This window comes from Cryptomeria japonica, chromosome 4 (genome assembly GCF_030272615.1).
Source record: "Cryptomeria japonica chromosome 4, Sugi_1.0, whole genome shotgun sequence".
Lineage (NCBI taxonomy): Eukaryota > Viridiplantae > Streptophyta > Pinopsida > Cupressales > Cupressaceae > Cryptomeria > Cryptomeria japonica.
The window spans coordinates 767911826-768158329 of record NC_081408.1 but is presented as its reverse complement, the minus strand read 5'-3'; the positions used below and the strand labels follow the sequence as shown (position 1 = coordinate 768158329).

Genomic DNA, 246504 nt, shown 5'->3' with positions numbered 1-246504 from the left:
CTATTTTCAAAGCAATAGGTTTGACTGAACTTAGTTTGGCCTAACCTAGTTCAATAGAACCTGTCTATGTGTCATGTGATGTGGCAACCAAATCACCAACTGTTTCCTTTGCATTCCAAAACTTTACACTTCTGTTGTATTTTTCTTTAGGCAGAATATTTTTTACAAAAATCAAAAAAAACTTTTTTGTAGAGCTCTAAGTTAGGAATCTGGACATTATTTTTTTTCTATTTTGATTAATTTTAATATATTTTATTTTTTAAACATTGCAAGTAGGTTTTTTAAGTTTGAAAAGAGGTTGATTTGAAATTTTAAAAAATATATTAAATGATATTAAAAGAATTATAAAATATATTTTTCACTAGATGAGAGAATTTCTCCAAAAGGGTATAATTTATTTTTTGATAATGATAAATTTAATAGACAAAAAGTGACGTCGAATGAAAACTACCAAATTCAGCCATGTTGAACATTAAAAATTTATTACGAGAAAAATATATATCAAAATTTAATTTTTCTTTTTTTTAGCACTACATATATGTGTCATCTATTTGAAAAATTAAAATTAGGAAAAAATAAGTTTGTTTTCATTTTTTTTTGTGACATCGACTAGAACTCTTGATTTTCAACATTTTTCAGTAATAAAAATCAGTCTTTGAATTTATAAAAGAAATATCAATTTTTTAAAAAAAATTAAAAAATAATAGAAATAAATTTCAATAATATTTCTACATTTCATCATTTACATCATTTTGAAATTCAATTTACAAATGTCACTTTTATGTAATCGAAGTTAAATAGTTTTAGTTGTGTTGGTCACTTCCTTTATAAAAATGTGACAGATTTGTGCTTTTGCCCATATTATTTTTTTCAAGGAGGCTAAAAGCAATAAGGAGGCTCTTAAAAAAGAATATTGGTCGATAGGTAATGGTTGTTTTAGAGCCATCGATTGGACTTCTAAGGCCAATAATGAAAAAAAAATGGCCCTATTGTGCCCTGGATGGGTGACGATAAGAAATATCCCTCTTGTTCTATGGAATTGGATCCCAAAAACCATGGAATCAATTGGTAATATTATAAGGATGGGTGAAACTCCATCCTTACTCCTACATATGGATGCTAGATTGTTGATTTCTATCAAACCTTGGATTGATATGTCGCAAGAACAGAGAATTGAATTAGAGGATGAAACTTTTGTGTGCCCAATTGAATTTTTGGGTGGCATTAATGCATTTTTTAATGTAGAAAGGAGGGGCATATAAGGAAACTTTGCCCACTTTTGAGAAGAAACAAACATAATGGTAAAACAAACAGGAAGAATAATTCCTTGGCTAACCCTAGCCCTAGTGAGAAGGGTATGGACAATTAGGAATCTTTAGGCCCTCTCAAAACCCATGATTTTGTCCCACCTCCCAATTTTTTCTCCAAGAGAGTTTGCCTGACAAATCCATCCCTAAGCAGGCGAAAGCCCTCATCAAGACTCCATCACTGGCAATTTGGATTCCCTTCATGTTGTTATCAAAGCACCTTCTTGGTCAATATCCCATCTCCCTCTAGTGTTATTAACACTAAGACTCGTGAAAAGGAGCAACGAGATAGTCGTCCCAAGCATAGAACATTGAATTCTCAATAGATTATCATTGATAAATTCAAAAAAAAAATTGATACCAACAAAAGAAATGAATCTTAGATAAACCTTCGGGATAATAGGTGGAGTAAAGGTCCAAACAATTTTGAGTTGGTAGTGATACCTGCTAAAGCTAAGGGCATCACCCTAGATAGCATAATCCCTAGCCTTAATAATAGTCAAGATATAGCTAGTAGAGGGGGGAAGACTAGTCCAATAATTGAGGAATTGGGTCAAGAAACCAATGAGCTTAAAATTGAATCTGTTGAGCCCCAATCGGTATCTATTATGACTCATGAATCTATTGAGACTAAATAAGATTCTAGTAAGCCTGATATGAATATTCTTCCCTCCTCTAGTACCCACAACCATGAGGTTAAGAAGGATGTTGAGCTTGGTCTTGTAGGAGAGGTGAATGATATAGGTTGTGGAGGATAGGAGATGGAGGGTATTGAGAATTGTAGCTCTAAGGAAGGTAGAGAGAACAATTGGGCCATCGCCACTTTTTCAAGAAACCCTAATAAGAAACTTTTAGATGAAGTCGTGAAGGAATTTGGAATTAAGAAAACTAAGGATAAATCTATGAGCAAAAAGAAGAATAGGAATAAGAAAGAGAATACACAGTCTTTGGGGGTAGAGCAGATGTTTGAATTTAAGAGGAAGAGGGGCAAACCCAAAGGATCTATAGCTAACATGGCTAAGAAAAATGGGTCCAATAGCCAATTGCCTAAATGTTATAAAACAATCAGGGTGCTAATGTTTATAGTGTCAATTAGAGTCTTCCCTAAACTAACTATGCAAATCCAATTTCGGCCTTAGACATTTTGTGGATCAATTTATATTTTCATCGTCTTATGGGCTCGTCGACATTTGTGGTTATAAAAATGTTTAAGCGTAATCATCCACTCATTGGATTATAAGACGTGGCTATTAAGACGTGACCTATGTTTAACTTAAACACGTGTTGATTAAAGTATAACTAATCTCCAATGAAGAGACATGACTGCCGACCCTTGGACGAATCGTGTTGATTGGCATCATTCATGAACAGGTATATATAGTTTGATCCTCTCTCTCTTTGAGGGCATCGATTAAGAAATTCAAGAAGATCATGTTCTCCCTACTTGCAGTTCCAAAGTATTCTTCAGTGGTTCATTGATATTCTACAACAGATAGAAGACTATCTACAGCAGGTTGAGCATCAACTAAGGAATTATGATTCTCTATAAGAGATCATATATTCTCTATATTGAATTGTTGTCGTTCATATATAGCTTCAAGAGTGAAGCAAATTATTTGTAAAGTCTCTTGACATAATTGAGATAATAAACACATATTTCATTGTTGGGTTTTCCACCTTCAAGAGGAAGGATTTCCTAGGATACTATCTGTGCATTTGTGTGAATTATTGTGTTATCTAATCTAATCATAAAACTTAACACAGGGTACCAATGGACATTGCTCCCTAAGTTTGATATGGAATTTGTGTTTCTTGGAATGTTAGAGGACTGGAGTCCCCAGACAAGAAATATGTTGTTAAAAGGTTTCTTAGATTGTACAAGAATGTGGATGTGTTACTACTACAAAAATTAAGGTTATCCATTTTTTCCTAGATATCAATTTCAAGTGTATTTGGAGGGATGTGGAATATTATACTACCAATCATACTAAGGGCAGGGGTGGTCCTGCTATCTTAATTAGCGATACGTGGAGTAAATATGTTGTGAGGTGGGGTGTTCACCTTGCAATAGGTTGGTTTGGGTGATCTTAAGATTCAAAGACAAGGAGATTGGGATAGGCTCTGTAATGCTTCTAATGATCATAAAGAAAGAATTGAACTTTGGAGGTGGATTTCTCAACTGGAGGAGGTTCCCTGGGTGTTAGGGGTGACTTCAATATGATTGAATGCCCTTTTGATAAGGTAGGAGGTAATAAATTTGAATGGAAGGGAGAGAAAAGATTTTTCTTGAGCGGGATGATGAATAAATTGAGATTACACAATCTGTTGGTTGGTAAGAGAGGTGAAGTCGAAGATATCTGGTTTTCTTGGTGTAATTATTAGCAAGGAGCTAAGAGGATCTACAACAGGCTAGAAAAGTTTTATGTTAATAGGGACGTGCTACAATTTAAGAAAAAAATAATGGGAACAGTGTGAAAGTTATCCCCTACACACTCTTTGATCATCACCCAATCCAAATAGTAGTTTTTATGGGCAACCCATGCTTAGAGTCAGTAAGCAAAAGGGTGAATTTTATTTTGAATTCTAGTTTATTATTGGATGAGGATGTTAATCAATAGTGTTTATCATTAAAAAATGTAATGAGCGGAACAGGACATTGCCCAAAGCAAGAGATAAATGGAATCAGAATGTGCAAAGTTGGAGATGTATATATTAGATAGTGGGAAGAAAGTAAGCCAAAGACCTTAGGAGGGTAGAGGTTGAAATGCATGACAAGCTAATTGTTGCTGAGGGACACATTCAGAATAACCCTAACAATGAGGATGCCAAAGAAGCCTTATGGCATGTCATAGATGCCTTAAGGAAAATTCAAAATATCAAAATCCAAGGCCTTAAGACTAGAGCCAGAATGAAGTGGTTAGAGCATAGGGACAAGGGGTCAAAACATCTATTTTCATATGTTAAAATACAAGGAAGCAAGGGATAATATTGACTATATTTGGGAGGGGGGTAGAAATATAACTGAACAAACTGATATTCTCAAAGCATTCAATCATTTCTATTCTACACTATTCAAGTCTAAGGATGATGAGCTTGGAAAAGGATGTGTCAAGGAGAAGATCAAGAATATCATTCCCAATAAGCTTAACAGAGGTGATTCTGACAAGTTGAGTAAGGAGATTTTGGTGGATGAGATCAAGAGTGTCATCTCTACCCTTAGCAATGCCAAAGCACCGGGTCTAGATAGTCTGTCGGTGGAATTCTACAAAAAGAATGAGTGTATTAGGGAGGACTTGTCAAAGCTATATAGGGAAGCCATTGGTGCTAGTTCTTTGGGTGAGGAGATTAATAGTGGGATTATCAAACTCCTTGTTAAAGATGGGGACAGATAGTTGATAAAAATTTGGAGACCAATCACACTATTAAATGTCTCCTACAAGATTTTAGCTAAAGTTTTAGCCAAAAGACTGGAGGATTTCCTTCCTAAAGTTGTGAATCTGACCCAAAATGGCTTTGTGAAAGGAAGGTACATTCTGGAAAACTTGTTAACATGCTGGGAAGCTATGAATTGGACTAAAGAATCTAACCAAACCATAGCCATATTATTAATAGACTTTAAAAAAGCCTATGATAGAATTGAATGGAGTTTTGTATTCATGCTGATGGAAGGGCTTGGGTTCCCAAGGGCATTTTGTAGAATGGTGTGGACTCTAATGGTTGATGCTAAGGCATTTGTCAAGGTTAATGGACACAGGTCAGAAGGGTTTGAGCTCACAAGGTCCATTCAGCAAGGCTGCCCTTTGGCACCTACTCTCTTTGTCATTGTTGTGAATGCACTTTACTACATGTTAAGGGATAATTTCCTATCTAATAGGGTCAAAGGATTAACTTTACCCAATCAAGATGAACTATCCAATGTACAATTTGCAGATGATACTGCCATCCTAGTGGATTTAGATGAGTTTAATATCTCTACCCTTATGGTAAAGTTGGATGTGTTTTGTGAGGCTTCAAGAAGTAAAATTTCTTTATCTAAATCCATAATACTCGGATGGGATACCCACCCCCCACACTGGTTTAGTAAATATTCATTAATGTGGGGCGACTCGAAACATCAGGTCAGATACTTGGGCATACCCTTTGCCATATGCCCTAACCTCAAGGAAATATGGTGTTCAGAAAAAGAAAGAATTGATAAGAAAATAAGGAAATGGAATAAGCAGTACCTCACATTGGCATGAACCTTGTAGGTCTATCAAAAGGCTTTGTTTTCATATAACATTTACGATGTAGGAGAACCTAGAGTTTTGTTACCATGTCTAGTAGGTGTTTGAGTCTTAGGAGTTAGGGGTCATGTCATTTTGATTCAATAAGGTCTATTGAGACCATTTGTAATGTCATTTCATGTTTTCAGGTCTATATGTCAAATTTGGAGTCATAATTTGCAAGTTTGTAAAGTTGTCATCGAGATAGTTAACCCGATAAAGTGTCATCGAGATAGTTTACTCTATCGGGATTGGAAAATACTGTTTAGCCGACTGTTGATGGCTATGCCGATAGACATCCAAATGCCTTGTTCAGTATAGCTATGCCGAAATAGGGACATCAGAGTAAGTTACTCTGTCGGAATTGCATAAAATGGTTACTTCACCTGTCGGAATTGCATAAAATGGTTACTTCACCTGCATTAGTTACTTTGATGGGTGATCAAGACCTCGGTTCAGGATTGCTATTCCGATGTCGATGTCCAGCGTTGGTTTCTCAGTTTAGAATTGTTATTTCGATGTCAATGTCTGAATTTGATTTTTCAAAGTTTGGGAGTCGAACAATCATGCAACCCAAAGGTCTCTTGTGACCGCGAGAAAGTGCAAAATTTGGTATAAATTGTATAAGCAACGATTGGAAATGAGAGATGATGCAATATGAATTTTGAAAATTTGAATTTGTGAAATCTGATTTTAGATCATTGGCAACTAATTGGAAGCTCATTTTTCTGCAATTACTCTGTTTTCTGCACTTGTCCGGTGTTGTACAAATTCAAATAGATTAGACATACATATGTATGGATAGAGCATTAAATTACCTTCCATTTACCAGTGATTTGAGTTTCCTATTCGTTGCGAGGAAGAAGTAATAGTAGTAACTAGGGTTAAACATCAATTAAACCAATTCTCTCACCCTATCTTGCATCAATTTACTACACTTTTGCTTGGTTATTTTGCAACTATCAATGGAATCATGTTCAAAAGTAGGTTAGGGACTTTCTTTGGTCAGATGGAAAAGGTAATAAGAAGAAACATGTTAGATGGAATTGGTGTTCTATGAGAAAGAATATAGGGGGTCTTGGATTAAAGGACCTTAGGCTGCAAGGTATGTCTCTAACTGCTAAATGGATCTTTAAGGCTCTATTATAAGGAATAGAGCCATGGAAGGTCCTTGTTAGACACAATATCTCTAAGTCTGTTATGAAACATAGCCCAACTTGGAAATCCCTCCCACTAAATGACTTGATTGTTGGATAGTTCACTGTCGAGCCAGTTGGATCTATGGTATTCGAAGCAATATGGAAAGCCTAGGAAGGTGTTAGGCACCTTATCTCTCACAATAACATCATCAGTGATGACATGAAGGTTTGTGGTGAAAGGTCTATTTGGTGGAATTTGTATCTTAATGGCAAACCCCTTGCACTCATTCAAAGTTGCTTGGCCAAGAGCTAGGCAGCTAAAGAGATAAAACGATTTAGTGATATCTTGAAGGATGAACATTTAATTTCTTGGAATGAATTATGCTCTAAGTTTAATGCTCCTCAATCTCAATGGAGAACATATACCATGATGAGAGAGGCATGTATTGTCCTCCCCCTTCCCAAGGAGTATGAGAATAATAATGAAAGATGTACCCAATTTAAATGGCCCAATGGATCTTTTCTTCCTGGTGTTAAAGCTTAAGGACATTTATACACAGCTTGCTAATAGTGAAGACATACTTGAGCGCCTTAATAGGTGACTCTTCCACATGAAGTAAACTCCTTGGTAATTTGTGGGGCAATCTTATGGAGCCTAAAAAGAAGCGTTTTATGTGGTGCCTCCTATTGCACACCTGTCCTTAAGCCTAATGGTGAACCTATTTTTTGTGCCTGCTGTAGAGTGCCTGTATTTGTTACTCATATTTTATTTGACTGTTTCTTTGCTACAGAATTTTGGACTTTATTTGGTATATCTATCAATTGTAATGTTATGGGTTGGGAGAGTGTGGTAGGCTATGTGTCAATACTCTCAAAAAATTCTAGTATCTTTTGAACTGTTCTCTCTGCTGAAATTCTATGGTTAATTTGGAAACTTAGAAATGACTATGTTTTCAATGGCAAAGGAAGAATGCTTATTGAATCTCTCATAATCTATAATGTCAAAGAAATAGATTGAGAAACTGCTGAAGGATGGTACCACCAGAGTGTTTACATGGGAAATTTCACATGGTCTTACATGCGCAAAGTGCACAGAGGAAAGGACTCCCTTTGAAATTGGTCTCTCCGATTTCATCGTTGAGCTGGAAGAAAATAGAAAAAGAATGAAAAGATTCATGCCAGCAGTTCCACTTGCAGTTGCAGCTCCTGATGTTCCAATTGCAGTGGCAACAGAGTTCCCGGAGGCTGTTCCAGTCCCCAACAATGGGGGGAAGATACAGAAATGGATGGAGCGACCAACAGGGTGGACAACTTGGCTGATGATGCAGATGAATACAATCAGGATTGAGGCTTTTTGAGACTATACATTGTGATATATCTTTGTTAATAATAGCTATGTAATTTTGACTACAATCTGGACATGCATACTTTGTCAGATAGGTGTTGTCATGTTCGTTTTTGTTTTTTTTGGTTATTAAGCTATTTTTTTTGTGGTATACTATTCGATAAAGTTGACATGATGTAATCCTGCTTTATATTTAATATAAAAAAAAATGGTATAATTTTCTTTACACAAGTTGAGAGTAATTTCGTTATTTTGAATAAAGAGCAAATGGAGAAGATGGATGCTTCTAGAGACCAAATTGCCTTTGAACAGTGCTAATTTGAGGTGTAACTGTTGCTCCCATATTTCATATATGTAAAATAGTGATAGGAGGCCTAGAGATCTTGATAACATTTCTTCTAAGACCTTAACTCGCTTATCCTTCCCCACCTGTTGAACCCATATGGGCATCAAGTAAATTTGGATCCAATGTTAATTAAATCTCTTTTATAACCCTGACATTTAGCTCTGACGAAATATTATCGTTGAACGGATACATCATGACTTCTAATACTTAGGATTTTATTTATGTTGTCCGACGAAGACTTCGAAGAATGAATGCTGTAACCAATCCTCTACAATTTATTAAATGTTAAATGCTCGTGGGCAGAAGCCCTTGAGTAAGGAAGTCAAAATCAGATTTCTTAAATTTATTAAATGTGCACGACCAAATCCATACTAATTTTATCAAATCTTTTACCTATTTTCGAAAATAAACTTTATAATATATGCATTTTTTAAATCTATCAATATAAAAAGGAAAGAAAAATCATATGTTTCTTATGCAAAACACTATCTCAAACCGAAAAGTTGATTTGAAATGGTGAAAATCATCCATCCACTAATGCCTCTAACCTCCAATGTGATCTTGTTACAGTTGATCTATTTCATGTCTTAGATGAGTCTTTGGAGGCCCTCTTAGATGTTGCAAAGCTAGCCTTCAAATTATTGTAGTTTGAATGACAATTTCCCAATAACATGTAGTAAGAAAATAGATTACTTGATTGGCACATATAAGAGAAGATATATCAAATATTTCATATCTTACAATACTCATAAAACTGGTTCAAGTTGCATATTCTACAACAATGTATGAAAGCCCTCAACACCGAGAGTACAACTGTAGAATAATGTAACCTTATTTTCATTTATAAATCACATTAATCTTATTACTCCAAAATATGTAAATTCAACTTTAATAAAAAAAAATCTATAACCCAAAAATATGACCTTAGAACTGTAAAATATTTCAATACTAAATTATAAGAAGCATCATGAATTTGAAAAGAAATTAATATCATCATCAAAAGATTTGGAATGTAAGACCTACCTCATTTAGAGGACACTTGCACTAGTGTCCTACCCTATTTGGTAGTTCAAAGGTTTAAGTTGAGAGGACACTAGCACTCCTTCCTAATTTGATAGCTCAAAAAGCCAAGCATTATAGGATGCACATTTGCTAATCAAATCTTGAGACAAAAAACTTTTCTTATGATCAATAACAAGTGCTAAAATGAGTGCTTAACAACTTATGAAATTGCAAGGGGTGACAATTTATTGCACTACGTATATAGATATGTATTCTCCACTTACTTTTATATTTAATCTCATACCATGTTCTCATAATCATTTTTCATTTTTGACTTCTCAATTTGTATAACAATTCCCTTCATATTGCATAATTTGAGGGAGGGACCATACTATTACTAATTCTATTTTCATTCATGCACTTTTTTATGGTATTGTTCCAATTATTTAACTTCTAGAAGCTTCGCAACATTTGTCTTAGAGTTATTATTCATTGTTTTTACTTTGGCATGCATGCTTGCCTAGTTTTGCATAAACTAAAATTAGAGCAACATTTATAAAAATTCTTTGCAGTTTTTCCATTTCATTTTACACTACTTGCACACATGCTTGTATTTTCAATAAGGATCTAGTGCAGGAGCACCTAGTTGAGTAAAACTCTCCTTTTTGAATATTTCATGCTTTCATGTTTGTAATATCTTGTGTTAGATTTATAATGTTGTTTTAGGTTGTTATGTGTCTTGTCTAGTGGTTTTGATCTCATTTTGGGCTCAAGAGGTCAAGTTTTGCCTTTCAGGCTTTGAGTTGACAATTTTGGCAAAAATGTGCAAAATTGCTTGAAAGGTCTCCAAATGATTTCCAAAGCATTGAAACATGCTTACTAAGTGGTTTTAAGCATGTCTTAGGTGTTTAGATAAGTTGATGAGGTTAGGTTGTCAAAAATGTCTTTTGGAGCAAGAAATGTTGTCATTTGGGCTTGCAAAAGTTGTCAAAGTTGTCATTTTTGGATTTTTCTAATACAATGCAATTGTGGAAGCCTCGTGTCTGTACAGGGCTTGATAAATAATTGGAAATACTATAAAAATGCCTCCCTTTTCCTTGAGAAAGGTTGGTGATTGTATTAACAAGAAAATCCTAATAGAAATCATGAAATTTTGGTTTTTCTCACTATTTTTTCCTTCCTTGGAATAACAATCCGTACTGTAGAACTCTTGTCCGTACTGTACCTTCTGGGAAGTGTTCCTATTGATTATTCAATGCTCCCCAAGTGATCATTGTACTGGTTTTTCTTTTGCAAGTTGGTGAAATAAAAATTCTTTCATTCTGTGTGCTCACTACCCTGTCAAGGGTTTGGGGTTGGAAATTGCCACAACTTGACTAATCCAGGCCTGGGCTCCCACCAAAATGGATTGGGTCAAGTTGTTTTAAGCATGTACATTGTGTATATATTTCTTTTTGAGTCAGAACTATGTTTGGAGGACAAATTTGAGTGAAGATTAGACAAGTTTTGGAACTTGACTAATATCCTTCTTGAAAACTCAAATTCTTGTAATCAAAATGCATTGAAGTGTTACAAGTTATCTTGATTCAACTTCAAATAGTTGACAAGTTTGTAATTTGCAAGTTTTATCAATCTTTGTATTTAGCAACAAGTTCACTGTTTTGTGATTTGTTTTTGTCAAAATGCTCAAGGAATGCTTCAAGAGCATTATCCAAGCCTTGTAACTATGAAGGAAATGTAATAGGAAATTTCATTGATGTGTTACAGACCTTGTTATGGTAGATTTCCACTTAAAACTCCTTGTTATGTAGGCCCAAAGGTGCAGTAGCAGTTGACTGGTAAAGGGCAGTGTTTTAATAGTGACAGTGGCATTTTCACTCCTTTCTCAGTTTGTTGCCAAGTGTTTGGCATAATGTTTGTGTGGCAGAGGTAGGGGACACATGATGAAGTCATGACAAAGGTTCTGTGAAGAACTAGGCACTTGTATTGGTGAACAAGGATGCAAACACAGTGGTTATGCTCCAAAACCCTACATTCATGCCTAAAAATGAGGTTAGACAGTAAGACCACTTCTCTAAGCCTAAAACCACAAAAATCTCTTTGCTATGACTTATTCCTCACTGTCCAAATCATCTCCCATGGTCAAGAGGCCCATCGTTGGGCAGGGTGAGCAAAACTAGGCCAATTAGGCCTCCACGGGCTAGTAGCCCTTTTGACTGTTTTTGTCAAAAGCATGAACCCGATTGCATGGAGGAGTTTGGGACTTATGAAACTTTGTGAGATCATTCCAAAACAGTGAAACAAGTGGCATATAGGACCTTGGACAGTGTGTAGTCTCTTTTGGAGGTTTTGACCCTTGGTTGGTGAGTTGAGTAAGCCAAAAGCTATGGGCCTTAAACTAAGTTTTGATTGTCAAACCTTGAGTAAACCTTATTGCTCTACATGACCATGTTGGAGTTTCCTAATGCACTTTGAAACAGTAAGTTGAATGTCAAAAGAATCGGAATTGAGAAATGTGTAGATGGGTGAAGTGAGGAATTGGAGTAAGTTTGAGCAAGGGTGTGAGCTTTCACCAAAAAGGGAAGTTGATGGTGAAGACTTGTAGAGAGATCTGTTAATTGTAACTACTCTTGATATTGCAAATATAAGGAGCAAATATAAACAAAACTTTTTGTTTCCTATTGTACCTTTTGACCAAAATAAGCCTTTTCGAGCACTTACCTAGCAATCTCCCTATAAGGATCTTTTAGAATTAATTAATATGCACATGTTTATATTCTTAAGCAGTCCTAATTTTTAAAATGCCTTGAGTTAGTGTTAAATGCCATTTAGAGCAATTAATAAAAATAGGATAACACATTCACATATTAGCACTTGCAAGTTTAGGAAACTACTCTATATGCATCATTATTCAACATTGTTGTTCGTTTTCTATCTCCATCATTATCGAATCAATCTTGGTACTTATATTTCAATAAAGAAATCAATTACTCTTCCTCAATATTATAGCAACTTTAAATGGTGCTTCTTAGTAACACCCAATTTTCCCTTATATAGATATACATTATGAAGATATATATAAATACCAAAGATCTGATTTTGCATCAGAATACAATTGCACAAGATTGTATTTCTCAATAAAAATCTAAGAACAACCCAATATAGATTTCATTGTTTGACTTCCAACTTGTCTAATTTTATGTGATTCTAAAATAAGAAGTTATAATCAAAACAATCTATTGACCATTAAAATTGAGTAATTATTAATCCTTCCAAATTTCATTTTAGCACATATGATTTCAATCTTAATGCTTCATATTTAACTCTTTTTTTAATATATTTAATTGATATTTATTTGCTTATTAATTGATGATGTTTATTTTAACCCACACAAAGAATATATTACAAGATCAAACATTTGTATCAAAGAATAAATTAGGTTATAGATTGAAAAATTCAACCACAAACACCCATTTTAAAAACATTTAATTTTATGTTGTAAACAACACCAAGTGATATTTAAGACTACATAACTAGTCTATCAGCTGTCTACTATAGCTTCTGGGAAAAGATAACATTTAAGAAAAAAGAAATTTACGGAACATTACCTTAATTTCCAAAATAATCTTCAAGCATATCTTATGTCATCTTCATTAAAGAATTTTATCTACTTATGTTGAAAATTAGAGATCACAATAAAATAATAGAAACGACCATGAGCTAAAGTGAGAGCCTTCACAATATTGTTTAAATACACATTTAATATGAAGGACACCATACACAAAACAAAAGATAATAAAAATTGTTGATTATTAGATCTTGGCAAACTGTTTGTTTTTTATCTTTTATGTTTACCTGTATTGTCGACTATCCATGGATCGCGTACACTATTCGAAAACCTTCATTCATTCACCAATTACTTCAGAAAAAAAAAAGATGGCATCCGGTATTGACATAAAAGATGCTGCCATAGCTATTCACCTGGATTGCCCCTTAAGCCCGGCCATGTGGAGAAAGACTGAACCGTACATAACTATGAATTGCCACCGGGATAACTTATGTTGACTCATCTTACTGCCTAATTTTGATAAGGAATACCAAATTTTTGGGCACTTCTGTCATAATATCCGTTCTTCTGAATGTGACAGGAATTGAGACTTGACTGACTTTACTATATTGGACTATTGGTGCCAAAATAGTCTTCAGATCCTCTCAAACCATAAAGTTCAGATTTATTTATTTTATTGAAAGAAGAAACATGAAATACATATTGTAATACAAACAAACAAATATTTGAATATTTGAGTCAAGAAGTTGATATGATTGTTTACCCAAAATTTGATGTATGTTCCTTCATTTTGTTGAACCTTTTCAAATTATACAATAGTTAAACAATGCATTTACAAAATTCTGAAATAATTTATTAAATTATCTTAATAATGGATCAGAATTAATCATATAATATGACCTTAAACATCAATTCAAAAACTTATACTAATCCTATGGACGATAACAAAACTTACTCTCTATAAATAAATAAATAAATTCAAAGAATTTTACAGCTCTAATTTAGTATTGCTAATGATTGTGATGTAGTGTTTAAAGAGGTTATATCCATAGAAAGTTGTGCAAACTATTACTTATACACATATTTAAAACTCATGCCCATTCGACTGCAACAAACGGCCTTAATCACTTATACACATATTTGAAGCTCATGCCCATTCCTTCCGAATCTGGTTTGGGCCCGGGTGATGATCTTGGTTAACTTTAAGCCAAGACACAGAACATATGTCCCAAAATATTCAATTTATTAATTTCCAACGAATTCTCAAAATCGGAATTCTCTATATCTCATGCCCATTCCTTCCGAAACTGGTTTGGGCCCGGGTGATGATCTTGGTTAACTTTAAACCAAGACACAGAACATATGTCCCAAAATATTCAATTTATTAATTTCCAACGAATTCTCAAAATCGGAATTCTCTATATCTCATGCCCATTCCTTCCGAAACTGGTTTGGGCCCGGGTGATGATCTTGGTTAACTTTAAACCAAGACACAGAACATATGTCCCAAAATATTAAATTTATTAATTTCCAACGAATTCTCAAAATCGGAATTCTCTATATCTCATGCCCATTCCTTCCGAAACTGGTTTGGGCCCGGGTGATGATCTTGGTTAACTTTAAACCAAGACACAGAACATATGTCCCAAAATATCCAATTTATTAATTTCCAACGAATTCTCAAAATCGGAATTCTCTATATCATAAGGCAACTCCCATTATCTTGGGCATTTCCATCTTAAAATTTATTGAAGACGGATATAAATGGCCGTGTGATAAAAAAAATTTATCCCACTATCTTGGGCATTTCCATCTTAAAATTTAATGAAGATGGATATAATGGACCGTGTGATACAAAAGAAATTTTCTTCATACATTTCACACGACGCTCAAAAATCAAACACATGCTTGTGAATGAATTAGACTCATGAACACAAGGAAGCTAGCGGACTGTGAAGTGACCAGCTTATCCGAATAACATATGGTGTGTGTATCATTCAAGCAAAGCTATAGTCGCATTAAGGAAACTCGGGAATGCATGCCCTGCTCATTTTTGGGTATCTCCGTACTGAGGATGTTCTGGTTATGTGGGAACATTTTGAAAACGTCCCCTAAACTCCTGTGTAGCAAGCAAAATTTGATATGATAACATTTTATTTTAAGTTTCTATATATATGTAATTTATATGTATGGCTCGACCGAATTCCCAATTCAGCTCTCATGTTTTATATGATAAGGTATCATAGTATGATTTGTTTTTTCATATTTGTATTTTTTTAGTTTCTTATTGTCATCCTCTGCTGTCCAAAACAAATTTCATTCCCTGCTGTCCTAAAAATAAGTCCCCTATTTCCTGCAGTCCCCATCCTAAAATTGGGTGGAACAAATTAAATAGTTAGTTTCAACTACTTTCTGCTAATTTCAGAGGAAAGATAACACTGTACATTCAATCCCCAAAACATTGCACTAAATCATATTTCTTCAAAGTTACATTACATGCTTGCTATCAACAAATATCAATGAGTTCCAAAAAAATTATTTTACAATCCAAAAATCAAAGCCAATGCTTTGTCTTTCAACATTTACTCCACATGTTACTGAGAGTTTGGCTCCACCAACTGCCATGCATACAACATGAAAATATTCAACACCTGTCAAAGGTCCTCATTAAAGAAAAAATGCACAAAGGAAAACTTACATGGCTCATCTGTAGAAGCTTCTCTGCCTGATCGGGGAAAATAATTGTGAAAAATAATACAACTGCAAAACATAAGTATCAAGGAATGCAAGTTAATCCTGTTCTCTAAGTAGGCTAAGCATCATCTAAGTGATATTTCACAAATGGCTTTAAATAACCCCCAAAAAAAATTAACAGCAGTGTGCATCATCGTAGTAATTTGAGAAAAACAGATAAATTTAGAATACGAAACTACTCATGACAGCCTCAGTCAAAATCAAATATTAAATCATAATTAATCCAAACAATCTTTTTAATCATCAATTAAAACTACAAATTGTGAAATGATTTCTAACAGCAAATACAAAAAAAGAAATTCACCGTCACCCGTTCATTCACAACCACGAGGACGTTTAGGTGGGTCACTTCTTATGTTATCTTTTCTGTGTAAGGCACTAATTGATATAGCTTTTGGAACTTTTCAGGCACAGGCTGCACACACGAACACCTTGCATTTTGTTTTTTTGTTTTCTGAATCTCAGAAATGGGATTAGGAAGTGGTGGTCCCAAACTAAATTTAATTTAGCAAACAATTTCTAGAATAAAATTTGGATCTTGAATTCAAACTTGAAAGATGATATTTTTATTAAAGAGTGGGGAGTACAAGCAGCCAGTTAAGACCATATGGGTGACTAGGTTTCAATAAAGAAGCTTGAGTGTCACGGAAAGGTCTAGTTTTGTAAAAGAACAAATTCAACTGGTGTAACTTCTTCATACTGTCTTTTATATCAAGTTTGTTTTGATGTTGCTCATGTTTTCGTGCAAACTTTGAATTTGTAGTCAATTTTGATGATTTGGCCATTTGGAGGAAAATTGTTTTCAAAAACTTGAAGAGCATAGTACTGCTAAAATGAGTGAGCTTAACGAATGGCAAGTGTGGAGCAAATTATCAGAAAAAATGGTAATGAATTATCTTAAGCAAAACAAATGATGAATATCAATGCGAGTTAAGCAGAGAACAGAAGTGGTAAGTAAATTGTGCAAAGAAATTGAAAGGTTTCAACTTTCAACAAGAGAGAACTTTGAAAACAAGAAGAGTGGTAAAGTTAAACATTAACTTTAAAATTGAACAAAAGTTGAAATTAAAATTGCTTATATTGCTGATACCATAGCTAGTCTAAATTGTTTAGTGGAAGTAAGGTAATATAGACGTTGAGCACACTCAATATTGTCAACTAAATAGTAAAGGCAATTTCTCTTTAGACTATTACAATGATAAGAATTCAATCCTCTCAAAAAGTCTACACTGTCAATAGATCCGATCACTATAACTTTGCATGGATTTTTGTCTTCCTGCGAAACAGTTTCCTCATTAATCATTTCTCTACAACTTTGCTTTGCTGTAAGCTTATCTTATTTATTTGCTTCTTTTTTTTTTGTTTTTTGCTGCATGCTGCCCTAAGTTTTCTAGGAGACGTCAATTTTTGGTCGGGAGACTTCGGAGATGGCTGGAGACGGAAGCCAAAAGCACCTTATGCGTCAAGAAGTTTCCGGTGACGTCTCCGATACCGGAACGCGTCTCCAGGGTAGGAGACGGGTCTCCTAATAACTATGGATGCACATTACCATGAACTTGAAGAAACAGAAAAATTAAAAAAATTAATGAAAATTAAATAGTCTCAAACAATCATAAGTTTAAAAGAAAAAAAAACTTAAAATAACAATACAACAACAAAAATTGAATAAGCAATTTAAGTTTTATAATTTGAATTATGTACTCATTTAAAATACAGATTCTAATGAGTAGGAAAAATCATAGCTACAAAAATCTTTTGAGAAATAAAACAACAAACCAAAAATATTAATTTTTTGAAATAATAAAAAATCTAAAATTGAATTTAAAAATAATAATAATATAAATATTTGTATATAATTATTATAATTATATTATATTATATTATGCTAGCGGAAGTCTATTGGTGGCCGTTACAGCTAATTTTGTACACCCACAAATTCTAAATGGTAAATTGGATTTTGACAAAAAAAAAATTGTTGTTTTTGCATGCGGCTTAACTGCTTATAGCTATTGTTTTGGCTTCTAGGTAGTAACAATGCTCGTTGTGTGATCCGTTATGCATGCAAGGGTCAAAAAGTACACATTTCAAAGTGTAGCCCGAAACCTGCTTAAAGATGCTCCAATAACTGCGACTTAAAATTGGCAATACATGTGCTATGGATACCAATAAAGGTGCACAAATGGACCAATTATGATCCAGCAATGTTAAAAAATGAACAGCTATTAGTATATGTGAAATTTACTAGTGAGCTTTTTGTTTTTTTGTAAATTAGTAATTGGAAGGTTGGATGTGCAAGGAGTGAACCCTTATTGAAACATGAATGGTATCTGATACTCTTTCCCTATGTAAATTTTTAAAAATTGAAAAAGAATTAAATGAGAAAACACAAATTAGGGCATAGCTGACAGGTTGACGCCCTGCCGCACTCGCCTTCCTGCACAGGGGCTTGGCAATTGCTACTCGCTATTTGAGGAATTTCATCCCCTGAGTTGAAGGTAGACGAGAACTCTAATTCCTCAATCGGCGAGCACTCCAATTCCATTGCTGAAACACAAAGTTCCCTGCTAGTTTTGTTCTAGTGGGACAAAACATAGAATAACGTCAAAACGAAAAGCGGGCAAATAATAATGAGACCAACAAAAGTGGTTTCATTTTACGTACAAAACTAGACGATGAAGGCCAAATAAAATAATAGCATCTTTTCTAAAGGATGAACGAGATCTGAATCGTCTCCAAAGGATTCGACACTATTGCAGAAATCTGCCCAATTATTTATACCACAATTAGTTTCTTCCGACATTTCAAAGGCCTTCAATGCCAGTCCATTACCAAAAAAATTTGAAAGGCCTAAAAAATATTGAGAATCCTTGGTGAACAGAGATTTGACAAACAAAGATAAGGAGATATCCTTCAATGATTACATTAAAAAATTACACGAGGAATGCAAATCAAAATGTCATAGAAGATAACAAAATTGGAGACAATTTAGAGAGGTCACGATTAAAGACAACCAGATTACAAGGTTAAGGAATCACAAATATGTAAGAAAAGCCATCTCAACCTTGGATCTTACTATGAAGAGCATTAAAATGCAATCATTAAGCTATAGAGATCAATTTTGCTCTTGAACATATATTGAAAAGGCCTTAACCAGAGCAAGTTGGTTACAACATGGAGCTCTCTAAGTCGTCCAATTTTTTTTTAAAAGACATGTTTCTTGGATTGGCCAAGAAATTAAAACCAACACATTAGAAAAAAGAGTTAAAATGTTACCCAAAGCAAGTTGGTTACAACATGGAGCTCTCTAAGTCGTCCAATTTTTTTACAAGACATGTTTCTTGGATTGGCCAAGAAATTAAAACCAACACATTAGAAAAAAGAGTTAAATTTTTTTATCAACATATGACACATTGTATGACACCTCATAACACATCTTTGAATGGAGATAATGGCGCTAAAATAGAGCACCTAAGTGTTGTCGGGTAATTAAGCAATAAGACATTTAATGTAATTAGAGTTAATGACGGCAGTTAACCCGTTGGTTGTCGACAGTTGACACCGGGTAACTGACTGGTCACCTTTATATATTAGCGAGTCCTTGGTCATGGAGACGGAATTAGTATGGTCATTGTCATTGTACTGACATTATTATGAATCAATGAAGATCTGAGTTCCTTTATATTCTGTCATGTTGTATTATGTCATGTCTATTATTTCTGCAATGCATTGAATTACACTTTATTGGCAGAACATTTGGCGTCATTGCCTAGACAGACTCGGGAAAAGGAGCGGATGGCGTATGGACACGATGGGCCTACCCACGAGCGAGATTAACCCTGAGGCGGACGACGCACGAACAGAGCTCTACGACGGAGAAGATACTACAACGAGGGAATTTTCAATCCTGCTTCAGGTGGCCATCGAAACCTACGTCCGAAGAGAGGCCACGGAGGCGGAAGTTCCAACAAGTGCCGTGTGGACCGCACTGGAAGTTAGCCCTGCGGTGAATCAGTTGATGAACCACCTCCCCCGATCACTCGCACAGGCTTCACTCGCACAGCGGGCTCGCTTGGAGAAAATTGCTTGCGAAGAACGACGCCAACAGATCCTCCTACAGTATGAAGAAAACAACCGTCGTTGGGAAGTGCAACAAGATGGCATGCGACGGGACACTTGAACCTTGAGCCGTACGGGGCGGAATAAAGAACACGCATTGTAATAATTATGTCATATTGTTGACATAGACTTGTATCCCATAGGATGAATGAATAAAAGTTTTCTACTTTTTATATGTCATTGTTATATATAAAGCCGTAAGGGAATTAATGCCCAATACATTGAATAAAGACAAAAATAAGCAAGAGTATATAGATGAATGTGCAGTAGCCCAACGTGCCTTGATCCTTGAACAGCAAGCAGAAAGGCGACGGAGGTATAAGCAAAGGGAGGAGGAACACTCCGAAGGGGACGGTGAGGCCGACGGCCACCCACGGTGTCGGGAGGAGTTACTTGCGGAAACCCGCCGTGAGATAGAGTGTACTAAAACTCAGTTGAGGGAGTTGAGGGACTTGTCACGCACACTAGAGGCTAGGAAAACTCCACGAAGTGGGGAGGAGGCAAGGGAGGGAGAAGACACCGGGGCTGCCAGGAGTGTCGGAGGGACACCGGGGCATGGCGGTCAAGCACCTCTTACAGGATCTAACCCATCCGGAGTAGGACAGCAGCCACCAGTAGTAAAAAGACAAGGCATGGCGCAAAAACAAAAACTTCCAAAGTTCCATGGGGATGGGAAAGAAGACCCTGTCCTCCACTGTCGCACTTGTGAAACAATTTGGGGAGCGAATGGTGTTACCGATCAGGATGAGTGGGTAACACAGTTTCCCGCAACCCTAAGGGGCGTGGCCATCGACTGGTTCTCCAATACGGAGAAGGCTAAAATTAGCACATGGCCTGACTTGATGAAGGAATTTCAAGTGGAGTTTCGTCTCCTAAGAGACGATAATGAGATCGTAGCCGAAATTTACAGCACGAAACAAAGGAAGAACAAGACGGTTCGAACCTACAGCCGGCGGCTCAAAGAGCTGCTAGGAAAAATGGAGAACCAGCCCGCAGACGGACTGAAACAACGGTGGTTCGTGGAAGGTCTGAAGACGTCTCTTGGACGGAAAATGAAGATCGTACCTCCCTCTTCATATATCGACGCCTATAATAGGGCAATGGATTTAGAAAGCGAGCAGAAGACGTCCAAGAAAAAGAAAAAGAAATCCTCGTCAGACGACGATTCCTCTTCTGACAAAAGCAGTAGCAGTGATGACGAGTCTAATCGGAAGGTACGGGCTCTCCAGAAAGATATGGAGCGAATGATGAGAGAGATGAAGGCGACCAAAGGAAGCACAAGCAAAGCCGACGAAGGGGATTTATGGTGCACGGACTGCCGCAGCGACGGACACACCAAGGGGTCTTGTCCGAAGAAAGCATTTTGTGATATTTGTCAGATTGCCGGAAAACCTTACCAAGGAGTGTCTATACAATATGAGGACCCGTAACCAACAGGTTCTCTTTACGGAACCGTCTGCGCCAGCCGGCACGTCCCAGCCTGCGATTGACAACGCGTCGTCTGGCGGCTATCGGAACAAGAAGCGAAGAGGAAGAGGCAATAATAATAATACTAATAATAGAAGCCGAATCCAATACGACGCTAAAGGGCGGCCGATGATACAATGTCAGGCTTGCAACCAATGGGGGCATTTTGCTAGGGACTGTACGGCGGAGGAAGTGCCACAAAAACTTTGCAAGTGGTGCGGTCCGGGGGACCATGACGATGGCAACTGTCCGAAATCTGGAGTGAATTTGTTGAATGTAGAAACGGAGGATGTGCTCGCCATAACAAGATCCAAGATGAAAGCGGCCACTTACCCAGATCCTTGTACGGAAAAACGAAAGGCACTGGAGGCACAAGCGGAACTAGAGAAGGAGATGTCGACGAACAAGGACGCACACGGGCTTGCAGGTACTTCTCGCTCTGAAGCAGAAACAAATATTATAAACCAACTGCTACAGGTCGAGATACCCATCAAAATAAAGGATCTCCTGGAAAGTATGCCACACTTGCGAACAGCACTTCTGCAATCCGTACTGATAACCCCAGTCGGCCGACCAACACATGGAAGGGACAACCTTGGCGAGACAACGACAGACCCATTAGCCCTGACGATCAACAATGGTAGACACCCAGCAGTGATGGAAATGGGTATACTGGGCACCATCTTGATCGACACCATTGTCGACGGCGGGTCGGGAGTAAATGTCTTGCCAAAGGAAACATGGAAAAAATTGGGCAAACCTACTCTCTGGCCGTCCACCTTTAATTTATTGGGAGCAAAACAACACGGCACCAAGCCGCTTGACACACTCATGGCGTAGCCAGTGATGATCGGAACACAGTCGTTCGTCTTGAACTTTGTGGTCATCCCATTGAAGAAGAAGGGATATGATGCCATCCTTGGCAGAGGCTGGCTGGTGGCGGCAAAAGCAAACCACAATTGGAAAAAGAACACCTTGTCCATGGAAAAGGCCGGCAGAAGATATATCATTGACCTCAAAACCCAACTGGTCAGTGAAGAGTTGGCATCAGAGTCAAAGTCCGACGGGGACGACGGTACGGACGAAGGGGAGGATGGCAGGGAACCAGATGACGAAGGCATCTTAGGAATTCAAGCCTATTCTGAGGATGAGACGGATTCTTTGAGAGGGCTCTTCCATTGGCAAATGGAAGACTATGAATTATTGTACGGGTGCAATGTGCTGGAGATCGAAGAAGAACCTGACGAGAACGAGTTCCCGCCAGAGTACGGACAATACAAGGAAGGGGATGCCCCGGTGGATGACGCACCAGCGCACCAGTTCGACAAGAGTAAGCCCATAAGGTATGAGGAATCCGCACTTAAAATTACAAACCTTGGAGAAACTTCAGAACAGAAAAATATTCTGGTCGGCGACGATTGGAATCCGGTCTTGAAGACGGCGGCGTTCAAAATTTTCACAGAGTACAAGGATGTGTTCACCTGGACGTATAAAGACCTCAAAGGGGTACCACAAGAACTTTGTGTACACCGGATCCCTCTGGTTCCCGGAGCCGTGCCTGTACGGAAGCGGCCATACAGGATGAACAAAAATTATGCCGCTAGGGTAAATGACGAAATTGACTGCATGCTCGAAGCAGGAATCATCTTCAAGGTCCAAACCAGCGAATGGGTATCACCCATTGTGATATCCTTGAAAAAGGAGGCCGATCAGATAAGAATCTGTGTAGACTTCAGGTGTTTGAATGCTGTCACAATTAAAATCCATTTCCCATACCATTCACAAACACCATCCTCGAGGAAGTAGCGGGCTATGAAATTTATTCATTTATGGATGGATTCTCCGGATATAATCAAATTTCCATTGCAGAGGAGGACAAATTGAAGACCACCTTTGTCGTAGAAGATGGTGTCTATGCATACAACCAGATGCCATTCGGGTTGTGCAACGCGCCAGCTACCTTCCAATGGATAATCCTCCATATTTTCGACAAAATGTCCGTAGGAAACTTCAAAGCATTCTTGGACGACTGGTCCATTTACAGCACGGAAGAGGCACATCTCGCCGCACTTGGCGAATGCATGGAAAGATGCCGACGAGCCCGCCTCGCCCTAAATCCCAAGAAATGCAGATTTATGGTGCCTCAAGGCAAGTTACTAGGGCACATCGTCTGCAAAGCCGGACTAAAGACCGACCCTGACAAGGTACGGGTCATTGTGGAGATGGAGGCGCCCGACGATGTCACTGGCGTCAAGTCATTTCTTGGACACATTGGGTATTGTAGGTGGTTTATTAAGAACTTTGCCCAAGTATCATACCCACTTGATATGCTGACATGAAGGGGGGAGCTGTACATCTGGGGGACGGCCCAAGAAGAGGCTTTCCAGGAGTTAAAGTCACGGTTGGTAGGTGCGCCAATCCTGACATATCCAGACTGGGACAAAGAGTTCCATGTACATGTCGACGCATCCAACTTTGCCATAGGGGCCACACTGGCGTAGGTTGGCAGCCACGGGCTAGACCACCCAGTGTATTTTGCAAGCCGACTCTTGTCAAAAGCAGAGAAGAATTACAACACGACGGAGAGAGAAGCCCTCGGGATGGTATACTCCGTCCAGAAATTCCGACATTACCTATTGGCGACACCATTCACATTTTATGTGGATCACCAGGCGTTGATGTACCTGGTGAACAAGCCAATCATCCAGGGGCAGATTAGCCAATGGCTGTTGCTATTACAAGAATTTACATTCAACATCATTGTCAGACCTGGCAAGAGCCATGTCATCGCCGACCAGCTATCACGGATCAAGTCTGGAGAGCCGGTCGAAGGTGTTAACGAGGATTTTGCGGACGCCCATCTCTTCTGCATTGTCATCCTTCCTGCCTGGTACACGAGTGTGGGCGAATACCTATCAACTTCAAAATTTCCTAAGGAAATGTCGTCAGGCGAAAGACGAAAACTTGTACTAAGAAGCAGAACGTTCCAACTTATAAATGGCCTTCTCTACAAGATGGGACCTGACCAGATCCTACGACGATGTGTCTTGGAAGAGGAAATCCCAGAAGTCCTGAGAGAAGCACATGAAGGGGTCGCAGGAGGACACATGGGACCGGACACAACGGCAAGGAAAGTCTTACTAGCAGGCTTATGGTGGCCGACAGTGCATAATGATGCCAGAGAATGGGTGACAAGTTGTGATACATGTCAACGCGCTGGACGACCGTTAAAGAGGGATTTTATGCCACTCAACCCGTCGAATGCTCAAGAGTTGTTCGAAAGATGGGGGTTAGACTTCATTGGTCCGTTGAAACCAAGTCGGGCCCGACGATGTAGATACATTGTCGTGGCGACCGAATACTTGACCAAATGGGTCGAAGCGAGGGCCTTGGCAGACAACTCCGTCGTTAGTACGGCGAGATTCATTTATGAACAGATTATCACCCGGTACGGAATACCTATACAGTTGACAAGTGATAGAGGAGGGCACTTCGTAAACCACATTATCCGGCTGTTGACAACCGAATTCAAAATTTTCCATTCTCTATCAAGTCCATACTATCCTCGGGCAAACGGCCAGGCTGAGGCGACCAACAAAATCATGGTGTCAGTAATTTATAAGTCCTGCGGGGTTGAGAAGGAAGACTGGGAGGAGCGTCTACCATTGGTACTTTGGGCGTACCGAACAACTTACAAGGTAACCACTGGGCAGACACCATTCCAATTAATGTACGGCCAGGAGGTTGTGGTGCCAGTGGAATTCATGGTGCCAAGTCTCAGAATTGCCATTGACAACAGGTTAGGCGACATGGAAAGCCTCCGAGAGAGACTATATGCCCTGAATAAGATGGATGAAAGACGGACGATGGCACAGTGGGAGATGGAGACAGCTCAGCAACAACGGAAAGTCTGGCACGACAAACATTTAAGAAGGATGCAGTTCACCCCGAGGCAATTGGTATTGAAGTTTAATGGTCGAAATGAAATTAAGCCAGGCAAGTTCAGGGTAAAATGGCTAGGTCCCTTTAAGATTCGCGAAGTTGGCGCGAACGGAGCCATCAAGCTGTGGACGATGGACGGGATGGAGGTGCCTGATGCTGTAAATGGCTCCAAGTTGAAAATCTATCACCAACGGAGGCAAGAGACGAGGTCTGCCCAGGCGGACAGGTAAGTGCGGTCGTATGGAAATGACCATATGGTAGGTCTGTACGACCCCATACGGTGCCGTAGGAAAAAAAAACGAGAAATTTAAAAAAAAAATTATTAAAAAAAAATATAAAAATGCTGTCGTACGAAAATAACAGTACAGTGGGTTCGTATGGTCGTACGGTATGGAAATTTAAAAAATAAAATTTAAAAAATTTAAAAAATCCGTACGATCGTACGGAATTGAGTTTGTTTGTTTTTTTTTAAATTAAAAAATCCATACGGTCGTACGGAAAGCGACGTACAGAAAAAAGTTAAAGTTATTTTTTTGTCATTAAGTGTTTTATATGGCATGAATACTCAAGAAATTGCCAAGTTAGAAAATTGTCGAGTGATAGCCGTACAATCAAATCAGCCGTACCACATTAGCAAGGCAAGTCCGTACAAAACGAAAGACAGTTAAGGCTCGAAACAGTTACAAATCGAACCCCAAACAAGGAATTTTTATTTTATTTTGATTAATGCCGACTGAACCTAGGGGATTGAAAAAGCTAGACTGGAGGAAGAAATTGCAAGAAAGAGAAGAGCAAACAAAGAAGGAAGCCAGAAAGAAACCTGCTATAGCAATGGGCGACCAAGACAAGGGCAAAGCAATTGCACAGGATGCAGGGAAGGGAAGAGTTACGCAGGTCACCGCAAATGCAATTCTATTTGAGGGTTTCGCTAGAACGGTGTGCAGGAAATGGTGGGAAAATGCCACGAGCCCGTCAGATATTGAGGTAAAAATTGAATTAGCAAAAGCTAGGGTCCATGATGCTATTCAGATGCCCATTTTTAATATTAAGGAATTCAAACCCTGCCTACGACAAATGATTAAAACATATGATCCTGAACTTTGCACATCGTCATTCAATTTCCAGCACACTGACATCATTGTTTCATTTAACTTTGATGATTTTGAGAGAGTATTTGGCAGGACTCAGAAAGGGCACGATGTATGATTGGGCCAGTCTACTATCAGACAAAGCCCACGACTGCATGATGCTAAAACATAAAGTATTTTATATGTCACATCACGCTATCGGATTATTTTTAGATTCCGTGCGGGTACAGGTGCCACCACACCATAGAGTATGGCAGTCGCGAGATAGCATCGACTCCCTTAAGCCAGCTATATTTTATTGGTCAGAGCTGGATATTTTGACTACCGCCGAGGGACAGACTAGCAGGAAGAGGAGGAGACAGGTCCACGTAGTGGTGTCGGCCAGTGACACGAATTCAGGACGACATGGCACTAGTGAGGAGGAAAGTGAGGGGTCGGATGATTCAAAGGAAGATAGCACCTTCAGGCTTTCACAGACCGAGCAGCCAGTATCGCCGCAGGAGACCCCCACCACTCAGACAGTATCGTTGGCAAGTGTACCGAGGGGGCATCGTGGAATGCCTGGAGGGGGAGCTGGCAGGACCGGCCAGGTGGTATTTACTCCAGCATTCCTGACCATCGGAGGAGAGGGAGGACCATTGGCATCATCTAGAGTCACAGTGGGTACCATCTCTACCCTCCCCATACCTGGGTTTGGTCAAATGCATCCTCGGCCTCCACCAGTCCAGCCATCACCAATCACAGCCAAGATGACGACACCAGCGAGTGCACCAGTACACATGCCCGTCATCCTGACGGAACCTAGGACAGAGGAGGCCCAGAGGACGGTCAAGGAGAGGCCAACGGGGGACGATGTCGATTCATGGCTAGACAGATATGCGGCTCTACCTTCATCCCCACGCAGGCAGGCACCACCCACACCTTCCTACCCTTGTATTCCTTCACCTCCAGGGGTTATCGACTTGGACAGTGGCACTAGAAAGCAGGGCGATAGAAAGACACCGCTGGTGGAGGAGGGGGCGGTATCACCGCAGCAGCAGCATCAGGTTGGACGGATTGGAGAGGGGAGACCTACTGCCATGGTGCAGTTCTTAGCCAAGATGGAGGAGGAGGTTCAGTTACTGGTTGCCTCGACAGTAGAGGAGTCTGTCGGACAGCTCACTTTGCGGAGACTCCTTGCGTTTGCTACTTCTGGAGTAGCAGTGGCATTTCAGCAGTGTTTTGAGCAGCATGGATGGTCGACGCTTGATCTTCCAGAGATGCGAGCAGAGTGGCAGAGCCAGGAGGTGGCCGGAGGGAGTCAGACACAGTCTGTGGTCAAATGGATTGAGCAGGCTGTACGAGATAGGTATCTCGAGCTTCGAGAGACTCAGCTCAAGGCGGATAGGGCTCAGGAGGAGTTGGCCACTCGCATCCCTGCATTGGAGACAGAGTTAGAGCAACAGCGCACCCATGCTAGGAGTACAGATGAGATCCTTGCCATCGTGAGAGGAGAATTGAGTGTCGTGAAGGCAGAGTTGGCAGTGCAGTCAAACGAGAGAGCCTCAGCAGAATCGAGAGTTGCTACCCTAGCAGCCGAGTTGGAGGCGAAGCATCAGGAATTGATGGAGGCAGTGTTTCGAGTGAGGAGTTCCCGGGAGCAGCAGTTGCAGGCTGAGCAGGACCTCCAATATCGGACCGACCAGGTGGTACAGCTTCGGGAGCAGTTGGCAGTAGCAGCCCCAGCCCCTCCACCATCAGGGACGCCTCCCTTACCCCCTCAGTAGTCTGTGTGTAGTTGTTATTTTGTGGGGTTCGTAGTTGTTCTCTATTGTAGGCATATCATTCCCATTTTGTTGTCTGTCATCCGGAGATGACATTTCTTTTTGGGGGGGATGATGTTGTCGGGTAATTAAGCAATAAGACATTTAATGTAATTAGAGTTAATGACGGCAGTTAACCCGTCGGTTGTCAACAGTTGACACCGGGTAACTGACCGGTCACCTTTATATATTAGCGAGTCCTTGGTCATGGAGACGGAATTAGTATGGTCATTGTCATTGTACTGACATTATTATGAATCAATGAAGATCTGAGTTCCTTTATATTCTGTCATGTTGTATTCTGTCATGTCTATTATTTCTGCAATGCATTGAATTACACTTTATTGGCAAAACACTAAGTTGGTAAGTGGATTATAGTAAGTTTATGGCAAGTGTAAAGAAATTGCTACTTTTAGCATATAGACTCATCTTGGGATTTGAATGTTGGATTTTGACTAGAGATTTGGGCACCATATTTTGGACAGTTTTAACTCATGATTTCCTAATCACCATTTTGATAGATTTATGTATTGCTTCTCCTATTTACTACTGGGTGTTTAAGATTAGAGTTTCATAGTTCAATTTTTCTGTTAGTGTTATGCTACTAGAATGTCTCCAAATTTATAAGTCGGTCTATACTCGTGTGAAGGATTGAGCTTGAATTTGTATTGTAGCCCTTTGTGTTACTGATAATACAATTAGTTTGAAATTTAAAAGCTAGGCTTTTTCTCAAAACGGATTTCCTAGGTTATATGCTTTGTTATAGTTGTATGTTCATTCTTTCTATGTTCAAAACTGTGTATCTTTCTATGTTCAAAAGTGTGTATCTTTCTATCTACACCTCTCCTCTTATATTAAGTATGTAAGTTCTCTCCAACCTCTTTTCATTTGATATTCTTTCTATGTTTATAACTAAGTATCTTTTCTATCTACACCTCTTCTCTTATATTAAGTATGTAAGTTCTCATGTGAACACCGAAACGGAAACCCTTGAACGCAATTGGCAGAGAAGAAAAACTTACAGGAATAATTTGGAACAATTTCGAGAAAATTTTCACTAATCTGAAATTAGAATTACAAAATTTTCAAACCATATTATACAGGTAATTGGTAAAATAATGAATGAATTAAATAAATGATCAAAATCATTTATAGATTACAAGATCGATGTTTCCATTATGAAATAGACGATAACAAAAACAAAATTAGAAACATCTAATATTTACACTAAGATACAATATTGACCACTAAATAAATAACTAAAGATATTATTCGAATATACAACACTCATTGAATATTCAAGGTTATGTGAATTCAAATGGGATAAAGGATGTTGACTGTAGAAGGTCTACTGGTGGCTATGTGTTTATCTTATTTGGTGGTGCAATTACTTGGATGAACAAGAAATTGGTTGTGGTTGCTTTATCTCTTGCAAAGATAGAGTGCATAGCAGTTACTCACACCTAAAAAGACTATATGACTTCTAATATTGAGTTCAAATGTTGGGTCGCATCAAGGAATAATTAGGTTTTATTCTAACAATCAAAGTGCGATTAGCTCGAGGAAGAACCTAACTTTTGCATGTAGACGAAACAAACTAATGTACAAATATCATTTTGTTTGTGATATGGAGGATGAGAAGGGTGATGTTGGAGAAGGTTGATACTCTAGAGAATGTTGTAAATGCTTCATCAAAGCCAATCAAGACAAAGAAGTTTAGGTGGTGCAATAAGTCTATGGACCTCTTGACCCCTAGCAGAAAGTTGGCAATGTAGGTATTCTATTTGCTCTTGCAAAGTGTTAGACAAATGGAAGAATGTTAGGAAGGGTGTTTCAACCTTGCATCCTAATGTTAAGAACACAAAAATGCAATTTTGGGGCTATAGAGGTTTTGATTTTGGCTTTGAATTTTTTTTGAAATGGGACTTAACTAGAGCAAGTTTGTTATGATAAGATGGAGTTCTCTAAGACCTTCAGTTTGAAAAAAGGGGGGGCTCAATTGACTACTTAAATCAAAAGTTATGGCCCCTAAAATTTTGTTCTCCCACATCAAAAATATAAGAGCATCTATAATGCATACGAGTTGTAAGAGAGTTAAATTTGCTGACCAACTTATGATGCATAAGAGAGTTGTAATATAGGGTTACACTTCTTGACTAACTTATGATGAATATAATGACAAATCATAAGGCATCTTTGAATGGAAATAATGGAGCTAAAATGGAGCTGTCCAAGTTGGTGAATGGATTATGACGAGCTTATGATAGGTGTAAGGAATATGTTATTTTTACCTTATGGACTAATATTGAGATTTGGGCATTGGATATTTACTAGGGGTTTGGACATCACATTTTGAATGGTTTTAGCTCATAGTTTCCTAATTACCATTTGATGGTTTTGTGTATTGTTTCTCCTACTTATTGGGTACTTGAAATGAAGGTTCCACAATTCAATTTTGCAATTATTGCTATGCTATCAAAATATCTCTAGATTTGCCTATTTATATAATCTCGTGTGAAGGTTCGACTCTGTATTTATATTGTAACTCCTCTTTGCATTGTCAATAACACAGTTTGGTTTGAGATTTGAAGTTTGGCTCTTTTTTTCAAATGCGTTTACCCAGGTTATATGTTCCGTTATAGTTATGCGTTCATTCTTTCAATGTTTAAAACTATATATCTTTTCTATTTACACCTCTCCTCTTATATTAAGTATGAAAGTTTTATCCAGTTTCCTTTCAAAAAAAAAAATGCTTTATGAAGTTAAAAGCTTGAAAGAAGAAAAAAGGTATCAAGATGCTATGTGCAAAAGTCAAGGTGAAATTCATAAAGAAGATGAAGAGATCCCATGGATTGGAATAAAATTGTTAAGTAGCAACAAAGGGCAGGACCTCAGAAAAAATTCGCAAAGGCATTACAGTTTCTATTGAAGCAGAACAAGATAGAAGCATCTAGGCCTTGGGGACAAATGGAAATGCTTTGTAAAAAGGAAACACCTGAACCAAAGATGACCCATATTGAGCCCAACTTGTTATTAAATTCAACAAAATATCTACTGTCATCCTAATTACAATGGATACCAACATCACATTTATTTTAATTTCTTGTAGGCTTGTTCTTATGTATTGAACAGATTCGATGTTGCATTATGCACCTCAAATAAAAAAATATAGATTTATAGACATTTTGCTTGGCCAATACTTACTAACAAGAACAGTGCCTAGAATAGCTGATACCTTCCCCTGAATTGTAACTAGACCTGCTTTGCCTGCATCTTGTAGTTCCTTTAGTCCTTCCTTCTCAAATGTACCTGCAGCAAAGAAAAGGTTGGCACCAACTTAAACTCTGCTTAAATGTCCGTCCAGTGTTTGAAAAACTTAAGTCATATGCAAAGAGTTCACCCATTTTAGATAATACAAAACTTCTTTTCCTACCCGGTTTCACTGATTGGAGACCTGATGTAATATAGGCAAGGTTTTGATATCCTGCTGCTTCTAACTCCTTTGTTGCAACACCTGATCTGGAAAGTATTTTGAAAATGAATGAGCAATGGAAGTAAAGTTCCAAAAAAAACTCACAAATGGCAAAGGAATTTTGTAAGTAGCATTAGATGTATAGCTATTAGTCACAAGACTATGTTACCAATCCCCTTCATTGTGTGCTGAGATGAGTTAAATCAGACCCTGAAGTTCAATTCACTATTTGATTCAGACTTTAAATAGGAATTTATGAATAGAAGCAAGTTAACAAGGATTGTTTGTATGCTTCTACTACATATATAAAAGCATTTACAATGGTTAATAACTGAAGAGGGGGCATTTGCAAATTGATGTGTGCAAGGAAAAAAGGTTCAAATTCTCTCCACATTAGAAAAGTGTTAAAATCTATAAAACAGATAATAACCCAAGATCTATGGCAGGAAATAGAAACTATAAAACTGCAAATACAAATGATCTAAAATCAAAATAGCATTACAGAGTTATTTTCCAACAAGAGAAATACAAATGCTCCAAGAGAAAAAGAACATTAGGAGAGCTCAAAAGCATGAGGCTACAAGAATAAATGAATGTGTAAATATAAGCTAGGAGAGTGAGTATATATAGACTAAGTGAAAGGGAGGAGGTGGCAAGTATGATCAATAGAGAAAGTACACCAAAAGCATTCGAAATTAGGAAAGTGTAACTCCATAGAAGATGTCAACTACTCACTCCACTCCCACTAATACCCACTTTATTAACCTAAGCAAACTTAAATAGAATTGTAGGAAAACTCCATACAAAGAAAATAAAAACTTGCACTAACACCCCCCTTCCCCCCATGGGAAGCTTAGGTGGATGATAAGATGGATCTCAACAGATGAAGCTTGATGAGGTACCCATGTACATAGAGATTCCCTGAAAAAGAAAAAGCTCCCCTCAAGAAAAGAGAGAATAGCCTTCCCCAAATAGAGAGAGAAAAGTAACTTAGTCTCAAACCTTTGATCAGCGCTCAGTTATTGCTAACAGTTTGATTCTATTGCCAGGACCTTGGTAAATCAGTAAAAGGAGACCAAATCAATAGATTTAGTATTTGCAGTGGTAAAAGAGTTAAAAAAAGGATTATAGATAAACAAGAATACAACATCATGGTTTTCAGTAATGTCCCAGACTGAATTTTTTCACTTTTTGCAATTTCACAATGACCCGAGCATGAAAATGTAATGTCCCCTTATTGAATTATAGAGATTTTTAACATTTACTTGACAAATTTATATGTTCAACTTGCAATAAGAACCTTAAACTTAGTACAAGAGATCCACTTGTAAATAATGACTTGATGGTAATATGCTGGTGTGCAATAATAACTTAAGTGGGTTCAGTCTGATATGAAAGAAGATCAGAATCCTCCTCTTGAGAAAATACACTTATACAAGAAGTTTGATCACTGATGACTGAGTATATGTTAGGATCAGAATATGTATATGTAAACTGAATTTTCTATGATTATCTCCTTTATACGCTGATTGCTTTCTCAGAAATTCACCTTAGAGTCTCGCACTAATTTTTAGAGAATAATAAAGAATGATACACTCTTCCTGGTCTTTATCTTTAAATGCCTGTGATATGATTCTTGAAGGCGTTATAATCATAAAAGATATGTTTTATGCTTCCTCCTTACTTGGTATGCTTACACAGAACCTTCCGTTCTGGACTGATAACAAACAATAAATGAATCTACAATCGATCTGATCTTCCACCTTGTTGAAAGCTACACGATATAAGTCAGATGATCTATTGTGTATTTGGCGCCTTCACCAGTAATTATCCTCTGTTCAATGATCTCCCTAGGATGATGGAGTGACTCTTATATCCCTCCCCTATGCTGAGTAGTCACGTCCTTCCCCAAGGTTAAGCCTGCTAAGAGGAGACACCTCTTTTAATGCAGTCGCAGCCCTACATTTACCAAGAGGCACTTGTTTCCCCTTAGCCGTTTGTCTATTAATCACTAATTAATAATTTTGTGAACCAATCCGTTTGCATTAATGAAAGAGAAAATCAATCCTTCAAGCTGATATTGATGATCAACCCCGATTGCGAGAGTTAGACAATTGATGGGTTTCTGCCTCATGAAATTGTGAAGTCTTACCTTGTAAGACAATTTCATTGCTGATAGTAGAAGATCAGATCCAGGGGGCATGACAGAAAACCTTAGCACTTCATAGTAATTTCAGTTGGGAGGTTTGAGAGTAAAAATGATATAAGGAGATTGGAAAGCTATATGTATGCTTTACAATAAGTGAAGATCAATTAAGTTAGGCATGACAGAAAACCTTAGCACCTTTTGATCACCAAAATCCCAAGATATTCAAGGTGAAAACAAATGGTGAAAGGATTAGAATAACATTATATTAATATGTTTGTTGGTGGCAAGCTGCACAACTCAATATCGCAAACTATTACAACAATCTGAAAATAAAGGTGTGTACTCTAGAAACAAGCTTTCCAAATTAATTAAAAGCTATAACTGAAAATGATTGAGACTAGTTCCGATGGCAAGCCTTGCAAGAGAAATACAAATTCTAAATCTAATGGAGACCAAAAAATTAACATCAAAATTATTAATGATGGAAATAAGATTGATTTGCTAATGTTGTGGTGTGCTATCCTTCCAAATTTACAGTATTGAAATCAACTACAAATCTTATATTATTTCTAGTGGTAAGCCACACAAATCTATACAATGAAAATGTCGTTCTAATGAATTGAAAAACTAGTTATCAAATCCTAAAAATGGTTACCAAATAGTAGTATATTATGTTAAATAGCAACACAATAAATGTACAACATTTTCTAACTTGTATGGCTGATTTAGAGCAATAATCAACTGCTAAAAATGAATGATACCTTCTGAAATCTGAATGGAAGTTTAAAGACCAGAAATTAATATTTTAAAACATTTGAAGTTGTTGAAGATTAATATCCAATGGTGGCTTGCACCAAAGACGTACGGCTGCCAAATATAATTATTATTCACTCCATTTGACCATGTATGGCACAAGACAGTAGGGTATGACAGAAATTAAAATGAAGTCTTAAAACCATAAAAGTTGTTATCCCCTTTTAGTAGTTAGTAGTTGCAACCTATTTAGTAAACAGCATGCAGCTTATTGGTAGGTATAACAGCCAATGGAAAATAAGATACAATCTTTAGAATATTATGGTCAGCCTTCTTTGTCTCATATGGTACCCTAAAATAATACAAAACCTTCAATTTTTATGGCAGCAATTTGTATAGTAGCTATAAACAAATGATTTCTGTACTATGTATCTCTCGTCAAAAAAATCTATAAACTAGTACAATTGCTACCATAGTTACAGCTAGGAATAATATGTGGTGCAACCAAGCTGTTTACTACGTCTGATAAATTAAATACATTAATTAATAATCAAGATGACAATGCATACCAAATACAAGAGAAAATGTCTTTATTCACACACAAAATTATAACAAAAGAAGACTAGAGATGGTCAGCCAGGGATCGGAGTTGATCCAACTAGATCATACTACTTTCCTTGATGATACACAGTATATTTAAAGGACCCGACAGTTGCCAAGAGGAACACAACTATCAACCAACCAACACTTATAACTACCCAAAGCCAACAATTAATACATAGTCAGATAACCAATATTATTAAACAGAAAGTGTACATTGTACGCTGACTACATCATCCCCCCCAAAAGAAAAAGTCATCTTGTAGATGACAAATAAACATCAAGTAATAATCAGGAAAAATAATGACAATATTGTAGATGAAGACTTGTATGTTAACTTGGAAGTGTACCTTGCAAACTTAAAATTGTAGTGTACTTAGCAATTTAAATTAAGGAAATGGGGGTCTAAGGGCAGCACCCCTGGTCTGCTCCCTATCGCAATACAGGGCAGGGTTGAGGAGCAGCACTCCCGCCACCAAGCCCAAATTAAGACCTTCAAAACCATGTAGAACTCCATGTCGCACATCATTTTCATGATTTTTAAAGAGGAAAAAAGCAATGATTTGTGAACATTGCAGTACCACACGTGCAGCATTGTGCTCACTGTACAAGGAATTGATACTATCGTACGGTGAAGGGATGCCGATGTTATTGTAATGTGTGCCAAATGACGAAACATTGAGGGTGAGCGCTCTATATGCTATTCTAGGACCCGTGTTGTGCAAGGGACAATCATACAATGTGAGGGCGCTAAGAATGTCGTATGGCATGATAGTGCTGAGAGGATGGTTGCCACCGTACGATGAAGCAATTCGTCAACCATATGAGGTAAGGACGGGTTCAATGTACAAGGATGTGCAAATTTCGTACGATGTGGAAATGGGGCCATACAATGTGAGGCTCCACGAACGTGTGGCATACAATGTAGGGAATCAGTACATTGTGTGGTGTGGGATGTTGTACGTTAAATTGTGTGGGTTGTCGTGTGAGATGAGGTCGTAAGAAAGGGTGAATGAGGCCTATTGTACAATAGAAACCAAAAATCGCTGAATGAGTGGAGATGGTCATTAAACTATGACTTGAATGAAGGCAAAGATTGTATTCTTTTTCCAGTTGTTATCAGCTTTGGCTGCTACCAACCATCATCTCACGAGTAATATATCATACACTTTCTTTTGCAATGGGATGACCACAAAATTCATGAGGAATTGTTGGGTCTCAATAATCACCTTTTGTGTCATCAGTGTCCCCAAAGGCTTGATTCCACGCTGGTCAATGCCTACTAGTTGAAATGTCGGTGACCAAAGGATTGGCTCCCAAGGGACTTCCATGTATCTTCGTGTACGTTGACTTTTGATCCTCCATCAATGATGATGTTGTTCAAATTCTTCCCCATGATCTCTATTTGAATGGTATTCAACTTCTTCCCAATGTTCACTATCAACACCATTGGATCAATGGCTTGTTCAACCTCAAGTGGCAGCTCTTGTAATGTTCCGGACCTGTATGGTGCCTAAAAATTGGTAGACCGTACGGTGGAAGGGATACCCGTACTGTGGTTGGGTGACCGTACGATGACTAGGATTCACTTGTATGGTGTTGAATGGCTGTACGGTGACTGGGGTCACACGTGCCTTGGGGTTCGTACGGTGAGTAGGGTCACCCTTACGGTGGCTTGGTAGCCATACGGTGGCTTGGTAGCCATACAGTGGCTTGGTAGTCACCCGTACGGTGGCTGGGTAGCCGTACGGTGACTAAGGTCACCCGTACGGTGGCTTCTCTCCTTTTCGCGTGCCTTACACCTGCACACCCTTCTGCTGCGTATTTGCCTTCGTCAATAATATAATTGCCAAAAACTAATATAGTTCAAGGTCACAGAGATGGTGTGTTGCGTCGAGAAGAAATGATGAACAAAAAGCAACCCGAGCAAGATAGCAATAAGGATAATACTTTAGATTTCAGATTTCAGTAATGCCGAACTAAGAACAAAGCAGAATAGGGTGAGGGATGAGTCCCACCGAAACTACGGATACCAAGTAGGGAGGGTCTTTCACCTCTGAAATGGCGGACAACAGAACTCCAACTGGAATTCGTACAAACAAGAGAAAATATCAAAATCGCATACCTACAACAATGACTAACTCGTCCATATATATGGGGCTCCAGGAAGTTTCCTGAAGGGTTACAAACGGGCCGACACCAAAAAGTTTATAACTAACTAATTAATTAAAGGGGCCCGAAATATATTATGAAGTACGGGGCCATACAATAACTTATTTAAATGGACTATTTAATTATATCGGGGACATTACAGCTCTACTATGATGTCTTTACTTGGGTCTTCCTATAGAAAACTTTGGTTGTCATCGACTGTGCTAGTAATTGCCACTCTCAATTGCCACATGATTTGAAGAAGGTTTGTCACCTTGATCAATATGGTTGTTTGTAGCAATCGTCATATTATGTTCTTCTCTAACTCTGACCGCAATGGCGTACTTGCAGTTTCATTAGAAGTTCTTTGTTTCTTCACCATCCCTTGTTCTATTTTTGCTATGGCTTCTCGAAGTTGTTCCTTCTCCGTACGAGGGATTGGGTATACTACTTTCTTCATATGTGCTCTAGTGATTGCCAAAACTGTCATCTTATTCCTCCACCTCCAGCATATTAATAGCCTTTTGCTTCAAGCAATCAGTGTCTTCATGGTCACCTAGTCCACACCATTTGCACAATAATTTCACTTTGGTTTGCTTCTTCTAGCAGTCTCTCACAAATTGTCACCATTCACTACATTGTCAACACTGTATGATAGGATGTCCATTGGTGTCGTACTATATTTAATTCCGCCCTCATTTATTTCAATAACCACCTAGTGATGCATTGTGTTTTTCGATGGAGTGGGCTCTCCCTATGTGAAGAGTATTTGTGTACTTCTAGTCTTCAAATTATATGGGGCACTCCTTTATTGAATAAACCACCAAATCTCACAAAACATCTTTCTAGGACAATTACCTTTTGTGTGCTCCACAATTTGCACTCAATACACCATAGTTTGTTAGTTTCTCTGTTGATTTCTTTCTCCACCTTCAATTCTTTCATCATTCAAAGCATGTGCCTTTAGAGTGCTCATATTGTTCCCAATTCATTGTTACTATTGTCATCAAAACTTCCATCTTCTATTTTTATTTTACTATGCAAGGAAATTTTATCTTCACTTTCTATGTCCATCACTTGATTGTAGGCTTCAGCATATGACAACGGTGGTACTACCTTCATTTTTTTTCTTAATGACAAAAGTAAACCTTCAATGAACTATCGCTTTTTGAGACCATCAGCCAGTTACATTTCCAATTTTACCAGCAATTCTTTAAGTCTTCGATTATAAGCTCATACATTTTCATGCTTACCTTTTTGTATCGTAAATTTCTGCTACTATTTCATTATCATCACAAAGCAATTTTAACTCTTCTTCAAAGGCGTTCTTTAATGTCTCCCATGTATTTATGGAGGCTTGATCAATTTTTGTATATCAATGAATCACTACACCTCACAAGGTGGCAGGAAAATATCGTAGCCAAATTTCTTTATCTTGCCCATTTGTTGTCCATATTGTCTCACAACTTTTACAGTGTCTAATAAGATCCTCCAATCCATTGCCTGTAAACTTTGGCAACTTTTGCTTTTTTCCACTAGGGCTTGCTATGGTTTTATTTTGATGCAAACCTAGCACCTAGATCTACTTTCTCAAGAGTTTTGATTCGAACATTCAGGTGATTCTCTCACACTCTCAGCCACATAGGAATCCTAAACTCTTCCCTCAGCTGCAGCCTTTTGCACACTTGTTTCACCTTCAAAATTTCTTTTATACACCTTTGGCTCGACTTATTCTCCATCAATTGACAACCTTTCAGTGCCCCGAAGGCTATTCTCACACAATTTTGTGAAGGAATGTGACTTCCTCTCCCAATTTCCCTCATTTGGAGAACGTTGTCTTGACTTTTCAACTTGACTACATTCTAGGGAAAGGCTCCAGATTTGGACTGTCTTGTATTTTCCTCGAGTGTTTCTTGAAATCTGCAAGTACCCGACTCAGTTGATTGTTGGTGGCTACTTGCTTGAGCAGTGTTCAGTTTCCCATCATGTTGATGTGTATCCGGTGGAGATTGTTACTCCTATGACACAGAGGCTATCTTTGGATACATGGCTTCAGAGAGACTATGGTGACAATGGGCATGATGGTTTAGTTGGATATCACATCCATGAGGGTTTAGCAAAGGTTGTGGAGAGATGTTGCGTAGCAGATGTTTCCAGGTACTCCTATCTTCACAGTACAGATGGATGTGTGTATAGATTGCACTGGGATCCAGGTGATGACAGAGTTAGTGTTGCAGTTTGGATAGGTCTCATGGGTTGGCTTCACCACATCTCGCATGGTGAAGTGGTGATCAGTGTTGAGCAGCGAAAATCTGAGGGAGGTTTACATGGCAGATTTCTACCCTGGATTTGGAATCCAGGTATACTATGTGGGACACTAGCGAGTATGTCGAGGGATCCTTTGTGTGCATCCGAGTTCCGGTTAATGTTCCCTGTTTTGGGAAGCAAACATTGTCAGTTTTCAGAGTTGCTTCCACTTGATGTTCATGTTCTTGTGACACTTGCTGTTGAGGTTGATTTAGTTTGGCAGGTCTTGTTAGTTGTGCCCTTGGTGTGGGCATTACAGGAGTTGGTTGGTAATACCAGGGACATTACGCAGGTCTTCATTTGGGATCCAGGTGGAGGAGTTTCTTTGCGGTCGATATTGCTTGGGGACAAGCAATTTCAGGAGGGGCGGACTATAATGTCCCCATTTTAGCAGACTTGGATTTTGTGAGATTAGCCTATTATCCTGACCCTCGTAGGCTAATGTGTTGGATAGAGGGTCTCTTGAGGATTGGTATCATCTCCAGTGTTCAGAGTGCTTCAGTTTGGTCTTCGTTTGGCATCATTCGAACATCATTTGCTCTACTTCCTATTTTTAGTAAGTCTTGGGATGTTAGAGATGGACCCCTGCTATTTTTAGTAAAGGGGGTATGGTCATTTGCAGCTTCATCATGTCAGCTCCCAGTTCAGACGGCGTTCAAAAATGTTGAATATTAATGGAGATATTAATGTTTATTTAGTTTAAATAAACATTAATGTTTTGAGCTTATATTATTAAGTTATAATATAATCTTATATTATAACTTAAGGAAGGGTCCAAGTATCATTAAAGGGGACCATTTAATTAATTAATTGTGGCTTTTTTACCAAGGTGAAATATTAAATGACAAAGTGAAAATATTATATCATTAAATGTCATTTAATATCATTAATTGATTTAATGCCTTATTGGAGAAAATTGAACCCTCATGGGAAATATATATAAGGCTTTTGAAAAGAAGAGAAGGGGGAATTGATCATTGTTATTTTTGATGAGAAGACTTGTCTCTTGGCTTTGGAGAAGAAGCTGGGGTTTCTGCAGCTTGTCCGGAGTATCGCCATTGGAGAACATGAAGACTTCATTGCATCAGCAATCTGAGAGTGAGATATTCATCTGAAGTTGCTCCTAGGGTTGGCTTCATCCAGAAGTTGACATTGTCCTGATTGGAGATTTATTTTCAGATTTATTGGCGTAGCTGAGGGCATATGTATATGGCAGACTGGGAACATCATACAAAGGGTTTATTTGCTGCTATAGTGTCGTAAACAGTGCACGTGAACAGTGCGCATGAACAGTGCACTACAGTACCCGTGAATAGTAAACGCTACAGTACTAATGCATTTTAGAAGACTTAATCTACAGAAATTTAAAGGGGTTTGAAGAGTGATTTTCAGATTGCTGGAGGCTACATTTACTGCTGTTAGTACCACTCATTGGCACGTGGGAATTACATGTATGTATGACAAGTGTTTGTGTTAATGACAATCTGCTGTAAGTGCATTTTGGTTTCTAAGAATGCATTCCAAATCTTCGTAGAAATGTCTAACAGCTGTCTAATCTGCTGTAAGTGCATTATGTCTGACATTCAACATTGATCAGCCACTTAGCTTTCATGCCAACTATTTGCTTAAATGCCTAATGGTTGTAGGTGTACTTTGGGATGCATGACAAGTGTTTGTCTTAATGTCTACTAGCTGTACTAGTTAATTTCAGTCATTTCATGTGCGTGTAAGCTCTAAAACAGCTAGCATATCATTTCTATAACAACTTTGCATTGTTAGAAGTTTTCCATAACTTCATTTGCAGCCTACAAACCCAAAGAAGACAAATAAGAATTCACTACAGCGGCTTCAAACATTGTATGCCAAGTGTTTGACAATATTCCTTGGGGGTTCAATAAGCAAAACAGGGTCAGATTAGCCAAGGGATATTACAACTACATTCTGGGGAAAGGCTCCAGATTTGGACTGTCTTGTATTTTCCTCGAGTGTTTCTTGTAATCTTCTCCTTCATTCTATTTGCTTGATGATCCTTAAAGATCATCTAATCTCATAATCTTGACCACCTTGTGGCCTCTTCTCACCTTTATTGGGATCTAAGGGCATGAATCACTCAAATCCAAGCCCATTTTTTTAAGGAAACATGCCAAATGTTTACTGCTATGTCTAATAAATTAAAGACATGAATAATAATCAAGATCAAAATGCATACCAGATACAGGAGTAAAATGTCTTTATTCGCAAATGAAATTATTACAAAAGAAGACTGGAGATAGTTAGCCAAGGATCGGAGTTGATCTAATAGCTATATCATACTACTTTGCTTGACGATACACAATATATTTAAAGGACCTGACGGTTGCCAAGAGGAACACAACCGTCAACCAACCGGCATTTATAACTACCCAGCCGATAATTAATACGAACAATTAATAAATAGTTGGATAACCAATATTACTAAACATGACAATAGACATTGGATGCTGACTATAGAAGCCAAAAATATATAATAATTTTTTGAAACCACCACAAAACTGAAATCAAATACAAAAATTTCCAACTCATGGGAATCTACAAATACCAACTACAACTGGAAAAGAATTGCAAAATTTCCACTCACTAGTAATCCCTAGATGGAATTACTCATATGAGTAGGAGAGTTTTCAGCTGTGAAACCATTTACCAAAAAGGGATTTCCATCCTTGGGAAAAAAGACAAACAAAGGTTTGATCTCAAAAAAATGAGGGTTTTATTTCAAAAAATAGTAACCTTCAATGCTTACCTCCCCAAAAAAGCTCTCAAGGGAATATAATATTATTTTCCTTTTTCTTCCAAGCTTAATTTTAGAAGTGTCTAAAAAAACCTTTTAAATTTGTATTAACAACACTTTATTACATTTTAATAATAAAACACGAGTTAGCTTTTATGAATATAACATAAAGTTACTTCTTGGACAACTTCAGTTAAATTATTAAATTATTTCCCTTGCATCACCCCAATAGCCTACAAGAAATAGAATAATAGGCTAAGGGTCTTTCAATTAACTTTGCCTTAAAAAGGGGAAATGATATGAATCCACAAATAGAGCCAAAGTAAGAGTTGCATAAACCTCAACAAGGGATGTTTGGGTAAGGCTTAAGTATCTATGGAGTTACAATAGTGATGGCTCTCGAGAGAGAGACAAAAGAGTGAAGAAAATCTAATGGAGAAATTGTTTGAGTCTAGCATGCAAAGAGAATTGAATTCAAAAGAAGATTTTGCATTTGGAGAAGAGAAATTGCTATTTAGAATCTTTAAGACTGAAGATATTGCAACTGTTAAAATCTGAGAAAACAGATTTAAACCAAAATCAAATTGAAAGAGTTAGAACAAAATATTGGAAATAAAATGGACAGAATAACAATACTAGAGAAACTTGATGTGAATACTCAACGGCAGAATAGCATCAAGAGAAATCTCCCAATATCCAATATGAAAAAACAAGCAAGGTAGCATGTTTATATAGACTCAAGTGAGGGGTGGAGGTGGCAATACTGGCCAATGAGAGACCACCATGATGGTCTAAACATACTAAATGCACCTCCTCATAGCATGCCGACACCTCAATACCCACTTGTCTTAAGTAAACATGCTTTATTAACCTAAGAAAGCTTAATTAAAGTGAGAAAAAACTAGGAAAAAGGAAAATAATAAACCCAACTAGGAAAATAAAAACCTACACTAACACCCCCCCTTAAGCATAGCTTAGGTGGGTGAAAATATGGGTCCAGGCAAATAAAGCCTGATGAGGTACCCATGTACATAGTCCTCCCCCCAACAAAGGAGAGTACACCATCCCTAGAATAGCGAGAGAGAGAGAAAGAAAAAAGGAACTAAGAAGCCCCCCAAACAAAAGAGAACACATGTCGCACCCCAAGCAAAGCTCTAAAATGAATGAACTTGCTCTCAGTGAAGGGTTTGGTGAAGATGTCTGCAGTTTGATCTGATGTCTGACAGTATTGAAGATCAAGAACCTGCACATGAATCAGCTCCCGAATGTAGTGCATGTGAATCTCAATGTGCTTGGTCCGCTGCTGATGTACCGAATTGCGAGAAATCTGAATAACACTTTGGTTGTCACAAAAGATGATTGTAGGCTTTCGAAAGGAAATGCCAAACTCAATGAGAACGTTCTGAAGCCAAATGGCCTCAATAGCGGCATAAACTGCTCCTCGATACTCAGCCTCAGTAGATGAAAGAGCAATAGCAGATTGTTTCTTGCTCCACCAAGAAACTGGACCAGAACCAAGAGAGAAGCAATACCCTGAAGTGGACTTGTGATCATGAGAATCACTTGCCCAATCTAAATTTGTATATCCCACCAAGTCAATATCCACGCCCACTGTATAATGAACCCCATAACTGTGAGTACCATGTACATAGTGAAGAATCCGCTTAGCTGCTTTCCAATGCAGCTCATGTGGCTCCTGCATGAACCTGGAGACCATTCCCACTGCATATCAAATATCAGGCCTCGTGTGAGTCAAATATATGAGGCTTCCAATTAATTGACAATACAAGGTAGCATCCGCCAAGGGTGAAGAACAAGAAGCCTCAAGTTTGACTCCTGACAAAAATGGAGTCGTGCAGGCTTATAGTCAGCCATGCGAAATCTTGAGAGCATATCAAGAGCGTACTTAGGCTGTCAAATGAGGATACCAGAAGGCGATTGAGTGATCTCAATCCCTAAGAAGTAGTGGAGTAGGCCTAAGTCAGACATCAAGAAACGATCATGAAGGGCAGTTTTGACTGCCTTGATACGAGATGAGTGACTCCCAATGATCAACAAGTCATCAACATAGAGAACAAGGAAGGTCAGAATATCATCCTGCTGCAAAATGTAGACGTTTGGATCAGAATGGCACCGAGTGAACCCAACTGACAGAAGGAAGGAGTCCATCTTGGCATACCAGGCACGAGGGGCCTGTTTAAGGCCATAGAGAGACTTCTGAAGGCAACAAACAAGTGAAGGATCCTGGATGAACCCCTGTGGTTGCTCTATATATATCTCCTCCTGAAGGTCACCGTGAAGAAAAGCACTCTTCACATCCATCTGATGAACTTCCCAGCGATGGGCTGCAGCAATAGCAAGGACAAGTCGGATGGAATTCATCTTGGCAACTGGCGCAAAAGTCTCAAAGTAGTCAATCCCAACAACCTGGGAGAATCCTTTGCAACCAGGTGAGCCTTATGCTTATAAACCGACCCATTTGCAGCAAATTTAGTTCGGTAGATCCACTTGCACTAAACAAGTTTCCTTCCCTTAGGAAGAGGGACTAAATCCCAAGTAAGGTTCCTCTCCAAGGAATCGAACTCCTCTTGCATAGCAGCATCCCACTCGAGGACACCTGAAGCTTCTCGAAAGGACTGTGGATCTACAGCTGTTGCAAAGAAGAGATGTGGAGCATGCTCAAATTGAGACCTTGTTCTTCTCTCATCTGAAGGATCACCAACCCAATCACCTGCTGACTCCAATGTCTGACGAGCCCAAAGAGGCCTAGTAGCTGGAGAATGAGGAGAATCTGGAGGAGAATCATCACCGTATGAATGATGACCAAGAGAGGAGGAAGATGAATCCTCATCATCATCATCTGAAGTGGAGGAAGAAGACTACTCAAAAGGATTAGGAGGATTAAAATCCTTGGAAGAACTATCATCATGAAGTCGCAATGTCTCCATAGAAATGAAAGATGGAGAAGTGGCAGAAGAAGAACTGGAAGTATCCTCCCCAAAACGAACACTCCTCTCAATGAAAAGCTCATGTGTGGTAGGATGGACAAGCCTATAACCTTTGACACCATCTAGATACCCAACAAATATGCAAGGCTTTCTCTGCGAATCCATAGCCTTGCATTTCTCTGTTGGAATTTGGCCCCATGCAGGAGAACCAAACACGCGAAAGTGTTTGACTGTGGGTTTCCGACCAGTCCAAGCTTGGAAAGGAGTTACCTCCTTCACAGCTCGATGAGGAACCCGATTCTGGATATAACATGCACAGTTGATGGCCTCTGCCCAATACTGAGGTGCCAATGATCTGGAGTGGATCATACAATTAGCCATTTCCTTCAAGGACCGATTCTTACGTTCTGCAACTCCATTTTGTTGTGGAGTGTAGGGAACTGTGTGTTGAAGATCAATGCCTTCTAAGATACAAAACTGCCCAAATCTTTGGTTGACATATTCGCCCCCATTATCGATGCGTAAAACCTTGATGGTTTTCCCTGATTGCTTCTCTGCAAAGGCTTTGAATTCCTTAAAAGACTCAAAGACCTCAGACTTTTGTTTGAGAAAATATACAAAGGTGTACCGAGAAAGATCACCAATGAATGTCAAGACATATTTGGCCCTACTGAAAGAAGGATTTGGAAATGGTCCTGCTAAATCACTGTGAACTAGCTCCAAAAGTTGTGTGGCTCTCCAATGCTTTGCCTTTATCAAATTTTTCTTCAGGATGCTTGCCAAGAATGCATCCTTGACAAACTCCATCAAAAAATCGAATAGAAGGCAACCCTATAACCATGTCATGTTGACTGAGCTGCTGCAAGTAGCGGTAGTTCAAGTGGCCAAACCATTGATGCCACAAACGACTCACCTCATCTGAGTGAGTAAGCAATGCAAGTGAAGGAGAATCAGGAACAAAGTGAGAAAATTGATACAATCTAGACTGATGATCTACCTTTCCCACTGCAATAATAGACCCATTATGCATCTCACTAATTACCACTTTGTCTGGAGTGAACTCAACCCGCTTGCCAGAGCCAGTGTGAGTGATACAATAGACAGATAGGAGATTAGTTGACAAAGATGGAACACAAAGGACATCCTGAAATGTTCCTTCGCCCACGTCAACAGACCCTCTCCCATGCACTTCAGCAGGAGTGTCATCACCCAATAGAATAGATGGCATAGAACATGACTTCGAGGAGTAAAAATTATCCTTTGATGAAGCCATGTGGTGCGAAACACCCGAGTCAATAATCCAGGAATTAGGCTGGGAAGCAACAGCAACTAGGGCCTTGCCCTTTCCTTTCCCCTTACTTGTGTCCTTTGAAGATTCCTGAGATGAACTTGGTTTGACAAAATCAGGCACCTTGATGTTGTTCTTTTCTAGAAGATGAGTCAAATGATCAATTTGCTTCTTTAGACATTTATGTTCATCATGACCAAGTTTCTTACAATAGGAACACTTAGTTTTCTCCTTCTTGAGCTCGTCACCCTTTGAAGAAGATGCATCATTAGTTGCTTTTGAAGTAATTGGCATCTGTTCTCGCTTCTTTTCTCCTTGGTTCTTTTGTTTCTTTTCTTGCTTAGAAAGCCCATTTTGATCTTTTGTACCCTGGTTGGCAACCAAGGCTTGAGATTTAGAGGGCTTAATTGTGCCCGTTTGAATCAGCTTATCCCGTTCTTCTGTGAGTTCTTTTGCAAAATCATCAAGATAAGTCATTTTAAAGCACTTTTTGTAGCATAGAAAGTAGAAACAAAAACTGAATAGTTTGGACCAAGTTTGGAAAGAATGCTTAGAATAATAAGTGGAAGAGGCTAGCTTTGTCACCTATCTTACCTTATTGTAATGTTTAGTTTTGTGAAGAAGTCCTGAATTGTATCAAAATTACATGGATTTATCCCTATTAGCTCATTCTCCAATTGGTGTCCCCTTAACTCATCTTGTTTACCAAACAACCCCTCTAATGTTGTCCATACATCATTTGGAGTTGTAGCAGATTCAACATGAAAAAGAAGATCAGCTTCATCACATTTGTTAAACCATTTTGGCTTTTCTGCAATTAGTGTTGGTTTAATTTCAAGTCCCATAGTTACTCTAAACAACCCCAACTTCTTAAGATAGATTGTCATTTTTTACTTCCACTCATAGTAGTTGTAAGGTGAGTATTTGTACTATATTTTGATCCATTTTAATGCAGAAAATAAGATTGCTTGTGTAGGAAAGAGAGACGAAAAACCCAGAGAGAACACACTGGACCACCACCCCTTTCTACTATATCAGAAATCACCCCCCCCCCCCAAATATTATAAGGTGGCACTTTATAATTTAGTGCATTTACAATGCTGGAGTCATTTTCCATAGTTTTACAAAGTCCAAAAAATGGACACAAATACTGAAGGCAAAAATAATATCTCAGAATATGAACATCAAACCAAAACTAAAGTAATCTAATTGAAAAAATGTCCACTTTCAAAAAAAGAATGACCTAAATCCGAGATCATATGTGAAAGTTATAGTGGTTTGAAGTTCATAAAACGGAGACTGCCCTTTAGATCTGCTGATAAAACTTAATTTCTGGAACATTCGTAACTTCTAAGAAAAAATTGATTACACCACTGCAAAGAGCACAAAAAAATACCCCATTTCAAAAAAAATTGCACTGAAAAATACCTCCGTATGACTGAGAACATCTCATTTGAAGATCAAATGCAAAAATGAAAACTGCAATGGTGAAGTGGCTGAAGCTTTTCAACACAATTTTTGAAATATTTGTTAACTAAATGTAAAATCTGGCAACAACCCAGATGGTTTTTTTCAGCTACGAAACAAACCTAGAAAGCGTTTTTCTTTATCACTTGCAAAAGATGGGGCCACAATGTAAAAAAACGCCTTCAACAAAGAAAAAACGACATGCAAAGCTTTTGGTGTCCGATTTGCACACACTTTATATAAAAATAGAGGTTTTTGGGCTTTCCAAACACAAAGAAAAGGTCTGTTAGGCCTCAAAACACACTATTTGAAATTTCCTTCACAAATCTTTTTACAAAAAAAGCATATATGTAACACAATATTACTGGATCTTCATAAACCTTTGCTAGTTTTTCAGATCATGCAAAATGCAAAAGAAAACAAAGCAAGATTTTACAAGATCACTACAATAATCTAATCTTTCAAAATAGGCTCTGATACCATATTAAAATCTGAGAAAACATTTTTAAACTAGAATCAAATTGAAAGAGTTAGAACAAAATATTGGACATAAAATGGACAAAAGAACAATACTAGAGAAACTTGATGTGAATGCTCAACGACAGAATAGCATCAAGAGAAATCTCCCAATATCCAATATGAAAAAACAAACAAGGTAGCATGTTTATATAAACTCAAGTGAGGGGTGGAGGAAGCAATACCGGCCAATGAGGAGAGACCACCATGATGGTCTAAACATAGTAAATGCACCTCCTCATAGCATGCCAACACCTCAATACCCACTTGTCTTAAGTAAACATGCTTTATTAACCTAAGCAAACTTAATTAAAGTGAAGGAAAAAACTAGGAAAAAGGAAAATAATAAACCCAACTACGAAAATAAAAACCTACACTAACAGCAACAGCAGTATGTCCCCTTGAGGACATGGAGGTATTGGTAGATGTGTGGTAGCTAAGTGCACTAGAAGAAGAGGATGAAGAGATGCTTATGGAAACTCTTGCTTCCCATTATAGTGTTTGTGTTGTTTGTGTGCAAAAGAAGCAATGAGTGGGAAAAAAATCATTTTTGGTGGAGGTTGATTGATAATTGTGGGTTAAATTTTGCAAGAAGAGAGAGAAAGAGAAGCATTTGGTAGTGGATAGATAGTGGTGGGTCAAAACCCACAAGAGGAAGAAGAAGAGAAGTAGTGGATGAGGAGGGACTACAATGACCAAAGATCCACAAGGGGAATAGAAGTGGCTAGCCAAACCTAGTGGAGGACAAAATATTTCTCTATGAAAAGCTAGAAGAGGCAAAGGAAAATATTTCTTTTGATGAACCTGAAATCAATAATTGGGCATATTGAAGTTTGCAAGCATCCTTAGTAGGTGGTTCTACTAGTTTGCTCTATTTTGGGAGCTTTATGCTCACAAAACTTCTTACCCGAGGTGTATAATGCAAGAGCATCCAAATCCACAAGCAATCTTGCATCAACCAAAAACAAAATACAAGATGGTTGTGACATCCTATCTAGTCTATATGTTCGCCAGAAACCAACCACTGCCAGGTTTAATCATGAAGGGTGAAATTGGGAATGGGCCCAATCAAGTGAAGGTATATGATTGTTATCCACAATTACACTATCAGGACATAGCTCAAAGGGAAAAGAACAACCCTGCTTATGTAGTTGGTCAGTATGAGCGTGTCAATGACGCCTTCACAATGCGCCTGGTCAGGCTGATGCAAGGAGGACTACACATAAGGCTCTCAGAGCAAGCTACTGTTCTGGTACAGAGGTATGGCGCCTGGTTCATCCAGTTCCCAAGATTCTCCTACATCCGAATAGCTAGCTTCGAAGACGCTCCTTTCCGACTTCCGTGATATCCAACCAGCAAAATAGTTCTTCTGGAAGTCGCAAGGCAGGCACGTCCGGTGAGCAGTTTACTCAAAGACAAGAAGCAATCCGGATTCACCTTCCCTATGATTATAGGTAACCTCGATGTCCATCTGAAGAGTCCAGCTCATGCAAAAGAATCCCTTGCAGAACTAGCCTCCTACGGCCTACAAGCACATTTCCCAAGGAAATGCTTTGATCACGACAATCTGGCAAAGAGAGCCTACGATAGGCGATACAGAGCAAAAGAGTCAGTTGAAGATTATTAGAAGAACTGCTCTGATGACTATGAAGTCCGACGGCGCAAGTATTCAAGGCTAAGTGTGCAGCAAATGCGACTCTATGAATACCGTCGGGTCCCGGATCAGCTAACGGATTCTGGAAATTGCCTACAAGTCCGGGAATTTGAGGCGGTAAGACATCTCTCGCCAGGCATCAATTGGTCACAAGATCCAATCACTGATTTTGAGGTGGTTATGGCAGCCCCAGGAAGGTACACTGATCAGTGGTTGCACCAGCAAATTGAGCGACTGATTCATGAGGGAGTCCAGTTCACCTACCACATGATGGGTAGCCTTGATTCTCAGTCCTCTGAAGATGAGGGAACCTCGAGTGCACCAAAGGAAGAGGTTGAAAACCCCGAGAAAAGGAAGAAGGCTAAAGCCAGCAGAGGGACTCGGAGCTCTAAAAGAACAAGAAGGGAGAAGATCCCTATTAGGAGACCAAAGGTCACTTCATCATCAAAAGACCCCAGTTCATCTGATGATGTAATAGAACTAGATTATATACCTGCTCCGCCTTCTCAGAGCGATATTGATGCATTCGGAGCTGATGATCCTCCTGCACAAGACATGCTAAATGCAGAGGTGAAGGTTATTGAGTCTGCCGAACCTGAGAATCAAGTGGAGGAAGGAGAAATTCCATCCATTCAAGGGCTTGAGGTGCATGAACCCACCCAGGGTAGCCGCCATGAATTGCAGCTGCATAGTACTGCCAAGGATGACTCCACTGTTGAAGGAGAGCAAAGGAAAGATGAGACCCGCAAGCCTGAAAGGACTGAAGAACAACCATCACATGAAGATACCAGACAGTTGTTCAGTGAAGTAGGAGAGAATTCAGCTGCGAGCAAAGGACTTGACACTTCCTCAACTCCTCCTGTAACGGAGCAGCTGCAAATATGCAATGAGCCAGCTGAAAACATTAAAGAACAGAGTGCAAATTTAACCATAGCATCAGCCCAGACCATACCTCAAGATTGGTTAGTTGCTCGAGCTCAGCGCAAGGCAGCCACCAAGCCACCCATCGACTTAGAAGACATTTTCTCACGCATAGGCGAAGCCAAATCCAAGGGGAAGAAAAAGCCTAAAGCATATTCCCGGATAACCAAAGATGAACAAAGGAACCGTACCCTCCATATCGCCACCCCGCCTGTCGATAAGCCAGCAGATCAAGTTACACTGGCTGATTATAGCATCACAACCGTCCCAATCGGACGAGCCATCAAGGAACAGGAAAGGGAGGAATTCAAGGATTCCGTACAAAACATGCTCAGACAACTCGAAGAGATAATGGCTGAAAAGGACATGTATCGAGTTCATGTTGAGCAGGCCGAGGGGTACATTGATCAACTCTTGAGACCATTGCATAATGCCCTCGAATCCCATATTCCCTCGACAACATTGGCGCAAAGGACCACCACATAATTTGAAGGAGTACAAGATACTGCCAAAGCCGTCAAGGAATGGATGCGAGGCATTAAAGAAAGGGGAGAACAAATCATTGAAGAGGTAAAGGAAATGGCCCACCACCAAGAGACTATTCTAGTCAAGCTGCTCGAGGTAAAGCGGGAATGCCTCAAAGTCCATGAGGTAGCTGCTACAACTCTTCCTCTTGTAAGAGCTCTTTTTTGGACCCAAGCACAGATTCCTACATTGTCCGCCATCCTGGACCCCCACGACATCAACATTCTTAAAGAATGGTAGTGGACTATCACTATGAAGAGTGAGACAAGAGAAATCATTGACAAAGAGCAAGATGCATGCGAGGGAATTCTGAAGAACATGCAGGAACTTAGCAAGACAATCCTCCGATCAATGGTTTTGGGTTGGAAAAATGATTTGTCTGATGACGTAGTGCAACTAGACTGGGAGAAAAGATTGAGAGCAGATAGGATCGCCTACTCCACTAAGGACCTAGATTTTGCCGGTAAACTACATTCAGACATTTTGTGTTTTGAGGCTAATCGGTCCAACTGGAAGTATGGTTTGAAACACGTAGATCGTTATCTGGAGGGCATGCAGTATAAAATACGTCATCCCCCTATGCCTCAGTTCACGATGTTGTTCCAATTGTGCATCAGGTTCGAAGAGTATGTTCGTGAAGAACGTGCGGCAGGTCGTGATCATTGGAAAGAGTATTTGCATGGCAAGGATCAATTTTTAGTAAAGGGATATGAAGCTGAAAAAGAAAAGTGCTTTCTTAAAAAGCATTTTTCTTTTAAATTTGAAAAAGCACTTTTTGCCCAAAATTCATATTTGACTGCCAAGTCAGCTGTAAACTTTAAACTTTGTGCATGTGCACTTTTTGAATTATTATGGATAGTTATTAATTACCTTTTTAGGTAGTTATTGCTCCCCTTTGGGTGGTTGCTAATATTTACCTTCCATTTATGGGTATGGGTACCTTTTTGTACAGATGAATCTAGGCCACTTGTTTAGTTTAGATCTTGGCCATTCATCTATTTTGGGAAATCTATTTAAAGGGACTGGTTTTCCCTTATTTTTGTAAGAAGTTCAAGGATTGTTGCTGAAGCTCTGGCGAAATTTACACAGGATTAAAGCAAAGTTAAGGCTGTTTTCATTTCTTTGTGAGTGCATGGTCTCCCTCTTCACCATTTAAATTATTATGTTATGTCTTTCATTTTTCAGTAGCATTTTTAGGATAAACATCTGATAGAATCCTCGCTGTTCATACCATTAAGGACCGACTGACCATCATTCCCTTTGCATGGTTAATCTAAACCCTCTCATATGCTCAGTTCGGTTATTAAACTGTTAATGAATGAAAGTTAAAATTCTGAATTTGTGTTTAATAGCATGAAAATCTAGTTTTCCTTGAAGATCGCACTAGATTCTTACAAACATTGTGCTTAAATAGCTGATAAGTGTTAAATCTGGTTAAATGGAGGTGTCTGTCTGTTTTTCTTGAACATGCTATCTTAGTTAATTAGTTAGATTTTCTATATCTCTTTTCCCTATCCCTCTTTTTTCCCTTTTTTTACCAAGAAACCCCACAGTCCAACTGAATCAGTATCAATCCAACTGAAATCAACCGATAACAAGACTGTTAAATTTTAGGGAACTCACCCGAAAATTATTCATCTCACCGTAAGTCCCCTTTGTGCTTCCAGCAAAACACATCAAACCACTGAGTAATCCCACAGTCAAGACCTAACAATCAAAACCTTGAGGTCATCTCGTTTGATCAAACAAAAAACAGCATTAGGGATTTCCTTATCTCAAGAGAGGATAGGATACTCAGCAAGTACATTCTATTCTGCGTTGGCCGGATGGAGTCGTAGCAAATGCGATTTCAGACACGTCAACACTTCCAAAGGTTTGGGAGCGGATTTTGAGTTATGTACCTTAGAAGGGTCTTTGAGCGAAGTTTTTGAGGCATGTACCTTGGAAAGGGTCTAGAGTGAAATTCCTTGAAGATATGTATAATGCCTCCTAATATGACCAAATTGCACCTATAGCATATACTTTGATTAAATAGGAATATGAAAGGCTATAAATCATGTGTGCTTGATACTTGTTTGTTTATTTTGTAGAAAATGAAGAAAGAAATGAAGAGAATCATGTTAGAAGAGGATCAAAACAAGTAAATGTTAACATCAAGATCAAGCTGCAAGGAAGATACACTCGAGGGAACTTCAGAAGACAAGCATGAAAAGGTGATTATACAAGGAGCACTCACTTAGACAAAGACATGAACCACAACATCAACTCTCACAGCACCCTGAAGGCATAAACGGATCAAAGGAGTGTTAAGGAGAAGACATACAATCATTCCAAGGCAAGCAAGTGAGGGATATCCCATCACCACTACTGTGAGCAAGCTTGTAATGTCGAGTATCAAGTCTTCCCAAACCTGCAAAATGCAAGTTGAGGTGACGTCCTAGTCATCATCCCAGTCACCACTCACCAATCAAGGAAGGTCTACCTCTGCATGTGTTGATTCAACGTACCTGACTCATGAGTGATGGCACAAACTTCGAGGCACCTACCCGTGATATCTATTGGTCCACGTTTTCTCAATGTAATTTTCTCATTGGCTAAGGAAAAGTTTGTTGTAACAAACCCTAATTAGGGTTTCCTTGTAAAATCCTAGCCATTGATGGAGATTTAATCCTAGCCATTCATTGTAAATGAGCTCTCTATAAAAGCTCAGTCTCTTCATTTGTAAAGGCTAATAGTTAATAGTTAATAGTGAATAGTGAATGGTTAGCTAATAGAGAATAGAGAAATAGATGGTTAGTGAATAGAATAGCAACTAGAATAGAAGTCGATTAGGGGAGGGAAGAATTGTTGGTATGACTTGTAAATGAGATACTGTTTTCATTGAAGTTATGGTGAAATTTGTTATTTCAACAAGCCTCATTTTTCTACTTCTCAATTTATTTTCATGTTGATTAGTTTAAATGGAAGAAATTGTTGAATGCATTTACCTGGAATTCGTTAGTCCATACCACTAGCCTCTTGCTAACTGTAACAGTGTCTTGCGTGGTCAACTGGAATAACATGAGCTTAACCTCGAATCGTCCTACACTCATTGTTTATGCATTAACTTGAATGGTGATCAATGTTTGGCAGTATTGATTCGAATATCTTTGAAACGTCCTTAGAAGATTGCACTGAGCTTGTGTCAAATTGTTCTATTTGATGGTGAGACCTTGCCCAGTAGGATTCCATAAGTTCTTACATTCTAGGTCCTAGCATAGATTTCTCAAATCCTACCTCTTTTGCTATTTTTTTATCTTCCAATTGAGTAGATAGGACTTAAGTTCCAGCAAATCAAACATTCAAGCATTCGAATGTAAGTCCCCTTGTGATTCCAGCATAATCACATCAAACCAACTAAGCTTATCCACATGTAGTGACCCTACATATTTGAACCTTGGAGTCTTTTTTGGGTGATCCTTAAGAAAATCTTCAACATCCAAAGATTTTGTTCAAGAGAGGATAAGATACTTATGGTATTTTATTCTATGTTCGCACGAGCCTAAAAAACAAATCAACAGGACCCCCACTTTTTTTCCGCTTTCTAGGTTGTGTTAGGGTCTTTTGCTATTAGCCCTTGCATTAGAGAGGTATAGATGCTCAAATGGCTAGGAGTCAAGTGGATAGTCTTGCATGAGTGTGACATAAGCTTGCAAAGTCTAGATATCATAAGTTCAACCATGAGTAAGGAAGAATTGCCAATTTGAAGGTCATTTCAAGTGCTATTCTTGATGAGCAAACTTCACTTCATGAACACTCCTTGTGTAGCGAATTACTTGCACTTCTCCCACAGAGCGAAGACTCACTCTAAGATCTCATGTTGAGAAAGTTACAGGGTATTGAAGATGAGAGTGTAAGTGAAAATGAGCAAAGGGGAGTTTGGTCTTGGTTTGAAATCCACTTCATGAGCTTAACCTCAAGAGTGAACTTCATCTTCCAAGCCTCAGGAGTGAATTTCACCTTCAATACTTCATGAACTCAGGGTTTGGAGCGAACTTCATAAGTGAGACTTTTGGAGCAAACTTCATGCTTGAAAGATTTGGAGCGAGCTTCTTCATGTTGGAAATGGAAGAATGAGGTAACTTGCCTACTTCATGATCAAACACTCAAGAGCAAGCTTCATGAGTTCACCTTTTGGAGCGAATTTCTAACTTCATGAGTTGGTGATCTCAAGCGAACTTCATGAGTTGAGCAAGTGGAATGAAATTCATACTTCATGACTTCATGTATTGGAGCGAATTTTACAACTTCATGAGTTACCACCTTGGAGCGAAATTCCTACTTCATGACTTGCCTTCTTGGAGCGAACTTCATGACTTGCCTCCTTGGAGAGAATTTCATCAATGAGCCTACACAAGCAAGCCTTTATGAGCGAAGTTGAATGAGAAAGGAAGGATGATCGCCTTGAATGGATTCAATGCCAAGCGAACTTCATGACTTTGCACTTTGGAGTGAAATTCATACTTCATGAGTTGAGCAAGTGGAGCGAATTTCATACTTCATGAGTTGGGTTTTGCAAGCAAACTTCATTATCTCACAATTTGGAGCGAATTCCACATTTAGATTGAACTTCATGAGTTGCAAGTCTGGAGCGAACTTCATGACTTCATATTTTGAAGCGAAATTTCCAACTTCATGAGTTGCCACTTTGGAGCGAACTTCATGACTTGGGGTATTGGAGTGAATTTTGCATTCAAGGCTTCACAAGTGAAATGGAAGAAAGGAGATGAAGCAAATTTGAGAAGACGAACTACATGAGTTGCAAGTTGCAAGTGAACTTCATGACTTTGCATATTGGATCGAAAAACATACTTCATGAGTTGAGCAACCCAAGCGAAATCCCTACTTCATGATCTCACAGTTTGGAGCGAATTTCACATTTAAAACAACTTCATGAGTTGCCATCTTGGAGCGAATTTTGCAACTTCATGAGTTGCCTTCTTGGAGCAAATTTTCATGTTTGGGTCATTTGGAGCGAAGTTCATACAAGTATACTTCATGAATCAAAGAAAAGGAGCGAATTTCATTCAAGCAAACTTTAGGAGTTGAGAAAGACAAGCAAATAAGCAAGGTGAAAGAAGTTTGGAGCGAACTTCAGGAATTGAGCATTTGGACCGAATTTCTACAAAGATGAGCTTGAAGATTGGAGTGAATTTCATGAGTTAAGAACAAGCAAGGTGATTGAAACAAGCTTCATGCGCACACCATCTAGAGCAATCTTCATCTCCAAACATACATAAGTGAATCTCAACTTCATGTTCAAACCTACATGAGCAAGTGTCGACTTCATGAATTAGCATGTATGAGTGAATTTCATATTGAACTTCACAAATTCTGATAACTCAATGATGAACCACTAGTACCAAACCGGTACTGAGAGGGGGGGGGGGGGGTGAATCAGTACAAACACAAATACAGTCCAAAGCCAGTTTGACAGCAAATGCTCCAAATGACTGACAAACAGGGATACTGGTAAAACAGAGTGCAACCGGTAACATCCAGTACAACTCAATCAGTCATGAACCGGTCACTCAATAAGCTTCCCTCTTAGCTCAACACTACAGTATCATTATATTCTCATGCATAAACAGGTAAACTTAATCATCCGATCTTCACAACAGTGAGTTCAATATGTTTTATAGACAAGCATAAAACATAGAACCTTCATATGCTTAACAAGCAAAACAAAGCATCACAAGACAAAAGCATTTCACATGACACATATTTTTCACATGGAAACCCAACTGGGAAAAACCACGGTAGGGATGAATACCCACAAGCTGCTTTTTGAACTCTTTAGAAGTCTGCTCTATTAGGAGCCTTGTCCGGTTAAAGACATTACAATAGGTTCTGCTAGGAACCAATCCTGTTAGGGATCACCCGGTTAAGGGATACCCGGTTAAGGGTTAAACCCGATAGGGTCACCTTGTTAGAGGATTTCAAGAACTCAATAGCTGAAAGGATCTCCTAAGCTCTATAGCTTCTCAGGACTCATTAACCTCGAGTTACCCGGTTAAGGGATTTGAATCAAGCCTGTTAGGACCACCCGGTTAAGGGATTTTGAATCAAGCCAGTTAAGGCTACCCTGTTAGGGGATTTTACAACTGTTGAAGCGGTTAGAGATCAACAAGAATTACAATGATCTATTAACAGCACTCAATGCTAATGCAGATCCGTTTAGGCTCCTCTTTACCTTCTGCACATTCACTTTGCAGGTATCACTTCTCTCCTTTGGTCTAGCAAGAATCACGTATCACTTCCCTTGGATACACATTCACAACTTTTGCCAACAACCTTAGAAAGAAACACAACATCGACCTTATAGGAAACATACAGGTCGGTAGCAAAAACCCTAAACCCTAAACCTGTTAGGTTAAGCAATTCAAGCAGCTCGATCCTGACCGTTGAATCATACTGCATTAAATGCAACAATCTTGAATCGATCTCAAGACATTCTCCATCATCCATTATCCACCGATTTCATGGTGGCTGATAACCCATCACGTGTTATCACCGTTTGACAGACTTTGCTCATTCCCGAGGTAGATAGGAATAGTCTTCTTCATGCAAGATCCTTCACATGCACAGAGCTTACGTGGCAACACAATCTGTCCTCCATTATACTGCTAACTCATCACACGAAGATCACCGATTGAGTCACACATACTTGAGGTACTCCGACCGGAAATCCTGAAGTGGAAGCTACCTACCAACCGGTAGTCATACAATGCTTCCATGTGCCGGTTCCCATAACTACATGCCGGTTCATCTTGAACAAATATGCCGCTTCACTTTGGCATATAAACCGATTCATACATATGCTGGTTCCTCTCTCTCTTCACCTATCACATGTGCCGGTTCACACCATGTCTCATATTGACATCAATGACAACATACACTATCATTATGTCTTCATGTCGGTTCACATAATGCCAACAAACTCAACATGCAAGAGTGAACTTCATGAATGGACAGAGGGGAGTGGACTTCATGTTTTGAGCTGCAAAAGTGAATTTCAAGAATGAAAGTAAATTCAAAGGCAAGACAAGGGAAACTTAATGAACATCAAGGATGGAATACACTTCAAGAGCTCCTCCCACAAGCAAAAAGCAACTTCGAAGTGCTCCTCCATGAAGGAGAATTCTCTTTATTGTTGAGACATGGACCAGCTAGGACTCGAACCTAGGACCTTCCATACACTGCTAGAGTGCTCTATCACTGAACTACTGGCCCCTCTTGGACCAGTCCATCATCGGTCCGGGTGTGGCTTATTTCCAACACCAACACCCCCACTTAAGCCACACCTCTCGTGTGCTTGGGGCTCCTAGCCTGGACCTGGCTCTGATACCATGTTGAGACATGGACCAACTAGGACTCGAACCTAGGAACTTCTATACGCTGCTGGAGTGCTCTACCACTGAGCTAATGGCCCCTCTTGTACCAGTCCATCGTCGGTCCGGGTGTGGCTTATTTCCAACACCAACATTTATATGCTCTCATTAAACCTATATATCAAGTGTATTTGATACTTGCTTATTTGTTTTGCAGGAGATGTTGAAAGAAATCAAGGAGATTGCATTGGAGAGGGAATGAAACAAGTCGTTCCAAGATCAAGGTGCAAAGAGGATATCTTTAAGTGAACTTCGTAGACAAATACAATAAGGAGATCAAACAAGAAGCATTCACTTACACAAAGACATGATCTACAACATCAACAACATGAAGGAAGTCACAAAAGAAGGAATTCCAAAGGGAATGGCAGTGATGACATCAAGAATTCATTCCAAGGCATCATTAATAATTCAAGACTATGATCTATACATGGTCAAGGCGTTCAAGAGGACAGTTTCAAAAGAGTTAATCCGAGTTAGAAGACCATTGTTATCATCGCTGAAGATGGATAATGTTGAGTATTGTTGATGTGTCTTTTGTACACGACCAAACATAGAATAAAATACCTAAAGGTACCTTATCCTCTCTTGAACAAAGTTTCCCGACTGCTGAAGATCTCGCCAAAGGATCAATCGGAGCAACTCCAAGGTTCTGATATGTAGGTTCTCTACATGTGGATAAGCTTCTTGTGGTGTGATGTGATTTAGCTGGAATCACAAGGGGACTTACACTCGATTACCTGAGCGTCTGATTTGCTTTGGATATCACTGGAACGTGGGTCTTTACTAATCCTTGATTTTTTAAAAAGGGAAAAGGATAAGGGTTAGAGAAGGATCTAATTCTAACACTAAGAACGTAAGAGCAATGAATGACCTTTGATGAAATTCTAAGTAAGTCTTGCTTTGACATCCTAGGATCATCTCCACAAGATTAGTGCGATCTTCTGAGGAAAGCCTTATGATGTTTAGATCACCGCTACAAGCATGGACACCGTCAAGTTGATGCATATGAATGAAGAAGCGATAATTGAAGTTAAGCTTAAGCTGAATGATTCCAGTTGACTACGCAAGGCAAGTCTGCAATCAACAAACCGCTAGTAGTATGGATATACAAATTTCACCGTTGATCATAAAAATTTCTTCCATTCACCTAATAACATGAAATCAAATTTGAGAAGTATAGAGACCATGCAAATTGTTGAATCGACCCATAGAATTCACCATTTCTTCAATGAAGTTTACAAGTCTTTTGCAACAATATCTTGGCAACAATCTTTGCCTCCTCTTTCTACTCTACTCTAAAATGCTATCTCTATCTCTTTTTGCTAATTCCTAACTATTAACTAATCTCTGACTATTAACTATTAACTTTTACAAATGAGGAGCCAGGGCTTTATATAGGGAGCCCTTTACAAACAAACGGCTCTCATTGACTTAGAACCAATGGCTAGGATTACAAGATAAAAACCCTAATTAGGGGTTGTTACAACAAACTTCCTCTAGCCAATGAGAAAATTACATTCCAAGAGTGAGGACCAATAGAAAGCATAGGTAGGTACATCGAAGTTTGTGCCCCCTCCAATAGATTAGATACATTGAATCTGGTCCTGCTGAGGTCGACCAATCCGACTGGAGGAATGATGACTGGGATGCCACCTTGTCTAATGCTCATGACTTGGTTGATCCTCCTCTTTTTCTAACGTGATGAATGATGCACTTCCTTGACTCCCCTGTGCTTGATAAGGCTTCCTTATGGTCAAGTCTTCTTCCTCCGGTAGCATATCTCACCCTGCAGTGCTGGCAAAGCCTTTCTTTGTCATCTTGTGGTAGAATGAGGTCTTGAGGTTAACTTGAACTCCTTGAGCACCCCTAGTCTTCCAACGCTTCAAAGCTCCTTGAGTCCTCCCTTTTGCATGTGGAACGTCCTTGATGATGATGGACTGGAAGAGGTCGTCCTTGCCCTAGCCTGGTCTTCTTCCATCTGCAAAACCAACCAAAAGGTGATTAAGGACACATAATGAATTCATTCTAACATAGCATTTTCTACCTTAAATCGTCAACAAGAAGACATCAAAATGAAGCTTGCTCAAAATCCTTTCCAGGGACAAGCCCTATTAGAATTTCGCTTAGGACCCTTTGGAAGGGTCAAGAGCGAATTTTGACAAAGTTGCTCAATCAGACCTCATTTTCAACATTACTTCACCAAGATCAAGTCATTCACCTCCAAAATTGCCAAGGAATAAGTTTTGCTCAAGGACCTAGGCAAAATATTAGACCACTTAGGAATTTCGCTCTGGACCCTCTGGAAGGGTCAAGACCGAAATTTGCACTTTAGGACAAATTCCATCATGTCTAATCCAAAATACCTTCCAAGGCAAGCATACGCTATCCTTCTCTTCACCAAAGCCTAGGAATCCACAACTTGACCTTCATCACGAGCAAAGTAGGCGAAATTGAGAATTTCGCTCTAGACCCTTCAGAAGGGTCAGGAGCGAAATTCTTGATTTTGACTTGATCCTTCATTTTCTTCATTCCAATTCACCTCAAAAGACAAGAATACCTCACCCCTCCTTCAAGCATGTCGTAGGAATCAACGTTTTGGCTTCACACAAGGAGAAAATAGGTGCTTTGAGGAATTTCGTTCTGGACCCTTTGGAAGGGTCAGGAGCGAAATTCTTCTTTTAGGTTGATTTCTCTTACTTGGCTCCACTCTTCTCACTCTTCTCACTCTGTTCTACCTTGACTCTCCATTTGGATCCTTCTCTCATGCTTGCAACACTTTGTTTGACCTCAAAATAGCTTGCTAGGAGAAATTCGCTAAAAAAACATGGCCAGGGTCAGAACCTATCTAGGATTTCGCTCTGGACCCTTTGGAAGGGTCAGGAGCGAAATTCTTGATTTAGCCTAAAATCTTCATTTCTAGTGGCCAAAATCCATCCAAGGGCAATCCTAGGGGCACCTCCCAGCTTCTCTCACCTTGGTCTAGACTTGAATCGACACAAATTTTGGAGGATAGAATAGGTTTTAGGATTTTTGCTCTTGATCCTTTGGAAGGGTCAGGAGCGAAATCCTTGTTCTTCGGCTCATTCCTTCATTCCACCACTTCAATTTACCTCAAAGGTAAAAGAAACGCTACTCCATTCCTTCCTAGGCCATAAAAACCAAAAGTTTGACTTGGTTTGCAAGAGAAATAGGTGATCTTAGGAATTTCGCTCTAGACCCTTTGGAAGGGTCAGGAGCGAAATCCTCATTCTTGGTTGATTTTCCACTTTATTTATCCAATTCTCTCTCAAACTTGATCAATTTCAAGGTCCTTTCATCATAATCGAGGCAATCCACCATCAAACTAGCTCCAGACAAGGCTAACCTAGGGCATAACGCAAAAAAGGTCAAATGGAGGATTTCGTGCTGGACCCTTTGGAAGGGTTAGGAGCGAAATTCTCCTTCCAGGTTGATTTCCATCATTTCATCGCCTCAAATCTCCTCTCCAAGGCAAATATGCATCCAAGTCTCCCAAACCATGCCTTAGAAGTTTCAAACTTGGTCAAGTTAAAGAGCAAAATGGAGGAAATATGAATTTCGCTCTGGACCCTTTGGAAGGGTCAAGAGCGAAATCCATGTCTTAGGTCAAAATCTTCATTCCTCAACACTTTCAATCACTCCCTGAGGCAAGAACATATCAATTTAGGCTCAAGTCTTGACTTCATTTCTCACATTTCTTCATCCAAACAAGTGTTTTGCCCTCAATAATGCCTGGGAATGAGTTAGTTCTAAGTTTGGGTCAAAGTAGAATGTCTTATGGAGAATTTTGCTCTGGACCCTTTGGAAGGGTCAGGAGCGAAATTTGACATTTTGGTCTCTCCGTCAGGATTCATATATGGAATATAACATTTAAGATATACTTTAAGTTATATTCCATATATGCTGTCAGGATGTTTGAGAGTGGTTTCGGACCTCCAGGAGTTATAATGCAAAATCTAGTTTTTGGAGGATTCTTCAATTTTCCAGACTTAGTCAAATTTCAAGATCAGGATGACATTCCAGACAGCCAAATTTCAAGACATTTGAAGATCAGTATGACATCCCAGACTTCATCACTCACCAATTTGACCTAACTCAAATCTTCAAAGATGATATTCACTCACCAAGCTTCATTGACCTCCTCAAACTCAAACAAGACACAATTAGCAACAAGAGCAAAACCTTGTCCTAAGGAAGACTTTGAAAGATGACCCTAACCCGGAGCATCCACTGACTCACCTTTAGCTAAAACAGAGCCTACTCTATTAGTGATCCCTTTGGCAACACTCAGCATGCAAAGGCTAACAGACAAAACCCTAAAAGACCTAGAAACAAACCCCAGAAAGAAAAAAAAAGTAGGGGTCCCCATTTGCAATGGGGCGATGTGTGAATACGTCACAACAAGTATCAAGAAATATTCCTTCATGATGATGAATCAAATCAAGTTTACAGTGCAAGATTGAGGTGGCAACCCAGTCACTACCTCCACCAATCAGAGAAGGTCCACATCAATGCATTGAATCAAGTTCATACATGAAGGCACAAACTCCAATGTACATGTAAGCCAGTTAATTAGTAAATAAGGCTTTTTAATGCTTTAATAGAAAATAATAGTATTAAGTTATATCTGCGGGTAGTTAGTTGCCGGACAGTTGGTGGCCTAACCAACCACGAACTCTTTATATTGTAAACTTGTAGCACATTGTGGGGACATGGGATTTGGAGAGGAATATGATATACACCTGTGTTACACGAATCTATTCTGGTATACTGTGTTGTGTGTTATTGGTTCCATGCTAATGAATTGCTATGCTCTGGTATTGTACATTGTATATTGATGTTCCCTATGCTACCACCTGAACCACTTAGGCTACTAACATTTTGGCGTCGTTGCCTAAGTCGAACCTGAAGGTTTGAGGAGGGAAAGCTGGCGGGATGGAAGTATAATGGGTCGTCCATTCGACCAAAATATCCTGGTGACAGACAGTGACATAGAAGATAACACGGAAGTAACCAGGGAGGATCAGTTGACACAAGACCTGATTCACGCGTGGGACGTTTCCGTGGACCGGTACGTACAGCAAGAAGCGGAACTGAGCGTTGTCTCGGCTGATACGGTACGGGCGGAACTCAACGTGAACCAGGCAGTACATGATCTCCTGGGTAGCCTTCCAAGGTTGTTGGCACGTGTACTCGTGGAACGTGAAGAGGAACGAGAGAACAAACGAAGGGAGCAACGTAGGCAGCAAGTGCTCCAACAGTATAAAGAAAGGAATCAAAGGGAAGAAGAACAGAGGGACTATACACAACGACGAAACCGCCGCAATTCCAATAATTAATGCCAAATACACTCAACAAAGATCGAAACCGAGAAGCCTTGGAGGAACAAGAAGGGAACCAAGAAGACATAGTAAGAAGATCCCTGCGGATCCAAGAGCAACTCGAGAGGCGCCTGAAACTCTACAAGATAGTGGAAGAAAGAGGGAGCGTGGCGGAAGGTTCTCGACAACATACACAAGCGTGGGACAGGAGTCACAACAGCCCAGAGGCATTAGGTAACAGTGATAATTGGGAACAAACAACCACGCCAACCGAGTCATTCAACAATTCCCAGGATAACTTGGGGAGTACGAGGAGGATGGCACATAACTCCGAAAAACAGAAACTCCCCAGATTCAATAGACTAGGATTGGAGGATCCCGCTCGCCACTGTAAAACTTGTGTCACCATATGGCAGGCCAATGGGAAGGATGATGAGGATAACTGGCTGAAAGCATTTCCAGCCACCCTCCGTGGTATTGCCATTGATTGGTACACGGACCTACCCATCACTTCAAAGGATACCTGGAAAAGACTTGCTAAGGCATTTGAGGAGGAGTTTCGGCTACTACGGGACGGTGACGAGATCGTCGCAGAAATATACAACACCAAATAGGGCAAGAGTGAGACGATACGGTCCTACTACCGCAAACTAAAAGAATTAATTAGCAAGATGGATAATACCCCGACCGACGGGTTAAAGAAGCGATGGTTTATTGAGGGTCTGCAACCATCACTGCGGAAAAAGATGAAGGTAGTACCCCCATCTACTTTCATGGAGGCATACAATAGAGCCATGGATATTGAAAGCGAGAACAAGACATCAAAGGGCAAGAAGCGTACAAGCAATGAAGATAGTAGTGATCAGGAGAGCGAGGAGGCGTCACATACGATACAAGCACTCCGGAAGGATATGAGACGGATGATGCGGGAAATGCGGACGCAAAAGGAAGAAAGTAGGGAGGGCAGAGACCTCTGGTGCACAGAGTGCAAACTGGAGGGACACACAAAAACCAATTGTCCAAAGAAAGCTTTTTGTGACATCTGCCAAGTGTTGGGGCATGCTATTAAGGAATGCCCCTACAACTTGAAGGCTAGGAGTGCCCAGGTACTATATACTCAAGAACAGGCAACACCACCCACTACACCCACCAAGAACACAAACTCAGATGCGTCACCAGGTGGCTATAGGAACAGCCGGAGGGGGAGTAACAACAACAGCAATAATAATACACCACGGGGTCGCATCCAATACGATGCAAAAGGAAGACCAATGATACAATGTCGACGATGTAACAAATGGGGCCATTTTGCACGCGACTGCCAGAGTGGTGCTGGGCAAGGAGGGCTACTCTGCAAATGGTGTGGGCCGGGCAATCACGAAGATACGGAATGTCCAAGGCAGAAAGGCGTGAACATGTTGGAGCTAGTACGGCCAGAACTAGACGCACGATGCCTAGAAGTACTAGCCATTACCCGATCTCATACAAGGAAACTAATATACCCTGACCCAGGCACAGAGAAGGGAAGACTAAAAGAGGCACAGAGAGAAGTAGAAAGGGAAATGAGTGAGGAATGGAGAAAGCCAGCACCCCACAAAACCACCAACACCATACGAACCGACTCCGAAACAACCATAATGAAACAGCCACTGCAAACCACGGTGCCGGTCCACGTAGTGGATCTGTTGCAAACACTACCACAACTACGGATAGCTATAAACCAAGTGGAGGAGACCAAGAAGGAGGGGAAGACGCCGAACCACAGGGAGGAATGGAAGAAAGGAACCACTCAAAGGAGACTAATGATCCTATGTTGATGACAGTAGGGGTAGGCAAGACACCAGCCGTAGTAGAAATGGAGATTCTCGGGTTCAGGCTCACTAACACCATCGTAGACGGTGGGTCTGCGGTAAACGTGCTACCTGTGGAGACATGGAAAACCTTGGGGAGGCCGACACTCTGGCTGTCAGCCTTCCACCTCGTAGGAGCCGATCAGCATGGCATCAAACCATTGGGCACGCTTATGGGCCAAAAGGTAACTATCGGGACACAACACTTCTTTTTAGATTTCATGGTCATATCGTTGGAGCGGAAGGGATATGATGCACTTTTGGGAAGAGGATGGCTTGTCACGACCAAAGCAGACCACAACTGGAAGAAAAACACCCTTTCCATTGAAAGTGAGGGAAACAAATATGTCATTGACCTGCGAAACCAGCAGGTGAGTCAAGAAATGGCCTCAGATTCTGACTCGGAGGAGGATACCGTGAGGGAAAAAGGCGAGATAGAGCCCAATGGAGAAGGGGTGCTCTGCCTCGGTAATTGCTCAGAAGATGAAACGAGTTCTCTAAGTGGACTATTCCATTGGCAAATGGAAGATTATGAGATCTTCCAACCAGAGTGCAATGTATTGGAAATCCTCGAGTTAGGAAACGATGGCACCTACCCGCCACAATTTGCGGAATACGAGGAAGGAGGGGCAGAAGTAGACAGCACACCGGCACACCAATTTGAGAAAGAAGTGGTACAATACGAGGAACCAAAGGTTCAGAGCACCAACTTGGGAGATGAAAAGGACCCAAGAGTAATAATGGTTGGAGATGATTGGGACCCTGTACTAAAGGCGGCGGCGTTTAAGATATTCTTGGAGTATAAAGATGTGTTCGCCTGGACTTATAAAGATCTGAAGGGAGTACCCCCGGAACTATGCGTACATCGAATACCTTTGATGGAAGGGGCAAGGCCTGTGCGGAAACGCCCCTATCGCATGAATAAGAACTATGCGGCCAAGGTACAAGAAGAAATAGAAAAAATGATAGACGTTGGGATCATTTTCCGAGTGCAAACTAGTGAATGGGTTTCCCCCATTGTTATTTCCCTGAAAAAGGAAGGAAACAAGATCCGCATTTGCATGGACTTTAGAAGCTTAAATGCTGTAACCATTAAGGGCCTGTTTCCGATACCGTTTACTGATAGTATCCTCGAAGAGGTAGCAGGGCATGAGATTTACTCCTTCATGGACGGCTTTTCCGGCTATAACCAGATCAGCATTGGAAGGAGGACAAACTCAAAACCACATTTATTGTGGAAGATGGAGTTTTTGCATACAACCGTATGCCATTTGGGCTATGCAACGCCCCAGCCACTTTCCAGAGGATCATACTCCACATCTTTGACAAAATGGCCACTGGGAACTTCAAGGCCTTCCTGGACGACTGGTCAGTATATAGTGATAAGGAAAACCATTTGAGGATACTGGGGGAATGCATGGACCGGTGTCGACGAGCAAGACTGGCACTCAATCCCAAGAAATGTAGGTTCCTAGTGCCACAGGGGAGATTACTCGGCCACATAGTCTGTAAGGCAGGGTTAAAAACAGACCCAGATAAGATCAGAGTTATTCTCGACATGGATAGCCCAACAGATGTTACGGGGATCAAATCCTTCCTTGGCCATGTTGGGTACTACCGACGGTTCATTAAAGGATTTGCAGAAGTGTCCCTTCCACTTGAGCGCCTAACAAGGAAAGGGGAACCATTTGTGTGGGACAAGGAGCAGAACGAAGCCTTCCAAATACTCAAAATCAGATTGGTAAGTGCACCTATTTTGGCATACCCAAATTGGGAGAATAAATTTCATGTACATGTAAGACGCTTCTAACTTTGCAATTGGAGCCATCTTAACGCAACCCAGATCCTCAGGCTTAGACCACCCAATATATTTTGCTAGTAGGTTACTGTCAAAAGCAGAAAGAAATTATAGCACCACGGAAAGGGAAGCCTTGGGAATGGTATATGCAGTACAAAAGTTCCGCCATTATCTTTTAGCCACACCATTCACATTTTTCGTGGATCACCAAGCACTCATGTACCTGGTGAACAAACCGGTTATTCAAGGACGGGTAAGCCGATGGTTGATCTTGCTTCAGGAATTTACTTTCAATGTCGTGGTGCGACCAGGGAAAAGTCATGTAATGGCTGACCACCTGTCTAGAATAAAATCCGGGGAGCAAGAGGAAGGAGTGAGCAAAGATTTCCCCGATGGCCAATTATTCAAGATAGTCGTGTTACCCTCCTAGTACGAGAAACTCGGGCAATATCTTTCTACAGCAACATTTACAGGTGACATGAGCCCAAGCAAGAGAAGGAAGCTCGCACTAAAAAGTACCACGTTCCAATTGATCCAAGGGCTCCTATATAAACTAGGGCCGGACGGTATCCTGCGAAGATGTGTCCTAGAGGAAGAAATTCTTGGAGTCCTAAGAGAATCTCACGAAGGACTAGCGGGAGGACATATGGGGTCGGATACCACGGCACGGAAAATTTTGCTAGCAGGGCTCTAGTGGCCTACACTTTATGCGGATGCGAGGGAATGGGTGACTAGCTGCGACACGTGCCAAAGTGCAGGTAAGCCACTCAAACGAGACTTCATGCCCCTGTTCCCGTCCCAACCACAAGAACTGTTTGAAAGATGGGGACTGGATTTCGTAGGACCTATGAGGACGAGCAAAGTGCATAGATGCCACTAAATTGTGGTGGCTACAGAATACCTCACTAAGTGGGCCGAAGCCAAAGCTTTACCCGACAACACAGCCTTGAGCACTGCCAAGTTCCTCTATGAACACATTGTGACCCGGTTCGGGATGCCCCTGCAACTCACGAGTGATAGGGGGGTACACTTTGTCAATCAAGTGATACGCAATATGACAACAGAATTCAAGATTTTCCACACATTGTCTAGTCCATACTATCCCAGGGTGAATGGCCAAGCGGAGTCCACCAACAAAGTACTAGTATCTATTCTCTACAAGACGTGTGGAGTAGAGCAAGGAGATTGGGAAGAGCGATTACCAACAGTATTGTGGGCCTACCGGACAACGTACAAAGGGACAACTACACACACTCCCTTTCAACTTATGTATGGACAGGAGGCAGTAATGCCAGTAGAATACACTGTACCAACCTTGCGGATAGCAGTGCAGAACAGATGGGGGGATGAGGAAAGCCTACAGGAACAACTTATGACCTTACAAAAATTAGATGAGCGCCGCCTAATGGCACAATGGGCCATAGAAGTGGCTCAAAACAGAAGAAAAGCTTGGCATGATAAACATCTAAGGCGGATGAAGTTCTCGCCAGGACAGCTGGTACTCAAGTACAATGGCCGGAATGAACTCCGACCAGGTAAATTTCGACTTCGATGGCTAGGGCCATACAAAGTAAGGGAGGTGGGAAAAAATAAAGCTATTAAATTGTCCAACCTAGACGACAGCCCCATCAAAGATCCAGTAAACGGATCAAAATTAAAAATCTACAAAGAAAGAGAGTCCATAGCCATTAATATGGTGGCCATTAAAATGGTGGAACCCATAGGGGGCCACAAGGACAAAATGATGGTGATCGAAAAAAATAAAAATTTCCAAACAGAAATAAAGTGGAGCATAGAAAAAGTAAAGAGAGAAGAGGACGGAGAGAGAAAAAGAATAAGAAAAAACGCAAGGCAAAAATATTTAAAAATAAAAGACCAAGGCAAAATATCAAAAAATAAAACCAAGACATTAAAAATAATAGCAAAAGAAAAACATAAGAAGGCAAGCAAGGCTCATACCACCGTACCCACAATAAGGACGTGGGCAGAGAGCGAAGCAAATGAAGCCATGCACGAAAGACACAGTGCACGCACCTTGGGCGTACGCGGGGTGGGCGTACGTAGGGTGGAAGAGAAAGCACGCAGCGCGGAGGAGAGAGCACGCAGCGGAGTGAAGAGGGGCGGACGCAACAGGAGGAAGAGCGTACGCAGCAGGGAGGTACGCGAAGTGGAGGCCAGCAGCGAGGAGGGCGTACGCGGAGTGGAGGCCAGCAGCGAGGAGGGCGTACGCAGAGTGGAGGGCGTACGCGGAGTGGGGGCCAAGGTACGCAGCATGGAGGAAGGCGTACGCGGAGTGGAGGCCAGCGTACGCAGTGGGGAGGAGGGCGTACGTAGTGTGGGGGTAGGCATGCGCAGCGCAGAAGGGAGCTAGGGTGTGGGACGGAGACAGAGCACCAACGGCACAACACAGAGCAGCGGCACAACATAGAGCAGCAGCGCAAAGGGGGCGGCACGTAGAAAAAAAGGCACGCAACCACCAGCGTACACAATCAGCAGACGGAGACGTACGCAGCCCCCGAGAAATAGGCTACCGATCACGCGGCACCTAAAATACACAACACCTCAGCCCCAGCCACAGAGTATAGGCCCACAGCCTTCGGGTACAGCACCATACATGCACAAGATGGTGAAAGGGAGTCATGGCAATCCTAAAAGGGGAAGTTATGACATAAATTACAAAGCTAGCACTTCTAACAAGCAAGCAATGGCCATGCCAAGAACCAGCAAGAAAAGCCAAGAGAGGACATCGGAACAGGTGAATGTAGAGAATGTCACGTTTGAAGGAGTGCTTGGAAGCGAGTGCAGGAAATGGTGGGAAAACAATGAGGAGGACCACCCCCTAAAGAGTTCATTGAAGAAAGCAGAAGTTGACAAAATCATTTTCATGCCCATCTTCAACCTAAAAGAATTTGAGCCTATGTTGCGTGCCATGGTCCATGGGTATGAGCAGGACAGACATAGATCAGTAATTGATTATTTGGGACAGACAGTGGTCATTTCTTATGCACCTAAAGAATTCAGCAAGGTTTTCGGCATTCCCAGTAGCGGCAATTCAGCAATGAAACCGTCAGCAAGAATGCCTACAGAAGAAAAGAAGTGGCTCCTGGAACATATCTGTGGCGACGCACTCACAGAAGAGCAATGGAACAGTTTATGGCAGAATAGCAATAGAAGGGGCCTGAAGAAATCTTATCTCACCTCACCAGAATGGAGATGTGTCTTGGATATCATAAAGAGTAAGCTAACAGCAGCAAGCCGAGCATCCGATGTTGCAATATGGATGCTACGCCTCATGCACGGATTGAGTAATGGCAAAATTTATAACTGGGGCCGCGTCCTTTCCAGCCGTGTGAAGGAAGCCATGCTCCTCAAACACAAGACCCTATACGTGCCCCATCACCTCATTGCCCTCTTCTTGGAAGCATTGAGAACTCAAGTGGCATTGGAAAATAGAGGAGGATTTGTGGCCTCAAGCCGGGTGGAGCCCTACAAGCCAGCCATGCATTATTGGCTACACCTGGACACTTTTACAGTAACCACAGAGACAACACCGAGGAAAAAAGCAAGGCAAGAACTGGCAGGGAGCTTAGAAGATGGAGGAGAAGAAGACAACAATTCTGAGGAAGAGGTAGAGACAGGGGAAGAAGAAACATACATATCATCTTCAGAAGAAGATGAAGGAGAATTCAGGATGGAGCCAATGGGCATGGAACAGGAAGGAGGACACGTAGGAGGGTTGCGGCAGGTAGGGACAGAAAGCCGTATGGGGGGCATACCAGCCGTACCAGGTTGGGGAGTAAGGAAAAAGGTACTCTTCAAACCAGCACAAATTCCCATCACGGCACAATTGGTAACTGGAGTCACAGGGACCCCATCTCAGTTAGTAGACTTGAGGGGACACGCTGGGGCCCACACCCTCCATATAAGCACAACCAGGGGCGTAGAAGCGGCTAGAGCTGTTGCATTGGTAGTAGCACCCATAACTGATCCACTTGCAACCATGGAGGTAGGAAATATTGAAGGAGGAATACACGGTGAAGAGCCAAAGGGAGACAAAGGAAAGGGGACTGAGGAAACAGACATGGAGACAGAAGCGGACAGCCTGCTAGCAAGATTCTAGATGGACATAGAGGTTCCACCTCCTTCAGCATCATTGGGGACTGATCAGCAGGAGGAGAGCCAGAGGATGGAAGGAATCGGAAAAGGGCACACTACGTCCTCACCAGCACCAACAGAGGGGATCCAAGAGTGGGAACCAGTTGCGCAGAATTTTCTTTCCGAGTTGGAAGTAATGAGGGCAGCCACGGAGAGGATGATAGACCAGTCTCGAGGATCTGATATGCCTGCTATAGTAAGAGCAACGGAAGCACTACTGGCGTTTATGACAGAAGGCTACGAGAGGGAGTTCTCAGAGAAAATTAGGAACCAAGGTTGGCCCGACACGGAAATTCCAGAGATAGTAGCAGAATGGGGAGTACCACAGATCCTTAGTGGGCATACAGGAGGTAATCAAAAAGTAATGAGAGCTCTCACTTCCATAGAACAGACCTTCCGCGCTACATTCTTACAGCTCCAAAGGATGACCTGGAAAGCGAACAGAATGGAAGGAGTCCATACCTTAGCCCTTCAGCGAGAGAGTGAGCTGAAAGAAATGATCCAGGCTATGGAGCAAGAAATGGTTCAAGAGAGAACCACACGACATGAAACAGAACGGAAGTTGGCTGCCTCTGAGAAGGACAGAATGGATGCACTCAGGCTTCTGAAAGCCACTCGAGAGAAGCAACTTCTTGCTGAGAGGGACCTGAAGATACTCCGAGAGCGGACCACTACGGGAACAGGGACGTCCTCTAAGTAGATATTTCTTGTTAAATTGCTGTAGTGTTCATCTGGAAGACGAACAAGTTTTGGGGGGGGATGATGTAAGCTAGTTAATTAGTAAATAAGGCTTTTTAATGCTTTAATAGAAAATAATAGTATTAAGTTATATCTGCGGGTAGTTAGTTGCCGGACGGTTGGTGGCCTAACCAACCGCGAACTCTTTATATTGTAAACTTGTAGCACATTGTGGGGACATGGGATTTGGAGAGGAATATGATATACACCTGTGTTACACAAATCTATTCTGGTATACTGTGTTGTGTGTTATTGGTTCCATGCTAATGAATTGCTATGCTCTGGTATTGTACATTGTATATTGATGTTCCCTATGCTACCACCTGAACCACTTAGGCTACTAACAGTACCTACCCCTGATATCTATTGGTTCACATTCACTGAATGTAATCATTTCATTGGCTAAGGAGAGTTTGTTGTAACAAACCCTAACTAGGGTTTCATTGTAAAATCTTGGCCATTGATGGAGATTCAATCTTGGTCATTCATTGTAAATGAGCTCTCTATAAAAGCTCAGACTCTTCATTTCTAAAGGATAATAGTTAGCTAATAGTAAACAATGCTAGAATAGAAAATAGAATAGTGAATATAACTAAGATGGTAGCTAGATTAGAGTAGAGTAGGAGAAGGCAGAAATTGTTGCCTAAGTTGTAAATGAACTCCATTTTAATTGAAGTTATGGTGAAGTGTGTTGATTCTTTTACAATGTGCATGGTTTCTTGTTGGATCCTCATGTTAGATGATAAATATTTTGATTGAATGGAAGGATTTGTTGAATGCATTTGTATGGAATTCATTTAGTCCATACCACTAGCCTCTCGTTGATTGTAAGTGTGCCTTTTGTGGTCAACGGAAATAATATGAGCTTAACTTCAAATTGTTATGCGTTTGTTGTTTATGCATTGAATTGAATGGTAAGCAATGTTTGATGGTAATGATTTGAACATCTTTGAAACCTCCTTAGAAGATTGCACTGAGCTTGTGTCAAATTGTTCAGTTTGATGGTGAGACCTCGCTCAGTAGGATTCCATCTAATCATTCGTCCATCTTCTTACATTCTAGGCCTTAGAATAAACCTTCATAACCCTTTAACCTTTGCCATTTTTTCAAAATCAAGCTAGTTTAGGACAAAGAGCATCACCATATTGCAACATTAGATGATCGAGTTCCAGCAAATCAAGCATTCAGGCATTCGAACGTAAGTCCCCTTGTGATTCTAGCATTATCACATCAAAGCAATGAGCTTCTCCACACGTAGTGACCCTACATTCATGAACCTTGGAGTCTTCTCGAATGATCCTTAAGCTAATCTTCAGCATCTGAGAGATTTTGTTCAAGAGAGGATAAGATACTTTAGGTATTTTATTCTGTGTTCCCATGTGCGTAAAAATCACATCAACAGTCCTGAGCATCATGCATCATTCCAACATGTGTTTGCCTTCCTAGCTCCACCCTAGTGAATTTGTAATCAGATAGCTACATTTCTTCTAGTGGTTTATCAGCAAGAGGTTCTACCACCTCTACATATTTCATCTTATTGTTGTCCACAACCCCACTCGTTAGACTGTCTTTGCCTTCTTAGCAGCCCTTGTCTTAGATTTCCTAAGCTACTGAAGATCAAACACATCAGGAGAAATCTGTTGCTTCTTCCCCTTAGGAGTGATTGAACTTAACCATGGGGGTAGATCTAATGAGCTCATATTTGTGACAGCAACTATGATTTGTGGAGAAATAGGCTCTACCTGTACCACAATGTGATGTCCCCTTCTAGCTAGAGACATCACTCTAGCTTGTGATTAGCCTATCAAAGACCCTCGTAGGCTAGTAGGATTGGATAGAGGGTCACCTTGGCGTGGAGATCTTCCGATGACAGAGCAGAGTACACTTCTGGGTTGCCAGAGTTTGTTTATGATGAGTTTTGCTTTGAGTTTGGCTTGGCCAGGCTATTTTTAGCAGTTGGAGATGGACCCCAGCTATTTTTAGCAGACATCATGGTCATATGGGTGGTCAACTAGTGAGCTCCAGTTTCAGACGGCATAGCTAAATTCAAAATATTCATGGAGTTAGACAAGTTTGAATGACTTAGCATTTATTATTAAGTGATTTAATAATAAAGTTATAAAGTGACTTTATATTATAATCACTTAACTTGAGGGTCAACTCATCATTAGACGGGGCCATGTTTTTAATTAAATTATCTGAGCCAAACTATTGAAATATTAAAATTAAATGCCCATTTAATGATTAAAATCGTTTTGACACCCAAAGTGAAATTAAATGAAATTACAAGCAAAATTGTAATTAAGAGGATTAGGGTACGACTTGCAAAAAAGGATATGTAGCGTTGAGTTTGGAAAGAAGAGGATGGCTATTTTATTTTGACATTGTGAAATTGAAAGGGTTTTGCTCTGGAGACTAGGGTTTTCAGCCACCATTGGAGGACGTAGTTGCTTCAATGTTCACCATCTGAGCTGATGAAATATTCAGTGATATTTGGTTTCAGGAAGACTTCATTCAGAGGTCTTATTTGCATCTAATTGCGCAGAATTGAAGAATAAATTCACGAGAAATTATTGCAGATTTATTGAAGAAATTTTGGTGATTAACAAGTACGGTACGGATTGCTACAGTGCCGCTGTACGGACTGCTACAGTGCCGTGTGAACAGTACCGCGTGAATAGTGCCGCGTGAATAGTGCCGCCGTACTGACTGCTACAGTACCGCGTGAACAGTATTTTTTTTCAAAATAATTAAAATTTGCAGTTTGCAGATTTTTCAACTACTGGGACAGCAAAAAATCAGGTTTTTTTAATCTTACATTGTAATGAATTTGTTTTCCAGGCATATTGGCCATAAAACAGAACAACATTCGCTTGATAGTCTCGTAAATTAATTCCAGCAGTAATATTATTGTTTCAGTATTATTTTAAGCATTGGAGTTTATTTCAGTATTGTATCATTGCTCATTATTACCAAAAAAAACAAAAAAAAATCCATAAACATTCAAAAACCAAAACAAATTCAAATCTACTGCATTCAAAAGAAACAGTCAGCAGAGGAGAGCCAAGTTGGGTTCTTACATTTGTCACTCTAGGTGAAGTCTCAGTCTTGATAGCGACAAGTGTTTGCTCAAACGGCAAATCATGGCAGGCTTCCGACATGAACTTATCAAAACTTATGGTAGAAGTATCGATTTCTGGAAACAATATGCTAGATCGAATGGCATATGAAGGATTAACATAAAAAATGCTCTCCAAGTCACCATAAGAAGCATCTGCAATTGATGATGATACATTTGTGCAAGCAGATGCACTCAGCATAACAAGATCTACATTGACTGTAGAGAAAGAATCCACATCTATGTCAATTGGAGACATTGGTACATCCGAAGACAATTGGTGAATGATTGTGTGAGGAGAATCTGAGTCCATAGTAGGAGGGGATCCTGTTGCATTCTCCTCATGTGCTTCATCCTTTGGGTCAATAACATGAATTTGCACTTGAGGCTTCTCTTTTCCCTTTAATGACACCTCTTGTGAAAGAATAACTAAAGTTCTACTTTCCCTTAGCTTGATCCTAGTGCTTGAGGAAGAAGCACCCTCTTTGGATTTAACCCTACCTTTAGACTTATGTCCAACTAGTCCTATTGAATCACTCTCCACCCCAACCTTGATCTTAATGGTTTTGACATTATTGTTTTTCAACCAAGCATTGGCGTTGGCAAGGATGGGCTGAAATCTATCAAAGATTGAGGTACACTCCTACGACCATTAGGGAGATGGAAGAGAAGCCTCAACAACCCTCTATTCTGTATACTCTAGGTCAAGAGTTTTTCCGTCATCTACCATTCCTTTTGGAATCTTGGTTAGATCCAGATCCACAATTTGCTCCAAGGTGAGCCTGTTGTAGTCCATTTTCCTGGCATATGCCTCTGTGCGAAGATCAACCCAAATATCTTCTAGGCAATGAACGTGAGTGAAGGTTCTCTTGATTTTGTCCTTCATTCCTCGATAATCAAAATCCTTCCTCACCTTGAACTTCGACAACTTGACTTCTTGAAGTCTCCATTGCTTTGGCTCTTGCTGAGGTTATCAAGGAATACTAGCCAATTTGTAGTGGAATGTGAGAGGATATGTTGATGCCTAACTTATGATTGGCTAACTAGACTGCATGAACCATCATCAACTGCCTAGCCAATTGCATCAGAATGATATTGTCAGTAGGATACCTAAGAAGAATATATGGCTGATCTTCGAAACATCCAACTCTTATGTAAGTGAAAGTTGGGAACTGAAGGAACAAGCATCCATACCCATTCATCTTCTTCCAGGCTGCCTTGGACAGTCTTTTGTTCTTAAGTGTTTTATCAAATAAACACATTAAGTGACCAAATAAGGCATCCTGCACCCTCCTGTAGTGAATCCTACTGGGTCTCAAAGTGAGTTGCTCATAATATTTCCATACTGGTACCAACAACCTGTCACCTTTGGTAGAAAGACCAAAAAATTGTCTAAGTGACGCTGCTATGTACACTAAGTAGGAATTCATGTAGAAGGTGAGGGTGGTTGAAACTTGTGACAATTGCTCACACAGGTTATCACTGATGACTTCACCCCAGAAGATATGAGATTGCCCTTTCCTCATGACTACAAAGTATTTATACATCCAAATCTCAAATACATTGGACTGTTTCAACCCCATTATCCTTCTTAGAAGTGTGATCATATCACTAACTTCCTCACTGAAATCTTATCGATATAATTTGGGCCATCTAGAGAAACAAGTCCTGGGAGTCTTGATCCATTTGGAATTGATATGTCTTATCCAATCTGATCTCTTCTGGTTGTAATGATCCAAAGCACTCTTCATGGAAATGTCTGCATATACTGGGGCACCAGGAACTTTGAAGATTTTATCTATGTTTTTTGCATCCAATTTGATAATGATATTGCCATCATCATCTTTGATTGTCCTAGATCCTCTATCAAAATGAGCAACATGGGCAAGAACAAATCCTGGCTCTAAGGCAGCCACTGGGAAAGTGGAGACCAAGTGGATATGACTATTTAGGAGCAACTACATGCCATGGCTTGGCGATCCTTCCGTTCTTTCAAGAAACTCAAACATATCAACATGTCCAATCTCTGTGTACTTGATCTCATCCACAGGAGAGCTCACTTGAGAAGGAGCAATCTCATTCTAATACTTATCATACTTGTATTCCATCTTCTTGTTCGAAGGAGATGTTGGCTCTTCTGTCATTGAACAAGAATCTGCAACACTATGATGAAAACTCCAAAGAGTCAAAACATTCTCAAAGGCTATTGGAGAAGCCATGATACCACAGCTTGGAAAGAACAATGTCTAACCTTAGAGCTATCATGATATTTATCATGAAGAAAGGAAAAATGAATGGACAAGTTTGGACGATGCATAATAATAATGTCAAGGACAGCATTTCGGATCTCAAGGGGTGGAGTGCAAGTGGATGGCAGCCAGCTTAGAATGCGTGATTTGGAAGCAATAATGGAAGCTTCACTTGCAATCGGGTCTTGGTAACCCAAATGCAAGTAAGTAAACTAGGGAAAGACAGGCTTGCAATTCGATTTTAGGAAGCTCATTACAAATGAATATGTGATTGCAAATGACAGGCAATGGATGAAGAACTTACAATCAAGAGTTTTGAAAACTGATTACAAGTGCAAATGAAATGTGCAAGCTTGAAAAGGTTGAAATGACTAATGTGATGATAGGGAAAAACTTAATACTTTGCACTTGAAATTGGGTCTTGGAAACTCAATTACAAGTGAACAAGTCTTGCATGTTTGAAAATTGCTTGCAATCGGGTCCCTAAGACCCAATTGCAAGTAAATGTAATAGGGAATGAATGGTATTGATAAGCTTGTAATCGAGTCTTGAGAACCTGATTGCAAGCATGCATACTTGCAAAAACGATGAAGAGAGTCAGCTTGAAGTCAGGTCTTGAGAACCCAATTGCAAGCAAAAGATATAATGATGGGACAACTTGCAATCTGGGGTTTGAAGCCCAATTGCAAGTGAGACGACTGGTAACGTAAATAGAAAACTTAACCATTGTGCTTGCAAGGAACAACAAAAAGAACTTATACTTACAATCAAGCTTCAAACCCCCAATTGCAAGCTATCAATAATCACTCCAAGGAGAAAACAAAACATAGATAGATATGATGGCCAAAACAAAAATGCAGATATGAGACTTCAACGAACTCAAAAAGATAATGGACAGAGCACAAAAACAAACCAGAAGAAGAAAGACGCCAAATACAACATACCTAGAAGAGAATCCCACAAAGCTGGAAAAATTACGCTCACACTTCAAACGCGACTTCTAACAAAGCAAAATGAAGTTCAAAACTCCTCTTCAAGACTCATATAGAGAACCGAAGAAGAACACTCCTGTTGAAACCCAAATGCATCATAACTGAAAACAAAATAAAATCCCTCCTTCGTGGGATAATAAAGATGCAAAAGGAGAAGAGTCAGGTCTTGGGATAACTGATGCAAGCACATAAAATGATCACTAAGCCTAAAGAATAAAAACATGTAGTCGGGTCCCAAAACCCCGATTACAAGTAAGGCAAAAAATAAAAAGAAAAAACCAACTTATAGTCGGGTCTCTAATACCCAACTACACATATGCACGATTAGAAACAAAAGACTAACTTGTAATTGAATCTTAGAGACCCGACTACAAGTAAAGAGAAGATTTACTTGCAATGATCACCCCAAAACCCGAAATTGCACAAAAATGAAGGAAAAAGGTCATCAAAACCAACTAAGACTTAGGGAATGATGACAAAAACACCCAATAACAATTGGATGCGAACAAATGTGAGTTTTGAATCTTGATCATTGTAAAATGCGCTTTAGAGACGAAAACTACAAATTTTAAGCAAAATTTGAAGGGCTTGTCTTAATTTTTGAAGTTTCAAAAATTAAGACAACGCAAAGAACAAAAAGAAAAATGTAGAAACACAGCAAGTGTTTTGGACAAAAAACATGCCTTAAAATATGGACATCTAACAAATGTGACGAAGAAAAGGAAGGAAAACAATTGGGAAATTACAGTGGGATTTTAAAGGAAAATAAAATGTTGATATTCCTATGCAGAAGAAGCAAAAGAGAAGTGAGGGTAGTGAGAGAGGGGCTGCAAGAGAGTATGGAATAGACAGTAAGAAGAGACCATTTGTAGCAAAGGTTGGTAGGCTCCAAAAGAAACCCTTTGAATATTCATTAAAGAAAGGAAAGACCAAGTAAACAGGGGAAGACCCAGATTAAGGGCATTTTTTATTCATTCTGGGCATTGAGTAGCCCATTTACTAATTTTTGTGTCTCATGAGATTAGGCTCTTCTTAGCTTGTTGTAAGCCTTGAAGATAGATTTTAGATAATTTAATGAAGGTAGAATTATTTCACTTCTGCTTGCCATGTGTTTTAACTTTTCGTTGTTGTTGTGTGTGGCTGCAAGGTTTAGATTGTCTTTCATTAAACCTCCTTGCCTAGATTGCATCACTTTCCATCTATATGCATCAAATTAGTAAAGAACTTGATAAAACATGCCAAAAGGATTTCAATGTGAAAATTTTCATACAGGTACAACAAGCCCCACTGCTAATTCAATCTGCAAGAGATCACTATTACTCTGATCTGCAATTTGAATTTTCAAATTTACATGCAACGACTATCCTCCAATCCCTTGAATTAAAAACATGAGGGCTGCAAATGTATTCACCTTGTGCATAACTATCTCGTATATTAGGTTTCATAATCAGAGATACAACTAAGACCAAGGAATACTCACATTTGAAAATAACAAAATATGCTTCTGAATTCTTTAGAATATTTCTTATGAGAATGTTTATAAACGTAAAACTAGCCATTACACAATAGTGAACAATATTTTATATCAAAATATTAAAAAGAGAAAAAGAAAAAAAGCAATAAAATTTAGAGTGAATGACTAGTATTGAGTATCTATGAGCATGTCATGAGTTGAAATTTATGGAAGCTTCTAGACAGGTATCCTAAATTGATTTGCAATTATGAATCTTTGCTCTTATTACTGACACAGTGGCATAATACACATCCATTCATGTGTAACTCAATCATCGTCCCCTCTTACTTCTAATTTATCACAACACACAAATCCTAGAACTAGAGTAAAAATCCAGCAAAAATTATGGAATGTGATTAAAAACTCCAAATGCCACACTGACCTGAGGCCTTCCTGACAGACCAATAATAGTTTGCTATCTGGTGGAAACTGCTGCTGTACCTCAGGGACAAAATCAGAATTGAGTTTAGTGAACGACAGTCCATACAAGAGTCCAGCAAAGTTATTGTGCATAGTGCGTTTAAAAATTGTACCTGCAGTTTAAATACCTTTGTGAGAACTACAGAAAATTTATAATGCAGAACTCATCTGATGGTGGAATTAAGATATGTAGCGATTCTCCCTACTAAGCATGCTCAATTTTTTATGAACCTAAAAGAATGGACTTCAAACTGCTGATCATACTGTTCTTTTTCCCCCATTTATAACCTATACATAGTTAAGGCTGGTTAGCCTACATTGAAATACATACTGACAGATGAAATGATGAATAATAAAAATTAAAAAAAGCTCTTTAGTAACATGAAAATTTTCAGAAAATCTTGCATAATATGACACATAATCTGAGTACTACACACTACACAGTACCTTTGGTCTATTTAATAGAACATTTCAAGTCCAAGAATAATTTGAAGTGAATAAAGTTGACAGACAAAGAATCCGGAACCACAGGAGTTCAGCGTAGCCAGAAACTCCTTTGCCCCTCCCTGGGCATTTATATCCCAGTATACAAAACGGATACGTATCCGATATGGCCCAGATACATATCTGATACTGTACCCACGTGTGCCCAAAAAACCTTGATTTTCCAACCATGCCGGATACTATATGATTTGAATTTTAAAAAATTTGACCTAAATCTTCCTAATTTTAATTTTAAAAAATCTTCATTCATGCATTTAAAAAAAAAATGGTATAAACAAAACCTACACCAAATGAGAAAGACAAATGAAATGTTTTTCTATTTCAGTGACCCATTTTTTGTGTTATCTTCCAATGCAACTCTACTATATTTGCATATTGTAAACTGTTAAATCAACTTATAATTATTTATGTAGCAGTTATGTGTCTATATTAATTTTGAAGTAACGAAAATCTCCTCTAGTAACTTAGAAAATTGTGTTAAATATATGTGTATGTGTTTTATATGAATGTCACATCTAGCCGTATACATATTGGGGTTCTTAAAAAATGGCCGTATCCGTATCCATATTTGTATTGGTATCTGTGTCCATGCAACTTTGCAGGAGTTTGATGATATATTGCAATATTTTGCACGGTGTTTTCCTAATATCTATAGCTTCCAGATGCCTAATGCATCACTCTTATACGACTGTTATATATTTCACCTTGAGCAGGCCTCCAACTAATACAGATGATTAATTTGATTCTCAGGCCCATCCATACAACAACAAACCCAGAAGAATCACACACAATGCTCAAACATCAAATTTGCTGGGAAGTTATTATACAAGGTAGTGCATCTGCACAAAATACTTTTCATCCTATCACAGATGACAATGTTTCTAATATTCCCGCTACTTCTGCATCTGGTCCATTGTTTGTCAGGACTACTCTATCTTCTCTCCAAATCTAGAATAGAAAAAAATGAAATATTAATCAATGTCCACCAATTTCCACAGGATTGAGGTGAGGGAAATCAAGGAAAAGATTAGATTTTGCTAAAGCAATTCCTAAAGTTGTCTTGAGACATTTTTGGGAATGTGTTTGATGTGTCAATAAAATAAATCAGAGCATACCTTTCCAACACAATTGTTGCAGCCTCTACCCATTCTAGAGCATATCAATGGATTTTATCACAGGTCTCCCAAGAATACAAAGGATTGCATTTTTGTTGTGCCACACAAGTTGACCAAATATGCTCACTTCTGTGTGATCTCTTCCATTTAAGGCACCCAAGTTGCATGGTTGTTTTTCAAAGAGGTGTTCAAACACCATGGCCTGCTCAAGAACATTGTCAGTAATCAAGACAATATGTTTTGGTAGGAACTTTTCAAATTGACAAGTACTTAGTTAACACCAAGCACTAGTTACCATCTGCAAACAAATGGACAAACAGACATTGATAACAAGTGGGTAGAGGGATATTTGTGGAAATATGTGGCAGGGCAGCAAAAGGAATGGATCAGATGGTTATATTTAGTGAGTACTACTATAACACCACCTACCAAATGTCCATTGACAAGACCCCATTTAGAGCTCTCTATGGGTATGATGCCCCATCTTTTGTGGATTTGATTATTGACGATAGCAGAGTTCTGAAGGCAAAGGATTAGATTCGAGAGAGCCAGAAAATTCTTAAGTCACTAAAAGAAAATCTCCGGCAAGCTCAGAATCAATAGAAAATTTATGCAAATAAACACAAGGTCTTTTTGTGGTTATGCAAAGATACTTTGAGGTTGGTGACTTGGTCTTTTTGTGGCTACAAAGTTACAAATAATCTTCCTTCAAGAAAAGCAGAGCTGAAAAGCTAAAACTACAATTTTATGGGCCATGCAAGATATTAATAAGGATAGCTGAAGTGCTTACAAATTGGACCTACCTCAGCACAGTAAAATCCACAATGTGTTTTTCGTCTTTTGCGGTTCTTATTAATAGTGAACCTACAGAGTTATTTAGTGCCTCGAGGAGTCTTCAGCAAGGTGACCCTCTTTCCCCCTACCTTTTCATTTTAATGGATGAAGGTTTGGGAAGGTTTATAAAGTCCAGAGTTAGACAGGGATTGCTCCAAGGTTGGAATTGGGATCACAACATACCTTCATCTTCCCATCTTCAATTTGTGGATGATATTGCTCTTATGGGTGTTGCCAGAATTAGTGAAGCTATCAAATTTAGAAATACTTTGGACATTTATTTGAAAGCCTCTAGACAAAAGATTAATGAAGACAAGTCCTCTATCTTCTTTTTTAATACTCCTGTTCCCATTCAGGCTAGGATTGCTAGAATTTTGAGATTTACAATTGGACACCTTCCTTTTATCTATCTTGGGGTTCCGCTTTCGGCAAGTTAAGTACATGGAGGGTTTTGGCAGGAGATTTTGAATAAGTTCCGACATAAGGTTAGCCATTGAACTAATAGATGGCTTTCAACAGCTGGTACAGTGAATCTTTTGAAGTTTGTGATCCAGGCGCTTGTAATGTCCCCATTTTTCTAGCCTCTTATGAAGTTTTAGCCTTTTGGCTAAGTGGAGAAATAAGGAGAAATTAATTAATTAATTTCTTATAAAGTCATGAAATAAATTAAAAATTAAAAGGGGTGACTTTATATTTAATTAATTAATTAATTAGTGACAAATAAAATAATTAATTATAAAGTCACTAAAATGAAATAATATTATTTCTAGAATCCTCTAGAAGTTTATGAGACGTATGGAGAAAAAAGATAAATAGAGGTTGAGCCTCATTGTATGGGCATTGGAGAATGGATTTGGATTTGATGAACTGACTGATGCTTTGCATTAGTTGAATCTCTGAGGACGCAAACCTTTAGCAGATTGATAGAAGGGCTGGACGAAACCCTAGTTCTTCGTCTTGGGGGTGGATTCGTGACGGGATCTACATCAGCGCCTAATTGGTAAAGTCTTCTTTTAAAGAAAAATTCGCTATTGTGAGAGGGAGACACTTCAGTCTTCCTAATTGTGCATAATAAGTTTGCTGTAACTTTCATGGTGGATAGGGTATCCCTAACGTCTTCAGATTTCCCAATGGAGTACCCATTTTGCTTCAATCTTCATCAAGGATAGAAGATGATTTTATTAATGAATGATTGGAGATCAAATTGGGTGGAATTTGGTCAACTTGCAGGTCTGATAACAAATCGACTTTCAGCCCTCATACCATCGATTCTGTCATAACTCTTCATTGGAGTATCGTAGGGCCATTTTGAAAGGATACAATTCATTGGAAGCATAAGGCAACTTTTGTGGAGGAGTTTGGAGGAGTTCTAAGCAGAAGTTGGCATCCTTTAAGGTCTGAAACAGTTCGTACCAGGCTGATAATGACTTATGATTTGCACATTACTCATCATTTGGGCATCAAATCTCATCTAGGGAGACAGGTGATTCATGTAGGAGTATTTTGGAGGTGCTTAGAGTGCAATTGAAGGAGTTTGAGATACAACTTCAAGTCTGCCATGGGGGTCGATCAGACCCACTGATTCTTACATATTTTCTCATTGCTTTCAGCTGGAAGGAAAGAAATTTGTGGGTAGCTGTCCAATCAACTCGCCTTGCCAAGACAATCATTTTGATCACAAATTTGGTGGAGAGGAAGCTGCTATTATTTTATATTTACTTCTGCAACTTCAAGGGTTGGGCAACCTGCTCCTAGAGGGACGATTTCACCTTTGGAGCCCTCAAAAATCTTCAGAAAATTCCTACATGTTCGTTGGGAACCACTCTTCCTTTGGCATCGTCAAACCAGGTTTTGATCATTATTTGCTAGTGAAATAACTATTTTTCTGAGTATTGGTGTTCAGAAAATTAAGGCATCCATTAAAGTGTTTTCATATGTCATTTGTCTTTAAGGAAAAAGGTTGTTATGCATCTTAAAGAGTCTGAAATTGAAATCAGAGATTTATAGCAGCAGTGCTGTTACTTCAGACTTCGATAGCTTCAGTGTGCATGTTAATTGTTTGACAGTATTCCTTGAGTGTGAATTCTCCATTTTCCACCATATATAAGCAAGGGATATTACAGCGCTCCCTATTTATAGGTGCTTTGTGCAGATGGCTCCAGCAAGCTTTATTAATGATTTTGATGCTCTTTCCAGACAATTTTTATGGACAGGTAAATTACTTTCATCAAAATGGAGTTTGGTCAAATGAGATTCTGTTTGCAGGTCAAAGCAGGATGGGGGGTTGGGCTTGCGCAATGCGGGAATTAATGGTCAAGCCCTGGCTGCCAAACTTTTCTGGAGATGGTGTATTAGTCAAAATCAAAGTAGGGCTAAAATCCTTAACATAAAATATTTGGGAGGGGTGAATGACAAGTTAGTGCCTCGTTACAATTTTCTAGGAAGTGGATCTATGATTTGGCATACTCTCAAGAGGGGAGCTCAATTAGTTAAGCAAGGATTATTTTGGATTTGTAATAAGGGTGTTGATGCTTTGTTTTGGAAGGACTCCTGGGATGGTTTCCCTCCTATTCTGGCTCAATTTCCACATTTGCATTCTTTGTGCAATTGTTTCCTTGATGTTGGATGGGCTAGAGTTGAGGATTTTAAGGTGATTACGAACTTGGGGCATGGGCAAGTGGCTAGATGGAAGGAACCACATGAATGGCCTGTTGGAGGTTCTGTAGAGGACAGGAAGGAGCTTGCTAGCATCCTGGCTGATAGAGTGTGTAATTCACTCAATGGAGCGGATATTCTTGCTTGGGGCCCTAACCCGAAGGGGATGTTTATTGTGGCTTCGGGATATCAAGAACTAGATAGGCAGGCTTTTGGCAAGGCAAATGTGTCATGGAGGAAGCAGGTTTGGAACAAGATGGCTTGGCCCAAATATATTTTTTTCTTATGGTTAGTGGTGCAGGATAGATGTCTCACCTGAGAGAATATTAGGAAGAGGGGGGTTTCGGGGACCTTCTATGTGTGTTTTGTGTGGAAAAAGTGAGGAGACTATCCCTCATTTATTTTTTCAGTGTTCTTTTACTAGAGAGGTTTGGCATTGGTTGTGGGGTGTTTGGAAGCACTCTTGTGTTCATGCCAACTCTTTGGTTGACTTCTGGAGCAGTTTGGGCAGACCTCCTGCTAAGACTTCATTTCTTAAGGTAGCATGGGATATTGGGCCCTGCTTCATTATTTGGCAATTGTGGCTTCAAAGAAATCGAAGAATTTTTCAAGATAAGCAGATGCTAGTGGAGCAAGTTTGGTTGTGGGTTATGCATATGATACAGGAAACTCTGAGGGCCAAGTGTGATCTTTCCGAGGTAGTTGATCTTGCAGATTTTCATGTGGTCCAGAATCTGAAGATTTTTAGTGTGAATTCTGGAGATGTTCCCATCAAGAGGCAGCAGGCAAGGTGTAGACATGCTAAGCAGAAGGTTCATCGAGATGGTAAGTGGTCTCCCCCACCTATGGGAATTCTTCAAGTTAATACAGATGGTTCTTCCAGAGGAAACCCGAGGCATGCTGGTGTTGGAAGAGTTGGTAGGGATAACTATGGTAATGTTGTCTTTTTATTCTCAAAATATAAGGGACATCGGACTAATAATTACATGGAGGCTCTTGCTGTTCTCTTAGCCCTTGAAAGGGGGTGTGCACTTCGTTGGAGTAAGATAATTTGTGAGTCGTATTCTCAAGTGGTTGTGGATATGTTGAATAGACAGAAGATGGATGATGTTGATTGGCATTTGGAAGTGGTGGGCCGTCAAATTCTCAATTTGCGTGACTCCTTAGAGTTTGTTTCTTTTCGTTATGTTCCCCGAGAGTGGAATAGGGCAGCTGACTATTTGGCCAAGTGGGCCTCAGAGGGCTTGATGGTTGGGATGTTGGTGATTGGGGCCATTTGCCTCAGGAGTATGCTCAAGATCTAGAAAGGATTGTTTAGGAGGACAAGATGTGATAGTTTTGGCCCTTTAGGGGGTGTTCTTTGGTGTTGCTTGTATTGTTATTCTTGAATTAATAAATTTTTACCCCTTTTTCAAAAAAAAATCCACAATGTGTTTCGTGTTTTAGGCCTCAAAAGGGCACTTGGACAACATATTGCCCTCTCCTAAGCTACCTATGTTGGATGAGGAGGGTAAATTAATTTTGGCACCTGAGGCTATTCTGGATATGAGGAAAAGAAGGTTGAGAAATAGGACTATCAAAGAATATTTGATCTGATGGAAAGGCTTGCTTCCAGAAGATGTCACTTGGGAAGGAGAACAAATATTACAACATCCAAATCTTCAATTACTTGAGGGCAAGAAATTCCAGGCAAGGAGAACTGTAAGGTCCCCTTTGCAAGTGTAGGCGCCAATCTGGGATCCTTAGTCTATTTTTATTCCCACTGGCTGATTGGGAGTAAAAATGGAATAATTAATTAATTAAATTAGGTTGTCTAAGCTTGGATGACTCCTATTTTATTAATTATTTTATTTATATAATGTGAACAGTTCAATAGAAAAAAGTGAATTTTGGGGTTTTAAAATATAAAGTTAAATTAATAAAGTCACTTGGTGGGAAATTGAATATTATTTTATTATTTTTGGGGAAATGCATATAAAAGAAGGAATGGGAAAGAAGAATGGTATTCTTGACATTTCATTTTCACAAACCTCAGTCTGGAGAAAAGCAAGTGTTCATCTTCAGCCTGTGCTGGAAACCCTACAGTGGAATTCGTTTCAAGAACGAAAATCCTCCTAGCCAATCTACCAGGGGATTCACACAACATTCACAAGTGATTTAAATGATTGGAGTTCATTGGGATTTGATAATAGTGTTGAAAATATGAGATTTCAAATTCATTTGCTTGCAAATACTGATTGATTTATCTAAGAATAGAAGTTTGGAGGATTATTTGGCAAGCTGCCAGCATCTACCATTTTCTAGCTCCTATCCTTAAGAAATATCCTGCCGCACTTTTCTTTGTTTTGGGAGGCTCAATTGGTATTCATTTGACCTCAATGCTGGGTTGGAGAAAAGATTAGATAGGAATTACACTAGCTGCAACCCCATAAAGTAAAAACTAAGACAAATACGGGCTCCAGCATAGAGAAAAGGGAGTTGCATCGCTACAATTGTCCACATTGGAGATTTTTATGATGTCTTTGGCTTGCTGAGCGGACCCACATGAAGTCACAGCTCTTTAGGTATCATTCCACCTCTACAAAGGAGGTGCAACATATTTGAGGCATGATGTGGCCATTAAACTTTATGAATGCTGATGTAAGGAGAGACATGAGAGGAAAAAGGGAAGAGCAGCAGTTTTAGAGGGAAATAAATTAAGGAAAAAGGGTAGTTAGAAACAGCAGTTACTTGATGCAGTTCTTGCTGTGCTATGAGGACCTTCAGCAGCTAGTGCAGATTTATATGGGGAAAAAGATCAGATTTTTATCTATATATGTTTTTTTAAATTACAGCAGTATAGCTGTGCAGTTATGATAGCGAATTCTGAATATAACACATTGTAATTGTGATTCTATCAATTGATAAAAAAATAATAAATAAAATATATGTTGATTCATTATTTTATGTTCAATTGTGCAACAACCTGCAAAAATATAAAAAAAGAAAACATAGAACACGGTTGGACAGAAAAATACTCTACTATCTGCCAGCCTGCTTTATATCAAACAATTGTAAGAATATACAAGCTTTGTTGGGCACCTTACAGAAGGGCTAGGAAATGCCACCTAATTTGTCAGGTTATACTGTCTACTAGACACCAGCGAATATCTAGCATAAGGAATGCATCCTCTTTCATTTTATTATGATAAATGAAACATTTCTGTCAATGGATATAATCAAGCATGCTAAGGATCTAACACAAATACAGCTAAATTTTAGTAGTTCCAGAACTGCATAGGCAGCCAAGCACCATGAGTCTTGAGGAAAAAAGATGCCTCCACAGATCAGGAATTAATAGATTTTGCATTTCTACTATTACCTTTAAGGTAGTAAACCTATCAGTCTGAAAACATTTAAATGAAATACATATTTATCTATCATCTACAGTAACATCACTAAACATGAAAATTTGAAATTATTGCTGATAATCAAAGTTTTGAGATTTCAACAGATCAGCATTTTGCATGGTCTATTTGGATTCCATCTGTTCTCTAACTCATAACTTCTATCCTATATTTCTTCTCAACACAGTTGAAATCCAGGTAAACACACAGAATCGCTTGCTCAAAGATTGATTTTCTTCATTGCCTACAAGGCAGTTGTAGTTCATACAATGCTAGATTCTTTCCAAGTACGATACGATGCTAATTGACCTCTTATAACAATAAAATATCTCTCTTCGAGTCTTGAAACAGGATTTAAGCATAATCTATATCTTTTTATTATTTCCAGAGAGCACATCAAATACTTCTCATTGATGACAGATTATTTAAATCAAAATTTCACTGATGAACTGGTCCGCATATACTAAACATACCAAGGTCACTGTCATTGTTTTCTATAAAGAGAGGAGCATGATAACACGATTTGATGTGGGCGCGATCATATTGCGTCTTGTCACGGATATCCAAAATGGTATAACCCTCTTCTGTAACAAGTTTTTTAGCTTCATCTGGATTTACAAATTTCACTTCAGCTCTGATATCCAAAGTTCTGTTCAAATGTGAGAATCTAGACGCTTCTGATAATTTCTGTTTTTTTGTCAAGTTCCTTCCAGAAAACCTGCAATGATATTGTGTGACTAACTTAGTAAATTGACCAAATAGCAAACACCAAAAAAACTATTTATTACATGTTACTGCATATTAGTATGCTATATACAACAAACTCACTGGAATCAGCTTCTATTAGACAGTAATTTATGAGTTGACACATACCATGTACTTAATAGGAAGAATGTTTTCATTACACTTGACATCAGATAGATCGTTGCAAGCATCAATGATAATAGATAGCATTGGATAAATCATAAATCTACATTATTGTTACGGTCATTATCTAAATGACTCTACTCTTACACAGGCTTGTCTAGCTTACATTTGAAACTGCTTTAGACTTGAATTTGAAAGCCTCCTCTATGTAGACTACTTGAAACTAAGATGGTTCCTCCTAATTTACATGTTCTGCCCATATTTAGCTTTCAGTTGAATATTATTATTATATTATAATTGTTGTATTTTGTTAAGCATTACTATATTCTGCTTATTATTTGTTACAATTACAAAACCCAATTTGCATCTTCATGATCCAGATATCATCTTTGATTGTGCTACATTAAGCTGTTGGTTGCAACAGAAGATAAACAAGTTGTCTGTCTCTTCTGATTCTTATTTGTGCATAACCAATAGCTTACCAAATGAGCTTTCATTCTTAAAAAACATTTGAAGTTATTGATCTATAACCAATGACCTTCCTTGTATGCATATCACTGGGATATTATGCTATGATACAAACCCGCAAAATGTTACTATGTCAATGATCTGGTAAAATGCTACTAAATTCAACGTATAAGGCCTCATTGTAGAAGATGTTAGATGTAACCAGCAGTTGTTCCATGCATTCTTCATGTAAAATTAGAGAATGTGTGATAGTATTACAAATCTTGCACACTTGTTAAATTAAAGTAACAGCTTATACTTCAAATTCTATAATTAGAGCCTGTTGTACCCATGCAGCTTTTGGTACCATGTCAAGCTTTTCAGCTTCACCCTTGTTTTTTCATCTGATCACGAGTCATATTTTGAACTTTGTCTTGTTTCATACATGTCTTGTTTTTTGTTTTTCATTCGTATCTTTGCAGGCCAACTATAGAGCTCTCAAGTGCACCTGACAGGGTGAAGTACAGAGTACAAAAACATAGAAAAGGAGCTACAACAGATGATAGAAAGTGACATATTGTGGATTTCTCAGTTAACCACCACTGAAGAGTTGTTTTAGTGATAACTGAACTAGTAACATCACTTTAGTGAAGAAACATGGTTATCAAAATTTGCATTGGCTTACAAAGGAGCACATCTCCAAACATGGATACAAATTTTCAACGAACAAAAATGTAAGAATATTGATTGACTTGCACCTAATTAAGAATCAGTATAAGGTTTGAGTGAAAATATGTATGTACGTGCAAAGGCATATATACCTTTGGGTAGGAATGCATGTTTTGTGCTAAATTTCAAAATTTTGAATTGTTTTGGAGACTTTTTAGAGCTATGGCATTTGGGTTTGCAGGCATTTGGGCACAACAAATTGGCTATTATCAATTCTTATTCAGCAGCATTTCAAAGGTACTATGTTCCATGGAGTTGAGATGGGGGGATGCAAGGGACAGGTCTCAAGGATGGAGGGACCAAGGGCCTAGAACTAGGGACAACAAAGGGATAGTGGTGGGATGGTGGTGAGTGGAGGTTTGGGGGGCTGAACCCCCAATAGGGTCGATGGGCAGCATCCCCTGCAAGGATTTAGGCCCTCAGGGGCAATGCCCCTTGCAAAGGTTTGGGGGCAAAGCCACTTGTGAGCATCTACGGGCAATGCCCCAAACGAGTTCAAGGGGCAGAGCCCCTTGCAAGCATCTAGGGGCAAAGCTATTTTCAAAACCACAAATCACATACCATTTTCACAACCACAAATCACATGCCATTTTCACAATTTTATCACTTTTTTTGTAACACCAAGTCCATACTATTTTTGAAATATGGAAGTGATTGAAAATGAGGCTTAGATACCCATTAATAAGTTTTTTTGTGAATGCCTAGGGTTTGGGTAGGAACCATAGACCATTAGGGTTAGGTTTTGTGGCACACAGATCGAAAACACTTTTTTTAAATATTAACTTTTTTTATTTTCCTACCATGGGAGATGCCTAGAAGTCCTAAAAACATGTTGACTCGTGCAATTTAGTGGAAAACAATAGATTTGTAAATACAAAACCCAACCTTTTTATGGGATTTCACATTTGGTTTTCAAATTATCCCACAATGTAAATGGAGATGTAGCATTCCAAGCTTTGGGGATTTAAATTGTCAGACATAGATAACTTGAATAATAACAGTACTTATTGATGATGCTTGTCAAAATCATCTGGGTTGGTTGCAAGCCTAGTTTCAGTCTTCAGTATAATTCTATCACACATTCAATACGCAGCAATTGTGAGTCTCTTACAACTCTGGTATTATTATTTTTCCCAATAATTTTTTGTACTTCTATTAGTACTAAATTCTGAAAATTGGCCCTTTACCTAGCATCCCAAAAAATGGACTTCTCTCAAAAAAAATTGAACCCTAGCAAACCCTTTAATTTGACCCTAAAAATATATTTCCCAAAAACTTTATTCCTCAATTTTTACAAACTTTAATTTTGGAAACCCTAGAAGTCAGAAATAACAAAAGCTATTCACAAAAGAACTTGAAATTGTGTGCCCTAATTGCCACAAAAAAATGAAACCTGGCTATGGAAAAAAATAGTGCAAGTGATACTAAAAACCATAACTACATACAATACCCATGTGCCCTTTCGAAAAATATCGAATGAACCCGCAATTGCAAAAACCTCGCAAGTTTTTTGTCCTTTTGCTTGTGTTCTTCCTATTGGCAAGAGACACTATACCGATGATGATTGATGCATGGAGGATGCTTAGGGGTTGTCAATGATGGCAACTCAGTCTAGAATTCCTATCCGGTATATGCAGATTTGAGTTACCAGAAGCTTGAGAAGTTGTATTGTTCTTATGCTTAAGTCTGGAAGGTTGAACACAGAGTGTAGATACAACAAGCATAACTCATTTTTGGTTCTATAATTTTGGTTGCAGTGATAGAGGCAATTGATTTGAGGTTCGAGGTAGCTTACTTCGCATTCCTGATCTCCCGTGTTGATTCATGTGTGAGATTGAAGGTCTGGTATCCGGTAATTTAGGAAGGGCAGAGCTATTGTGTTGAACAGTGATGTAACGTGTGATCCGAAATTCTTGGGATAATTTCGATGATTGGTTATGAGTTCGAGGTGATTGTGCTGACACGTGTAATGAATTTGATCAATTCTTTTAGGTCCACATATGGATTTGTGGGCACATTGAGCCGACTAGTTGGTACACGTTTCATATTATGCAATATTGTGAAGCCCACTTATTGGAGATCTTATTAGGTGGTGCAGATATATAATGCCAATTCAGTTGATCATTCTGGGTGTGAAATGTGTGAACAATGATGTGTGAAAAGTGTATGAGCATCGGTGAGCAGATTTGGTGCTCCGGTACATGAATGTGCAGCAGAACAGAGCAGATTGACAATGCAGAGAAAGACAGTCAGATTGTGCTCAACCAGAACTGGTTTTTGGCATAGATAGATGCTATACATCAGTTCAGACATTGTAATTGCTTTTATAACTCATTTGTAGGAGAGTGAGTCCTCCAAGGTTGTAGCCCTCTTATGTAATTGAGCAATGAGATCTAGGCAGTGTGCCTAAATGCAAGTGCATTCCCCTTTTGTAATATTATCATACTCCTTATCAAAGTATAATAATATTGTGGGTCTCAATCCCACCGTGGTTTTTCCCTTTCCAAGTTTCCACGTAAAAACTCCGGTGCTATGGTTTTATGGTTGATTGCTTTATGTTTTTGCACTTTACTTTCATTCTTATACATCCGGTGGTTTAAGAATCAGTTTGATAAACTTGTTAATTGCAGAACACCGATTCACCCTCCCCTCTCAGTGTTCATTGATTCCAACACTTCCTTCATTATTCATGATCTATCTATTGTGATTGAAAAAATGGCAATTGGCGACCTTCACAACTTCAAACTTTCCTAGCCCCAATGAAATGGATTTTGACAAGGAATTCGTGCTTTTTTCTTTTCCCATGATCAAAAATAGAGAACCTCAAACTTTTACATGATTTTTTACTGAAGAATCACAATTTTATGCTCCAATTCATACTAGGGTTTGACATATTTTGCTTATGATTAATGCATTTGGTCACAATTTTTATTAATTTTTTGCCCACAACCTACAATTTTTTACCATCTCACCTATCATGTCATAGTTATGACCTTATGACTTCTTCCCAATTTCTTTCTTCAAAACCAAACCTAGCTCTAGTATCAATGTTACTATAAGAAAAAGAACAAGATGAGAAAAAAAAAGGCTTGCCTCTCATGGAGAGAGAACTCTAGACAACTACCACTTAAAGTTAAAACTACCATATTAATGATAATATGACAAGCTTGTTAATGAGCAATGTTGTGATGTTTTCATACATTGTCCCATTGCAAATGGGGATCCCCACTTTTTCACTTTTTAGGTAGATGTTTTGCTTAGATTGCCTTAGCTTGGCAATAATTTCTTGGTTTTAACCTTTTCTTATGTAATGTCCCCAATTTTTAAAAAGTGACAATTTATTAAATTAATTCTTATTAAGCTGTCCAAAATAAATATTATTTAGAAGGATGACTTATTATTAATTGATTTAATTATTAAAAAAAAAGAGGGTAAAATAATATTATGAAATGTCACTTTAGCTATCTCCGCAGACAAAATCAGAGGCTAGGAGATGATTGGCTAACCAAGGGGGCCTGGACTTAGTCATTTATTTGGCCTCGGTAAGCTTATAAGGTGTAAACTTTATAATATTACATTATAAGTCACTTTTTCTAAAATTGGAAATAATTTATAAAGTGACTTTATAAAGAGGATGAACTAATGCTAATATTATATTATAAAGTTACTTTTACCTTAAGTGGTAATAATACATTAAAGTGACTTTATAAAAGATGTTTATAAAGTAACTTTATTCAAAGGGGATTAACAAAAGTTAAAGGAGAATTATAAGTTGACCCCTAGAGCTCCTTTTTCTAGACATAATTAAAGAATAAACTTTAATTTAATAATGGCCCCAATTCATGATAATGGAACCCTCAAGCTGAGCACCCAATTGGAGGAATATTCTACTTAGAATCATAGAATCTTGGAGCCCTAACTTGGGCGCGGGAATTTGAAAAGAAAAGAAGCTTCACGGGAAGAATTTTGGCATTCATTATTATTCATTTTTTGGAGATTACTTTTCATCAGCAGGTCTGCAACTTGGTTGACAGAGATCTGAGAGCAGATTGGAGACGAAAACCTCCATCTTTTGGTGACAGGACGTAGCCCCTTTCACTAATTCAGCATTTGGACACACAAAGAACTTCATTTCAAGCCATTGGGGGCCAAAAATCAGAAGCTTGCAGGGTTAGACAGCAATTACAGGGCTTTTACATCAGGTCTAAGCATATTTGGATGATTTTATCAGCAATTCAGACATTATTCCAGCAGATCGTACCATTCCCAATTGAACCATACATCGAATTCTTGCCTGGAGTTTGTAGAAAATAATTACAAGGGTTTTAACTCAGCCAATTGCACTAAAATTCATTGTTCGCAATTAGGATCAGCAAATAAGAAGTTATTTTGGAGAAATAAGGTCATATGTGATCAGCATATTCAATAAGACAAGGAAATTCTTCATTCCTAGAGGGCCACGCCTGGCAAGGAGTTAGAATTCCATCTGGGTCTGGACAATTCCTCTTCAATTGTTTTTGGTAATTCATTTTAGAGTCAATAAAGTCTTTTGGAGCTAATACCACACTTTGGGAGCTCCTCTATCAGCATGTATTGAATTCCAGTCAAATAAGGAGGCTCAACCAGGCAAGCTCAAGACTCTTGGTATGCAAATTTGCACCTTGAGCAAAATAAATTGTAATTCTTTGTCAAATTGCATTGCTGTAATAAAAATCAGAGTTCTGATTTTCAATTTTCGGAATTAATTTAGTTTTTTATTTGTATTGTTTCTATGGTGCATCATTCAAAAACTCTCAAAAAACCATAAAAATCTTCAAATTATCAAAAACTCCAAAAAAACAATCTCACTGGTGAAAGATTCTCGGTGCAACAAACCTATTAGTTTGAGCTCATACCCATTCGGCATCTTTCAACTTATGAGAGGGTGTCGTATCAAGATCAAGCTAGCTAATATTGTTGAAGTTGTCATGAAGCAAGAAATGTTGTCAAAGAATGCAAAAAAGCTGTCAAATTGCAAGGAAGTCATCTAGAATGCTAAGTTGTTCGAGTGTTTGCAAGCTAATGTAAATTTTGTGATGAACAGGTGAAAAATCCCTATGGAGATAGAATCTCGATTCCTGAGATTTGAAGTAAAGAATGATGATAAAAATCCATTTAATCCCTATGGAAATCGAATTTCCCACCTTGGACATGAACAAGCAATGCAAATTTGAACAATTTGGGCAAGGAAGAAATCTAAGGATCAAAAAGTTCTTATGGAAATTGAACTTCCACTATAAGCAAATTCGTAGGGACTAATTTGTCCCTATAGAGATCGATTCTCCATCATTGTATGAACAAGATCCAAATGGAATTTCCATAGGGACAAAGTTAGGGACTAATTTGTCCCAATGAAGATCGAATTCCCCCTCAATGTCAAATTTGAAAAGATAACAAGCAATTTCATAAGGACAAAAATAGGGATCAAAAAGTCCCTATGGGATTCGATTTTCCACTCACAGCATGAAGAACAAATTTCCTAAAGGGGGTTGCAACAAAAATAGGGATCAAATTTGTCCCTATACACATCAATTTTCTGCTCCAAGCTTAAAAATGAGGATAAAAAGTCCCTATACAAGTCGAATTTCCACCACACAAATTACCTAGCAAGCATTGAGCAAAATTCATAGGGACTAAATTGTCCCTATCCCTATCGAATCTCCACTAAGTGAAAAGTGTGCTAAGATTTGAATGAATTTCATAAAGACTAATTTTGTCCCTATGCCTATCAAATTTCCACTTGGAGATAAAACTTGCAAAGGAAAATGAATTTTCATAAGCACAAAATAGTCCCTATACATATCAAATCTCCACCGAAGGTCCAAGAGAGATATAACAAATTCACACAAGAAGGAGAATATATTCAAAGCCAAAACCAGCATAAGGAATTCAGAACATGAAAAACAGATCCAAGGATAAAGGAGATAGCAAATTTTGATTAAATCAGATCTGGAGCAAAGGAGGTCATAATTGGAAAAAATAAATCAGAGTTTTAAAAGCAGATCTGAGTGTGTCTCTTCACCTTTTCAAGTGCTTTCAGATCTGGAACATCATTTCTAAAAAGTTTAAGAAGACAACATCCAGATTTTTGAAGGGTTTCAAGAAGCGAGTTTTGTGAATTATCTTGCATTTTGCTTACTTAAGGTTTCGTTCATAATCAAGATTTAAATGTTTCTTTGTCTTTTTCAGGTTGGATGTAAGCAATGTGGTGTATGGAGCATGCAAGATGAAGGACTCAACATGCTCATGCAAGGAAATGGATGGAGACATAGCCCTACAAGGACTTCAAAGTGAAAGATTCAGTGGAGCAAGGCAAGTTAATCATGTCTACAAGGCAAGTTGAGGTGGCATCCCAATCATCATTCATCCAATCAAAGGGCCCCAAGTCGAAGTGTCTAGATACAATGAATCTTATGGATCCCATAAAGACACAAAGTTCTAGATACCTAACTTCATCTTCTATTGGTTCACATTTAATGTAATACATATCTTCAAATAATTGTAATTTTCTCATTGGCCGCAACGGAGTTATTGTAACTAACCCTAATTAGGGTTTTCATTATGTAATCTCAACCATTGGTTCAAGAATCAATCTGAGCCTTCAAAATGTAAAGAGACATTTATATAAGGCTCGGTGCTCTCATTTGTAAAGGTTAATAGTGAGTACAAGAGAATAGACAACAATTAGGAATTAGAAGTTAGAGTAGAAGTTAAAATAGGAGAAGGCAAAGATTGTTGCCAAGATCTTGTTGTAAGAGACATATTGTTTTCATTGAAATTATGGTGAATTCTCTATGTTAATTCAACATGTTGCATGTCTCTACTTCTCATTTGCTTTAAAGTCAGTTAGATAAATGGAAGATATAATTGTTGATGAATGGCATACCTAATGTTCATAGTTCATACTACTTGTAATTTTTTGATTGAAAATTGCAATGCATAGTCGACTAAACTTGCGTGAAAGCTTAACTTCTATTACTTCATGCTCATTATTCATGTGGTTGATGTGCATTGGTGATATGAAAATCATTCATTTATCCTTAGGAGATTGCACCAGTTTTGTGTAGTTATTCCTTGATGGCGAAACAAAGCTCGGTTTGGTCACACCTAATCAACAATTAGTTCCTACATTCTTAGGATTAGATTAGTTTTCTTAACCCTTAACTCCTTTGCTATTTGATTTCCAAGTTAAGTAAGTCTTCATGTTCCAGCAACATTCATGTTCAACGTAAGTCCCCCTTGTGATTCCAGCAATATCACATCAAACCATTGAGTTATCCACACGTCAAGACCTGATAGTAGAAACCTTGGAGTACCTTGTATGATCACATAGATTAGCATTCGAGAGGATTTTGTTCAAGAGAGGATAAAATACTTAGTATTTTATTGTGTATAAAGTGCATAAAAAACACATCAACAAGCAGCAGCAACTACAATCACATTAAAGTTACAACTACCATATTAACAATAGTAGAACAAGCTCATTAACAAGTTACAACAGGTATGATGACCACAAGCTCATATTGACAATGGGGGTAAACCAGTATAAGACTATTTTCTACTTTTTCAAACTTAATACCATAAGTATATCAATTGCACAATATCATTCACATAAGATCTAACAATTATGCAACACAAAAAAGAACACACGATTTACATGGAAACCCTTATGAGAGAAAACCAAAACAAAATATTGCTTATATAAAACTCTCTTCAAAGTTTCATAGGCACCAACCTACTGGAGACACCAATCCTCATAATTGGTGCAGGGGCACAGTTGGGTCCATGGGACCTATTCAGGGTGTTTGTTCTTGGTTTCATGTTTTGTTGTTAATTTTGGAATCTTGGATGTAATAAGGTTTCAAGGACCATCTTCAAACTTTTGGAGTCCTTTTGTCTCATTTTGTAAGGCCTTGGTGCCAATTTGTTGAATGTACTCAAATAGGGGTATCTTGGTCAAACTAGGTCAATGCCTCCCAAAGTGTGGTATGGGGGTATCTCTGATGTATTTGGTGTTTATATGCCCTATTTGAGATGTCTTCAAAGTTCTTAGGGGTCATTGGTGTCAAAAATGCAAATTGTGCAATTTTTGTAAAAGTTGCTTGACAACTTTTCAACGTTGTCAAGACACTTAGCACTCAAAAGGTGGTTTTACGGCTAACCAATTCAAATGGTGGTTATAGCCGTTGAGTCTAGAGTATTTATAGACCACTCAGATGTTTGGAAGGGGTTGATTGATGATTTTGTACCGGAGAACTCCAAGTTTGAAGGCAATTTATGATCATTTTCTCAGCAATTTCCAAAAAAACGCTGCACTTTGTCTCATAACTCTCTATTTCGGATGAATTAGAACTCAAGGCTGGACTTGTTGGAAAGGACTCTGAGTTACCTTTCATTTGGCACCGGTTAGGATTGATTTCATTGGGTTTTGTGCATTCTACAAGCGATTTTGTCCAGACTGGTCTAAAACCCTAGGTTTGGAGGGTTTTATCAAGAATCATGCATATCCACTCATTCCACTAACGGCTTGACTCAAGACTTGGTGGAATGATGGGTATGAGGGTGATCCAAGTGGGTTTTGAACCATTTTTGCAGAGGAGGAGTTCAAGTGGGGTTTTGAGCAATTGAAGGCCTAATATCTCCATGTATTGGGCCGGTTTAACAAGGTTGAGTGACTTGTTGTTGATTTGGGTATCAAAACAGCCAAGGAGACTTTGAAACCTATGAAATGCTTTCACTTTTGACATCCCCTTACCATCCAAATTGATTGTGCAGGGCAGTGGAGAGTCTAAGAGGTGGTTGTAGTGTTGTTGGAGGCCTAATTAGGCTTTTGTAGGACTGTAATAGTCTGATTTTGAGCACCTTGGTCCAAAGTACCTGTTGACGTGTATTTTGTACACAGCCTAACACAGAATAAAATACCCAAGGGTACCTTATCCTCTCTTGAATAAAGTTTCCGAATGCTGAAGATATCGCGAAAAGGATCAATCGGAGAAACTTCAAGGTTCTTGTATGTAGGGTCTCTACGTGTGGATAAGCTCTTTGTGGTATGATGTGATTTGCTGGAATCACAAGGGGACTTACATTTGATGCCTGAACTTCTGATTTGCTTTGAATATTGCTGGAACACAGGCTCTTGCTAGCTTAGATTTGGAAAAAATGGAAAAAGGATGAGGGCGAAGAGAGGATCTAATCCTAATACTACGAATGTAGGAGCAATGATTGATCTTTGATGAAACTCTAACTAGGTCTTGTTTTGACATCGCAGGACCATCTCCACAAGGCCAGTGCGATCTTCGAAGGGAAGCTTTATGATGTTCAAATCATCACTGCAGGCATAGACACCATCAGGTTGATGCATATCGATGAAGAAGCGACAATTGAAGTTAAGCTTAAGCTGAATGATTCCAGTTGACTACGCAAGGCAAGTCTGCAATCAACAAACTGCTAGTAGTATGGATATACGAATTTCACCATCAATCAAGCACATTTCTTCCACTCATCTAATAACATGAAATCAAATATGAGAAGTATAAAGACCATGCAAATTGTCGAATCGACCCATAAATTTCACCATTTCTTCAATGAAGTTACAAGTCTTTTACAACAACCTCTTGGCAACAATCTTTGCCTTCTCTCTCTACTCTACTCTAATTACTATTCTATCAACTAGCTAACTACTCTCTATTTGTCTTCTAACCGCTTTCAACTCCTTCCTAACTGCCTCTACAAAATGAAATGCCAGGGCTTATATAGTGCCCTCAATACAATTCGATGGCTTAGATCAATTCGAGATCAATGGCCAAGATTCAACAATGAAAACCCTAATTAGGGTTTGTTACAACCATTACATAACATTTAATGCTTGACCAATGATAAAATTGTATTGCTTGGACACATGTCTTCTCTGGAAAATTCCACCAATGAATAGCCGGGGTAGGTACATCGAAGTTTGTGCCACCTTCCATGAGTTAGGTACATTGAATCTTGGACATGCTGAGGTGGACCACACTGACTGGAGGAGTGATGACTGGGATGCCACCTCATCTGACACTTGTAGCTTGCTAGATATTCAATTTGATGTCGTTGAGAGGCTATCTTTAATTAACTCTTGTTCTAACTCCTTTTGTCCTTGATGTGCAGGATGATGATGTACCTCGCCTTGGAACGCTGGATTGGAAGAGGTCGCCCCTGATGACGTTAGTCCAAAGAAGGTCGTCCTTGCCGATGCTAGACTGGATGAGGTCGCCCCTGTCTTTGCTTGATCGTCCCGGTGGAGACCGCCCTTGATCTAGCTTGATTTTCCTTGATGAGATCTCCATTTGATGCCTACACAACATTTCAAAATTAGTAATAGATTCTGCAATGTATAAACGTAGATTAGATTAAAGATTAATTTTAGGAAACTTCATGATAAGTCTTTGAGTTATCATTTCCTAAATATGATTGAGCTACTGGAAATTCAAAATTTCAAAATTCAAAATTTCAAGATTGAGGCTAGGACGACCAATATTCAAAATTTAGACAAAAGAAGTTTTCGCCATACCTCACTTGAGAGCTAACTCTAAAAAGATGCAAAATAAGGAAATTCGCCTAGGCAAAATCGAAATTTGAAGTATTCAACGTGATCTTCCTCTAGCAAAGGCGTCTCCCTTGTCAATTCCACCACCCTTGGGGTCTTCAACGTGATGATGGCAAATTCGCTCCACCACAAACAAAGTTCGCCCTCCCCTTGATGAAATTTCGCACCTTCTCCTTGTCTTCTCCAAATCGCATGCAAATGAATGTTTAAATGATGATTTGAAATGCTCGAAAGTACCCTCCTTATATAAGCGCTAATCTCCTTAATCTCCCATAGGCCGACCTTTAAAATAAGGTAAATAATAATAAAATTTGAAATAAAAGGAGGCCGACCTTTTGCAAAATATTTAAAATAAAACCCAAGCGCTCTTTTATATTATTATTTTTTTTAATTAATTAATTAAAAATGTCTTTATAATTAATTATTTCGATTTTTAAAAGGCAAAATCAATTAATTAAATGCCTTGTGCGCCATTTTTGAATGCTAATTTTAATTGAATATTTCAAGTTTTATCGAACTTTAGCATTTAATGGAATTTGAAAATGATGTTGGCGCCAAACATGGAAGATGTAAGGGGTACAAACCACATCGCTCTGGTCCCTAGGAGAGGGACAGGAGCGAACTATCCTTTTAGTCTTGATTCTTTTGCTTTTTACGTTCAAAACCTCCATCTTCACGTTGAAACTGGCATCTTCATTGGGAATCTTGAGCTTGATCCATTCAATTTTGTAGATGAATGCCTCTTAAAATCATTATCGCCCTGGTCCCTTGGTGAGGGACAGGAGCGAACCTTTGTTCCTTGGGCAATTTCATCACTTTTCATGGTCTTTGACACTTTACTTTCCCTTCGAGGCGTTCCAAACATCATTGCCCCTTTGTACCTTGGCCTGGATTCATCAAAATTCGGAAGGGAAGGCAAAATAACCAAGATTTCGCCCTGGTCCTTGACTGAAGGACAGGAGCGAACTTTCATTTGCAAGCTTATTCGCGCTTTGCCAACCTTCAAATTTGTCTTCAATGGATCCGCTATGTTCCCCTTCACTCACCTTTGACATGGAACTTGTTTTAACTTCGTGGGAAATTTGTCTTAGGAGAAAATCGCCTTGGCCCCTGAGAGAGGGACGGGAGCTATCACTGAAATTCGCCCTGGTCCCTGGCAGAGGGACAGGAGCGATTTTGCTTCTAGGGCCAATTTTCCTTATGATGGCACTTTCAAGTTATATTCAACTGATAAAATGTACCTCCCTTGATCCTCTCAAATCGCAAAATCGTTCAAATCTTGCAAGGACGAGGCAATTTTGGATTTCAAGCTCCGGTCCTTCAGTGAGGGACAGGAGCGATTTTTGTCCTTGAGGGCAAATGTTCATCCTTTCGTTGCAAACGACTAAGTCTGGACGTTCCAACATGTTGATTTCACCTTTCATTATGTCCTTAACGCTTTAGTTTGATCAAAATGAGGTCAAAATGACCTAGGCAAGTCACTTTGCCCTGGTCCCTGACTGAGGGACAGGAGCGTTTTGGCCTCAAACTTCAAAAATTTGCCGTTTTTGAGTCTCACAATCTTCCAAATCCTTTAATTCGTGTTCACCTACATCTCCTGGCGACCCTGCACAAGACAAATGAAATAAATTAATAACCAAGATGTATAAAAATATGATTTTCGCCCTGGTCCCTGACTGAGGGACAGGAGCGATTTTGCATTTATAAGCTCACTTGTGTCTTGCTAGCTTCGAAAATTATCTTCAACGGATCGATTGCGTCTTCCTTCATGCCTTTGATGTCTCAATTTGTCCAAACGAGGTCAGGAATGACTCCACTAAGCTTTTTCAGAGCGTGACATTTCCTTCTATGTTTCTTCTTTCTTATACTTTAAGTTATATTCCATATATACTTTCAGGATGTTTGAGAGTGGTTTCGGACCTCCAGGAGTTATATTGCAAAATCTAGTTTTTGGAGGTTTTCTCAGTTTCCAGACTTAGTCAAATTTCAGGATCAGGACATTCCAGACTTAGCCAAATTTCAGGATCAGGACCTCACTCAAGCAGGACTTGCTATCCTATTGATCTCCCCGACAGCACTCAAAAATGCAAAGGCTAACTAACAAAACCCTAAAAGACCTAGAAAACAAACCCTAAAAAGCAAAAAACATGGGTCCCCATTTGCAATGGGGCGATGTGTGAAAACGTCACAACAGTACCCCACCTTGGTTTTCACATATGTTGTACAACTTCCAAAAGGGTATCTCAAAATGGTTTCATTTCATCCCTTGTGTCATTAAATCAAAAGATATGATGGAATTTGTCTCGGAACAGGGCTACTAGAGTCTAGGCCCATAGGGGGCATTTGGTGTTGGATGGTCTAGCAGGGCTTGATACCAAGGTTGAGATTGGTGTCTCCGAGTCCAAATAGGTCAAAGGACATGTTGGAACTCCTGCCCCAAGTCCTGCTTGTGCCCTTTGCTATGATGTCTCATTAGGCCTATGTGAAGCGTTGTCTAGGCTATAGTCTTGGTTGAGCATTCAATGATCAAATTGAGGTGGGGTCTAGAATCTAATCCTTGATTGTTGTGAGACCTCTTAGACCCTCTGCATCATAGTGGTATCAAAGCCACATTTGGTTTGGTAAGGGAAAGCACCAGTTTGTGAAGAAGAGAAAGTAGTTTTTGAGTAGGCAATATGCCTCCAAAGGCTGGATCAGCAGTAGCTAGGGAGTTGAAAGCCCTAAGAGAAGAGGTAGAAGCATTGAAGGCCAAAGAGAGAAGGAGAGATAGGGGTGAAGAGAGTGATAGCGACCCCGAAGAGGAAGGAGGAGGAGAAGGTGAAGGTGAGACCCCTCCTGCAAGACCTCAGGAAGAGGAGATCCCTCCTAAAGAAAGAAGGTTCATCAATGCCTCGAAGTCAGTCAAAGGGGATGCTGCTGACGTGAAGATGGAGCTTCCAATGTATGGAGGCAAAATAGATGCTGAGGAGTTGATAGAATGGATTGATGCCTTGAACAACTATTTTGAGTACAAGGAGGTGCCTGAAGATAAGAAGGTAAAATTTGCCAAGACCAAGTTGAAGGGTTCTACCTTGACATGGTGGAACTACACCCAAGGAGAAAGGGTGAAACAAAACAAATCCATGATCATTTCATGGGATAGGATGGTGAACAAGTTGAAGGGACAATTCCTACCTACTGATTATGAGGTTCAAGTGTTCAGGAGGATGCAAAACTTCAAACAGAAAGACATGGATGTGACTGCCTACACTGAGGAGTTCCATAAACTCAGCATGAGATCGGACATGTGGAGAATGAAAGAGAAAAGGTAGCTAGATACCTAAATGGCCTGAGATTCAATATCCAAGATGAGATCAGCCTTCTTGTTCCTAAGACCGTGGATGAGTGTTTTCAAGTGGCATTGAGGGTGGAAGAAAAGTTGAAGAGGAAGAGTGACCAGCAAGGTAGAACAAGAGGTAGGAGTTTCAAAGGAAGAGGAAACTTTGGGGGGAGAAATCAGTCTCAAAGACAGCAAGGAGAATCAAATCCAAATGAACAAAATGGAGACTCTAATAGTAGAGGAAGTTTTAGAGGGAGAAGGCCCAATGGAAGAGGAAGGAATGGTGGTTCAGGAAGAGGATCAAGTACCTTTACCGGTAGATGCTACAATTGTAACCAAGTGGGTCATTCGGCCTTCAAATGTTCTGAAAAGCAAGCCTCTAGTTCTCATGGAGGAGATAGGAGGAATCAGCTAGTGCAAGAGGAAGATAGCCAGAGTGTTAATACACCGCCCAAACCCACAGATCCATAATATGGGGAGAGCCTAATGATGAGGAGAACACTTTTGAAGGTGTCAAGCACCAAGGAGCCACCACAGAGGAAGTCACTTTTTAGGACTTCTTGTAAATCCGGAGGGAAGGTATGTAAAATCATAGTTGATTCAAGATCCACAGATAATTTGGTGTCAGTAGAAATGGTTGAGAAATTAGGATTGAAGACAATTCCTCATCTTACCCCTTACAAGGTGTCTTGGTTGAGTAGGGGCCGGCAAGTGCTTGTAAATGAACAATCTTGGGTAGAGTTTCAGATTGGGGGGTATAGGGATAGAGTCCTATGTGATGTGATTCCCATGGATGCTTGCCATTTGCTTCTAGGACGTCCATGGCAGTATGATCTTAATGCTCAACATGATGGGCAGAAAGCTACTTACACCATAACCAAAAATGGTGAGTCTTTCAATTTGAACCCTTTGTCGGATGAGAGTGGGGATAGACCAGTTGGCTCTAGTGTCATGGTGGTAGGTGAGAAGGAGTTTTTGAGAACCTCGAAGGAAGAGTGTGGACAAGGGTTTGCCTTGATCTTGAAGCCAAAAGGTGAATCAGATTTGTTAATAAATAAGGGGAAAGACACTCCTAAAGAGGCGTTGCAATTGTTGGAGAGATACAAAGGTATAGTAATTGATGAAATGCCTAACAACCTGCCTCCAACCAGAGATATCAGCCATCATATAGACCTTATTCCAGGTGCCACACTCCCCAACAAGGCTGCCTATAAGATGACACCTTCCCAAAATGAAGAAATTGCTAGGCAAGTGCAAGAATTACTAGATAAGGGTTTGGTGAGGAAGAGTTTAAGCCCATGTGCAGTGCCCACTGTCCTAGCACCCAAGAAAGATGGTAAATGGAGACTTTGTACAGATTCAAGAGCCATTAATAGGATCACTATCAGATATAGATTCCCAATGCCACGGATTGAAGACCTGATGGACTGTTTGGGGGGGGGGCATGTTACTTTTCAAAGATTGATCTCAAGAGCAGTTACCATCAAATAAGGATTAGAGAGGGGGATGAATGGAAGACTACTTTTAAGACTAATGAAGGCTTATATGAATGGATGGTGATGCCCTTTGGGCTGTCAAATGCTCCTAGCACCCTTATGCGCCTAATGAATGAGGTGTTGAAACCCTTTATTGGTAAATTTGTTGTTGTTTACCTTGATGACATTCTTGTGTTTAGCAGGTCAAAGGAAGAACATTTGCAACATTTGGACATGGTTCTCAAGAGGTTACATGAGGAGAAACTTATGATCAATTTGGAGAAATGTGAATTCGTGAAGGAAGAACTAGTGTACCTTCGTTTTGTCATCTCCAAGGGAAATCTGAAAATGGATCCCTCCAAAGTAGAGGCCATTCGTAATCGGCCAACCCCAAGGTCAGTTGGTGATGTTAGAAGTTTCCATGGGCTTGCTAGTTTCTATAGAAAGTTCATAAAGAATTTTAGTCAGATTTGTGCACCTATGATAGATACTATTAAGGGTGGAAGTAAATGTAAGTTTTCTTGGACTAATGAGGCTGATAGGAGTTTTGAGTATTTGAAGAAAAGGGTAGCACAGCAGCCTATACTTGTTCTCCCTGATTTTGATAAGATTTTCACCATAGAATGTGATGCTAGCAATCAGGCCATAGGAGCGGTGTTAAGCCAAAAGGGCAGACCGGTGGCATTCTTCTTAGAGAAACTAAATGATGCAAAAAGGAAGTACTCTTCATATGACTTGGAATTGTATGCTATGGTGTAGGCTCTTCAAAAATGGAGACATTATTTGCTGCCCAAAGAATTTGTTGTTTTTACTAATAACCATGCTCTCAATCTCTTGAATGGACGGGATAAGCTTAGCCACAGGCATATGAAGTGAGTTAAATCCTTGCAAGCCTACACCTTTCATGAGCTAAAATAATAGCTCTTTTATTTCTATGACTGATATGTTTTTCCTATGTTTTAAGTTGCATTTTGGGACAATGTTTAGGTCATGTGATGTATCAGAGTTTTGATTATGTGCATTCTAAATGTTAGCCAAACCCACTGAACCCTATATTGTTTTGACTTGGTATTCCTATCGCTATGCGGATTATTATGGTAATATCATGCGTGGATGTATAAATGTTGTGATTAACGGGAATGGATGTATATATGCTTGTATGTTCTAACCTTTAATGCAGGAGTAAATAAGTTGCTGCAGAAGCGGTTGTGCTAAGCTAGATGGAGAATCATGCCATGTAAACAGTTGCAGACATTTCAGGACAGTTGAACATTTAAAACAGTGGAGAAGTGGAGAAGATGGTGTTCGAGTGAATCAACAAAGGAATAGCGAGGCGATGCCAGACTCATTTATGGTTGTCTTTGGCGAGCATCAATCTAGTAACCACTGCCATGCTATATTCTTGGCTGCGGTTTAGCAAAGTTCCATGTTTTCTGTGGATTAACTTCTTCTTCTTGCTGTAATAAATGTTTCTGCCTAATTTCATGGGCATGATCTAGGTAGTTGAAAGTTTGTTATAACTTTCTTATAAATAAATACCTGCATCTCTTTGCAGGGGAGACTACATTTTTCCAGAATTAGAAGCATTTCTCTTATCTCATGCATTGTATCGACTTTTGGAAATAATGAATAAAAGCTATGTTATTCTGAGTATATAGAATCGTTTTGAAGTTTGGATACACTCATCCAAGGGGGCCCACTTGGTGAGTATTCTTGTGTGATTATTAGATTAAGTTTTCTTTTGCTACACTAGATGTTCTAGCAACTGACTGTTCCTGTAGCCACTAGAACCAGATCCTGTGACTGTTCCTGCAGCCAAAGCAGACAGAGTAATTCCTATTTGTTAGCTCTGAACTTAGTTAATAGTTGTTTAGTTAGAATCTTATGTTAATGTTGAGATTTCCTGTAGCCATTCAGTTGTCATATTTTCACTTGTTACTTTAGATAGACTTAGTTGCTGCAGGTAGTGCAGAATGACTCTTACGGGAACTTAGTGCATATACAATGCAGACCCATTTCAAGTAATGCATCCCTGGGTTGACAAGTAAATGAACCTTAGTCATTGAAATGATAGCTACTCAAAAAGGATGACCAATCCTTGAGTTAGGACTTTAAGTCTATTTATTGTTCCAATTGATTAGGCAAACATTTTTGGCGTCGTTGTCAGGGATGGTGTCAAACTAAGAACCTGTCATAGTCATGAATTTTTAAGCTTTCAGTATAGTTGGTTTTGATAGTTCAATTTGTTTAAGTAATTTTCATGAATCTGCATGCATAGACGAAGAAGAGATGCTCGAGGTAGATTCCTTCCTAACCATCTTGATCATGCAAGACTCAATCCATATGAAGCACCAGATGTAAATCCTTTTGCTGCACTTTACCAAGCCCCAGATAATTTTAGCTCACCTGCATTTGAACTTTCTGAGAACAGCCTTCATTTTCTCTTTGGACCTCCTGAAGAAGACCCTTGTCCAGTAACTTCTCCTCAAAGACCAATGCAAGGAAATCCACCCCCTAGTGGGAATAACCCACCTCCACCTATGAACCCAACATTTGGGTTCCCCATTTCTAATTCGCATGACAATGCTAACCTCAAGAACATTCCAGCTTCTTCTCTGCCCAAGTTTTATGGATTAGTAACAGAAGACCCCGATACTTTCTTGTTTGAATTTGACGTCCTCTGTAGAAGTTATGATTACACTACAGATGCCCATAGACTTCAAATATTTCCTGCCACTTTAAAAGAATGAGCTTTGAGATGGTTTATGAGTCTAGGGAGTAGTACAATCAATATATGGGATGAGATGAAACGGTTGTTTCTTGTGAAATATAAAGATTATTGTCGAGGGACTGACCGTCATGGGGATGATATCTTTAGAATGACACAGAGGGAGGATGAGAGTCTAGAAGATTATTTGGAGAGATTTCTAGTCAGCGTTAAGAAGTCCAAGCATAGTACTTTACATGAAGACTCTCTCAAGTTGATATTTCTGCGAGGGATCAATGATGAATGCACGGATGCTTTAAACCTTATGGGAGGTGGTGATATAACGCAATCAACATGGAATGACACTGGCCAAATTTGTCAGAAGTATTCCAAGGCCTCTACTAAGAAGAATAGGCGTTTCAAGTCGGTAGTGTCTTCATCAACATCCAGTAATGGAGTTTCACGAATGGAGCTCAGTCACCTTTTCAAGGATTTTAAAGAGGATATCATAAACAATATGGCTACTTAGTTAGACACACTTCGAGCTAAGAAACATCAGGAAGCTGAGGCAATGCTTGCAGAATTTTGTTCGCATTGTAGGCAGAAGAAGAGGGACTGTAGATGCAAGATGGTTGCAAATCTTGATGTTCCCAATTTCAAGCCAATACATGGAGATGATGAACAAATATTCTATGTTGCTCAAAGAAGGCCAAATTTTCCAAGACAAGGTATGCCTCCTGATCCACTTTCTTTTTCTGGTTATAATGGAAATTCCTATGCACAAAATAATCAGTGGCAACCTCCATATGCTCAAAATATTGGAAATTATCAAAACTGGTATAATCCTCAAGGCCAAGGGCAAAATTTTGCCAATCAATCTCCACAGTGGCAACAGCCACAAGGAAATTGGCCTCAATCTCAAGGACCATGGCAACCATTCCAAGGGAATTGGCAACTCCTCAATGTAGAGGAAATCAGCAATGGTCAAATCAGTCTTCTGGGTATCAGCAACCTCGGAAGCAGCCTCAGTAGGCTGCTATAATCCCCTTCCTGCTGCTAATACCGTTCCACCTAAACCCACACAGCTGCCCTCTCATCCCATGCCAAATCCTAATAGCAAGCCTCAGCAGCAACAGCGAGTTTATTCAGCTGATCCTAATCAATACCCAGCATATTCTTTGACTATAAGTGATATTCACCTTAGATCCGGGACAACTTTGCCTAACCCGTCCCCTCCAGTTATAACTGAAGTACAAAAGGAAAAGGAAATATCTAGCCCAGCAACACAAATTCACCAGAGTCAGCAAATTCCCCCATTTCCTCAAAGGTTGCAAGTTGAAGAGATTCCTCAGCAAGAGGATATAAATTTTGATACCATTGATCAACTGAAACACGTGTTAAGATTCCATTATTTCAAGCTATTAAAGATGTCCCTATCTATGGTAAGGCAATTAAAGAGGCATGTTTAAAGAAACTTGGCAGGAAGAAAAAGGATCCTCAAACAGTGCATGTAATGGGTCAGCTAGCTGATATTATGTTGGGAAAAGTTTCAATACCTAAATATCGACCCTGGTAGTCCGATTGTGGAAATAGTTATCAATGGCACTCAAATAAAGAATGCACTAGTAGATCTGGGAGCAACAATCAATGTAATGACAAAGGACACTATGCAAAAGCTTAACATAACCAGCCTCAGACCTACTCCTACGGTCCTGTAGCTTGCTAATAGTTCTACAGTTCGACCTGATGGTATGATTGAAGATGTTGTCGTTACTCTAGATTCCAGGTAATACCCGGCAGATTTTATGATCTTATCTCCCAAAGCTAAATTGGGGGGATATCCGGTCATCTTAGGGAGACCTTGGCTTGCTACAGCTGATGCATTTATTGGATGTAGATCAGGGGACATGACTATTTCCGATCGGAATTCAACTAAAACTCTTGCTCTGTATTCACCTGCTCAGCCCCAACTTGATCAAGAACAAGTTGTTTTGGCCTGACGTGGGGGAGGAATTAGGAGGAGAAATAAACTTTGTTAGTCATCTTATGATGATTAATAGAGAATCATTCATACAATTGCAGGATGATGATTCTATCCTTTCTAATATTCTGGAAAATCAGTATAATCTGGAGCAGCAATCGCAGGAGCTAATGTCAAGTATAGCAGCATTGGATTTTGCTGCAGCCACTCACATAATGCATACTTTGTTGTCGCAGGAAGTCCGCACATCTTATCTTTCTGATGCAGCTCAAATCGATCTTACTATCAAGGTGGAAGTTGATCCGAATAAATATTTGAATATCAAATCAACTCACCGACACTCAAAGGCTAGCACTGGTTGAATTGCTCAAATGTCATCAGCACGCTTTTGCGTGGGATTACAAAGATATGAAGGGAATAGATCCTATGGTTTGTACACACTGTATTTATATTAAAGAAGACTGCAAACCACTCAGACAACCACAAAGAAGAATCAATCCTGCATTAAGGGAGAAAGTTAAAGAAGAACTACAGAAATTGTTAAATGCTAGATTTATCTATCCAATATCAGATAGTCAGTGGATGTCGCCTCTAGTCATAGTTCCAAAGAAAGGCGGCAATTGGCGGGTATGTGTAGATTACAGAGCTTTGAACTCAGCAACTAGGAAGGATCATTTTCCCTTACCATTTGTGGATCAAGTATTTAGATTCCTTGGCAGGGAAGCGGTACTTTTCATTCTTGGATGGATTCAGTGGCTACAACCAAATTCAAATTGCTCCCGAGGATCAAGAAAAGACTACATTTACTTGCCCTTGGGGAACGTATGCATATTTTGTTCTTCCCTTTGGGTTGTGTAATGCACCAGCTACTTTTCAAAGAGCAGTCATAAGCATATTTTCAGATATTTCCAAGGATAGCATGGAGATCTATATGGATGATTTTACCACTTATGGTTCAGAATTTGAAGAAACATTGGACAATTTAAAGAAATTTTTACAGAGGTGTGAGGATTACAATTTATCCTTGAACAGTGAAAAATACTTTATGATGATGCAGGAAGGCATAGTTCTTGGTCATCATATATCTATAACTGGAATACAAGTTGACCCAGCCAAAATTGAAGTCATTCAAAACCTTCCTGTTCCCACAAAGCAAAAGGATGTTCAGAGTTTCCTTGGTCATGCTGGATATTATTGAAGATTTATTAAGGATTTTAGTAAAATTGCGGGACCTTTATATTGTCTTTTGACTAAAGATATGGTGTTTGATTGGACTCTCGCATGCCATGAAGCTTTCTTGAAGCTCAAACATGCATTGACTTGATATTCATATAGATGCATCAGACTATGCTATAGGGGCAGTTTTGGGACAAAAGATAGACAATTTAGAGAATGCAATTTACTTCATCAGCAAAAACATGCAGGGACCTGAGCTTAATTATATTGTCACAGAAAAGGAGATGTTAGCAGTAATATATGCACTCAACAAATTCAGGCATTATATCGTAGGATATCAAATATATGTGCATACGAATCATACAGCAATCTGATATCTCATGAACAAGCCTTCAATTACGGGAAGATTGGCTCGATGCATACTATTGATGCAGGAATTTGATATTACAGTTGTTGATAAACCAAGTAAAGCTAATGTAGTTGCAGATTATCTTTCTAGGTTTCAATTGCAGGATAATCCTCAAGCTATAGATGATGCTTTCCCAGATGAACATTTGTTCTTGATAAAAGCTCACACTCCCTGGTATGCTGATATTGCAAATTATTTGGCTGCCAATAAGATGCCTCCTCATTTTTTCTCCTAAAGAAAAAAGGTTGCTAGTTGAGAAAAGCTTTAATTTCTCTTGGATTGTTGATTGTTTATTTTATACTGGACCTGACCAAGTCTTGAGGTGCGTCAGAGAGGATGAAACGTATGATATTCTTCATGCACGTCATGATGAGCCATGTGGAGGACATTTTGCTGCTAAAAGAACAGCACTTAAAATCCTTAACATGGGGTATTATTGGCCAGCTTTGCATAAGGATGCAGCTCAATACACTACAAAATGTGATAGATGCCAACGAATGGGTAGGCCTACCAAATCTGATGAAATGCCATTGTATCCCCAAATATTGGTTGCACCATTTGATAAATGGGGACTGGATTTTGTTGAGCCAATTGATCCTCCTTCCAATGGGAAGCCCTATATTCTAGTATGCACTGATTATGTTACAAAATGGCTGGAAGCACGAGCAATGACACATGCAAGAGATAATAAAGTAGTTGAATTTCTCTATGAGGAAATATTTACAAGATATGGAGTCCCAAGAGAGATTGTTTCCGATCAAGGACCACAATTTACTTCAACGTTAATTGCAACATTGGTTAATGAATATAATATCAGACACAAGAAGTCTACTCAATACCATCCTCAGGCAAATGGTCAGGTAGAGGTTACAAACAAGGATTTAGAAGCTATTCTTACCAAGACAGTAGCTCTTCATAAGAAAGATTAGCAACTAGACTTCCTAAAGCCATTTGGGCATACAAGACAACATGGAAGACAACAACTGGTTTTACATCTTTTGAAATAGTGTATGGAAAAACAGCCATGATGCCCATTGAGTTTGAGCATAAAAATCTTAGGACAGCTCTACAATTGAATATGACTCTATCAGAAGCACAAAAAGACCGCATCATGCAATTGAATGCCCTAGATGAACTGAGAAAGATGGTTGTCCAACATACAGAAGTTATTCAACATCAACGTGCTAAATGGCATGATAAATATATTAAGGAGAGAAAGTTTAAATCTGGAGATTTGGCATTGCTATATGATTCCAGATACAAGGATACAATGGAGAAGCTACAGACACGTTGGTTAGGCCTATATGAGATTGATGAAGTTTTTCCAAATGGAGCAGTTTGGTTGGCCACAATTGATCCAGTCAGATTCAAACTTTTGGTCAATGGTCATCGCCTACGCCTTTATCATAAGCCTGCCACAAAAGAAGATTTCCTACAGCAATTTAACAGCCAAGAGCAAATCACCGTTTCTGCAAACTCTGCAAGGGGCCTTCTTGGGCCCACGTCTTAAAATTCCTTTTGCATGCTTTCATAATAGCCATTTCCATATTTTATGAGAATGTCGTTCTCCGCTAATAATTTTCTCGTCCACCTCATCTCATTTCATTTCTATTTCTTCCACATTACCCACTCCACGTCACCTCATCTCATATCATAAATAACTAACCGTTTATTGCAGCATTAAATAGCACGATTGTAGGTATGTATATTATTTATTTCTCTTTAATTATGCATTTACACTTTCATTATGATTATTACCAGATATGATTTGCATAATCTGCATTCCCTTCCCTCTGTCCTTTTTCGCGTGTGGACACGTGTCATCTTAAGTTGGGGAGGGGGGTTTATGGCTCTATTTACGGCTGCGTAATTATGTGTCCTTGTCCATGATGTGTTTTAATTTTCTTGACATCATTTTTGAATGAGTTAGTGCTGATGTGAAAGCCTGTAGTATACCTTTCCTGCCGCCATAGTTGATAAAAGGTACTGGAGCACAAATAGAAGGTTACGGGGCATGAATTTCAAATTTTGCAGGATATTTCAGCCTTTCATTTTGTTGTGGTGATTTTTTTTGAATGTCAAGTTAACCATGGGAGGTGCTCCTATCTGTCATGAGCATGTGATTCATGACGCTTTGCTGCAGGACAACCAATGTGAACACTATTTCCGGACCTATGGGTGGCTCAATTATATTTTGAAATTCACAGATTTTAATAAGGAGATTGTGCAAGAATTTGTGCGCACATTCAATGAAGGGGATGCTTCTGTCAAAGGGTTACGGGTCATAGCCACCGAACAGAGAGGGTTTGTGCAGCTGTCGAACCTCCTATTGCCGAGGAAGCTTTGTCTGGCGCAGAAGGAGCAGTAATTGAGCCAAGTGTTGAGCAACCCACCACTCAAACTCAAAGTGGGACTGCATTTTCTAAAAGTAAAGGTAAAGAAAAGGGAAAAGGTGATGCAGGGGAAGAAACCGTGGAACGGCCTCAAGAAGCACGGGTTCCTCCTGCAGCTAAAAAGCAAAGAATGAAGGAGGATTTTCTTGTTGCAGACTCTCCTGCAACCACTCAGGAAATACCATTAAGGAGGAGTCATCGGGTTAAGCAAAGAACCCAGGCAACAAGAGGACTGAGTGAGGTTATTTATGTGGAAACATCGGAACTAGGACACGGAAGTCAAAAAGAGGGTAAACCGCAGGAAGGACATGAAGCCGAAAGATTGTCCAATTTAGCCCAAGTAGCGGAGTAGTTTGAAGAACCAGGTGATAAGATCTTGAGCCCTCAAGTAACTACTTGTTAAATTTAAGTGCTAAGATGTTAAACAAATTAATTAACCATAATCAGACAGTGAATAAACAGTAACACTAATAAAACACAAGACACAAGACACCAATACCCTGGGAAAACCTCCCTCTTGGAGGTGAAAAACCCAACCTTAAAATATAAGATGTATTATATCAATGATAAGCAATCACAATATGACAGACTTATCTCTGATTGTTGTCCTAACAGCAAGTTGCCATGATGATAGATGATGCAGCCCTAATCAGCAGATGATGACCAAAGGAGTGAAACAATAGAAGGTGGCTTTCACAGGTTGAATCAGAATCTTGACAAGTTCACTGGATAAGTCCTTGGAGTTCGCCAAAGTGCAGATCAACAGGTTCGCCAAGGATAGCAGACTTGATCGCTTAACATAGAGAAGGGGGAGCAGATCGCTATTATGCAATGTAGAAAATGAATTGTGTTTTCTTCATCTTGAAGTTGTTATGTATATATACCCTTCTTTGGCGGTGGATCTCCTTAGGTCGGCTTGCACTAATATTAATTATTATTATATTGATATTTACCACATTGGACATTTGGTTCAGTCCAATGCCTTAGCACGTTACACTTTTGGGCCCAGCCCTATTACATATGAATTGCCTTTCACACGCCACATTTGGGTCTAACCCAATAATAGTTACATTGAAAATAATACATGCATATGTGATAATCCGAACTTAGCTAATACTTTCAACACTCCCTCTTAGCTAAGGAGGATAACTGCCACATGTCATGATCCATTCATGACTTTCATCTTGCATTGCTCGCAAGAGTGAATATACCTGCAGTAAAACTCATAAATATCATGAACTCATTTCATGATGACCATCTTACATTGCCCGCAAAGGATGGTACCACCTTGCATTGCCCGCAGAGGGTGGAAGAGGATTTTACACCTCAGCCTTCTCCCGGAGAAGGATACACTGTCACCTTGCATTGCCTGCAGAGGGTGACTCCACCTTGCATTGCCCGCAGAGGGTGGAAGATGCAAACTGAATTGCATCACTAAGATTGAGACTCCCTCTACCAATGCTAAGTTCTCAACCATTCCAAGCTCCTCTGAAGTACTCAAAATTCACCCGAGCTAGAGGCTTGGTGAGAACATCAAAAACCTGTTCATTAGTGCTGATGTATTTCAGCTAGATAGCACCTCTTTGTGCCATATCACGAATATAATGGTAATGAGTTTCCACATGTTTTGACCTGTCATGAAACACTGGATTGTTAGACATTTTAATACAACTCTAGCCATCACAATAAATAACCGTGGATTCCCATGGTTGTCCAAACAACCCAGCAAGAAGCTTGCGAAGCCAAACTACTTCTCTAGTTGCCACACTTGAGGCAATATATTCAGCTTTTGCAATACTTGGTGCAATTGAGGACTGTTTCCTACTGGCCCAAGAGATCATAGCGGAACCCAAGTTGTAACAGATTCTTAAAGTGCTTTTCCTGTCAGTAACACTTCCAGCCCAATCAAAATCAGAGTAGCCTTCCAAGTTGATTGTCATGTTGATTGAATACTTAAGTCCATGGCCAATAGTTCCTCGCAAATATCTCAGGATGTGCTTGGCTGCCACCAAGTGAACATGCTTTGGCTGGTTCATGAATTGGCTAAGTGCACTCACTGCATAGCAGATATCTGGTCTAGTGTTGACTAGATACATCAAGGATGCAATCAACTGCCTGTACTCTGAGGGATCTGCAAAATCAGAGTTAGTTGCGGAAATACTCAACTTCTTCAAGTTAGTTTCCATAGGAGTAGACATAGGTTTACAATCCATCATACCAAATCTTTTCAATATATCAAAAGTATATTTTCCTTGACTTGGAATAATTTCATTAGGTCTTTGCCACACTTCTAACCCTAAGAAGTAATACATAAGACCTAAATCCTTCATTTCAAATTCAGTAGTTGATTCTTTCTTACACCTAATGATGAGACCATCTTCACCAGTTAGAAATAAATCATCAACATATAAGACCAGAATTAGCATTTCACCATTAAATACTTTAAAGTAAATGTTAGGATCAGCATTATTATTAGAAAATACTAGACTAACTAGGTACTTATCAATTCTTTCATACCAAGCTCTAGAAGCTTGCTTGAGGCCATAGAGAGCTTTCTTTAATCTGCATACATGAGTTTCTCTATTATGAATCTCATAACCTTCAGGTTGTTCAATATAGACTTCTTCCTCAATAACACCATTAAGATAGACTTTACATCCATTTGATGTAATTTCCAACCTTTGGCTACAGCAATAGCTATAATAGTTCTAATAGAAGTATATCTAGCAACAGGAGCAAATGTTTCTTCATAATCTATGCCTTCCTTTTGAGAAAAACCACGAGCTACAAACCTAGCTTTATATTTCTCTATACTACCATCAACAGCATGTTTAATTTTAAACAACCATTTAGAAGAAACAACAGACTTACCTTTAGGTCTAGGCACAACATCCCAGACATCATTCTTGATGATGGATTGATACTCTTCGTCCATAGCTAGCTTCCAAGCTTGCTGGCTCGTAGCTTCTTCTGTGCTGGATGGTTCAGACTCAATGATGTTGCACATCATTGCAGCATAGTTAGAGAGCTTCTGAGGTCTCTTACTTTCTCTGAAAGTGCCACTAGGAGCTACAAACTGTTTTGCATCTTGAATTGTGTTTCTAACCCAAAGTGGTCTTTTCTTGCTAACTACAATATCTCTAGGTCCATCAGTTGGAACCAAAGGCTTGGGAGGATCATCATGCTCAATAGGTTCAGGACATTCAATAGACTCCTTTTGAATCTCAGGGTTAGTATCAATATCCATATTTTGATTATCATTAACTTCTTTATCATTATCAACAGGAGAACCTTCAGAATTCTTGAAAGCAATATTTTCTTCAAAGGTGACATCCCTACTTACCTCAATGTACCTTTGACCAGGAATGTAGATGTGAAATGCCTTGGAAGATTCACTATACCCAACAAGGATACCCTTCTTCTCGGAAGGTTCTAATTTAGTCCTCTTTTCCTTTGGCACATGAATATAGACAGGACTCCCAAAGATCCTTAAGTGGCTGATATCTGGTTTGACTCCTGTGAAGGCTTCCTCGGGAGTTATGTTCTTCAAGACACGGTGAGGACATCTATTCTGAATGTACATAGCAATCTTGGATGCTTCAGCCCATAAGAAAGTCTGCAGGTCCTGATTGTGAATCATAGCTTTAGCAGCTTCAACAATGGTTCTATTCTTTCGTTCGGCTACACCATTTTGCTGAGGATTGTAGGGAGCACAGAACTCCCTCTTAATTCCTGTTTCTACACAAAAGTCATTGAAGCTACTTGAAGTGTATTCACCTCCATTGTCAGATCTTAACACTTCAATTCTTTTGCCAGACATATTTTTAGCTAGAGCTTTAAATTCATTAAACCTACTTAACACTTCATCTGATTCTTTAGATTTTAGAAAGTAAATCCAAGTCTTTCTAGAAAAATCATCTATAAATGTAACATAGTATAAAAATCCGCTAGGTGAAGGAACAAACATAGGTCCACATAGATCAGGATGAACAAGTGCTAATTTTTCTTTAGCTCTACTTTCACTTTTATGAAATGGACTTTTAGTGTTCTTACCTAATGCACAACCTTTGCAAGCATCATCATGAGATTGATTAAGTTTAGGCATACCTTTAACCATCTTCTCAAGTGAAGGAAATGCCTAATAGTGAAGATGACTGAGCCTTCTATGCCATAGCTCGCTAGATTCTGGAGTTTCATGAATGAGTGCTCGAATGGGGTTAGCTGAAAGCTTATACAAAGTCATATCTATTTCCAATAACACGAGCAAACTTAATGCTAGATTTCTTAGGCCATGCAAGTATTTTACCTTCAGAAAATGCTACTTGATAACCTTTATCTTCTAGAGCAGAAAAAGAAATTAGATTCCTCTTGATTCCAAGGACAAATAAGATATCACTAAGATGCAAAGACATACCAGATTCTAAATTTAAAGAAGTGCTACCAAAGCCTCTTACCGAATACTAAGCATCATCACCAATTACCACATGAAGGTTGGACTCTTTCTCCATCAAGTCTGAGAGATGCTCTCGATATCCCGTGATGTGCCTAGATGCACCACTGTCAATTAACCAGGTGTTACTATCGATTGGCACATTGCTAGACAAGGCGGAAATGAAGAGGTAGTCTTCATTGTCCTCTGAGTTTGCAACTTCATTCAGGTTGGCCTCTCCTTGCATGGGCGAATTCTAACATTCTTTGGCATAATGTCCAAACTTATCACATCTGAAGCAACGAACACATGAAAGATCCCTTGGCTTCTTCCTTGAATCGAAAGTTGGAGGTCTGATGTCTCTATCTCTTTTGAAGTTGTTCTTCTTCCAATGACCTCCCTTTCTTCTAACATGTTGAGATGCAAGCACATGTTGATCTCCTCCCTGAGAGCCTTTGTGCATTTCTCTGGCAGCAAGGCGAGACTCCTCTTGAATACAATCTGACTGGAGGCGATCGAAGGAAGGAATTCAGCTCTTCCACTTATGCTTTGAATGAAGGGATCTCAAGAGTCGGGAAGACCATTCAACGCAATCATGACAATATCCTTGTCCACGACTTCGCTTCCAATGGCACTGAGTTGGTCCTTCAATTCTGAAATCTTCATGAAGAAGGACATGACTGAATCTCCTTTGCACATTTTAACTTGAAGAAGTTGCTGCCTCAATGTGAGTGTCCGGCTGATGTTGTTGATCTCATATATCCCTTCAAGATGTTTGAACATCTCTCGGGCTATCTTCAACTTGGAGATGACTGGAACAAGATGATCCTTCATGGAATCAATAAGAAACTTCTTTGCTTTGAGGGCATTCTTCTTGAATTGATTTAGCTCTTCTGGATCCAAAGGTTCAGTCAGATCCATATCTTCCACAAACTGTAACAGCTCTAGTTCTTCAAGAGCAAGGAGGACACGAACCTTCCATGATGAGAAATTTAGGGCACCTTCAAGTCTATCCTCTACTTTCAGACCTGTAACCGTCTTGCAAGACTAAAACAGAGAACTGAAAGTGAAGAGCAACTAATAATCTGATTATTTAAATGAACCTAAAGCTCTGATACCATGTTAAATTTAAGTGCTAAGATGTTAAACAAATTAATTAACCATAATCAAACTGTGAATAAACAATAACAGTAGTAAAACACAAGACACCAATACCCTGGGAAAACCTCCCTCTTGGAGGTGAAAAACCCAACCTTAAAATAGAAGATGTATTATATTAATGATAGGCAATCACAATATGACAAACTTATCTCTGATTGCTGTCCTAACAGCAAGTTGCCATGATGATAGATGATGCAGCTCTAATCAGCAGATGATGACCAAAGGAGTGAAACAGCAGAAGGTGACTTTAACAGGCTGAATCAGAATCTTGACAAGTTCATTGGATAAGTCCTTGGAGTTCGCCAAAGTGCAGATCAGCAGGTTCACCAAGGATAGCAAACTCGATTGCTTAACATAGAGGAGGAGAAGATCGCTATTATGCAATGTAGAAAATGAATTGTGTTTTCTTCATCTTGAAGTTGTTATGTATATATACCAAAGAAACGGGAATCGCCATAAATCGCCTAAACTCGGCAAGTCCGAGTTCGAGTCATGCTCGCCGAGTCTCTAGGACTCGGACTCGGAAGAGTCCGAGTCCGGCGAGCAAACTCGCCAGACTCACCGAGTTGGCGAGTTTGGCTCAAACTCGCCAAACTCGGCAAGTCCCGAGCCCCAAACTCGGCTACTGCCTAGGTCAAGTAAAATGACAAAAAAAACATTTTAAAAAGTTTTTTTTAAATGAATGGTCTCGTCTTTGTTCACTACAACCTCCGCCTGAGAATGAGAAAAATTAGGGTTACAACATGTCAGCCAATAGAAAAATAACACCCAACGCCTTTATTAAATAATAAGTTTTTTTGGCCTCGCGGGGTGCTGCCCCTCGACCCCGCCCTGTATCGCAACAGGGAGCACGCAAGGGGCGATGCCCCTTGACCCCACCTTGGGGGCGCTGCCCCCAAACCCCCGTCAAAAAATATGGGGGGAAACTACGTCGATAGAAATAGGGAAAATTTAACCTCCGAGTCTGACACTGATTAGATCGACCAGGTAGATATAGAGGCTGAGACTATAGCCATGGCAGAGGAGGAGCGGAGAGCACGAGCACAGACAGGAGATTTAGAGGCAGATAGTGACACGGATGTTCCTGATGTTGGTGAGCATGGCATGGTGTCACGGGGAGCGGCTACAGTTGTCGAATCATCCAGGACCTACCTTAGACGCCTTCGCAGGGGGTTGGGGCCGAAGGGTGCTGTCATGCAGGCTCCTCTGAGCCATAGGCTTGTAGTTGTATTTACCTTTGGTATTTGTATGAAACATTTGATGATGATCATATGATGGCATGGATTTTTTATTCCATGAGTTTTGTAATATTGTATACATTTGACAATATTTATATATCTATGTTTGTTATTTCCTTCAGCTACAATTTGTGTTTATGCTTATGTGATTCATGTATACTTGTGTATGTAATCAAATGAGGCGAGTTTGATGATGTTGTTGTGTCTTTAAGGTGTATTCAATAAAGGGTGCCTGAAACAAGTTTTAAATCTTTAAAAATCTCTAAATTTCTTGAGTTTTTCACTTTCCCGAGTCCAGCCGAGTCTGGAGCTGAGTCTGACGCCGAGTCTCGAGTCCGAGTCCTGTTTCTTTGATATATACCCTTCTTTGGCGGTGGATCTCCTTAGGTCGGCTTGCACTAATATTAATTATTGTTATATTAATATTTACCACGTTGGACATTTGGTCCAGTCCAATGCCTTAGCATGTTACACTTTTGGGCCCAACCCTATTACATATGAATTGCCTTTCACACGCCACATTTGGGTCTAGCCCAACAATAGTTACATTGAAAATAATACATTCATATGTGATAATCCAAACTTAGCTAATATTTTCATCACTACTCACAGCCTCCCTTCATGTCTCACTAGCTTATCTGTTGCACTCACATTTTACAGAGAATGGGAAATAGAAAAAGTTAGGTTATAGGGGGTAATTGATAAGCAACAAAAAGAAATTGAAAAGAGGGACAAGCAAATAGTTGAGTTACAAACTAAAGTAGATACTGTAGCAAACATGGTTCCCGAGTTAATGCAGTGCAGTGCTACGCCGCGAGTTTATGCTTTATATTTGAAGGAACAGTATCTATGTTTTAAACTTAACCGTACTGTTAGGGATCTAAGCCCTTCTTTGAAGACTCCGCAAGAGTTTTATAGTGCTTACCAAAGCTCTCCTACAGCCGTTAAGAATTTCCTATGTGAGTTTTATTTGCATAATTTGATAATTATGTTGTCTCTTCTGACAATGAATGGAATCCCTTGCTGTACATTGGTGATATTGAGTTAAAAGCATTGATGTCCTGGATACAAAATGAAATTAGTATGGGAGTGCAATCTAAAATGTACAGGAACTTGGAATTTGATTGCCCACTCCCACTCAGAGTTGAAGCTAAAAACCCACGGCAGATGTACTATGACTGGCAGAAGTTGTTGACTAGACCTGATGTCAGAAGCCAAGTTTTACCATTGAGAGAGGAAGTATTTCAAGAGTATGAAAATTTGGTAGGAGCTGAGAATCAAGTTGCAGTTGAATGTCTGGATCAGCGTTGGAATAGCCTTCTAGAGGACCTAAAGCAGGGTCAACCCCATTCGTTGCCCAATTATCATCCAGCCATACAACGAGCTCCCAAGTACATCTGCTTGGGCAGGACAAAAAGCAATAATTGGTTACCTTTGATATTTCAACCGCCTATCCTTATGTGGCCATTGATGGGATGCAGAGCTACAGATAAACCGTATGATGAGGCCGCAGAGGAAGCCAGATGGGCTAGGCTCGAGAAGATGAAAGGATTTTACTAGAACCTGGCTACAGGAGGCACAAGACAAGGTACCATAGGTGATTTTCGAGTCAGTGCCAGAGTAAGGAATTTTCCTCCTACTGGAGGACCGGCAAGACATTAAGTTGGGGGGCAAATGATGAGCTAAAATAATAGCTCTTTTATTTCTATGACTGATATGTTTTTCCTATGTTTTAAGTTGCATTTTGAGACAATGTTTAGGTCATGTGATGTATTAGAGTTTTGATTATGTGCATTCTGAATGTTAGCCAAAACCGTTGAACCCTTTATTGTTTTGACTTGGTATTCCTATAGCTATGTGGATTATTATGGTAATATCATGCGTGGATGTATAAATGTTGTGATTAACGGGAATGGATGTATATATGCTTGTATGATCTAACCTTTAATGTAAGAGTAAATAAGTTGCTGCAGAAGCGGTTGTGCTAAGCCAGATGGAGAATCGTGCCATGTAAACAGTTGAAGACATTTCGGAACAGTTGAACATTTAAAACAGTGGAGAAGTGGAGAAGATGGTGTTCGAGTGAATCGACAAAGGAATAGCGAGGCGATGCCAGACTCATTTATGGTTGTCTCCGACGAGCATCAATCTAGTAACCACCACCATGCTATATTCTTGGTTGCAATTTAGCAAAGTTCCACGTTTTCTGTGGATTAACTTCTTCTTCTTGCTGTAATAAATGTTTCCGCCTAATTTCATGGGCATGATCTAGGTAGTTGAAAATTTGTTATAACTTTCTTATAAATAAAGACCTGCATCTCTTCGCAGGGGAGACAGCATTTTTCCAGAATTAGAAGCATTTCTCTTATCTCATGCATTGTATCTACTTTTGGAAATAATGAATAAAAGCTATGTTATTCTGAATATATAGAATCGTTTTGAAGTTTGGATACACTCATCCAAGGGGGGCCACTTGGTGAGTATTCCTATGTGATTGTTAGACTAAGTTTTCTTTTGTTGCAGTAGATGTTTTAGCAATTGACTGTTCCTGCAGCCACTGGAACCAAATCCTATGACTGTTCCTGCAGCCAAAGCAGACAAAGTAATTTCTGTTTGTTAGCTCTGAACTTAGTTAATAGTTGTTTAGTTAGAATCTTCTGTTAATGTTGAGATTTCCTATAGCCATTCAGTTGTCATATTTTCACTTGTTACTTTAGATAGACTTAGTTGTTGCAGGTAGTGCAGAATGACTCTTATCGGAATTTAGTGCATATACAATGCAGACCCATTTCAAGTAATACATCCCTGGGTTGACAAGTAAATGAACCTCAGTCATTGAAATGATAGCTACTCAAAATGGATGACCAATCCTTGAGTTAGGACTTTAAGTCTAGTTATTGTTCTAATTGATTAGGTAAACAACCTTCACTATAAAGCACAAGAAAGGTCAAGCTAATAAGGTGGCGGATGCTCTTAGTAGGAAAGCCCTCATGGTGCAAGAAATTCAATTACAAAGCATGGGGGTAGATGCACCAAGGGCATGTACCATGATGATGCAGATTTCAAGGAGATTTATGAGGTTTGTGAACAATCCTCTAATACCTTCCACAGTGAGTATTCTGATTTTTTACTTCAGAATGGTTTACTCTTCAAGGGGAGTCAGTTATGCATACCTACATGTTCAATGAGGGACAATATTATTAAAGAGAAGCATTGTGGGAGTTTGGGGGGTCATTTTGGGCTTGACAAGACTTTGGATTTGGTTAGGAGATTCTATTATCAGCCAAAAATGCAGGTTGATGTAAGGAGGTATGTTTAAGGATGTTCTATATGTCAAAAGGCCAAGGGTAATTCCTCAAATGCAGGGCTCTATCAACCCTTACCACTTCCCAATAGGCCTTGGGAGAGTGTGAGTATGGATTTTGTACTAGGGCTGCCTAGAACTCCAAGAGGTTTTGACAGTTTTTTTGTGGTTGTTGACCGGTTTAGTAAGATGGCACACTTTCTTCCATGCAAGTGTACTAATGATGCATCTCAGATTGCAGGTTTGTTCTTCAAAGAAGTGGTGAGAATTCATGGCTTACCATTGAATATTGTCTCTGATAGGGATTCTAAGTTTATAGGTCACTTTTGGAGGACCTTATGGAAGAAACTTGGCACAAAATTGTCTTATAGCTCAGCATATCATCCACAAACGGATGGCCAAACAAAAGTTGTTAATAGATGTCTTACCAAAGAATATGGGCAAGCTCGGGATCTAGTCCTACCTCAAGCGGAGTATGCCAATAATGATTCCATGAATAGGAGCATTGGAAGGAGCCCATTTGAAGTTGTTTATGGGATGCACCCTAGAGGTGTGTATGAATTGAGAGATCTACAAGGGATTGACATGAGGACTGCTCAAGGAGAAGATTTTGTTGTAGCAATCAAGGACATTCATCACCAAGTAAGAGAAACCCTTCAAAACAGTGTGGAAAAGTATAAAGAAATGGGCAAATTTGAAGAGGAGAGACCTACAATTCAAGGTTGGTGATTTAGTATTGGCACATTTGAAGAAGGAAAGTACACCAAACTGATGATGAAAAAGATAGGACCATGCCGGGTGGTTCACAAGTTTGGTCCCAATGCATATGAGATTGAGTTACCCCCCGGGGTAGCCATATCTCCCATCTTTAATGTATCTGATTTATTTCCATATAAGAGCTTTGTGGTTGCAGGTTCTGTTGCAGGTACAGCAGCAAATGAGGATGATGATTGGGTAAATAAGTCAGCTAGCATATGAATTTTGGAAATTAATTTGATCTTGCACAAATATAGTCGGCCACCTTTGGATATAAGCATTTAATTTGACTTGCATAAACATGAGCAAAGTTGGCCACCATTCTTTAAGGAATATAGTGTAAGTTTGAGCACTAACTAAGTGGATCGATCAATGACCTTTGGCCATCAGATGATTTCCTTCATTCAAAGTCCTTTAACCTTTGGCAATGATTTACCCTTTGACATCAATGATAATACAATAATCTTGCCAATAATCTTGTTCATATATGCCTTTGACATCAATGATAATATGTGGCATTCCTTCTTGACATCAATGATAATATGTGGCATTTTCAACAATCTCCCCCTTTGTCATTGATGTCAACATTACTATTAAACCATTTGTGAACGTAGGATGAACATAATGCTCTCCCTTTCTCTAATGCTCCCCTTTTCTCTAACTCTCTCCCTTTGACATCGATGGTAAAGGGATGTCTAATACTATCACAAAGAATCTCATTTTTCTGTAATACTTCCACTTGATATCAATGACATTATTTTTACTTTTCCAATAAACTCTCCCTCTTTCTGAAATCAAAGACAATGAGATGTTCATTATACTTCCATCCAAAAATAGATCATGGGAAATATCTTCTTATTCCAAAATATTCTATGAGACTTCATCCTTAAGTTGTCTTCTCCATGGAGCTGAAAAGATAATGTAATGATTAGCTCCCCCTGAATTCATACTTCTCCTTATGAACTTAGTGATACCTCTTGTGAATGAAGTGCAGTAAGCATGGAGTTCTCCTTCTCATCACCTTGCTCTTGTTTCCTTTTCCAAACTTTTGTAGGTTCTTTCTTTTGCGTACCCATGGTTTCCTCCTTCTTGTTCTGTTTGGGTTGTATAAGAGAACTAGAAACTGTTGCTTTGTGCCCAAAGTTGCATTTGTAGCATATGACATTATAATCTACTAACAATGCAAAGAAGTTATAGTTCCTATTTGTCCACCCATAAGTACTACTATTTTTGTTCCAACCATAATTACATATCACATGTGCTCTACAATCTCTTGCCTTATGACCAGAATGATTGCACGAAAAACAATAACCAAAGAAAGAGTTATAAAACCTGGTCAAGTGTGTCTGCCTTAGAAGGAAGGAAAGTCTGAATTTGTCATTGTTAATGTTTGGAGCTTGATTCTTCTTTTTGCTACTTTCACTTTTGATAGGGCTTTTTAGGATTTCAGCATAATTCTTTTGTTCTTCTTCATTTGACTTCTTTGGTGCCTTTTTGGAGTCTTCTTTAATGGCTATCTGATTTTCTTCATAACCAAGTCCTTTCTTATTGAATGGTGACCTCTATGCATTTAATATATTATCCGAAATCTCCGTACTCTTTTCAAAATTGAGGGTTCTGCTTAGCTTGGCCATTGTTTTTTCTAACTCTTTCCTCAAAGAAACAATTTTGGATTCAAACCTCTCACATTCTTCTTCCTTTTTCTTCAATTGGATTCTTAACTCTTCTCTATTTTATTTGCCTCTTCAATTTTAACTTTCAGATCTATGATCGTCTTCTCCAATTCTTCAAGATTTTGTGACAATTTTGCCTTAGATTCACTATCCTCTTTAATCTGTAATTTTTGCTTCAAATTATCCTTTCTAAGCCTCTTGATCTCATCTAGGCCATAGAGGAGTCTTCTTCCAAATCAACTTCTGCATCCATTTCATCATGCTCTTCCACTTCTATATCCATCTCTTCCTTTTTTCACTCTCAAAGTCGTCTTCTCTTTCAAAGATACTATCTTTCATTTCTGTTGCCATGTGTGTTCCATTTGTCACCCCATAACTTTTTCTTGCTTCTCTTTCATCACTTGCATTTGGTTATGTTGGTGCTTGTCAATCAAAGCCCTGTTTGACATTTCCTTTCCTTCTTGCCAAATGTGTTCCCAAGATCCACCATCAATTGTTTAGACTGATTTTAAAGGAACCCGCTCTGATACCAACTAATGAGCACAAGCTTATACTGAGAAGGTGGGTGAATCAATATAAGACTATTTTCTAACTTTTCCAAACTTAGGAGTCTCCCGACCATCCACAGGATTTCCAAGCATCCTCTATGGTAGGAAAATCAAAAGAAAATCAAAAATTCAATATTTAAAAAAAATCAAAAAACATTTTTGATTTGCATGCCATAAGCCCTAGCACTAATAGTCTATGGGCCCTATCCAAACCCTAAGCACTAAAAAGAATTTATAAATAGGCATCTAAACCTCATTCCAAATTACTCCAAGTTTCAGCAATAGTAAGGACTTGGTGTTGCAAAACAACAAAATGATAAAATTGTAAAAATGGCATGCCTCGTGAAGGTTTGTGTGGTTGTGAAAATCTTTGCCCCAAAATCCCCACGAGAAGTGCTGTCCCCAAACGCTGCTTGGGGCTCTACCCCTCAACCCCATTTCATTGCCCCTTTGTCCCGTTGGGGACTAACAATCCCCAAGTCTAGTTCCTTGGTCCCCCTACCCCTCACATTCCCTCGTCCCAAGACTCAGTGGAACATGGGATATTTGTCTATCTTACAATCTGCTCTGACATTTTATCAATGTATCATCTTCCGTTTCACTCTACGGCCTTCAATCTTTCAAAGCCTGACTCACCATAGTTCGCCATTCTTATCCATGAATAATCCGCGAGCACTATAACTGGACAAACTAGGCTGTTACTTTGCTTTACATTTCAAAATTCTAGTCAGTATCCTACTAATGTTAGTCAGGTTATCCTCGTCAATCTGTCAAGTTATAAAGTAATGCATCATAAGATGGTTTGAATTGTTCTTGTAGGTCCAATGTCATAGTGTCCTGAAATTGCATAGATATCATGGGTGCAAAACTGATGTATCAGTGCGAATGTGCTCAGAGTTTAGAGCCAGCACCCAATCAAGTAGGGAAAATCTTCTTGTTGGATATACAGAGATGACTGTTAGGCTTTTACCATTCACAGAGCATAGATGGCTCCTCTTGCAATCAGGTATAACCCTCGTGTTGACAGCATCACCTGACCTCAAAATCGGTAAGTATTCCTAGCTGGAGAATTTCCCCGTACTCAAGCTTTGAACTCAGCGATCGTAATAACAAGTGTGGACTGGTGATTGCCTGGCCCTCTGAACCTCATCAAATCAAAATGAACTTTATAAGAGCATATTAAGGGTACGCAGAGGGTGCTAGGGCTAAAACACTGACCCTGTTTTATATCAACCACCTCGAACCTTCCATAAGAAGATAAACACTCGAGCAGACAGAAAATTAAGCTACAATCTGAAAGGATTGGAATATTTCAACTTAGAAAAACCTTATATTCATCGGTGGTCATGACTAGCAATAAAAAAATTCATTTTGGATCTTCAAAATAAATTCAAACATATGCAAAGGAGGAAATTACGTCAGAGATTTCACACAGAAAGCGAAAATTCAAATCCTCATAAGTTAAATGTTGAAATTCGGGCTTACCCCATTGGACGACCTTCACAGCCATCTAGGCCAAAGGTTGCTCCACAAGCCGGATTTCATAGAAACAACTACACATCATATTTATCCTAACTAGAAATGAAGCCCCCGTCTTAGTTTGTACTCTCAAGGATTCCCGGGCGACATTAAGGTGCCCAACTCGTCCATACCTTCATTCTAAACATCAATCCCATGTTTTATATTTCCCAAGTACAGGATAGACACAATCGATTGTGCATATGATAACATTTCAGCAAAAGTACTCCCGACTAACCTTTTGCTCATGTATATTGCAAAGTTATATAAGGATCTAAGTAGTATAGCAGTTCATGATTTGAGTCTCTAAAGCCAACCCAACTTCATCGAGGTTTGATGGTATCAGAGAAAACGGTTTACATTCAATCAAGATATCTTTTAACTGCAAAATTTTGTGTTGCTCTTATGATTGAACTAACAAAAGGAAATGAATGTACCTGCACTGGAAAGGCGTGCCAAGAAAGGCATTGGAGGAGGCGGCAGGCCCATCAACGAGAGCACAAACATACCCAACACCTACCATTATCGGTCCCTTTCTGATGTTGGTTGCCTCCCTTAGATTACCTTCATCGTTCTAAATTTGAACCAGACGCGAACGGTGGCTAATAACCAATCGAATCCTGCCACCTCGGAAACAACAGAGATAATGTTCTTGAAAAGGACAATTTGATTATCTCGGAGTTTTCTTTACAAATGAATTTCACTCAAATAGTATGTTCATGCGAATATGCTCCCTCCAGGTTCATTTCTCCTCCACCTTAACCTTCACCCTTGATTATTACTACTCTAGATTTTGTTTTGGTTATTTTGTGTAATTTGAAGACATTAGTTTTATAATAGTTATACTTCTGGTCGCTGTTTCTACCATCAAAGATGAAAGTTTGTGGAGTAGAATAGTCATCTTGATCTTTTAAGATTTTTGATAATGAATTTTTTTTATTTTTTTAATTCATTTTGTGGTTCAATAAATCTTTAAATGAAATTGTTGGTAAATTGTTAGTGTTTTTTATTTATATCTTATGAGGTTTTTAGATTTTAAAATAATTGATGTGTGAATTTGTTGTAATTAATGTTAATAGGCATTCTACAATAGCAGCAAGGGGTGGAGTGATGTATTAAAGTTAACTTTTATCTTTTAACTTAAATTTGACAACCATTCAGATGTCCAAATATTAATATTAATCATAAACTTAATATTTTAAAAATAAACACCATATAAAAATTAATATACTCTCATCAAAATTATAAGTTTTAGAGAGAGATATAAATATAAAATAAAACAATGATATAAAAAATATTCCACCATTTCATAATTACAATATTCTTTTAAAAAATATATTTCATAAATTTTTATTTTTAATAAGTTTTTAACTATGATAAGAAGCTTAAAATTTAAATATCAAAAACTAGATGTCAACAATTTTTATCAAGAAAAAATAAATAATGTAGATACAATATAATTTAAATATTTTTGTATGATACAATATAATTTCAAAAAATTTGTATGTAGTAAATATTATTTAAAATGGGGTGACCCATTTAGTACAATGGTTAAAACACTTGATTGGCATAGATTTGAACAATAGTAGTGTAGGGCACCTTAAAAAATGTCTTATCGATCAAAAATAATACTTTAAAATGAAATAAAATAATTTTAATGTAAATAAAAATAGTTTCAATTAATTGATATCTATTAGCATTTATTTAGATAGATGTATTTAATATATATACTAGTCAATTAAAACAAAGATGCAAATATGACACTTTCTTGTAGATAATTGATTTGTGGATTTGTTTGTGTGTGAAATTTGAGTAATTTTAAGGGAAATTGATTTGTGGGCTTGTTTGTATAAGTTAAGATTAAAAAAGGTATATGAATTTTAAAGAGAGTTATTTTTGAAGTGTTAAAAAATCATTTTAGCAAATGAAGAGATATTTCAGAAGGACGATTAAACAAAGAGAAATTAAGAGGGCTCTAGTTTGATGTACTTGTGATTTATTTGCATGGGTTAAGGTATTTATTTTGACCTCTTTTTTCTCCATATTTTGTTATAGTAGGATTTTTTCAAAGTTCCACATGTTTATGTCACTCTTGGTATTGTCCTTTAGATATTCAAGGGCTTTACAAATGGTTAGTGTTGTGTCCTTTATAAGTGTTGTTGCATGTAGTGGTGAGGATGGCTCCCATGCATGCTTAGAAATACATCATGAAGGTTTACAAGGTAATACCTCAAAGATGAATGTTGTTTTATTAGTTGATCTTGCTTAATATGTTTGTTACTCATGTGAAAGTTATAGCCTGATAGTTCATAATGTCGAGTGTTTTTCGTCTAATCAATCCTTGTTTTCTTGGGTTAAGCAATATTAGGAACCTTGTGATATTAAAATTATTAGGATTAGAAGCTTATAAGGGATTGCTCTTCTTTTTTTTTTAACTTCCCCCTATAGATCAATATGCTTCTCATCCAATCAAGTTATTATTTCATGAGAAGTACCTTGTTGGTGTTATCTCACTAAACTTGACATTTCAAAGTCTATAAACAAACCTTCCTAAAATTTCTTATCTAGGTGAAACTTTTAGAACTCTCACTCCTTGTGTGGGCCTTCCTCGCATAGACTATTTAGCCACTAAACTAGTTTATATATCATGAGCCTAAAAATTCACAAGCAATTGTGTGTGGATGTGGACCTCACTTTCAACCTTAAGGAATCTTTAAACCTTGAAATGAGTGCTTTGTGATTTACATAAAAGGTCACTCATACCAGCCTTCTTAACACCTATTTTAAATTTATATCCCCTAACAATAAGAGTAGGAGTTGTCCACTAATATGAAGAATACCTCCCAAATTAGAGGTTGATACCTTGACATCTTCTTCTAAGTAAGTTGGCTATGTAATGCCTCACTCGTTTGCAATTTTGAGTGAAGCATATCTCGGTTTGTTCACGACCATGTTATGGGGATGTTGATGTGTTGTGCTTGTTTATCCCTCAAGCGTCTATTCTTTATTATGTTTCAGTGTTTGTATAATCCTCTATGAATTATGATGTGTTTGTGTCATTAATTATTGATGTTACTACCTTGTTATGTGTGAATCTACTATATTGTGTTTGATCTCTAGCCAAGGCCTATTTGATTATGTTAGGATATCTTATGGGATGCGAGTAAATTGATGTTGTCTTATGTGTTAATCGAGCTTTAACCTATTTGACTTTCAAATGTTCATAGATGATGATTTAAAGTTAATATAATGATTAATTAAATATACTATTGATGTAGACACCTAAAATTATCTTTTCCTAATTAAATAAATATTTTTATTTAATTAATTATTTTATCCTAAGCCTTCTATTAATTAGATAGGTTTTTATTTAATTAATTAATTCATTTATCCTCTTCTAGCCTTTCCCTATTTAAATAAATGCTTTTATTTATTTAAATTATCCTTTCCCTACATTAAATAAATATTTTATTTATTTAATTGGTCCCACTTCCTCTATTTATTAAATATATTTTTAATTATTTAATTAATTCATTAGCTTTTTCCCCCAATGACACTTCATTTATCTTTACATATATCCTAACTACTCTCTCATTATATTATTATTTTCTCCACCTACCCTTTAATCCTAGCCGACCATTTATCCTTTCACCTCTTAATCTTATCCCTCCATTTTCTAAGGTGTCTTCTATATAAGAGGATACTCTCATCCTTTCATAACCCTATTAAAGTTATATATTCAAGCACTTTAATCACTCAAACGATCAAACAATCAAACAATCAAGCATCTACACAACCATAATTCTATTTTTGTTGAGCTCTTGTGCACATAAAAATCTGAGAGCAATCATAATAAGCAAGATCAATGGAGATAGGAGACAATTTGGAGATCAAACCCTATCAAATATGTGAATGGTATAATCATTTTATTTTATTGATTAGCATGTTCAAGGTTTCTTCAATGGTCTACGGTGGATCTTTATTGCAAAACTAGGGTTTGTTTATGGTTGGAACTTTTATGGTTTTACAAAATCTTTTTATCATCACATTTTCACCACAAACATTTTGGCATGCCTGGTGGGACTCTTGTCTCTTGTTTCTAACATCTTTTTGTTGTTTTTAGTCCTTTTTGTCAAGTTGTAGGTCGAATCAACAATGATTACTGGTGAAACTGCATCTACAAATCCTCTTATTGTGTCTGTGTTTTTGTATTTTGCAAGTTACCAGGAATCACGTTTGTGCACAATCTTTTTGCGCCTACAATTTTTTTTTGCATCTGCTATCTTAGATTTGACAGCATTTTGAATTTTATTATTTATGTGTTTTTGTAAAATAGAATCACGTATTTGAACTTGTATATCATGTATTCATTTGTTTATGTTGTGTATCTGATGTCTATTATTGCATATACGATTTATCTTGTCGTGTATCTGGTTTCTATGATTTTGCAGGTTATCTGGGTTTAATTTGTGTTTTTGTCAGGTATAATTGTATTTGTGTTTCTGCATTTTGGTTTTTCAAGTTTCATTTAGGGTTTTATTTTTCAGATCTAGTTTTACTTTTTTTTGTCCTAACCCCTCTTTTGACCTAACAAAGTGGTGTGGTTGTTTAAACTGTATTGTCAAAGGCCCCCTTTTTCACATTTTGATTTGGATTTTCTAAAATTAACCTAACGTGTTTACTTGTTGGAAGGGGTAATTATTGAGAGTCCTACTAATCATTTGGCTTGCAAGGGTAATCTAGTGTGTGCTTGTTTTTCATTTCCTAGTTTAATTAGGCTCACATCATTTTCATTTTGAGGTAAAATAACTTGTTTGAAGTGTTTGGTGTTTTTGGCATATTTTATGTTCAACTGTAAGGTGATAATGAAAGTATGATTTTCTCTCACCCTCCATTGGACCTTGGGTGTAAGAGAAATTTTTATAATCTTATTTTGTTAGGTAGGAGAGTTTGCCTCTCGAGAAGCCCATAAGGCCATTGAGAGGGAATGACCCAAGCGGTACTCTTTCAACCTGCTATATAAATTAATAAGTTAGGAGAAAGTAACGACTACTTGGTGAAGTTGGGTTATCTGACAAGTGCCCTTAGTATCCACACTTGTGTGAGATGCGTAAAAATCCTCTTATGAGGATTGGGATAGGCTCTTAAGTGAGTCACCACCACATCATAGATACCAAGTTCTTTTGAAGTTCCCCCACTAAAAACCTTTTGTTGTAGTGGCCAAAAATCCCTTTTTTTCTTGTTGGTGCAGGAGGTCATAACTCTAAAGTCATTCCACATTCTCTCAATTCAAAGTAGAGATAACAAATTTCTTGAGATCCTTGTGGTCTTTGGGAATTCAAAGCTTGGTATCCCTGAGAAGTGAGTATCATGTAAGGGGGAGTCAGTGCTACCAAGCTTCTAAGTTATCCACTCTAAATAAGTGCAACTCAAATCAAATTCCACAACGGTAACTCAATAAGTAGTATCCTCTTTCCATCCTAGGTTGTGCATGCTTACAATTGTCTTCGATTTGTGTTATACCAGTAGAAATCTTTTGAACATACACAATTGCGCTCAAATTTTTTAGACAAAACACCTTCAAACATTGTGTCGTATTGTTTGGTGTAGCTTCTTGCCACTAAAAATTCAACACTAAGATCTAGTCACTCTTAAAAATTTACAAAAACTTGGAAAAAAATTTTAAATTTGCTAGAAATACATCTATGTCTAATATCAGTTTGTATATGGTCTTTTTGGTCGCGCCTGTGCACACTGTTATCGCATATCTAACATATCCTTTTGTGTCTGTGCACTTTTCTGGCACGTATTTGAACAAAAAATTGAGACTATTTTTCAACTAGAAAATAGCGTCTATGTCTGATATTACCACATTTGTGTTACATATTGACGCATGTCTGCAACATTTTATTGTATTTCTGAACACAACTGAAAATTGCATGTATCAACAATGAAAACATGTTTTTGTACTTTGAAACTGAGTATAGGTGAATTTTGGCACATTTCTGAAATCACAACGCATCTATGTGCTGAGATCAAAATATCTTCTGAGGCTACTTTTGTAGGGCTTTATTTTGAGTCAACCATCACTTGTCAAGGCTTCATCACACATTGTTCAATCATTTTTAATCATCATTTGCAATCCCCCTCATACACACTTTTTAACTAGAGTCAAAAGGTTATTTAGTAGTCCACATTCTATCTTGCAAACACATTACATTACATCACTAGGTGGTTCCCATATCAAATATGTCATCTTGGCTACCATTTGGTTATCTTTAGTTAAGGTCAACTTACCTCATCAAGAGTCTATCATCTCTTTGGAAGCTACACCTTTCTTTACATTGTCACATTATTGGACAGACACTTTTGGACATTGAAAGACAACCTTAGATTCTTTTATATTTCGCAATCCTTCTTGGTCTTCCATAGTCTATACATTTTCTTGGCCAAGGTTAGTTCATGGTTGAAACCCATTCACACAAAGGTTTGGAAGAGAAGTCGAGGAAGCTCAAAGATCTCTTAACATGAGTACACATGAGCTTGATGGAGATGAGTTTTACAACCCACAAGCTTTTGAGAATCATAGTAATCTGCCAAAAAATGACAATGACAATGAGTCCATTACTACCACAAACACTCAAAACACTATATCCAATGTAAGATATAAAAGAGTGGTTGGGAAAATCATGAGAAGAGATCAACCATAATTTTTACAATTTTTTATGCAAAGTGGTGCAAGACTACCCCATAAATTTGATGTGTCATAAATCTTGGAAGAGGATCCCAATCAAGTCAATGCTAATTTACAAATGATGGTAGTTGTATATGGTGAAAATGGATAACAATAATAACAATATTGAAAGGCTAAATAGATTCAACCACAAAATCCTAGCCTAACAACAACAAAGATCCACCATAACATATGAAGATTACCTAAGACAATGCAAATCAAATGAAATCACAAAGATTATACCATCACATGTCCAATAGGGTTTTGATCTCCATTCTTCCTATCTCCATTGATCTTGCTTGATATATTTGCTCTCAGATTTTATATGCACAAGAGCTCAACAAAGAACGGAATGTGGTTGCAAGTAGGATCGTAGTGTAGTCAATTGATCAAGTCATTAGGGTGAATGATTAGAATGCATAGAACAATTAGGGTTTGATAATGAAGGAAGCATCTCCTTATATAGAAGACACTATATGAAATGGAGGGATAAGATTGAGAGGTGTAAAAGGAGGTCGGCTATGATTAGAGGGTAGGTAAAAGAAATAATAAAATAATGAAAGGGGTAGGTAGTGTAGGAATTAAGAGATGAATGACATGTGTCATGGGTAGAAAAGGCTAATGAATTAATTAAATAAATAAAGATTTATTTAATTAATAGAAGAAGTGGGATAATTAAATAAATAAAAATATTTATTTAATTTAGGAAAAGGATAATTTAAATAAATAAATGTATTTATTTAAATGAGAATAAGGCTAGAAGAGGATAAATGAATTAATTAAATAAATAAAGATTTATTTAATTAATAGAAGAATTAGGCTTAGATAATTAAATAAATAAAATATTTATTTAATTAGACATGACAATTTTAGGTGTCTACATTTTGCCCCTCTTTGAGACAATGCGTCTTGTCGCGTTGTTTCAAAGAAGATAAGATGAACTGATACAAAGTTGCCCCAGGATGGGAATGATATGCCCCCTCGAGAGATTGGATGAAAATGTCTGAAAAGATTGTAGACAATCTCTCGATAAGAAAGAAAGGCTAGAATGGACTGACCAGATAAAGTGACGAAGTCACGGGATAATGAAGACTGACTCGGGAAACGAAGGCGAGGGCTAGGGTAGGCTATAAGATAGACCACGGGGGAAAATACATCCTCATTGTCATCTACACATCCACGAAAGCATATTGCAGAGCGAAAATAGAGCAGGAGCAGTCAGCAGCGATGGCCTTCATTCACAGATTCGGCCGCGTTCGCCGATTCCAGAGGCCAGCAGAGGCAGGAGAGCCGGTAAGTACCACCAAACCTCCTCGTACTTTGACGCATTTAATTTTGTCATTAATGCATGCTAGATAGGGTCATAAATGCATTTAGACTAGGGTCCAAAAAGTGTCAAAAAATGTTCATGCACGTCTGCGTTGGTGCCAGGCGCGTCTGTGCTCGCTAGGCGCGTTTGTGTTGGTGCTAGGCGCGTCTATGTCTGGACCCGCGTCTGTGTCAATTGTGGCCACGTCTGTGCTATGCAGGCGCGTTTGTGCCAAGAAGGCACGTCTGTGTCTCCCAGGCGCGTCTGTGCAGAGCAAAGGCACGTCTGTGTCAATCAGACGCGTCTGTGTTTTTCAGGCACGTTGGTGCAGTCTTTGAGCACGTTTATGTCATGTAAGCGCGTTTGCGTTTGAAAAAGTGTGAATTTGCATCTTCTAGGTCAAATCGGCAGTTCTGTGATGAACATACGCTGTCGATTGGATAAGTTGTTGAGAGGATACACTCAAGCAGGTCCTCTAGGAAGACTGGGATAGATCAAAGCACTTTGTGATGAACAGTGAGTACCAAGATAGAGTACTTTGTGATGAACAGGGAGTACTAAAATATAAGCAGCACTTTGTGATGAACAAGAAGTGCAATTGTGAGCAACACTTTGTGATGAACAGTGAGTGTCACACATGTAGTACTTTGTGATGAATAGGGAGTACCACTAAGATAAATAGCAACACTTTGTGATGAACAGTGAGCATCACTAGGATAGATAGCCATATGTATTTAGATAACAAGTAGCATTTTGTGATAAACAGTGAATGCCACTATGACTGACATGATTGATTTGCTTGACTGCAGGAGTAATTGCCGATGCTGGAGTCACGGGAGAGATTCCTGTCGACACAGAGGTTGCGACCTAAGTTGTCTTTCGAGGACAGAGCTGCCATCGAGGAGATGGGATTGAGACATGTGCTATATGTGCCCGAGTTTCGGGCAAACATGGGTTTGCTAAGTGCAATTAGCTAAGAGATGGCACTCTGAGACGTGCACGTTCCATTTGCCGATGGGTGAGATGACAGTCACCCTGGAGGATGTGTACAGGATTTTGCGGGTACCGATCGATGGGGAGTTGATCCCATACGATCGAGATGGAGACAGGGAGGCATTGAGACGGGTATTCCAGGACCCAGGACTGGAGATGAGGGCAGGACATGTGGCATGGGATACTATGACAGCCACAGGGTTAGCATTGCCAGCAGTGATCGGAGGAGCTATCAGTGGGTTCCTGTGTCCGGATAGGGCGACACGGGGGTTGGCTATGGGCTGGGGAGGAGCACTGGAGACACTGGTGACGCAGCACACCAAATATGCCTGGGGACCATGTGTGCTGGCCCATTTGTATTATGAGCTTCATCAGTTTGTTTATCATGGATCAGTGGGATTGGGCTGTGGAGTGACACTGCTGCAGGTATGGGCCTATGAGCATCTACTGGTTACCCGACCGATACACTTCAGGGGTAGGGGTCATGGACGCAGCTTTGTTCATTTATATGATATGATCACATCGCAGCCATGGATTGGTAGGCTAGAGCATTGGCGGCGAGTGATTGACGATATTGATGTGGTCATATGGAGACCATATCTGGGTTGCGAGCAGTGGGAGGATGATGCAGTTGAACTGCCCTACACCTTCCGAAGCAGGTACCTGATTGGGCGGATGCCCTATGTGCTAGAGAGACAGCTTGTGGACAGGGTTGGCCGACAGTTTGGCCGGATTCAGAGGATGCCCCGAGGCTCAGGCATGTATGCCCATACAGTTAGAGATCAGGCACAGTTTGGGTCGTTGCTGTCATATGATCAGGCAGTGACACAGCTGGTAGAGATGATGCCCCTACCCTGGGACATGTGGCCTGAGATCAAGGACGCCAGCATGGATGCCGAGTATACAACTTACTGGGCAGAGCATCCCTTCCCACGGTTGACAGATCCGGGAGAGGCATTGGATGGAGATAGGGGTGGTGATGACGATGATGGTGGAGGCGATGGGGGCAGAGGCCGATGGAGGAGGAGGGGAGCAGTTGGGGAGAGGCGGGTTGCACCTCGGAGGGAGGGTGGAGAGGAGAGGCAGGCTCGGGTGGTGAGGGGTCGCGGTGGATTGCCTTTACAAGTGCTAGCAACACAGGGTCCCAGGCAGGTACAGGGGCAGGGATAGAGACAGGTACCAGTACAGGTACAGGTACAGGGGCAGGCACCCGTACAGGGGGAGCCACAGGCAGAGGTGGAGGGGGTTGATCCAGTGGATGATGAGCTGTTAGAGCTGAGGGAGATCTGCCAGGGCCAGGCAGATGAGATCCAGGAGTTGGAGAGGGAGAGGGATTGGCTCAGGACGAGGCTCAGAGATACTGAGCGAGAGTGGGATCAGGCTATCCAGCACTATACAGAGGCTGAGACAACACTGAGGGCAGGGAGACAGGCCGCGGAGGATACAGGGGCAAGGTATGCTTATGTCCTACGGGTAGGGGAGGAGATCGCCTACTGGAGAGACCTCTACTATGGTGCAGTGCCAGCAGATCAGCGGGCGAGGAGCTTCCATAGACCGTCGCGTACAGCGACAGCTACGGGAGGGAGTCGGAGGAGACAGGCATCGAGTGGTGGGGTTATGGGTCCTCCACCACCACCAGATAGAGGGGACAGGCAGGATGATCCTGGGGCGGGTCCTTCAGGGGCTCAGATTTCGTCGAGGCCAAGCGGCTCCGAGGGAGGGAGTTCATCATAGCCGTAGAGGGCTCCCTGTGTATCAGTATTGTACCATTTTTGTATTGTAGACACCTGTGGGTGCTTTTTTTAGCCATATGATTTTTGACATCATTGTATCATGACACTTTTGATTATATATATGAGATGATTCATTCTTGCGGCAGCTATATGCGTGTGTACCTAAGTGATGTATGTTTCTTATGTGATGCTTATGATTTGATGCAAATATGTATATGATGCAATGCCATATTTTTGTTCTTTTATGTTTTATGTGTATGCATGATGCAAATGTGAATGTATGAAATGCAAATGAATATGATAATGCAAATGTAAATTGTGCTAACAGGTGTTGTGTGCAGGATGTGATATCTATATGTATGTATGAAATGCTTATATGTGGTAATGCAGGTGCAACTACATGATATGCATATGTTTTTGGTGTGTCATTATACTTAGTCATGTGATAGCAGGCTACACGGACTCGAGAAGGACGATGGAAGTCAATCAAGAAAGGGGGATGAAAGACAGAAGATATGAAAGTGAAAGATCTTCTTGTGCGTTATCATCATTGAGCTTTATTATGGCAAGTAGGTTATGACAATCGAGGCATATGTTCGACCCAGAAAGTCATTGTACCCGTTTGCATGGAGATAAGACAGTCACAAACAAGGAATGCCCCATTTCACACTAGACTCATAGTGTCCTCATATCCTTGGCAAGTCATAGCATTACTAAGAGACAATCCACAGACAGCAGATACAAATAGGTGACGATACCCCATCCTCGCCTTTCTAGTCAAAGACATCCTGGAGATAGAATCTCTAGTCAAAGACATCCCGGAAAAGCTAAAAGATATGTCACCAAAAAGATGAAATCAAAAGAAAACCAAGACTCGACACCAACATCCACTGTAGTCCTCAAGTTTAGTGTCTCTTGTCACTTGTGTAAGTCTTATTTGATTGTGGTCACAATGTTTACTTTCACGGAAAGGATAGATAACACTGAACCATATGTTGTCTGAGTCTGTTGAAAGATTTGATTTGTTGAAGCTCATTGTTGCTGCTGTGTCTCATCTAAAACTAACTGAATCCATGAAACTGATACTTTATTGCGGAGAAGATGAAACTTTATTGCGGATCTGCGATGCAAATGTTGCTTTATTGTGGATTGTGTGCAGATAGACTGAAGGAAGCTGGAAGAAACTGTACTCCTCGAAACATGTGATGTTCTCAGTTCCACACCCATTATTAGACGTAGGATTTGCCTTAGCCACAGATAGGATCTGATTTATTATGGATGGAAAGGGAGGTTTATTATGAATGGCTAACCAATCTTAGGTAGATCAATAACAAGCCATGATGGGAATGGGTAAGTTTATTATGAATGAATAGATTGTGAGTGTGTGCAAAGTGAAGTGATGAGAGAGAATCCTGAAGGAGGGAGGAGAAATGTCTCTACGCATGGCGTTGGTGACCCAGTTTTCACCATGGTACTTGCCCAGGGCGCCACCGAAGTGGTTTTCACCGTTGGACGAAATTATTTCTCTTTACTTTTTTCGATTTTTCAATGTTTTTTGTGTCACAAGGCGCCTGTTTGCCAGGTTTTCACCAAGTAACGATTTTTTTTTTGTTTTATAATTTTTTTGTATTTTTGAAAAAAATTTATTTTTTTGTATTTTTGAACTAGGATATTCCGAAGAGCTATGTGTAGAACCTATGAAGGTGCATGCTGTTGATAGGATCCTCCAAAGGTTCACCTTCTATAGTTGAGAGCTGATATGCACCAGATCCATATGCTGCTGTAATAATGTAGGGACCAAGCCAGTTTGGTTCGAACTTGCCCTTCTTCTCTCTGTCTTGTTGATTTTTTGGATTTTCTCTGAGAACTAAGTCACCTACCTCAAATGTGTGAGGCTTGACCTTGTGATTGTAGTTGCGACTCATTCGTTGTTGATAAGCCTTGAGATGATTAAAAGCAGTTTGTCTTCGTTCATCTAGTAGTTCAAGCTCTTGTAAGCGAGAGACCCTATAGTCTTCATTACTGATGATGTTTTGCAGAGAAACCCATAAAGAGGGTAGCTCGACCTCAATAGGAAAGATAGCTTCAACACCATAGACAAGTGAATAGGGTGTAGCTCCTGTAGGTGTGTGGACACTTGTGCGGTAGGCCCAAAGTGCAGGATTGAGTTGGATATGCCAATTACGACCAGCATCGTTGACTGTCTTCTTTAGGATTTTAAGGATTGTTTTGTTAGACACCTCAGCTTGGCCATTACCTTGGGGGTAATATGGTGTGGAGAAACGATGAGAGATATGGAAGTGATCATAGAGTTCATGAACATCCTGATTTTTTAAGGGACGCTCGTTATCAGTGATAATGGAAACAGGAATGCCGTATCGGCAAATGATATAGTTAAGGATGAATGTAGCAATCTATTTTCCCATAACTTGTGTGAGAGGCACGGCTTCAATCCATTTTGTAAAATACTCTGTGGCAGTGATAATGAATTTATGACCATTGGAAGAAGGAGGGTGAATCTTTCTTATGAGATCGAGTCCCCGCTGACAAAAGGGCCAAGGAGACGCAAGTGGTTGAAGTTCTTGTGCGGGCGCATGTATGAGGTCTCCATGAATTTGGCATTGCTTACATTTCTTGACAAACTGATATGAGTCTTTCTCCATATTGGGCTAGTAATATCTAGTCTTGATGAGTTTCTTGGCCAAGGTAGGACCACTAGCATGTGGACCACATATCCCTTCATGCACTTCACGTAACGCAATTTGAGCTTTGTCGCTTTCTAAACATCTAAGAAGAGTGCCATATAGACCTCGCCGGTATAGGATATCAGCTAAAATGACATATCGAGAGGATTGGCGAATGAAAGTGCGACGTTGGTTATTTGATAGATCAGGAGGTAAAGTATTGTCACGAAGGTATGTGAAAATGGAACCATATAACTGGGATTCGGGACCGACAACACATAGCATCTCAGTAGGCATGATCTCATATGAAGGGACAAAAAGGTTATCCACCAAGAACTCATAGCGGGTCTCGTTTGGAGGTAGATCAATCAGTGAAGCAATTGTAGCCATGGCATCTGCGGCTCGATTCTGCTCTCTTGGTATCTGCTCAAAGTCTATCTTTGTGAAGTGTTGTTCCAGATCATCCACCATTTGTTTATAAGGCGTTAAATTTTCATCTTTTGTTTGGTAACCATCAGTTGCTTGACGGATGACAAGTTGGGAGTCCCCAAAAACACGAAGCTCCTGGATCTTCCATTGAACTGCAATTCGTAATCCTGTTGTTAATGCCTCATATTCTGCTATATTGTTAGTGCAAGGAAATGATAAGCGGTATGATTTTGGTATAGAATCTCCTTGAGGAGTTATAAAGAGGATGCCAGCTCCTGCCCCATGCTGGGTGTATGAGCCGTCGAAGTACAGTTGCCATGGCTTTGCATGTGACATTGTCAAAATGGATTCATCTGGAAATTCCGAACTTAGAGGAACATCATCTATCATGGGAGCATCTGCTAATTGATCTGCAATGGCTTGTCCTTTTATTTCTTTTCTATCCACATACTCGATGTCGAATTCGCTCAGGATCATTACCCATTTGGCCAGTCGCCCAGTAAGTGTTACTTTATTGAGAAGGTATTTCAATGGGTCTATCCTTGCAACTAACTTAGTCTTATGAGTGAGCATGTAATGTCATAATTTTTGCGAAGCAAAGACCACGGCGAGACATGCACGCTCAATTGGTGTGTAGTTTAGCTCGTATCCTACCAATGTGCGACTGATATAGTATACTGCTTTTTCCTTGCCCTCAGCAATTTGTTGTGCTAAGAGTGCCCCCAGTGCTATTAGAGTAGCTGATATGTATAGTAACAGAGGCTGATCTGGAACTGGTGGCATCAGAACTGGCGGATTTAGAAGATAATCTTTGAGCGTCTGGAAAGCCTATTGACAGTTATCATCCCATTTGAATTTGATGTTTTTATGTAGTAGGTGCTGAAAAGGATTACACTTATCTGCCAGTTGTGCTATGAATCTTCGGATGGACTGGAGTCTGCCTTGTAAGGATCGAAGTTGACTAATATTTCTTCGTGGTTGCATTTCGAAGAATCCATTATGAACACCGTATCTATTTTGTGCATGTATATCATACTCTACGGGCATGTCATGTTCTAATGTGTTGCCCCCAAATTTGACATGAGGTTTCCTTGTGTCCAAATTTTGAGCATGCCTTTGAATATCCAATTGCTTTGGTGGTTGATCTTTAGCATTAGTATGTGATTGAGCATATCTGTCTGCATAAAACTTCCATAATGGTCTACGAAGGTGAGTATCATATGCTTGACCATGTGTATGTGGGACCTCTGCTTTTTGAAGCAAAGCTTATGGTGATTCAGGTACCATGTGTGGTCCTCTGTTTCCTCCACTATTAGGTCTCCTTTGATCCATGTTGGAGTGAGGTTGTTGCAAAGGTCTATGTTCCATTATTTGAGACATGTCAAAATCATGAGGTATCTTGGCTCCACTTTGTGCCATCATTTGTAAGAAGTATTGTCTATCCCTCCTCATTATTTCTTCAACCAGTCGATTGAAATGGGGATTCATAATGGATTCTTCCACATCTGCTGAATGTACTGAAAAGTTGTCCACATTATCATTGTGTGTAGCATTGTTGTTTATAGTGTCCATGTTCTCAACGTTTGGAATGTTTCTATAGGCATCCATGTCAGGTAATGCAGTATGATCAGAATTGAAAAAGATATCATTGTCATACTCATAAGAACTCATGTTTGTGGACTCTTGAGCCTCTTTAGTTTCTCTCCTAGATTTTTGAAGACGGGTTTCAACCATGAACTAGGTATTGACCAATTTGTGTGAGACTAGATGAAAAATGGGAAGAGTATGGAAGACCAAGAGTTGGATGGAATGTAAATGAATCTGAGGTGTACTTGCAATGTCCAAAGTGTAAGACCAAGTATGTATGTAGTAGAGTAGGTGTGACTTCCAAAGAGAGGATAGTTTCTCTTGATGAGGTAAGTTGACCTTGACTCTAAGTAAGACCAAATGAGACCCAAAGGTAAGAAACCTTGATGAGGGACCACTTAGCAAAGTGTTGTTGTATGTAGTGTGTTGACAAAGTATGATGAGGACAAGCAAGTGACCTTTTGACTCAAGTTCAGACAATTGTGAATGTAATGAAAGATGTAAAGCAATGATTGACTTTGTGAGACCCAAGGACTGGTTGAATGCTAAATGAAACCCTGGAGAGATGACCTAGGAAGCTCAAGAATTTTGAAACTGACTGTGTTTGTTTGATGGACTGTAATAGTTTTTCAATTCTGGACACAGACGCGCCTGTATACTTCACAGACGCGGTTTCTTGACACAGACGCTGCTCTGTTTAACACAAACGCGCTTCTGGGATTTTTTTTTGCAAAGTGTAATGTTTACTGTTGGAACACAGACGTGATTATGCCCTTCACAGACGCTATTATGCCCGACATAGACGCATTTCTGCAAATTTTGTGCAATTTTTCCAATCTGTGAAGTTGTTTTGTTGTGACCAAATCTGACTGTTTGACTGTTTTTCGTGACAAGAGGACACGATGTTGATGAGGACCCAATGTTTGCAAGTGTCTAGACTCAAAATGACTCCAAGAAAAGTGTGTTGTTTGATGTAAAAATGTTTTGCATACACTTGAAGACACAAAAGACATAGTGTTTTGCTGTTTGGTCTTGAATGTTTTGAATGTTTAACATAAGTCAAGCACAATTCTTATGGCTGGCCAAGACAATAGTTGTTGATCCCACATGGGGTTTTACCCCTGAGGCTACGCTATTCAGAGCGGATATTTAGATGCTTGACCTCACTGGCTCCACCCTCGGCACTCACTTCTCGGGTCAGCCAAGCATCAGTCCCCACGAAAACTCCCCGTGGTGAACTTTGTATCTCTACTAAGAACCGTATGTGTGTGGGCCGCTACCAGAGGTCCGACCTCCTGCCCCAACAACTAGAAGGATTTGGGCTTCTAAAACAAAAAGGTGCTAGTAAGGGCATCCGCTCGTGTGGCCATACATGCGGCACTTTCAACTCTGTAAATACAGGAGGCTCCCAGCCGGTAGGGGTTACGCCCTACAAATGATCAAATAAATTTCATCAAACGGGTTTATGGGGAGACATAGTGTCGGTATGAACTAATCAGCACATGTTATCCATAGTTTTCACCATGAATACATTTGTTTATAGTGGTTCGGAAGAGGTGGGTTTTCCTCACTACCACTTGGGTCGTTCTCTTCTCACTAGTAGTCCTAATGACCACACGGGAAGACAGGCCCTCTAAAGATTAAACAAAAAGAGCCTATTGCTCAAGACACGAAAGACAATGATTCAATTTTAGTGCACCAATTGAAGTGTTTGCTAGTCTATGAAAACAAGACACACAACAAAAATCCAAAAACCCTTGCCAAGGACTTGCAACAAAGAGTTGTTAGTAGTTTGGATTGTTTCAAATAATCACCCCTTCCTGCAAGCACACAAATCAGGTAAATTTTAAACCCAAAAGACTTTGTGAAAATAGGGGCCTTCAACCAAACGATTTAGCTTCCAAGGCAAGCTGCACCAATTTTGTTAGCTAGATCTGAAAATGTTAGCTCAAAATAAACCAGATCTGAAACCCTAAATGCAAAATCCGAAAACTGAATCAATAAAAAATCCAAAATTTAAAACTGGTAAACACAGACACAATTACCCTCAACACAGACGCGACTGGGTGACATAGACGCAGTTCTGTGAAACACAGACGTGACCAAAGAACTCAGACGCGCTTCCTGGACACAGACGCGGGTTAAAACAATGCAAACGCGACTTTACAACACAGACACGCTTTTCGGGAACCTGCAAAATAAAATATTGCCAATAACACAAACGCGATTCCAGAGGTCGCAGATGCGCCAGAAAATAAAAAACGCGATCCAAAAGTGCGCAGACTCGAAAATATCAAAATGTTGCCGAAAACGTCAGATCTGCAACTTCAAAATACAAAATCTGCAACAAGATGTTAAATGCAAAAAAAAGGACAAGAGTCCCACCGGGCGTGCCAAAATGTATATGGTGAAAATGGATAACAATAATAACAATATTGAAAGGCTAAATAGATTCAACCACAAAACCCTAGCCTAACAACAACAAAGATCCACCATAACATATGAAGATTACCTAAGACAATGCAAATCAAATGAAATCACAAAGATTATACCATCACATGTCCAATAGGGTTTTGATCTCCATTCTTCCTATCTCCATTGATCTTGCTTGATATATTTGCTCTCAGATTTTATATGCACAAGAGCTCAACAAAGAACGGAATGTGGTTGCAAGTAGGATCGTAGTGTAGTCAATTGATCAAGTCATTAGGGTGAATGATTAGAATGCATAGAACGATTAGGGTTTGATAATGAAGGAAGCATCTCCTTATATAGAAGACACTATATGAAATGGAGGGATAAGATTGAGAGGTGTAAAAGGAGGTCGGCTATGATTAGAGGGTAGGTAAAAGAAATAATAAAATAATGAAAGGGGTAGGTAGTGTAGGAATTAAGAGATGAATGACATGTGTCATGGGTAGAAAAGGCTAATGAATTAATTAAATAAATAAAGATTTATTTAATTAATAGAAGAAGTGGGATAATTAAATAAATAAAAATATTTATTTAATTTAGGAAAAGGATAATTTAAATAAATAACTGTATTTATTTAAATGAGAATAAGGATACAAGAGGATAAATGAATTAATTAAATAAATAAAGATTTATTTAATTAATAGAAGAATTAGGCTTAGATAATTAAATAAATAAAATATTTATTTAATTAGACATGACAATTTTAGGTGTCTACAGTAGTAATGGAAGAAAATGTATTGTGACAGAGTCACCTTCATCTTTGTTCCAAAGACCCGAAGTAATTGTCACTCATGCCTATACAAATTATACAAGCAATACCTATGAACAACCTCATGGTTGTCCTTTGCAAGGGCGAAGAAGTGCTTATGCCAATACTTATGACAAAATCCAAAATCATGATACAGGGAGACATCATTTTATATTTGGGGGCAACAATCAATATCATACTCACAATGCCAATTTTGGCCATGGTCACAACACATACTACCGCCCTAGACCTAGTACTCCTCAATACAATACCATACTGAGTGGTTCATACAACAATTACATTCCTCCATCACCAGAGCATATTTATCACCAATATCACCCTTACATGCATTAGTTACAACCTCCTCCACCCAGTCGCTCTCAGGCATGGGAGTACCTCAGAGGGAAAAGGTGCCACCTAGTAATGACTTACAACAGAAGATCGAGGAATTGCAAAAATAGATTGCAAGTATGCAAACATCTACAAAGGACTACACAATCAATGACATATGTCCTTATCCATTTGATAGAAGCATACCAATGCCTCATTTTCCTCTACATTTGGTGACATTGAATTTTGATAAATATAGAGGCAAGGGAGATCCCAATGCACATATAAGATAATTTTTCACAGTTTGCATAGAGGTAGTAAGAGAGGAATCATACTTAATTGACTATTTCCACATAGTTTAGGTGGACAAGCCATAGAATGATTTTCACGACTTTTACCTTGGATTAGATCATGGGGTGAATTGGGAGAAGCTTGAACATACAAAACTTCTCATACAATATTGAAATAGATGTCTCAGTGACCACCTTATGTAATACCAAGCAGAAAAATGGGGAGTCATTCGGATCATTCTTATAGCAGTGGAAAAGTTTGGCTAGTTATTTCTCTTGTGATATCCCACAAAAACAAATGGTTGAAATGTTTACCCAGAATATCAACAAAAAAATTGGATATGAACTTTGCAAATCTTGCGTGTTTACTTTCAAAGAACTTATTGTGAAAGGTTTGGCAATTCAGAAGGTCTTATTTGAGCAAGGTACCATTAAATTATTCAAAGAAAACAAATATGATCCTAATGGGAAAGAAAAAAACTTGATTTTGGAACAAGAATAAAATTACCATCAATGATGGGGTAGTGGATGCCAATGTGGTAAAATAAAAGTTAACTTTCCTTGGTGCAAGTCCATCTTCTAACAATCAAGTGAATGCTCAAAGACTATCAAGACTTGCAAGAAAATACACTCCATTGGGAGAGCCAATTGAGACAAAATTGAAGAAATTGGTTACAAGTAAGCTCATAAAAATACCAGATAATCCACCATATGAACCAAAGGTAAAACCTTCACGGTGGAACGATGATGAGTTTTGTGAATATCACAAGAGAAAGGGACATAAGACTAGAAATTGTCATAGATTGAAGAACATCATACAAGATCTCATCGACAATGGCATAATAGAGGTTGATGGTCAAACTTCCAATGAGGAACATGTGATGCTTAAGGAGCCATCCAAAAACATTAAAGGTAAAATCTCCCAAAACAGACAATTGAGATAATTATGCCAAAATGTCCTATGATTATACTATGAACCATATTTCAAAATTGGACAATCATGTATCTAGCATAACTATCAAAGGAAAAACCCTTGAATCTGAATGCAATGTTACTAATCGAAGGGGTAAGGTCACTTTACAAGGGGTTCCTTCTAAAAAAATAGCCTCTTCATCTGCAAAAACTAAGTATGACCTTTTAGATCAGTTAGGGAAGACACCTGCGCTTATTTCCATCCTTGAGATTTTGCGTATCTCACCTTCACAGAAGGCTATTTTAGACAAGACTTTTAGAGAGACACCCATTCCCGATGATCTAAATATGGACCAATTTCAAGTAATGGTGGTACATCTTTCTACCCATCATTGCCTTACATTCACAAAAGCAGACGACACCTCCCCACAACAACCACACAATTCACCACTTCACATCGAATAATTCCTCCATAAAAATTGTATTTAACAAGTCTTGATAGATGGAGGAGTAGGTCTCAACATTTGTACATCAAAATCTATTCTACAATTGGGATATTATGAACAAACTATGGATTCAATAAACAAGATAGCTATAAAGGCTTATGATGACCAATAACACTCATCTAGAGGAACCGTCACCTTAGCTTTGCGAGTAGGGCCTATAATGAAGGATGTGGTTTGTCATGTCCTTGATCTTGATCTCACATATAACATACTTTTGGGATTACCATGGACACATGAAATGCGGGCAATTCCTTACACATATCATCAATGTATCAAGTTCCCACACAATGGAGTTGAAGTGACAATCAAAGGTGATCCCAACCCATATATATATTGCAATAATATTCAACCTAGAACAAAGACAATAGTTCCTATCAATCGAGAGACTATTAGTTCATCAACATATGTTTATCCAAAGTCATTGGAAGCTTCTACATCGAAATAGGATGAGTCAAAAGGGAAATTCAAGGACAAAGGCATGTGTGGATACAATTTAAATCAAACCATGTACTTAAGACAACTAATAGATTCTCCAAAATAATATGGTAGACCACATGCTTCAAAGAAAGTTTCAACCATCATCTTAAAATGGGATCCCACCACCTTCAAGAAATGGGGTGAGATGGAAGAAGAAGATGTCTACAAAATGCTTTATAGAGAACCAAAAGAGGACATCAACCAAGACCACATAATGATATCGGTTGATAATTATGGCAAAGGATATGATGGAAAATTCCCTCTTGGCCTCCAAAAGAAGGGTATTGTAGAACCATTGCAACCAAAATTGGTACCCAAGAAACAATGCACAAAAGGACGTGGTTTCACACAATTGAGATTGTGTGGTCTTGATTCACAATTGCAACTCACAAATACTGCTTCAAATAACAATGACTAATAAGAGAAAACCTATTCCACAGACTCAAATGAGTGGGAATGGGGTTCACACAAGACATCTAGTGACTCTGAGATTACAAAAACTTTCAGAGAACTTGGTGAACCCACATAAGAAGATAAATTCATAGAACTATTTAAAGTTGGTCAAACAACATCATAAAAAATAACACTTGAGAAAAAGAAATATGATGGTGAAGTGTGGATTAAAACCTTCTGGTATTTTGAGGCCTTTATAGCTTGAAGCTCTAGGCCATGGCCGCAAAAAGTGAGAACTCCCATTGTTGAGTGTCCTTTTAGTAGTGTCGATTTAGATTCATTTATAATAGAGATTGGTGAGGAGAGTACTAGCAATGACCCTGATGATTTCATTGATATACCCAAAGATTCTTGTGTCTTCACTCTCACTCCCAATGAATTTGAGCACACCACTGGCCTTCCCCTCGTTCACCCACAACTCAATGATTGGGACTAAAAAGGGCCTCCACAACTTGACATATTCCAAATTTATGAGGCTTTTATTGATTACTTTGGCATAAGAGATGATCTTCCTCTCGGGGACCATAAAGTAGTATTTACTATTGAACTCGATAACGTGGCATATTTTGGAGAGGGTGTCAATCCTTCTAGTAAAAAAAACATAAAAAATAAAAAATAAATAACAATGGGTCTTTTGACAAAAACTGTACTATGACACTTTCTGACCCCAAAAAAGTAAAAAGAAAGGGTGTATCCAATGGTGAAAACCTCTTTGAGGCACCTGAGGATGGAAGGTTCAACACTCTCCCCATGGAAAAATATGAGGAAAAGTCATCTGTTGGTTTAAGAAATAATCAAGACATATTGGGATAGAGGAAGTGCCACATAACATATTCCTTGCACAATCATTGATAGATACTAAGAGAGAAAATTTCACAAATATTATCAAAGAGAGACAAATCAATTTTGCATGGTCATAAGTAGATATGTTGGGTTTGGATACCGATTTGGTTATACATCACTTGACAGTTACTCTAGGTGCTAAGCCAGTCAAACAAAAATTGAGAAAAATGCATCCACAAGTGGCACTGCTTGTAAAAGTTGAACTAGAAAAAATATTGGATGGTTTCATAAGAAGAATTTATCATGCATAATGGGTCTCTAATCTTGTACCTATTGGGAAACAAGATGGCACTATAAGAATATGTATGAAATTTAGAGATATCAATAAGGCTTGTCCCAAATATGACTTTCCATTACCTAATATAGATTTAATAGTTGATTTTGCATGAGGACATGAAATGTTATCCCTAATGGATGAATTCTTTGGTTATAATTAGATCAAAATAGCACTCTAAGATCAACATAAAACAATATTCACATGTTCATGGGGTACAATGTTTTGGAACATTATGCCCTTTGGTCTCAAGAATGTAGGTTTTCCTTATCAAAGAGAAATGAGGACTATCTTTCATGATCTCATGCATGTTACCATGGAAGACTACATAGATTATATCTTGGGAAAGTTAGTCACAAGAGATAGTCATCTAGATGTTCTTTCAATAGTCTTCGATGCTTGGAGAAATATAAAGTTCAATTAAATCCTAAGAAATGTGTCTTTGGAGTAACCTCTGGGAAACTCCTTGGATACATTGTCTCAAATGAGCGATTGAAGTAGATCTAGCAAAAGTTTATACAATATTAGAAATGTCTCCTCCTAAGAACATCAATCATCTCAGAGAACTATAAGTGAAGCTTCAATTAACCCGCAAGTTCATAGTGTACCTTGAAGATAAATGTCATCCTTTCCAACACCTACTTCATAAGATTGTTGAGTTTAAATGGGACAAGAGTGTCAATGGTATTTTTAGATTCTCGAGGATTGTATCTTATATCTACCAGTATTGATGCCACCAATTCAAGGTAAGACATTATTGCTTTACATGGTAGCTACCTCAACAACACTGCAGGCACTTTTGGTGCAAGAGGACCATGAAGGTAAAGAAAGAGCCACATATTACATTACTCATAATTTGGTTGGATACGAGATAAATCACACACCAATTGACTATGTGTTTCTTTGTGTGAGTTTTGCCTTGCATAAGTTACATCATTACATGCTAACTCACAAAACAAATATCATTGAAAGGATCAATCCATTGAAATACCTACTCAGTAAAGCAACTCTTATAGGAAGGTTGGCCAAATGGGTTATGATGTTAAGAGAGTTTGACATTGAATATATGGACAGAAAAACCATTAAGGGACAAGTCATTGCAGATCAACTAGCAAATGCACCTATGATAGATGACACTCCTATTATTTTAGAGTTCCCAGATGAATCCATCTTTACAGTGAAAAAATCAAGGCTATGGCAACTATACTTTGATGGTTCATATACACAACATGGAGCAGGAGTCAGAATACTTTTCATCACACCACAAGGAGATTCCATTCCTAAATCCTATCAGTTGTCATTCCCTCATGCATGAACAACATAGAAGAATATGAGGCATTAACAACAAGACTAAGGATTATAATTTAGTGGAAGATCCAAGAACTTCATGTTTTTGGGGACTCTCAACTCATGATCCATCAAGCAAATAATGACTATCAGACCAAAGATGAGAAATTAATTCCCTACAAGAGAATGGTGGATGGTTTCAAGAATTACTTCATTGAGATAGTCTTTGAGCATATTTCAAGAGACAATAATTAAGATGCATATGTCATGGCAATTATTGTTTCTTTGGTTGACATGCCACATAACGATACCTGCTATGAGTTCTTAGTAGATAATATTTTTGTTCTCACATACAAGATCTCTCCATCTGAAATGATATGCATTGTTGGTCTCGATTGCCCTTGGTATGATAACATTTTCACTTACCTTCATGACGACACCCTTCCACCCAACCTTCCAACAATCAATGTCATACCTTCATTCACCAAAACTCTCGATATGCCATTATAGTCGATACCCTTTATTGATGAGGTCTAGATGGTACTCTCCTTATATGTTTAGAGAGTGATGAAGATCAAATTTTGTTGCCTGAAGTCCACGAAGGTATTTGTGGTGATCACTCTAGTGGCTCAACCTTAGCAAAGAAACTTATGAGGACTAGCTATTACTAGCCTACAATGAAGAAAGACTCATACTAATTTATCAATAAGTGCATGGTGACCTCATTCATGCACCAACACAAGAACTTCAGTCGCTTGCAACTCCATGCCCCTTTTGTCAATGGGGTCTCAATCTCATGGGCGAGATTCACACTCCATCTTCCAATGGCCATAAATTCATTATCACAGTTACTGAGTACTTCAAAAAGTGGAATAAGGTTGTTTCCCTCATTTAAATCACTAGAAAGTAGATTGCAACTTTCATCGTCAACTATATCATCTGTAGATAGGGTGTTCTCATTTCCATCATCAAAGATAGTGGACGTCGCTTCAAGAATCAGGATGTCCATGAGATTTGTGACTGACTCCACATTCATCACTTCTTTTCCACCCCATATTATCCCCAAGGAAATGGACAATTTGAGGCATCTAATTAAACTATCCTAAGAATTCTCAAGAAGACAGTCGATGATATTGGCCGCAATTGGCATATTCAACTCAATCTTGCACTATGGGCCTATCGCACAAGTGTTTGCACACCTACAGGAGCTACTCCCTATTCACTTGTCTATGATGTTGAAGCCATATTTCCCATTAAGATTGAGTTATCATCCTTACATGTCTCTTTGCACAATATTATCAGTGATGAAGACTACAAGGTCTCCTGCTTGCAAGATTTGGAATTGTTAGATGAGCATAGACAAACTGCATTCAATCATCTCAAAGCATACCAGCAACATATGAGTCGCAACTACAATCATAGATTGAGACCTAGCACATTTGAGGTGGGTGACTTGGTCCTAAGAGAAAACACGAAAAATCACTAGGACAAAGAAAAAAGGGGCAAGTTTGAATCAAATTGTCTTGGGTCTTATGTCATCATAGAAGTCTAAGGATTAGGTGCATATAAATTAACAATACTAGAAGGAGAACCATTGGATGATACTATCAACATCATGCACCTTCGCATGTTTTATACGTAGCTTTGTAGAGTATCCCAATAAAAAAAATTAAAAAAGGGGAAAAAAAAAAGAAAAATCAATCAAAATCGTCACTATGGTGAAAACCTGGCAAACAAGTACTTAGTGACACAAAAAAATTTAAAAATAAAAAGAAAATAAAAGAAATAAATTTGTCTAATGGTCAAAACCACTTTGGTGGTGCCTTGGGAAAGTACAATGTTGAAAATCGAGTTACCGACCCCAAGTGTAAAGACTTTTCTCTTCCTTCCTTCAGGATTCAGTTTCGCCCTTTCACTTTCCACGCATTCATATCCTAGCACTCCATAATAAACTTGTCTATCCCCATCATAACTTGTTATTTATCTACCTAATATTGGTTCACCATCCATTATAAACCCCTTTCCACCCTTTTCCTTCTGCCCATAATAAGTCAGGTTCTAACTTTAACTAGGGAAGATCCCAAACCTAATGATGAGAGTGAAAACTTGGCATCACATGTTTCGAGGAGAATCATATTTTCATTTCCTTCTTTCCATGCACAATCTGTAATTAAAAATATCTTACATCATCAATCCATAATGAAGTTTCCATTCTTCTCCGCAATAAAGTATTAGTTTCATGAAGTCAGTTTCAAATGAGACACAAGCAGTAGTGTGCTTTCAACAAATCAATCTTTCAGTAGACTTTGACTACAACAAGGTTTTTCAGTATTATCAGTCTTATATTAGGATAACAACATTGTGACCAGATTGAACATGTTAACATATGTGGATAGATACACTAATAACTTAAGGACTTCAATTTATGTTGGTGTCAAGTCTTTTATTTTATTTTTTATTTGATCTTTTGTGGTGACATGACTTTTAGCTTTTTTGGGATGTCTCTGACTAGAGATTCTATCTCCACGATGTCGTTGACTAGAATAGTGAGGATGGGGCATGTTCATCTATTTTTTTGGTTTTAAATTGTCTCTTAGTAATTCTATAGTTGGTCCAAGTATATGAGGACATTATGGCTCTAGTGTGAATTGGGGTATTCTTTGTTTGCGACTATATGATCTCCTTGCAAATGATATGATGACTATCTAGGTCGAACCTATATCTGGATGGTCACAATTCATTTTCAATATTGATAAAGCACAAGAAGGCCATTTCACCTTCCTATATTCTATATTCCATCCGCCTTTTTTTTCTTGTCCTCCATTGTTTCGTCTTGTGTCTGTGTAGTCCAAAATTACATGACTGAGTATAATGACACACCAAAAATATTTGCATTCATGTAGTCTCATCTGCATCACCACATGTTAGTATGCATCATACATATTATATATTGCATCACATCCTATAGACACCACTTGTCAGTACATCATATAAGCATTATAAACCACACATATGCATCCATCATACATCATTATAGCATAGAACATTTACATCACTACATATTGGAGCATAAAATGCACCATAACCATCACATAAGATAAGCATCATATTACATCTCATAATCATGGCATCAACATCATATAAGCATCATAGGATCATTTACATTACATAAGCATCATAGAATATAAATTGCATCATTATCATAAAGCATATAGATAAGCATCATGGACATCATAAAGTAACTGCATCACATAAGATATATATATATTAAAAATCAAGTGTTATGACACAACAACGTTAGAAAGAAACCATATGGATACAATCACCCAAGGTGTCTATATCATCATACGAAATTGATACAAAAGGGACCCAAGAGAGTTATGATGAACTCCCTCTCTTAGAGCCAGTAGGCCTCGATGGAATCTGAGCACCCAAAGGCCTGACCCCTTGATAATCTCATTTCCCTCCTCCCATGGACCTTGGTGGTGGTAGTGGTGGTCGTAGATCGAGATGCCCATCTATATCTACCTACTTGGAGATGAGCAAGAATTGCACTCTCATAAAGGTTCCTCCAATACTCTATCTCCTCCCTGATCCTAATGCAAAAGGTGTAGCATGATGCTAATTCACCTAGTTGCGCTGCCTATGCTATCCTAATAGTCTCCTTGGTGGTTGTCCACTGCTCAATAGCTTTTTCTCTCATCTATAACCTCTTGTATCTCCCACCTCAACCAAGCTACCTCCCTCTCAAGATCATCAATCCCATATGTATGGCCCTATGTGATCTCTCGAAGCATAAGAAGCTCATCCTCCTCCTCATCCCCTTTTCCTACTGCCTCAGGCATACCCTCATCTCTCTCCTACATAGGGACATCCTATACTTGTCCATGCATCTATCCCAGTTCCTGTGTTTCAATCTACACTGGTTGTCCCCCTCTCCCTCTAGGTAGTCTTGATGGTCTGCCCTATCCCTCCACTTTGTATCCTCCATCTCCCCCTCCCTTTGTCTCTAAAATAATCTCCTTACTCCCCCTCTCCTTCATTTCCTTCTCCTACCTCCACCATCCTCAACATCATCATCATCATCCAAACCTGGAACTGGCTAACCTAGCCTTGTAATTCATGGAAACAAATGTGCAAGAAAATAGGCCTCATAATATGTCGTCATGCTTACGTCTGCCACATCTAGCAATAAATCCAATGCCTTAGGTACCAATCACTAAAACTCGGCCAAAGCAACATCAAAAGATAAAATCAAACCCTATTTTCCCTTCTCTCACACTGTCCGAGCAATCTCCTCAGATGACATCTATTGGACCCTACCAAACTGCTTGGATACCCTATCTACTAGTTGTCTATCCAAAATATAGGGTGTCCACCCGATCAGATACATGGTCCTAAAACAAAATGGTAGCTTAGTGTCATCCTCTATCAATGCCTCACAATGTAAATAAGGTCACCATATCACACTGTCAATATCGTCAATCACTCACCCCCAATACTATAGCTTCCCAAGTCATGGCTAAGAAGACATCATAGAATAAGTATGTACATATGATTGCCCATGTCCTCTGAAGCTATGATGCACTAGCCCAATCACAACTATGTGCCCATAAGCCCACACCTAAAATAATGTCACCCCATACTCAAGTTTTCAACCCCTAAGGTATACAAATTGATGTAACTCATGGTATAAATGCACCAAAACACACAATCCCCACGTAAATCTGGTCTAATATGTTATGAGCATCTCTAATTTTCTACCTCGTCCAATAGATAATCCATGAGTAACCATGTTTGGACATAAGAACCCATTGATCACCCCTCCAACCACTGACAATAGTACCTATCCACTCGTATACATGGTCTCCCAACTCAGATGTCCACCTCTGATCTCAAGCTCTATATCCTTGAACACCCGTTGCAGAGCAACCACATCACCCTCTCGGTCATATATGACTAGCTCATCTATGATCGAAATACTCAATATCATGTGAACATCCTCCAAAGTGACTAACATCTCATCAATTAGTAAATGAAACATGCAAGTCTCAAAGTGCCATCTCTCTGCAAGAGTAGTCAATAATCTCATGTTTGCTTTAATCTCAGGCATGAACATAATATGTCTCAATCCCATGGCATCTATGGTTGCATGCTCATTATTTGTTAGCTATGGTCGCAACCACTGATTCATAGGAAATCTCTCTCATGACTCCAACTGAGCTAGATACTCTTGCAATCAACCAAGTCAATCACATTAGTCCTAGTAGTACTCATGTCTACCAAGTAGTGTTGCTTATCCTATCCTATCCTAGTGGTGCCTATGTTTATCACATGGTGTTGCTCATCAGGATCTATCCCAATGCACATGTTTATTACATGGAATTCATCCTATTAGAATATATGTTTATCACATTGCACTTGATCCTATTTTGCTAGAGCACTCACTATATTTTATCAATTTGACAACTTATCTTAGATTTTCTTAGCATCTTATTTTCCTAGGGACACCTATTTGAGTGTATCCTCTCAATAGTTTATCCAATTGGCTATATATGTTAATCAAATGGTTGTTGATTCTAGCCCTAATCTTATCCTATCCTATTTGAGGCACATGTCTGAGTGTGTCCTCTTGATAGTTTATCCAATTGACAATGTATGTCTATCACAAAACTGTCGATTTCAACTTTCTTGGACGTAAATGCGCTAAGGCCCTGCCTATGTGCCTTTTTATTGTACAAACAATTTTAACCTACATAGACACATTTTTAAACGTAGATGCAACACTATTCTACACACATGCAACCATATAACCTAGGCGTGACATAATATCACAAACATGGAAATACTAAACCTAGACGCAATTACAATGATAAACCTAGTTTTATCAGACCTATACGCATTGTCACATAATAGACGTGCCCTAAATCAACATGTATGTGTTCCAAGCCCTAAGAATTAATTCCACATTTTTTATTAACCTAACTTTGTATATTAATAAATATATCATAAATGAAAAATATACAATCAAGTTTGGAGTACATAACAGCTCTCCCATGTCTGCAAGCCGCTCGAAGCATCAAACTCGATCGAAGTGATGCAATCTCACTACCATGGTCTCTTGACTGCTGACTACTCTTTTAAGCTTTGAATGCTTCGTGCTTTGATCTCTCAATTTTTGTGGATGAAAATAAGGAAATTTCCCCCCATGGTCTCTCTATATAGGTTGTGTAATCCCTAGTTAGTTGTGCTCACCTCTCGCTCTCGTTTTCTTACCCGTTGAGCCCTTTCGAGTCTCATTTTCAACTGTGTCATCCTGTCACCTTATCTTTATCCCTTTCTACCCTTACTTTCTTATTGAGATATTGTCTACACTTTTTATTAGAATCTTTCACCCAATCTCTCGAGGGGGAATACCACTCTCGTATCTTGGAAAACTTTGTATTAGTTCATCTTATCTTCTTTGAGCCACTGCAACAAGTTGCATTGTTGAGAAGAGAGGGGAAAAATGTAGACACCTAAAAATTGTCCTATCCTAACTAAATAAATATTTTTATTTATTTAATTATTTTATCTTAAGCATTCTATTAATTAAATATATTTTTATTTATTGAATTAATTGATTTATCCTCTTCTAATCTTTCCATATTTAAACAATTTTATTTATTTATTTAAATTATCCTTCCTTAGATTAAAAATTATTTTATTTATTTAATTGGTCCCACTCAGTCTATTAATTAAATAGATCTTTATTTAATTAATTCATTCATTAGCTTTTTCTCCCAATGACACATGACATTTATCTTAACTACTCTCCATTATTTTATTAATTTATCCACCTACCCTTTAATCCTAGCCGACCATTTATCCTTTCACCTCTTAATCTTATCCCTCTATTTCCTAAGGTGTCTTCTATATAAGAGGACACTCTCATCCTTTCATAACCTTATTCAAGTTATCTATTCAAGCATTTTAATCACTCAAGCAATCAAGCAATCAATCATCTAGACAATCATAATTCACTCTTTGTTGAGCTCTTCTGTAGATAAAAAATCTAAAAGCAATCATAATAAGCAACATCAATGGAGATAAGAGACAATGGAGATCAAACCCTATTGAATATGTGAATAGTATAATCATTTAATTTCGTTGATTTGCATGTTCAAGGTTTCTTCATTAGTATATGGTGAATCTTTATTGTAGAACTAGGGATTGTTTGTGGTTGGATCTTTTATGGTTTTATAATAGCTTTCTATTGTCACATTTTCACTGTATATAATTGGTATTTACATTTATTTTAAAATGGATAAATGTCATGAGTTAATTTACTATGGTTTGAGGTATAGGCACGATGTTTAAATTAGATGATAATGCATTTCATTCAGTCATTCTAATGCAACTAATTAATATTATGTGGTATTCTAACCCCATTGGAAATTATATGTATTTCAATATCATATATCTATACATGCATGCATAGGTATCCTTGTTGTTTTGGGTGGTTTTAGGTACCAAGTATTGACTCCACCTTTCTCAACAGTTTTGAGCGTACCCTTCCATGACTCTCCAAAACTCTCAAGAACTCTATTTAATTGCCAAGGGGTACCTTGACATATTTTGGTGCATGATTTACTATTTCAAACAACAATTTATCTTTGAAAAGGAGATGCAAAATCAAAATGAAAGGACACAAGTCAAAAACTTTGGGAAAACAAAATAAAAATAAAAAATGACCCTTAAGACTACTGTAGATTAGCTATGAAACCTAAGAATCATAATAATGTCAATAATCCTATTATGCTATCTTTACTCGCTTGTAATCCTCGACAAAACAAAAATGTGCAATTGTTAATCTTAGAAAAATTCAATCAGAGGAGTATTAATGAAGATGATATGAGAATATCAAATAAAAGGGAGCAACTAATAGGGGTTGTAGGTTCTTTGTCTAATGAGGAGATCACAAAGCGGAGTACACATCCTAATTTAGAAGCCTCTCCCTTTTTTAGTGAGAATGATTTTCCAAGGGAATAGGGAACTCTCCCTTTAGTAAATAGGCAGATAAAAATAGAAAAGGAAAAGAGAACACAAAGTAAAGAAGAAGTTGAGAACTTATCTAAGAGAAAAGGTAGGGACGATACATTTCCTAAATTCTTTGATAGATTTAGGAATCCTAAGGATGCATTTTTAATATTAATTGTTGATGGTATTTAATTGCACTAACTAGAACATGAGGGGACTTGAATCTACTAATAGGAAATACATTGTTAGGAGATACTTAAATCTCAACAAGCACAAATATTTCATTTTCTTACATGAGGTAAAAGATATTAATTTTACTCTTGAAACAAAACTCAAATTCATATGGAAAGAGTCTACCCAACATTATATTGATCATGAAAAAGGTAGGGGTCTCGGTCGTTTTTTAATCTAATAATTGGTCTCAATTTGTGATTGACTATGGATTATCTCCATGCAATAGAGAAGTGTGGATTATTATTGAAAAAAGAGAATAGGATATTTGGGCTATACTTAATATATGATCCCACTCAATACAAGGATATAGAATTCAAATTTGGAAATGAGTGTATAATAATCTTCAAAATATCTCATGGATTGTGGCAAGGAGGACTCTAACATGATTGAGAATAGTAAAGACACAATTAGGGATATATACATGGAATGAAAAGGAGATTAGAAATAATTTTGGTATAGAATGAAGAATAAACTCAATCTATTTGATCATCTTGGAATTTTAAGGCTTCAAAAAATGAAATGAAGCCCTAAAATTTGAGGAAATTGAATGAATTAATTAGGGATGTAGAGCACTTTCAATAATATAGATTTTGAAAAATAAGCTCTTTTGAGTGCTCACATTTAAAAATTATCTCCTCAAGTTCCACAAAATGCAAGGAGGTGTCTAAGGACAATTATGACATATTTTTGGTATTTCCAAAGCACAAGGAGATAGTGAAGAGTTGTAGGTTATGAAAGAGGAGGGAAGGTAGAAATCATGTTAAATTTGAATCTATAAATGAGATAGAGGACACTGAAAGGAAGAGGATTGAAGTTGTGATGTATTGTAATTTCTTGAGGATTTTATCCTTCGTGTAATTTTATAAATTTCAATTTGTAATATGATATTACCTTGAATCAATAAAATTCGTATATTTAGTTTATCAAATCTCTCTTTAAGTATGTTGTGTGAGCTAATACTCATTTAAAAAGAGGAAGACATAAAAAAGGATGGTTCAAAGAGATGAAGATATAAAGGTAAGAGAAATAAACCACTTAGAGAGAGAAGCATTGGTCACATCTTTGAAAATATAGGTCTACTAAGCATTTGATTGAGAAACAACTTAAACAAACATTACATTTTGATTAGATCTAATGAGTGGATATTTTTTGCTTCAGAACTTGAAATGTAAAATGATATATAAATGGTCTTTATTTTTGGATCATATACAAAGAACAAGGAATAATGAGGATAGGTGGTTAAAAAGATGGATTTGAATGCTCCCGCTCATCCTGCTCCTACCCAATATTTTTACATGGCTTTTGTTGTGGGTGTTGGAAATTGACACTCTATTGGTTGGTTTCACTATGTTGTCATTGGTGGTAACATGATTTTTGTGTTCCGTCTTCATATGGTGTACCGACAAGCACTTCAAAGATTCTACACTGGCACCGACACCGATACCAGCAAGACATAAGACTTCTTTGGTCACCGACAATGCAGGGTGACATGGTATAGTAAAGGTTGTCAGTATTGGAGGCTGACATATCTTGGATCTAGCATCGACAATTTGTTTTAATGTTTATACATTTATGTTATTTGGCCAACATGTAATATGATATTGTATATATACTTGTAAGCCGACATAAGGCATAAATTTGTATAGGGTATATAGGGCAGTTTGATTAGATCATTTTGATATAAGGAGATAGACATGAGATAGGAGATTATGATGATGTGAATGTAATGTAATGCGAAATATATTAAAAAGATTATGTATGTGAGGAATTTATTGTAAGGGTTATTCCGGTAAAGGGGTTTAGGGTTTCAACTGGAACAAACAGAGCTTAAAATAGAGTTGTATTCTGGCATAGAAGATGCTATCTTAGGAGTTCATACTTCTCTAGATTGTTGTCTAAAATTTTATGTAGTCAATGAGGCTTCTATTGTGATTGAGCAGTATGCTCTAGGTTGTAAGCCTTCCTACAAGTGCAGGCCCATCATATTTTGTAATATATCTTCATATGGCCAATGGATTGATATTGTGGATCACAAATCCCACCGTGGTTTTTCCTCTTTGAGGTTTTCCATATATAAATTTGTGTGTTATGGTTCTCATTTATATGTTTGGCTTGTTGGTTTCTCTACTTATTTCTACTATGTATGTACTGGTATACCAATTGGTGTATGAATGTTTTGTTAAGGCTAAAATATACTATTCTGATATAACATTGATTCACCCCCCTCCCCTCTCAGTGTTATTGGTTTACAACAATTGGTATCAGAGCCTTGCACCTTAGAGGAAGTTTAACAACTCGAGGAAGATCCTGAAATTGGAATCATTGAACATGACTTTGGAGAAGCAGCTTGAGATGACACTTGAAGATTATGATGTTGAAAGGTTAAAGAACTTAAAGCTACAAGATGAATTTAATTCTACTAAGGAATTCATTCTTGTCCTAGAAGAGAGGCTATCATATGTACAAGCTAGAAGGAAGGAATGTTTGCAAAATCAGGATGATGAAGAGAAAAATGCACTTAAGGAACAATGTCAGAAATTGAGTCAAGAGAACATGGTTATGAAAAATGAAATGCAAGTTATAATTATGAGGATGTCTAAGGAGATTGAGGACAAAAAGAAAAAGGAAGAAAATCTTGTTGCATCCCTAAAGAACAAGTTTGAAGAATGTGGTAGGTTGGTTCATGAAAATGATATATTGAGAACTGATTTGGTACAATCCTAGAGTAATGAGAAAGACAAATGATAATACTAAGAGAATATTTAACTGTTGCAAGTGAGTACAAATAAAAATTCAAGATCAGCTCAGCACAACGTGATGAGTTGTTGAAGAAACAAAGGCAAATTGGAGATTCCAGTGGACTTGGATTTGAGCAAGGACAGAGTTCTGGTATTGCTAATGAAGATCAAAACCATAAAGCACTGGTAAGACAATTTAATGCTTATAAATTCAATGGTAGATGTTTTGTTTGCAATAGATTTGGTCACATGGGTAGGCAATGTAGAAACATAGCAAATCAGAACCCTGATTCTGCTCTTGGGTAAATGTTCTAAATACAATAAAATTGGTCATAAGATAGAAGATTGTAGAATCAATGTTAAATGCTATGCTTGTGGAAAATTTGGACATATGGATAATCAGTGCAGGTCAAGAAATTTCACCAATTTTAGCAAAGTAATTCAAAAGAACAATATTACATGTTATGCATGTAATGAAGTTGGACATATTGCTAACTTCTGTAGAAGCAGAAATCCACCAGTTAGTAATGGAGGATCAAATGAAAAAGGGAAAGAAAAGGTTAGTGAAATCCAAAATGATCATACTCAGAGATGGGTTAGGAAGACTGAAGAACAATCATCAGATGGGAATGTCCCGGTTACTTATCCAACATAAGAGGATGCTCCTGCACCGACAATGAGCTCATCCGGTAACTAAGGCAAATGCCTTAGGGGTAGGAAAAACTCATGAAGATGTTGCATATGCCTTGGGAAAAGGTTTTGCAAAATGTTCCAGATATTCAAGAGGATTATCCAGCATATATATGTTCTGAGTGAGATCCAGTATCTTTCACCGACAGTCATTTATGTCAATGGAAGATTAGGGTTTTTCTAAAAGAATAAAAGGTCGAATACACTTCATTGTTAATCACCTTGCATTGAGAGTGATATTAGAGCAATTCAAAGCAACTTAGCGCAATTAGAGGCTATTCAGAGGCAATCAGATTTCTTCTTGAGCAATTTCATCAACGTCTGGAAGAATTTGTTGGAGATTTTCACCAAGAACGAACAAAAGGTATTTATCTTGAAACATGGAAGGGAGATCATCTTCTATTCCTATTTTTGTTGCAAACCCAACTATAGCGGAGGTCAAGGACTACTCCGAGCCAATTTTCAGGCAGTATCCACATGTGGCTACCCTGGAAGATTCAGTTGGAGCATTTTCTTGCATTCCAGAGGGAGTTGTGTATGTAGAGGATGTTAGGGAATACATTCACTATCATATCAAGGACTTGGGAACTTCATAAATCAAGGAAATGCATATGAGTGAACTAATGGGAGAATCTGGTAAGATCAAACTGGCATATAAACATATTGAAGATCTAGGGTTTACAGACATTCTAGATATTCCTGAGTTTGAGGATGAGATAATCATGTATGTATTGATCATAATACATGGGGAATTCATATGGCTAGACAAACCTTACAAAATCACTAAGGAAGCCATCTAGGCAATTACTAGTTTGCCATCGGTAGGGCAACATCCAGATAAGAAAGTTTCAAATGACTTCATGAGGAAGATCACTGATGCTACATCTGACAAAAGATCCATGAAAATGAGCACTATCACCGACACAAACATCAAATTTGGTAGCATGATTATCGGATATAAGGTAACTCAGTCAAATCGACTAAATTGTGTTTCTAGTTCATGCATTTTGGTTGCATATAAAATGATGAGAGATAATGGAAAGCTAGATCTATGTGGTTGGATGCTTGATGAGTTGTTTTTCAACTTAGGAAATATTAAAGGTGAGGAAAAGGGCACTTTCTGGTATGGGAATTTGTTAGTCTTCTTGATGCTATATCTTTTGAATGATACACCCGGTTCTAGTAAGAGAATGGGATTTTGACATTCTGGTAGGAAGAAAATTAAAATAGTCAATTGTTGCATTAGGAAGTGAAAGAGATGATAAGATATGGGGGTATTTCAAGGCATTTCAAAAATCTATGAGGTCTAGGGTAAGGGTACCTGAGCATATAGTAGAAAAATACTCTATCGACATATGCTTCATGGTGAAGAAGGATAAGACTCTCATGGAAGAAGTCAAGCCTCCAAAGATTTGGATTGAGGAAATGGGCTATGAGGTGGATGCACATATTCTTAATGCCTACATAGAAATGCTAATCGATGCACCAATAGATGAGGCAAAGAATCCTTATGGTACTACACAACAAAAAACTCAAGAGGTTGAAACAGAGTTCAACTAGAAGAAAAGGGAGAAACGGGAAGGAAAAGCAAGTAAGTTTGTACATAAGGTATCAAAGGAAATCAAGGCACTAATTGATGTTGTCCCGAAGAAAAGTAGAAAAAGGAAGGATCTGGAAGTTCATACTGAACCTTTTACTGTAGAATCTGAATCGGAGGATGACACACCATTAGCATTTAAGAGGGTTGTTAGGAAGAAAATGAAAGAAACTAAGGTGGAAGCAAAGAAGCAACACATTAGGAAAATCACAATCAAGCTACCGGCACAAAATCAAGCACCTAAAGCTACACTTACAGTTGCATCCGATACTGTCAAGAGGAAGAAGAAGAGTGACATTGATTTAGCACTTGAAACTGGTAATGTAACTATCATACCACCTAAAACTTGTGCAAAAATTGTAGATAAAATAACTAAAGATGGCATGTTGAAGAATGTTCAATTTTATTGTGAAAACTTAGAGGTTGATGAACAAAGAGAGGTAGAAGAAGCAACCCTATTATACTTGGATATCTATAAGAAAGCCTTAATAGAGATAGAAAATCAAATATCGACTGAGTTATATAACATGTTGGTTGCTAGAATATTATCATCTATGCAAGAGGCTAAACACATTAAAATCCAAGAACTATTAGCTATCTATGTTACTATAGTTCCAGATGAAATGGAAAAGAGAATTGAGGTGGCAGATAGAAAATTCTTCAATAGTAAACATAGGATAACTATCTTGATGCTAGGGAGAGTGAATGAAGTAACAAAGGAAACTCGGAAAGCATGGATTAAATTTTTGGGACAACACAGAGGATTCTTTACTTCATCGGAGACCAAGAAAAACACTTTAGATACCTCGGTTGAAGGAAAAGGAAAAGGGATTATGGGCACTTCACCATCAGTTTTGAAAAATATTAGGATAGTGAAAATTGAGCCACCGGTAAATACAAATATACAGACAAATACTAAGATACCAATCAATACTAAGAATGAACAAGCTAACATTGTACATGATATTAATATTGAGGACAATTGTCCTCCAGATACAAATGTACAGGTTGAGGATACTATTCCTATAGAGGAATTGACAGTTACATAGACTGCACCATGTGGCAAAGCCACTAGTGCAAGTGAGGAATTTATAAAGGATAAATCATCAAAAGATAAAACAAGGGAATCTGGCAGGGAGCCAATTTTTGGCCCATCATTATTGTCAATTGACAGTTCTCAAGTAGAAAAGAAAACCATCACAAAGATGAGTCCCAGTGAACTAATGATGATGGTTGCTCAAAACCAGATGAAGGAGGGATCCATAGACAAGGGGATTATAGATCAATCAATCACTTTTTTACACAAATTGGTCCTGGAGTGTAAGATTGAAAATGAAGGAGCCCTTCTGGAAAGCTTAAGGTATTCACTAAGCACATATCAAAAGACTTTCAATCCTTACAACAAATATCAAACCAACAAGCATTGGAAAGATTTACTCAGGCTAAGAGAGCCACTTTTGATCAGGTAATTGAGACAGAATAAAAAGATTGAGGAGAAGATAATTCTAATATAAAATTCTTTGAAACAATGTACAAATATATAGGGTATGTTGTAACATTGAAATACTTACAACAAATGTAGATAAAAAGATAAAAGAGATTCAGGAGAAAATTGCAAATATTGCTAAACTCTTTTGATGAATTACTTTCATTGACAACATCAATTGATGGTCAAATTTTGATTTTGGAGAACCAAAATTCTGCTCTTGAGAAAGAAAGAGATAAAATAATTTGAAGAGATAGAAGTCTGAGAGGCTTGGTGAGTCCACGAGTGGATTCACTCTGTGTATATAAGAAGGAATGCATGGATATGGTGGGAAAGCCCACACCAACAGAGGTCAATGAGAAATAATCTTTTGCACATTCACTGAGTGGACTTCTATCTATTTATGACACATTCAAAACTCATTGGGATACTTATGTGGAGTTACTGGAGAAAGCTTATCCGGAAATTTTTAAACTGGTCAAGCTTCGGTAAGACATTTTTGGAGGTATTCATTGTACAGTTCTTATTCTTTGACATTATTTTTACAATTTTTGGGCATTGATGTCAAAGGGGGAGTAGTATAGATGTGAAAAAGAATAAAATGAGTTGCATACGTTACGGGGAGTTATGGGGTTTTTGGAGATATGAAGTATTTTGCATATCCAGCTCAGGGGGAGCAGGGCAGGATGAAACCGACAGATGAAACCATGACCAATTTCCACATGAGTGTTGCCATCAATGCCAAAGGGGGAGATTGTTGGCAATTGACACTCTATTGGCTGGTTTCACTATGTTGTCATTGATGGCAACATGATTTTTGTGTTTCGACTTCATATGGTGTACCGACAGTTACTTCACATATTCTACACCCACACCGACATCGACATCAGCAGGACATAAGACTTCTTTGGTCACCGACAATGTAGGCTAACATGGTCTAGTAAAGGTTATCGGTATTGGAGGTTGACATATCTTGGATCCGACATCGACAATTTGTTTTAATGTTTATAAATTTATGTTATCTGACCGACATGTAATCTGATATTGTATATATATTTGTAAGCCGACATAAGGCATAAATTTGTATAGGGTATATAGGGTAGTTTGATTAGATGATTTTGATATAAGGAGATAGACATGAGATAGGAGATAATGATGATGTGAATGTAATGTAGTGTAAAATATATCAGAAAGATTATGTATGTGAGGAATTTATTATAAGGGTTATTCAGGTAAATGGGTTTAGGGTTTCAACTGAAACAAACAGAGCTTAAACCGAAAGTGTATATTCTGGCATAGAAGATGCTATCTTAGCAGTTCACACTTCTCCAAATTGTTGTCTGGGATTTTATGTAGTTAGTGAGGCTTCTATTGTGATTGAGCAGTGTGCTCTAGGTTGTAAGCCTTCCTGCAAGTGCAGGCCCATCATATTTTGTAATATCTGTTGGCATTATAACAGACAATAAGCGATTGTTGGCATTTCAATAAGGATATTGAGAAGGTTGTTGATGACTATGGATATAACCGATTAAGGATGTTTACTGTCTTAACAATATTATTTTGTCATTGATGTCAAGAAATTGATTTACTGATTCAGTATGATGTTGCCATATCTTGAGAAATATGTTTTGAAGAGAATTAAGATGTCGATAAAAGACACAGAAAGAATGTGATAAATAAGGGGGGGAATAAGTTATTCAATGGGCAACTATTACCGAGTTAGACAATGATGAGATCATGATGTTTAGATTGATTTGATATCCTACATATGCTATTGTTTGTAAGGTTAATACTATACTATGTTACCGAGCAAAGAACCTAGTCGGTAAACCCTGAGGAACCTAGTTGGTAAACCCTAAGGTTATCGCTATCAGTTAATGAAGGCAAAATGTCTATCGAGTGAAGTTTAGTATTTACCAAGTTGCAACCGAGTAGTAACAGGATGCATTGAATGAATAAAAGCATTATTTAATGAAGGAAGCTGATGAGCTGGATATGATTAAATGATTGATACAACGTGCATGAAGTTTGTTAAAGATCTATGGCAATGGAAGATTGACAGGAAGATCTACAACTCAGATTGAACCGCAATATCCTAGCACAAGTTCCAAGAAATGTATGCAAGTTCCAAGGCAGGGAAAAATGTTTTCAGATCGAAGGATACATTGAACCTGGTCAAGATTGAAGATCTGATGGCTATGATTGATCATGGGAAATGTGATCAAGGAGATTAAGTGGTTAGCAAATTGTTTATAAATAAGGAACTGTTGATAAACAATGTATGCGGACAAGTGTATGCACAGGGGATGCTACATAGTGATTACCGAGCACTGAAGCTTGAAGAACTGTTTGAATAACAGAGTAAGGAGCCCAACAGAGGGACAAGACAAGTCCTATGACTAGATTGTATTGAGCAAATAAGAATCTGCTTCAGCATTTTAGATGCAAAGTTGCAGACATATTTATTACTGTTGTTTATTTGTAAGTGACAGAAAATCTCTTAACTGAGTGGACTTAACAGTCTTGTTTGTAAATCCTCTAACAAGGTGACATTCTGATTGAGTGTTTGAAACCCTTTAACAAGGTCACCTCTAACAAGGTGAAGATCCTAACAGATATGAGGGAAATCCCTTAATCGGGTCACATCTAGCAATGTGTTTGTAATCTTTAACAAGATTTGCTTTTAACTGAGCATACTCTAGAAGAGTATATTTATTAGTGGGTCTGAAATCCCACAATGGTTTTTCCTTATTTGGGTTTCCACGTTAAATCTGGTGTTATATGTTTTGTGATCTTATCTGTTTATGAGTTTGCATTTTTCACAGTTTTTTTGATAAGGTTACCGAGGTTGAATCTGTTGAATATTTTGAAGTTTAAGTTTGTATGATTCACCCCCCCTCTCATCTTGTTAGCTTGGCATCTGTACTTAACAGTTTGTATTAGAACTATCAATATCTCTTCATATGGCCAGTGGATTGATATTGTGGGTCACAAATACCACCATGGTTTTTCCTCTTTGAGGTTTTCCACATATAAATCCATGTGTTATGGTTCTCATTTATATGTTTGTCTTATTGGTTTCCTTCTTTCTACTCTGTATGTATTGGTATACCGGTTGGTGTATGGATGTTTTATTAAGGCTAAATTCTACTATTATGGTATAACACTGATTCACCCCCTCCCTCACTGTTATTGGTTTCCAACAGTGGGTGCTTTTGCTACTGGGAAAGTATATGTGACAATTGGGTGGCATTTTCCTCTACTCATGCCTATGGACCCTATGTTAACATCTAATGGTGTTGAGCTCGTGCCTATTGTGATAGTGGTTGCTTCCATTGAGGGGGTTTTGGCTATTGTTGTCAAATCTATTATTACTCATCCTCCTAGGGGTAAATCTCATACTCTTATTTATGATAATACCTCCCCTATTATGGTATGAGACTAAGATGTGGTAGAAAATGAGCGATTCTACCAACATTTCAAGTTGGTGTGTAGATTTGTTGGTCTTTGGTTTATTTCTCGGATCTTAATCATAGGGTGTTGAGTCATGAAAAACCTTTATTTTTGGTGACTGTGATTTGGTGTTGAGCAAGTTGTGGGCTTGGGGAGTAAACTCTCTCTCTGGGACAAACCCAAAATGAATTCCCTTATCACTTTCATAGAACAACTCAATGTATGTCTAGTATAGGTTCATATTCCTAACCTTCCCCTCAAACTTTGCAAGACTTCTTGTTATGAGGCCACTAACAACTCTATCAGTTATTTTTTGGAGCTTTATAATACACTTCCTTCATGGGTCATTCTACATTTGTACACATTTTGAATGATATTGGCATCTCCATGCTACTTCTTGGGGATGTTATTCTCATGGCTAGGGATAGGCCATAAACTTAGTTATTGGATTATGAGGGCCTTCCCTTTCAATATTTTTAATGCTTCTCAACTAGTCACTTGGCTCTGTGGTGTTGTCTCTCACATTTTAAAGGCATTGCTACTTAGTGGAAGGATGCAAATGGTGATCACTTGAATATATAGGCTTTTGATTCTTCTTTTTGTGGCTCTTTCTAGGATTTTTATGAGCCTCTCACTGCATATGTGACCTCTTCTTTCCCTTTGGTCCTTATTGGAGACCCATTGCTAAATGCACACTTCTTGATCTAGGTATTGCTCTTTTTTTACTCCAAGATTTGGTAGAGAATCATATTCCACCTTTTTTTTCATGTGCTAGCAAGCTCTCTATGGGATTTCCCCTCATGCTTCTCCTTGCAATGGTGTTATAGATGATACTATTATCTGGACAATTGTTAGTCACAAGAGGAAAGGTCTTTTTTCCTCCTCTTTCCAAACTCTTCTTCGAGTTATGGGCAAAATTCCTACCCACTCTTGATGTGGGTTGTTTGTAGTTTGTAAGTGGTTTGGCGATGACATACGTAGTGTTGTAAGTGGTATATTAATGACCCGTGTAATGTTGTAAGTAGCCTTTTTTGGCTTGCATTTCCTTTCCTTTGGGGATTTTGGTTGTAAAGGATCGACACCATAGTTTTTTAATTAATTTAATAAAAAAATGCCATAATAAGAAGCTTTGATAGAAAAGATAGTAGCTACTAAAATATACTGAAAAAAAAAATTAAGTGGAAGGAAATTCTATGATTGTGATTAATGTGATTATTAAGGTAGAGTGCTCAAATTAGAAGTTGAACACATAAGATGTGGAAGCCTTAATATTCAACCAATCCTTATTTCAGATCACTTTTTTATATTGTTTGAGGATTCTCAATATTAAGATATTTCTGAGAAAGTAAGATGGTATGGAAAGATACGGTTTAATTGGTGTATTTATCATATATATTGTAGTCACATAAATATGTCCACTTAATTAAATGAATATTTAGTATTTATTTGATTATTTAACCATCAATCAATAATTAATTAAATTAATATATTTAATTAATTCATCTTAACCCTCTTCTCCTATTAATTAAATAAATTATTCAATTTATTTGATTTAATTCACTTAACCAAATTCAGACCATTAATTAAATAAATAAATCTTATTTATTTAATTAAATCTTCTCTCACATTTAAATAAATTAATATTTATTTAAATTTCCCCAAAATCTCACCTCTCACATTTAAATAAATTAACATTTATTTAAATCACCTTTATCCTCTACCCACTTGTATTTTCCTACAAATGCAAGTTGCACAACTATTTTAAATAAATTATTTATTTAAATCACCTTTATCCTCCACCCACTTGCATTTTCCTACAAATGCAAGTTGCACAACTATTTTAAATAAATTATTTATTTAAATCATCTTTATCCTCCACACACTTGCATTTTCCTACAAATGCAAGTTGCACAACTATTTTAAATAAATTATTTATTTAAATCACCTTTATCCTCCACCCACTTGTATTTTCCTACAAATGCAAGTTGCACAACTATTTTGAATAAATCATTTCTTTAAATCACCTTTATCCTCCACCCACTTGTATTTTCCTACAAATGCAAGTTGCACAACTATTTTAAATAAATTATTTATTTAAAATCCTATTTATCCCCACCCACTTGAAACCTTTAATGGTTTCCCTTAAAATCTTCAAACTTAATGGCTTCTTTCTATAGTCTTCTTAAGCCTTTAATGGTTTCCCTTAAAGTCTTCAAACTTAATGACTTCTTTCTATAGTCTTCTTAAACCTTTAATGGTTTCCCTTAAAATCTTCAAACTTAATGGCTTCCCTTAAAGTCTTCTTAAGACTTTAATGGTTTCCCTTAAAGTCTTCAAATTTAATGGCTTCCTTCTAGAGTCTTCTCAAACCTTTAATGGTTTCCCTTAAAGTCTTCAAACATTTAATGCTTTATCTTCTTTTTTTTCATCTAAATAAATTAATATTTAATTGAAGATTTACCCAAATACAAATTACACCATTTAATTGAAATAAATAATTTTATTTTAATTGAAAATCCCAAAATTCCTCCCACTTGCATTCTCTTACAAAATCCACTTGCATGCCTAAATCCCTTCTAGATTCTTCTAACCCCTTCCTAATTAGCCTAATCCATCCCCTAAATATTGTCACATTCCTAAGCAACTTGGAGTCACTTCTCAAAGCCCTCAAAGTCTTTGAAAGACATTTAAGACTTTAAGTCTTCAAATGGTTAACCTCTAAAGTCTTCCAAACCATTAAAGGCTCTTACATAACCATTTATGGTTAACTCACCTTTTACCTTTGGTTAGAGACTTTCCTCTAACTTAACCATCCTTTTGACTCATGGGTCTCTTCAAAGCATTTATTTCTTTGACTAGGGTAACCATCATGTCCCCTCAAGTATTTAATGCACCTTATCTCTCCTCTCAAGCCTCCTCATGGTGACACTTGTCAACATGGGATTGGGTTGAAATTCTCACATGGATTGAATATCTTTCAATCCTAACCCTTGTTAAGATTGCTTAATCTTAACCCTTCATTTCTCTATTTCTTGTATAAATAGAACCCTTCTCCTCAAGCAAAGGAGGAAGCATTAGAGTATTGTTGTTATACTGGTATTAGCATATAGCTTTTTCATAGCATCACTATCTACACTTGCATAGCATTTGTTTATCATATTCAACCATCTTGAATCTCCATATGGCATCCATGGCTAGTGCTAAAAGCTGAGAGCTACACTCATGTGGAACTTGGAGACGAGAGGAACAAGGGAGGAACAACTATGAGCATCTTGATTAACATTTGGAGGAGTATAGTTTATGTATTCTATATTTGTATGCTTTCTATGTCATGCTTAATATCTCTCTTGATATACCTGTTTAGGATAATCTTTTGTTGCTAACACTAACGTTTGTTTCTTGTGCTCTTGTGTGTGTTGCCATCAAACAAATTTTCTAATCCTTTTTGCAGAGCATCATATATAGCAAGAATTTTTATTGGTTAAAATTGAGAAAATTCTTGAAAGTTAGCATTTTGTTGGGTGAAAATTTTGTAAATTGACGAAGGTTCACAAAATGTGTGTTTCACGGCAACACAAAAAACAATATTTCTTAGAAGGAAAGATGCAATTCCTCCTAATTATAAGGGAAGGCTCCCCCTTGCTACTACAACTATTTTCTATTTTTCCTACCTACTAACTTTACAATAATCCAGGGTACAATAACAACTTGGTTCTCTTCTTTCAAAACCAATTATATTTAATTCTCTTTAAGAATGTACTTTCCCTTAAATTAAATAACTTTAAAAACTTGTAGTAATATTATACTAACTAGCTTGGAAATTAAAGTGTCCATGAAAGAACAAAGTCTTTCGTTATTTCCCTTTTTCTGAAAATGACCCAGGGATGAGAATTTGAACACTTAAAAACTCAAATATTATTTCTATGTACTAACATTCCTATCAACCACTGTAACCCAAATATATTGCAAGCTCAAAGACTGACAAATATATTAAAATATATTCTACCCTAGCTAGATAGTCCATATAGCACAAAGACTCTACTTTCTATCCTGAAAATACAACTTTCAAAGATGACTTGTATAAGATCAAAGACTTAAAGAAAATTCTTCTCAGCTAACTCCCAGTTTCTAAATTTCCAAAGTAATTCAAAGATTACTTGTAAACACACAAAAGTTCTTCAATATTTAACACTAATAACTTTAACCAACTTTAATCATTCAAGAACATATGATATCAATGACATAAGAACATTTATACCACATAAAAGATTGAACTCAAAACAAAGTTTGAATACCAAGCTCTTCTCTTTCTAGATTAAATTGCAAATTTATAAAATGAACACCAAGTCTCAATTTGCTCCACTTTGGCAGAGTTTTGTTTCATAAACAAAGATGGAAAAAAGATCCTTATTACAATAATAACCCTAATATATATAGAAGAGGGGTGCAACATGAAAATCGAAAATTATAACTAATTCTAAGACTAAGTCAAAAGAAGAGTTCAATGTGACTTAGGACTTCTGCACTCAGTAGGTGCACATGAGAAATTACAAAAAGGCACCCAAGGTGTCGATGGATAAAATAAAAAGTCACTAGAAAATCATGAAAATGACTAAGTGTCACGTTCCCTTAAGTTGAATTTCTCTTTTGGAACTCCTCAAACTTTTGAAAAGCATTTTTTATTTGAATTTCAACAGGTCCCTAGTGTTGGCATTATAATAGACAATGAGAGATTGTTGGCATTTCAATAAGGATATTGAGAAGGTTGTTGATGATTATGGATATAACTGATTAAGGATATTTACTATCTTAATATCATTATTTTGTCATTGATGTCAAGAAATTAATTTTCTGATTCAGTATGATGTTGTCATATCTTAAGAAGTATGTTTTGATGAATATAAAGAAGTCGATAAAAGACACAGAAAGAATATGATGAATAAGGAGAGAAATAAGTTATTCAATGGGCAACTATTATCGAGTTAGACAATGATGAGATCATGATGTTTTAGATTGTTTTGATATCTTACATATGTTATTGATTGTAAGGTTAATACTATTCTATGTTACCGAACAAAGAACCTAGTCGGTAAACCCTAAAGAATCTAGTCGGTAAACCCTAAGGAACCTAGTCAGTAAACCCTAAGGTTATCGCTATCGGTTAATGAAGGCGGAATGTCTACCAAGTGAAGTTTAGTATTTACTGAGTTGCAACCGAGTAATAACAGAATGCATTGAATGAATAAAAGCATTATTTAATGAAGGAAGCTGATGAGCTGGAGTTGATTAAATGATTGGTAAGCCGTGAATCAAGTTTGTTAAAGAATCTATGGCAAAAGAAAATCGGCAAGAAGATCTATAGCTCAGATTGAACCGCAATACCCTAGCACAAGTTCCAAGAAATGTATGCAAGTTCCAAGGTGGGGTAAAACATTTTCAGATCGAAGGATACATTGAACCTAGTCAAGTTTGAAGATCTGAGGGCTATGATTGATCATGGGAAATGTGATCAAGGAGATTGAGCAATTGACAAATTGTTTATAAATAAGGAACTGTTGATAAACAATGTATGCGGGCAAATGTAAGCACAGGGTTGCTACATAGTGATTACCGAGCACATAAGCTTGAAGACCTATTTGAGAAACAGAGTATAGAGCCTAGCAGAGGGACAAGATAAGTCCTATGAATAGATTGTATTGAGCAAATAAGAATCTGCTTCAGCATTTTAGATATGAAGTTGCAGATAGATTTTTATTACTGTTATTTTGTGAAGTAACAGAAAATCTCTTAACCGAGTGGACTTAATAGTCTTATTTGTAAATCCTCTAGCAAGGTGACATTCTGATTGAGTGTTTGAAATCCTTTGATAAGGTCACTTCTAACAAAGTGAAGATCCTAACAGATATGAGGGAAATCCCTTAACCGGGTTACATCTAGCAATGTGTTTTGTAATCTTTAACAGGATTTCCTTTTAACCAAGCATACTCTAGAAGAGTATATTTCTTAGTGGGTCTGAAATCCCACAGTGGTTTTTCCCTATTTGGGTTTCCACGTTAAATCTGGTGTTATGAGTGTTATGATGTTTATATGCTTTTGAGTTTACATGTTTAGCAGTTTTGGTTATATTACTGATGTATAGGTCACCAAGGTTGAATCTGATGTTTTAATGGAAGATTAAGTTTGTATGATTCACCCCCCCCTCTCATCTTGTTAGTTTGGCATCTGTACTAAACATTTAGTATAAGAACTATCAATTGGTATCAGAGCTTTGGACTCTGGAAGAAAAAGTTTAAAGGTACTTCAGGTAAAGATCCAAAGATGTATAAGAGGGATGCACCGAAGCTGAACAAGTCAAGTTTCTCTACATGGCAGAAAAGGATGAAGTTGCACTTATCAGGAGTTGGAGAATATGCTATATATTATCTGGAGAATGATTTCATTCCACCGAGCACCTATCCATTAACAATGGAAGAGATAAAGGCAAAGCAAGAACATATCCAAACAATGATTGAAATAACATCTGCATTGACCGACTCAGAGTTTAATGATCTAGAAGGCTGCAATGATGCAAAGGTAATGTGGGATAAGCTCATATCTGTGTATGGTGGTAATGAACATGTTCAAAGAGCTAAAGTGGATAGTCTAAGAGGACAACTTGAATCTATGAGGATGAATGAAGGTGAGAACATAACCCTGTACAGTACAAGGCTAAAAGAGATTGTCAATCAAATCAAAGGAGCAGGTGGAACTATTGAAGAAAAGGATATAACAAGTAAGTTGTTAAGAACCCTTCTACCAGCTTATGCAATTCAAGTCTCTGTAATCAATGAATTGAGGTTTGTACCCAATAGGCCAATTTCTTTAGATGCTACTATTGGTAAGCTACATGCTTTTGAGTTAAGTAATTTTGATAACAGTGGGTCATCGGTAAATAAAGTAGAATCTGCTTTCAGTTCTTTTCATCTTGATGAATTTGATTATTACAATGATAGAATGAGTAAGTACACTGAAGGAGATCACAGTGGAGCAAGTGAGAGATTTCACAAGAATATGGAAAAAGTACACAAGCTGTATGAGGAAATCAGGAAACAAGAAGAGTTTGAAGCACTATTAGCCAAAAGGTTACCGAGAGGCAAAGGTAAGTATAAAGGAAAGCTACCTTTAAAATGTTTCGATTGTGATAAAATTGGACATATGGCTTCTAACTGTCCTGACAGAGAATCTAGTGAAAAGAGAGATTATCGAGATGATAGACAGAAAGATAATCATTATAGAGGACACCAAGATTTCAGAGGAAGAGATAAGAAAACATGCCTAATAGCTGATGAGGAATCTAATGATGATAAATCAAATGAAACTGATACAAAGGAAGTTGTTTATGTGGCTATCAAAGATGGATCAGATGAAGAAAGGTATGAAGAAAAAGTCTTACTATCTCATATAAGTAAAAATGATTCTTGGATTATAGATAGTGGATGTTCACATCACATGACAGGTGATAAACACAAGTTTGTTATGTTAGAAGACTATGATGGAGGCTATGTAAGATTTGGTAATGATGCACCATGTCCGGTAAGAGGTAAAGGATCTATAACACTTCTTGACAATGCAAAATGAAATGATGTTTATTGGGTTGAAGGTTTGAAATACAATTTGTTGAGTGTAGCATAGCTAAACAACACAGGTTACCGAATAGAATTTCAGAATGGAATTGTCAAAGTTCATGACAAGCATGGAAAGTTAGCTGCTACTGGGACACAAACAAAAGGTAACACATTTCACCTTAACTCAACTTGGAATAAGTGTTTATATGCAAAGATAGATGATACCTGGTTATGGCATGAAAGGTTTTGTCATGTAAATTTTGATAATCTGATCAAAATAAGTAAAAAGCACCGAGTAAGAGGTCTACCGAGTCTTGAGAAACCTGAGAATGCTATATGCCGAGGATGACAGATGGGAAAAATGACAAGATCAAGTTGTACAAGTAAGTCCTACACTTCTAAAGGAATTTCAGATCTTGTGCACACTAATCTTTGTGGTCCTATGAAAGTTCAGAGTTATTATGGTGATAAATATTTCATATTATTTGTGGATGATTACTCAAGGATGATGTCAGTAATGTTTTTAAAAGAAAAATTAGAAGCTTTTCAAATGTTTAAATGGTACAAGGCAAGAGTTGAAAATGAAATAGGAATATAACTAAAATGTCTTAGATCAGATAGAGGAGGTGAGTTCACATCTGATGTGTTTAATTTATACTGCAATGCTCATGGTATTAAAAGACAAGTATCTACACCGAGAACTCCACAACAAAATGGAATTGTGAGAGAAGAAACAGATCTATTGTGGATTGTGCCAGAACCCTGATGATTGAAAAGAAAGTGTCACAAACATTTTGGAGAGAAGCAATACACACAACAGTTTACACCCTGAACCGAGTACAACTAAAGAAAGGTACTTTGAAGACACCATATGAAATCTGGTATGACAAGAAACCTAATGTAAGTTATTTTAAAATCTTTGGAAGTAGATGCTATGTTCACAAAGATGATAGAAATGGCAAGTTTGATCAGAAAAGTGAAGAAGGAACATTTCTAGGTTATTCTTCTAGAAGCAAAGCATTTAAATGTCTGGTCAAATCATCTAACAAAATAGTAGAAAGTGCAAATGTGAAAATTGATGAATTTGCAGAAAGAAATGATGAAGGAAATTCCAAGGAACTAGAAGATTATGATGAATTTGTCTATGTTCAATCGAGAAGTCTTACCGAGCAGACTGCTGAAGGAAATGAAAAGAATATCCAGTTACCAAGTGATGAAGAAGATCATACAGAGCCTACCGAGCCTGTATTAGCCAAATATGTCAAAAGACATCATGCATCAAGTCAGATTATAGGAGATAAGGATGATCCAGTGATGACAAGGAACAAACTAAGACAGAACACATGTCTGATATCTGAATTTGAACTGAGAATAGTGAAAGAAGCATTTAACAGTAAAGATTGGATAAATGCTATGACAGAAGAGATTGATCAAATCAAGAAGAATGACACATGGACACTGTTCTGAAGACCGAAGGACAAAAATGTAATCGGTACAAAGTGGATTTTCAGAAACAAGCTCAATGAAAAAGGTGAGGTCATTAGAAATAAAGCAAGACTAGTTTGCAAAAGGTATGCTCAAGAAGAAGGAATTGATTATGGTGAAAATTTTGCACCTGTGGCAAGACTTGAAGGAGTAAGAACATTGTTGGCATATGGTGCTTACAAGAATTTCAAGATATATCAAATGGATGTCAAATCTGCATTTCTGAATGGTATACTAGAAGAAGAAGTTTTTATTGAACAACCAAAAGGATTTGTTGAAGATAAGAATAAAGATCAGGTATGTAAATTGAACAAAGCTTTATATGGTTTGAAACAAGCACCTAGAGCATGGTATGAGAGATTGCACTCTTATTTGATCAAAATTGGTTTTATAAGAACAAGTGAAAACAGTAACATGTACATGAAGAATGATGAGAATGGAATACTGATCTCAGCCATATTTGTTGATGACATTATATTTTGTGGAAATGACTCTCTATGCAAGAACTTTAGAAATGAAATGAGAAAAGAATTTGAGATGTCACTAATCGGTGAGATAAAGTATTTTATAGGTTTACAGATACTGCAAATGAAAGATGGGATCTTCATTACCCAATCCAAATACATAAAGGAAATCTTGAAGAAATTTGGAATGGAGGATTCAAAACCAGTAAGTACTCCTATGACTACCAATTGTAAACTATCAAAGAATGATGAATCTGCATCTGTTGATGAGACACTCTACCGATCTATGATTGGAAAACTACAATATGTTATTCATAGCAGACCAGATATAGCACATGCAGTAGGTATAGTTGCAAGATTTTCTGCAGATCCCAAGGAAACACACATGACAACAATCAAGAGAATTTTCAGATACTTGAAAGGCACTGAAGATTATGGCTTAGTATATCAGAAAGGAAATGATTTTGATTTAAAAGTTTACACTGATGCTGATTCGGTAGGCAACATTGATGACAGGAAAAGCACAAGTGGTGGAGCTTTCTTTTTGGGAGAAAGACTAGTGAGTTGGCTTAGCAAGAAACAAGGATGTGTTTCACAGTCAACAACAGAAGCTGAATATGTTGTTGCAGCATTGAATTGCACTAATATAGCATGGATCAAACAACTGTTGGAAGACATAAATGAACAAGTTACTGAGCCAGTAACTATATTCTGTGATAATACTAGTGCCATTAACATTTCAAAGAATCTTGTTATGCACTCTAAGACAAAGCACATCTCTATCAAATATCATTATCTTAGAGAAGAAGTTCAAGAGAAGAAAGTGGTGTTAGAGTATGTTAGCACAAAGGAACAAATTGCAGACATCTTCACCAAGCCACTGCCAAGGGACACTTTTGAGTATCTCAAAAGCAAGTTAGGGGTCCTACCCCTATCTTCCATTCACTGACCGAGTTCAGTGAAAGCATCAATTCAATGACTCTACAGAATATCTTTTCAGGAGTTGATGCTGATTTACACACTTTAGGATATCTTCTAAAGGTGTACAGGAAACAATAACAAGGAACAAGAATTGAAGACAAAATGCTCTGATCGAGACTGAGTAGATACATATCAGCAAGGAATTCACTTCTCAGCGAAAAAAAATCATGTTTAGTTCTTTACTTTTTTTTTGGCATTGTTGTCAAAGGGGGAGAAGACTAATATAGGGGGAGAAGACTAATGTATGGGGGACAAATCTGATAATAGGGAGAGCATTTCAGCATTTCACAGCAATCTGAATCCGAATCAATTAGGTCAAATCAATTGGTTTTGCCATCAATGCCAAAGGGGGAGATTGTTGGCATTATAACAGACAATGAGAGATTGTTGGCATTTCAATAAGAATATTGAGAAGGTTGTTGATGATTATGGATATAACTGATTAAGGATATTTACTGTCTTAATATCATTATTTTGTCATTGATGTCAAGAAATTGATTTTCTGATTCAGTATGATGTTGCCATATCTTAAGAAGTATGTTTTGATGAGTATAAAGAAGTTGGTAAAAGACATAGAAAGAATATGATTAATAAGGGGAGAAATAAGTTATTCAATGGGCAACTATTACCGAGTTAGACAATGATGAGATCATGATGTTTTAGATTGTTTCGATATCTTACATATGTTACTGATTGTAAGGTTAATACTATTCTATGTTACCGAGCAAAAAACCTAGTCGGTAAACCCTAAGGAACCTAGTCGGTAAACCCTGAGGTTATCGCTATCGGTTAATGAAGGCGGAATGTCTACCAAGTGAAGTTTAGTATTTACTGAGTTGCAACTGAGTAATAATAGAATGCATTGAATGAATAAAAGCATTATTTAATGAAGGAAGCTGATGAGCCGGAGTTGATTAAATGATTGATAAGTCGTGAATCAAGTTTGTTTAAGAATCTATGGCAAAGGAAAATCGGCAAGAAGATCCACCACTTAGATTGAACCGCAATACCCTAGCACAAGTTCCAAGAAATGTATGCAAGTTCCAAGGTGGGGTAAAACATTTTCAGATCGAAGGATACATTTAACCTAGTCAAGTTTGAAGATCTGAGGGCTATGATTGATCATGGGAAATGTGATCAAGGAGATTGAGCGATTGACAAATTGTTTATAAATAAGGAACTGTTGATAAACAATGTATGCAGGCAAATGTAAGCACATGGTTGCTACATAGTGATTACCGAGCATAGAAGCTTGAAGACCTGTTTGAGAAACATAGTATAGAGCCCAACAGAGGGACAAGATAAGTCCTATGAATAGTATGTATTGAGCAAATAAGAATCTGCTTCAGCATTTTAGATGTGAAGTTGCAGATAGATTTTTATTATTGTTATTTTGTGAAGTAACAAAAAATCTCTTAATCGAGTGGACTTAACAGTCTTATTTGTAAATCCTCTAGCAAGGTGACATTCTGATTGTGTTTGAAATCCTTTGATAAGGTCACTTCTAACAAAGTGAAGATCCTAACAGATCTAAGGGAAATCCCTTAACCGGGTCACATCTAGCAATGTGTTTTGTAATCTTTAATAGGATTTGCTTTTAACAGAGCATACTCTAGAAGAGTATATTTCTTAGTGGGTCCAAAATCCCACTTTGGTTTTTCCCTATTTGGGTTTCCATGTTAAATTTGGTGTTATGAGTGTTATGATGTTTATATGCTTTTGAGTTTACATGTTTAGCAGTTTTGGTTATATTACTGATGTATAGGTTACCGAGGTTGAATATGATGTTTTAATGGAAGATTAAGTTTGTATGATTCACCCCCCCTCTCATCTTGTTAGTTTGGCATCTGTACTAAACATTTAGTATTAGAACTATCACCTAGGTATTGTCAGTGATGACTTTGACCCTGGTGATGGAATATTCCAAATCCGTGCAAGAATTTTTGTGCTTCTTCAAAATAGTACCTAGAATATCCAAAACAAACTGGAGATCAACCAATTTATCAATTGAGGATAAAGAGAAATCCTCTCTATCAACCTCAATAGTTATGAGCAAGATCAATACTTTGATTATTATATCTGCTTCAAGTACCTTCTTATTTTCATCAAGAAAATGCAAATGGAATCTCAGAGATTTTTGATACAATCTCTTTGTTCTTATCCACACATTCTTTTAGGACCTTCTTCATATCCTTAACTAGGCCCTCAAGAATATTCATCTGGTGATCCAAAGCTTCTCATTTCTCAATGTACATGCACCATGAAGGAATGCCACCATTTTGGATGAGGTCATCAGGATCATAATCTTCAAATTTCAACCAAGCTTCAAAATCCTTTCTTGTGTTTCAAGCTCCTGGGAGAATGCCTCTATGGTTCTATTTACCTCTGTCTTTAGTGAATCAAGGTTGTTGAAAATTGTGCAAGATGAACTTATGATTTGTGTTCCTTGACTCAATATCTGATCCATCCATTCTCCTACAACTCTACTTCGTGATGTTGCTTGCTCAACCCTTTTGACAATATTCATTCAAGGATGAATTTATTGGTTCAACTGCCTTTGGAGACTTAGTTACTTTGACAAGAATTGATGTGAGTTGTTCAATTGCTTCCTTGAGTTGATCATTCTTGACATTATCTTTGTCATTCCTTGCAACAAGAGCCTCCAAAGCTGATATTACATCACCTGAAGCAGAATCACGAGTTTACTTTACCAACTCAACTCTTTGAAAGACATAGTCTGTATCCTGAACTTGATCAATAACTACATCTGGAGGAGGGACAAAAACATCAACATACTTATTCTTATCCTTTTCGACCTTAACCCTTGATAGAGTTTTAGCCTTCGTGGTGGTTTTGGGCTTGACAAGATCAAGTTGACTGAAATCAAAATCTTTAGGGGAAACTACATGTTTCTTCCTCTATTGGAAAACAACCAAGGTGGTAAAGCTAAATTATCATTCTCTCTTGCTACCACATCCTGAGAGGGATTAATAGAATCCCAAATGGTGGTGGTTACAATAGGAGAAGTCATGGTAACAACAGGGGGAGGATTTTCAAGGGATGATCCATTGGATCTATAGGGGCCGCTTCATTCATGAATTGGTCAAAATCACCCATCATGGTAACAAGCACTTCATACAATGAGGGAAAATCATAAAATAAATTCTCAATATTGTCATGTGGCAGGTCTAAATTGGATTTCCTTAGCACTAGTGGAAGATACATGGATAACACTTGAAGGGAAAATACATGTGACCACTGGAGGCTCGAGCTTAGAAGTAGAAACTAGAACCTGTAACATAGATGAAGGAGGTACCTAGGGCAAGGATACATCTTCTTGTGGAAAGTATTCTTCATTAGGTCCATCTTGATACTCTGATTTTAATTTTCTATCTGATGGAGTCCAAGTGAGGAAAAAGGGCTTCCTAAACTATTTTTAGAATTTTCAAAAAAGTTTCTGTTTTGCTCTCTGTTTTCTTAGTTTTGGTTATGCACTAAGAAAGAAACCCAATGCGCTACTAAATGTCTTCAATGCGCTAGAGAATGATCTCAATGCGCTAAGCTGCCTTTCTGACGCACTAACTTGGACTATTTGATTTTAGTTTGGTTTGAAAAGCTATGCACTAATATGTCCTATGAATGCGCTAACTGTTGATCTTAATGCGCTAATGTTTGATCTTGACATGCTAAGCTGTTGCTCTAATGCGTTAGGATGTTTTTAGAAAGCGCTAAGGTTTGAACTGTTGAATGTTGGGATTGATTATGCGCTAAAGTTTAGAACTGATGCGCTATGAGGAAGCTTGCACGCACTAAAATATGGTTTCAAAGTGCTAAGATGTTGTTCATATGCGCTACACTACCCTGGTTGTTTTGACTTGGTGGTTTTTTTGTGATTCTTGAATTTTTTTCTCAACTGCAATGGATAATTTTCTAAAGTATAACATGAAAACACAACATAAAAGAGATAACCATTTTGCCTAGTCTAAACAAAAAGTGTATATTCTACGAGGATGTGTTCAAATCCTCAGTGTTTCAATAGGTTTTGATACAGATAAAACAATTTAGTGAGACTCTTTATTCAAGGGTGATCGACAATACCATAGCTCTGATAACTCAATGATGAATGAGTAGTACCAAACCAGTACTGAGAGGGGGGGGTGAATCAATATAGACAAAAATACAGTCCTAAACTGGTTTAACAGCAAATACTCCAAATGACTGGCAAACAGTGACACCGGTTTGAAACAGAGTGCAACTCGTAAAACCCAGAACAACTAAAGCAATCATAAAACCAATTACTCACTTAGCTTTCCACTCAACTCAAAACTACACTATCATTTCACCCTTATGCATGAACAGGTAATCTATCATCATATCTTCACAACAGCTAGTTCAAAATGTTTTATTGACAGGCATAAAACACAAAACCATCATATTCTTAACAGGCAATAACAAAGCATCACAAGATAAAAGCATCACACATGACACACATATTTTTCACATGGAAACCCAACTGGGAAAAACCATGGTGGGGATGAATACCCACAAGCTTGTTTTTGAACTCTTTGGAAGTCCACTCTGTTAGGAGCCTTGTCCTATTAAAGACATTACAATAGGTTCTGCTAGGAACCGATCCTATTAGGGATCACCTGGTTAACGGATGGCTAGAATACCTGGTTAAGGGTTAAACCTCGTTAGAGGATTTCAAGAACTCAATAGCTAAAGGACTTCACTGACTCAATAGCTTCAAGTTACTTTGTTAAGGGATTTATAGAAAGCATGTTAAGGCTACCCTGTTAAGGGATTTCACAACTATTGAAGTGGTTAAAGATCAACAGGTATAACAATGATCTGATGATAGCACTCAATGCCAATGCAGATCCTCTTAAGCTCCTCTTCACCTTCTGCAATTACACTCTGCAGGTATCACTTCTCTCCTCTGGTCTGACAAGAAACACGTATCCTTTCTCTTAGATACACACACACAACTTTTGCCAACAACCTTAGAAAGAAACACAACATCGACCTTATAGGAAATAGACAGGTCGGTAACATAAAACCTAAACCCTAAAGCTATTAGGTTAAGCAATTCACACGGTTCAATCCTGACCGTTGAGCATACTGCATTAAATGCAACAGTTCTTGATCCAATCTCAAGACTTCCTCCATCGTCCATTTACCATCAATTTCATGGCGGCTACTAATCCATCACGCGTTTTCATCGTTTACAAGCTTTGCACATTCCCGAGGTGGATAGGGATAATCTTCTTCATGCAAGATCCTTCACACGCACAGGGCTTACATGGCAACACGATCTATTCTCCATTACCATACTAACTCATCACTCAAAAGATCACCAATTGAGTCACACAGGCTTGAGGTGCTTAAACTAGAAACCCTGAAGTGGAAACTACCTACCAACTGGTAGTCATACAATGCTTCCATGTGCCGATTCCCATAACTACATGCCGGTTCACCTTGAACAAATATACCACTTCACTTTGGCATATATATACTGGTTCATACATATGCTAGTTCTCTCTTCTTATACTGGTTTACTTCATATCACATATTGACATCAATGACAACATACCATATCATTATGTCCTCATACCGGTTCACATAATGCCAACAATCTCCCCCTTTGGCATTGATGGCAATATACAAAGATATCTTTCCGCTTTACATCTTCTCCCCCAATTTCTGCAGATATCTTCTCTGTTTCACTTCTTCTCCCCCTTTGACAACAATGCCAAATTGGAGGCACAAGCATCCCTGTTCCATTATGATGCTCCCCCTGAGGAGTAGCATCCTTCAACACATCAATCAACAAAAATTTGACTATGCAATACCTGATTGATGTGGAACAAATACTTTTAGTTCACCTCTTGAAGGGGCAGTACCCCCAATTCACCTCTTAAATGCACAAATGTAGCCTTTAGGAGAGGCTTGGTGAATATGTCTACTAACTGCTCCTTACTGGAAACATGTTCCAGTGCAATCTCTTTATTCTAAACCTTTTCTCTCAAGAAATGATACTTAAGCTCAAAATGCTTGGTTCTAGAATGTAAAACCGGATTCTTTGAAATATTGATAGCACTTGTGTTATCACAGAATATACTTACCGGTTCAGATACAGGAATTTTGAAGCCATTTAAAACATGCTTCATCCAAATTGTTTGAGTGCAGTTCATGAAAGCTGCAACATACTCCGCTTCCGCTGTAGACTGAGAGATACAACTCTGCTTCTTACTCATCCATGAGACTAGTCTACCATCGAGAAAGAATGCACCACTGGTTGTGCTTTTCCGGTCATCCACATTGCCTGTGCAATCAGCATCTGTGAATACTTTCAGAATGAAATCATTGCTGTATGGGTACCAAAATTCATAGTCAACTGTTCCCTTCAGATACCTAAGAATCCGCTTGACTGCAACCAAGTGGGATTCTCTTGGACTTTTCTGGAACCTTGCAGTAGTGCCAATTGTATGTGTAATATCTGGTCTGCTATGCACTACATAATGCGACTTACCAATCATTGATCGGTATTCCTTCTCATCAACCAGTGTGGAATCATCCTCTTTTGACAATTTGCAACCGATCACCATCAGTGTACCAACCAGTTTGCTATCTTCCATGCCAAAGGTCTTCAACACCTCTTTGACATATTTGGACTGAGTGATAAAGATTCCATCTTTCATTTGTTGGATCTGCAGTCCAATGAAGAACTTAATCTCCCCTATGAGTGACATCTCAAACTCTTTCTTCATCTAATTAGCAAACTCATGACATCTTGTCATTTCCTCCAAAGATAATGTCATCAACAAAAACCTCACAGATCAGGATCTGATCTCCTTCAGACTTCAAGTAGATATTGCTATCCTCACTTGTTCTCTCAAATCCAATCTTCACAAGATGGGAATGTAGATGTTCATACCATGGTCTAGGTGCCTGCTTTAGACCATACAAGGCTTTATGTAGCCTGCACACCATATCACTGTCTTCAGATAGGGAAAACCCATCTGGTTGCTCTATATACACCTCCTCTTCAAGTACACCATTTAGGAATGCAAATTTTACATCCATTTGATATACTTTGAATCCTTTAAAAGCTGCATATGCAAGAAGCATACAAACTCCTTCCAATCTGGCTACAGGAGCAAAGGTTTCTCCATAGTCTTCTCCTTCTTCTTGAGCATATCCTTTGCACACCAATCTGACTTTATTTCTAATTATTGTGCCATCCTCATTCAGCTTGTTTCTGAAGACCCATTTGGTACCAATGACATTTTTATGCTCTGGTCTGGGTACCAAGGACCATGTACCATTTTTCTCTATCTGGTCAAGTTCCTCTTCCATTGCCTTGAACTAGTCTTCATCTTTATGTGCCTCTTTGAATGATTTAGGCTCAAATTCAGAGATCATACATGAGTTCTCTTTGATATTTCTTCTTGTAAGGATTCCTGCATCCTTATCTCCTATGATCTGCTTAGGATCATGATTCAGCTTGACATACCGAGGAATAGTCTTGACTGGTTCTTCTTGCTTTTCCTCTTCATCCTCATCTTTATCAGTATCAGCATTCACCAGTTTAGGAACTCTGTTATTGGTACTTGGTTGACTGACAACCGATTCCCAGAAGGTTGCAACTAGTTCATTTACAGTTTGCTCACTGTTGATTTCCTCCAGTTTCTCAGAGGTTTCATCAACTCTCACATTGATGCTTTCCATAATTCTCTGAGTTCTATTGTTGAAACACTTGAGAGCTTTGCTCTTGGTGGAATATCCTAGGAATATTCCCTCATCACATTTAGCTTCAAACTTACCCTGATGTTCACTCCTCTTGATGTAACATTTGCTACCAAATACCCTAAAGTAGCTGACAACAGGTGTCTTACCGATCCAATACTCATAAGGAGTTTTATCCTTACCCTTCTTGATAAGTACCCGGTTCATAGTGTAAACTGTAGTGCTCACTGCTTCTCTCCAAAAAGTGTGAGCTACCTTTCCTTGAATCAACATGGTTCTATCTACTTCAACCATAGTCCGGTTATTCCTCTCTGCTAGGCCATTCTACTGTGGAGTTCGGGGGGCAGACAGTGGCCACTTGATGCCAAATTCTTCATAATACTTATTGAATTCACTGGAAGTGAATTCCCCTCCTTAATCAATTCTGAGGCACTTGATCCTTTTACTGCTTTCCTTCTCCACTAATGCTTTGAAAGATTTGAACTTCATAAAGGCTTCAGACTTGTCTTTCAAGAATGTGACCCACATCATTCTTGAGCAGTCATCAGTGAGAATCATGAAGTACCTATCACCCTGCACACTTCTAGTTTTCATAGGACCACACAAATAAGTATCTACAAGATCAAGCAAGTTGCCAGTAGTGAAAGATTTACCTTTAAAGGTTGAGGAAGACATTTTTCCCAATTGACACTCTCTGCACAAGGTATTATCCAGTTTGCTTAGCACCGACAACCCTCTAACTGCCTTGATCTTACTAGCCTTCACAATGTTATCAAAGTTTACATGGTAGAGTCTCCTATGCCATATCCAACAATCATCAAATTTAGCCATAAGACATGTACTTATATTTGCATTCAACTGAAATAGGTTACCTTTGGTCTGCATGCCGGTGGCCACCAATTCACCATCATTTTTTTTAATTCTGCACACTCCATTCTTGAATTCCAGAGTGAGACCACTATCATTTAGCTGAGCAACACTCAAAAGGTTGTGCCTGAGACCATCAACCCAATACACATTATCAACACTACTCTTTCCATTCAGAGAGATGGACCCTTTTCCTTTAACCATACATGGTGCATCATTGCCAAAACAAACCACACCACCATCATACTCTTCCAAGGACAGAAACTTGCTCCGGTCACCAGTCATATGGTGAGAACAACCACTGTCAATAATCCACTCATTAGAATTGTCAAAGTAGGAGACAAGAGCCTTCTTGTCTAACACATCTTCCTTTACAGCAACAAACACAATGTCTTCATTCTCTTCATCTTTTGATTCCTCATCTGTGACACCTTCATCAACTGCAACAAAATAGTTTCTCCAGTTTCCTCCTTTGAATTTCTTGAATCTTTCCAGTTTATCCTTGTTGTCACTATTAGGACAATTCATAGCAATATGTCCTATCTGGTTACAAGAAAAACATTTCAAAGGGAGCTTACCTCTGTATTTACCGGTTCCTTTTGGAAGTTTCCTGGCAAGAAGAGCTTCAAATTCCATCAGAAACTCCTCATCATCCATTACTCTGCTCTATCTTGGTTCACCATTAGTGCTTGCTTCTTTTCCTTTCCTGGATGGTACAACAGAAGCTCTAAAAGCTGATTCAGTCTTTTGAACACTGCCATCAAAACTATTTAGCTCGTAGGCTGTCAACTTTGCAATGATGGAGTCCAGTGGTACCTTAGTCTTATCTATTGATCTCAGCTCCTGAATAGCAACAACTCTTATTGCATAGACCGGTAATAGGGATCTCAGGACTTTTCTTACCATGGTGGAATCTTCCATTTTACGACCTACACTCTTGATATCTCTGACAAGAGTTTTGATTCTAATACCATACTGTTGAATGGTTTCAACTTCAACCATTCGCATGTCTTCAAACTTCCCTCTAAGGCTTTCTTCCTTAGCCTGTTTTACATGCTCATCACCTCCATTGATAATTTCAAGAGCATCCCATACCTCTTTGGGATTTACCTTATCTTGGACATCAACGAACTCTATGTCAGATAAACTACTAATTAGGGCTTCCATGACTTGCCCATTCTCCTGTATCTCTCTCTCTTTTGGTCATCGGTGAGAGTACCCGTAGGGGCAACATTGGGATTCTCAACATAGCTCTAGTGTTGAGCACCCATGCTTCTGATGTATATCTTCATTCTGTCTTTCCATATACTAAAATTTTCTTTGTTAAACTTTGGACCTTCCCTCTTCATCATTACAACAGGATCTTTCCCTCAAGCGGTTAAGCTTACAACACAGAGGACCTGGAGGATGCTCTGATACCAATTGATAACTCAATGATGAATGAATAGTACCAAACCGGTTTTGAGGGGGGGGGTGAATCAATATAGACAAAAATACAGTCCTAAACTGGTTTAACAACAAATACTCCAAATGATTGGCAAACAGTGACACCGGTTTGAAACAGAGTGCAATCGATAAAACCCAAAACAACTAAAGCAATCATAAAACCGGTTACTCACTTAGCTTTCCACTCAACTCAAAACTACACTATCATTTTACCCTTATGCATGAACAGGTAATCTATCATCATATCTTCACAACAGCTAGTTCAACATGTTTTATTGACAAGCATAAAACACAGAACCATCATATTCTTAACAGGCAATAACAAAGCATCACAAGATAAAAGCATCACACATGATACACATATTTTTCACATGGAAACCCAACTGGGAAAAACCACGGTGGGGATGAATACCCACAAGCTTGTTTTTGAACTCTTTGGAAGTCTGCTCTGTCAGGAGCCTTGTCCTATTAAAGACATTACAATAGGTTCTGCTAGGAACCGATCCTGTTAGAGATCGCTCGGTTAAGGGATGGCTAGAATACCTAGTTAAGGGTTAAACCTTGTTAAAGGTTACCTTATTAGAGGATTTCAAGAACTCAATAGCTAAAGGACTTCACTGACTCAATAGCTTCAAGTTACTCTGTTAAGGGATTTACAGAAAGCCTGTTAAGGCTACCCTATTAAGGAATTTCACAACTGTTGAAGTGGTTAAAGATCAACAGGTATAACAATGATCTGATGATAGCACTCAATGCCAATGCAGATCTGCTTAAGCTCCTCTTCACCTTTTGCACTTACACTTTGCAGGTATCACTTCTCTCCTCTGGTTTGGCAAGAAACACGTATCCTTTCTCTTGGATACACACACACAACTTTTCCCAACAACCTTAGAAAGAAACACAACATCGACCTTATAGGAAATAGACAGGTCGGTAGCATAAACCCTAAACCCTAAACCTTGTAGGTTAAGCAATTCACATGGTTCAATCCTGACCGTTGAGCATACTGCATTAAATGCAATAGTTCTTGATCCAATCTCAAGATTTCCTCCATTGTCCATTTACCACCGATTTCATGGCGGCTGATAATCCATCATGCGTTTTCACCGTTTACAAGCTTCGCACATTCCCGAGGTAGATAGGGATGGTCTTCTTCATGCAAGATCCTTCACGCGCATAGGGCTTACGTGGCAACATGATCTAATCTCCGTTACCATACTAACTCATCACTCAAAAGATCACCGATTGAGTCACATAGGCTTGAGGCGCTTAAACTGGAAACCCTGAAGTGGAAACTACCTACCAACCAGTAGTCATACAATGCTTCCATGTGCCGGTTCCCATAACTACATGTCGATTCACCTTGGCGTGTCGGTTCACCTTGAACAAATATACCGCTTCACTTTGGCATATATATATACCGGTTCACACATATGTCGGTTCTCTCTTCTCATACCGGTTCACTTCATATCACATATTGACATCAATGACAACATACCATATCATTATATCCTCATACCAGTTCACATAATGCCAACAAGCTCACTAGTCTCGATACTTCGTCAGCTCAAACAACCATTGTCACCCCCTAGGGGGCGCCTATTTTTTTGCCCTTTGCCAGAAATTAACTCAAAGTGAATTGCTTCATAATTGAGTAGTTATCTTGGGACATATATGGTGAGTAATCTTGGGGGTGGATTCTTCCCCACCCTTGCACTATGATACTGCAAATGTTTGGATACTGACTTGGCTCAAAGTTTCTAATGCTAAAGTTCGTAATCAGGCTTCTTGTTCTGTTGTCAGTGATAAACTCCCTCAGGAGGCTTCCCAACCTTTAGAACAAAGACTTTAGGTATCGTAAAGATACTGGGGGAAGGCTAATCACTGCACACAACCGTTGAAAAGGACTTTCGTCACTTTCCAGTTTTGATTATAATGGGTTGGAACACTTGGCTTCAAAGTCATTCCCCACTTAGGTCGTTCCCCTCACACCAGCCAAAGAATGGCTTTAAGAGTTGTTAACTCCTTGGCAGGGTAGGCCTGCTAAAGGATTTAATGCTTAAAAACACTAAAAGCGTAAGAGTGGTTTGGCCTTTTGATCACCCAGTTAAGGGGAGAGAATATACCTTCCACTTTTGAAGCAAAGCACACAAGTGTTCTTTTTAGCCTTTTATAGCAATGATTTGTTAAAGCCTACGTGGAGATATTGTTCCACAAAAACATGGTGTTTATTTTATTTCCTCAAATCAATGATTGTCTATTCTAGTAAAGAAACCTCGTTAACAAAGCAAAAATTTCAATTTTTGGTCAACAAAAGAAATCGACAAAAGGGGAAGAACTTCCCTCTTTAACTGGGAATAAAATTGGACAAGTGAGATTCTTTTTTCTTGCAAAAATCAAAGTTGATCCTTTTAAACACCAAAGGACGGTGAGGTTCTTTTTAAAGCTCCTTTGCAAAAATGAAAGTTTGTTGGTTCCTTTTAAATGCCCAGATGAAAATTTGCTCCTAAGAAAGCAAGAAAGATTCTTGTTGTTGTTCTTTTTAGGTGACCAAAATGAAATGTGAGTTCAATTTTTAGTTAAACAAGAAATGAAAGGATTTTTAATCTTAACTAACTTAGAAAATTTAGTAAAATTCAAACTACTTTAATTCTAGTCTAAATAAAATAGGCTCCAAACCTACAATTAAACCGTTAGTAATCTGCAAAACAACAGTTAATCAGTTAGCAAAAGAATGGTTTTGTGGACTTCCACAAGTCTAATTCTCAAGGTCTCTGTAATAAATTATTTCTTGTCCTTTGTCTGTGATGCACTACAAAATACACTGTATGCCCTACAGAATGCCCCGAATGCGCTATCAAACAAAACTGACGCGCTAAGATGTTTGCCAAATGCGCTGGACTGTTAAATTCCCACGTTGAAAGCTATAGGAAAGACTAAAAACTCTATGCGCTAAGGAAGGGCTCCTACACGCTAAGAAATGAGTCCAACGCACTAAACAATATACTGGATGCGCTGAAATGTTAACCAAATGCACTAAGACAGATTCCCTATGCATTGATTCTCGTTTCCCGCATACCTGCAAAGTTGGTTATATTCAAAAACCGAATTGATTAATGGGGCTATGCCCCACGGTGGGCGCCATAAATGTATGCGGAAAAAGCAGTTCAATGAAACTTAAATTGTGAAAATATTCAAAGACTTACCCACACACCCATGGGACTATTGGTGCAAGTTATAGAGCCATGAGGAATAACTCAACTTCCCAAGGAGTGTTCCATGGTTCTCTATCTCACAAGGTCCCTCAAGCCAATGCCTTTGCTCTCAGATCACTGAGCAAAGTGACTTAGGGATGATAAATGCAAGAATGAGGGATGCTTTAGATTAAATTTAGTATGAATGCATCCTATTTATGCATGATTCTAACAAATGAACTAAACTAGATGATAAGATGACAAGGTTAGTAAAAATACTATCCTAACATGATATACTAGTTATATGATTTAACCGAAGATGATAGAAATACTCTAAAATGATTATTAAATTTATTTCCATTACAAAGAGAGGCTAAATGCTTGCTAAAATTGAGTATAAGTATGATGCTAAAGAATTGGACTTATAAAATGGAGGGATGAGGGTTCTATTTATGGAAGAAACATGGCAATGGATGGTCAAGATTGAATGATCTAATCAAGGGTCAGGATTGAAAGTTATCAATCCATGTTTACAATTCTCACCAATGAAATGGTGACAATTGTCAACATAAGACTGTTTGAGAGGAGATGTAAGAAGCATTAAATGCTTGAGAAGACCTCATGGTTACCTTAGGAGGTAAGGGTTAAGGTTAGGTTAAGGTTATCCATTGGATAAAACTTTTACCCAAAGGGTAAACTCTTGTGCAAGGGTTAAAGGGATAAGCATGGTCAAAGCAATGAATGTTTGATGAGACCCTTGGGTTAGATGAGGGTTGAGTTAGGCAAAAAAGTCTCTTACCATGCCACTAAGGGTTAGTTAACCATTAATGGTTTGAAAGACTTTGGGGACAAATTTGTAAGAGTCCTTCAAAATTTGGGGGTATTCAACAAGTTAGCTTGTTGAAGGCATAAAGGCTTTAATGCCTTTGGAAGACTTTACTCCAAATTTGAGAAGTGACCTCCTCAAATTTAGGGAAAGGGGATAATTGATGTGTTTAGGTTAATTGATTAGGATTAGAGGGATTCTAGAAGAATTTAGGAAGAGGGTTAGGAGACAAGTGGGAGATGTAGGAAAATGCAAGTGGGTGAGGGATAATAGGATTTAATTAAAATAAATTGCTTTATTTCAATTATGGTTGCAAATGGGGGTTTTAAATAAATTAGATTTATTTATTTGGGGTGAACTATTTAATTAAATGTAAATTTAATTAAAAGTAGAGAGAAGGGATTTAATTAAATAAAATGATTTATTCAATTAGATGATATAAAAGGCTTAAGTGAATTTAAATAAATAAATTGAATAATTTATTTAATTAAATAGAGGAAAGTGGATGATTTAATTAAATTAGATTTAACTAAATAGAGGAATGAGAATAAAATGAACATTAAATATTCATTTGGGAATATGGTCATTTTTATACGTCTACATTTTGCCCCTCTTTGAAGTGACGTGTGTGCACATGTTGATTCAAAGAAAATTGATGTGTCGTCAAAATTTGATCATGATCAGTGTGATGTCGATGTTGAGATGTTCATGTCGTGCCTCAGATTTGATAAATGATGTTGATAATGCCCCCTTGCGAGATGAATCAAAATTTTTGAAAATTTGATTCGATTTTGATAAATTTTATTGCATTTTAAAATTTTGTCTATGTTGAATGCGTTAATTTGATTCATCTCCCGATAATGATGTTTGTTAGGGTTAGAAGTGAGACCATGAGCAATTTACGTGTTCCACCATGCAACCCTAATTTCTGTTGACCCTATAAAAAGGTAAAAAGTGGTTTTATGTGTATCATTTGTGCTTGTTGACTTTGGAGAAAGTGACTATTGGATAGAAAGACAAAATGTCGGTTCCCCATGCTTCTCATCAATTTGAACATGTTCGGAGGTATCAGAGGCCTGCCACGTATGGACCACCGGTAAGTCATCAATTTTTGCCCCTTTTTGCTTTTCATTTGTCATTTATAGTCATGTTTTCCAATTTTTCACGTGGATTTTAACGGTTTAGCGCATAGGGTTTGTACCCTAGCACATACGATAAAAGGGGTAGCGCGTCTAGTGTAAGAAACTAGGGTAGTGTCGGAGTTGGGTTGGGTAGCGTGTAGGTAGGTTAGGATACCACATCAAGGTTATTTAGCACAAGGGGTTAACAGGCTAGCGCGTAGTGGGTATAGGGTAGCGCATAGGTAGGACCTAGCGCATAAGGTCAATAGGGGTTTGCATGGGTAGAATAGGATAGCGCATAGGTGTAACTTAGCGCGTAGGGTAAAGTCGACAGTGCAGGGGTGGATTAGGATAGCGCATAGACATAGTTTAATGCATAGGGTGTTTTAGGTGGCCCAAAGCTAGATCAGGGTAGCGCATAGGTGCATTTTAGCGCTTAGGGTGTATTTAGTAGCGCATGGCAGATTTTGGATAGCGCATGGTGAGCAGCGTAGAGCATGGATACAAAATTTTAGCGCGTAGGCAGAAAATGTTGGAGAAAATAGGATTTTTGAGGGATTAGAGTAGAATGAAGATAGGTAGGTGTTTGCCAGTTTTTCCGGGATGGGTGCGATAGTCAACCTGCGTGCTTGCTATGTGTTGGTTTGATAATTTGTCCGATATGAGTTTCGATATGGTACTTTGATTTGGATTTTTGATAGATAACTTGATTTGATTTGCGTTGTTTCAAGTTGATGTTGATGTGATATTGATTTGGATATGATGTGGATTTTGATATAAACTTGATTTGATATGCAGTGTTTCAAGTTAATATGAATGGGAAACTTGAGTTGTTTTTCAAGGTGATATGGATGTGAAACTTGAGTTATTTTTCAAGTTGATATGGATGTGAAACTTGAGTTGTTTTTCAAGCTGATATGGATGTGAAACTTGAATTGTTTTTCAAGCTAATATGAATGTGAAACTTGAGTTGTTTTTCAAGTTGATATGGATTTGATAGATAACTTGATTTGATTTGCATTGTTTTAGGTTGAAATGATCTGATGTTGATATTGGACATGTTTTGTTTGACAGGAGAGGCTTGGGGTTGTGCAGTCACGAGAGAGATTTTCGAGTCACGAGAGTCCTTCAAAATTTGGGGGTATTCAACAAGTTAGCTTGTTGAAGGCATAAAGGCTTTAATGCCTTTGGAAGACTTTACTCCAAATTTGAGAAGTGACCTCCTCAAATTCAGGGAAAGGGGATAATTGATGGGTTTAGGTTAATTGATTAGGATTAGAGGGATTCTAGAAGAATTTAGGAAGAGGGTTAGGAGACAAGTGGGAGATGTAGGAAAATGCAAGTGGGTGAGGGATAATAGGATTTAATTAAAATAAATTGCTTTATTTCAATTATGGTTGCAAATGGGAGTTTTAAATAAATTAGATTTATTTATTTGGGGTGAACTATTTAATTAAATGTAAATTTAATTAAAAGTAGAGAGAAGGGATTTAATTAAATAAAATGATTTATTCAATTAGATGATATAAAAGGCTTAAGTGAATTTAAATAAATAAATTGAATAATTTATTTAATTAAATAGAGGAAAGTGGATGATTTAATTAAATTAGATTTAACTAAATAGAGGAATGAGAATAAAATGAACATTAAATATTCATTCGGGAATATGGTCATTTTTATACGTCTACATTTTGCCCCTCTTTGAAGTGACGTGTGTGCACATGTTGATTCAAAGAAAATTGATGTGTCGTCAAAATTTGATCATGATCAGTGTGATGTCGATGTCGAGATGTTCATGTTGTGCCTCAGATTTGATAAATGATGTTGATAATGCCCCCTTGCGAGATGAATCAAAAATTTTGAAAATTTGATTCGATTTTGATAAATTTTATTGCATTTTAAAATTTTGTCTATGTTGAATGTATTAATTTGATTCATCTCCCGATAATGATGTTTGTTAGGGTTAGAAGTGAGACCATGAGCAATTTACGTGTTCCACCATGCAACCCTAATTTCTGTTGACCCTATAAAAAGGTAAAAAGTGGTTTTATTTGTATCATTTGTGCTTGTTGACTTTGGAGAAAGTGACTTTTGGATAGAAAGACAAAATGTCGGTTCCCCATGCTTCTCATCGATTTGAACGTGTTCAGAGGTATCAGAGGCCTGCCACGTATGGACCACTGGTAAGTCATCAATTTTTGCCCCTTTTTGCTTTTCATTTTGTCATTTTTAGTCATGTTTTGCAATTTTTCACGTGGATTTTAACGTTTTAGCGCGTAGGGTTTGTACCCTAGCACATATGATAAAAGGGGTAGCGCGTCTAGTGTAAGAAACTAGGGTAGTGTCGGAGTTGGGTTGGGTAGCGTGTAGGCAGGTTAGGATAGCACATCAAGGTTATTTGGCACAAGGGGTTAATAGGATAGCGCGTAGTGGGTATAGGGTAGCGCATAGGTAAGACCTAGCGCATAGGGTCAATAGGGGTTCGCATGGGTAGAATAGGATAGCGCATAGGTGTAACTTAGCGCGTAGGGTAAAGTCGATAGTGCAGGGGTGGGTTAGGATACCGCATAGACATAGTTTAACGCATAGGGTGTTTTAGGTGGCCCAAAGCTAGATCAGGGTAGCGCATAGGTGCATTTTAGTGCTTAGGGTGTATTTGGTAGTGCATGGCAGATTTTGGATAGCGCATGGTGAGCAGCGTAGAGCATGGAGACAAAATTTTAGCACGTAGGCAGAAAATGTTGGAGAAAATAGGATTTTTGAGGGATTAGAGTAGAATGAAGATAGGTAGGTGTTTGCCAGTTTTTCCGGGATGGGTGCGATAGTCAGCCTGCGTGCTTGCTATGTGTTGGTTTGATAATTTGTCTGATATGAGTTTCGATATGGTACTTTGATTTGGATTTTTGATAGATAACTTGATTTGATTTGCGTTGTTTCAAGTTGATGTTGATGTGATATTGATTTCGATATGATGTGGATTTTGATATGAACTTGATTTGATATGCAGTGTTTCAAGTTAATATGAATGGGAAACTTGAGTTGTTTTTCAAGTTGATATGGATGTGAAACTTGAGTTATTTTTCAAGTTGATATGGATGTGAAACTTGAGTTGTTTTTCAAGCTGATATGGATGTGAAACTTGAATTGTTTTTCAAGCTGATATGAATGTGAAACTTGAGTTGTTTTTCAAGTTGATATGGATTTGATAGATAACTTGATTTGATTTGCATTGTTTAAGGTTGAAATGATCTGATGTTGATATTGGACATGTTTTGTTTGACAGGAGAGGCTTGGGGTTGTGCAGTCACGAGAGAGATTTCCGAGTCACGAGAGTCCTTCAAAATTTGGGGGTATTCAACAAGTTAGCTTGTTGAAGGCATAAAGGCTTTAATGCCTTTGGAAGACTTTACTCCAAATTTGAGAAGTGACCTCCTCAAATTCAGGGAAAGGGGATAATTGATGGGTTTAGGTTAATTGATTAGGATTAGAGGGATTCTAGAAGAATTTAGGAAGAGGGTTAGGAGACAAGTGGGAGATGTAGGAAAATGCAAGTGGGTGAGGGATAATAGGATTTAATTAAAATAAATTGCTTTATTTCAATTATGGTTGCAAATGGGAGTTTTAAATAAATTAGATTTATTTATTTGGGGTGAACTATTTAATTAAATGTAAATTTAATTAAAAGTAGAGAGAAGGGATTTAATTAAATAAAATGATTTATTCAATTAGATGATATAAAAGGCTTAAGTGAATTTAAATAAATAAATTGAATAATTTATTTAATTAAATAGAGGAAAGTGGATGATTTAATTAAATTAGATTTAACTAAATAGAGGAATGAGAATAAAATGAACATTAAATATTCATTTGGGAATATGGTCATTTTTATACATCTACATTTTGCCCCTCTTTGAAGTGATGTGTGTGCACATGTTGATTCAAAGAAAATTGATGTGTCGTCAAAATTTGATCATGATCAGTGTGATGTCGATGTCGAGATGTTCATGTTGTGCCTCAGATTTGATAAATGATGTTGATAATGCCCCCTTGCGAGATGAATCAAAAATTTTGAAAATTTGATTTGATTTTGATAAATTTTATTGCATTTTAAAATTTTGTCTATGTTGAATGCATTAATTTGATTCATCTTCCGATAATGATGTTTGTTAGGGTTAGAAGTGAGACCATGAGCAATTTACATGTTCCACCATGCAACCCTAATTTCTGTTGACCCTATAAAAAGGTAAAAAGTGGTTTTATTTGTATCATTTGTGCTTGTTGACTTTGGAGAAAGTGACTTTTGGATAGAAAGACAAAATGTCAGTTCCCCATGCTTCTCATCGATTTGAACGTGTTCGGAGGTATCAGAGGCCTGCCACGTATGGACCACCGGTAAGTCATCAATTTTTGCCCCTTTTTGCTTTTCATTTTGTCATTTATAGTCATGTTTTCCAATTTTTCACGCAGATTTTAATGGTTTAGCGCGTAGGGTTTGTACCCTAGCACATACGATAAAAGGGGTAGCGCGTCTAGTGTAAGAAACTAGGGTAGTGTCGGAGTTGGGTTGGGTAGCGTGTAGGTAGGTTAGGATAGCACATCAAGGTTATTTAGCACAAGGGGTTAACAGGATAGCGCGTAGTGGGTATAGGGTAGCGCATAGGTAAGACCTAGCGCATAGGGTCAATAGGGGTTCGCATGGGTAGAATAGGATAGCGCATAGGTGTAACTTAGCGCGTAGGGTAAAGTCGATAGTGCAGGGGTGGATTAGGATAGCGCATTGACATAGTTTAACGCATAGGGTGTTTTAGGTGGCCCAAAGCTAGATCAGGGTAGCGCATAGGTGCATTTTAGCGCTTAGGGTGTATTTGGTAGTGCATGGCAGATTTTGGATAGCGCATGGCGAGCAGCGTAGAGCATGGATACAAAATTTTAGCACGTAGGCAGAAAATGTTGGAGAAAATAGGATTTTTGAGGGATTAGAGTAGAATGAAGATAGGTAGGTGTTTGCCAGTTTTTCTGGGATGGGTGCGATAGTCAGCCTGCATGCTTGCTATGTGTTGGTTTGATAATTTGTCCGATATGAGTTTTGATATGGTACTTTGATTTGGATTTTTGATAGATAACTTGACTTGATTTGCGTTGTTTCAAGTTGATGTTGATGTGATATTGATTTGGATATGATGTGGATTTTGATATGAAATTGATTTGATATGCAGTGTTTCAAGTTAATATGAATGGGAAACTTGAGTTGTTTTTCAAGTTTATATGGATGTGAAACTTGAGCTATTTTTCAAGTTGATATGCATGTGAAACTTGAGTTGTTTTTCAAGCTGATATGGATGTGAAACTTGAATTGTTTTTCAAGCTGATATGAATGTGAAACTTGAGTTGTTTTTCAAGTTGATATGGATTTGATAGATAACTTGATTTGATTTGCATTGTTTTAGGTTGAAATGATCTGATGTTGATATTGGACATGTTTTGTTTGATAGGAGCGGCTTGGGGTTGTGCAATCACAAGAGCGATTTCTGAGACCGTGGTCGTTGATACCACGAATGACATAGGTAGATAGGGATATTATTGAGAGATGTGGACTATCCTCTTTGTTAGAGATACCTCGGTATATCATTAACCGAGGTTTGCTGACAGCTTTGGTTGAGAGGTGGCATAGTGACACCAACACCTTTCATTTGGTGACAAGTGAGATTACAATGACACCACAAGATTGCTATCGGATTTTGCGGATTCCTGTGGTAGGTACATTGTTTCCATATGAGAAGACCCAGGAGGGCGGGACAAAGGCTCTTCGCCGGATTTTGTATGATGAGCATATTTACGGATATGAGATCCCATGGCAGGAGTTCATTGATTTGGATTATGCTCCTCTACCATCAGTGCTAGCAAGTTTCGTAGGTGGCTTCATGTGTCTCGACCATAGGTCAAAGGGACTAGTAGTGGGATGGGAATTGGTTTTGGAGGACATGGTGACATAGGGTCGCCAATTTGCATGGGGGTCGGCTATGTTGGCCCACTTATACAAGGACCTGCATCAGGTGGTGTACTTGGGATATGGGAGTCCATCAATTGGGGTTACGTTGCTACAAGTGTGGGCGTGGGAGCATATTCCCGCAGCGAGGCTACCTGTAGACAGAGACAGGCCAGTTGGGTGTGCTTATGCCTATGGATACAGAGGGATAGCTGTCCAGCTAAGTTGGGCAAACTAGAGCATTGGAGGCGAGTGCTTGATGATACCGACATGGTCGTTTGGAGACTGTATATGGATTGTGAGGTGTGGGTAGAGGATGGGATGAAGATGCCTTATGTCTATATGTCTTGATTTTTGATAGGGTGGACACTCTTTGTTATTGAGAGATTTCTACATAGCTGAGTTTTGTGGCAGTATGGACGACAATAGGGGATACCACAGGGAGCATGCTTGTATGCTCGATGGAGGCAGGATGTGCCAGAGTGGGGACCCACCATTGATAGCGTTGTGGCAGTTGAGGATTACATGCACCTAACCGGCTAGATATGGGACTATACCTACGGGATAGTAGATGCAGGGATGACTGATGAGTTCACAGTGTTGTTTGCGGCTCATGCGGTGGCCAGGATATTAGATCCAGCAGAGATGATTCCTACTTTTGATGATGATGAGTGGAGATGGTGGAGGAGGTGGCCGAGGTTGGTGTGGAGATAGAGGGAGAGGAGATCGGGGGAGGAGAGGAGATATATGTGGAGTTGGTGTGGATAGAGGGATACGGGCTGAGAGAGTAGTGCGGCGGGCAGTGGAGGATAGAGGCAGGAGAGGTTTGGTGATTGGAGCTGAGGGTGGTGGGCAAGCAGTGGAGGTGATAGCAACTATGGGAGGGAGATGATTTTAGGTGACTGACCCAGAGGAGGAGGTCAGATGTTTTACCCCCACCAGCGTCGAGGATAGGGAGAGGGACAGGGGGTACCACTACACAGGTACCCCTGCAGATTCAGATTCCCATGCACTATGAGGACGCCGAGATTAAATCCTTACAATTGTCAGTGCAGCATCTGCAAACATAGTTGTTGGCGCATCAACGTCAGATTACGTAGTTAACTGCTGAGCGTGATACCATTTTGGAGCATTTGGGTCGAGCGAAGGCACGAGCAGATAGTTTGGAGAGAGCGACAGCTGGTGGCTCAATGAGAGACACATTAAGAGAGATGCAGTACATAGTCAATGAGGCTAAGTATTACCAGTGGTATTATGAGGATATTGTTCCCAGGGAGCACAAAGTTCCTAGTTTCACGACGATGAGATTCAGTCGATCCAGGGAGACTGGTTCGAGGACAGAGAGAAGAGGCATGACCGGTCCTACTCATTAGGATCCACCTGGACATCCAGATGCTAGGACATATGCTATGAGACCGTCACCCTCAGGAGATAGTCATACCTAAGAGACCTTGTCTCTATTGTATTTTGATCATTTTTTTGTACTATGGGATAGACATGACATATTTTGTACTTTATCATTTGTGAGATATATATATACGACACCGTTTTCTTTGATCCATATGTGATGTTTTTGATGGATGATGCTTTCTATATGATTTTGATGCTTTTATGATGGTGATGCAATGTTTAGATAAGTGCATGTGATTTTATATTTGATGCATGATGGATGATATGAGATGTATCTTGAAAATGAGATGGATGATATTGATAATGATGTGAGATGTATGATAATGATGTGAGATGTATGATAATGATGTGAGATGTATGATAATGATAATGATGTGAGATGTATCTTAAAAATGAGATAATGGTGATGCAATGTTTAGATAGATCCACATGTGATGTTTTTGATGGATGATGCTTTTGATAATGATGTGATATGTATCTTGAAAATGTGATGTATGATAATGACAATGATGTGAGATGTATCTTGAAAATGAGATGTATGATAATGATATGCTGTAAGATGTATCTTGAAAATAAGATGTATGATATTGATAATGATGTGAGATGTATCTTGAAAATGAGATGTATGATAATGATATGCTATGAGATGTATCTTGAAAATGAGATGTACGATAATGATAATGATGTGAGATGTATCTTGAAAATGAGATGTATGATAATGATATGTTGTGCAACTAATTGTAAAATGATATGCAACTAATTGATCATCCTCAGTCTTTCGTTTGTCATTCCTGTATACTCATATGTTGTTGCTTTTCATTGCATTTATCATCATTGAGCATTTGGGATATGTTGAAAATTTATACAAGCATAATGGTATAATTGAACCATAATGACCTGAGAAAAATTTACATGATTGTTGATTTTGCAAGATGGCACAAGCGTCGAGGTATAATTGAACCAAGAATACCTGAGTGTGGCTTGCATATAAATAGACAAGATTAAACCATTTGTATGCGCAAAGAGGAACCATGTCTTTAGTGATATGTTGTGAATCACGTCTAGAGAAAAGTATTTTCATAGTACAAGTGATCGCCTCACAGACAGAAAACTAAAAAAATATTGGAGTCCCAATTACTTTCTCTATCTCGATGCATCTTTGAGAATTTTTTTAGAAGATCCAATAGTTCAAAAAAAAAGTTCAAGTGCAAAAATAGTCAAAACTTCATGCAAGATGTAAACATTTTATACTTCAGAAAATCATCCATCCTGTGTTGTGAATCTGTTAAGTGTATCAATGTTTTGTTCTCGTGATTGTTTATTTGTTTGCTGGAAATGATGTTCTTAGTTTGCTACAAGTTTTGACTTAGGACGGAATGTTGATCAATGTTGCCCCTAGCTAAATTTACCTCCTGACATGGATATGTACAGTGATTACCAAGCCATGGTGTGATATGATGAAATGATTATACTAGGATAGTGACTACACTAAGTATATCCTAGATGATGTTATTTTGATAAAGTGTTGGGCGATGGCCAATAGTGTTGGATTATGGATATAAAGTTTGAGAGTAAAGATAGATAGAGGAGATGTCCTCTCACAATAGCGCTTGTTGCCAAGTTTTCACCAGTTGTTTTTATTGCACCTTTTTGTTTGCTTTTTCTTGATTTTTTTAAAAAAAAATTTAATTTTTTGACTTTTCTATGCATTAGACTGCTCAAGTATAGTATTTCTTCAAATGGATGTTGTTTGTTGGTTTGTCGAGCACATCTCCTTCTGAAATTGTTAGCTGATAGGCGCTTGATCCATAGGTTGATATAATGACATAGGGACCCAACCAGTTAGGTCAAATTTGGCGACAAGTGAGATTACAAGGACATAGTGACACCAACACCTTTCATTTGGCAACAGGTGAGATTACAATCACACCAGAGGATTGCTATCGGATTTTGTGGATTCCTGTGGTAGGTGCATTATTGCCATATGAGCAGACTGAGGAGGGCAGGACAGAGGCTCTTCGCCAGATTTTGTATGATGAGCATATTTACAGATATGAGATCCTGTGGCAGGAGTTCATTGATTTGGATTATGCTCCTCTACCATCAGTGCTGGAAGGTTTCATAGGTGGCTTCCTGTGTCCCAACCATAGGTCAAAGGGACTAGCAGTGGGATGGGGATTGGTCTTGGAGGATATGGTGACACAGGGTCGCTGATTTGCATGGGGGTCGGCTATGTTGGCCCACTTATATAGGGACCTGCATCAGGTGGTGTACTTGGGATATGGGAGTCTATCAGCTGGGGTTACATTGCTTCGAGTGTGGGCATGGGAGCATATTTTCGTAGCGAGGCCACCTACAGACAGAGACAGGCCATTTGGGTGTACTTATGCCTATGGATACAAAGGGATAGTTGTCTAGCGTAAGCTGGGCAAACTAGAGCATTGGAGGTGAGTGCTTGATGATATCGACACGGTCGTCTAGAGACTGTATATGGATTGTGAGGTGTGGGAAGAGGATGGGATGGAGATGCCTTATGTCTATATGTCTCGATTTTTGATAGGGCGGATGCCCTTTGTTATTGAGAGATTTCTGCATAGTTGAGTTTTGCGATAGTATGGACGACAACAGGGGATACCACATGGAGCATGCTTGTATGCTCGACGAAGGTAGGATGTGCTAGAGTGGGGACCCACCATTGATGGCGTTGCAGCGGTTGAGGAGTACATGCACCTAGCCGGCCAGATATGGGACTATGCCTATGGGATAGTGGATGCGGGGATGACTGATGAGTTCGCAGTGTTGTTTGTGGCTCATGTGGTGGCCAAGATATCGGATCCAGCAGAGATGATTCTTGCTTTTGATGACGATGAGGATGAGCAGCTTGAGAGGCTAGGGAGATGGAGAGAGGAGGGAGAGGAGTTTAAGGAGGGAGGTGGGGATGGTGGAGGAGGTGGCCGAGGTCGGCATGGAGATAGAGGGAGAGGAGATCAGGGGAGGAGAGGAGATACAGGCTGAGAAAGTAGTGTGGCGAGCAGTAGACGATAGAGGTAGGAGAGGTTTGGTGATTGGAGCTAAGGGTGGTGGGTGAGCAGGGGAGGTGATAGCAGCTGTGGGAAGGACAAATGATTTTAGGTGGCCAACCCAGAGGAGGAGGTCTTTAAATCAGTGGACCGGTTGACAAAGTAGTAACCAAGGATAATGAACTAGCTACTCTCTCTACACTTTAGGCTCTATAGGACCTAGTGGGTGTCCCTTTCAACAACACTTTTGATTCCTTCAATCCTTATGTAGTGTTGTAACAGATATGTTCTCAACCTACTAAGTGAATTAGAAAACCTTGAAACCTTTAGGATATGGCTTTTATCATTCCACACATGTTCCAAATCACCATGACAACCAGTTATCCTAATACTAAAAAATAAAATTCATGAAATAAAAGTTATGATTGAAGTGTTGATGAATTTTTCCTTTTTACTACCACAGTTAGCAATACAATTTTATGATTAGTGCCTCATTGATTGGGAAAGATGAACCATTATTACAATATAAAGACATGCAGACCCTACAACATCCTTTGTCAAATATGAACAATATCTGATATCAATCATAAATGAATGAACTTCTCAATTGCAACTCAATTGAATTTGTTTTCTAGTAAAATCCTTTTAAATAGAATAAGAAAATTTAATCTTCTACTTTAGAAGAAGCTTAAACTCATTCAAATCCAACAACATAGTGTAGAAATATAAACCCAAAAATCCTTGATTTATTGATTTATATAAGGTTTTGGAAAACAAATAAAGAGAACAACTTAGAAATCATGGAATTTAATTTCAAGATGTCTTTTTTACTACAAAGTACATATGCATATCCTTTATAAAATTACTTCAAATAGGACATTAAATTGATTACAGTACTGTACTGCAAAACTATGAGCTTTTCTATATATTATTCACCCTTGGTGAATCTATGTGTATCAAATTAAAAATCCCATTTGGACTCTAGAAAATATCAAAAGAAGAAGGCTTGACACAAGGCGTTGATTATCCTCTTATGGAAAAAGTGAGAATGCAACAAGATTTGGGCCTTTTACAACTTGAAAAATTAGGTGATCACTTGACAAGAAAAGGACAAAACAACTTTTTGAGTTTCCTAACAGGGATAGACATTATTCTATCCTCATAAGTAGGTATTAGTTTTTGAAGATGAATTGGAAATCTCCTTTTCTTTACTTGATCTCCCTTATCGAGCTGGAAAGTGTGATAATCCTGCAAACCTATTAAATACACATGGACAAAGAGATGCTTACAAATTTTTTACAAAGATATGCATTTAAAGGATAAAAAATATATCATCTAACTAAAAAATATGTTTCTTTTTGGTTTATTACAATGAGAGGAATTAAAGAAAGAAACTTTTCAAAAAGGCAAAAAAACTATAAATTCAAAATTTAAAAACTTAGAAAAAGAGGAGAGAAAGGATTATAGATTTTCAAATCCATGTTGCTTGAACTCCTGCAATATTCTGATATGATGTTAATAGTCATTTTCATCTATCTCTGACCTTTCCACCTCCACTCTTATCATCCCACTATCAAGTCTTGAGAATGCATCCATGAATGGCTCCACTTTCTTCAATAGTTGTGCATCATATGCAAGAATATCTGCCAATATTGGATCCAATATTACCCCAATGTTTGTCTTCCATTCTAATTTAGTTCTAATAACCTTTCTTCCTTCTATATTTCTCATTTCCCTATCAAAGATAACTAGCATATGGTTTGTAACTAGATATTGGAAACACATGAGCTCTGCTTTTATCTTCTGTGTATACATCCTATGAATGATGAAAGTTTGTTTCATCATTTCAAATATTGATTTAAAACATGTTATAATATCATTTGAATAGGTAGGAAGGGACTAACCAAGGAAACCTCCAATACTATGATTATTTATCTCAAATAAAATAGTGAGCATGCCAAGAACCACTACCACCTCAAATCTACTTCAAAGAATCCTAGCAGTTCCCTGTGCTCATCTCAGGCTACATTTGCATGATCCAAAATTTAACTAATATTTCACTTAATCAATGATTGAGTCATCTTTTTTGTATCCTTCTTTTCCATCCTTGAGGCATTTTCTTTTAGTATATCAACCTCATTATTCAATCTTGTCATTTCCATCCTTGCTTGAGCCAAATCTCTTCTTAGTCCCATTTCTTCATCAAAAGAATGCTCAATCCTACCAAGAGGCCTATATGTTGGCCCTACATACAACTGTTCTTTCAATATTTTTACTTTATCCATTAGAATAATGACCTCTTCATCAACCTTTATTGCCACCTTATGGGAAAATTTTGCTACATTTAGGGTCAAGTTTGTAGCCTCTATGGCAGTAGTGTCAACCACGCTCTTGACAAGCAAGATTCAAAATATATCCATTTCATATCTTAGGGATGGTCTCCATGTAACTGAATGCAAACACTAGATAACCAATTGACCAAGATGATCATGAAAAATTGCTCCTCAGAACACCCTATTCCTTTGAACAAGATCCATTGTTCCTAAATCAATGATGCAGGAGCATCCAGTGGTGTAAGGGTAATCCTGCATCACCCAAAAATGTTTCCCTTTTATTTAGTTTTTTAAAATATTTTTTGCATTTTTGTATACCCATTTGGATGAATAAGAGATTCCAACTTTCAAAATTGACAAGCTACTTTTTCTTGTCGACTGCTAGAAATAGAAAGTTTTTATTTAAAGGTGGATGGACCCTAAATTTTGTGGAAATCTTGAGAATGGAAAAATAATCACTTTGGCGAAATAATATGGTTAAAATCATTTATGGTTTGAAAGTTATTTAAGTTTCAGTTTCTCGAAAAAATAAAATTCAAAGTCAGATTTGAGGCATTAACGGTCCCAAACAACCCCGAAAATAGTGAGAATTGGCAGAGAGGATTCTTAGCATATTCCTCACTCAGAGATATTTTCAACGCTTCAAATGACACGTCAATCTGATTCCCGAATCAAAAGTTATGGCTATCAGAAGTTGGACAATTTTCAGAACGTTTCTAGTTTTTTAATCTCGCTAAATTTTTATATTATTTCCAATTTCAAGTTTTAGATTTTGTCTACCAAATGGTAAATTCTAAAATGTATTTTTGGCTCCAAACCAGAAGGAGTCTATTGAGGACTCATTTGAGGAAACTTGTTTGAGTTTTTGGGAGTTTAGTTTTTGGGTTAGAAAGTAGAATTTGTGAGACAAGGGTTTTCCAAAAAATTCTATAAGATATAATGTGTTGCAACCTATGAGGATTTATTCCTCTGGATTATAATTGCATGTATCGTAGATAGACAATAATAATATAATATTTTATTGCAATTTACTGTGTTTTTTTGTTTCTCAGGTTGTTCCCTCATCAATCAATGTCATGCCTTCTTCTTAAGGCATCAAAAGCTATGATAGAAGAGATGTCCCATCCTTCCAAAAGGAGCACACCACTCTTATTTACAATATACCTTCCCATCTTAGGGGTCATAGTAGCCAATTTTTCCTTGGTAGCTCTCAATAGCTCATCTTTCATTCTCACTCTTTCATCATCCCTTAAGTTATCAATTTTAATACCTTTTCTTATTCTCTTCAGCCCATCTACCATATTTCTTATCATAAAGTATCAGAACACCTAGTATTTATAAACTCATCATCATCCATGAACTGCTCACGAGCATTTATCATTATGTCTTCATTGAGGTCACCCCCAAGATTAAAATCATCAAGGGCCCATACTTGAGAGGGGTCCTCAATTGTGACACCCAATCTAGTGTCAAATCTATGTGGAGGTAGAGGTGCCTCCCCTTGGAATTCAAAACCTTCATAAGCATGAAATGGAATGTCTCTCCTTGCAGACAATGTGTGTAAGGGAGTCATAGCTCTTGGACTCTCTGGTATTTGATAAAGTGGTCCTCTTGAGGATGAAGAAACCACAAGATTCTTCATGGCAGCTTCTACAAGCAATATTTGTGAAGGAACAAGTTCTGATGATATTGGGAAGAAGTGGGACAAGAGGAAGGTTCACCATAACCAAGTGGGGAAGATGGTGGATGGGAAGAAGGACCAATGGGGGAACCAATAGACAACGGACAATCTCCAAGGAAATTTACCAAACTTCTCATTCATGTGTTCATCAATCTGTAAGAAATGAAATGATATCAAATCCACACATAAACAAATCAACCACCATATGAACACTAAGATTTTTCACGTGGAAATCCAAATGGGAAAAACAATGGCAGGAATTAGTACCCACAAGATTTGCACTCTTTTGGAATGTGTCATGTTAAGAGCCTAGTCCGGTTAGGAGCTTTACAACAATGCCCGATTAAGAGCATACCCTGTTAGGAGTCACCCTGTGAAGGGATTTTAACCTCAGCCCTGTTAGGATCTATACCTTGTTAGAAGTAACCTTGCTAAAGGATTTAAACCCAAATTAATGAGCCACCCGGTGAAGGGATTTACAAGATCAGGCCTGTTAGGACCTACCCGGTTAAGGGATTTTAATATTGTTGCAACTGTTAGGGAACAATAGATAAAATGATTTGATCAATGCACTCTCTACTTGCTAGTACAGATCCATTTCAACTCCAATCTACTTCACTCATGCAGACATCTCAATCTGGTTTAGTACACTCTTCTTCTTTGATCATCAACACAATAAACCTTCTCAAATTAGACCTGAATAAACTTTATAATTAGGTCGATTACATAACCCTAACTTATAATGAATTTACATCATAGATCATATTAGATCATTACAAATCATTACAATTCATCATACGTATCATTACAACAAATTTCAAGATAATTACAGTCGTTGAATGATCATAACACATCACCGCACATCAATTTGATAAGTTGTCAAACCCTTATCACATTCTGCTAAGCACTTTGTTGTTTCCCAATAAATTCGCTCCATGATTGCACTCAAACAACATCTTATAACTTCACACGGATTCTGACACATCATCACTAAATTAAGAACATGAAAAGAATCACTGCCAAACCATAAAACATCACTGGTCAAAGATCTTGTTACCAATTCTCAAACCCTACACTGAATATACAACAGTCAATTACAAACATGATACGGTTCTAATCATAGACTCATTACTATGTCATAAGTACACATTCCAAACTGCAACACCTAACTCAACATGGATCTCTACCACAACCATCTCCTTCTCTATTCATGCTAACGATTAATTGCTTGACTGCTACTTAGCATTTTTGTTGTCCAATTCAATACATTACCGGTTAGGCTATACGGATCGACTAAGATAACTTAGATAACATAAAAAAACATAGTTGCCATCAATGAAAACACAAATAACTAATCATAAAGTAATTAGATCATAATTATATCATCACCAATAGTCCATCAAACTCATCATTCTTTACTAATACATCATCATCTCCATCAGTTATGCCAACATTCTCCCCCTTTGGCATAGATGGCAATACTAAAATAATGTATCAACTAAAATAATCAATTGATGACAAATGTCAGGAACTCATCACGTCATGTTGTTCTTCTCTTGATTTTCTCTTCCTTTGCATTGCTTTTCCCTGTCATTGTACTTCTCCCAATGACTGTCTGTTACATTTCTTATCCCCCTTTGACAACAATGCCAAAGCTGCAAAGGCATCTTCTATCTTAATCGTTTTTGCTACTATTTCCATCACCTCTATGTGCCTCATGTTAGCTGCTCCCACTGAGGATTAGGCCACTTCTCATCAATTCATAGTGAAAGATATTGAATGAGTCCATGGATTGATGCATCACCAACATCCTAGTTGATCTTGGGTAGGGGTATAACCCAAAACTTACCTTTGAGATATTCAAAGGTAGCCTTAGGCAGTGGCTTGGTGAATATATCTTCCAACTGCTCCTTACTAGACACATGCTCCAATCTTACTTTATTTTCCTGCACTCTTTCTCTTAGAAAGTGATACTTCAATTCAATATGTTTAGTCTTAGCATGTAGTACCAGGTTCTTTGAAATGTTTATAGCACTAGTGTTATCACAATGTATGATCATCGATTCTGTCATATCCTACTTCAGTCCTTCCAAGACATGTCTCATCCATATAGCTTGTGTATAATTCATGGATACAACCATATACTCTTCTTTTTCTATAGACTGAGATATACAACTCTGTTTCTTACTGGTCCAAAATACCAGTCTACCACCTAGAAAGAATGCTCCATCGATTATGTTTTCCAGTCAACTACATTTCCTGCCCAATCAACTTCAGTGAATACCTGCAAAGAGAAATTCCCTTTGTATGAATACCATAATCCATAATCAATTGTCCCTCTAAGATATTTGAATATTCTCTTCATTATTGTCATATGCATCTCCTTAGGGCTCTTTTGAAATCTTGCTACTAAACCAACTGCATGGGCAATATCCGGTCTACTATGAACAACATAGTGAAGTTTTCCAATCATAGATATGTATTCTTTCTCATCCATTGAGGGTGAATCATCTTCTTTTGACAATCTATAACTGGTAACCATAAGTGTTCCAACCGGTTTACAATCTTCCATTCCAAAGGTTTTTAACACTTCCTTCACATACTTAGACTAACTGATAAAGATTCTGCCTTCCAATTGTAGGACCTACAAACCAATGAAATTTTTTATCTCACCTATCAGAGACATCTCAAACTCTTCCTTCATCTCATATGCAAAAGTCATACACATATATCATTTCCTCCAAATATAATGTCATCAACAAATACTTTTGCAATCAACATCTTATCTCCTTCAATCTTCAAATAAATATTATTGTCCTCATTGGTTCTCTAAAATCCTATCTTTATCAGATGTGCATGAAGTCTTTCAAACCATTCCCTTGGTGCTTGCTTTAATCCATATAATAATTTATGCAGTTTGCATACCATTCCTTTATCTTCTGAATGCAAACCCATCTAGTTGTTCCATATACACCTCTTCTTCAAGAATACCATTCAGAAATGTTGACTTTACATCCATTTGGTAAACTTTGAAACCTTTAAAAGTTACAAATGCAAGTAGAATTCTAACACCTTCAAGCCTAGCAACCGATGCAAAGGTCTCTCCATAATCTTCACCTTCTTCTTGTTCATACCCTTTGCAATCTAGTCTTGCCTTGTTTCTAACAACTTCTCCTTCATTCAACTTGCTTCTAAATACCCACTTTGTACCAATCACATTTTTATCATCAGGTCTAGGAACAAGTGATCAAGTGTTGTTTTTTCTCAATCTGATCAAGCTCTTAATTCATTGCCTTTAACCAGCCATCATCCTTAAGGACTTCTCTCACTATCTTTGGTTACACTGTGGAAATCAGACAAGTGCTTTCTCTATTTTTTCTTCTAGTCTACACTCCAGCATTCTTGTCACCTATTATCTGGTCTTTAAAATGATTTAACCTTACATACCTAGGAATAACCTATTCTGGTGCAACAACATCTTCTTGTTCTGCATCTTCTTCATCTTCTACCAGTTGAGATTCTTCTACTGCATTGTTCTTCTCAACATCTTTCTGGACTTCCAGTTCAATAATCACAAGTTTGTGTTCATCATCTATTGGATAAGATTTGTTGGTATCATCAGGTTTATCAGAGAGCTCATCAACTTTTACATTCACACTCTCCACATTCTTCTTTGTCCTTTTATTAAAACACTTGAAGGCTTTACTCTTAGTAGAGTAGCCAACAAATGTTCCCTCATCACTTTTAGGGTCAAATTTACCAGTATATTCATCTCTTTTTATGAAACATCTACTGCCAAAAAAATTGAAATAACTGACATTAGGATTTTTACCATACCATAACTAATAAGGTGTTTTATCATTACCTTTCTTCACCAGTACTTGGTTCAATGTGTATAAAGCAGTGCTAACTGCTTCTCTCCAAAACATCTTAGGTACATCTTCTTATATCAACATAGTCCTTGTTGCTTCAAAAATGGTTATGTTTCTCCTTTTTGCAATTCCATTTTATTGTGGTGTCCTTGGAGTAGATAATTGCCTCTTTATTCCACTTTCATCACATTATTTCACAAACTCATCTGATGTAAACTCTCTACCCCAGTCAGATCTCAGGCACTTAAGATTCTTACCGGTTTCCTTTTCTATTAAGGCTTTGAATGCCTTGAACTTGTTGAAAGCTTCTGACTTTTCCTTCAGAAAAGTAACCCACATCATTCTAGAAAAATCATCAATAAATAACATGAAATACTTATCACCATAAAAACTTCTAGTCCTCATAGGACCACATAAGTCAGTGTGCGCCAAATCTAGAATATGCTCAGAAGAAAAAAAAAATTACTCTTAAAAGAAGATGTAGTCATCTTACCCAACTAACATTCTTTACACATCACATTGTCTGGTTTAACGAGTTGTGGCATACCTCTCACCATACTAGATTTGTTGACCTTAACCACATTATAAAACTTCACATGACAAAACCTTTTATGCCATAACCAGCTATCTTCAACCTTAGCAACCAAACAACTGTTCACATTAGTATTCAGATGGAATAAGCTACCTTTAGTTTGTTTACTAGTAGCAATTAATTTTCCTTTGCATCCTAAGATCCCGCACACTCCATTCTTAAACTCAAGATGATAACCTTTGTCATTTAACTGACCAACACTCAAAAAATTATGTTTCAAACCTTCAACCCAATATACATCATCAACATTACTTGTACCATTCAAAGAGATAGAACCTTCACCTTTAACCATACAAGGTGAATTGTTTCCAAATCTTACTACACCACCATAAAATTCTTCAAGAGAAATAAACTTGTTCTTATCATCAGTCATGCGGCGTGAGAAACCACTGTCAATAATCCATTCATCACTATTGCCAATGTGAGATACTAAAGCCTTCTTATCAAACATATCTTCTTTAACAACAACAAAAACAATCTCCTCATTGTCTTCATCCTCAGATTCTTCATCAGTGACTCCTTCATCACCTGTAACATAGCACTGTTTCTTTCCTTTTCCTTCATATTTTCTAAACTTTACTTTTTTATCACTATTAGGATAGTTTGCAGCTATATGTCCTATCTTGTTACAAGAGAAACACTTCAAAGAAAGCTTACCTTTGTACTTACCAGTGTCTCTAGAACATCTTTTAGCCAATAGAGCTTCAAATTCCATCAAATAATCTTCATCATTCACATCAACTTTACTACCGCCATGATGAATTGACCTGCATTCAAGATTATGACAAACATCTTTCCCTTTTCTCATTGGTATACTAGATGCAGATGCTTTGAAAGAAGATTTTGTCTTAGGTACACTATTATCAAAACTATTTAACTCAAAAGTAGTGAGCTTACCAATCAAGGAATCAACAGTAACCTTATCCTTACTAACTGACCTCAACTCTTAAATAGCACACTCTAATGGCATAGGCAAGTAATAGGGTTCTAAGCATCTTACTCACCATAGTGTGTTCTTCTATAGTACCACCAACACTTTTGATTCCATCGACAACTTCTTTTATCCTTTGTCCATACTGAGTAATATTTTCTCCTTCCATCATTCTCATATCTTCAAACATTCCTCTAAGAATCTCTACTTTAGCTTTTTGAACATGCTTATCACCACCATAAATTAATTCTAATTTCTCCCAAACTTCAAAAGCAGTTTCTAAACCATGAACAACAATATATTTTGTATCCGAAAGTGTACTTACTATAGATTCCAATACTTAAATGTTTTCTTTTTGCTCCTTAAGTTAATTTGCAGTCAAAGGATCAGTAGGAGGTACATACTTAGCAATAACATACTGCAAGCACTGAGCACCCATAAATTTAATGTGAATCTTCATTCTATCAATCCATATTTTGTAGTTGTCCTTAGTGAATTTGGGACCCTCCTTCTTCATCATCTTCCTCCAATCTTTTCCTCAAGCTGTTAAGCTTCTGCATAAAGAGGACCTAGTGCTCTAGTACCAATTGTTATTGTGAGGATCCAATTATTACTGAGAGGGGGGTGAATCAGTAATAACAATAAACTGTAATCTTTTACTAATCTGTAAATACTTCACAAAAATAGTTTATAACCAGTACAAGTAACTACTCAATCAATCACTTAAAGCAGATTTACCAAACTACTCATTCATGTGTACATCAATATGTAAGAAATGAAATGATATCAAATACACACATAAACAAATCAACCACCATATGAACATTGAGATTTAGGAATAAGTACCCACAAGATTTGCACTCTTTCAGAATGTGCCATGTTAAGATCCTAGCTCAGTTAGGAGCTTTACAACAATGCTCGATTAAGAACAGACCCTGTTAGGAGTCACCCGATGAAGGGATTTTAACCTCAGCCCTATAAGGAGATATACCTTGTTAAGAGTAACCTTTCTAAAGGATTTAAATCCAAATTAATGAGCCACCTGGTGAATGGATTTACAAGATCAGGCCTGTTAGGACCTACCGATTAAGGGATTTTAATAATGTTGCAAATGTTAGGGAACAACAGATAAAATGATCTGATCAATGCACTCTTTGCTTGCTAGTATAGATCCATTTCAGCTCCAATATGCTTCACTCATGCAGATATCTTAGTTTGGTTTGGCATGCTCTTCTTCTTTGATCATTGACACAACAAACCATCTCAAACTAGACCTAAATAAACTTTACAATTAGGTCGATTACATAACCCTAACTTACAATGAATTTACATCATAGATCATCAGATCATTATAAATCATTACAATTCATCATACAAAGTGTCACAACAAATTACAAGACAATTACAGTCATTGAATGATCATAACACATCACCGCACATCGATCTGATAAGTTGTCAAACCCTTATCACATTTTTCTAAGTACTTCATTGTTTCCCAAGAAATTCGCTCCTTGATTGCACTCAAACAACATCTTATCACTTCACATAGATTCTGACACGTCGCCACTAAGTTAAGAACATGAAAAGAATCACCGCCAAACCATAAAATATCACTGGTCAAAGATCTTGTTACCGGCTCTCAAACCCTACATTAAATATACAATAGTCAATTACAAACATAGCTTCCGGATCTCCAAACATGATGTGGTTCCAGTCATAGACTCGTTACAATGTCATAAGAGCACATTCCAAACCGCAACACCTAACTCAACACGGATCTCTACTGCAACCATCTCCTTCTTTGTTCTTGCTAACGGTTAACTACTTGACTGCTACTTAGCAATTTTTTTATCCAATTCAATCCATTACCGGTTAGGCTATATTGATAGAGTAAGATAACTTAGATGACATAAACAAACATAGTTTCTATGAATGACAACACAAATAACTGATCATAAAGTCATCATATCACAATTATATCATCACCAACAGTCCATCAAAATCATCATCCTTTACTGTTATATCATCATCTCCATCAGTTATGCCAACACTTAAGTCAAAACCCGAATTTGGAATTAACCCTTGTAATATGGTGAAAAATGATGAGGGGGGATCATGTGGAAAGCTTTACTCCCCTTAAAAGAGGGATGAAAGTTCCACAAAGGATTCCCTTCAATTTTTTACACATTACTTACAAAAGAGGGGTTGAACTCACTAGATCCAATCCTCAATGGTAAGAGATTGAATACTAAGTGAATTACAGTAAATTTGAAAAGTATTAGGAAAGTAAAGTGAATCTCTTTTGTAGTAGACAAGTTGAATTAAGCAAATTGAGACTAAGTGCATAAATGACAAAGAAACGATTATATCTTGAGATAGAGATGCGATATGAAGCTGTGCACCTAGAATTAGCAGTAGAATGTTGAGACAAAGCTTCCCTATAAATCTGAGAAAAATTTGCAGGGACCATGTGTAAGTTATGCACGGTCCTCCGAAAATTCAATGCACTGAAAAGGGTTTTTTCCTCTCTGAAAATGAAGCCTAAACCTGCAATTACAGTTGTGCACCTACAACCTACACACATAAAAAAGAGGAAAATGTTGTTGGGATTAGGGGTTTCTCTTCAGGTCAAACCCCATTTTGGAATTAACCAAGTGGTTGTAAAATGTTGCGAGTAAATGAAAGGAAATGTCTAAAGTAAAATCCACCTCAAGAAGGGGATGTAATTGAAATGTTGGTACCTTTGTAGATGAATTTTCTTGAATGGATATGTGAAATAGGATGTCTTGAGTGTTGATAGAAATCTCCTCTTCAATGGTTGAATCCTTGTCTTGAATGCAACACCTAACCTTGAAAGGAGACTTCAAATGCTCAATACTTGCTTGAATACTTGAATGTTTGCACTTAATTCCGCTTATTGCTTATTTTCGCCTATGATCAACTTCGCGTATGCAAATAGGAGGGGAAGTGATTATATACTTGCCAATTAGGGGTGTTTAGGTAATTTATCATCTTAGGCTGACATAGGAAAATTCCCGCTCAATAATTGACAAGCCCAATGCAAGGGGGACCAAAGGGGGGCCCAAAATAGGGCTAGGACAAGGGAGTCACGCCCCCGTCTTGCCCTGATTTAGGACAAACAATAGCAAAAGGCAGTGCAAAATGATGAAAAATGCAAGTTTTTGATGACATGAGCATGTTTCTGGTCTCTGATCAGGCTTAGGGATTTGTCCGCTAATGCAAAGACCTAAATGCGGTCTAAAATTGAAAGGGTCACAATTTTATGACGTTGCAACCCTTAATGAATTAGATACGAAGAATAGTTCTCAATTAATATGCTAAATTATACTTCAAGCTTGATGTTGTTGATAACAGTGATGATGCAATACTCTTTGAATAAGACCCCCAAATGTTGATGCAATAACATGACATGACAAGACATAAAAGGATAAATCATGAAAATGCTATTGTATGAAAGGTTGTTGTAATTTGTTTCTTCATAATGCTTATATTTGAAAAAAAAATTCTCTGGGATGATATAAGATATGGCAGAATGAAATGATATATCCTTGATGATGTTGTGATGAATTCTTATGGATAAAAAAGGATGATAAAATATTCTCTTATATAGGGTTCCCAAGGTATTTCATAAATTAGGTCAACCTCCAATGATCATATTAAAACATTAGGATCGGGAATCAACTAGTATGAACTGATCTGTAGACATTTAAAAATTGGCCCATTATGGCGCCCTAGTCCTATTGCAGATGTGATTTTTGTAGATAATATGTTGTTGTTAAGTAGTTTTCATGGTTGCCATTGATGTCAACATATTGGTTGGCATTGATGTTTATATTGTCCTAACCCGAAATGTGTGTTCTCAGAATCTTTGGTGCTTCGGAAGATGTGTCGGTGGTCCATATATTTCAGGTTATTGGATATGATGTTTATCACTAGTATTAGTGTGTACATGTTCCTATTATTATTCTTGTTGCTTTGGGAAAATATGTTTGGGTCTTGATTAATTTTGGAATTCAAGGATGTGCAACAACTTGTGGTGAAGTGTGTGTATCATGATTTTTAGATTCAAAATTTGTAATGAGTGTAGTGTTTTGATTGATGTGGTGTGGTCTACTACTCGCTCCTTTTCAACACTGGAATGTTTAGTATTGACCTATTTTATATCTTTGTCTTGGTCGACTTGGAAGACCATGCTTCCCGAAAGATAGTACATATATATATATGAGGATGATCTGATTGTGTTAGATATAGAAAAAGTGTGACATTCTTTTGAAGATATGTGAGACTGGAAAGGAAAGATCTGACTATTGGTGATGTGTGACAGTGTGTTGGTATTTGGGGACCAAAAGCAGTCTTGCTTATGTATATTGTGTTTCAGTGGTGAATTTTTTCTTTCTTTCTCTCTTTCTTCAGTAGCGAGCCTTTTTCTGAGCTGTGAGCCCACTTGTAATGAGCATTCTGGCAGTGAGCCACCCTTTGTAAAAATCACCTTAACTGGTGTTTTTTTTATTGAGAACTAACATTTTGTGTGGTTTTTTCCTTCTTGGGTTTTCCACGTCATATCTAGTGTTTTTTGTGTGATTGATTGTATGTTTATGTTTTCATGCTATATCTGAGGTAATTAATTTTGTTAGTTTAGATCTAGAGATGAAAAGAATAAAAGTAATTGTTTTAACTAATCAACTGATTCACCCCCCCCCCCCCCTTAGTTGCCCGAATATTCAACAAGTCCATACAAAAATTTGTGAAACAAAGGTGGCTCGGGTCTATAGAGCCTTAATATAGAGACCCAAATCACCATATGATCACATCACAATAGTTTTATAGTGAAAAGGGACAAAATAGGATTGGAAAAGATCTAGGAGGAGATACACTAATGCAAGTGCACAAAAATTAGTGTAAAATTATAAGTGGTTAAAATTAGAAGGAGGAGAAACAATGTTGGGAATGTCATATCGAGAAATCTTGATGTTACATACTCATTGAAAGGAGATGCACTAATTCCTGACCAATCAATCAATGTTGTTGGATTTGCATTAGAATTACTAACCTATGCATGGATCAATTCCATCTCTCTATGAATAGTAGGAGGTTTGGAAGCCATTGACATTGTGTGCTCAATTATATTACCTTCATCTATCTCCATCATTGGACCTACAAATATGATTTCATTTGCACCAAAATCAAATCCCATGTGCATTGTCTTCAATTTATTGAAAACATTTTCATCATAATTTCTTGATAGATTGTTGAGAGCATTTTCATCTATTGGAGTTGAGGAAGAATCAACTCTACAGCTCCCAAAGATCACTTGCATGCAAACGTATCACAGAAAGAGAGAAGAAAAATAGCTATGGAGGCCATAATTCAGAGATCCAGAAAAGAGGATTCATATGATTGTGCAACAAGAATGCAATTCAATAATTACAGTTGTTATGAAAATACAAAGAGAGAATCCTTATAAAAGGATGCTCGAAACCCTAAAGAATTATAAGATTCCTAATTTTAGCTTAATCATAGAGCATAATAGACCAATAATTAAATAAATAATTATTAGCTAATAAAAGATAACTCTAATACCCCCCCTTAAGATGAACTTAGGGAGTAGCTAAAAAACAACTAAGGACTAAAAAAGCATGTAAAAAATGCACGGAAGTGACAATGGGTCCCGACAACTAGGCTTGATGAGGCACTCAAGTACAATAAAATCTTTGTAAAGTGGATAAAAGGGAGAAAAACCTATGGGAACAAAACTCCTCTCCAAGAAGAGATGAAAGCTCAAGTGAAGGACTAAGAAGCCTCCAAACAAGAGTGTTCCAAAAGATAGAAACAAAAAGAAGAGCATGAAGAACACCACTGAAGCATGAAATAGCTGCAAACACCGTCGAAGAGTAACTGTTGATATGAAGAACCTCCACTGAAATAGAACATGACCAAGTAGAGAAGATTGTAATCTGCATGAGTGCCCTCAAATGACACTACTTGAATTAGATGGCAAACAAAGGCAAACAACTGAACTTGAAGATATAGATGGCATGAAACACCAAAGCCTGAAGAGCTTATCAATCCAACCAAGGAAGCATTAGAACAATAAGAAAAACCTCCCCATAATGTTGAAAAGGGAGAGGGATAGGTACACTGAAAAGAACATCTAACAAGAGCTGCATGGCGAAGAACTAGGAACATCGAATTTGCAGAGAAAGTACATACTATCGTTGAAGGAACACTCACTTGACACACATCATGAGGCTAATATCATGGAAGGAACACTCATGTGACAAAGGTATATGGCAAACAAAGGCAAACATCAACCCCCCCATGGCACTTTATAAGTAGTGCACATACAATAAGACACAAGATGTGCAAGATCCCAAGTATGCAATGCATGGTGGCACTTTATCTCAGTGCGTTTACATAAACAAAATGCTACAATGATCAGAAGAGACAAAAGATTGGACATAAGACAGAACAACCAAAGATGAAACATGCTACTCAAAGAAAGAGATCTTAGGACCTAAAACATCCAAGATATTCACCAGAGTGTTGAAAAGAAAAAAACTGAATAAAATATACCTAGAACAGAATCTGGAAAGAAAACTCATATGAACTGAAAGTGCACAGAACAAGCTTTCTAATGACATAAAGTTTTCAAAAAACGGAGTTCAAATGCTCAAGTTATGTCTCTCGGAGTGTAAAAAGGAACCTCTGGATTTGACAGCAAAAAATGCCACCAAAAAAGAAAAATCAAAAGTTCAAACCTCCAGATCTGGATAGAGCTCAGAAAGAGCTTTCCGACAATATAAGGTTTTTGAAAAAGTGCCTTCGTATGACCAAAAGAAAAAAACCCCTCTTATAGGGCATAGAGGGTAAAAAAAAATTATTTATTTTTTTGACGAAAATTTTCTGACGCATTTTCAAGTACAGCCGTACGGATTTTTCGTGCCTCAAAAAACATGCCAATAAAAAATCATGCCCTAGATGCCCTTGTCACCAAAAATAGGCAAATTATATATCAAAATTCATGGAATCAGCCTTCTAAATCTAATTGTGAGGTCCTTTTGGCTCCAAAATTTACCAAAAAAATAGCTACCCCCAAAAATGAAAAAAAAAAACTACACAAACCCCCGAATACATAGATCTGAAAAACAAGGCCCAAAATCTCGCATGAAGAGAATAGGGGCATGCAGATTTGGAGCTCTGATACCATATTGGAGTTGAGGAAAAATCAACTCTACAGATCCCAAAGATCACCTGCATGCAAACCTATCATAGAAAGAGAGAAGCAAAATAGCTATGGAGGCCAGAATTCAGAGATCTAGAAAAGAGGAGTCATAGTGATTGTGCAACAAGAATGCAATTCAATAATTACAGTTGTTATGAAAATACAAAGATAGAATCCTTATAAAAGGATACTTGAAACCCAAAAGGTGAAAACCCTAAAGAATTATAAGATTCCTAAGTTTAGCTTAAGCATAGAGTATAATAGACTAATAATTAAATAAATAATTATTATCTAATAAAAGATAACTCTAACATCATCAATTCCAACATCAGAGTCAAACTTGTCATGCTCTACTTTGTACTTAAGCACTTTATAGACACGACCTCTATTGTCCATAAAGTTATAATTGGTGTCAAGTTGATCCCTTCTTCAAACAATAATGATTGGCAAATGGTCTATTGTATGTGGAAAAATTTGTGAAACATGTTCAACATTTTGTGAGAAACTTATCATGTTCCCTTTGTATCTATATTGACCACCACTTGTATGTGTAACTTTTAGTATTGGGCTTACATGTGCAATCAACATTTCTTCTGCTTGAGGTAGTTTTACAAGCTTTTTGGGTTGTGGTCTGGGATCCATACTATTTGAATCTAAAAATCTATGAATACCTCTCTCTTGTCGACATCTAGTGCATGCAAGACCTTGAGTGGTGCGAGATAATTTGATTCCTATATGACATTCTTGACAAATATAACAAATGTCTAGAAATCTAAAGCTATCTAATTGATGTCAAAATTGTAGTTGAAATCTTTTGAAATTAGCTTTAAGCATTCCATTTTGGTTTTGTATGTTTTTAATATTTATTTGTATAGTTGAATTGATCCCCATTGGATTTGCATGCTCTAATGTTTCTAATACACGTTCTATTGACCTTGAACTTTCATTTTGGAGATTCAATTCAATGTTTGCATTAGAAGGTTGATTATATGCCCAGTTGATTGTAGATCAAGTTCATGTCTTTCTTCTCTTTCAAAATGAGAAATCTCTTCAGATATTCATTGATGAATATTTCTAATCATATTTTGTTCATCTCTATGTTGGTTTTCTAATTCTTGTACTATTACTTTTTCCCTTCTTCTAGCATTTCTTTGTCTTTCAGCTTCATTATGTCTTACTCTTTGTTCTTCCCTTTCAAATACCTTACATAACTTTAAACCACATTAAGACCTGATTAGAAATCAATATGACTACATCACAACATCGAATCGTAAGATGGGAAAAATGATAACAATGTTGATATGCAAGTTGCCAATTTTTAGAATTTCACTTTCCTAAATTAATTGACAAGTGAACAAAAATGGATGTTGTACACAAATGATTTACTTGCACTCTTAAACTTAGGTATAACACTATTAATGCCCAATAAAACCTTATGTTAATTGGAGCAACACCTTATATCACTATTTTATCCTTTTGATGACTGGTACAATGCCTTATATGACCAATATAACACCTTATATGACTAGAGTAGTACTGAGGATGATTATTGTTTGTTGAAATGGTTTAAACCAACAATCGTATAGCTGATCTCAAGGTTTGGATTGACCAATTTTACTCCAAAAGTAGTGCTCCGCTAGGGTTTATTGGTGATGTCATCATTTGGACTCTGGAGGCAAGAATTTTGCTAAATTTGCTATCTAGGCCAATCAAAGATTAAGTTATGAAAAGATATTGGAAAAAAGTCCATTATGTTCAGGAAGGATGTAATAACAAACAAAACAATACAATTACACTCCATGGAGGTGGTGTCTTAGAGATTGTTTAATAGAAATGGAACGAATATGAATCTTTCAACAAACATTTAGTATTGGAAAATTACTTCTCTCCATCTATCCTTGCCTTTTTTCTATCTTTTGTTTCTCCCATTATCTGTGTCATCACCCTTCCCCTTGTTTTACTCATGGCATAAGCTTTGATTATCTAGGAAATTATTTAAATGCAATTGCAAACATAAAAGAAAAATTACAATGATCTGAAATGATAAAAATTTAGAAAGAAGAATATTCATAATTTTAGTAATAAAAACACATATTAACTATATTCACGCATATATAGAGAGACTTTGTATATTCATGCATATTATATGTGAACATGGTTATCAAATTTTTATTAGAATTAGAACAGTGATATAATAATTTTGTTGTTGCTATTGAACAATAATTTAATTTCTTAAGTTTACCAAAAGAAATATTACAATAAATATATGTATATTATACCTACTTATGACAATTGCACTTGAAATAAAGACACATTTATGAATTATTTTTAAACAATGTGAGAAAAGAAAAGAGAGGTATATCTACATACTAGCTCACCAAGAACATTATGTTCAAATCTGTTGTTAGTGTCAAATCAAGTTGCTCTCTATACCCAACTAAACCTCCAAAAAAAATTATCTACTCAAATTTCCTATTGTTGTGTAAATGCAATTATCATGCTTTCAAAAAAAAAGTTCAATTAAATTTTATAGGGCTACTATTTTTGCAAAACTTCTATTAGTTACGATTTATTAATACCTTTAAAGAATACATTTCATTTCTTATTTTTGTCTTTCACTCAAGTGAGTTGGCAATTCCTTTTTGCATGATAACACTATAATTTGTAATTTTACTTTATTTGGTTGAACAATGTGAAAACACGAGTTCAATTTTTTTTCATTTGCTCAATTTTTTTGTTTCATGCATTCTTTTACTATATATTTTTTAAGTACCTTAAAGTTAGTTTTTAGTTTTATTAATTCATGACAATGCAAGATACTATTGCATTCATTTAATTTATTTTTTTAATTAGTTAAACCAATCAGTACAAATAATTAAAATTTACAGATAAAAAAACTAAAATTTTTATTATAAATAATTAATTTCTACAAATTTCCTTCTTTCAATTTAAAAAAATAAATCACCCGATTATCGTAATTGACTCTTTCAACTAACCACTGACTCACACCCACTCACAAGGATTACTAAAAAATAAAAACTATATTCATTAATCTTGGGTAAGGAAGTGTGGTGTTTTTATTTATCAAAGTTTTTACTTTATTTTAAAGACAATTATTAAGTGTGTTTTAATATTTGAGATAGGATTTTAATATAATTATATTATTAGTTTGGCCTATTCATAGACAGAGACTAATGTTTTCACTTCTCATTTTTTTTAATTAGTTTTGTTTTGAAAATAGTGCTAAATTTTTATTCTATAGTTTATCTTATAGTTTAGAATAATTTATTTATTACATAATTTATCTTTCTATTTTACATTTTCCTGATTTTTTTTTTGTTTTTGTATTTTTTGTTTAAAATTAAAAGAACAGACAAATCAAATGTGAGCAAAAACATCCTTGACATTACAATTTTACAAGTACTATTACATTTTTATGAGTGTTTATTGGAAGATAATGACAAATATTGGCCATAAACTCCTATGATAACCATACAACTAAAGACAATTATATTTAATGGCACTATAAAATATTTTGATAAATATGAAGCATTCACTAAAACAAATACCATACAAGAGTAGTTAGAGAACGATGAGAACCATACAACTAAAGACAATTATATTAAATGACACTATAAAATATTTTGATGAAGACAAAGCATTCACTAAAACAAATACCATACAAGAGTAGTTAAAGAACGATGACTTTTCTCATATTGTTAAAAGTTGTAACCCAAAAATATTATATTTACTCATGATGCTTGTGAAGCACATAATAATAATAAAGGGGACATAATTCAACATATGAAGAAGGTTTTGTTTTATAGTTATTATTGATTTAATAATAGTTTTTGTGGTACTTAAAAAAGGTCTTGGTATTAGTTAACACTGAGTTAAGAAAATATCATAAACAAATGATTATTAATTTTAGAAAATTATATAAGTAAAACAAAACAAGTATAAAAATTATAATGTCTTTACTCAAAAGAAATATGGAATCAAGAGTTTTAAGATACATAAAATTTGTTGATTTTAATATTATTATTATATTGTAAACAATTTTTTTTTTTAATAATTTTATTGTTTAATTTTTTTATATAATAATTGTGATCTATTTGTTATACATATGTTTTTTATGACTTTTAAAAGTCGACATAATTTTTTTTTTAAAAGACAATTTTTTTTTTAAAGACAAAATATATAATAATTTAAATCATTTATTAAAATCACCAATATGCATTATATTCCTATTTTAAACTTAATCTAAGCTATTTTAGATTGAACATTGATAGTTGTACTCCAAGGAATATGGTTTCCTACTATTTTTCTCTATTTCCAAAACTAAAAAAGCCACACAATTGTGTTAGTGACATAATTTAATTTTCCTTTAGTGTGAACAATAAGACAATTTTAAAATTTTGTAGTGTCATATTTTAATTTTCTTATAGTGTGACCAATAAGGCAATTTTAAAATCTTGTATTGAAGTATCAAAATTAAGATTTTGTATATACTGTGATTTTATATTGTTTTAAAAAAACAATAACAAAATAGATAATAGATTTCTTTTTTCAAAAAAGAAAAATAGGAATATTATACTTATGGGTGATTTTAATAGACGGCTTGAATTAGATTAAAATATAATTTTTTATTATATTTTATATGTCAATGACTTTGAAGACATTATAAATAATGTCATTGTGATATATATTTTTTTTGATCGGTAATTTTGTAGTATATTAATTCAGAAATAAAAGGTACACCAAACCATCCAAGGCCCTGCTAAATGATGTAAACATCGGCCCAAAATATTCACAGTCATGACCTACTCTGAAAAACTCAAAAACAAACCAAGAAAGAACCAGTTACGTGCATCCATGCTCCAAATATTACAGACATGACTAAAAAGTCTATTTAAAAATAGTATATTGGAACAAAAAGAAAAAAAAAACAATGGCCCCATGGCCACTCACTCGCTCTCACTCTGGTTCACCTTCTCCTCATCTGCAATGTCAACCAAAGCTTTGCCTTTTGTAGCTTCGTTTTTCATCTTTGGAATGCATTCCAAGCATCCAAAATTAGGGTCTCCTTCCAGGCTTGCTAGCAATTGGACCGCCCGCCCTTCCTTGAACCTATCTTGTAGATCTCTCCTGACCTCCATCCGCGCCACCACCTTTAGGGCCTTCAGTACTTCATCCGTCCTAATGAGTTTTACACAAAGCTTCATGGCTTCCCAACCAATGCGAGCTCGTTCTCGGCATTGTTCCTTTATGTGATTTTCTGGTCCTCGAACAAAAGGCAACAACTCCTCATTATCATCTCCCTCCCTAATGCGAATGCCTATTTGAGGCGCTACCCATTCCAGAATGGAGTCGAGGTTGATTAGGTACTCCCCATCTATTAATTTTGTCAGAGTGAGTTTGATTTTCTCCACCTTTCGACTCAAACTCGCATGCCCATGCCAAGATCAGGGAATACACCTCCATGTTCGTCCGATAGCGAAAATGGATATGTGACACCTCCTCTCCTAGCATCAGGCGCACCACACTCCATAATTTATCCTCTTTGTATCTAAAAATCTTCTACATCCTCTTCTTCGATACCATCCCCAGGAATGGCACCAACTTCTTCTTAGTTCACAGAGTAAAGTTTGCTTCCATTAGACCTGCACAAATTTTTCTCCAGTCTCTACAATGCAAATGACATTAAACCATTCATCAATCAAAATAAATACAAACTCATTAACTAGCTCACAAACCAAAGGAATTAAATTCCTCCACCGTCATTTGAGGTAGGTAATTAATGCAGGTGCGATGACATAAATGAAATAGAATTTCACAACAGATTTGCTACACTCTGCCATCATCTCTAAAAAGTATTGTCTACACTCTGCAACTGCCACTTTAATTGCAACCGCCAGCGAACGAGGTGTACTTGTCATTTCGGGCTTCCTTGCGTGCATTTTGTTGTTTTCATGTTTCTAGGACTGCATTTAAGACCACATCCACAATCTGCCATCTCCCTTCCACCACTTGGCCATTTGTCTATTCATGTCACATCCAATGTTGGAGAGTAGATATGCCACTACGTTTGCACCTCGCCTGACGTGGGATACCCAAAATTCCTCAAAGGATTTGAGTTTCTCTAGGATGATCGCCACCCAACGAGATAATTTACAGGATGGAGTGTTGCCTTTAGTGATTGCATTGATGACCACCTAGGAGTCTCCTTCCAGATGCAACCGTTGGACTTTCATGTTTAAGGCCAACTCAATTGCCAGAAGTGTCGCCGAGGCCTCTGCTTCGTTATTTGTTCCATCCTGCAGACAACGTGCTCCTTTTAAGAGGATAGACCCTTTATTATTTCTCGCCACTAACCCCACACCTGAGGTTCCCGGGTTTCCTCTAGATGCCCCATCAAAATTTATTTTTATCCATTCCTTGCTAGGTGTCTCCCATGTAACCTACCCTTTTTTCTAGATGTGGGATTAGCCCTCAGGGACCCATTAACAAGTTGGAAATTCACAAGAGGCCAATTTACTTGAATGTCTCTGTCTTCATTAGTGTAAGGGTGTTTTGCCAGATTATGGTTCCTAGCTGCCACTGATACAGTTTCAGCTATTGCTCTTTCTACCCTTGACAACAAGCTCCCCAGTGGTTCTTCTTTTCATTGGAAAATCCTCATGTTCCTCTCCTTCTAGATCTCCCATACAACAAGGGAGGGGGCTACTAGCCATAAACAAGAGAAAACCGACCTACGGCTAGGTAGATTCCAGCTGGAGAAAAGGTCAAAAATTGAATTAGGTAAAGGGATAGCCCATCCCAACTTCCCTAAAAATAATCTCCATACCTTCTGTGCTTCCTCGCATTGTAGAAGTAGGTGGTCCAAAGATTCTTGTGCCTTCTTGCACATTATACATGTAAACGGGCCCAGGAAGCCCAATCTACACAACCTTTCCCCTGTCAGGATGTGTTTTTTCATAACCAACCAAGAGAAAGCACCTACTTTTGGGAGGATGGGGGAGTTCCATAAAAGTTTAGCTAGCCAGTCCTTTCTTTCTTCTAATTTTTCTAAAATACTGTAGCCAATCTTGACCGAGTACTGCCCTGATTTTGATCCACACCATCGAAGAGTATCTTCCTTATTAGATAACGTGGGCGTGTACTCCTGCATGATGTTCTTCAATAGGTCTTTGTGATGTCTTGTCAAGGGAATATTTTCCTCCTCTTTCCATTCACATAGATCTACCCCATAAACCCTATTTTTTGTAAGAAAATCCCCTACCTTCTCTCCCCACTGAGTTTTAGTGACCTGTTTGATAATCTCAAGATCTTGTCTATCCAAGAGAGCTAGCCTCCCATCCTAGGAATCCATCTAGAACTTAGCCGATGTCCCATTGCCTATTTCCTAAGTGATGTGTTCAGTAACGACATGTCTACATGAAACAATAAAATTCTAGATAGCAGAGCCTTTTGGTAGGGCGCTGATAGTAAAAATGTGTTCCCTGCTCATCTGATCTAGATACTTGTGTTTTAGAATTTGTGTCCATTTCTAATTTGGGTGGGAGTAAATCTGCCATATCAATTTTGCCCCCATTGCCTCATTTAGCAAGGTCCAGTTTCACAATCCTACACCCCCTGCTTGTTTGGCTTGGCAAACTTTATCCCATGCAACCAAAGGGATTTTGTCGGTGGTCTCTTTTTCATTCCATAGAAATTTTCTCATCCCCCTGTTTATGCAGTTAATAACTTTCTCCAGGATTTTTGAAGCAGTCATGGAGAAAATGGGAAGAGCATAGAGAATCGATTTAAGGAGCATAATCTGCCCAGACAAAGTGAGCCATTTACTTTTCCAACCTTCAAGGCAATTTGCACAACTACCAATAAGGTTGTTCCATAAGGTAGTGCAATTTGGTCCACCGAATAAGGGGGTACCCAAAAACTTTCCAGGTAAAAGGCCCATTTTGACTGCTAGGATGTTGGTTATTTCTTGTTGTCTGTTGCCCCTCATATTAAAAAAAATAACTTCTGATTTTGCCTAGATGACCTACTGACCAGTATCTCTACAAAAGGCATCTATTGTCCTTCTGATCACTCTGGCCTCTTGAAGCGAAGACTGCCCACAAAGCAGGGTATCATCCACAAATTGTTGGCATGTTACCGGCTCCATTCCCTCCGCAATTTTGATTCCTTTCCAGGTTCCACGTTGTTGCTGAAAGTGAATTAATCTTCCTAGCACTTCCCCCAAGATAATGAAAAGGCAAGGTGATAATGGATCACCTTGTCTGATCCCACAGGTAGTATGAAAAAAGCCTTGCGGGCTGCCATTGACTAAGACACAAGTCCACACCCCCCCTATACAAGCCCGTATCTAGCTAATCCACTCTTTTTAAAAACCAAAACTATGAAGAACCTAAAGAAGAAATTCCCGATCCACCATGTCATACGCTTTCCTAATGTCTATTTTAATCAGCATTCGATCCACTTTTGACTGGTGTACTGTGTGGATAGCTTCATGGGCAATTATTATTCCCTCAACAATCGATCTACCTGGGACAAAGCCACTCTGTTCTTCTAAAATGATATGACTCAGCATTGGTTTCAATCTATTTGAAATCACTTTCGCTACCACTTTGTAAATTGTATTACACAATGAGATTGGCCTAAACTCATTAAAAGAAGTAGGATGCTCCACCTTGGGAATAAGGGCTAGTAATGTGCAGTTTAGTTCTTTCGCAACACCGGCCTTGCTCCATGATTCCTCTGCTACTGCCCAAACATCATTTCCTACAACATCCCAGAAGGTTTGGTAGAAAAAAGCCGGGAAACCATCCGGCTCTGGAGCTTTGTCTCCCGCCATACTAAAGACTTCTTTCTGAACTTCCTCGACCTGGATGGGTTTCATAAGTGCCTAATTTTGTGATTCTGTTATCAGCTCCATGATAACATTGAACCCATTTTGTTGGTGCTTTGAATTGGTATTACTCTCTTAGGATAGTAATGCCAAAAAGAAATCAACTGCCTCTTCATTTATGTCCTTCGATTTGTCCAACAAGACATTTTCACTGTTATAAATGGTTGTGATTTTGTTTTGGGACCTTCTCGCCTTGACCGAGCTATGGAAAAATTTTGTATTCCTGTCTCCTTCCCTAAGCCAACACTCCCTCTATTTTTGTCGCCAGTAGATCTCTTCTCGGGCCAAAACTTAATTATAATGACTTTTGAGATCTCGCTCCTGCAAAAAGGTCTCTGAGGACATCCCCTTTTGTATTATTACCTCTTGCAGTGCAGCCAACCTTTCCTCCAGATCTCTTTTATTGACAAATATATTTCCAAACTTGATTCGGTTCCACTCTTTGATTTTAGACTTAACAAATTGCAATTTCTTGACAAAAACAAAGGCCTTAGTCCCAAAGACCTCAGGGGCCCCAGACCACCATTCCTTGATTAAATCTCTCAAGCTTTCATCCTGCAACCATATTTTTTCAAATTTGAAAGGGCACCTAATGTGAGGGCCATCGAAAGCTATGGTGAGTTCCACTGGTAGGTGGTTTGAAACAACCATTGGTTGGATATTTGAGCCGAAAAGGAAATTGGTTTCCACCTAGAGCCCTCCCAAGAAGAAACAATCAAGCTTTTTTGCTACATGGTTCCCTAAGATCCTTCAGTTCAACCATGTGAACTGACCTTCCTTGGATTTGACTTCCCTAAGACCATTATCCATCACAAAATTTTGAAAATATACTTGGGATACAGAAAGTCTTCCCTTGCCACCCGATTTATCATTTAGATCCAAAATGGTGTTAAAGTCACCCCCAATAATGATAACATTTTCTTCCAGTCCTTGAATGAGGGAAGAGAGGGGGTGCCAAAATTCTCTTTGATGAATTGATTTTGATGGACCATAGATGTTAATCACAATGAAATCAACATTCAAAGGAAAGGAATGAATCTTACACACCTGCCACATATGGGAAACAAAGAATTCCTCTAACTTATGGTTGTTCAGATTCCAGAGAATACCCAAACCTCCTGAGGCTCCCTCCGAGTCCAAAAAGGCCCCCGTCCACTGCTTCCAAGATCTCATGAGTAAACTAGCTTCCTCCTTATTCATCTTTGTCTCTTGTAAGAAAACTATATCCGACCTTAATTGATCCAAACCTCATTTGATCAATCGGCGTTTGTCAGGGGCATTACAACCCATGACATTCCAGGTTATGATTTTCATTGTCCTTCAGGAAGGGTGACTCCCTTTCCTACTGTCAATTTTCTTTGGCCTTTAGCACTCCCAGCCAGTGTAATCTTGAATTGATTTGACTTTCTACCTCTGGATTTCTTTTCTCCCATACACACCTTGTTGCACACAGGCTCCGTTTTCTCTATTGTCCTTATTTCTAGAATGTCTTCCTCATCCATCCATTCCCATTCATCCTCCTCATCTTCTCCATCAGATTCTCTATTTTCCTTGGTTTCATCCTTTCAATCCCAAAATCTTGAGCATTCTCAGTGTGCTTGACTATCTTCGAATTTAAACCTATTTCCACAGGAGGTGTGGCCTTGGACTTTACCTCATCTAGGATCTCAACTGCTTTCTCCACTCTTACAATGGCTTCTTCTACCCAATCTGTCATCTCCCTATGTTTGTTTATAAGCGAAGCATCTGTTACAATTTCTTCCACCTCATGGGTTCTATTTTTGTTGGTCATCAAACCCTCCCCTTGAAAAAAAAGGTTTGGCAGGGGCTGAGTTGTGTCATCTTTTGTTCTCGTCTCATCCGTTGTATTTTCTTTGCTCACAAAAAAAATTACTTCATCTTCGATCGTTGTCTCCACATTTTTTCCTTTTGGGCCAATCAAACAAGTTTCCTCCATGTGTCCATCTTTTTTGCAATGATTGCATCTTTCATTTGAATCCTCAACCTCAATTTTTTGAAGTCACTGTCCTGCATTTGCTATGATCTCAATTTGTTCTGGGAGTGGGTTGTGGGGTTTCCACCCAATACATATTCGTGCATACATACTGAAGTCTTTTGACTCAATGGCCTCATCCGCTTTGATGTAGAAACCAAGTTTGTTCCCTAAGGCTTGAAAGGACTCCTCATTCCAGTATTCTCTAGGCAAGTTATATAACCGTATCCAGATGGGCACCTCTTTGACTGGCGCCAGCACGGGGTTGAATTTAGGTTCCTAGTCCCTAATATACAGTCCCCTACCGCCCATAAAGAAAGGCCCACTATTGAAAATTTCTTATTTATCCTTACCATCTTCAGTGGTTACCAAGAAGAAGCCATTTGGTAGGGTTTTGAGTTTGACTTTGCCTTTCCCATTTTCAGCACACCAACCTTTCATCTTACCCACGGACGAACAATCACTGAAACATTTTATAAATAATCCCCTCTCTCGGAAAAAGGCCATTGAGTCAATCCAGCTTTTATTGTCTAGCATTAACGAAATTTTCTTCAACCTCATGCCCTCTTTGTTCTCCAGAACCCTGGTCGGCTTCTATAAATTTCTTTTGGGTTGCCACTCTTTCTCTTGGCAATGTTGCCAGATAGTTTTAGGTTCATATTCCTTATTGCGAGGCCCTTGAAATCTTAAAGTCTCACTTCTCAAGAATTTAGAATCTCGGGCTTTCGCCTCCTCCCCCCACTACTTTTGAGGATAAAAAAAATTGTTTTGATCCTCCCAAACCTTGCTTGGATTTTGCCATGGGCGTTTCCTAGGTCGCGACTGCATGAAACTTTTCTGCATTCCCTGATCTGCATATCTTCAGTCATGGGAAAGTCCCTCTTGTAATCAAAACACCTGCAACTCCCTAGATCGAAGCCCTAGTCTCCTCTGCTGCTCCATATCCTAGTTCTAACCAAAAAAGTGATCCCAAAGGGTTTATAGTAACACTAGTGAGAATAGAACTGGAGTTGATGCATAGCACCGAGATCATTAGCCTAACACTATGCCTCATGACTCACCTTCACACCAACTTGGCTACTCATGCACCCTTAAAAGGGTTTATGGTAACACTAGTGAGAATCAAACAGGAGTTGATGCATAGCACCGGGATCATTAGCCTAACACTACTCCTCACGACTCGCCTTCACACCAACTCGGCTACTCATGCACCCTTAAAAGGGTTTATGGTAACACTAGTGAGAATCGAACCGGAGTTGATGCGTAGCACCAAGATCATTAGCCTAACACTATGCCTCATGACTCGCCTTCACACCAACTTGGCTACTCATGCACCCTTAAAAGGGTTTATGGTAACACTAGTGAGAATCGAACCAGAGTTGATGTGTAGCACCGGGATCATTAGCCTAACACTACGCCTCACGACTCGCCTTCACACCAACTCGGCTACTCATGCACCCTTGTCATTGTGATATATTAATAAGAAAGCAAATTACATTTTAAATATTATGCTACTTTCTATTATCTCTAATTATGATTCACAAAATAATTCAAATATCTAATTTGTTAGTTAATCATTTGCATAGATTTTAAAAACAAATTTTGCATAACTTAATACATAATTATTTAGAGCAAATGTACTCTCAAATATACTATATACTATTCTAATTATATTTTACTATCAGCCTAACTCTTGAACCTCCTTTTAGTACAAGCACTAGTTAATTTTAGTTGGCACAGTAATCATCTTGGTTGTCACATGCATGAGCTTCCATGATATCGAAAAGAAAAAAATAGTTTTATTTAAAACATACAACAAAGAAGATATAATAATAAGTAAAGATGAGGGGAATAAATTAGAAAATAAAAAGAAAACAATTAAAGCTATTTATTTTTATCATTATATTGAATTTACTATTTACTCTTTTTTTTTAATAAAGTATAATTCTTAAAATAATTTTAAAGACAATTTTAGTTTATGTAGAATAACTTTTTTATATTAAAACAATAAGATAATTAAAATAAAAATATTAAATATCTAAAATTAAAAAAAATTATTAATTTAAGAAGCATTAAAAATCTATATCATTATGGGGTTCACCCCGCAGCGTGATGGTAAAGTCACGAGCCCCGGAATGGGGAGCTCAATGGTTCGAGTCTCTTGCAAGCCTTCCCGTTGGTGGCGGATGATGGGTGACAGGCTGTACTCCCTGCACGAGCTCATGGGCATTGCTGCCAAGCGCCACGACTTAGCCCAGATGTAGGCCAGCGATGTGATTTGGAGGTCATTGATGCAGAGCGATAAGGAGTTGGTTATGGAGACATAAGGAGAGGGAGATATAAGGTGTTTGGAGAGATAAGGAGGGAGGCATAAGGAGTCTTTGTGGACAGATAAGGAGCAGGAGATATAAGGCTTATGGAGAGATAAGGAGAAGGGAGATATAAGGAGACGAGAGATATAAGGAGTATTATTGATATGAAGGTTCGATATGCTACACGTGACCCCACTGGTTCATAGCTCTAGTCAAAACCGACTATATTGTAGGGGCGAGACCCCATATTGTCTTTAGTTAGTAGAATGTTGTAGAGCAGCTGAAATTGTAATACCTGTTACCGATCAAAAAAAAAAATCTATATCATTATTATATTTATTTAAATTATTACTAATTATGGTATTTAAAATTTTTTCTATTAAATATTGATTGTAAATAAAAAAAAATTAATAGTATTTGACATTATCTATGATATCAAAAGATAATTAAAAATTACACAAACAAAATAATTTTTTTAAAAACTTTTTTGAAATGTTTCTTTGTAACTTTAACTTTTTTCGTATTATTTTACTTGTAATTTAATGTAAATGTCAAAATTTAAATTGTATCAGGTTTAATATAGTTTTTTTTTTTAATATTTAAGTATTATAGTTTTAATTTTTTGAATTTAATCTATTTAAGAATTTAACTATATTTATGTTCAATTTTATTATAAAAAATTATTTGTTAATATTGAGTTTATCTTCAATTAATGTTATTATTGTCTATAATAATTATATTTTATATTCTTATACTTTTCAAAATTTAAATCAAGATTAAGAAATATAATTTTTTTAACCACTATAATATTATAAAATAAAATAATTATGATATAAACATGCTCCATTTTAAAATAAATAAATCTTGATATACTAATATTATATAATTAAATGTTATATATTTAATTTTAATATAAAATTATTATTCGATTATATTTATTTCTTTAAAATATATAATATAATTTATTCTTATTATTATATGCAATATTTTTATATTATGTTATTATATATTATATCATATTATATATAATTCCTTATATATTTATCTTTTCCCCTTCTATCTCTTCCTCTTTATATACATGTCTCTTCCTCTCCCCCTTCCTCTACATCTTCCTATCTCTTATGCTTTATATCTCCCTCTCCATCTTGTTACCTCTCCCTATCTTTATCTCTCCCTTGACCTCTCTCTATATCTATATCTATTTGTCTCCCTTTTTGTCTCACCCTATCCTCCTTCTGCTCCCTCTATCTCTAGACATGTGTCTGTCTATTCATTTATGTCTCTCCCTCGTTGTCCCTAGTCTCTGTATCTCTCACTATTCTCAAGAATCTATATCTATATATCATTGTCTCTTTATCTCTATCTATCCATACTTATCGACTCTCCATTTATCTCTCCCCCACTCTATTTATATCTATATACCAATTCCTATCTCTATATTTATCTTTCTATATCTCCCTAGATCTCTACCTCTACATATTTATTCCTTTCATCGCTATCTATCCCCATCACATCTCTTTATCTCTCTCCCTCCCTCTCTCCCTCTCCCTCTCTCTTTCTCTCCATATCCATTTCCTCCATCTCCATCTTTATCTATACCTTTTTTATCTCTATCTCCTTACCCCCTCTCTCTCATTCTTCCCCATTCAATCTCTCCATCTCTCCCTACTATGAACATAACAATAGCATAATTATCTTCTTGATTCATAGGTTTTATTTCACTCATGATTAGATATTTGTAAGTGGATGCATAGTTGATTTGAAGATATCATTTCTTCGTTAAGACCTTTGTTGCACAAACAACGTCACTTGTTAAATGGCCTACTAGTTAACCTCACTTAGTACACAAGAGTGTGCAACTAATAGATAAAAAAAATTCCTAATTGATCTTCCACACCTCTTTGGCATACCTATTGCACACTAAGGTGCAATTGCTAGTTTTAGGCTAATGTCAGATTACTCCATCAAATATCGTCTTTCGCTTTCATTGCTAAAATATTTGTTTGTATGTTTGTTTGAACATCAAAACAAAAATGGCACCAAACAAAAAGATTGATGGCCTAAGGTAGCAAACATGCCAAAAGCCACATAACATCAATCAATAAGCTCCTTATGAAATCCAAATAACAATCAATCCTTATATTATTTTCACAAGAAAATAATAACTTGTCAGTTTTTAACAAATAGGCAGGGACTCAAGTTGTATCACAACTCTTGTTAATTATGATTTTAATATTGTGAATGTTATTTTTTATTATTAATAATTTTATGAAATATGTTTGTAGATACAAAAAGTAAAAATTTATATAATAAAATATGATTTATTATATAATTGTAAGTTTAATTGTTTTTAGGATCTTTAATGACTCCTCAACAAAATGTACATACTAATATGATTTTATATTTAATGAGGTGGGCTGGAAACCTAAAGTTTAATAATAAATTGTTATTAAAAATAGATAATCATTTAAAATCAATATGTGATAGTGAGACACAAACTTAAAGTGCATACTATTGGATCCTTTCTACACATATATATACAAATCTATAAACTTGAATATTCCTTTAGTTCAAAATATAATAAGATTTTTATTATTATTATTATTTTAATAGAAAAATTGAATGCAAAGTTGAAAGTAGTAGGATATAATTATTATTAAATTTCTTTATTAATAAATGTTTGAAAGGATTGATATATTTTTAAGAAATTCTAAATTTGGGGGTCATTTTGTCTTTGATTTAATAATATATCACTTTTTTTTTTTGAAATAAAAGGGTAAAAACTTTATTGAAACACAGAATCCAGAATTACAAAGAGACCCAAAGCCCCAAGGCCTCAGGAGAGGACCACCGGACCAGCCCTCGATTAACCAACTTCATAACCATCCATGTCCTCCGTAAATATCTTTTGCACCTCTTGACAGTAATCCCCAAAAGGATTCTCCCAACCTTCAACTTTCTAGTCCCTATCATGCTCTGAGGCCCACTTGGCCAAACAATCAACTGCTCTATTCCATTCCCGAGGTATGTGGACAAAAGACACTTGTTCCATTAAAGAGATAATTTGGAGAATCTGTTGAACCACCCTTGCCAATTGCCACTAAATCCCACTCACCCTCTACTCAGTCACTAAGTTAATCACGATCTTTGAGTCCGACTCACAAATCACCTTCCTTTGTCCCAACTCCCAAGCATGCTCAAGGGCATAGAGAGGCACCAGTCCCTACATAAATTTGTTAGATTGTCTCCCTTTATGCACCGAAAAGAGGAAAACCACCTCCCCCCTGCTTTTCCTGCCAACATTGCCAACTCCAGCTGGGCCTGGGTTACCCCTAGCTGATCCATCAGTGTTAATCTTTATAAACTCATCCTGAGGGGGTATCCACCTCCCCCCCCTTTGCACCTTCTTCATGGCCCGTCTACCTCTCCTGACACAAGCTCAGACCAGAGACAACTCCTGCAAACCCAGCCTACTCACAATGTCAGCCTCCTCTCTACCCAAAGGAAAATTCACCTCACATGTCACTTCCACAGTCTCCCGGATCATTGCAATGATCCTATTCCAAACTTGTTGAACAAACAATCTGACCTCATGAAAAATCCTCTTGTTCCTCTCGAGCCAAATCTGCCACAGAATGAAAACGGGCCCAATAAACCAAATAGTCTAAAGGAAGGAGGACAAGAGAGTCGGTCTACCCAAACTGCTCCAGAACTCCACCAGAGAATCCGCGTGGATATAAGGATGCTTCCAGACCCCCCACCAATAATGCCAAATAAGCAAAGAGAAGGGGCATCTGAAGAATAGGTGTGAGGCATCTTCCTCCCCATTACCACACAAAACACAGATAGAGGGCCCCAGAAATCCACGCTTGTGGATATTGTCCCAAGTAAGACATCTATTCAAAGCCAAAGTCCAAACAAAGCAATTACACTTTGGCCAAGACACTTTACTCCATACCTGCTTCCATTAGTTCACCTCTCTTCCCTCAAATCTTTGGTATAACAATTACCAGTATCCACTAGCCACCGTGAACACTCCCTTAGGATTTGGAGACCAAGCCAGCCCATCCCTTCCCTTAAGGGAGTTGCATCATCTATTCACCAAAATGCCCTACAGCTCCGCACATTCTTCCTCCATCCCAACAACCGGCCACTCATCAGGAGTCTTCCACCTCTCCAAATCCAACCGCCCACACCTATAGACAGCCTTGAAGTCACTCACCCTTGACCATCTAGCCTCCAAAAACCTTTGGCACAAGTTCCCAAGGTTAGGGAACTGATCAAGAATGGGAGGATATCCATCCCAAGAGTCTTTCTAGAAAAGAACCACTTCCCCCCTCTTGCAAATCCAGAAGAGTCCTGCCTTAATGAGAGAAGCCCCTCTCTTGAGAGTATTCCAGATCAAAGAGCCCTTTCCCTCCAGAGGATATCTAGGGATTTCCTCCGTCAGGACCCTCTCCATATACTTGTTGGCCAGGATTCTAGCCCAATTTTGATCTTGCTCTACACACCACCTCTAATATAATTTAGCTGCCAGCGCCTCCCCAAAAAGAACAGACTATCTTAACCCAAGCCCCCGATTACTTCGGGCTACAAATCAAGTCCCAATTGACCAGGTTCCATTTGGAAGAGGAGAGATTACCTGCCCATAAGAATTGCCTAGCCAGAGAATCCAGACCCTTCAAGAACCACTTAGGAGCCACTTGAAGCATACAACGATAGATCGGAAGCACCTGAACCACAGACTGAATCAGCTAAGTCCTCCCAGCAAAGGATAGTCATCTATGAGTCTAGTGTTCAACCTTCGAGTGGAATTTATCCAAGATACCCTGCTAAGAGTCCCTAGGAGGTTTACCAGTGGATATAGGAATACCCAAATAGTTCAAGGGTAGGGAGCCAACTTGGAATCTCAGGATAAGAGCAATCCTCCTTTGAATAATTTCAGAAGTGTCGAAGAAGAGGATAGAAGACTTGTCCTCATTGATCAGTTGGCCCGACGCCGCAAGATAAACATCCAAGACCTTACGCAGATTATTAGCTTCTCTGATTCGAGCGAGCCCCATAAGAGCCATGTCATCCACAAACTGCAAATGGGACTGCGGTTGCAATTCATTACCCCATCTCCAACCCTGAATAATACCCTATCCCACGTTATGTTTAATCAGCCTCCCTAGACCCTCTACCATGAGAATGAATAAATAAGGGGAGAGGGGGTCTCCCTGACAAAGACCCCTAGATGCACAAAATAGCTCAGTATGATCTCCATTGATATGCACCGAGAAAGAAGTAGTCATAACACAGCTCATAACCCATTGGATCCACTCGTCTGCAAAACCAAACGCCTTTAGGATCTTCTGGAGGAAGGACCATCTGACTCTGTTGTATGCCTTAGGCATATCCAGCTTGATAAACATAGCTTTTTCCTTGGAGGTAGCCATAGAGTGAATGGTCTTCGTCGCAATGGCCACCCCGTCCAGGATTTGACGCCCTTCCACAAACCCATTCTGTTCCTCAGAGATAACCTTCCCCAGGCACTTCTTCAATCTATCTGCTATCAGCTTAGAGATGATTTTATAAATCACATTGTAGAGAGAGATGGGGCGAAACTGGCCTAACTGGTCAGCCCCCTCACACTTGGGGATAAGAGCAATAAAGGTCGCATTCAACGCCCTAAGCATTTGCTTGTTCCTCTATGATTCCTGAACCACCTCCAGCAAATCCAGCTTGATAATATCCCAGAATTCTTGAAAGAATTCAACTAGGAACCCATCTGGTCCTGGAGATTTTCCTTTTCTCATCTGAAAGATAATCCTCTCAAGTTCTTCCAACAAAATAGGACCCAAAATCTGCTCATTCATCTCCCCCTAGACAAGAGAAGGAATGCAAGCAAGAACCTGGTTCTCCTCCCCTGTTTCCCTCTGGGGATCCTCCCTGAAGAGGGACCGAAAAAACTGAGAATCCTCCCTAGATATCTCTAGCAAGGATAAGCACTACTCTCCTCTATCATTAACCAGAGTAGGGATGGAGTTTCCATGCCTTCTAGCTTTTACTGAGTTGAAGAAGAAAGCTATGTTCTTGTCCCCCTCCTTCAGCCAGTCAATTCAGGCTCTCTGCTTCCAGTAAATTTCTTCCCTAAGTTCCCATTCCTCTACCTCCTTGACCACCCTATCTTCCTCCTTGAGCAATTCCTCTAACAAACCTTCCTCTCTGATTACGCTGGTGATCCCATTCAACACCATGTGAGCAGCTTTTTTGGCATGAAAGATGTTCACGAAACCCTGTCGGTTCCACTGTTTGAGCTGAAACTTAACAAATTGTAGCTGTTTGGCAAAAGAGTACATGGCAGTGCCAAAGGCCAGCCTCCCTTTCCTCCACCACTCCACTACAAAAGTCTGCAAAGAGGGATCTCAAAGCCACATAAGTTGGAATTTAAATGAAGGTGAGCAAGCAACCCTAGCTAGAGAAGATACTAGCTTGATGGGCCAGTGATCTAACCCTCTCCACTCAAGACTCTCTGAGCTGGTGGACCATCCCCCACCAATCCAAAACCTGGAGACCAGGAACCGATCCAACCTCTCTGCAATCCAATCCTCTCCCACCCTCCTATTGTTCCAGGTGAAACAACCATTACTAGGCTTAATGTTAACAAGCTGTAGCATGGAAATATTATCATGAAAGAGGAAGGAAGAAGATTCCAACCTCATCACCCCCCCCTTTCTTCTCACTCAGCTCAAGGATGGCATTGAAGTCTCCTTCCATAATCCAAAGATGATAAGGGGCCAACTTTCGTATACCAGAAATATGAGACCATAAGTTTTGCTTACCCAAAAGATCAATGGGGGCATAAATGTTAGAAAAAAAAATGAATTCCCCAGTCTCAAGACTAGAGGACACCCTAGATAATGATGATCTAGAGGCAACCCACTAGATAGGATGAAACCTTAAGGGCTTCCAAATACAGGCCACCCCTCTAGAGGATCCTGCTGCTCTAACACACTGACATTCTCCTCGATTCCACATCTTCGGCACTAGGCCCATCATACTCTCCACTGTAAATTTAGTTTCTTGTAGAAAAATGACATCGGGCGAATGATTCCTAATCAAGTCTCGAACAACTTTTTGTCTAGGGTCGTTGTTCAAGCCCCTCACATTCCAAGAGATCACAATCATTTCGGAGGATTGGAAAAGTGAGTATCCAAAGTCTTTACCGACCCTGACTCAACCAAATTATCCCCCATCAATTTAATCTTGTCCAAATCCTTCTTTCTTCCTGCCTTTGAGCTCCTCTCTGATGAATTTTTCTTAATATCTTTCTGATGTAAACCCAGATGGGCAACAAACTTATTGCTCTTAACCCTAGCCAGATCCAACTTTGACTCTATCAGAGAGCCTTCCCCTTCCGCCACAATCACCTTAGACCTAGGAGTGAGTCCCACATGAACCCCTACTTGCTAATCCATCTCCATCTGCTGGCTTCCAACCCCCTGCAAAGTCTGGATAGGGACCTCAACAGTTCTTACCAGGGCCCCTCCTAACGCTCCTTGATCCAAAGGGGTTAGCCCTGGATTAACCTCCTGATGGCCCAGGTCATCCAGAGCATCAAATCTGTTGAAGGTGTCCTCCTCCTGCCTCTCCTGCAATGACCTCTTTTGTCCACGGTTCCTGTTCTTTGTCCAAGCTGGGACAAAATCATC

The 246504-nt window shown here is 38.1% G+C and overlaps 1 protein-coding gene across 3 annotated transcripts; it reads right to left on the bottom strand.

Moving 5' to 3' along the window:
- Positions 1-15364: 15364 nt before the first annotated feature.
- Positions 15365-131250, bottom strand: LOC131074831 (rhodanese-like domain-containing protein 9, chloroplastic). Of its 3 annotated transcripts, none has more exons than XM_058011542.2 (7): positions 130947-131250; positions 90232-90476; positions 81227-81377; positions 31575-31660; positions 31377-31450; positions 15671-15732; positions 15365-15590 (listed from the first exon to the last, which is right to left on the bottom strand). In XM_058011542.2, the coding sequence occupies exons 1-6, from the start codon at positions 131030-131032 to the stop codon at positions 15676-15678; spliced, it is 699 nt and encodes a 232-aa protein (XP_057867525.2). In that variant the 5' UTR covers positions 131033-131250; the 3' UTR covers positions 15365-15590; positions 15671-15675. The 3 variants fall into 3 exon arrangements, with proteins under 3 accessions (XP_057867525.2, XP_057867524.2, XP_057867526.2); XM_058011541.2 differs by having other exon boundaries at positions 31346-31450; positions 130947-131247; XM_058011543.2 differs by lacking the exon at positions 130947-131250 and adding an exon at positions 130477-130496 and having other exon boundaries at positions 31346-31450.
- Positions 131251-246504: the final 115254 nt, after the last annotated feature.

Excerpts from the sequence above, each read along its gene's own strand:
- LOC131074831 (XM_058011541.2), bottom strand. The coding sequence starts at position 131,032 with ATGGTAGGTGTTGGGTATGTTTGTGCTCTCGTTGATGGGCCTGCCGCC. Across the intron at positions 31,661-81,226 it reads GTCTGTCAGGAAGGCCTCAG|ATCAGGTGTTGCAACAAAGG; the intron begins GTCAGTGTGGCA and ends AATACTTTCCAG. Across the intron at positions 15,733-31,345 it reads TCTAGGCACTGTTCTTGTTA|TTGTATTATTTTTCACAATT; the intron begins GTAAGTATTGGC and ends TATGTTTTGCAG.